This window comes from Callithrix jacchus, chromosome 9, assembly GCF_049354715.1.
Source record: "Callithrix jacchus isolate 240 chromosome 9, calJac240_pri, whole genome shotgun sequence".
NCBI classification, from domain to species: Eukaryota; Metazoa; Chordata; class Mammalia; order Primates; family Cebidae; genus Callithrix; species Callithrix jacchus.
In genome coordinates, this window is record NC_133510.1 from 71,962,262 (window position 1) to 72,196,387 (window position 234,126).

Here is a 234,126-nt window from a genome sequence, read left to right on the forward strand (position 1 = left end):
GGCTGAGGGAGGACGAGGAGTGTCTGAAACAGTCCCCAGAGTCAGGATCTAACCAGCAGCAAATCAAACCAATACAGACCTGGCTGAGGTTGAAAGCACACAACTATAGGGATTTTTCACTTCATTATCACTTCTTGAGTGGCTGCTTTATTCTGGGTACCGGGCCAAACTCTAGAGATTTCCAGTCCAGTGAAGGAGAAAGATGAAGAAACAGGGATGTATATGTCATAGAAGGGGTAGAAACAGGACACTTGAGAAAACAGAGGAGGAACATCTTGGGAGGCTTTCTGAGGAGGAGACATTTAAGTTTTTATTTGAAAGATAAGTTGTAGTTGCTATGAAAACAATGCGGAAAGCCAGAAGAGACAATCTATGCAAAGCACTAGACGAAGCAACGAGCACGGGGCATTCAGAGAATCTCGGCTAATTCCACAAATCTGAAACAGAGTGCGTTGGTAGATTGGGCGGGAGTAAAATTGAAGAGCTGACACAAAGAAGCATAAATAGTTAATGGAACTTTGATTTGCCCTGTAGACAAGACAGAGCCATAGAAGAATTTCAGGCCTAAGAGTGACATCATCAGTTTGTTAAAGAACACACTCGCTTGACAAATAAGGAGGCCAATTTTGATGTGCAGTTATGAACCGAGTCACAGCAGATATATCTTGATGGATCTAACTAAATCATGGCACTCTTAATCTCTTTATCCACTAATTAACATAGGGTTGGGACGTGCAATCCAGTTCTGGTCAAACGGGTATAAATGGATGTCTAAGGGAGCCTCTGGGAAAGAGTTCTTTCGTAAGAAAGAAATGCTTGAGAAGAAAGCATTTATTGTCCCTTCCTTCTCTTTCTAGATATTACTATATGAAGATGTAACGTTTGGAGCTGCAGGAATCATTTTGGGATCATGAGGCAATCAACCTGAGAATGAAAGCCAATAAGTTGAAGATAGCAGAACAGAAGAAAGAACCTGGATTCTTGGTGACACTTTTGGTCTCCAAAACTACTCTGAGATGGCCAGCTTTGAACTCACCAAGTCAATAATGAAAGCTTGTATGGTTTAAATCATGATTAGTTGGCTTTTTTGTTAATTGCCACAATGTCTTACCTGTGGTCATCACAGTAGAAAAGTGAGGGAGCAAAAATCCTAACCTGCTACAAAGGTCACTCAGAGATAGCCTCTTTTCCATACCCAGACAGGATGCATATCCTTGGTTAATCTTCTATGAGTCTCAGCAGTCTTTATCCTTCCCTTCCACATGTCTCAGCTCCATCAGATGAAGCTTTTTTATTCATCTACATTCTCTTCTTCATTGCTTTCCTTTTCCAATTCTCTCCCAGGCAGAATTCATTTTTCTCATTTGAAGTCTGACATGGTTTGGCTTTGCGTCCTCATCCAAATTTCATCTTGAATTGTAATCCCTGGGAGTTGAGGGAGAGACCTGGTGGGAGGTGACTGGATCATGGGGACAGATTTCCCCCATGCTGTTCTCATGATAGCAAGTGAGTTCTCATGAGATCTGATGGTTTTATAAGGGACTGTTTCCCCTTCACTCTCCCTCCCTTCCCTCCTGCTACCTTGTGAAGAAGTGCCTGCTGCCCCTTCGCCTTCTGCCATGATTGTAAGTTTCCTGAGGCCTCCCAAAGCCATGCAGAACTCCAAGTTAATTAAGCCCAGTCTCAGGTATTTCTTCATAGTAGTAATGAACTTCATAGCAGTAACAGACTAATACAAAGTCTCAGGGTCTTAGTATTTATTATAATAAATTATAGTTCATTCTGAGGCCAGGGGCTCTGTTTTCTTTATCTTAGTGCTTATGGCAGAAAGACTGGCAAATATGAATAATAGGTGCTCAGAAAGTGCGTTTTAAATGGAATTTTGAGAAAGTGTCCCAAATAACATTAAGGAGAATCCTGGGCTTTTTCATGAGCTTCCCCAGATTTGCCTGACTGGCCTCCGAGCTGCTTGCAGAAGGTACAGCTCTGGTGGTGCGCACCTTCTCCTATGGGATAACTGCCTCAGGCATGGCCTCCATTCTGCCCACAAAGTGAGAGCTGTAGCAGAACTGGTTCTCAAGTCAGTCCAACCAGACTGTGGAGTCTTTAGCACCTCCTCCGACTTTCAGATGCAGAGATAGCACTGTGCCTCAGGATGTGGCTTCCCCAGTGGCTGCCTGGAGGGGTCTTTGGTTACACAGCCTGGGCGTGCTGGAGAATTATCACTCTGTAAGGTCTACTTGGACTAAGGAGAGATAGGAGGTGCAAAGGAGCCGTATGTTAAGTCATCTCCCTCACTCCTGGTGGACCACTCTGTGCACCATAATTCCATACAACCCGGTCAAGCAACCCACTGTGTGATCTCATGAAGCTGTAGCCCGCTTCCTGATGCCCCACTTTGCACTTGCTTTCTCTCCATCCCTGATTAACTTCCTTTTTACTCACTCTTGCCGCTCTGGAATTGTACTTCCTTCCTTCTAATACAGTATTAGGCCAGGTGTGGTGGTTCACACCAGCATTTTGGGAGGCCAAGACAGGAGGATCGCTTGAGGCCAGGAGTTCAAATCCAGTCTGATCAACATAGCGAGACCCTGTCTCTACAGAAGAAGAACAAACAACAAATGAAAAAGTAGTCGGGCATAGTGGTGTGTGCCTGGAGACCCAGACACCTGGGAAGCTAAGGTGGGAGGATCACTCGAACCCAGGAGTTGGCTACAGTAAGCCATGAACAAACATTCTGTTTGTTTAAGGAAACTATTATCCATGGGGGCATTTCTTAAAAATTCAATCGGTTCATTTAAAAAATAATCTTAGAGGAGGTGAAGTGAGGTCTCAAGGGCAGCAAATTAACTCCTAGGATAAGCAAACATTTAATTGTCCTTGATTTTTAAAAATTATCAGTTTAAGCTTGATAATGATTCCTTTAAAGTGACATTATTTCCCAACACATCAAGCCTGTGCTGACAAGTTTCTTGAAAGAGAGTTGGAAGAATAATTGGAAGATGCATAATTATTCTTTGCTTGATGTTTGGCTATCTTAATGTGATCTGATGTCAATAAAACTTACAGCTAATGATACACATATCTGAGTTATTTTCCTTTGACAGATGTGAAACACTATGTTACTTTTAAGCATTAGTCTATCACAGATATCTTTTTGATGCAGTTAAATTTGTTTTATATTAAATACATGTAGGAGTTAAATGTAATTAATAGAAATATTCTCAGGGGAAAAAATGAGGTTTGAATGTCAGTGGCAGCTTAATCAGCATGGATTTGTAGATGCCTCTGACTATAGGGGTCTGAAATCATTAACCCAAATAAATAAAAAGGATAATTTACAGTAGAGATATTAACCTACTTAATCTTATCTGACATAAGAAGCAACGTTTAAAAATGTTAGTGTATTGCTGAACCACCCAGAACAGAAACACATATGCAAATTGAAGAAGAAAAAAGAGTAACTGTTGGGTCTGGAAAGGACCCACAGGGGAACTGCACAAGTTGAGAACCTACCACGGTAAAAACGGAGTACCACAAACCTAACAAAGATGGCAATCTTGATAATTTAAATTACAAATGATTTGATCATACTCTCTTGAGAACTCCCCCATATGAGATTGCCAAATAATAGCATTCATACTGAAATATGTACATCTTAAATGCAGCCAGCTCTCAATCATCCCACAAATTGATGAGAGTACAGTGGAGCCAGGCAAGGCGGCTCATACCTGTAATCCCAGCACTTTTGGAGGCCGAAGCAGGAAGATCACTTGAAGCCAAGAGTTTGAGGCCAGCCTGGGCAGCGTAGCGAAACCCTGTCTCTACACAAAAACTAAAAAATTAGCTGGGTCTCATGGCACTACGAACCTGTAGTCCTAGCTACTTGGGAGGCTGAGGAGGGAGGATCACTTAAGCCCAGGAGTTTGAGGCTGCAGTGAGCTGTTACCAAGCCACTGCATTCTGGCCTGGGTAACAGAGTGAGACCTTATCTCTAAAAAAAGTTACTAAATAAATATGAAAGAAATGAGTGTATAGTGGACCCAAAATCAATCAGCAAATTTGTTAAATGCTAATTATGAGGATTAAAAAGGAAACTTTTGCCAAAAAACCACTGCCTGGGTTCCTCCAGCTGTGGTCCCTGATCAACCTGGAAATTGCTAACACCACTTACAACCTGCTTTATGATTGAGCTTGCCCACTCACCAGCCCCTCTGGAAAAGGAAAGATAATATGAACTAGGGAGGGAGTGGTAAGGGGGTAGGATGGTTCCAGGAGCAGAATTTTTAGAAGGCAATGGCCACTGGGTGCAGTGGCTCACGCCTGTAATCCCAGCACTTTGGGAGACTGAGGCGGGTGGATCACGAGCTCAAGAGATTGAGATCGTCCTGGCCAACATAGTGAAACCCTGTCTCTACTAAAAATACAAAAATTAGCCAGGTGTGGTGGCTCATGCCTGTAGTCCCAGCTACTCAAGAGGCTGAGGCAGGAGAATCGCTTGAACCTGGGAGGCGGAGGTTGCAGTGAGCCGAGATCACACCATTGCACTCCAGCCTGGCAACAGAGCAAGTCTCCGTCTCAAAAAAAAGAAGGCAATGGCCAGTGACCCAACTGTTGTTCTAAAACAAGAGCAATGAATGAAGAAAAGTCTTTAGTTACTTAGAAACAGTCACGGTGTTCTTCAAAAGAGTAGTTTCAGACATTCCAACTTCTGGCCATGAAGTAGCTGGAGTAGTTATTTACCTTGAATAACTTGAAAAACAGACAAAATATATGAAACAGCTGTTTCCAGACTTTGGACAATAGGTAATATGGGACTGTGATCCCTGAGAGAAGGTGGCCTTGAAATCCCTGGGCTTTCTGCCTGAAGACGCATGTCTGGCAATGGAGAAGGGAAGGGGACCCATGTAAGACAACAATGGTCTTATTGAGTTGAGGAGCCCAAGATCAGAATTCAGGAGGGTCGAAGTAGCTGGAAATTGTAGGGCAGAGTTACAGAGTTTCTCTCTCAGAAAGAGAGTTCGGAAATCTGCGTGGTGTCGTTTTGAGCCTTTGCTGAATATGGTGAAACTCCACTGAAGTAAGAGAGATTGAGAACTGAACAGCAGTTCCTGAGCTTACAAAGGGCTGGAAATTGCTCAAGGGCTGACCAGCCAGAGGCGAGTGTCCTCACTGATCGCTAGGAACATTCAGTGGAAGCACTAGCAGCGTCATGCCTTAGAAATGTCATTCCTGGGATAAAAGCTACTTTAGATCTGCCCTAACAAAGCTTAAAAACAAACCGCAAAAGGGCCAAACTAAACCAAGTACCTTTCTGCCTGCCACTACAAAACTCAACAGTCTTTGAAGGAAGATAGTAAGATCTAGGTACTCGATAATGCAAAACTTACAACGTTCAGCATCCAATTAAAAAATGCCTAAACATGGCAAGAAGCAGAAATATGTGACCCATAATCAGAAAACTAATCACTCAGAGGAAACAGACCCAGAAATGACAGAGAGAATTAGCAGAGAATGTTAAAACACCTATTATAACTCTTTTTGACTACTTAAATGAAAACATGACAAAGTGAGGAAAGAAATTGAAGACATTAAAAAGAGAGAGAGAGAACTTTCAGGAGAATGCCACCATACTGAAAAAAGAAAGGAGGGAAGCCAATAAAATGAAGTTAGAGGACAAAGACCATTTATTCAAGAAGTACGGCTGGAAAGACAGACGGGTGGCAAGGCAAAGGCTAGGCTATTGTTTGGTTTTCCTAGAAAAAAAAAGAGAGAGGCTATAAAAGAAAGCAAAAGAAGAAGCAGTTGAGAAAGAATACTTTATGAGAGGTTAATGGTTCTAGGAAGCTTAAGAAAGAAAACTTATCTCTAAAGAGAAGAGGAATGATTTTATCCTGAGATAATGGAAAGAGGTAAACATAAAATGGAGACAGAAAGTTCAAGGGAATTAAACAAGGCCAGGGTAACTAAGGGAGTCTCAGTAAACAGGAAGCAAAATCCTTCACTAAAAGGTGGTAGTTTTGGGGAGAGCAATGTGTGGAAAAAAAAAAAAAAAAGGGAGAAGAGGGAGCTTGAACTAGAGACTGTGGGAAACAAGCCTCAGAGAAAATCTAAGAGATAAATGATGAAATCCCAGCACTTTGGGAGGCCAAGGTGGGCCGATCGCTTGAGCCCAGGAATTCGAGACCAGCCTGAGTAACATAGTGAGGCCCTCATCTCTACTAAAAATAAAAAAATAAAAATTAGCCGGGCATGGTGGCGCATCCCTGTCACCCCAGCTACTTGAGAGGCTAAGGTGAGAGGATCATATGAGCCTGGGAGTTGGAGGCTGTGGTGAGCTGTGATTGTGCCACTGCTCTCTAGGCTGGGGGCAGAATGAGACCCTGTCTCAAAAATGAAAATGAAAATTTAAAAAGAGATGAATAAAAGGATTGCAAAGGTATAGCTCAAAATAACCCCACTTCCCCAATTGGAAACCAGAATTAACAGAAGGAAATAAGTAAATGGAAAGGAAAAGTGAATTGAGTTAAAATGTTAAAAAGAAAATCATTGTCCTTTTTATTTTAGTGTACTAAATCCTAGTGAACTTTCTGGAAGAATAAAGATACCGAAGGAGGAGCACTGTGAAGAAACAGTAAACTGGGAAAGCAGGAAAATAAGTGGGAAAAACTTTGGACCCACCAGACAAGAATAGAATGGTTGTAATCTTCCGTCTACCAAAATTTTATTTTTATAAAATTACATTTGTGAACTTGGATAATAAAGCTGTGTATAACTGACAATTGGTTGTAATAAAAATGACAAAGTCAGTTACATTTCTGTGTTGTGTAGTAAGGTAAATCGGGTCAGGACCCAGAAGACCTAATGTTGTGTGTGACCTCTGACTTGGCCATCTTTGAGGGCTAATCATTCTGTCTCTCTGCGTTTGTTTCTACATGCATAAAATGGGCAAAATGCTAGTTATGCCTCCTCCATATGAATTTGCACAAATCAAATGAGAGTATAAATGAAAACACTTTGCATGCTGCTAAATGTTATGAAAGAAGATATGTCTATACCTTTTTTGGGCTATCTATCCAGTTTACAGTGACTCTTCTTTCTCTGGCTGTTGGCTTTCCAGCCACTGGGATGCCTCTACCTCCCCATAGGATTGACTCTATCACTCCACCCACCTACCCGCAATTAACTAGACCAGGATTAAACATCTGATCCTAGAGGAGTCCATCAGATTCTCCCTCCTGAGAATTTAGAAATGCGGCCAAGACTATTCAATTTGGACTGATAGCTTGAACAGAAATGTAAACTTTGGAGCAATGGGTTGGTCATCTGCTGCTGGCCAAGGGCATGGAGACACAGAGAAGGCCAGCTGCAGAAAGAACGAAGCCAACAAGCCCGGGGAGGCTCCCAGAAGAGGAAGAGAGGGAACAGAGACGTCTGACAGCCGTGCACCACCCAGTCTTCCTCCTGAGGCCTGATGGCTTTACTGACCTGAGAGTCTGTAAACCACTCCTGTGTCCTATGAATAGAATCTGTTTTATTGTCATAATCTGGCTCACATGTTTTTCTGTAATTTTCAATGGAAGATTTGAACTAAGGCAGTGTAATGGGTTGAAGAGTGTCTCTCCAGATTCATGTCTCCCAGAACCTCAGAGTGTGACTTTATTTGGAAATACAGTCTTTGCAGATATAATTAGTTACGTTAAAATGAGGTAAGACTGGATTAGAGTGGGCTTGAATCCAACAACTGGTATCCTTATAAGAATAAAAGAAGACACAGAAATACACACTGAGAAGAAGCCCATATGAAGACACAGGATGCAGAAACTGGCGTTCCGCCGTTTCTGGGGCCACCAGAGGTTTGAAGAAGCAAAGAAGGATTCTCCCCTACCGACTTCTGAGGGAGCACAGCCTGCTGATAACTTGAGTGTAGACCTCCAGCTCCAGAACTGTGAGAGGATGCATTTCTGTTATTTTAAGCCACCCAGTTTGTGGTGCTTAGTCACAGCAGCCCTAGGGAAGTCACAGAAGCACTAGAACAGGAGGGTTTACCTCAGAATTGCTCTTTTCAAACTAGACTCTACAGTGAGGAGAATGCTTTGTTGTCCGTAAGTGCCTGCTAGGCCCACCTCTGAGAAACAGGCCGCTAGTGGCTTATTCTCTGTTGCCATATTTCTTGCCGTATAAAATCAACCCTACTGTTCTAGGCACATTTGTTGGGAGCCAAAATTCCCCTGGGACTGAGCTAGTCAGAAGGAGACCAAAAAGGACTTCGGGTGTCCAACTGCCTAATAGGGACACTCAGCCAGGAATAGAAATACTAGATAAACAAAATGTAGGTATCCCAGTCCACGCTAAGCCTTTATTCCATTTCTCCTTGAGCCTGTAGACATCGCTGCGAAGCTCTGAGACCGAGAACAGCTGCCCAGCTAAGGAAGCAAAGACATCCCACGCTGCCCCTTGAATCCTGGCAATAAACACCCATTATTGGGATGATCTGGGTATGCTCCCTGTTTCAACCCGCCTTAGTCAACGCTGGCTACCACAGCAAAATACCATAGACCAGGTGGCTTAAACAACAGAAACATCTGACATTTCTGGAGGCTGGGAAGTCCAAGATTAGGTGCCAGTCAATTCCTGTTGAGCAGTCCCTTCCCAGCTTGAGGAGGGCCACCTTCTCAGTGTGTCCTCACATGGCCCTTCCTCAGTGCAGGGTGAGAAAGACAGACAGAGAGAGAGAAAGAGAGAGAGAGAGAGAGAGAGAGAGAGAGAGAGAGAGAGAGAGAGAGAGATTGCTCTCTTCCCCTTCTTATAAGGTTGCCAATTTATTAGATTAGGATCTTACCCTTATGACTCTGTTTGACCTTATTTACCTCCCAAAATCCTTATCTCCAAATACAATTACACTGTGGGTTAGGGCTTCAACATATGAATTTGGGGTAGGGGATATAATTCTGTTTACAGAAAATCTTAAAGGATCTAACTAATGTAGGCTAGGCCAAATGTACTCAAGTATGTATATAACAGCCACACAGGCTCAATATGTGTTTTTGAGGAGTGGGAAGAAGCCCAGAAAGTATGCCCTAAGCTTTGCTGCCATCTTCTCCTTCTCTACTCCTTGTGGTATCAGAGGAAACCCCCAGTCCTCTGAGAACATTTGCTGGGGTGCTTGTTTCTTGGGATTGGCCCTGCCCTGAAAAAGGCAGAATGTATTCCGAGCATTATGCGCACAGGGTCAAATTTATTTTTTCCCTTTAACATCTTGTTAGAATCTTTTCACCAAACACCTGGCTCATTCATAATTCTAAAGCAGGAGTCACACTGAAAGACAATTTCGGATAATTTTTGTCACCTCACAAAGATACAAAATGCTTCTAATTACATAAACAAGAACGTGTGTGTATGTTTATACTTCTTATATACCAAGTGTTGTGCTAAGTGATTTATATATATATAATCTACAAAAATTTCTATATATTATATATAGAAATATATTTCCACATATTGATATATATTTATATTTATATTTATATATATTTAGAAATATATATATATAAATTCACTGTATCCTTACAACAACCTCATGAGGCAGTAGTGTTATTCTCCTTTAACAAGCCAGACAATTGAGGCACAGTGAGGTTAAGTAATTTGTCCAAGATCATACAGTACTAACGCTAGGACTTGGCACAATATGGCTTCTGAGTCTGTGCCTTTATCTACTACCCTGTACTACTAAGTTAATAAACCATTAGTCCCAGCTGTGAGAAACTGCTAGCGTAGTGGTTGGGGCAAAGGTTGAGTAAGGGGTATATAGATGGGAAGATCAAAATGTAAGCAACTACAGTGCAAAATGTAAAAAGTTCTGTAATAGAGATTATGGGCAAAAAGCTATGGAATCAGAAGATTATCATGAGAAAGACATTCTTTTGCATGAAGCATTTCTTAGCCTATTAGTCTCTATAGATTTTGATGGTCATGGAGTAACTGACAGTCCCAGAAGTAAATATAAATTACCTTGGAAAAAATCAGTATCAATTCAGGGCACCACGTGTTAACTTTAACTGACTCGGGACAGTGGGCAAGCTATTTGGTGGATGTGGAAAGAGATGCAAATCTTACTGTCACACTCTTACTGTCACAAAGTCTTACTGTCACAAGAAATGCAAAGTCTTACTGTCCTGAGCGAAGGGCTGGTTGCTCTGAAGTTGTGTCCCCAGGGCAGAAAGGCAAGAGGATTGTGTTCCTTCCCATTGCTCTTGCTAATCAAGTGGCCCTGTGTGCTCCAACAAGAAGTTCTTCTTAGTTGGATGAATGGATGTGTAGAGAGGCAAGAGGCCAGGACTTATGGGCTCAAGAATGTGTAAGATTTATTGGAGCTGCTGGTTAGAACACTGCTGTTTTCGTGAACTGGACCAAAATGCTCTCACACGAAGCTTTCACCAATAAAATAAATAGCCTCAGGTGTCCATCAACCTAAGGGGACCTGCTAGTCGTTGATATGATTGCCAAACCACTCACTGGGAACTTGACAGATGAATCCTTTAGCTTTCAAACCAGGGTGAGACTTTTCACCGAAAAAAAAGACTAATGCTTTTTACAGAAAAATAGAAATATTTCAGATATTCAACAAATATTTATTGAGTGCCTACTATGTAACAGACACTGTTCCTGGAGATTGCAATATATCAATGAGCCAAAGAAAGATTTATACCTTCATGGACAAAGATTTATACCCTCACGGACCTTATACTCTAGTGTAGGAAGATAGGTGATTAATGATAGACCCACTAACTAGGTGAATAATGTGTATTCTAGGAGGCTAGAAAGTGTTATGGAAAAAGAGAAAAGTAGAGCAGAATAAAGGGAATGAAAGCATGGGGAACCCATTGCAGAATCATCAGGGCTGAACGCATTGAGGAGATGATTTCTGAGCAGAGACCTGATGGTGTTGAGAGGATTAGCCAAGTGGACATGGGGGGAAAGAGTATACCAGACAAAGGAAACAGCAAGGCAAGACTATGCCTGGTATTTTAAGGCTACTAAGGTGGCTGGAGCAGAGCAAGGGAGGGGAGACCAGAAAGATGGAAGAAATAAGAAGGAGCTGATTCTTCGTGGGCTTGCAGGCCATCGTAGGGACTCCTACTTTTACATTGTAGGACCTTTACTCTTAATGAGGTGGGACTGTATTAACAGGTTTTGAGCAGAGGAGTGACATGTTTTCTCTTATGTCATAACCAGATCAGTCTAACTCCTGTGTTGTGAGTTGACTTTATGACAGAAAGAGTGGAAACAGGACAACCAGATAGGATGCAATTGCAACAATCAAGAAAAGAGATGATGCTGGCTTGGACTAGGTTACCATTAGCAGAAGCGGTGAGAAGTAGTTAGATTTTGAGGGTAGAAGTAGCTAGAGTTGCTATGGATTGGATGTAGTGTGTGAGAAAAACAGTTTAAAAAGATGATTCAGAAGACTATGAACACGATGGAGAAGGCTAGAGGTGGGGCAGGTTGTTGGATATTCGAGTCTGGAAGTGAGGGAAAAGGTTTGGATGGAGATATAAACGTGAGAGTTGTTGGTATACAGATGATATTTAAAGCTAAAGGCTGGACAAGACGGCCAGGGAAGTGAGTGTGGATAGAGAAACGAAGTACTGAGCCTTGAAGCACTCCAAGATAAAGGGGTTGGGAGAAGAGGAATCAGCAGAGGAGACTACGATGGAGTGATCAGTGAGGCAGGAAGAAAACCTAAATGGTAAATTCTGGAAACCAAGTAAAGAAAGTCTGCCAAGGAGGAGGTAGAAATTGATTGTGTCAAATGCTGCTGAGAAGTAAAAAAAGCTGAGGGCTGAGGATTGACCATTGGATTTAGCAACATGGAGATCATTGGTGATTTTGTCAACAAAAGCTTTGTTGGAGTGATGGGGGAAAATCCAGACTGAAATAGATTTACAAGTGAATGGGTGCATTTGATTATATTTATATCATACCTCAAATAAGTTGATTTGAAAACACTAAAAGAAGGGAGGGTTGACATAGAATAACCCAAACCTGGAAATAACACAAATGCCCATCAACATTGGAGTGGATTTTTAGAAGTCATGGCATATTCATTCCATGGAATATTATAGACTAAGCAGGAATCAGCAAACTACAGCCTGAGAGTCAAATCCAACACTGGAACTGTTTATAAAGCTTTACTGGCACACAGCCATGACCATTTGTTTAAGTGTTGCCTTTGGGTGCTTTCATGGGCTACAGCAGCAGAGTTGAGTAGTTCTGATAGACTTTATGGCCTACAAAGCCTAAAATGTTTATTATCTAGTCTTTACAGGGAAAGTGTGCCAGTCCTGGTCCGGAGCAATCAGAATGAGTGAACCATCGCTATTTATGGCAACATAAATTAATTTCCCAAATATAATGTTGAGGGAACAAAGCCAGATACAAGAGTACACACTGTATGATTTCATGTGTATGAAGTTCAAAGCAGGAAGACTCATCTATGTCAGGAAAACTTCTAGCACTGTAAGTGCCAGAAGTTAAAATAATTGCCAGACGCAGTGGCTCACACCTGTAATCCCAGCACTTTGGGAGGCCGAGGCAGGCAGAGATCACGAGGTTAGGAGATTGAGACCATCCTGGCTAACACAGTGAAACTCCATCTCTACTAAAAATACAAAAAAACTAGCTGGGTATGGTGGCAAGTGCTTATAGTCCCAGCTACTCAGGAGGCTGAGAGGCAGGAGAATCGCTTGAACCCAGGAGGTGGATGTTGCAGTGAGCCAAGATCACACCACTGCATTCCAACCTGGGTGACAGATTGAGACTCCATCTCAAAAACAAACAAACAAAAATAGTGGTTACTCTGGGATGAGTGTCTGGGAGGGGTCAGGAGCTGAGCTTCTGGGGTGCTGATAGATTCTATTTCTTGATATGGGTGCTGGTTGCCAGGAGTGTTCAGTTTGTGAAGATTAACTGAGCACTTAGGATTATGTGCACATTTCTAAATGTCTAAAATAAGGTTTACTAAAAATTAAAAATAGTAAGAGAAGAACTGGGTTATAGCAATTCTTTCATGAAGTTTTGCTCTAGAGTGGAGGGAAAAAATGAAGAGTAGTTCACAGGAGAGGTAGGACTTTTTAAAAAAAAACTATGAAAGTTTTTTTTTAAGCTAGGAAAAAACAATAGCATGTTTATATGTGGATGGGAGGAGGTAATTGAAGGTTTAGAAGAGGAAAGGGAGAGTGCTGGAGTGATGTCCCTAAACAGGTGAGAGGGGATCCATTCTGATGCACAAGAGGAGGGACTGACTTTGGACAGGGGTACAAGGAGTTCACCTATGCTACCAGCGCATTTCGGTTAAGTGAAGGCACCTGCAGCCTGGTGCCTACCTTTACGCATGGTAAAAAACAGTTCTGGGTTACCGAGTAACTCGTTTGTGATCTTCCCAAAGCAGTTCCCTGTTTGCCACTTCATGAATAATAATTTCACTAATCATGAACACTTTACAGGTGCATTCACAGAGATCTCATTCGATACTTGTCTTCTAATGAATACAACATATTTTCTATCTCTTCAGTGAGATGGCACAGAGCAACTCGGGGTACCTAAAGTGATAGTCTACAGCTCCTGTAACTGAGCCAGGGCTGTGACCAAGGTCTCTGTATTAGTTTGCCAGGACTGACATAATAAAGTACCTTAAACGATAGAAATTTGTTGTCTTACAGTTCTGGAAGGTAGAAGTCTTGAGATCATGGTGCTGGCAGAATTGTGCTTTCTGAGGGCTGTAAGAGAGAATCTGTTCTGTGTTTCCCTCTGCTATCTGCTGGTTTTCTGGCAATATTCAATGTTCCTTGGTTCGTATATGCATCACCCCAATCTCTCTTTTCATAGTCACATGATGTTCTCCCTGTTCCTTGTCTGTTTGTGTCCAAGTTTCCCCTCTTTATAAAGAAACTTGTCTTATTGAATTAAGGACCTGCCCTATTCCAGTATGACTTCATCTTAACTAATCACATCTGCAAACTAATCACATCTATTTCCAAATAAAATCACACTCTGCGGGACTGGGAGTTAAGACCTGAACATGTGAATTGGGGTGGGGGGACAAAATTCAACCCACAAAAGTCTCCTAATGCTACATTTAGTGCCAGGCTTAATGACGGTAGATTAGGCAAATGCAGACCAGGTAGAATTTGAGGGTCAATGGGATTGAAAAGGTCTTCCTGGTGCATCACTCTAATGCCTGGCAGTGCTATTGTTTGAACATGTTTTCTTTGATGTTACTCTGATGTAACTCTTTTGCTCTGTTTAAAGAAGCAAAATCTTGAAAGCCAGGTACAGTTGCATGTGCCTGTAGTCCCTGTTATATGGAGGTACAAGAGGCTGATGCAGGAGGATTGTTAAAACTCAGGGGTTGAAGACCAGCCTGGGAAACACAGCAAGCCCTTGTCTCTAAAAAAAAAAAAAACTAAATAAATAATAAACACATTTCTAAAAAGAAAGCAGAGCTTAAAGAATAGGAGGAAGACAGGAAAGGCAAAGACTATAAAGAGATTTGTGGAGAAAAGTGTTCCTCTCAGGAAACCTTTTACCCCATTTGGCCCAGAATCACATGCATTGAATTCTTGTTTGTCTTTTATAACGTAAAAACAGCTTCCCTAGGCTTCACCCCTGAGATTCTGATTCTGCAGCCCTGGGGCCCAGGAACCTACATTTTAGCATGCTTTCAGGTGATTTGGGTGTCACACTTTGACAAAGATTTCTCTAGGGAGCCAGTGGCCAGTGGCTCATAGTGTGGAGAAACTGAAGTAATAAGACACTGGGTTAAGGAGAGACTGGGCCTTGCCATCCAGACAGAATGAACAGAACCATAGAACCCATAAGGTCAGAGCTGCAAGGGCCCTCAGTGACTGTCAAGATCACCTCCTCACTTTCCAGGTAAGAAAACAGAGTCCAGAGATGGTGAAGCCAGGGCATTGTGAACACTGAAGAGCAGAAGGAGAAGCAAAAACAGGATTTAAATATAACAAGAAGATTACAGTGGATCAAATGAAAAGAGAGAAGAGGTATGTGAAGAGTTATCTCTTAAGCCAATGTCTAGACCAGATAATGTCTCCTTTTTCCTTATCAGGTCACAGACATTGTCATGCTTCAAGGGTGGACCACTTCCATACTTTCCAGGCAAGCCCAAGTTCCACAGCCAAGTACTTGCTCACAAAGAAGCTGTTTATTTGCTGGGTTTCACTGCTTCTCAGGGCACTGCACTATCCTTAGCATGCCAAGATTAAATAAGAATCTCAAGAAAACATTTTTGGCATGCAAAGATAAAATAAGAAACCAAGAGAAACACGTTGACTGCATGATGATCTTCAATTAACTATGATTCTTCCATAGACTTCCTGACAACACTCTGAATATAAGCATCTGTATCTGCGCGGTTCTTTGCTGTGCTGTCATCTTCCTGACCCCATTTAGTGTGCACAATAACCCTGTAACAGGTATTACCCTCAGTGGGCAGATACGTTAAAGGTGAAAATATGATCATTCCCTTTCCCTGCTTATAGTCATTCAGTGAATTCCTTACTATTCATCTATTGGCTTGGGAAATATGTTCCAAGTTAACAATCTAAAAAGGAAAAAAAGGCAATTTGTACAAAGATGTATATAGTAGCTTTATTCATCGCATTATAAACTTGGGGCCAGGTGCACTGGCTCATGCAAGTAATCTCAGCACTTTGGGAGGCCGAGGTGGGTAGATCACTTGAGGTTAAGAGTTCAAGATCGGGCTGGGCGTGGTGGCTCACGCCTATAATCCTAGCAGTTTGAGTGGATCACGAGGTCAACAGATCGAGACCATCCTGGTCAACAAGGTGAAACCCTGTCTCTACTAAAAATATAAAAATTAGCTGGGCATGGTGTTGCACACCTGTAGTCCCAGCTACTCGGGAGGCTGAGGCAGGAGAATTGCTTGAACCCAAGAAGCAGAAGTTGCGGTGAGCCGAGATTGTGCCATTGCACTCCAGTCTGGGTAACGAGACTCCGTCTCAAAAAAAAAAAAAAAGTTCAAGATCAGCCTGGCCAACATGGTGAAACCCTGTCTCTACTAAAAATACAAAAATTAGTCAGGTATGGTGACACATGCCAGTAGTCCCAGCTACAGGGGAGGCTGAGGCAGGAGAATCACTTGAATCCAGGAGGCAGAGGTTGCAGTGAGCTGAGATCATGCCACTGCACTCCAGCAACAGAATGAGACTCTGTCTCAATAAAATAATTTTTTTTAAATGGGAAACAACCCAAAACCCAATAATAGAGGGCAGGACTAAGCGAATCATGCTATATCAATACACTGGAATACTCTGTACCTACTCTAAATAATAAGAATCTGCTCTCCACTGTGGCATGAGTGTGTGCCTATGAGTGGTTTAATTGTGAAATCAACCTAATCAACTGGCTAATGAACAACCTGATTTCAACTCTGTGAAAATAGACACACTGACAAAAACTAGATGATACCAACAAGGGGCAAAGTACTTTGTATTGTACGTGAATCACATCTCCTGTTTAAATGTGAAAAAATATGTAAATGGAGAAGACAATGCCTTTGGAATTTTCTTCTGGGGGCTCTCACATAGGATTTTATATTGAGATTAAAACCGTAAGACAAGAGTGGGGACATGGTGGCAGTTTTGTTTTGTTTTGTTTTGCTTTGCTTTGCTTTGTTTTGTTTTGTTTTGTTTTGTTTTGTTTTGTTCTGTGACAGAGTCTTGCTCTATCTCTCAGGCTGCAGTGGCACGATCTTGGCTCACTGCAACCTCCGCCTTTCAGGTTCAACTGATTTTCCTGCCTCAGTCTCCTGAGTAGCTGGGACTACAGGTGTGCGCCATCATGCCCAGCTAATTTTTGTATTTTTAGTAGAGATGGGCTTTCACCATATTGGTCGGACTGGTCTTGAACTCCTGACCTTATAATCCACCCACCTTGGCCTCCCATATTGCTGAGATTACAGGTGTGAGCCACCACGCCCGGCCATGGTGGCAAATGTCAGTGTTTGGGTCAAGTCTGAATGGGGTCATGGCGGGCAGACTACAGCTGATGTGGTGGACCCATTTCTCACATGCATGCTTGGCCCGCAGGCACCTCAGCTCCTGCTGCCACAGTGCAGGAAAAGAACTGCCCTATTAACTGCAAGAGAAAAACTGGTCAGACTTGATCAAGCAGAACGTAAGTGGTGATGTCAAGCTGACCTTACGCACAGTTTCAAAGAGGCTCCAGGAACAGTTCACCCAGTTCTTCTCTCTTTATTGGTATTTTTGTGGTTCAAGTCATAAAAGCAGGGTGCTGGAGGTTTACTATTAATGCACACAAATGACTGAAGTGCCTGAACTGCAGTATCTATTCAATGGTGTTTATTAGGTCTCTTCCAGTTCTCTTTCAAGATTCTTTCCCCCCTACTACGTACACCTAAATCTAAGAGTGTTAAGCTCTTGTCCCTTTCTGTGAACAATGTTATCATGAATCCAGTCCTCTTTAGGTTTACTGTTTCGCTGTGTGCAGTGGCGGAATAAGTTGAATGGTCAGGAAAGATGTTGCCCTACTAGATTCTGTGGATTTTCTGCCTTTGTAAAATGGAACCTCAACTTGGCTTAGGGTGGATTGATTAAAAAACAAAACAAAAACTGGCTCATGCATCCCAAATTTCCCAAACTCCATGAGCCTGATTTGTATAAGAAATGTAGCAGCCAAGAGCCAAGATATTTATGTTGGCCAGTGTGTGAGTTCCCTCCCCATGAAGAAAGCCCAAAGACAAGAAGGTTGTTGCAGTGTGAGCTTAAGTTATTGGTATAAGGAAGGGGTCTAAGAGATACTTATTTACAAATTGCTCTGCCTAAAATTCCCTGATTCCTTTCCAGTGTCTACTCCTCTAAAGGCCTGGCTCCCAGCCACTTAGTCTGCAAAACTTCTCTTACTCCTCAGCTCTTGGGATAAATTAATCATTCATCCTGCCAGGCTACCATAACTTTTGTACCTCCATTATAGCACCCATCACTTTGCATTACAGTAGTTCCTGATGTACTTGTCTCCCCAGTTATATCAGTAATTAGGGCAGAGATCTCACCCACTTTTGTTTCTCTAATACCTATCACATAATAAGTGCTTGGGACAGGATTGCTAAATGACCGACTGACTGACTGAATTAATTAATTAATTAATTGAATGAATGAATGAATGAAATTATACCTCCATCTACCCTAAAGGCCCCTTCCTTCCTTCCTTCCTTCCTTCCTTCCTTCCTTCCTTCCTTCCTTCCTTCCTTCCTTCCTCCCTCCCTCCCTCCCTCCCCTCCCTTCCTTCCTTCTTTCTTTTTCTTTTTTTTATTTTGAGACAGGGTGTCATTCCTGTTACCCAGGCTGAGTGCAATGGCACCATCACAGCTCTCTGCAGCCTCAACCTCCTAAGTCTCAGGTGATCTTCCCACCTCAGCCTCATGAGTAGCTGAGACTACAGGCACGTAACACCATGCCTGGTTAATTTTTGTATTTTTAGTAGAGAAATAGATTTGCCTTTTTGTCCAGCTGGTCTCGAACTCATGGGCTCAAGCGATCTATGTACCTCAGCCTCCCAAAGTGCTGGGATTACAGACATGAGCCACCATGCCCCGCCCCTAAAGGCCTTTTATAAATCAGGTTTTATTAAATCGATGTAGACAGATATTAAGAGTAATTGGTGGGGACTGGGTGGTGGCTTACGCCTGTAATCCCAGCACTTTGGGAGGCCGAGGCGGGTGGATCACAAGGTCAAGAGATCGAGACCATCCTGGTCAACATGGTGAAACCCCGTCTCTACTAAAAATACAAAAAAATTAGCTGAGCATGGTGGTGCGTGCCTGTAATCCCAGCTACTCAGGAGGCTGAGGCAGGAAAATTGCCTGAACCCAGGAGGCAGAGGTTGCGGTGAGCTGAGATCGCACCATTGCACTCCAGCCTGGGTAACAAGAGCGAAACTTCGTCTCAAAAAAAAAAAAAAAAGAGTAATTGGTGGGAAGTTGGTAGGAGAGAAAGAGAATCCTGTCCCCTACCGGTGACAGACCTGCCCAAACATTATATTATGGGGAACCCATAAAAGCCAGTTGTAGGCAAAACCCAGGCTTCAGGTTTTCACCTAGAATCATCTGATTGTCTGCTTCATCTCTATTATTCCCTAGCCTTATCTTAGGCCCTGTCTTACGTATGCCTTGAACTGCTTCCTTATTTTAGTGAACAATTTGATCTCCTCTTCAAGAATGTTGATTGGGTTCTACTAATTCACCTTTTCCCCATCTTCTCTACTGTCTTCTGCTAATCCTTAGGGTGCTCTAGAGCCCTAGTTTGTAAAGGATCAACAGCATTAGCCTCCTCTGTGAACTTGTTAGAAATGTACAACTAGCCATGTGCAGTGGCTCATACCTGTAATCCCAGCACTTTAGGAGGCCAAGGCGGTGAATCACTTGAGGTTAGGAGTTTGAGGCAAGCCTGGCTGCCATGGTGAAACCCTGTCTCCACTAAAAAAAATACAAAAATTAGTTAAGTGTGGTGGCATGTGCCTGTAGCCCAAGCTATGCAGGAGGCTGAGGCAGGAGAATTGCCTGAATCCATGAGGCGGAGTTTGCAGCGAGTTGAGATTGCCACTACGCTCCAGCCTGAGTGACAGAGCAAGACTCTGTCTTTAAAAAAAAAAAAAGAAAGAAAGAAATGAAATGTACAGCTAGCTAAGGGTAGGTCCCAAAACTACTGTGTCAGAATCTGCTTTCTCACAGACCCCTAAATGTTCTGTTGGCACAGTAAAGTGGAAGAAGCTCTGCTTTATCTTTAATGATGACCAGTACTCTTGGTTCATGATTTTCTTCTCAACCTTGTCTCCTGTTGTTCTTAAGACATCATCATCCATTGTATTAATTATCTATGACTACATACCAGGTCACTCCACCTTAGCAACTTAAAACAACAAACATTTATTATCTCACAGTTTCTGTGAGTCAGGAGTCTTGGCAACACTTATCTGGGTCCTCTGGCTCGGGGTCTCTCACAAGGCTGCCGTAGAGTGTTGACTGAGGCAGCCGTCATCTAAGGCTCTGCTGGGGAGGATCTGCTTCCAAGCTCACTCATGTGGGTTGGCAGGCTCAGGTCCTCATGGGTTGTTGGACTGAGGGCTCGGTTCCACCGTGGCTGTTGGCCAGAGGCCTGCCTCAGCTCCTTGCCTGTGGTATCTCCACTGGGCAGCTCACAACATGGCAGGTGGTGTCATTAGAGCAAACAAAAGCAAAAACAAAAGAAAGCAAACAAGGTGAAAGTCACAGTATTTTTATTTTTATTTTGAGACAGAGTCTCGCTCTGTCGCCCAGGCTGGAGTACAGGGGTGCAATCTCAGCTCACTGCAACCTCTGCCTCCTGGGTTCTAGTGATTATTCTACCTAGGCTCCCAAATAGCTGGGACTACAGGCAAGCACCACCGCACCTGGCTAATTTTTGTATTTTTAGTAGAGACAGGGTTTCACCATATTGTCTAGGCTGGTCTCAAACTCCTGATCTCGTGATCCTCCCACCTCAGCCTCCCAAAGTGCTGGGATTACAGGCTTGAGCCACTGCACCTGGCAAGCCAGAGTATTTTTGTAACCTAATCTCAGAAGGGAAAGTCCACCATTTTTGCCACATTTTATTTGTTAGAAGTGGGTCACTAGGCCTATACTCATGGGGTAGGGGATTATATGAGGTGGAACTAACAGGAGGTAGGGATTCCTAGGGGCTCTCATAGAGGCTGCCTACCAAATCCATGTTCATTTTCATGCAGGAACTTAGCTGACTAGTTTCTGCTTCAGTTACACACTTGCATGGCTATACCTGGGACCTCGACATCACTTGGAATTTTATATCCTCCAAACTGTCACCCTCTGTGCTGGCTATATTGACCACAACTTGTCACTCTCTCTACTTGTCCCACCTCTGCACTCATATTGGACCATCCTTCAGAGCAGACATGACTGTATGCCCTTTTCAACCTTCCTTCCTTGTTATAGCTTGTTAATGCCATTCCTGTCTTACTCAAAGCTCCACACAGCGAGCTTCCTGTGGTTGGCTAGTTATGTATGGGTATGCTAAAGACCTAGCACATTCACACTCCACACTCCTATTTGATTTGTGGCGTTGTCCTTTCCCTTCCTTCACGTTAGGGAAAATCCAGCATCCTCGGGCTTTTTTCCTCCTCCCAGGCTGATGCACATGCTGAAGAAAATCATACCATCATGCGGGTGCGGTTGCTGCCTTCACCTCGACACTGCCTCTTTTCAGGTGGTGAATTCATCCCTACAGAATTTATCCAGCAGCATTTCCAGAGCTTTCTCACTCTCCTTAAGTCCCCAAACCCACCTTCACTATTCTGGGTCCAGTCTTAGGTTTCCTCTTGTGGAAGGCCATTCCCAGCTTTGCTCTCTCCACTTTAGAATGTCCTCTTCTCTTACTCATGGTTTTTTCCCTCTTGTCTCACAGGAAGTGGTGCTGATCATCCTCTCTGGATCTGAATGTTCCATGTGTCCTTATGTCCTATCTTATCCCACTTCCTCGTTGACTTTGCTCCATCAGTTCCTCTCCCTCCCTCCTTGCTGCCTCTTTCCTTCAGCTTGCAAACAAGCCCACCAGTCACCTACTTAAGCAACTACTTCATCACTTTCTTTCCACTACTAAGTTTATTTGTAATTTTATTATAATCTCCAAATGTATAGAAAAATAGAATACCATAATAAATTCCAATATATATGCACCTGGTTTTTAACAATTGGTCATATTTGCTTCATATTTCTTTCTTTTACTGCAGTATTTTTAAATTAAATTCTAGACATCATGACATTATACCCCTAAATACTTTAGAATGCATCTCTAAGAAAATCATTATCACAACGAACAAAATTAATACTAATGTCCTAATATTGTATAATAGACCATATTAAAACTTTCCCAGTCGTCTCAAAAAATGTCTTTTGCAACTTATTTTTTTGAAGCAAGATTAAATGAAAGACCATGCATTGCACAGGTTGCTGTCTTCCTTAATTCTCTCTTAATTTCTCCTCTTTTTCATGTCAGTGAATTGTTGAACAGATTGTCCCATTGTCCCTATTCAATGTCCCTGCTGAATTTGTCTGACTGTTTGCGGCTTTTGGTGTCATTTAACATGTTTGTCTAATACCTGTATTTCCTGTAGGCTGACGGTGAGATAGAAAGGCTGATTTCAATTCAAGTTAATCGTTTGGTCAGGAATATTCATAGCTGGTGCCTCCAACTTTATACTGCATGCATTTTAGGCACATTACTCATAAGTATAGCATGCATTTTAGGCACATTACTCATAAGTATAGCATGCATTTTAGGCACATTACTCTTGAGTAGCTAGGACCACAGGTGTATGCCACCACTCCAGGCTAATTTTTTCATTTTTTTAATTTTTTGGTTGAAACAGGGTCTCACCATGCCTTCTAGGCTGGTCTCAAACTCCTGGGCTCAAAGAGATCCTCCCATCTTGGCCTCCCAAAGTATTGAGATTACAGGCGTGAGACACCATGCCCAACCACATTTCCTTCTTATAAAAATAATTATGATAATAATTACCTTGTTTTTCTGTTTGTTTTGTTTTCTATGTACTTGTCTCAGTTGATTATTTCTTCTCCCAGAGTTGTGAAATTTCTCTGTATATTCTTTGGTTAGCACATTAGGCAATTTGTCAGTTTCACAGTTTGGGTACCGCTCCCGGCTCCACCATCTTTTAAAAATAGCCTTTCTAGCGGCCTCCATTGTCCCGTTTCTATCTGTGACTGGCTGCTCTTTAGGTCTGCTGCACTGCAGGCCACCTGGGACTTCTGTCATTCCATTCTCTTCTCTCCTACATAAGATTATTTTGCTTGGATTCTACGTATGCCCCTTTCTTGGTTTCTTCCATTGTTTTGGTGAAACACCTTCTCCAGTAGCTTCCTAAGGAGGGTTGTCTGGGGCCAGATGCAGTGACTAACATCTGTAATCTCAGAACTTTGGGAGGCCGAGGCAGGCAGATCACTTGAGGACAAGAGTTCAAGACCAGCCTGGCCAACATAATGAAACCCTGTCTCTACTAAAAATATTAAAAATTAGCCTGGTGTGGTTGTGGGTGACTGTAATCCCAGCAACTCAGAGGCTGAGACAGGAGAATTGCTTGAACTCAGGAGGTTGCAGTGAGCAGAGATCACGCCATTGCATTCCAGCCTAAGTGACAGGGCAAGACTCTGTTTCAAAAAAAAAAGAAAAGAAAATGGGGGTGCCTGGACGTAAATTTTTTGAGACCTTGCATGTCCAAAATGTCTTTAGTTTACCCTTACATGTGATTTGTACAGAATTCAACGTTGGAAATCCATTTTGATGACAATTTTGGAGTCATTCTTTCACTGTTGTCTAGCATCTAGTATTGCAATGAGAAGCTTAATGTCATTCTGTTTCTCTTTCCTGCATGGTCTTTTTGGTTTCTCATATTACTTTAGGATTTCTGGCAATTAATTCTTGTAAATTTTCTTTAATTATTTGACTATTGCTCTCAATTTTTCTCTGTTCTCATTTTGAAATTTTGATTGGTTAGATGCTAAATTTCCTGTGTTGAGTTTCTAATCTTATTATCCTTTCCTTCCTCTTTTCTACTGGTTTAGAGCTACTCGTAACACATTTTCCAATCCTTCTATTAAATTTTCTATTTCTGCTATTACATTCTTAATATTTACACATTTTTCTAATTCTCTGAATATTCCTTTTTAGGAGTATCTTATTAATGTTTCAAAGATGCAATACTTTCTCTTATCTTTCTAAGAATATTAATTATAATTATAATTTATAAGCTTTTTTCTGTTCCATCTACTGTTTCTATTCCTTATAAGTTGGTTTTGTTTTTGTTTTTGTTTTTTGAGGCAGAGTCTCGCTCTGGCACCCAGGCTGGAGTGCAATGGCCCTGTCTCAGCTCACTGCAACCTCCACCTCCCAGGTTCAAGCAATTCTCCTGCCTCAGCCTCCTGAGTAGCTGAAACTACAGGTGCATGCCACCACACCCAGCCAATTTTTGTAATTTCTTTTTTTCAGTAGAGACAGGGTTTCACTATTTTGGCCAGGCTGGTCTCTAACTCCTGACCTCATGATCCACCTGCCTCAGTCTCCCAAAGTGCTGAGATTATAGGCACGAGCCACTGTGCCCAGCCATAAGTTCATTTTTAAAGGTTTGGGGTTTTTCCTCTTCTTTCTTTCTTTCTTTTTTTTTTTTTTGTTTTTGTTTTTTGAGAAAAGTCTCGCTCTGTTGCCCAGGCTGGAGTGCAGTGGCACAGTCTCAGGTTCAACCTCCGCCTCTTGAGTTCAAGTGATTCTCCTGCCTCAGTCTCCTGAGTAGCGGGGATTACAGGCACCTGCCACCACGCCTGGCTAATTTTTTGTATTTTTAGTGGAGACAGAATTTCAACATGTTGGCCAGGCTGGTGTCGAACTCCTGACCTCATGATTCATGATCTACCCACCTTGACCTCCAAGCGCTGGTATTACAGGTGTGAGCTCAGCTGGTTTGTTTTTTTTTTTTTTTCTATCTTTTGTATTGGAATCTTTATTCTATATATCTTCTAATATCTGGTGACCCTTGATGGTCTCTTGATTTAAGAATAAGGCAATAAAACATCCATTGGAACCTCGGTGCATGGCAGGTTGATTAGGCAGGGCTCTTTCCCTCTTTCCCCAAATGCTTTTCTCTTGGGGAGCCAGCAACTCCAATAACAAATATTCTAATCTCCTCCCTGAAGATGGGGTACTACAAGTCTGTTAGCCAGTGTCTAGAGCCAATGATATAAAAAGGCTGGAGACCTTGTTGTTCAATATGTAGACTTTCACTGAATGCCCAATAGTTGTAGGGTCCAGAGTTGTTCTGGTTCAATCTCTCCAGATAGAGCTTTTTTTCCTGCAAGAATGGGTCTATCAGTCAGGTTCATTAAAGACAACAGAAACCAATGTAGATCATTTTTTAGCAGAGAAAGATTTAATTCAAGTAATTAAAATTTCCAAATTTATTAGAAGGGCTTGAGAAGGCTACACTAGTTCGCAGTATACAACAGTGAACAAAACAGACCAAAACAGCCCTTAGTTCATGGAGTTTACATTCTAGTGTAGAAAGAGAAGCAATAAACACAATAAAAAAGCAAAATTTGTTAGGTGTTAAATTTTACATACTCTGTGATAAATGCTATAGGGGGAAATAAAGCAGGGAGGTGGGATAGGGAGTTCTGGGACAATTTAAAATAGAAGGAAGGCCTCACTGAGAAGGTGAAATTTGAGTAAAATCCTAAAGAAAGTAAGGAAGCAGGCCATAGAGATATTTGCTGGAAGAGCATCTTAGTTAAAGGGAACAGCAGATGGAAGGGCCCTGAAGTGGGAGCATAAATGATGTATTCAAGAAACAGCAAGGAGGCTACTGTGGCTAAGGTTGAATGAGAAAAATGAGGTCATAAGACATGATATCTGAGCAGTAAGATGGGGAGTGTGTGTGTACGTGCACGCGTGCACACACACGCATTTGTCCAGAGTGTAAGGGTGTTGTGGATCATTATAATGATGATTTTTTCTCTTGGTGAGATGATATTTTTCCATTTGAGGAAAAGAAAACTTGAAGAAAGGAGTAATACAATCTGACTTACTGTTTTAAAAGGCCCACTCTTGGGGACAAAAGTGGTAGTAAACTGAGTGGATTTCAGGATAACCTGGATGAGAGATGATAGTGGCTTGGACTATGACAGTGAGGGAGGTGGTAAAAAGTTATTAGAGATAATCAAAAGATAACCCATGAGTAATTATGACCCAACTGAGCTTGGGTAACATCCATTGGGTGGTTATTGATTAACCTTTGTTTTCCTACTCTAGAGGGACTTTCTCTAGTAATGCTTAGGAGCAGAGGCTGGGATGGAGAATGCAAAGGTGACCACCCGATTGGTATGGCTGTAACAGTAAATGGGCAAAGATGGTTATGGCTTGGGCCAAGGTGGTACTAGTAAAGGTGGTGAGAAGTTTCCAGGCTCTGGATTTATTTTGAAAATAGAACTAACAAGATTTGTTGGTTGGTAAATTGGGCATGGAATGTAAGCAAAAGAGAGAAATCAGGGTGACCTTTTTTGGTTGTTGTTGGAGTTTCCATTAGTGATAATAACAAGACTTCAAGAAGACCAGATTTTGTGGAAAATATCAGAAGCTCATTTTGAACCCGCTGAGTTTGAGATGTCTTTGATACATCTAAATGAAGATGCCAAGTTGGCAACTGGATATATAAGCATGGAGCTCAGGAAAGTTTAAAGAAAATTTTATTAGTTAACATTGTTGAGGTAACTAACAAGCCCCAAATCTCAGTGGATTACAGCAACAAACATTCATTTCTTGCTCTTGCTGCATATGGGCTATAGACTGATTACAGCTCTGCTCTAGGTTGTGGGCCAGTAATAGGTCTGATTCAAGTGTCTTCTAATCTTGGGTCTAGGCTAAAAGAACAGCCCTTGTCTGTGCTATACTCATGGCAAAAGGCAGAAGCAAGAGAGACCAAACTAAACAATTCAATCCAATTTAAATCTCTCCTTGCATATGGCACACACCATGTATTTTCATTCTATTCCATTCCACCAGCCAAAAAAAGTCACGTAGCTCAGTTCTGCAATGTGGCAAAAAATGTATACTCTGCTCAGCACAGGCATTTTAAGACAAATCCAGATGTATAATACTCATAGAAGGGAGAGAGCATTTTGTGGTAGATTATAATTTAATCTACCACTAAATGCGTGTAGATAGTGAAGAGAAGAAATCCAAAGACTAAGATATTTCAAGATTCAGAGGTCAGGGAGATAAGGAGAAACGAAAAAAGGAGACCTAGAAGGAAGAGATAGTAAGGTAGAGAGAAACACTGGAAGTCAAGAAAAGAAAGTGTCTCAGCCGGGCATGGTGGCTCAAGCCTGTAATTCCCAGCACTTTGGAAGTCCGAGGCAGGCGGATCACGAGGTCAGGAGTTCAAAACCAGCCCCACCAACATGGAGAAACCGTGTCTCTACTAAAAGTACAAAAAGGTAGCATGGTATGGTGGCGGGCACTTTGTAATCTCAGCTACTTGGGGGGCTGAGGCAGGAAAATCGCTTGAACCTGGGAGGCGGAGGTTGCAGTGAGCTGAGATCATGCCATTGCACTCCAGCCTGGGTGACAGAGCAAGCCTTGATCTCCAAAAAAAAAGAAAGAAAGTGTCTTAAGTATCTCAAGTCTCAAGAAGGAAGGAGGGATCAGCTGTGTCCTATGCTAATAGGTCAAGCAAGATGTATGCTGACACTGACCATTACACTTAGCAATGTAGAAATATTGGGTGATAATGATAACAGAGTTAGTACTACAGTTTGAATATGTGTCCCCTCTCACACAAGTTGAAATTTAATTTCTATTGTGACAGTATTAAAAGGTGGGACATTTAAGAGATGATTAAGTCATGAGGACTCTACCTCACCAATGGATTAATGTCATTACCTCAGAAATAGAGTTCTTATCATTGGAGTGGAGTCCTTATAAAAGGATGAGTTAAGATCTGTTTTGCCTCTCTTACACTCTCTGCCCTTCCGCCATGGGATGCTGTCCGCCATGGGATGCTGTCCACCATGGGATGACGCAGCAAGAAGGCCCCGGCAAGATGCACTTTTCAATCTTGGACTTCACATCCTCCAGAAGTATGAGCCAATAAATTTCTGCTCATTATAAATTACCCAGTCTGCGGTATTCTGTTATAGTAGCACAAAACGGACAAACACATGGAGGAAAAAAAACCTGATCAACATGATTTCAAGAGAAAATGAGAGGAGAGAAGTTAGAATTAACAGGTATGGGCAGGCTACTCTTTAAAGGAATTTTGCTAAAAGGAGAAGGTAGGAAATGGAGTAACTGAAGGGAAACGTAAGGTGAATAGTAGTGGGGTTTTTTGTTGTTGTTGTTGTTTGTTTTGTTTTGTTTTACAGTAGGAATAAAACCATGATTTCGTGCTGATGGAAAAGGTCCAATAGAGAGGAAAAAACAACCAGTATTAGCCTTTCTAAAAATATACCAAAAAGTAAAGAGCATCAACATAATGAAGAATTTACATCAACGAATGGACAAAACAGCCAGTTAACATCAAATGGCAGTAACCCTAAATTTAAATCGACTAAATCCCCCAATCAAAAGATACAGCCAAAACCCAACGGTATGCTACATCCAGACCATTTCACATGCAAGGATACACAAAGACTCAAAACAAAGGGATGGAGAAAGATTTACCAACCAAATGGAGAGCAAAAATAAATAAATAAATAAAAAGCAGGAGTTGCCATTCTCGTATCTGATAAAATAGATTTTAAAGCAACAAAGATACAGCGGTAAAAGGATCAATGCAACAAGAAGAGCTAACGATCCTAACACCCAGATACATAAGACCCATAAAGAGACTTAGACTCCCTAGACTCCCACACAATAATAGTGGGAGACTTCAACATCAATATTAGATAGATCAATGAGACAGAAAATTAATAAGGTTATCCAGGACTTGAACTCAGATCTGGAACAAGTAAACTTAATAAACATTTATAAAGCTCTCCACTTTAAATATGCAAAATATACATTCTTGTCAGTATACATTCTGTATCACACCTACTCATAGGTTTAAATGAAATATTGATCGACCATTATTAAGCACAATTATTGGCATAAAAGAGGTTTTCAATACCCATTTTTAGAATAAAGCAACATTCCCGTTCTCTCTCCCTCTTTTTCTTCCTCTTTCTTCCTCTCCTTCACTCCTTTTTTTTCTTTCTTTCCTTCTCTAAAAAAAAAAAAGGGATTCCTCAACCACAGAGTTTATAAGGCATGACCAAGGGAAAAGAAAAAAAAGAGAGAGGAAAAACTTGATGACACAAAAGATAAAGGAGACAATTGCTGTAGTGGGGTTCCTAAATCGACTAGAGGGAGTGAGATCTAGCACATAATAGAGGACTAGACTTCATTAGGAGCATAGACCGTCCATTCACAGTAACATGTGAGAAGGCAGAGCACGTGAACACAAGTGCAGGTAGGTGAGGAGATGTGACAGTGAGAACACAAGTCTGATTGCCATTATTTTTCAGTAAAAATAAGATACAACTCATCAGTTGAGAGTGAGGGTGGGGAGAAGTGTTCAGAGGCTTAAAAGTTAGGAGAAAGTCTGAATAGTCTAGAAGAATGAGAGTCTGGACTAAGGAACAATAATGACTGGTAGGTAGCATTAGGCACTCAAGTAAGGTTAGTGATGGTTATGTGTTTTTCCCTCCAACCACATTTAGCTGCAGAGGTGCAGTGCAGATTTAAATAGAGAACTGGATTTATCTTGGTAACAAGGAGGCAAAAGGTTAGATTTAACTGGAAAGTTAAAAATAAATAATTTAATTAAAAGTAAGAGGGACAAGACAAGGGAGTTTAGGATGTACGCAAGATTATAATGATTGATTGCAGAATTTAGGTTGAATAATAATGAAAATTGGCACATGATACAAATTAGGGACAATAAATGATTGAGGAATTAATATAGGTGCAAATATATTTGAAAATGGTTAGAGTCAGAGAATAAGCTTTAAAAACAGAAGATCTTGCCTGTAATTCCAGCCACTTGGGAGGCTGAGATGGGAGGATCACTTGAAGACAGAAGTTCAAGACCAAACTGGAAAAAATAGCAAGACCCCCGTCTCTAAAAAATAAAAAATAAGGCCAGGCATGGTGGCCCAGGAGTGGTGGCCCACACCTGTAATCCCAGCACTTTGGGAGACTGGTGCGGGCGGATCACTTGAGGTCAGGAGTTCACAACCAGCCTGACCATGATGGTGAAATCCTGCCTCTATTAAAAATACAAAAAATTAGCACAGTGTGTTGGTGGGCACCTGTAATCCCAGCTACTGGGGAGGCTGAGGTAGGAGAACTGCCTGAACCCAGGAGGTGGAGGTTGTAGTGAGCCAAGATTGCAGCACTGCACTCCAGCCTAGGCGACAGAGTGAGATTCCATCTGAAAAAAATAAAAATTTAAAATTTAAAAACTTAGGTGAGTGTAGTGGCATGCACCTGGAGTCCTAGCTATTTAGGAAGCTGAGGTGGGATGATCGCTATAGCCCAGGAGTTTGAGGCTGCAGTGAACCGTGTGATCATAGCACTCTAGCCTGAGCAACAGAGGGAGACCCTGTCCCTCAAAAAAGAAAAAGAAGGTCAGAAAATGTGATGCCTAAGAATGACATTATGGAGAAGTTACAGTTATTTTCATTGGTAATGATGAGATCTAAAGCAGCACTATCCAGTAGAACTTCAGTGGAAGAAATAATATTTGAATTTAATATATTTAAGATTTAAAAGCAACATGAAAAACATGATTACCATATTGGACAATGCAGGTCTAAAGGGATAACCATGTTAGTGAGTTGCCAAGAATGGAAGACTACATCATGGAAAAGAGGAGGCCAAAGAACTTAAAGTCAATTTTAAAATCACGAAGAATTATGAAAAGAATAATATTGGAATAAAAGTGAACCACCAGATAAAATCTTCAAGGAAAGATGAGTGTCTCTAGATGTGAGAATGAGTGTATATAACAAGGAGCAGAAGGGAGTGGCATAGTCCAATTACATGTCAGTCAAAACAGAGGTTTCAGGAAGGAAAGAGGGAGAAAGACTTAGAACCACCAATGCAAGGAGCACACCTATACCTTGTCCAGGTCCAGTGTGGCAAAATGCTTTAAAAGTATCTTCTTTCATTGCAAAGTTAAGTTTGTGGATTGCCTAATTACTTATTTATGGTGTCACCTGTCAAATAAAGGGTTTTAGGCTTAAATTTGACGATTAATCCTTCCTTACCCTAAGGTCATAAATATATTCTCTTGTTTTAAAAGTGTTATAGGTTTGATTTTTACATTTAAGGTTTGGTTTTAGTTTTTTTTGTTTGTTTGTTTTATTTTTTGAGACAGTGTCTTGCTCTGTCACCCAGGCTGGAATGCAGTGGTACAATCACGGCTCACTGCAAGCTCCACCTCCTGGATTCAAGCGATTCTCCTGCCTCAGCCTCCTGAGTAGCTGGAATTACAGGTATGCACCACCCCACCCAGCTAATTTTTTTTTTTTCTTGGATTTTTAGTAGAGACAGGGTTTCACCATGTTGGCCAGGCTGGTCTCGAATTCCTGACCTCAAGTGGTCCTCCCACTTCGGCTTCCCAAAGTGCTGAGATGACAGGTGTGAGCCACTGTGGCCAGCCTATTCAGTTCTTATTGTGTCTTTGTCCTTCCTCCTCCAGTCCACAGCTCTGTATAATGCTATAGCCTCAGCAAGAGACGTGGAATCAGCTTTGTTTTTTAGCTGCCTACCATAAGTGGATTTGGAAGAGATTGGGTATTTCAGAAGTCTTCTGATAGTTTTATAATTTTATTCTTTAACCATTCAAATCTTTTACTAATCTGGAATTAATTTTGTTGTAATTTTTGTATAAGGATCTAACTCTTTCCCTCCAAATATTTAACCACTTGTCCCCACATCATTTATCAAATTATTTATTGAATTGCTAATTTTTGTGACTGCCACTTTTTAAATGGCCTTCATATCTGTCTTCTTATTTATAGTCCCATTGTTACTACCCCAGTCGAGGTCACTGTTATTCTGCCAGCTTTCACCTAGGTTGCTGCCATGACCTCCTAACTCTTGGTCTCAATCCCTATATATAGTACAGTCAGAATGACCTTGTGTAACACAAAACTGGTCATGCTACTCACTGCATACAGCCTTCCAGTGACCTTCACATTTCCTCAAGATGTTTGGTGAGGTTTACCATTATATCAGCTTACTTATATCTTTATCTCTTGCCATTCATCTTCCTCATCTTCAACTCTATTCCAGCCCTTAGGCTTAGCCTGTTGATCATGTCATGGGCTCCTTCGTTTCCAGATACATGTCCTTTGCCTCTGTCCTCACCCACTGTATTTTGGATGACTAACTGATCCATCCTGTAGGTTTCACTAAGGTGTTAACATCCTCAAAAAACAACCTTTTGTGTTCTTCCTTGAGCCCCAGAATACAGGCTTCTTCTAGATGGCGCTATACTCTCCCATACTTCCCCCACCATAGCACTAATTATGCAGAATAGCCATTTCTTATTTGCTTTCCTACTTACTTCTCTCCTAGATTATAAGCCATGTGAGAGAAAATTTCATTTCATTTCTGAGTCCTTAGCACCTCACACATAATAGATTTCTGTAAATTTTTATTTTTATCTTTTATTGATACCTCATACATGTACATATTTTGGGAGTACCTGCAATAAAGGAATACATTCATGTAATTTGGAAAGTTCAAACCAGTATAACTGGGATAGCTGTCATCTTATATATTTGTCTTTTCTTTATGTTTGAAACATTTCAAATTATTACCTTCTAGCTATTTTGAAATATATAATAGATTGCTGTAAACTATACTCACCCTACTGATCTATCAAACTCGGTCTCATTTGTTCTGTTAAACTGTATACTTGTACCCATTAATCAACCTCTCTTCATCCTTGCCTTCCCCTCTACGTTTCCTGGCCTCTGAAAACTACCAGTCTACTCTCTATCTTCTTTAAGTTCCCACATATGAGTGAGAACATGTGATATTTGTCTTTCTGGGCTTGGCTTATTTCACTTAACATAATGACCTCCAGTTCCACCTACGTTGCTGCAAATGACAGGGTTTAATTTGTATTGCTGAATTCCATCTTTTATATTCACCACATTTTCTTTATCCATTCATCCATTGATGAGCACTTAGGTTGATTTTATATTTCAGCTATTGTAAATAGTGTTTCTTTTAAGAAATGTCTATTTAGATCTTTCACCTATTTAAAAATTAGATTATTTGCGGTTTTGCTACTGAATTGTTTGAGCACCCTACATATTCTGGTCATTAATCCCTTGTCAGATAGATATGCGAATTCAGTAAAAATTTATCAGCTAAACAGTATACACCAGACACCAAGCTAAACAATGGGAATACATAAGGAAACAAGAAAGAAAAGATCACCTCCCTCACACAACTTATATTCCAGTGAAAGATAAAGACAATTAACTAAACAAATAAATAAAACAATTACAGCTTATATTTGGAAGACAATAAACAGTTGGCTGTGACAGGGAATAATGGAGGGTCCTACTTAGATAAGATGACCAGGAAATTCTGCCTTGAGAAATTGACATTATTTTTGGGGGGGCATTGTTTTTTTTTGTTGTTGTTGTTGTTGTTTTGAGATGGAGTTTCACTCTTGTTGCCCAGGCTGGAGTGCAATGATGCAATCTTGGCTCACTGCACCCTCCGCCCCCCAGGTTCAAATGATTCTCCTACCTCAGCCTCTCGAGTAGCTGGGATTACAGGCATGTGCCACCACACCCAGATAATTTTGTATTTTTAGTAGAGATGGGGTTTTACCATGTTTGTCAGGCTGGTCTCAAACTCCTGACCTCAGGTGATTTACCCTCCTTAGCCTCCCAAAGAGCTGGGATTACAGGCACAAGCCACTGCACCCAGCAAGAAATTGACATTGAAGTTAAAAATTAAAGAATGAGAAGGGTCAAACATGTGAAAAGCTGAAAGAAGAGCATTACAAACAGAAATAGGAGCAAGTGCTAAAATCCTGAGAGAGGAAAGAGGTTGGTGTGTTCTAGGAGCATCGATTGCAGAGGACGTTTTTTTTTTGAGACAGAGTCTCACTCTGTCACCCAGGCTGGAGTGCAGTGGCCTGATCTCAGCTTACTGCAAACTCTGCCTTCCAGGTTCAAGTGATTCTCCTGCCTTCTGAGTAGCTGGGACCAGGTATGCACCATCACACCTGGCTGTTTTTTTAGTAAAGATGGGGTTTCACCATGTTGGCCAGGCTGGTCTCAAAGTCCTGGCCTCAAGTGATCCACCCACCTCGACCTCCCAAAGTGCTGGGATTACAGGGATGAGCCACCGAGCCCAGCCTACAGACTACACTTTGACTGCAGAGTTGTGACTGAGAAGATAAAGTACATAGTGCGAAGTTGGCGACTTCAGGCAGGTGTTCCGATCACGCAGGGGTCTTTTTAGCCATAGCCAGGCACTTGGATTTGTTCTAAAAGGTTGGAAAAACATGGAAGTGTTTTAAAGAGGAGAATGGCATGTTCCAATTACATTTTAGGAATTTACTCTGGTTATGTTGATAATGGAACATAAGGAAGGTTCCATAAAAGTGGAGAGACCAGTCAGAAACCCATCAGAGTAAACCAGGAGAGGAAGAACTGTAATGTTAACCTGGCACAGTCCCAAGTGAAGATGGGGAAAAGTAAATGAATTCAAGATACATTTGGGAAGTAGAATCCCATTTGGACTGGCTGATGAACTGACAATGAAGGATAAGGGAAAGGAAAAGGATTTTAACTCCCAGACTTCTGACTTCAGTAACTGAGTGAATAATGCTACCATTTATAAGATACAAATAATGGGGGAAATAGCTTGGGAGGGCACAAGGATATCAGACATTCTATTTTGACTGTGCTAAGTTTGAAATGTTTGTGACACAACAAAGTAGAGATGTCAGATAAGCAGTTTCAATATAGTAATCTGGGGCTTAAATGAAAGGTCTAGTCTTGACATATACATGTAGATGTCATCGGCATGAAGCGTTCGAAAGTGGGTAAGATCCCTAAAATACAGAGTAAATGTGGAGAAGACAGAACGATGTTAAGAAACCAAGTTTGAGACGGTAGGAGTGCTCATTGTTACTATGGCATTGCTTTTCCTAGGCTGCCTCACTAACTGAGCTAGGGAAATACATGTATGCATATACATATATAGGTATTTACACATATACATTTATATATATTATATATATGCATACATGTATTTACATCTATATTTATTTAATTATTTTTGAGACAGAGTCTTACTTCTTTGCTCAGGTTGGAGTACAATGGCATGATCTCGGCTCACTGCAACCTCTGCCTCTCAGGTTCAAGTGATTCTCCTGCCTCAACCTCCCCAGTAACTGGGATTACAGGAGCACACCACTATACCCTGATAATTTTTGTATTTTTAGTAGAGATGGGGTTTCACCATGTTGGCCAGGCTGGTCTTGAACTCCTAACCTCAGGTCATCTGGCGGGCTGGACCTCCCAAAGTGCTGGGATTACAGGCATGAGCCACCACATCCGGCCCTATGTTTATTTTTTATATGTATTTTTATATATTGAAAACCATTAAGTTCACACTGATAGGTCCAATTCTAATCCATTGCCACAGGGCTTATTGTAGCTTTCCCCTTCCATGTTTATACCTCTTTCCTCTGAGATTGAGTAACTTAACTGTCATTATCCTTAATATTCTACTAATTTGCTTAATCTCCCTGCATGTTGCCAATTTCCTGACACCTTTAGGGTACTATCTTGCTAGAAGACTCTTCCTTCGCAGGCCTGGCCCCCATGAGGCTGCCTTCTGGAGAGAAAAGGAGGAAAGTTCACTTTCCTTATTTAGGTTCTGCACATAAAGTATATTCTTTGGCATTTTATTTATTTCTTTTTGCTATTTTGGATAAGCATATCTTTTTCACTATATTTTCTGTTCATTGCTTGTATTTGAAAAGGCTACAATATATAGTTTCATTTTTTCCTATTTGCCAATTGGAAGTGAAAAAATAGTTTGCATTTTATTACTCATTGGTTATTAGTAATATTGAACATTTTCAAGTGTTTATTATTGATGTTAACATATCAAGTGTTATTTATTACTTATTACATATTTTAATTTATGTTTCCATGAATTGTCTGAATCCTTTTTTTTTTCCTACGGAAATCTTTCATTACCTTTTTTTTAAAAATCAACTTTCTTGAGTTCTTTAATATTATTATTATTATTGCATTATTATTATTATTTTGAGACAGGGTTTTGCTCTGACTCCTGGGCTGGAGTGCAGTGGTGTGATCTTGGCCCACTGCAGCCTCCACCTCCAGAGCTCAAGTGATCCTCCCTCCTTAGCCTCACAAGTAGCTGAGCCTACAGGCATGCACCTCCACATCTGGCTAATTAAAAAAAAATTTTTTTTTGACACGGGGTTTCACCATGTTGCTTGGACTGGTCTCAAACTCCTGAGCTCAAGCAATCTGCCTGCCTTGACCTCCCCACGTGCTGGGATTACAGGCATGAGCCACTAAGCCCAGCCTTGAGTTCTTTATAAATTCAGGATAATTGTTTGTTGCAAATGTTTTCCAAGTTGACTGTTTTAATTTTTCTTCATTTTTTAAATTTACAGAATTTTAATTTTTCATATGATCAAATATGTTGATCTTTTTCTTTGTGATTTCTTATACTATTTTAAAGATTCAATCACTCTTTCCTATCCAGAGGTCAGATATTCACCTGTGTATTACTTTAGCTAAGCATTTTTAGAAAATTTAAATTGTACACTGTATCCATCTAGAATTTATTTTATTACATTTTTAGCCAATTTGTGGATAATTCAAATATATTAGGAATATTAATCTTTTACCTGTCACAACTGACACAGCTTTTTATTTGCCATTTTAGCCTATCTCATTTTGATTTTTAATATGAAGAAGTGTCCAATTTTTTTGTATTTAAATCTACTAATCTTTATTCTAGAGACCCCTCTCCTTGCTTTTCAGCTTAGAATGACTTCCCCTAACCGGAGACTTAATGAACATACACTTACACTTTCTTTTTTATCTTACTTTTCCACTCCTCTTTTTCTCTTCCTCCTTCTTCTTTAGCATGTGCCTGAAGGCCAGCTTTAAGTAAAACAGAACCACTAACCTAGCCCCAAATCACTTTGGTCTCTTGGGGGTCTTACAGACCAAGAAATACGTGGGATTGAGGTGGATTTTTCTAACACACACTCCCCTCCTTTTCCCTCCTACATAAAAAGCAGTCCAGTGTTGAACTTCCCAATAAGTGTATGTATATCTGACAATTCATAAACTGCTGAAGTGAAAGGTGGCTTTTAGATATTCCGTATATAAATTTAGCCATTTATACAGAGGGAATGAAAAAAAATGGCCTGATTCTGATCAGATGCTGCTTGTTTCTCCTTACACCACAGGGTTCTGTTCTATGTCATTTCCTTTGAAGTCAGTGGGAGCTCTGTGCAGGACGGCAACACGAACACCAGCCTCTATACATGAAGGTGAGAACTGCCATTACGATAAACTATTCAGCAGTGTGGTGGAGGGAGCATTGGTTTAACACACTTGGTGGCTACCCTGCAGATCCCACTGTCTGTGAGAGCTTTGTTCAACTGGAGCAAACAAGAACTTTTTGAATTTTGACATACAAGGGCTCATTCAGCAGAGCATCCCCTGTTATGAGAGGAGGCACAGTGCTGGGCAGACATTGCAGTTTTTAGCCAGCACGCTGAGGACATTTCTCTCATTCTCTCCATCTGTAGAGAGTCTGTTTTTAAGACCCCCAAAATGGTTTTCTATATATTAGAGAGACATATAAATATTTTTACATGTTTGTACCCGATTACACAAAAAGGAAGGCAAAGTGCAATTGTATAAAAGTAGGTAGGTCTTTTCAAAATGGAAAGAAAGAATTCTTTGAAAATTTTAGTTGAAGGGGTTATTTGATGAAAAGCAGAGCTCATAATAGAAACAAGGAAAAAAACTTTGACATGGAGAAGGTATTGAAAATGAGGAATCATCTATATTTGCTTTCTGTATCAGGAGCATTATTTTGTTCACTGATCAAGAGTCTTTCTCCCTCCACCTCTTGTCACAATGGCTTATGTTCCATTTATTAGAACCTAAATCAAACAATGCATTCAGTTTATTAGTCTACAAACATGTGAATGAGAAGTCAAAGACCAAATTGTCCAAGGTGATTTTTTTTGCCTCTGCATCCCATCGCCTGACTTTGTAATGGTGGTGTACTCTTCCCAATTCCTTCACACATCATTCTACTCCTGTCTCTAGGCCTTAATTTGAGCTCTAGCATATACTCAGCTTCAAGACCCCTCACTTACAAGTACCCCTCCAAGGGCAGTACACTAGTGTTTGGATTTGTATTTTGTTCTGTTGGATAGTATTGGTGGAGCAGGCATTTTCAACTTAAAGTTTTGAATGCTTTTTCAGGACATGTGTATCCACCTCTGTATATAGAATACTTTTTCTTTCTGCAGGCCATCAAGTGGTTAACATATAGACAGTATTTAAATCCTTGGGACTGGATGAGATTACCAAGGGAGGAAATGTAGATTAACACTAAGAGAAAGGACTGAGTTCTGGAGCACTACAAATTTAAGAGACTGGGGAAAAGAGGAGAAACCCAGAAAATCTACCTTGGAGATCACTTCCAAATAGTACACTGAGAGCAGCATCATTCTTTGAAATAATAGTTATAATGTAATGTAATCGTTATCAACTATTCCAGTATGTGAACATGCCCTTTATTCAAGCAGTTCTCTACCAGTAGCTTCTTGACTGGGCTTCCTGCTCTCCATTTATCCTCATTTCAATCCATTGTAAATACTGCTTAGGTTAACCTTGGATTAATCTTAGTTATTTATGCCTGGATGAAAAATGGAAAAATTGGACAAGTACAGTACATTGCATTTATATAATGAAATACATTGCAATACATTAAAAAATCATGTTGAAGAACCAAATGTTGAATAAATAAAACATGATCCCATTCTCCACATACACAAACATGCACACACAAAAATATATGCCTAGAAATAAAATGCTATACATTTATCCATCAAAGTTTAACATATTTATGGATGATGGGTTTCCGGGTAATTTTTATTTTTATTTTTTATTTTGCATTGATTGATTGATTGACTGAGACAGAGTATCGCTCTGTCACCTAGGCTGGAGTGCAGTGGTGCGATCTCGGCTCACTGCAACCTCTGCATCCTAGGTTCAAGGGATTCTCCTGCCTCAGCCTCTAAATAGCTGGAATCATAGGTGCACGCCAATTTTTATTCTTTTTTTAATGGTTTTCTGTGTTTTGCAAATTTCTTCATAAAAAATAAAGATTTTTAGAAAGCGTAGTTTAATCATGTTGCTTCACAGGAAACCAGCTTTGATTCTTTATTGCCTAAAAAGATAATGTCCAATTATCTTAATTTAGTAGTCAAGGCCCTTCAGAGTAGAGGCCCACCCTACTTAAAGTTTTCTCCTACTTGGCACAAACCCTTTGTTACAGTTAAAAGGATCTGCTCAAGGTCTCCTAGAGGTGCTTGGTACTTTGCTGCATCTGTACTTTTTTGAATGCTGGGATCCCTTTCGTGTCCCTTCTTTTCCTATAATTTCCACAAATCCTTTAAAGACATGATTTAAATTCTGTCTCTTACCTAGTCCTAAGACCATGAATGAGGGAAGAAGTCTCCAAAAATGAATGACTCTGTTATTCATTCAGCATTTACCACAGGATCCTTAGTATTATTACGGTTCTTTTTTTTTTTTTTTTGAGATGGAGTCTTGCTCTATCACCCAGGCTGGAGTGCAGTGGCGCTATCTTGGCTCACTGAGACCTTCACCTCCCAGGTTCAAGCTATTCTCCTGCCTTAGCCTCCTGAGTAGCTGGGGTTACAGGCATATGCCACCATGCCTGGCTAATTTTTGTATTTTTAGTAGAGACGGGGTTTCACCATGTTGGTCAGGCTGGTCTCAAACTCCTGACCTCGTGATCCGCCTGCCTCAGACTCCCAAAGTGCTGAGGATTAAAGGTATGAGCCACCGCGCCCGGCCATTATGGTTCTTTTTCTATGAGCCCATAATGTATTTCCCTAACTAGCACTTTTATTCACTTAGAGGACTTGTTCCGTAACTTGGAGTTCTTGATATTCCCCTGACCTCCTATGCACAGCGAGTGTGCAACAAACATTTGTAGTAGTTTAGATCCAGGGTTATTTCAAATAAATACAGTTTTTGAAATTTGAAATAGTTCTGGATCTCTCTGTCTCTTTCTCTCACTCTACAGGTTCTATGTGCATTGAACTTGCTAAAGGAATAACAGATTTTCAGCAGTTGATTTCCTATAAGGGAAAAATTTAAATAAACATAATTATAAATATTGCTTAAATATTTTTCCTGCCCCAAAGGTCATCTGCTATTTTTACTTCAGGGAACATTCTCTTTTTATAGTCTCCTGAAATATAATGTAGCTTTACTTTTCTTCTTTATTCCCTAGTCCCAAATATAATCTCCACATGTGCTCTATCTTTGTAGGTGAAATACTTCCTGCCTCCATGAAATCCAGCTCCCAATGAATTTCTGTTGGTTTAGAGAGCAACTTGAGGATTTCGCATTTGGCACCATTCGATTTCCTTGGCAGCTCTCCATAGTCACCATTTAGAAAGCTCCTGGTCGGTGGGATTTCTCTCCATCGTACACTCTGTAGAGATTAAAAAAGGATTGTATTACATGGGCTTGGAAATGTGATGGAAAATAAAATTTGCCTTAGCAAAAATGGAAGCTTTTGAAACTCAAGTTGCTCTAACAGGACCCTCAGACAGGAATAGTTTTGAGGGGAGTAAAATGGCAGATATGGTGTAAGTTCCTTATTTAGATTGCCATTAAGTAAATATCACGATGTATAAAATTGCTCACTCAAATAAAGCCATTTGCAAACAATATGATTACATGTATGTATTCAAAAATATTGGTGTATACATATGGATAAAGCAAGCTCAGATTAAGATCTTAAGAATGATCATAAGCACTAAAGAGCTTATGGTGCATAGTAAATAGTATTTTACTGTTTAAGATTAAAACCATGTTAAAATTAAATTAGTATAAGGAAGTCCCAACAAGCTCTGATTTTTTTTTATTTCTATGCATTTGTAAAAACACAAATTTCTTTTTTTTTTTGACACATGTATAACATCTTTATTATCAAAGGATTCTCTAAGAATTTCACTTTGGTAATTTTTTTTATTCTACATTGAAATTTTAACCACGCTTTTCTTCTTCTGTTTTGTAAATTACTTAAATGATTGAAAATCACAAAATTATTTTAAAAAAGTTTTTTGGTGGGGCCAGACACATACATGTCTGTTATTCCTGATGCTAGGCAGGCTGAAGCAGGAGGATTGTTTGAGCCCAGCAGTTCGAGATCAGCCTGGGCAACACTGTGAAACTCCATCTGTGGGGTGCCTTAACCGCATAGTTTCATGTTACCACTGGGTTTTCTTTATATGAATATAAATGTAACATAAAGGCCTGGAAAGCAACACACCAAATCATTTATAGTGGTTACATCTGCAGAGAAGAATGGGGTTGGGGAATGGGGAGTGTTAGTGATAAAGAGGTACTTTTAAATTTTACTTAATTTTTTTCCTAATCATCTATAATCAAAGTGTAGTCATTTATTACATGCATAATGATTATAAGGAATAAAAATAGCTGGGGTCAGTGGCTCATACCTGTAGTCCCAGCACTTTGGGAGGCTAAGGAAGGCAAATTAGTTGAGCCTAGGACCGGCCTGGGAAACATGGCAAAACCCTATCTCTACAAAAAATACAAAATTAGCTGGGCATGATGCATACCTGTAGTGCCAGCTACTCAGAAGGCTGAGATGGGAAGATCACTTGAGCTCAGATGATCAAGGCTGCAGTGATCATGCCAGTGCACATCAGCCTGGGTGAAGGAGCAAGAACCTGACTCAAAAAAAAGAAAGTCTAAACAGACTGGGAAAATGAAATGTCTCATCTTTTCTTTTGATATCAAAGTTCAACGTTAACTTATATTTGATGCATTTTAAGATGGTAACCTAGAAGGCAGTGCCAATTAGCCTCCCAAGTAGAATGGATTGACTTACCATCCAATAACATGGCTAGACTGCTGCCCATTATTATTTTCGGTTTTTGGTTTTTGTTTTGAGACGGAGTCTCACTCTGTTGCCCAGGCTGGAGTATAGTGGTGCGATCTCAGCTCACTACAACCTCCGCCTCCTAGGTTCAAGCAATTCTCCTGCCTCAGCCTCCTGAGTAGCTGGGATTACAGGTGTGCACCACCACACCAGCTAATCTTTTTGTACTTTTAGTACAGACCAGTTTTCACTATGTTGGCCACGCTGGTCTCAAACTCCTGACCTTGTGATCTACCTACTTCGGCCTCCTAAAGTGCTGTGATTACTGGCATGAGCCACTGCACCTGGCCCCATTATTATTTTTGTTTTCAGATGTTGCTGCAAGTAATCAACTCTGTTAATATCTACTGAGCCCTTATAGTCTACCAGCCACTAGTTCAGAGTTCTATGTGTATTAATTTGTTGAACTCTCACAAAAATCCTATGAGGTGGGTATTGTTACTATTGTAATTTTTATAGTGAAGAAATAGATGTTGGAGATTAACTGTCTTGTACGAGCTGGTCACACAGCTAGCAAGTGATGAGACTGAGATGCGTCACTGGCAGTCTGACTTCAGATTCTGCATAGGGAAGAGAAGGGAGTAGAACTAGTTAGTGGTTTAAGATATTTACTTGATTTCATAGTTGGTATATATACTTTTGTCTAATTGGGAGGTGACTAAAGCCAACTGGGTCTGGTTGATGTGTTGGTTGAAAATTACTATTATTATGAGGATGATTATTATAGTATTTAGTAATTATGTAGTGCTTTATACTTCAAAGAGCTATGCTTTATAATCATTTATTAACTATGTCTCACAACATCTCTAAGATATAAAGATGCATTTATCATGCATATTTTGCAGAAAGAGAAGCTGAGGCAAGGTAAGATGGGCAGTGTTTTGATAAAAAAGGAGTAAGAGTCGAAGGCAACCTCTTAAATTCCTGATACTACATAATACAATGTGGACAATAGAAATTTAATTAATTTAAACCTTTTAAAGCAAAGTGTTAGTTCCAATACTTGTTCATGATATTTAATTAAAAATTTAATGTAAAATATGCCAAAGGTTGATAATCATTCCCTTTTAGGTTCTCTATTTTGAGCTTTCTCTGCATTTGTGTCAATGTGACATTTTTGCTCAAATTCAACCTTGACATCTCTCATTTCTCCATGCAAGCACAATTTGACTAGAGATACTGGTTTTCAATGTCAATATTATATGGCTTCAAATTGCTTCCGTTGTTTGTGAAACCACATGCAGAGGATTCATCATGATAACATTTAATAGAAACAAACTTCATGCAAGAATTATATGGAAATTAAAAGAAGTTTTAGACATCTGGCAGACTGTCCATTTCAAGATGAAGATTACAAATATGTCAATATGACTTGGGGTGGGAAAGGGGAAGGATCTATGTGGGTTTATTATAGTGATCTATAAAAGGCCTGGAAGAGATTTATGCATTCTTCTATAAATCTGGTTGTCTCTTTCAGTTGGGAGGCAGTCATGGCCATGGCACATGGAAAAGGATCAATAAATATTAGTTTAGTGGTTATGCGTGTGTCTCTGGGGTCAGACTGCCTGGATTCTAATCCTGACCCCATCATTTGCTAGCTACCTGAACTAGCTTTGCCTGTGTCTCCATCCAGGGAAAACTTAATTAAAAAAAAAAAAAAAGAATTATGCCCCATAGGGTTTTTTTTGTCGTCAAATCTATTTAAGTAATTGCTATTATTCGTCTTTTGTCTTTCCAAAGCTGCTGACAAATAAACTTAGCTAAAACTCCATTAAAATGTTGGTGGTAATGATATTTATAATTTGATGTCTGCACTTGTCTTGCTTGTTTAGAAATGGTACAATGTGGCCAGGCATGGTGGCTCACACCTCTAATCCCAGCACTTTGTGAGGCCAAGGTGGGCAGGTCACCTGCAGTCAAGAGTTCGAGATCAGCCTGGTCCAACATGGTGAAAGCTGGTCACTACTAAAAATATAAAAATTAGCTGGGCATCGTGGTGATCACCTGTAATCCCAGCTACTCAGGAGGCTGAGGCAGGAGAATCACTTGAACCTGGGAGGTTGAGGTTGCAGTGAGCTGAGATCATGCCACTACACTCCAGCCTGGGCAACAGAATGAGACTCTGTCTCAAAAACAGAAATGGTACAACATGGTACCCCACAATTGCTACCCCAGAAAAACAATTTAAAATTACCTCAAAATACATTGAATAGCGATGAGCACATGTAAAATCTGTAAGGCAGAATTCTATATTTGTTTCTTTAAAACATCCCTATGATCCCATATACAAGTAGTCCCAAACTCTGTCTACCATAAAGATACCACGTGTGGGTAAGGCCAGCTCATTACACTATTTGAAGAGAGAGGCTGCATCTGAGCTAAAGTCACTGATGCCTTGTGGATGCATGCCAGATGTCTGCCAGAGTGTTTAAATTTTCAAGAGATACTGGAAGTTGGGAATTTTTTTTTTACATGACATTTCTCAATTTTAAAATTTTGACTCAATTTGTCTTTTGGTACAAAACTCCCTGGATCCAACAACACATAATCTTTGCCATAAATATTTATATTAATACATATATACTAGTACACTGTGCTGTTATTCAAAGCAAATGTTTTTGAGGCATGAATAAAAGATGAGAAAGACAAAATATGAAAAGGTCTTCAGAAACTCACAAGTGTAGTGGGGAGATAGGCAACGATGTCACAGAAGACAGTGAAAAGTGACAGTAGAATGTGGAAGTTAGAATTTAAGTTTTGTGGTTAGGATCAGGTCTGCAGTAAACCAACAAAAACAAAGAACCCCAGTATCTCAAAGCTTGGCAAAGGATGGACACCCAAGTAGACGGCTCGTTTGTTTAACAAAACACCTTAGTGGATTTTGGGGGTAGGAGCTATGCATACACAGAGCCACAGCCTTGCACAGTTCCAGGGGGCATCATTTGTGTTTGTTATCTCTTGAGCATCATTCATGTTGTATTCTTTGTGAATAGTACCCCCGGGAATTGCACAACATGGTAATTGTGTCAATAAAGGTGGCCTGGAGTCTGGCCTGAGATGAGGATTGAGAGTTAAATCCTTCTACATAATAAAGTAACAGGAATTTTAAGTTTTTCTTAGTGGGTAGAGGCAGGCAGGTAGAGGGATGCCTGGAATGGACAAAAGAAAAGCGTTGAGAGAAAAGACATCTCTAAAATGAGGATGGGCCGGTAATTTGGCAAGAACCCGGAGCTGAATGAGCCTGGTAAGAGATTCCTTGTAATTTTTACCAGAGGTGCATGCAATCTCTGTCTTCTTCTTCTACCTCCAGGAGACACTGGTCAATGAAGTCAAACACCTTTTTCTTTGGCACTCTTTATGAATCAGGAGACAAATGGGAAAGACTTCACTGTCCAGGATCACACAGCAACAATTGCCCAAACATACAATGCCGTAATAACTTGCCTTTTTACTGTTTTTCTTTAAAAAGTTCAAAGTGCGTACACTTTCATTTCCTCATTTGTTCTGACATTCCAGCGTGGGCAGGGCAGATTTATGATAACATTATTTATAGATGGAGAATTGAAATAGAGATTAAATCGCTTACTCAATGTTGTATAGCTGGGGTGGTGGAGCCTGCACTGGAATTTGGTTCTCCAGGCTCCAGCCACGAAGTGGAAAGGACATGAGTTTTGGAATTAGAGGAATCTTTGTTTGCACAATCCTGATTCTGCTCCTTAACAAGAATATAGCCTTAAGTCAATTATTTCACCTAAGTCTCAGTTATCCTCATCTGTAAAATTAAGACCGTAAAACCTCATAGCAATGTAGTGAAGATTAATTTAGAAAACACATGTAAAGTCTTGGCAGAGAGTAATTCTCAAATAAGATCAGTTCTGCCCCCAACCCAGTATTATCTGGTTAAATTTCAGTAAAATTTAAAGTAATCAAAATGAATCCTTCATTATAGTAATTTTTTTCTAGCGTCATCTTTCACTGAGAGCAAAACATGAATAAAAATGTTTCAATGGGTCATTTAATTCAACAGGAAAAACTTTTGCTCCAATAAAGGTTATTCCTATTGGAAATAACTAGAAAGAAAGAGGACTATGTAGACGACAAGGTATTAGTTCTTAATATCTTATGCAGCAGTTCTTAAACTTGACAGTGTATTAGAATCCCCTGCAGGGTCTGTTAAAACAGATTGCTGGGTTGCACCCCAGAGCTTCTGACTCATAAAGTCTGGGGCAGGACCCAGTAATGTGCATCTGTAACAAGTTCACAGATTATGTTGAGAGGCTTAGTCCGGGCGCTTCCAGGGGTGAGGCCCAGCAATCTGTTTTAACAAGCCCTCCACATGGTTCCGGTGTGCTCTCAAATTTGAGAACCGCTGGGATAGTGACAAAAAGCATCTGAGAATATGGCTGCAAATTCGAATACAGATTGCTCCATTTACCAATTAGATAACCAGATTAAATGCAGTACCTCTGCATCCCACACAGAGCCTGATAATGTCTGTGATGCAGGATTCCTCTCTCTAGCCCTTTAGGCGTTGAGTGAAAAAGAGATGTCAGTGAGTCTTGCCAACCCACGCTGTTTTTTACTTCTTCACACTCTGAGGCACTAAAGGCTGCTTAAATTTGAGTATCATGGAAGTATTTAAAAACACTTCCGGAATCACAAACATAAAATAAGTAAGACAGCACTGTAAATAAAGCCAAGAGCAGTGGCATTGTTTGCATCTTAAATTTGTAATAACAGGTTTCAACTTTTTTCATTTCCCCTGCCTTTCATAGTAGAAAAATAAAAACCTTCCCCCACAGTTTCAAGAGATGTTAGTACATTTGTTTTGCAGATAGTATGCATGCTAAGAGGATTTTTTTTCTTTCCCTGCATCTCAGATACAAAATCTGCCTCAGATATTTGGTGCCTTTCTGATTTTGTGGCTGAGTAATCCCCCCCTCCGTGCCCCCCAGCCCGCCCCTTTCCGTCCCTTTTCCCTGTCTGGTATGTAACTCTGTGGGTCCTCATACTATCATGGCACGGAGCTTCACAAGCACCTTTATTTTTCCAGTTGTAAAAATCTCTACTTTTTCTTTGTTATTTCCTTAACTAACCTTTGCGATTGCCTATTGCTGATGAAGTATAAGAATCGTTGACTTCTATCTAGTGCCAGACACTCGGAAGTGTTTATCATGCATTATCATTTTGGATTCCTACAATACAGAGATGATTTTACAACTTGCCAGGGTGAAAAAAGAAAAGTAAATAAAAGGATCCAAGCAAAAAGATTCCATATCCCCACCCTAACCCTCCCACCCCCAGCTCTAGCCTCTATTGAAGTTGCCAGTGATGACAGAACATAGGAATATAGTTTGAGTCCTGTCTTTAAAGAATTTAAAAATCTTGTTATGGGTAGATGAGATTTACACACATGAATTAAAATAAAATCACGAAGCCAACGTTTTTATCTTTGACCGTTTTTTCTCCCCTTCGAGATGTGGATAATAGCACCAACCCTGAGGAGTTTGGGGATGACTAAGTAAGTTAAGGCACCCGGAGGGACTTAATACAGTGCCTACCACGTCGTAAGCATTCAAAAAATCTTAACTATTATCATTATGTTTTAAAAGAGGCAGATTGGAGCGTAGAGTACACTGAAGGGAGTAGGGAGGCCGGCTGTATGCGCTGGATTCTTGGACCTCAATTCTCCGAGCCTCGGTTTCCCTATTTGTAAACTTAGGTGGCTGGAGTGAAAAAACTCGAATAGCAGTTACAGCTAAGGATGCAGCTGTAGCCGGGCGGGCAGGGAAAACCGAGGAGGTGCGGGTCGGAAAGGGTTAGCTAGGAGCCCAGAGGCTGATTTGTGGGCGCCCGGCGAGAGAGGCCCCGCCCCGCCCTGGAGGCCCTGGCGGCCCTGTCAGCTCCAGCCTAAGAGCAGTTCCGGTGCCAAAACCCTTCCCTCCCCCGCTCCCCCGGAAGTGCTTTCCCAGGGTTCGGGCCGGAGAGAGGCCTTGTAGGCACAGCGGCTGAGGCTCGATCCGCTCCAAGTGGGGGCTCCAGCCCGGGTCGGAGTCCGGGGGTCAGCTCCCGCCGACCTGCGCCCTGCTCCCTCTCAGCCCTTGGGAGACGGTGAGTGGCCAGGGAAACGGACTGGGACGGCCGCGGGCCCGCGTCAGGACTGGCGTTCTCTTGCCCCCGCTGCCCGCTTCTAGATCCGGGCTGAGGGCTCGGCTGCCGAGGTCCGGGGAAGTGGGTTGTCGACCGTTGCGGACTTCTCCGGGCCAGCTGGGCGGGAAGAAGCGGCCTGTGGGTCCCTGGGATGGGCGGGGCGGAGCCAGGGAGGGGGTTCCCAGAGCTGTTGTTGCTGTTGGGACTCGAGAGTGGGGATGGGCTGGGCCTCTGTCCGTCCGATCCCCTCATGCGTTGCTCTCCCAAACCTCGCCGCTCCCCACTTTGGTTTTCTGCGTCCCGCCTGGGATAGCAGCTGGACAACAGACTCAATCTTGGGCTCCAGTTCCCGACTTCGCCGCCTCTGGGTCTGTCCCGGGCTCAGTAATTAAACCAGGTCCCAGGGGTGTCGTCTTTTCACTCCAGGGTGGGGCGCTGCCTGTAAATGCCAGGGATCTTTTGCAGGGTTTTTCATCCAGATCTGCTTCAGGGTTGTCCGGGATCGATCTGGACTAGGCTCAGAACCTGTTCTGGATACGTAGGTCACTGTGGCACCAGCATGCTCTGTATCATCTTTACTCACTTGAAAGCTTACTCAAGCTGTTGTTGAAGTAAACTTTAAAAAAACAAACAACAGCTTGCTTGAGGAAAAGCATTAGTTTAGACAAATCCACCCCTTTTTGTAGACATTTTAAATAAAGATGCTGTTCTGCTGTTCTCTAATGTACACTCTTAATTCCTTTGGCCATCCGATGTCACAGTTGTATGATGAGTTCATTCAGAGGCTGTACGAATTGATTGCAAAGAGTTGGACAATTACTATATCCTTTCCCGTGTAGTTTTGTTTACCTTTATATTTAGAATTGTCATTTTTCTTAAAAATTGTTCTTGATTTTCTTGAAAATTGTTCTTGATTTTCTTGAGAGATTCCTTACACTGTTAAAATTGTTGCTGCAATGCAGAGTTTCACAAAGGTGGGCAGAAGTGTTTTGTTTGTTTAAACTTATTCCATGAAATGTTTACTTCGGATAAAATGAGGATTTCCTAGAGAAAAAAGTGATGTATGTAGGTTTGGTGAACCGATTTTAGGTAATAAACTACTGCTGAAAGGTTCATAGGAAGTACACGTTTTCCACAATAAATGCTGATTTAAAAAACTATTTTTATAAGGGAATGCAGTTACTGCAGATTATTGCTATTAGCAGATGGCCACTGTTTTTGCAGCGTAAATAAAGTATACACAAATCACCTTCTTGAAATCATTGACACTCTGCACCTCTCATCTTGTGTGTAGATTAGGATTTATACTGTAGTTTTTTTGGGTACTTATGTCATTCTCTTTCCTCCCACCCCTGAAAGGGGAGGTGGTATCATGAATCAGGAAAAATAGACCGAAGTGACAAGTTCAGTGAGATTTCTTATGCAAAGGAAAATTTATGTCAAGGTTGTTGATTTTGAACAGGCAAAGGATAGGTGATTTTTAAAGTCCTTGGAAAAAATTGTGGAGAGATTAGCTCCACAGCTTTTCTTTTTCCTTTCATTTTCTTTCCTTTTCCTTTCTTTTTTCTTCTTTTTGAGACGACCTCATTTTGCTGCCCAGGCTGCTGCACAGTGGCACCATCCCAATAGAGCTCACTACAGCCTCCGACTCCTGGGCTCAAGCAAGCCTTCTGTCTCAGACTCTTGAGTAGCTAGGACTACAGGGACCAACCACTACAACTGGGTTAACTTTTTAATTTTTTTTAGAGCCTAGGTGTCACTCTGTTGCCCAGACTGGTCTTGAACTCCTGGGCTCAAGTGACCCTCCACCTCGCCTTCCAAAGTGCTGGGATTACAGGTGTGGGCCACCATGCCTAGCCTATTTGCACAACTTTTAAATGTAGATAGAAACTGTATATTCTTCAACATGTGAGGTGCTTAATTATTTAGAGCATAAGATTGGAATATTGGAATTGAGAGAATCTGAAAAAAGAGTTAAGTTAGATGTAGTTACTGATCTGCAGGTATTACAATTAATGTGTTTTGAAGGGAAATATTTCAAGAATTTTAAGAGCAGAGAAAGGTGATTGGGGAACATCAGATACTTAGGCATTGTAATTTTATATTATTCAAGTCAATTCAACAAATACTGAGCATTTGCTATGCATCAAGCTATGTTAGGCAACTATGTAAGGAGCAAATAAAGGTACAGCCATAACACATGAGATTCATATTTTGGTAATAATTTCTGAAATGAAGAGTTGAATTGTATTCTTTAGGCATACTAAAAATTGTTTTTTAATTGGGACTTAACATTGGCAATGGGTCAGTTGAGTGCTTCGTGAAAAGCACTATACTAGGCATTTTAGGATATAAAAATTAAATTTTTGTTTTTAGGAATTTGAAATCCAGAAGGGGATACATTTGTATAAACATTTACAACATAAAGAAACATTTGTAAATACCTACATGGGTGGTTTGAGGTAAAGTTTGGAGTAAGTTGTACGGGTTCATTTTTAGCTTAGGTAATGGAAATTAGTGGAGATAGCTCAGAAGCTACTATTTATTGAGCACTTATTGAACACCAGACTCAATGCTATTTGCTGTTTACAACATTTTCTCAGCTTCACAGCAATATATACCTTAATAATGAGGACACTGAGGCTCAAATATGTTAAGTTACTTGCCTGGGCTGTATGGCTAGCAGGTAACAGCCCCAGTTTGAATCCAGATCTGTCTGGTGCCAAAGCCTGTGTGTTTCTACCGCATTATGTTGCTTCCCAATAAAGTGATAACCTGAGTTTAATGTTACAAAGAATAAGACTTCTCTAAGACAAAGATTTACGAATTGGGAGTAGGTGGGTGAAGAAAGCCTTTCAAATAAAGAGAATGATGTGAGCAGGAGTGTGGAGGTGGGAAAGTTCATTGTGTACTTGGAGAAAAGTTAGTGGACCAGATTACCTAGAATATACTGTTCATTTTTGGGATTTAGAGATGAGGTTTGAATTTTAATTTGGGGCAGGATTGTGGAGCATATTTAAGTGCTGCTTTTAAAAGTTCAACATTTGAGGAAAAAAAGAAGTTTGACATTTGGGAAGTAATAGAAATTGCTAAGGTCTAATAGAGTAGTGTGCAGAATGATTTGATGTGGAAAGCTGACTTTTGATATAGTATAAGTACTGGGCAAGGGCAGTGGTAACGGAATTAGAGCAAAGACTCTGCAGGACCTCAGTGTAGTAGGTGGATGGGGAGGAGGGGATTGTTGGAGAAGGTTTAGAGGAGATAGAAGGTGAAGATAACACTTTGTAAGTCTTGGCAATGTTGATGGTGGTACTATTATCAGAAATATGGGCAAGGAGATACATAATGAAATCAGTTTGGGATGTTAAGTTTTTTATATACTTGCCAAATGCTGGAAATGCCCAAAGGCTTTTGAAAAATGTGGATTTGTGATTCAGGAGCGAGGTCAGGACTAGGCATATATTAAACATGGGTTTAGTGAATAATACAAATAGGTGTACTAGTTGAATCTGTGTAAGAAGATGAAAGTGCCAAGGGAGAATGTAGAGGGGAAAGAAAAAAAATTCTATTTTAAATGGCATTTTTTTAAAAAAACAGAAGGAAATACACTAAATGGATTATTTTATGGGATTATTTTATGCAGTGGGTAAAAAATTTGATAGTCTCTGTATTGCCCCTTCATATTGTAGGTTCACATGGAGTAGAATCTGATTATTAAAAATTCAATTGAGAAAAACAGTTTCCTTGCCCCTGCTAGCAAGAATACTATGCTATCATTACCCTATTTCAGGGAGGACAAACTATTTCAGCCTCATTTCATCCAGAGTGTCAGATTTGGTTACTTAAAAGCTATGTTAGGTTGTTTCTTTTGGACATTTGTTTGGCAAGTGATATGTGAGGAGTTGGAAGCAAATCTTTGATATAGTATTTCACTTATTTATGTGTATGACATTGATTTTGGTTTCAACATCAAGAACCTCCGAATATTCAAAGATAATATTTATGTCTCATTAAAGCCGTTGATATTGCTTTTTATAGAAAATGGTATTTAATTACATATTTTTCTTCCAGCTCTATAAGTACTTTTGATTAACATGAGTAGTTTTGCATTATAATGTTTGGATTATATTAGAGGGATAGAATAAGGTACTCTTATCCATTATATAATGACACATGAAAGTTACATATTTTATTTTGGAAACTTTAAGAACTGTAAATTTATAGAATTTCATGTGGTTTTCTGTTTAGGTATTTAAATAGGGGGACTTGAGGATTAATGTGTAAAAGATTGTAATAGTTTGCAGAATGAGACTTAGAGTTGTACTTTTTGAGAGCAAGTTTATTATTTTTAGACTAAGTTACCATGGAAGTGTTTATTTCCTTCTTGAGAATTAATACATCCCTTTTGTTTTTCAGGAATATGTTTTCTACTATATCACAGGCACTTGGGAATGTCGAAAGAGTCCTGCGTCAGTGTTGTTGGTGGCAGGGGGTTTTGTGTGTGCTTTGTCTGGGCTGTTTGGCTTAGTTTCAGTAAGCCTGGTATTAATGAGGCAAAGGTCAGGAGTTCCATTTAGCTTTGGTCTAAATGATGGCCAGGGAGTACACCCCTCACTCCCTCCAGCTGTCTTGGAAATTCCTTGGTTGTCATTGGTCACAAAGGTGACTAGATGAGCACCTTTGTTATACCATTGGAAGAGTATTCTAATATAGAGGAAACTTAGGGTAATGGCTGGGACCTCTGACTCTAGAATTAGAGTCAGAATCCTTGGGGTTCGAACTTGGGAGAGTCCCTAAACTTCTCCAAGCATACATTTCCTCATTATTGTGAATAGGTTAATTTTGGTTTGGGTATTACCTAACATTGCTTTCCTTTTCTAAGTGGGAGCTAGCCACTTAAACTTGTGGCTCCCAAAATGCTGGACTGTGGAGTAGTGTCAATTCATGACAGAGTTTTCCTTTGAGTGAAAGGAGAATGTAGTTAGCTTTCTATAAAGCTAAATCTATTGACATTTTTTTCTAAAATTATCTTTTACCATTTTTATGGTAACATATTAGTTCTTTTATGAAATAGTGGTGATGGTTAATTGGTAGTTTTTGTTTTTGTTTTTTAAATTTCCTTGGCAGAATGAAAGTGGCAACCCTGTGCGGGTCACCCTCTCTCCGTGCTCCTTTTTAAAGATTATGGTTCTGTGAAATCCAAAAATCTTGGCTTACACGAAATCTGAGAGATTGGAGGAGACTGTTTATCCACATATTTATGCATATTAAAGAAGCTTTGGGGTACATTCTGCCTTTGTGTTACCCTACAGATGCTGTATTGTGATTCTCACCACCATTGAATTTAATTTTGTTAAAATTCACAGTCAATACTTAAAAGACATTTCAAGGAGCAGTTCAGACTGTTTTCAGTTGAGTTTGCTCAGGTGGCTCCAAATTACTTGTTTAAGACTGTTTCTCAACCAGAGCCCCAGGAGAAAACTGGTGAACTGTGGGCGCTGCCTGGGGATGCTGCTTTAAATTATTGCTCTGTTGATTAGCCAACAAGATAAATAGCTCACCTTTGACAGAGTGAAGCAGCAGAAATTGGCTTTCCATTTCACTTCTTCTGCAGGAAAGATAGAACAAGAAAAGCCTTTTTATTAATATAGCAAGTAAACCTTGTACAAATATCAGTATTCAAAATGCTTTCTAGAGAAACAATAGTGCTGCACTGTGCGTAATGGGTTGTGTAAGTGGAGCCACAGAAGCCCTCCTGGGGACACAAACCAATTATTAACATAAGTACTTATTGAAATTGTATCAGTTGTCTAGATGAGAAGCTTATCGACTCCCTGTTTCACTTGGGTGGGCAGGCGGGTGGGGCATGGGGGTGGGGAACCTAAGGGGCAAACCTAGCCTAGGCGACTGTTAAATTAATTAAGGGTTAACATTTGTTTCCTTTGAGTGTTTTTGGTTGGGAAATTTTAAAAGTTGGGAATGCTATAGAAATACTGAAATTCCATTAGAATACCTAAAGAAAAATGTTCAGGTTAAGTTGAAATAGCTTGGACCCACTGTTGTTTAATTTAAAGAAAACTGTGGGTTTCCTGCTTTAGATATTAAAGATGATGTGGCTTTATAAAATTATGTTGTATATCATTGTTAGTAAATAAAAAACTAATGTTTAATTCATTTAGCTGTGCTTAAATTTTTCTCCTAAAATACTCCCAATGGCAGAAATGTGGATGAATAGTACCCTCAGAAGGCTAGGAGTGAAGCCCAAAGTGTGCCTGCTGTAAATTGAAGTTTTTGATGCCTGTAGGGTTTTATTTTTTTTAAATTTATATAAATGTTGCGTTTTGTTATTTTACATGCATATAGGTAGTATTTTAAAATACTCTCAACTAAAATTGATGCTCCTAAGCGAGAGTGGAGTGTTCATCCTGCGGCTTTTTATATCCCTAAGTCATGGCTTGTATCACTGTTTAGTAGTACTGTGCTTAACTATTTAGTAGTGTCCCATTTATTTATTTATTTTTAAACCCTGTGTCTGATGGTTTTTGTTGGAACATAGGAAATCGTGAACAATTTCTTATACTTTCCATGTATTTTTAATGAATAGCAAGCTGTTTTAAATACTAAGGAGCTATAGTTTCATAGAAATAAAATGATTTTTAAGCGAGATTTAATCTGTTAAATATTTTTTTCTATTTAAGATTTAAAAATGATCAATGTATTTCTAGTATTATAATAAAATATGGTAGTACTGTCTAATAGTGCTTTCTGAAATGATGAAAATGTTTTGTAGCTATGCTGTTCAATATGGTAGCGCATATATACCTTCTGAGCACTTAAAATGGATCTAGTGTTATAGGAGAACTGAATTTTTAATTGAATTTAATTTTAATTAATTTAAATGTGAATAGCCACATGCAGCTAGTGGCTACAGTATTAGTGCAGCTCCTTAAGGTTGGGAAGATGAGAGAGAAGAGAGATAAGACGTCTTCATGTCACCTCTCACCTCATGTTTAGGCAAATTAGACACTCAGTAAGTATTTATTGAATGAAATAATTTATCATTTTATTGTTTGAATTTTGAAGACCAGTGTTTGTGAAGTATTCTAGATTTTTAGGGAGGATCCATAGATTTTGAATTTTTTTCTTCTGTATTGATCTTCAGAATTTACCTTTATTCTTACAAAGGCATACATCATTGTGTGTGTGTGTGTGTGTGTAAAACTATATAATGAACCACCATGTACCACCAACCACTTTAAAAAACAGAACACTGCCAGCACCTTTGATGCCCCTTCATGTTTCTCACTACTTGTGTTTTCTGACATACTCCTTAAGTAACTGCCGTCTGAATTTTATGTTAATCATTACCTTACTTTGCTTTTACATTTTATATGAATGTCTTTTTTTTTTTTACACTTCCATTTCCCTCTGTCTTGAAATTTGGAAGTTAAACTCTATGTAGTTTTCCTTTATTTTAGTTCTCCCTGACCTCCAACAAGTGAGATACTTTTTTTTAAACACTGTTACTTTGATTTGCCTACACACTGAATTTGCAGATGTCTTTGCTTATCATTCTCATTTGCATCTGAGACCTCTGATCTGGAATCATTTTTCTTTGTGTGAAGTATATCTTTTAGAATTTTCCCTGGGAAGGGTGTGTTGGAAAATGCCTTTATCTTAGTCTCATTCCTGAAAATGGTTTTCCTGAATATATATTCTAGATTAGCAGTTATTTTTCTCTTTGTTCATTATAGATTTTATTTCATTCCATTCTGGCTTTTATTGTTGTTGAGAAATCCACAGTGTAATTGACAGTCCTTTATAGTTAATTTGTTGTTTCTTTATGGCTAGTTTTAGAACCTTTTCTTTGTCCTTGGTGATCTATATTTGCATTTTTATATGTTTGGAAGTTGGTTTCTTTTTATTTATCGTGCCTGGTATTAACTAGGCTTTGGAATCCGAAGATTAGTGTCTTTCAACAATTTTGGAGAAATTTTGGCCATTTCCTCAAATTTTGTCATCCATATTTTCTGTCTGGAATTTGTATTTGAAATATGCTAGATCTTTTTACACTACCTCTGTGTCTCTTAACCTGTCTTTTATATTGTCCATTTCTTTATCTTTGTGTATTGTATTGTATTCTGGATAGTCAGTGTCTTGTCTTGAAGTTAGCTACTTCTCTCTTCAACTGTGTTCAACCAGTTTATTGAATTTAAAAACTTTTTATTTTAACTATTACACCTATTTTTTTTATTATGGTAAAATACACATAACATAGAATTTACCATTTAACTTTTTTTTTTTTTTTGAGACAATTCACTCTTGTTGCTCAGGCAATGATGTGATCTCGGCTCACCGCAACCTCTGCCTCCTGGGTTCAAGCGATTCTTCTGCCTCAGCCTCCCAAATAGCTGGGATTATAGGCATGCGCCACCATATCCATCTAATTTTTTATGTTTTTAATAGAGACAGGGTTTCTCCATGTTTCCCAACCTAAGGTGATCTGCCTGCCTCAGCCTCCCAGAGTGCTGGGATTACAGGCATGAGCCATTGCACCCAGCCCGTTGAACAATTTTTAAGTGTACAGATGGGTGGGTGGCATTAAGTGCCTTCACATCATTTTGCATCTGTCACCACTACTGATCTCCAGATCTTTTTCATCATCACAAGCCAAAATTTGTACCCATTAGACAGTAATTCCTTATTTCCTCTTTTTTCTAGCTCTTGGCAACCACTATTTGAGTTTCTGTTTCTACAAATTTGACTATTCTAGGTACTTCTTAGAAGTGGAATCAGAAAACTCTAGCTAAGATTTGTCAGATCAAAAAGTTGATAGATTTGCACATAGCAAAGAAAATTCGAAAGCATTAGGTGACAAAGATTAGTGAGGCAGATTTCTTGATACCAGATCATTTCTTTTTATTAAACAATCCTTTAAGATTTGAGTGATTAGAGGAGGTGAGTTAAGGTTTTCCTAAGGTAAACTTTTACGTTACTATTACAGGTAGTATTGGTTAATATAATCCTTTGATCTGGTAAATTGTTAAAAGCTGGGTCCTTTTTCCCTCTTACTCTCTACCTCCCATTCCCAGTTAAAGCTGGGGAGGCTTGGGCATTGAACCTTGGTTAGAATATGAATTCATCCCTTGACTGACTGAGTAGGTAGTTGTTGGGCACCTACTATATCAAGAACCATGCTAGGCATTGTGTTAACATGTTTAATTAAGACAGATGTGATTGCTTTCATGGAGCACAGTCCAGTGGTGATAAGCTTTTATATACTTTGTAGTAGTCATTTATACATTTAAAGTGAATATATGTAAGAAAATATCATTTATATCTGTTGAAACTGTTTTCTGGCAAGGAGGAAAGTTCCAAGGGCTCTTGCTTAATAAATTATTGTAAGTATAGGTTTTGAGGTTCAAAACTATTCAGTTAAGCATGTTCTGAAAATTGACTGACATTTTCGTTTAAATTGAGGCCTTTCATTAAAACCTGACTTAAGTAAATTACATTCAGTCTAAAGACTGCCATTTGCCTTCTGTGGGGTTTGTGAATAGTAGGTTAGTGCCTTGAAAGCTGCATGTTACAGGGCTCATTTTACATCTCCACATTTCCTACTCTCTCAAAGAAAAGTTTAATATTATACGTGCTAGTACGTGTATTTTTTTAACATTTTATTTTGAAGTAGACTCATAGGAATTTGGAAAATAATAGTTCTGCATACCTTCACTTGGTTTTCCCAATGAAAACATCTTATATAGATGTCATTTATGAACACAAAAAAATTGACATCAGCACATTACCGTTAACGAGACTACTTATCTTTACAGATTTCGCCATTTTTCAAACCTGGACTTCTTTGTGTGTGCATGTGTATATATAGTTCTGTGTAATTTTATCCCATGTGTAGTTTGTGGAAACAGTACCACAATCAAGATACAGAATTGTTCCGTCACCATAAAAGAACTCCTTAGTGCCACCTCTTTATACTTACAGTGCCCCACATCCCCCAACCACTAGTTTTGTCATTTTGAGAATGTTGCATGAAGTCATGTATTACGTAATCTTTGGAGACTCATGTTTTAAAAATGTAGTTTGTTTTAATTCAAAAAGTGAAATCTCAGAAAGTTTACAAAAATAGAGAAAATATTCTTAATTCTATCACTCTAATACACTCGTTATCATTTTGGAATTTTTAAATAGCCTTTTTCATATACATTTTATATTTATAGTATATGCTCAATTTTATTTGCTACTTTTAAAAAACTTTATATTATTTTCTGTGTCACCATGCATCATAGTTTTTGCTATCATAAGAAATGTTGCAAAATATAAATAAAAATGAAATTAAGCCTAAGAGAAATGTCGCAGAAAACACCTTTGAGTATATGGATTTCTTCATACTTCTGGTTATTTCCTTAAGATAGATTCCCAGGTGTGATTTTTGAGTCAAAGGATATGAGAGTTTTTTAGTTGTGAAATGTGGTTACATTGCTTCTCGAAAGAATAGTGTTGCTAGTACTGTTTCACTGTATTCTTGTTAGATTGGGTGTTAGTGCTGCTTTCCCCCTCCCACAACTCAGTAGGTGAAAAAGGTAATTCACTGTTGTAGTTTTAGAGTGCATTTCTTGATATAACAGTTTTTTCATGAAGAGTAAAGTTGATTGTAATGTCAGAATGACATGAACTTTAAAAAATGTGATATTGCTTTTAATTAATTGGAAAAGCTTTTTAATATGTGTGCCATTGTTCAACAGTTCTGAGCTAGAAGTTGAATTACCACACCCTTCTCTTTAGCTTACAGGTTTACCTACAAAATGATTGCTAGTTCTACATTGCTTCTCTTTGGTCTTTATCATTATCTCCTACTTACTCTGCTCAAATGGATTCTCTCCCTTTCCTCCTGTCTGCTCCCTGTTCAGAGAGCTGCTGCTCCCTCCACTGGTACCATGCAAGCACCTCATTCCTTTTTTTTAATGTTGTCGGTTTCAAGTGTCTAGTCATGCTGATATGTAATACATTACTGTAATTTTTATAGTTAAGTATACCCCTGGGAGACTGTAGTCTCCTGGAGGTCTCAGGAGTATTGGCCTTGACTTTTTTGGTGGCTGCTAAGGAATTTATATGGCTAATAATATCTGAAGTCTGTATAAGTAACATATAGGAATATAAAAATAATAAGAAAATTGTACATCTTTTACTTTTCTTTATGTTTTGGGAGACAGCAGTACTCTATTCTGATAACAACAGAAGACAACAAAACCTGCCAAGCATGGTGAAATGCACCTGTGGTCCCAGCTACTGATATGGGAGGATCACTTGAACCCAGGAGTTCAAGACTAGCCTGGGTGACACAGTAAGACCTCATCTCAAAGGAAAAAAAAAAAACTCTTAAAGTAAAACAGAAGGTTTTTATTTTATTTTATTTTTTGAGATGGAGTCTAGCTTTTATCACCCAGGCTGGAGCATGCAGTAGTGCAATCTGGGCTCACTGCACCAAGTTCAGGCTATTTTCTTGCCTCAGCCTCCTGAGTAGCTGGGATTACAGGTGCCCATCATCATGCCCGGCTGATTTTTGTATTTTTAGTGGAGACAGGTTTTCACCATATTGGCCAGGCTCATCTGGAACTCCTGACCTCAGGTGATCTACCTCCCCTCAGCCTTCCAGTGTACTGGGATTACATGCATGAGCCACCGCACCAGCCCTAAACAGTAGGTTTTAATTGAATACTTACTAAAATTCAGATTCTGTACTTAAGTACTTTTTATGGTCTTCACAATAATTCTATAAATTTTGAGGTAGCTACATATAGAGATTCTCTGTGATATATTGAGTAGATAATTGAAAATGTTGGTTACAAGGAATCATAAAAAATAATGTATTTTTTATTTTAACTAGAATATACATTTCTTTGCCACTTTTTCCCTATAGGGTCAAGGTTTTTGTTTGTGGATGGGTCCTTTGATTAGAGTTCTGGATTGCCTTTTTTTGGCATAATCCACAGCCATGCAGCATTATCCATTAAGTATCCTAATAATTCCCTTTTTTTTATGGAGAGGAGAGAATATAAGGCACTTTCAGTGTAATCCAGGTGTACCTCATATTTTTGTGCTTTGCAGATAATTGCATTTTTACAGATTGAAGGTTGGTGGCAACCCTGTTCAGAATTCTGTATCAGTGCCATTTTTGCAGCCAGCATGTATTTACTTCATGTCTCTGGGTCACATTTTGGTAATTTTCACAGTATTTCAAACTTTTTATAATTACTGTATCTATTATGGTGATCTTTGATGTTACTATTGCAATTAATTTGGGGCACCTCAGACCGTGCCCATATAGGATGGCGAAATTGATCAAGAAATATGTGTGTTCTGACTGCTCCTCCAACTGGTTGTTTCCCCATCTCTTTCCCTCTCCTCTGGGCTCCCTATTCTGAGACCCCCTAATATTGAAATTAGGCCACTTAGTCCTATGATGGCTTCTGAGTGTCAAGTGAAAGGAAGAGGCACACATCTCTCACTTTAAATCGAAAGCTAGGAATGATTAAGATCATTGAGGAAGGCATGTTGAAAGAGAAAGCCTCTTGTGCCAGGTAGGTTATAAATGCAAAGGAAAAGTTCTTGAAGGAAATGAAAAGTGCTACTCCAGTGAACATCCAGACAATAAGAAAGTGAAAATCTTATTGCTGGTATCGAGAAAGTTTTAGTGGCCTGAAGATCAAACCAGCCATTACATTCCCTTAAGCCAAAGCCAAATCCAGAGCAAGGCCCTAGTTCTGTTCAATTGTATGAGGGCTGAGAGAGGTGAGGAAGCCTCAGAAAAAAAAGTTTGAAGCTAGTAGAGGTCAGTTTATGAGGTTTAAGGAAAGAGGGCATCTATGTAACATAAAAGGGCAAGGTGAAGCAGCAAATGCTGATGTAGAAGCTACAGCAAGTTATCCAGAACGTATTTATTTATTTTTAGAATTATGTTTTATTGTTATATAGGCGAGGGCTTTCTATGTTGCCCAGACTGGTCTCAAATTCCTGGCCTTGCCTTCTTATGCACCAGAACCATAGGCCTGAGCCACCACGCCTCCCCAGAAGAACTAATTTAATTGATTAAGGTGGCTACCCTGAACAACAAATTTTTAAGGGAGATGAAACAGCTTTCTATTGCAAGATGCCGTCTAGGGCTTTCATAGCTAGAGAAAAATCTATGCTTGGCTTGAAAGCTTCAAAGGACAGGCTGACTCTCTACTTAGGGGCTAATGCAGCTTGTGACTTGACGTTAACATTTACTGTTCCAGATATCCTGGGGCCCCTTAAAACTGATGGTAAATCTACTCTGTGCTCTATAAATGGAACAACAAAGCCTAGCTAACAGCACATCTCTTTATAACATGGTTTATTTTTATTTATTTATTTATTTTTTAAATTGCATTTTAGGTTTTGGGGTACATGTGAAGAACATGCAAGATAGTTGCATATGTACACACGTGACAGTGTGAGTTGCTGCCTTCCTCACCTTCACCTATATCTGGCATTTCTCCCCATGCTCTCTCTCCCCAACTCCCCCCCGGCTGTCCCTCCCCTATTCCCCCAAATAGACCCCAGTGTGTAGTGCTCCCCTCCCTGTGTCCATGTGTTCTCATTGTTCACCACCCGCTGATGAGTGTGAACATACGGCATTTTATTTTATGTTCTTGCGTCAGTTTGCTGAGAATGATGTTCTCCAGGTTCATCCATGTCCCCACAAAGGACACGAACTCATCGTTTTTGATTGCTGCATAATATTCCATGGTGTATATGTGCCACATTTTCCCAGTCCAGTCTATCATCGATGGGCATTTGGGTTGGTTCCAGGTCTTTGCTATTGTAAACAATGCTGCAATGAACATTCGTGTGCATGTGTCCTTATAGTAGAACAATTTATAGTCCTTTCGATATTGCTGGGTCAAATGGAATTTCTATTTCTAGGTCCTTGAGGATTCGCCACACTGTCTTCCACAATGGTTGAACTAATTTACGCTCCCACCAGCAGTGTAAAAGTGTTCCTATTTCTCCACATCCTCTCCAGCATCTGTTGTCTCCAGATTTTTTCATGATCGCTATTCTAACTGGTGTGAGATGGTATCTCAATGTAGTTTTGATTTGCATTTCTCTAATGACCAGTGATGATAAGCATTATTTCATGTTTGTTGGCCTCATGTATGTCTTCTGTTGTAAAGTGTTTGTTCATATCCTTCACCCATTTTTGAATGGGCTTGTTTGTTTTTTTCTTGTAAATCTGTTTTAGTTCTTTGTAAATTCTGGATATCAGCCCTTTGTCAGATGGGTAAACTGCAAAAATTTTTTCCCATTCTCTTGGTTGCCAATTCACTCTAATGACTGTTTTTTTTGCTGTGCAGAAGCTGTGGAGTTTGATTAGGTCTCATTTGTCTATTTTGGCTTTTGTTGCCAACACTTTTGGTGTTTTGGTCATGAAGTCCTTGCCTACTCCTATGTCCTGAATGGTTTTGCCTAGATTTTCTTCTAGGGTTTTTATGGTGTTGGATCTTATGTTTAAGTCTTTAATCCATCTGGAGTTAATTTTAGTGTAAGGTGTCAGGAAGGGGTCTAGTTTCTGCTTTCTGCACATGGCTAGCCAGTTTTCCCAACACCATTTATTAAACAGGGAATCCTTTCCCCATTGCTTGTTTTTGTCAGGTTTTTCAAAGACTGTATGGTTGTAGATATGTTGTGTTGCCTCTGATGCCTGTGTTCTTTTCCATTGGTCTATATCTCTATTTTGGTACCAGTATCATGCTGTTTTGATTACTGTAGCCTTGTAGTATAGTTTGAAGTCTGGTAGTGTGATGCCTCCTGCTTTGTTCTTTTTACTTAGAATTGACTTGGCTATGCGGGCTCTCTTTTGGTTGCATATGAAGTTTAAGGTGGTTTTTTGCAGTTCTGTGAAGAAGGTCATTGGTAGCTTGACAGGGATAAATTACTTTGGGCAGTATGGCCATTTTCACGATACTGATTCTTCCTAATCATGAACATGGAATGTTTCCCCAACTGTTTGTGTCCTCTCTTATTTTGTTGAACAGTGATTTGTACTTCTCCTTGTAGAGGTCCTTTATGTTCCTTGTTAGTTGTATTCCTAGGTATTTTATTCTCTTTGTAGCAGTTGTGAATGGCAGTTTGTTCTTGATTTGGCTCTCTTTAAGTCTGTTATTGGTGTATAGGGAATGCTTGTGATTTTTGCACATTGATTTTGTATCCTGAGACTTTGCTGAAGTTGTATATTCTGTGGATTTGGGGTGGAGAGTTCTGTAAATGTCTATCAGGTTTGCTTGTTCTAGGTCTGAGTTCAAGTCCTGGATATCCTTGTTAATTTTCTGTCTGGTTGATCTGTCTAATATTGATAGTGGAGTGTTAAAGTCTCCCACTATTATTGTGTGGGAGTCTAAGTCACTTTGTAAGTCATTAAGAACTTGCCTTATAAATCTGGGTGCTTCTGTATTGGGTCCATATATATTTAGGATCATTAGCTCTTCTTGTTGTATCGATCCTTTTACCATTATGTAATGTCCTTCTTTGTCTCTTTTGATCTTTGTTGCTTTAAAGTCTTATTTTATCAGAGACGAGAATTGCAACTCCTGCTTTTTTTGCTCTCCATTTGCTTGGTAAATCTTCCTCCATCCCTTTATTTTTAGCCTTTGTGTATCCTTGCATGTGAGATGGGTTTCCTAGATACAGCACACCGATGGGTTTTGCCTTATAAATCTTTGCCAGTCTGTGTCTTTTGATTGGTGCATTTAGCCCATTTACATTTAGGGTTAATATTGTTATGTGTGAATTTGATACTGCCATTTTGATTCTAGCTGGCTGTTTTGCCCATTAGTTGATGCAGATTCTTTGTTTTGTTAATGCCCTTTAGCATTTGGTATGTTTTTGGAGTGGCTGGTACTAGTTGTTCCTTTCTATGTGTAGTGCCTCTTTCAGGAGCTCTCGTAAAGCAGGCCTGGTGGTGACAAAATCTCTGAGTACTTGCTTGTTCGCAAAGGATTTTATTTTTCTTTCACTTATGAAGCTCAGTTTGGCTGGATATAAAATTCTGGGTTGAAAGTTCTTTTCTTTAAGAATGTTGAATATTGGCCCCCACTCTCTTCTGGCTTGTAGGGTTTCTGCCGAGAGATCTGCTGTGAGTCTGATGGGCTTCCCTTTGTGGGTAACCCGACCTTTCTCTGTGGCTGCTGTTAGCATTTTCTCCTTCATTTCCACCCTGGTGAATCTGACGATTATGTGCTTTGGGGTTGCTCTTCTTGAGGAATATCTTTGTGGTGGTCTCTTTATTTCCTGGACTTGAATGTTGGCCTGCCTTGCTAGGTTGGGGAAATTTTTCTGGATAATATCCTGAAGAGTATTTTCCAGCTTGGATTCATTCTCTTTGTCACATTCAGGTACACCTATCAAACGTAGATTAGGTCTCTTCACATAGTCCCACATTTCTTGGAGACTTTGTTCATTCCTTTTTGCACTTTTTTCTCTAATCTTGCCTTGTTGTTTTATTTCATTGAGTTGATCTTTGACCTCTGATATCCTTTCTTCTGCTTGGTCAATTCGGCTGTTGAAACTTGCGCATGCTTCACGAAGTTCTCGAGTTATGTTTTTCAGCTCCATCAATTCACTCATACTCCTCTCTAAGTTGTCCATTCTTGTTATCATTTCATCAAATCTTTTTTCAAGGTCCTTAGTTTCTTTGCATTGAGTTAGAACATGTTCTTTTAGCTCACAGAAGTTTCTCATTACCCACCTTCTGAAGTCTGATTCTGTCATTTCATCACACTCATTCTCCGTCCAGCTTTGTTCCCTTGCTGGTGAGGAGTTGTGATCCCTTGTAGGAGGCGAGGTGTTCTGGTTTCGGGTGTTTTCCTCCTTTTTGCGCTGGTTTCTTCCCATCTTTGTGGATTTATCCACCTGTCGTCTGTGTAGTTGCTGATTTTCAGATTGAGTCTCTGAGTGTACGTCCAGATTGTTGATGATGAAGTTATTTCTGTTTCTTAGTTTTCCTTCTAACAGTCTGGCCTCTCTGCTCTAGGACTACTGAGGTCCACTCCAGGCCCTGCTTGCCTGGGGATCACCTGCAGCAGCTGCAGAACAGTAAAGGTTGCTACCAGTTTCTTCTTCTGCTATCTTTGTCCCAGAATGATGACCACCAAATGTCAGTCTGATCAGTCCTTTGTGAGGTGACTCTTTGGATATACGGGGGTCAGGGAGCTGCTTGAGGAGACAGTCTGTTCTTTATAGGAGCTCAAGTGCTGAGCTGTGAGCTCCGTTGTTCATTGAGAGCTGCTAGGCAGGTACGTTTAAGTCTGCTGTAGCAGAACTCATAACCCCCCCCTTTTTTTTCCCAGGTGCTCTGTCCCGGGGAGTTAGGGCTTTATTTATGAGTATCTGTTGTGCTGCTGCCTTTTCTTTTTTTTTTCAGGGCTGTTCTGCTCAGCAAGGAGGCAGCCTAGTCACTGTCTGCTTGCAGAGGCTTTGCTGATCTGCTATGGGGTCCACCCTGCTGCCGTGGGCTCCGCCCCGCTGCTGTGTGTATTTCCTTGCAGTCCTGTTTATATGGGTGTGGTTAGAACTGCCTCGGCAATGGTGGTCCGCCTCTGTACTGGCAGACTCTCTCTGTTATGGTGGGTTGCCTCGGCAACGGCGGGTTGCATCAGCAATGGCAGTCTACCTCCGTAGGGGTGGTGTGCCTTGGTAATGGCAGACGCCTCTCCCCTACAGAGCTGGACTGTCCCAGGTTTAGCTGTGCTTGCCGTGAAACTCTCAACCCCGAGCGTTTCCAATTGCTGTTTTGTTGGTTTGTTTTTGTGGGCATGGGACCTGCCGAGCCTAATCACCTGGCTCCCTGCCTCAGAGCCCTTTTTTTTTTTTTAAGTTGAACGGTTGACTCTCTCTCAGGTGTTCCAGTTGCCTGCTGAAAGGGTGCTGGGATCTGTGTGATTTCCCATACGGCGACCCACTGCGCTGGCTGAAACGTCGTCACTGCCCGGGAATCTCCTGGCCTGTTTCTATGTTTCAGTCCCGTTTAATCAGATGAATGGGCCAATCTGCCTTCCCGGATCTCCGATTGCCAGTTTAACAGGGCAACCAGACCAGTGTATTTTGTATGGAGAGCCGCTGTGCTGCAGCACCGGCGAAACAGCTGCGCCAGCTGAAACAGCCCTGCCAGCCGAACCAGCTGTGCTGGCAACCCTTGGGGCTTCTCCGCCTGGGAATCTCCTGGTCTGTGGACAATAAAGATCCGTCTGGAAATGCGGCGTCTGCTCACCCTCTGTGCTTTCACTGGGAGCTACAATCCTGAGCTGCTCCTACAGCACCATCTTGAATCTTTTCTCTATAACATGGTTTATTAAATATTTTAAGCCCACTCTTGAGACCTACTGTCCAGAAAAAAAGATTTCTTTCAAAATGTTACTACTCATTGACAGTGTACCTGGTCACTCAAGAGCTGTGATGGAGATATACAAGATTAATATTATTTTCATGCCCACTAACACATCTATTCTGCAGCCTATAGATTGAGGAGTAATTTTGGCTTTCAAGTCTTATTGTTTAAGAAATACTAGTTTTTAATACTATAGCTGCCATAGGTAGTGATTCTTCTGATGGATCTGGGCAAAGTAAATTGGAAACCCTTCTGGAAAGGATTCATCATACCAGATGTCATTAAGAACATTTGTGATTCATGGGAGAAGGTAAAAATATCAATATTAAGAGGAGTTTGGAAGAAGTTGATTCCAACTCTCATAGATCTCTTTGAGAAATTGAAGACTTTAGTGGAGGAAGTAACAGCATATATGGTGGAAATAGCAAGAGGACTAGAATTAGAACTAGAGCCAGACGATGTAACTGAATTGCTGCAATCTCATGGTCAAACTTGAATAGATAAGGAGTTGCTTCTTAGGAATGAGCAAAGAATAGTTACTTGAGATGGACTCTACTCCTGATGAAGATTCTGTGGACATGTTGAAGTGATACAAGATTTAGAATATTACATAAATTGAGTTGATAAAGCAGTGGCAGGGTTTGAGAGGATTGATAACTCCAATTTTGAAAGATGTTCTACTGTGGGTAAAATGCAGTAAAATAGCCCCACATGCTACAGAGAAATCTTTTGTGAGAGGAAGAGTCATTTGATGCAGTAAGTGATTGTTGCCTTAAGAAATTGCTGCAGCCACCCCAGCCTTTAGCAACCATCACTCTGATCAGTCAGCAGCTATAACCTTGAGACAAAACTCTATACTAGCAAAAAGATGACCACTTGCTGAAGGCTCAGATGATCATTGGCATTTTTTGTTGTAATAAAGTGTTTTTAAATTAATGTATGTGCATTTTTTTAGACATAATGCTGTTGTACACTTAATAGACTACAGTACAGTGTAAGCATAACTTTTGTATGTCCTAGGAAACCAAAAAAATGTGTGACTTGCTTTATTGCTGTGGTCTGGAACAGAACCCACAATATCTTTGAGGTATGCTGGTATATAAAATCTTTCTACAGTTTCATGCTTCTCCTCCTGTTTAAAGCTGTTTTGACATACACCTAATTCCATAATAACTTTAAAAAACACTAGCCTTTGAATCTTTTTGAACTTTTCAACATAATTTTCACAGGAGCAACCTTTTCCTTATAATTCATCAATTCATATGATCTTAAACTACATAATTACAATAACAAGTACAGTTGGCATAAACTGGTTTGGGAACGGACAGCTGGCTCTTATTGAACATTAAGTGCTTAATAAGGGTAGGCACATGTTAAGAAAGTGGTCTACTTAGAAGACTACTAGGTGTATGTGATGAGCCTGTGTTGGGCATTAGAGAGTGATTAATGGAGGGATTGGAGAGCTTTATATTTGTAAGTTGGATACAGTAGAGGTCTGTTAAAAGAGTTTCTACTGAATTATTATTCCTCTTTCCATTTTACAGATATGAAAACGGAGGCTTCAGAGAGTTAAGTAACCTTCCCAAGGTCAGGCAGGTGGTAATAAGGGAGCCCCACGATTTTTACCTAGATCTGTATAGGTTCAAATATAGCATGTACTCTTGCCTTCTATGCAGGTGTTTGATGCCTTTTAGGTCATATGATTTACCCAGTCAATAAGTAATCTTGAGTGGTCTTCAGGTAGTGTTTGAGGCAGTGTTCTGTGTGTTATCCCACATCTTAGGTACTGGCTTCATTTTGCTCCTTGGTTCTTTTCTTGCACTGACTCTGTGTAAGAAACATGAGGGTACATTCCAAGATAAAAATTAAGCTTATAAGGCTGGGTGAGGTGGCTTCTGTCTGTAATCCCAGCACTTTTGGAAGCTGAGGTGGGAGGATTGCTTGAGCCCAGGGGTTTGAGACCAGCCTGGGCAACATGGTGAAACCCCATCTCTACAAAAATACAAAAAAGTAGCTGAGTGTGGTGGTGTATGCCTGTAGGTCCAGCTACTCAGGAGACTGAGGTGTGAGGATTTCTTGAGCCCTGGAGGTGAAGGGTGCAGTGAGCCAAGAACATGCCACTGCACTCCAGCCTGAGTAACCCCATCTGGAAAAAAAAAATAAGCTTATAATCATTTGTTTTATATTGGCTATGTCTTTGTGAGATAATTATGGCTAAGACCTTGCATTGTTATTAACTACTGAGGTCATTGCAAAATGAAGGAATGTAAAGGGGGAAAATGGAGTGGAGAGCACAGACATAAACTTTACTCTTCATCCCATTAGATTTCCTTAAGATTGGAATCTGATCATTCATCTTTATGACACTACTTATTTCATGAGGCACCAGTTGAGCCATTAGGATTTAAGGAAAAGGAATATGTATATAGGCACACATATACAGACATGCATATACACACATATGTATTTGTAATTCATAAGTATCTTTCTATCCTCATCCAACACACACAAATCTTTTTCCTGATTAAACTTAAATGTTTTGTCAGTACTTAGAAAAACCCAAATTACTCTATTTTCATTTTCAGATGCTGACATCTAAAAAAGTTTCTACAAAATAAAATACATTTATTATTTATTGGATTTTCTATTTTTAATAATGAAGGCTGTAACCCCAACCAGAGCTTCTAATCATCATGCAATAACTGGCATTACCACATTAAGTTCTTTTTCCTACGGCATGTGAGACTTTTATATTGCTGTCAAGTAAACCACATTGAATTTTAATTCCAGTCAGAAAAAAGAAATTTGGTTATTTTGGTTGTGTATGAAGCTGTATTTCAGACAGTATATATGGCTGTTAGACTATTTTAAAATCTCCAAAGTAGCTTAAGGAACTCCCAGTTCTACCTTAGATGGTCCTGATCCTGGACTCATTGTCTTTAAATATGAGTTTAGGTGGGTTTTTTTGGTTATTGTTGTTTACAGTTGTGAATCCTTGACTTTGATCTGATTATAATTATGATTAGCAGTACTCATTAGTTGAATGTATGAAGTACCTAAGTCACTCTTGAGCTTTAGTAGTTTACCAATAAATATAAAATTATAGTTAAAAATGAAAATTATTAGTTGATGACATTCTTATGTTTTTTCTTTGTAATTGTCAAGATATGTAAACACCACATGTTTTCTTAACTATACCTTTCCTGAAGTTTTGGGGACTCTTTTTTTTTTTGGCTTTTTGCAGGGGGTGGTGTGTCATTAGCCTGAGTATTTGAATCTGGCAAAGGAATATACTGATTATTTGATAGGCCAGCTAACGTCTTTTGTTTGCAGAGGTATATTCTAGACCTCAATAGACTGTAATTGATTATGACAATAAAATTTTGGGCTATATAGTTTGATTAAAAAAAAAAAGTTCATCAAGTCTAAAACATACTGTTGTAGCAGTATGGTCAGATGGCCAAGTCATAATGTTATTAACAAGAGACCCAATAAAAGGATTTTAACAAAAAACAAATATACTACTCTTCATAATGTTACCATTATGTATTTTTTCCATTTCAAGAGATTGTTTTCTGGTTTTATAATCAGACAGATTGTTTGAATCTGAGAAGGAAGAGAGGACCTGAGTAGTAGTAGCTGCTATTAAATTAATAATTCTTTATCTAGTAGCAAAAACAAAAATTTTATTAAATAGCAACATTTAAACATTAGCTTGAAAAGGAGATAAATTGTTTCTTTAAATTTCTTGAGTTTTAATGACTAATTGAGGATTATAGTGTTCAGCTCATTTGGAATTTAAAAGCTAAAAAGAACAATTCCATTAGAAAAATATCTTAAAAGTGTGTGGATTTTTTTTTTCATTTGAAACTTTTGCCCAGGTTTTTCTCCTCCTCCTCCTCCTCTTGTTTTTAACTGCCTTTTGGATTCAAATGATTTTGGCACTTCTTAGGTTCTTTATAAAATATTTCTGGTGCATGTAGCCATTTGAGATCTAGACCCTAATCAGAAATTTCAGCCAGATAGTTTTTTCCTTTTGGTAAAGCAATTTGTAGAGTGCTAACAAAATTATATTGTATTCAGTGTTATTTCTGTAAAAAGATTGCTTCAGGTAAGATACATTCTTCGTTTATTTCTTGGTTTATTATATTTTGTTTTGGTTGATGCAAAGTTGCCATAGTTATACTTTTCACTAAAGTCCTCTACCCATGTTTATTGGTAACCTCTGGTCACCTAGATTTTCAGTCCTAATTAAAAGTGCCTAGAGATAAAATAGAACTATTTATAGATTAGAAGATCTGAGAGAATGTCCTAAATTCTTTTGCTGTTTTAAAAATTATTCATTTTAACAAAAGTGTAGTATGTGTACGTGATCTAAAATTTAAAGATACAAAAGGGCTTATTGTGAAAAGCAAGTCTTTTTTCCTTTCTACTAGGTCCTGAGGCAGTTGCTGTTTATAGCACGTTTTCTTCCTACATTTACAACCATACTCTTTTTGTTTTTTTCTTTTGAGACAGGGTCTCTCTTGCTTTGTCACCCCAGCTGGAGTGTAGTGGCACAATCTCTGTTCATTGCACCTTGACCTCCTGGACTCAAGCGATCCTCCCACCTCAGCCCTTGAAGTAGCTGAGACCACAGGCACAAGCCACCTCCCTGGATAATTTTTTTGTATTTTTTATAAAGATGACGTTTTGCCATGTTTCCCAGGCTGCTCTTAAATACCTGAGCTCAAGCAATCCGCACACCTTGGCCTTTCAAAGTGCTGGGATTAACAGATGTGAGCCACTGTGCCCAGCCTATACATAATCATGCTTTTTAATGGCTGTATAGTATCCATTGAATGGAATGTACTATAAATTCCCTTTTTGGTGGACATTAAGCTTGTTTCCTACTTTGGTGTGTTTCTTTTCTTTTCTTTTTTTTTTTGAGACAGAGTCTTACTCTGTCACCCAGGCGGAAGTGCGGTGTCACAATCATAGCTCACCATGATCTTGAACTCTTGAGCTCAAGTGATTATTGTTGAGAGCCTCCCCAAGTAGGTGGGACTACAGGTGTACAGGTGCATACCTCCACGCCCAACTAAGTTTTTAAAATTTTGTTGTAGAGACAGGGACTCACTGTGTTGCCCACACTGGTCTCAAACTCCTGGCCTCGAGCAATCCTCCTAAGTGCTAGAATTACAGGTGTGAGCCACAGTGCTGGGCCTATGTTTGGCTTTTAAAATAATGATTTTAATGATTATTGTATGCATGTTTTGCCCATGCAAATATTAGTACTTTAAAATTAGAAGCATAATTTCTGTGCTGGTGGATATACATTAGCATTTTTGATAAATGTTTCCAAATTGTTCTTTGTGTATTTATTTCTAAAGATAAAATGTTAGTTTTATAAGGTACTCTGCAAAAAAATATGATTGCTAGTTTGGTTATATGCTGTTTATAATTCGATTTATTTTCTTTTTTAATTAGGTGATTGCAAGCATTGATCACTTTTCTATAAACAACTGGCTTTCACTGGTTTATTTAATCAAAAATATATCATTTTCATTACTAACAGTCACTGTAATTTTACTTTATGTAGATAGCCTGTATCTTGTGAATGAATTGTGTTTAAAGGGGAATTTGGCCAGATACTAAGGGTAGAGAAAATGGATAGTTTAAAACGAGACAAAGAAACAAAAAGAAAGTAATTTGGAATTATGAATCTGTATTTCCATTAAGTCATATAAAATGGGGTAACAGGGAAATGGGAAAATATGTTCCTAGTTCCACCCTGATACCTATGATTCAGGTGAGTTAAGATGAATTAGGTCTTGAAGGAGATGATGGAAATGTGGAAATGGCTGCAATTGTCAGGAAGATTTATGGAATCCGAGCAAAGGGAAATAGAATGGAAAAGAAGATTTCTAGGGGAAAGACAAAGAACTATCTGTATGTTAAGCATTTATTCCTTTTTTAAAAATCTCATATATTTTTGGGGGGCAAGTGAGTGGTTAGTGTTGAACTTTAAGGATTGTTTTGGGAGAGAGGATAGCTCGGCTCCATATGGATTTTTTTAAGGGATACTGTAACCATTCTTTCCTGAAGTGAAAACATATTCAAATGCTCTAACTTAAAGATAATGTTCCGTCTGTTATATCCCAGTTAGTTTAGAGGTATCTAGTACTGGTCTCACTTGGTAGCAGTAATTCTCTATTTGATTCCATGGTGAAGTAAAACAGACTTGACTGTACAGCCATTGTCCTTCAGATGTGTCTAAATTTCTCAGTCTATTTATGAGCATCAACAAACACTTTGTGCATACTTCTGCTGTGGGTTGAATGCATCTATTTTTCTTTAATTTAGTTTAAATACTAGTAATGGAATTCCTGAGGTTTTGAGAGGAATAGTGGTGGCAAATTAACTTTTGAAACTAAAGGCATATTAAGATACCAAGCAAAACAGAGAGACTATTGCTTTAGAAAGAGATCTTAAAACTCCGCTGACATTTGCAAAGCCAATGTCTTATATTTATATAAGCTTTAGATAGGAACTGCTATTTTTCTAAAATTGTTGGTTTAAAAATAATTGTTACATTTGTGCATTTTAAAAGTTGCTTGTAACACACTTTGGGTATGCTTGAGCTCAGCCTTTTCAGCAAAGTATTCAGACATTTGGGCATCAGCCCTTTTGGTTTTATTCTGTCTCAGACCATTTAAGACAATTTTGATGGATTGTGAATGTCAGGGATTTGATAAGCTCCCATTAAAATTTAATGTAGTTTTAAAAATTGCCTAAAATGCCCTTGAACCTGTTAAAATGTGCTGCCATCATCTGAATTAAGAAATTTAGCTAAATATTACTAAAATGACAAATGATATCACTTGTCATTTTGATGTTTGTTCTTTAAGTATACTTTCATTCCCTTTAGAAAATATTAGCTGCATATACATAGGATTATGTTGATTTAAAATATACCTTTTCCTTGATTAAATATCTTTAATACTATTTCTTCTGCATCCCATTAGTATGCAGTTGTAGCTTCTGCTATTTATGTGAATTTTACCCATCAATCCATGAGCTTTTTGAGTGCCTACTGTATGTTAAATCTATCTGTATGTTTGGTTTTCTTGTTAGGCTTCCTTTCAAAATTTTTCCAGGGCAAGAATTATATTTTCTTACATTTGACAGTTTTGCACAATGTAGTGTATACCTTATTGTAATGGGTAGGTGCTTAGAATGTAGTCATCCATTTGTGCTAGAGGCTGAGGCTATGAAGTCCAGTAAGGTAAGGACTCTACAAGTTCCTTACATTTTGATAGGAGATAAAGAAATTTAATTAATTATAGTGCCATAATAATGTAAAAATACATCTTTGAGAGGACAGAGCTCTGTCTGTGATGGAGATTTTACTCTGAAGAATGGTTACTAACATTTGTATAGTATCTACTCTGTGCTTAGGGCTTCTGTTTCAGTTTTTCCTCCTAGCAGTCTTTCAGTATAAGCATGACATCCATTTTATACATGAGGAAACTGTCTCAGAGAGGTTATATAATTTGCTGAAGAAGTTCATTTAGCTAATGAGTTGAAGAGCTGGAATTCTAACTCAGTTCTTTCTTTTAAACTGGGGCTTCTAAGCATTAGTGTTATTGACATTTTGAGCCAGGTACTTCGTTGTTGTGAGAGACTGTCCTATGCATTGTAGAATGTTTAATAGCATTCCTGGCTCTACCTAAGGCCAGGGTGAGTCAAGGAGGCACTTAGGACTCAAAATTTAAGGAGGCATTCAGTCTCAGGATCTTGTAAGTGCTGACCCTGTGTTTTGTCTCACAACACCCGAGTAAGTTCTCCCACATAAGCCTGTTGCTTCTAGGATTTTTGTTTTGTTTTGTTTTTGAGATGGAGTTTCGCTCTTATTGCTAAGGCTGGAGTATAATGGCGCAACCTCGGCTCACTACAGCCTCCACTTCCCAGGTTCAAGTGATTCTCCTGCCTCAACCTTGCAAGTAGCTGGTATTAGAGGTGTCCTGCCACCATGCCTGGCTAATTTTTGTATTTTTAGTAGAGATGGGGTTTCACCATGTTGGCCAGGCTGATCTGAAACTCCTGACCACCTGCCTCAGCCTCCCAAAGTGTTGGGATTACAGGCGTGAGCCACTTTGCCTGGCCGCTTCTAGATTCTAATTCAGTGTTCTCTGGTATTGATATGAGTACTAAATCTCTTACACACTTAAATGTTTCTTGGGAGCTGAAGAACAGTGATGAACAGGCACTTTTAGGCATATATTTTTTTCTCTCATCCCAGAACACATACTCTTGGCCAAAAGTGGCTTATAAGAAATAGCATTTATAAATGCTAAATAAATACTTGATAAGTTAGAAGCTGTAAGTGATGTGTTATGAAACAAACCAATTGCTTCAAATTAATGGAAACTTAAGAGAACAAAACTGTACATGGAATATACTCAGCTTACTTTATTCCTGATGGGCCTAGCACTTAGCTGCTAGTCTTGGCTTTTTTAACCATTAGAAATTCCATTGAATATTTTCTCATGTCTGTGCTTCAATATAATAAATATTTCCTTGTGTATGGACATATCCACTAATACTTTTTGCATTATAAACGCAGTCTAGATTGTTTAGGTAGTTCTCTAGAATGGAGTATTTAAAAAATAGAGACTGTAATAAAAATCTAAAATTTAGGGGTATTACAAAATAATGCTTAACAGTTTGGGAGGCTGAGGCTGAAGGACAGTTTGAGGCTAGGAGTTCAGGACTGGCCTGGGTAACATAGCAAGACCCTGTCTCTACAAAATAACAGCAACAACCAAAACAAAAATTATCTGGCTGTAGTGGTGCACACCTGTAGTTGTAGCTACTTGGGAGGCTCATGAGGAAGGATTGCTTGAGCCTAGGAAATGCAGGCTTTGTGAACTGTGATCATGCCATTGCACTCCAGCCTGGATGACAGCGAGACTCTCTCAAAAAAAGAAATAGTGCTTAATTGAATTATTAATAGTATGCCAGATTTGGAGACTAAGTAGTTTTAACTTACATTTAGCTTTCTAATAAAGCATTAATATTTGGCTTATGATAATACTAATTTTTTCTTTTAAGTTCTAGTGGCGTTCTTTTTGATGAATGGTCCAAACTCAGTATTCTAAAACATATTGTCATGGATTTACACTTAAAGTTTGTAGTCTGACGAACAAATCCATTGCAATAGAAAGGAGCCTGTGAAAGATAAACTATGTATATCTACATATTTTTGAAGTGTGCAGCTAAAGTCAAAACAGCAACCTAGTTTGGGTTTGGTAAAGCCCTTACAGGCTTCAGATCATATGTATAAACCAAATGCTTTCATTTATAATAATAGTGTATAACAACTCTAACTTCCAGTTGTATGAGTAGTTTTATCATTATGTTAGGAAACACTCTATACTTCATAGGTTTTTGCCTAACATAACTTTTGGTTTTCTCTAAACCAAATTAGTTGCCTTTATCATTTGCCTACAAATATCATTGTTTAGGGCATAACAAATAGAAATTATACATTTATATCTAAGAATATAATTAGATATAAGTGGCTGAAATTAGTAACAGTAGGTAACAGAGAACAATTCTGAGTGCTGGATGCTATTCTAAGTTACACTTACACACATTCTGTCTCTTAATCCTTACAACTCCTGTGAGGTTTAGGTATTATTCCAAATTTATGAATGAGGAAATGAGGAAGCAAAGATAAAAACTGATGATATTAAATAAAATTGAAGATAGAATGTTTGGAGTCAATTAATTCAATCTAGATTCATTTATCCATACAACAAATCTTTATTGACTCTTGGGCCCTGTTGTCTCTACTGGGGACTAGGGCCATAGCAGTAAACAAAGCAAGGTTTTTGCACTCATGGACCTTCCAGACGGTAGTTAGAAAGAGGCAGTAAACAGGTATCTAATTCATTGGTGGTAATAAGTACTATGAAGAAAGAGCTGGTGAAAGGGTTGGAATGTGGGGTGAGCTTAGTGCTCTTTTATATCAGATGGTGTCTTAGTTCATTCAGGCTAATACAACAAAATACCGGGGGAACGATCCGAGATGGCTGATTGCTAACATCTCAGGATTGCAGCTCCCAGTGAAAGCGCAGAGAACGAGAGGACGCCACACTTTCAGACAAATTTTGGTCACTCACGGAGCAGAAGATTCCCAGTGGAGGAGCTGCACGGGTCGCCAGCGTGACTCTTGTGGCCAGCGCAGCGGTTTTGCCGGCACCTCAGCGCGGCAGCTCTTGGTGCAGAGTAAACGGGACTGGTTCCCCTTCTGACCGAGGTTTGGAGCTACGGGAAGGCAGAGTCGCCTATTATGGACTCAAGAAGGAAGCCAGACTGGAGATTCCCGGGCAGAAAAGCACCATCAGTCTTAATGCCGCTGTTTTGGCCGGCGCAGTGGGTTGCTCATATTTCGGCCCTGGGAATTAACAACTTGGACGTCCACTCAGAGACCTAATTTGAAAGTTGGTAATTACAAAGACGACAGGTGGATAAATTTACAATGGTGGGAAGAAACCAGCATAAAAAGGCTGAGAATACTCAAAATCAGAATGCCTCTCCCTCCAAAGAGGATCACAGTTCCTCATCAACAAGGGAACAAGGCTTGATGGAGAACAAGCGCATCCCATTAACAGAATCAGGCTTCAGAAGATGGATAATAAGAAACTTCTGTGAGTTCAAAGAGCATGTTGTAGCCCAATGTAAAGAAACTAAGAACTTGGAAAAAAGGTTTGATGAAATCCTAATGAGAATAGACAACTTAGAGAAGAATATAAGTGAATTAATGGAACCAAAGAATACAATGTAGGAACTCCGAGAAGTACGCACAGGTTTAAACACTCGAATTGTTCAAGCAGATCAGAAAGGATATCAGAGGTCAAAGTCCAACTTAATGAAATAAAACAAGAAGACAAGATTAGAGAAAAAAGGATAAAAAGGAATGGGCAAAGTCTCCAAGAAATGTGGGACTATGTGAAAAGACCAAATTTACGTTTGATAGGTGTACCTGAATGCGACGGAGAGAATGAATCCAAGCTGGAAAATATTCTTCAGGATATTAGTCAGGAAAATTTTCCTAAACTAGCAAAGCAGGACAATATTCAACCCCAGGTAATACAGAGAACACCACAAAGATATTCCTCAAGAAGAGCAACCCCAAGGCACATAATCGCTAGATTCACCAGGGTTGAAATGAAGGAGAAAATACTAAGGGCGGCCAGAGAGAAAGGTCAGGTTACCCACAAAGGGAAGCCTATCAGACTTACAGCAGATCTCTCAGCAGAAACTCTACAAGCCAGAAGAGAGTGTGGGCCAGTATTCAACATCCTTAAAGAACAGAACTTTCAGCCCAGAATTTCATATCCAGCCAAACTAAGCTTCACAACTGAAGAAAAAATAAAATCTTTTATGAATAAGCAAGTACTCAGAGATTTTATTACCACCAGGCCTGCTTTACAAGAGCTTCTGAAAGAAGCATTACACATAGAAAGAAACAACCAATATTAGCCTTTCTAAAAATATACCAAAAAGTAAAGAGCATCAACATAAAGAAGAATTTGCATCAACGAATGGATAAAACGGCCAGTTAACATCAAATGGCAGTAATCCTAAATTTAAATTGACTAAATCCCCCAATCAAAAGATACAGCCAAAACCCAACGGTATGCTACATCCAGACCCGTTTCACATGCAAGGATACACAAAGACTCAAAACAAAGGGATGGAGAAAGATTTACCAACCAAATGGAGAGCAAAAATCAATCAATAAATAAAAAGCAGGAGTTGCAATTCTCGTATTTGACATATAAATAGATTTTAAAGCAACAAAGATACAGTGGTAGAAGGATCAATGCAACAATAAGAGCTAACAATCCTAACACCCAGATACATAGAGACTTAGACTCAATGAGACAGAAAATAATAAGGATATCAAGGACTCGAACTCAGATCCGGAACAAGTAAACTTAATAAATATTTATAGAGCTCTCCACTTTGAATACACAAAATGTACATTCTTGTCAATACCACATCACACCTACTCATAGCTTTAAATGAAATATTGATTGGCCATTATTAATACCCTTTTTTTTTTTTAGAATAAAGCAACATTTTCATTCTCTCTCCCTCTTTTTCTTCCTCTTTCTTCCTCTCCTTCACTCCTTTTTTTTTCTTTACTTCTCTCAAAAAAAAAAAAAAGAAAAGAAAAAATGAAATCAACTTGTAGACCTCTAGATCCAGGTCAGAAATGTCGCTCTCATTGCCTGATTTCCTCCCCTCCCCTCCCCTCCCTTCCTCCTTTCCTCCCCTCCTCCTTTCCTCCCCTCCTGCCTTCCTCCCATCCTCCCTTCCTACAAAAAAAAAAAAAAAATACCTTAGACTGGGTACCTTATAAATAACAGAGATTTACTTCTCATAGTTCTAGAGACTAGGAAGTTCAAGATCAAGTGACCAGTAGATTCAGTGCCTGATAAAGGCGTATTTTGTGCTTCATTGATGGTGCCTCTTGCTGTATGCTCACATGGTAGAAGGGGCAAGACAGCTCCCTTCAACCTCTTTTGTAAGGGCACTAATCCCATTCATGAGAGCAGAGCCGTCTCACTTCCCCAAAGGCCCTACCGCTTAATACTGTCATGTTGGGTACTAAGTTTTAACATAAAATTTTAGGGGATGCCAGCATTCACACCATAGCAGATGATAAGGAAAAGGCAGTCTCCTGAGGTTGCCTTAAGAGAATGGGAGAGTGAGCCTTGTGGGTATTTGGGAGAGAATATTTCAAGAGAAGGAAAAGCACATGTAAAAGCTCTAGCTGAGCTAATTTGTTTCTTACTGTATTCAAGGAACTGCAGAGAGTACAAGGGGCCTGGCCATTGTAAATACTTTCTCTTTTACTTGGATGAGATAGAAAGTCCTTGGAGGGTTTTGAGCAGAGTAGTAGTCCGACCTAGTAAGTCTGCTGTGTTCTGCTAGTAGATGTATCAAATGGTAAGGTGATTATGAGAGTATAACTGTTATTCCAGGAAAAAAAATAATTCCACCAGTATCTATCATCAGGCCTTGTTTGTTTTTTCAGATTTTTTTGATGTGCACATTAGCTTTTACAGTTAGCCCCGACAGTAGATTGTAGTCTAGTTGGAAATAAAAGACTAAAATATGCAAAACAATAATTTTATGTTGTGGATCTATTCTATACGAGGAATTAATGTATCCAAGGATAAAAGTGTAAGGCACAATGACTGTCCTCAGACTGATAATAGTCTAGTAGAGGCTGAGACAGAACATTAAACTCCATAAATTTTGGGATGAGTTGAGTATTAATCTACCTGCCACAAGAGCCATGAGGTATGGCCATGAGGTGTGGAGTAAGCTTGTCCACCACACAGTCCATGCGGCCCAGAATGGCTTTGAATACAGCCCAACACAAATTTGTAAACTTTCTTAAACCATTATGAGTTGTCTCTTGTTGCCCAGGCTGGAGTGCAATGGCGCTATCTCGGCTTACTGCAACCTCCAACACCAGTTTCAAGCGATTTCCTGCCTCAGCCTCCTGAGTAGCTTGGATTACAGGCATGCGCCACCATGCCTGGCTAATTTTGTATTTTTATTAGAGATGGAGTTTCTCTATGTTGGTCAAGCTGGTCTCGAACTGCCGACCTCAGGTGATCCACCTGCCATGGCCTTGCAGAGTGCTGGGATTATAGGTGTGAACCACCATGCCTGGCCCAAATTGTTTTTTTTTTTTTTTTCTTTTTTTTTAAGCTCATTAGCTGTTGTTAGTGTATTTTATGTGTGACCAAGACTATTCTTCCAGTGTGACCCAGGGAAGCCAAAAGATTGAACACCCCCGAAGAGGATATGGGAAGTGGGGGAGGTCTGGTCTGTGCATTTCTCAGAGAGCTGGTGGAGCTTAAGGAAGTGGATTGACAAAAGTTATTCAGGGCATGGGGAACACTGTGAGCCGAGCACATAAAGTCAGGAGTATTTGTGACAGTGGGCAAACCAGCCTTGAGCCAAGATTGTGTGTAGGATTATAAAGGAATAATAGCACTATTGTTTATTGAGCTTCTGTTATATACCAGTCCTTTATTACACACTTGGTGTTTATAACAACTTTATGAGGAATTATTAGCCCTCTTTTAACAAATGCATAGCCAAAGTATCTGGAGGTTAAATTACTTTTGTAGGATGACACAGCTGGTAAATGACGGAAACATTACTTGAGCAGTTTGATTCTAGATACCATGAACATGCTGTTATATTGTAGAATTGGGGCTAGATAAGTGCCCAAGAGCTAGCAGAGTAGGTAACTCTTATGATTACAGGCAATAGGAAACTATTAAAGATTGTTGACTAGAAGTGTAACCTAGTAAAAACTTTTCAGGAGTATTATTCATGCAATTGTGTGTATAATGTATTGGACAGTGACCTTTACAAAGGTCAGTTTAGAGGACAGACAGGAGGATTTAAAGAGAGTTTGAACTAGGATGGTTGAATAGGAATTGAGACACAAGTCCACATGGGACCACTTTTTGGAATGTATTTTTTCTTTTGATAAAAATACAGAAAACATACAAATTTACAGGAAAATATGGAGAAGATGGAACTTACTCATTTCTACCATATACCCATGTAGAAATGACCCCTGTTAATATTTTAGGGCATTCCTTTTCAAATCTGCCCTAGCTCATGTCTTCCCCTCTGCTCTGCCCCCTCCAATTTTGGAGAGAGGCCACAAGGCTACGTATCTCCTCTCAAGGAGTGTGACAGGTTTTTAAGAAACAGCATTCTAAAATAATGAGATTTTATTTGCATGCATGATTTTATTTGTGGAATGAATGAGCTGGTAAATTCTGGAATTCAGTGAATAGAGAGGGATGAATCACATGTAGCTCCTAGATTTTTTAATTGTGTGAATGGTTACATAGGAGAATTTGGCTAGGTTTTGATGGTGAGGTTGGAGTATGGTGGGAATGGGGGGTGATCAAGAAGAAAATGATGTTGAATTTGATGTGCTGCTACAGCATCCCAAGTTGGAATCTGGAGGTTAGTTCAGAATTTGGGGTCATCAAATAAGCCAGAAAATGTGGAGAAAAAATTGGGTTTAGAAATGGCCACAGTTTTGGTCAGAGTAGTGTTTCTGACACTTCAGTTTTTTTGAGGGCCATTCCAAGATTCAGTTATTTCCTTAATATCTTTAAATGACTCTTTTACTTAAATACATTTATTTAAAGAGAAACTTTATATTGGTACTGTAAATGGAAAACTAGTTCACTTGCTTTGAGTAGTTGGCAATGGCAAAATTAAAATAACAAAATAATGATATTAACTCTTAGATAGATGCTGTTACATGCTAAATTCTCCAAGCCTAAATCTGCCCAGTAAAAAAAAACAAAAAACAACAACAAATGAAATGAAGTGACTAAGATCTTGTAATTAGAAGGCTTGAGGAATTGAAAAGCTGTTAACTTTCTCAAGACATAATTGGTTATTACATTGGTTCTACCTAAAGTGAGGAACACACATCCTAAAGTGGGGAACACTAAGGTATGGCAGAGGAAGAGGAATTGGCAGTGGTAATAGAGAGGAATTAATAAAATACTTCCTCAGTGTATTAGGAAGTTTTATCTAGAATATAAATTGGTAAATGAAAATGTGGACAAGGCACCTAACAATGAGGAAAATACATTCTCAGCTTTTCAAATATAGTAACTGTTAGAACATTCTTTAGATTATGATTCTGGTCTTATGATTGAGTCTTAGCAGGCTTATTTAATTCAACAATAATAATTGAGTAAATGAAATTTGTAGATACAAGCTTAAATGTGAATTAGGCTGTTATCTTTTTATATATGAACTGTCTCTAAAGAGGAAGAATTCCACCACTTTTTAGATCCTACTTTGAGGAAATGTGATTATATATAATAGGGATAGGGAATAATTTTGAGAAATCGTTTTGTGAGTTATATGCAAAGGTGTGAACCAACACTGGTCATAGATGTGAAGTTTCTTTTGCTTTTGGTGGATGGGGGAGGAATGAATGTATTAATGGTTTACTTTTGTTTTTGTTATCCTTAAAATGAAAATTTGTCCCTTAATTCTGAGCACATTTTTGGAAGTTCTTTGAATTTTAGTGATATAATCATTCTACTTTTCTGTGGGTTATGCATAATAATACTTTGTTGTTCTCTACATTATAAAATTAATTTTCAAGAATATCTAAGGGGAATGTATGTGCTTTCCCTGCCTTCTTTTCAAGCTGAATTGAGATGGTCCCAATTTAAGATGAACTTTTTCTGTTGAAAAAAGACTTGTTTAGGGATTGCCATCCTTAAAAAACAAATCATTAAATTGCTACATATGATGAGTATAACCTCACCCTTCCCGTTTAAAAAAATGAGACAAGATATAAATAAATACATAGTGTAATTGCCAGGCCACAAAGCTCTATAATGTACCTGAAGTACAGACTGCTCAGAGCACCTAACCGCCATTTGTAACAGTGATTCTGTGGGGGTAGAAAGACATTCATGACCCCTCCAACTAACCATTGAATCATTTTGGAATGTACCATGTTGAAGTTTGGAATAGCAGTAGAAGTAATTGTTTCTAGCAGAAGAGATGTATTAAAAGAGAATTAGATATCTCTTGCTGTTATCTGCTCTTGCAGGTGCCTGAAATTGTATTTAGTAGAAGGTATAATTGTTAATGTTTTGTTTTGCATTACATTAGGGCTTTTAAACTTAATTTTGAGCAACATTCAGTTTAGCATAACACATAAATTAGATGTAAATGTGATTCACCGTAGAAATATGCTCTGCTGCTTATCTGGAGATTTTTCTGGATCTCAGTTTCTTCAAGCTTATCAGGATTCTTGAAGTCTGGAGGGTGTGGATGGTTGTGTGGAAAGAGGTGATGAATTGGCTGTATCACCTGAAAGTAAATTTCCCATCTTAATCAGTTGATATTTGGATTTCATTATCATATTGTTTATTAAAACACCATTCTATTGTTGTTGACATATTTTCCAGGTTACAAGCATTTTTTACTGGAGAGCGATAGTGTAGACATCTGTGGAACTATGTATGAAACAAATGTATGGAGAAATACCTGTCTTTTGTATTAAAGGGACATCATTTATTAGAATGGACTTTGTTGGATGTAGCTTTTCCAGTTGATAATATAGTTACTTGAAAAAATCTTATATGTAACACAGTTTACTATGATTATTTTTAATTTTTAATTTGTTTTATTATAGAGGTGGGGTCTCACTGTGTTGCCCAGGCTGGTGTCAAACTCCTAGGCTCAAGCGGTCTTCACATCTCAGCCTCCCAAAGTGCTGGGATTATAGGTGTGAGCTCCATGCTTAGCCACTGTGATATTTGGTTGATGACAATTTATCCAGCAAATATTTATTGCATGCCTATGTGCCAGACATTTTTTAAGGTGCTAAGTAGTCTGCAGAGACCAGGAAACATAATCTCTGTTCTTATGGAGCTTTCATTATGATGAGTGAGATGAACAGCAAACAAATTAATATGTACAGTCTGGTAATTATAAATATGAGGAAATGAATGCAGTGTGGTTTCAAAGTTATATACCTCAGTATGGTGACCTTTCTTTAGTTTCCAGGCAAATTTATAGTCTGCTTCTGGTCTTCCTATTGGTGGTGTTGCTGAAGCTAGAAGGAAATCTACCTACTACAGCAGCAGCAGCAGCCTTCAACCTTTCCCTCCAAGGAGTCCCTTATTAATTTTGCTACATAACAAATTACTGTAAATTCAATGGCACCCATTTATTAGCTCACAGTTCTATACATCAAGAATCTGGATATGGTGTGACTAGAACTCTGCTCAGGATATTATTACAAGGCTGAAATCAAGGTGTCAGCTGGGATGATTTCTTGTCTATAGGCTCTGGCAAAGAATCCACTTCTAAGCTCATTCAGATTATTGGCAGAACTCAGTTCCTTGCAGCTGTAGGACTGACGTTTCGTTTCTTTGTGGGCTGTCAGCTGGGAGCCACTCTCAGCTTATAGATGCTGCCTTTATTCTTTGCCATATTCCCTGCTCCACCCCCTCCCGCCCCCCCTCGCCAGATTTTGAAAACCAGCTATGGAGAATATACTTTTTGTCTAATCTCTTACCCACCAATCTCTCTGACTTCTCTCTTCTAGACCCACCTTTGAAGGATTTTTGAGGCTAGTTCAGGATTATCCATCTGGCTAATCCCATTTTCTTAAAATTAACCTGATCATGAGAGTAAAATCCCATCATATTCATAGTCCCAGAGATTTTGCAGGGTATATGCACCATGGAGCCAGGGATTTTGGATCTTAGAATTCTACCTACTACTGACAGACCCCAATCCATGGCTGCCAGTAAGGGTTGCAGTCGCCTCCTGTTTGTGAAGAGGGGGCATTAGTAGCTCTCCTTTGCACATCTACCTGTCACCAGAGACCACAAGCTTCTACATGATGGTAATGGAGATTCTTTTGGGATGTTGAAGGGGTTTGGGCAGTAGTTGGTAGGAACTGGCTGAAGTTGTGGAACAGTGTCTTTACATTTACCTCGTCAGTGCTAGGGAAATGATGGCTCAGGGGAAGAAAGCAGAGTGGAAGGGCAGGTTCTCATGCCCCACATCACCCCTGGGGTGCAGAGTTTAGCCATTTTATAGAAATGAGAACACCAGTGGTTTTATTTTTTAAACCCCAATGAAAATTAGTATTAAATTGCTTTTACAGATTTTTAAAATTTGGCTGGGCTCGGTGGCTCATGCTTGTATCCCAGCACTTTGCGGGGCTGAGGTGGGTGTATCACTTGAGATCAGGAGTTTGAGACCAGCCTGTCTAACATGGTGAAACCACGTCTGTACTAAAAATACAATATATTTATTGCATGCCTGTGTACCAGATAGTTTTTAAGGTGCTAAGTATTTAGGAGGGAACAGGAATCATACCTCTGTTCTGACGGAGCTTTTATTCTGATGAGTCAGACAAGCAGCAAACAAATTAATAGATACAGTCTGGTAATTATAAATATGAGAGAAACGAATGCAGTGTGGTGGCATGTGCTTGTAATCCCAGATACTCAGGAGGCTGAGGCAGGAGAATTGCTTGAACCCAGGAGGTGGATGTTGCAGTGAGCCGAGATCATGCCAGTATACTCCAGCCTGGGTGACAGAGTAAGACTCCATCTAAAAAACTAAATAAAATGAAATACAATAATAAATTTTAAGTTTTTAAGGAAATTTAAAGCATAGAACCAGGAGACTGAAATGAGAATTTATTTAAGAAGACCAAATAAAACAAAGTGCAGATGATCCCTAATTTACGATGGTTCTGCCTTTGATTATTTGATGTCACAATACCTTTATTGGGATGTAATCCTATCATAAGTCAAGGAACATTTGTATACATTATACAGGGAAGATAACCTAAGTCTGCTATGTAAACAGTTGCATCCCATTATAAATATATTTTTTCTTATAGATTATCATAATGTAATGTTCTTTTTATTTAATGTATGCTATAAACATAAAATGTGCATTATAACTTTGAAAACACAAATAACGTTTCCTTTTTCCACAAGGTAGAATTACAACCTGATGGAAATAAATGGACAACTATTTCCAGTTCCCTACTTTTTAAGTTGCATACAGTTGTGCATCTGGTGGTAGAAACCTAATCTCCCAGAGATAGTGTTTCACTTTGTCACGTAGGATGAAGTACAGTGGTGTGATCACAGCTTAGTGCAGCCTCAAACCCCAAGGCTTAAGCAATCTTCCTACCTCAGCCTCCCTTAGTTGCAGGTTTGCAGGGACAGACTAAAGGTGCATGCCACCATGCTAGGCTAATTTGTTTTGTTTTGTATTGTATTGTGTTGTATTTTTATTTGTAGAGATGGAGTTTCAGTATATTGCTTCAGCTGGTTCAAACTTCTAGCCTCCAGTGATCCTCCCACCTTGGCCTCCCAAAGTGCTAGGATAACAGGTGTGAGCCACTGTGCCTGGCCTCTTCTAATTTCCATTTCCTTTTCTAATTTCTCCAGTTTCCATTTCTAGAAACTGAATATCACCAAATGAGGAAATGGAAGCAAAGGAAGTATGAACTTTCTTCTGTAATTGTCAACTTTTGGATTAATGTTTTGGTAATACAGTTCTGTGGAACATTTCTCTGCTTTTACTGTGGTGGGACAGTAGGATTCACTGTGTAGCTTTTATGGTGGTGGGATAGTAGAATTCACTGTGTAGCTAACTTTAAAATACTAATTCCGTATAATAAAGGGAATACATAAGAATCTAACAATAGAGTAAATAAGCACTAAGGTGGTATTCTTATACTAGGTAAAATTTTTGATTTATTACATCATCAAACAATGTGTTCTACAAGTTTTATTATTTTAACTATATAGGTGGTCTTGCATCTAAAAAAGAATATCCCTTAAAAGTCTTGTAGTACGGCATGAAAGTTCTGTTAGACATGGAGCTATGTTTCTGCCAATAACTTGACATTTTGAGGACAGATAGCATCTTATTTGCAATTTGAGATTGTATACAAAAATATCCTAGGGCTGAGAAAAGGCATAGTAAATTGCACCAACACAAACCTTTTGTGTATTTATAGTGGAGGAAAAGTCTACATTGAGTTTGCGTGGGAAAAATATCATAAAAACTCTTTATGCTTTTAACCAGTGGATTGGACCTCATTTTGTGATGATTATTTTGTATGACTAATTTCCAATGCAGATTCCAAGAATATTTCTGCACATTAGTTCCTTATCTTTTTTCTGTTATTTTCACTTTTGGTTAGTTGAAATCTACCCCCAATCACCGTGTCTTGTTCCAGAAGTGTTTCATTAGTTTTTCTTATCTTAATTTTATTTTCATGTTTTCTTTAACTTTTTTATACTAACCTAAAAATTTCTCCTAGTGCTCTAAAAAATTATGAGACAGTAAAGTTGTCTTCAGATGTTTTTTATTTTTACCCAAAGACTATTTGAGTTGGCTTGCAAGATGTGCTTATATTGCATAAATTTCTCTTGGTGGGGAAGAGTCTTTGAGCATTAACACTTCTGGGAATTGTTTCAAAATGTAGTTTATTGTCTTAATGTTAATAAGAGTTCTGGAAGTCTGGTAGGGTTTTTTTTTTTTTTTGTCCTGTATCCCCAAAGACTATATTTAATTTTGTTTTAATCGGGTTCTATAACACTTGAATTGGTTTGATCCTGGATCCTTCATAAAACTATTAATTACTTTTAGTAGTCTCTTGAGTTTTTCCAGTATTTTAGAGTACAGTTATGCTGATAAATTTGGGAAATATTCTCTTTTTTTTTTCCCTTTCCTTTTCTTTCCTCATCTGACTGATATGTATTCTTTAGGAAAAATATTTTAAAATATTAATGCTATTAATTATTAAGTGTATTTTATCAACTAGAAAAATTTAATTAATGTTAAGATTATAACTGGTATTAGATAAAACTTTATGGTGACAGCAATTAAAAAATTGTATAATTTAACTTTTGGTAAGCTGTGGAAGTTTGTATAGACTGTTTTTACAGTTATCACTGAAATGTAACTAAAGTTCAAAGGTGTCTAACTGGCCATTAGGATATATATGATTGGTCATATATTTAACTAGCCTGATACATGATCAGTGAAGCTAACAATTTAATATACAGTATTTCATGTGTTTTTGTGTGTATGTATGAACTGATACACTGATAATATTTTTTAGAGAATGAAAAATGATAAAGTCCTGAATGGTCAATGAAATACTTTAGTGAATGTTACTATTCATTATTGATTTTCTGAATCTGATTGGTTGAAACACTGATCTGAGCTTTTGATATGTTCTTGATATCCATTTTAATTGTTTTCTTGTTGACAGGTTCAGATAATATAATTTTAAATGTTAAACTAAGACATAATCAGGATGATTTGTACTAAAAATCACATAACCTATGTAAATGTATGTAGAAAATTATCCTTCCGTAACTACATGACTGCTTTGTGGAGTAATTAAGAGAATAGATTTTGGAGTCAGGCTCCTAGGTTTGAATCCTGACTCTATCACTTAGCTGTGGGACTTGGATAAGTAACTGAATCTCTCTGTGACTCAGTTTCTTCATCTGTAAAATGGAGTTAATATTGACAACTGTATCATAAGGTGGTTATGATGAGTAAATATATTGTAAAGTGCTTAGGACAGTTGCTGGCACACACGGTGAGCACCATACAAGTGTCAGTTAAATATGATTTAAAATTACAGTTTACGGAACAATTCATGTTTTTTCCTTGGTCATTTACCAGAATCACAAGAGCTCTGTGTTGTAGCCTTACTGTTACTACCCTCACCACCATCATCACTACCATACCTCTACTACTTGTACTACTATTAGTACTAGTACTACTTCCTCCTCCTCCTCCACTTCCTCTTCTTTTTCTTTTTCATCATCAGAGACTCTGCTGAGTTAAGGTACTTTCCTGGATATACACCTTTGGAGGCTGAACCTGACAAGTTGAGATGCTAAGTGAAGGAGATCACTCAACTCATAGTAAAGTGGCAGAGCCGGGATTACGACCCTGGTCATCTGCTCCAGGTACATTGCTTTTTGTATTATGCTACAGCTACTTTAGAGGGTAGAAGGTTGTCTTTGGCTCATTTGTGCCTCCATTCAAAACTCCTGTGTCCTGCTCCTCCTAATCACACGTGGACACATAAAAATATAGGTAGGAAGCTGAGGTATATCCTTTAGTTTGCTAAGTAAATGGGGTCAATTAATTTCATAGTGGATCCCTGTGGAAGTGGGAGGGAGCACTTGTCTGTTATCAGGGCTGTTTCGGGTGGGAGTGTAGAGGAAGAACGTAAGAATATTCTGCTCCTGGTGTGGGGAAAGAGAAGAAAGTGAGACATTAAGGGACCATGAGTGATAGATGCGCACACCAGTAAACATTGATAGCATTTACAGGTGTGGAAAGCTAATAAGATCTTATCAATTTAGAGAAGGCAAATTTTTATTTTGGGTGTAAAAGATAGTATTGATTGTAATTTCTGAGGATGCTAATAAGTTTATGATGAATAACTGTATGGCATAATAACGCATGTATTTCATGAATGTGATTATTTTATGATTTTTCTTTATTTTCAGTCTCTATTCATGTAGCTGACAGCTTACAGCCAAAATAATTTAGATAAAACACTGAAAATGTTTTTGGTGTAAGTTCCTTGGAACTATTACTTTAGCTCCTATCTGAACACCACCCTCTCCTCCTCTAACTGTTAAAAAATGTCCTGTTGGCTAGTGGATGCTTTGAGATAGTAACATATCTCAAGTTTACTGTAAAGGCCATGGTTCTAGTTTTGAAAGTTTCATGATCTTAAGTAAGACCCATTGACTGTGGTGTATTACAACATACTTCCTTAAAAATGGACATCTTTTTAAAATATTACCTATCACTTCCTAGTGTTTTTGGTTGATATAAGAAATTGACCTTGATAATAAAGCAAATGTGGTATAAAACACTTCATGTTAGCACTATGAAGGGTAGTATATAATGCATTGTAGGATTATAGGATAGGACTGGAATTAGGATGTGTCAGCTGCTGTCCTTATGTAGTTCTCTTGCCAACTGGGATTTATCTCTGTCAGTTTCTCATTGTGGAAGTAGGATTATAATGCTTTTACTCTTATTCTCTCTCAAATAATGGAATGAGGTGAAATGTGAACATTTATCAATATACATTATATATATAATATATATTTTTTAAAGTTATGGATAATTTTTTTTAATTATGGATAATTTTCCCTCTGTACACAACTTTGTTTTTTCTTTTCTGGGTAGTCCTCTTTTGGATAATTCTTCTTTGATTTTGTATACATTTCCCTCCAATATTTCACTATGAAAAAAATGTAAATATATAGCACAATCTAGAGAGAGAGAGGGCTCATTCTCCCTAATTTCCCATATCTTTTCAAATGTTTTTATAGCATTTGAAAGACTTTTTTAGACCCAGTTCGGCGCCTACTTCTTTCAAGCCCTCTATTATCTCCCCTTCTCTAAATTTCAATTTCGTAGTTTAGTTCTTAGTCGTTTCACTGTTTTGTATTGTTCATGAATTGTTTTAATGTCTTAATGTTGGCAGCCTGGTATGGTTTGAATGTTTGTCTCCTCCAAAACTCATGTTGAAACTTAATCCCCAATGTGGCAATATTGAGAGGAAAAGCCTTTAAGAAGTGGTTAGGTCATGAGGGCTCTGCCCTCATGAATAGATTAATACATTCATGGATTAATGGATTAATGGGTTATCACGGGAGTAGGACTGGTAGCTTTATAAGAAGGGAAGAGAGACCTGAGCTAGCATGCTCAGCCCCACCATGTGATGCCCTCTGCTGCCTCAGGACTCTGCAGAGAGACACTACAAGCCAAGAAGGCTCTCTCCAGATGCAGCCCCTCGACCTTTGGCTTCTCTGCTTCCGTAACTGTAAGAAATACATTTCATATCTTATTAATTGCCCTCTTTTAGGTATTCTGTAATAAGCAACAAAAAACACACTAAGATACAGCCCTACTACAACTTACTTCTTACCCCCTCTCCTGCATTACTAAATTTCAAACTCCTTGAGTGCAGGAGTCTTGTCTCATATGCATTTCTTTCTGTCATGTTCCCACACATAATGGGCACTCAGTGATAAATACTGGGGAACTTTTTTGGTTGCTGTATCTCTGACACTGTTTCTGTCTGGTTATAGGGGTGTGCAATGTAAATAATAAGACAAATATTATTTTAATGTTCTTATGCCTTTGTAATAGTTTATTTGCAAATTTTTTTTATAGTTGACACATGAAATCGAGCACAACTCTATGTTGTAGATCAACACAGTCCATTAGTACTGCTGGGAAAGGAAACCAAGGTGCATAGCTTTTATCTTTATATGAACAGAACTTCATTAATTTTTTAAAAATTTAGAAGGTGATGTATTAATCTCTTGATTTTAATCTTTCTTTATAAGCATTTTCCTTTTCTGGATGAGGTTCCTGGTTTTGACTGTAGAAGTGTATTCATTAGATTCTATTTAGTTGATGAATTTGTGTCGTGGCTCATGCTGGTAATCCCAGCACTTTAGGAGGCCGAGGTGGGCAGATCATCTAAGGTCAGTAGCTCAAGACCAGCCTGACCAACATGGAGAAATCCTGGGGGCGCATGCCTGTAATCCCAGCTATTCTGGAGGCGGAGGCTTCAGTGAGCTGAGATAGCGCCATTATACTCCAGCCTGGGCAACAAGAGTGAAACTCTGTCTCAAAAAAAAAAGTTATAAATTGCTGCAGTTCTTGCTTGTTTACTGTTTTCTTTTGCATGTTTATTACTTTGTGTATTTTTCCATGAGGTGGCCTTTCAGTTTGTCCATTTGTATCATTTGATAACTCTACTATCACTGGTGTTTACAAATGCTAGTCATTCAAAATGTCAAAATTTGGATTTGACCCGAGTTTCAAATAATATAGACTTTTATAAAATATGCCCAAATAATTATTTTTAGGAAGAAAGAAAGTAAATACAGTATTTAAGGTGTGGTTTTAAACAGCTAGGCTTTAGAATCGCTACATTCCCAAAGTATTTCTTTAGTGAATGACATACCAGTTAATGAGTTGTACTCCAAGAAAGGCATTTATTATAATTGGCTTCACTATTACTGGAAGTCCTAAGAATTAACAGAAATTAATAATGATAGTTGGGAAAAATAATGTATACTTAGTGTAGACGATTTTAGATCTTTGAAACAAAATCTTCTGGTTACCTTTCTAGATTAAATTTGTATTTATTTTGAAATTAAAGTGGTATTTGTACACGTGTAGTTTAAAAAGTCAAATTGTATTACAAGGCTTATGAAAGCAGCAGTTCCCCATCTCACCCCCAATTATTAATCTTTACAAGGCATTCAGTTTCAGTTCTTTTAGTTATTCTGATATTTGCCTTCATCCTTCCTTCCTTCCTTTTCTTTTATTTCCTTGCCTTTTTTTTTCTCTTTACTTTTCTTTCTTTTCTTCCTTTTTTGAGATGGAGTCTCACTCTATCGCCCAGGCTGGAGTACAATGGTGCAATCTTAGCTCACTGCAGCATCCGCTTCCTGGGTTCAAGAGATTCTCCAGCCACAGCCTCCCGAGTAGCTGGGATTACAGGTGACCGCCACTACACCCGGCTAATTTTTGTATTTTTAGTAGAGACGGGGTTTCACCATGTTGGTCAGGCTGGTCTCAAACTCCCAACCTCAGGTGATACACTCGCCTTGACCTCCCAAAGTGCTAGGATTACAGGTGTGAGCCACCATGCCGGGCCATTGCCTTCATTTTTCTAAGTCAGTTCTGCTTTTTGTTGGTTTTTCATTTTAGACAGTAGCTACTGACTTCTATCTAAGAAGGATGAAGATTAGTTATCTTAATCTCTCTATTGCCCACAAACATTTATACATAATTCCCTTTTTCTCATCTTCTCTTTGTAGGATATCCGACTTTGGGGGTAGTTTAGTGTTTATTAAGACTATGCAAATATTTTTCACAGCTAAGTAACAAAATTCACTGTAATTACATTGTGTTTTCCCAGATAATTATCCCAGTTTAATATTTTTTCTTATTATTAATTCACTTACAATTATTTAACAAATCGAAAACAACTCTTAATATGGTTGGACACATTAAGTAATCTGTCAGCTCCATTTTCTTCTGGGAGATAGCCCTCGGCATCCCAAGCAGAATTTCACCTAATTCTCTTTTTCAGTAAGGCATTTTGTCTTACTTCAGTTGTGACTTGTGTTCCTAAGATTGGGGTCTCTTGTTCACCCTCTCCAGAGGTACATCTCCATACTCATATCAGGGATAGGGAGAAGATTGGTTTTAATGGGGAGGCCACTTACAAGAATTTACAACCAGTCATATGGTTTCCACCCCCATGCTGTGTTTTGTCTTCACTGTGCCTACACTACCTGAATCTTTCCAGAATGATTCACCTTGCTGCTGCTTTTTTTTGTTAAATTGTGGTAAAATATAATAAAATTTACTGCTGTAACCATTTTAAAGTGTACAGTTCCATGGTATTAAGTACATTAGCGTGCAATAATCACTACTATTCATCTCCAGAACTTTTTTTATCATCTCCAGCTGAGACTCAGTACTCATTAAGCAGTAACTCCCCATTTCCCCCTCCCCAGCTCTTGGCAACCATTATTCTACTTTCTGTCTTTATTAGCTTGCTTCCTGATGGGTTCTCCCTGGCAGGTTTGGATTTCAACTTTCTTGGTCTCGATAGGTTAGTTATCACTCTTTTCCTTTTTTAGCTTCCAAAACGTTCTTGATGACTCTCATTTGCTGTTGTGTCTTTCCCAATTCTCTTCATCCTTATGGACTTTATATTTCTAAAAACTCCTTTAACTTCTTAAAGTGAGGTTTCAGGAAGAGTCAGTCAGTCATGCTTTCCTGAAGGTCCACGTTTCCCCTCTCTGCCCTCATTCCTTTGTTATTGTTTTTAAATTTAGGGTTTTTTTTTTTTTAATTATAAGAACTTATTAGGAATTTACAGGTATGTCAAACAACGACAGTTTTAATAGCCATGTTAGCTATAAAATTAAGCTTGATAAATGGACTTCTTTGTCACTGGCTTCTATTGTGTTGGTAGGGGTTTGATTCTGCAGATCCGTCAAAATCTCTAAACCCTTCTCTCTCTCCCTGGCGCACCTCATATGGTACCAGCTGTGCTAAGCCATATTCTGTGCTTCTACTACTGCAGCGCTTTTCATAGTGATAACCTGACCCTTCTGCGGAGAATGATTTTGAGAGAGAAACTTTTAGCCAGAGACATTAAAAGTCTGTTATTCAAGTTCCAATTGAGCTGTTTCCTCTCCTGTGCACCTTCTCTGAGTGCCCTAGGCAGAGTTGATTACTCCTCCTGTGTCTTAACACTTGTGAATAACTCTATTTTATTCTATCTCCATTATATCTATCTCTGTACACTAGATATCTACATTACAGGATCTGCCTCTTTCTTTCCTAAATGGTTTTCAAGGTTTGGAGAACACTCACATATTCTGATACAATTCTTGGCCCATGATAGATAATAAATAATTATTTACTAAATGAATGAATAATCCATCTAGATTGATTGAACACCTGATTTTCTGGCAAGCATATTGTCATTGGGCCCTTTATCACTAATGTCCACTGAAAGCTGTGCCAGAAACTGTATTTGCTTTTGCTTGTTACTTGGAGTTAATACTGCGTAGTGATTAGGAGTGTGGCCAGAATGTCTTGGTTCAAAGAAACAAGCAAGTTTCTTTACCTTCTGTTTCTTTGCCTGTGAAATAGAGATGGTAATGCCTAGCATGGAATGTGGTGAACGTTAAATTAATACATCGAAGTGCTAGCTCAGTTCCCTGCACATTGTCTTGTAAGTGAATCTGTTTTTCATCTTTATGAGATACCTGCTATAATAACATTAGCACCTGTGAATGAAAATCAAAGTAAAATGAAAAATCTAGCTAGTATTTAAAATATTTAGCACTTTAAACCTCTTTGAACATGTTCTGAAAGGATCTCCGTGGACAATGTGGCATTTAGATAATAAATTGGGAGAAGTAATATCTTTCAGTGTTACATACCTACTAAAATACTGTATTCTTTATACTGTGCGACATCCAAACTCTTTTAAATGTATGAAGATACTCTGAGTGGCAGTGCCAGTACTTGTGCTTTTTTCTCGCTAAGGAAGGTTTTATGCAACCCATCAATAAATTTGATATTTGGCATGATTTATTTTCTCATTTGGGAACCTGCTGTATTTAATTCTCCCTTCAGAGACAGTGTGCTAAGGAAGGGGAAGCCTCCATCATTCATTAGGCAGTCAGTGAAAACTTGCTCATTTACTAGATGTTTTGGATACAAGGGAGAATAAGACACAGTTGTTTTCCCAAAGGGGCCATCATCTCTTTGTCATTTCAGTAATAATAAAAGTAAATCTTCCAGCTGAATGTGTACACACTCTTTGACCCAGAATTCCATTGATAATATTTTATAAATGGAATAAAAATGTGTAAAGATTCATATTTTTACTTTTTGATGAAAGTGTTCATCAAACTGTTAATCATAAAAGCAATACAAATGTATCAGTTTTAGTATATTCATTATATTTTCCACAGTTTCAATTAGAAACATGTTACTACTTAATTCAAATTTTCTTTTAAAAAAACCTCTGAACTGGTGGATTTACATGGGAATGAATAGCGGGTTAGGTCAGTTGTTGAATTCTATGATCCATTACAAAGGAGTGGTAAACTGCTCATATCCATGTTAGGGCTCCCATTTCTTACTGTATATATGACTTTGGCTAGTTAGTTCTTGAAAAGTCTGTAAATTTAGTTTTCTTCCATTTATAAAATGGGCACAATGTTAGTAGTTATGAAGTTTGTTTTGAGTATTAAATGAACAATGTATGTAACCTATAAAAATAGCTCAGTAAATATTTGCTTCTCTTATTGTTACTGTTTTTCTCTATACTCTTTCTCTCCTTAATGAGTTTTCTCTGCAACTTTTGGTCAGTCAGTATCAACCAGGGATGACAGTGTTTTATTTGATCTGACAGCTCCCATTACTTTGTAACAGAGGTTTCTGAAGTCTTTGCCAGACTCCACAGAGCTGTCACCTGTTATTACCTGTGTCTTGCCAATTTTGAAGGAGGAGAAATAGCAATACATGTGTCTTAGGTTTGCCTTTCTTACTGTAAACCTTCTTTTATCTCTTTATATATACCCTCCTTTTCTGTTCTCTTTTGGGTTTTATGTACTTTTTGTTCTTGTACCTTATTTTAATAGGAGTCTATTAGAGCATCTCATTTTTTGAAGGGGGAGTAGAATATTTTGGCTGTTACTGTTATTTCATAGCATAAATTACTCTTTATAACTGGGTAGTAATTCAGAGCTAGCCTTAGAACTTTAATTTTTTTTGAGACGAAGTTTTGCTCTTGTTGCCCAAACTGGAGTGCAGTGGTGCCATCTCGGTTCACTGCAACCTCCACCTCCCAGGTTCAAGTGATTCTCCTACCTCAGCCTCCCAAGTAGCTGGGATTACAGGTGCGTGTCACCATGCCTGGCTAATTTTTTGTGTTTTTAGTAGAGAAGGGTTTCACCGTATTGACCAGGATGGTCTCAGTCTCCTGACCTTGTGATCTACCTGCCTCGGCCTCCCAAAGTGCTGGGATTACAGGTGTAAGCCACCGTACCTGGCCCCTAGCCTTAGGACCTTTTCAGCTCTGCTTCTTCCAGGCTTCTCATAAATCACAAATATAGGTAATTTGTAAAACTTACTTGCACGAGCCTCATTTAAGAAAGAAGACTTAGATTTTGTGTGAACTTCTCCTTTTATTCCCTTGAGTAGAAAGCTCACACTACATTTCATACATGAACCAAATGCAGCCAAGTCAATTCTAAGTAAAAAGAACAAAGCGGGAGGCATCACACTACCAGACTTCAAACTATACTACAAGGCTACAGTAATCAAAACAGCATGGTACTGGTACCAAAACAGAGATATAGACCAATGGAAAAGAACAGAGGCCTCGGAGGCAACACAACACATCTACAACCATCTGATCTTTGACAAACCTGACAAAAACAAGCAATGGGGAAAGGATTCCCTGTTTAACAAATGGTGTTGGGAAGACTGGTTAGCCATGTGCAGAAAGCAGAAACTGGACCCCTTCCTGACACCTTACACTAAAATTAGCTCCAGATGAATTAAAGACTTAAACATAAGACCTAACACCATAAAAACCCTAGAAGAAAATCTAGGCAAAACCATTCAGGACATAGGAGTAGGCAAGGACTTCATGACCAAAACACCAAAAGCGTTGGCAACAAAAGCCAAAATAGACAAATGGGACCTAATCAAACTCCACAGCTTCTGCATGGCAAAAGATACAGTCCATTAGAGTGAATCAGCAACCAACAGAATGGGAAAAAATTTTTGCAGTTTACCCATCTGACAAAGGGCTGATATCCTGAATTTATAAAGAACTAAAACAGATTTACAAGAAAAAAACAAGCCCATTCAAAAATGGGCGAAGGACATGAACAGACACTTTACAAAAGAAGACATACATGAGGCCAACAAACATATGAAAAAATGCTCATCATCACTGGTCATTAGAGAAATGCAAATCAGTACTGCATTGAGATACCATCTCATGCCAGTTAGAATGGCGATCATGAAAAAATCTGGAGACAACAGATGCTGGAGAGGATGTGGAGAAATAGGAACACTTTTAAAGTGTTGGTGGGAGTGTAAATTAGTTCAACCATTGTGGAAGACAGTGTGGTGATTCCTCAAGGACCTAGAGATAGAAATTCCATTTGACCCAGCAGTCCCATTACTGGGTATATATCCAAAGGTTTATAAATCGTTCTACTATAAGGACACATGCATATGAATGTTCATTGCAGCACAGTTTACAATAGCAAAGACCTGGAACCAACCCAAATGCCCATCGATGATAGCCTGGACTGGGAAAATGTGGCACATATACACCATGAAATATTATGCAGCCACCAAAAACGATGAGTTCGTGTCCTTTGCAGGGACATGCATGAACCTGGAAACCATCATTCTCAGCAAACTGACACAAGAACAGAAAATTAAATTTTGCATGTTCTCACTCATAGGCGGGTGTTGAACAATGAGAACACATGGACAGAGAGAGGGGAGCACTACATACTGTTGGGGAAATGGGGGAGGAACAGTGGGAGGTGGGGAGTTGGGGAGAGATAGCATGGGGAGAAATACCAGATATAGGTGAAGGGGAGGAAGGCAGCAACTCACACTGCCACGTGTGTACCTATGCAACAATCTTGCATGTTCTTCACATGTACCCCAGAACCTAAAATGCAATTAAAAATAAAAAGAACCAAATGCAGAAGAACTTTTTCCTAAGGGATTATGTTATCTATATAAGGGGGGTGGATTGTGACCAGAAAAAAATGTTTTTTTTTTTTTTTTTTTTTTTTTTTGTTAAGTGGTATATACTTAAAATCATGGTGTTTAGGTATATGTTCTGAGGGCATGCAGTAAATAACAACCTATATAATTCATGTTTAAGAAATAGCCCTTGACACATATGCAAAAATGATTTTATTTTATAGTACATCCCGGGCATTACCTAGAAATGAACTTATAGACACTATAAAAGTTTTTACTTTTATGATGACTTTTTCTGTATTGATATTTCTAGAGTATTTATGAATCATCATAAATCAGAACTTTATGTTAAAAAGTACAAACGGTTGGGTTTTGAAATCACTTGCTTTGGATTTAGTATTTTTTTGTTATTTTATATTCAGTAGTCGTGCCGTATGTTATTCAGTTTTATTTTACCTTATTTGAAGGGCAAAATGAAGCTGTCTTAATGACATCATTCAGCTACGAATCAGCAGATAAGTTCCTTGGGTAAGGTGCTCAACTCTTAAGGCCTCAGCTACTTGTGTGTTGTAATGTAGCTCTAATGTGTGATCATGAACCTTGAAATTCTGTGACTTCTCTCCCCACCCTCAAATCTCTTACATAGTTTAGGGTTTTTTTCTATGACTTTTTAATACATTGGATGTACATTAACAGCATACATTTCCCAGTACTTCTTTCTTTTTTCCTAAATTTTAAGCTGAAAAGATTTGCTTTTTTATTTTATTTATTTTTTATTTTTATTTATTTATTTTTTTGAGACGGAGCTTAGCTCTTGTTACCCAGGCTGGAGTGCAATGGCGCGATCTTGGCTTACCACAACCTCCACCTCCTGGGTTCAGGCAATTCTCTCCTGACTCAGCCTCCCTTGTAGCTGGGATTACAGGCACACACAACCATGCCCAGCTAATTTTTTATATTTTTAGTAGAGACGGGGTTTCACCATGTTGACCTGGATGGTCTCAATCTCTTGACCTTGTGATCCACCCACCTCAGCCTCCCAAAGTGCTGGGATTACAGGCTTGAGCCACCGTGCCCGGCCAAGATTTGCTTTTCTAAACTTTTTTTTTTAAAGTTTGGCAGTCAAGAAACTGACTTTAAAAAAAATGCTTGATTTTTGTTCAGTTTTTTTTTTTTTTTTAATTCATTAAAACATAGTTTCAACTCCATATGGTAATGGTTCCCGAGACTCTAGGGAAACTAGTCCCGAAGTTTCAGCCTCCCAACAAACCTTGTATCAACATTTATACTGACAAGTAATAAAATTAACAGATTTGAGCTGTAATATTGTAGACACTGGAAAAAGCATTACTGAACTGTAAAATAGACTGCAGAGAAATCTGGCAGAAGAGGAGGAGTGTACATTAATCTATGATAATCAGGCACTGACTTACTATGCACTATTTTAACAAAATTTAATGGTTTTGCTTTTTAGATATTTTATTGAGTTATTTTTTAAAACAAAAGAGAATATATATGGTTTTTTGACAATAATTAAAACTTTTTTGACCTAAAAATGACCCTTGGGAGTGAGGCTCCTCAAATGTGAAGCTCCTGCTAGGAAGAAAGCTGTTGGGAATAATACATAGGTTGGTTTTAGGCATGGTAAAATCATTTGTTACCTCAATGAAAGCTATTCCTTGCATAGAGTTGTTTTCCTATGACATCACTTCTCCTTGACAGTGTTCCTTTGAAGTAAATCTAAAAGTGCCTAGATATTTCTCACTTTCTAAATTAAGAAAATAATTACCCATAATTTATAAAACAGATTTCCAAGACTTCCCAGGATAAATCTCTTGGTTAAAAGTGAACAATACTTTTTTAGTTTCTTTGGAGAGATGGAAAACTGTCTCTTTTTTTCTGTGTGGATGGTGTAGGTGAGAATGGATTTCACTTTTGCATGATGTCAGTCAGAATTCTTGGTTAGTAAAAACCAACTCAAATATGTTTTAAAAGGAAATTGAGTATAGCTCAGTGGCTCATCAAATTGTTGTGAGCGTTGGACAAACCAGATTCAGGGCTAAGCAACCAGAAATAATGCCCCAAATCACATTGCACAACAATTCCCATGAGGATGCCTGTACCATGTAGAGACAGACGGACGGACGCCACAGCCTGTCCCAGCAACACTACTGGATCTGGATGACTCTAAATGCTGCCACCTCTGCCCTAGACTTGACCTTGCTGAAATCGCTCCAATCAGTGTGAGAACAAGCTCCTTCTGCTCTCGGCTACTAGTTCGCTAGGGCTGTACATGTGTGTTTGGCAAAACACATATCCTGGTTGTATGGGAGATGTGGGAAAGCATTTAACCTTCTGCAATCATAAGATGGGTGGATAGCTAGGTGCAGTGGCTTACGCCTGTAATCCCAACACTTTGGGAGGCTGAGGTAGGTGGATCATCTGAGGTCAGGAGTTCAAGACCAGCTTGGCCAATATGGCGAAACCCCATCTTTACTAAAAATACAAAAACCAGCCAGACATGTTTGCACATGTCTTAATTCCAGCCACCCAGGAAGTTGAGGCAGGAGAATCGCTTGAACCCAGGAGGTGGAAGTTGGAGTGAGCCAAATTGCACTGCTGCACTCCAGCCTGGGCGACAGATTAGGACTCCATCTCAAAAGAAAAAAAAGAAAAGATGGGTGGAGTTCTCAAAGCCAAGATGTGGAACCAGTGTTTTATCTTCTGAAATCATATGACAGGAGAAGTTTGAGCAGACAAATAGAATAGATGTTCAGACAAAAAGAGTAGTAGATGTTCACTGCACCTGATGTTTCAGATAAAATGTTAAGCCTTCAATATGTGCCACCATGCTAAATGTTTTACAAGAATTATCTCTGTCATCCTCACAGCAAACTTAATAGTTTCATTTTAGAGATGAAGAGGTAGGCCAAGAGCAGATAACCTACCCAAGATTGTACAGTTAGTTATAGCAGTGTTGGGATACAAATTTAGAGCTGTGACTCCAAAGCCAGTGTTTACTGCTTTATTAAACTGTCCTTTAGTGTTTTTTCCATCCTGATGTATTTAGCTCAAAATTCTATAAATGAATCTATTAGATTTAACTGACTAAGCTTATTTAGATTTTGTATATGGCATACTGATGTGTTTAGATGGTTTAAGAAAAGCTGAAAATATGTGGCTTTAATTTTTTCTATTTTCAAATGATGATTGAATAATTTCTGATTCTTTTTCTCACTTTGTGACTATTTTTGTAATTCACTTTGCCTCAGACTACAACCTGATAAAGTGCCTTGTTTCTGAATATTGGTGCTTAGAAATGAGTTACTGAGTGTAAGAGAGACAGGCTGACATGAGAGGGGATTTAGAGTGACTGAGACTGAGGGAGGAAGGGAGAAACAGTCCTTGCTCTCTCTGTCTCTCTCACATACATACACACACCCACACTCACCCCTTGAGAGGGAGAAACAAAGACAAATACATATGGGAGAGAGGGGATGCACACATGTTACCCTGAAAGCAGCATTTTTAATCTTTTATTTCTTGTAATGTAGGTTGAAAAACAATTAACTTTTTCCCTTTCTGTATCAGGAAAGTCACTGAGGTATGTCTTTTTAAAAAACATTTGAATCAGTGCTTTCCCTAGAGTAAACAGTAGATCTTAAGCCTCTCTACCAGTTTACATTTTATATTGGCTTATGTATTTTAGTTTGACCCTCCCCCTCGCCAAAAGATGTGATATCTAGGAGAAATAAACAAGAACTGTTATTTAATCCAGGAAATATCCAACTTGGTTTAGGCAAGAGGAAATCATGAAGACAAACTCCCATAGTTTTGATGATGTCAGTTAAGCTAGAGGATTTCTTCGTAAACCACATCTCTTGTTAATTATTACTTTAGTACAAGTCTGCCCTACAGATTTTTCTGTACTTTAAAACAGTATTTGATAGTAATGTTATTTTATTCACTTGTGCCTTTGAGACTAAATGGGCAGCTGTATTTCTGCAAAAGTGAGTAGATTGAGTGCCCTTCCACACACACATGCTCTTGTAGACTGCCTGAATGTGGGCTAGGTGCTAGAGAAGTGCTTGATGTAAGGTAAATAGCCATGAAATTAAAAGTGATTTGTGTTCTCTTTAAATATTAAATTTTCAATATTCAGTATACTATACTTTTTGTTCTTATCTCCATCTGATCTTTTCTAGCACATAACTTTTAATGTGAGAACTGTTATTTGTTTATAAATTGTTTTCGTTTTAGTCCAGTACTAGCTGTATAAAATGGATTTTTGCATAAAAGCAATTGATGTTATATATTCTTCTATTCTACCACTTTAAGATTTATGCTTCTTATACAAACTGTTTCAGTGAATCAGTTTTCAAATGAGCAGTTGTCCATTTTTGAAAACAGAGTGTTGACCTACAGAGGCTTAGCATCCCTAATCCAAAAGTGTGAAATCTGAAATGCTCCAAAATTCAAAACTTTTTGAGCACCAATATGATGTCATAGTGAAAATTTCACACCTGACCTCATGTGATGGGCTACAGCGAAAACACAGGCACACAACACACAGCTTATTCATTCTCCACAAGTGTTAAAAAAAAAAAAAAAAAAAAAGATCCTCCCAGCCCTCACAACTGTAGTTACCTTTTTTGTGTGCAGAATGATAGCGCTAAACAACCACAGATTGTCCACATGGGTGACTGAGATAGCAACACCTTTGCTTTCTCATGGTTCAATGTATACAAACTTTGTTTCATGCACAAAATTATTTAAAATATTGTATAAAATTACTTTCAGGTTATGTGTATAAGGTATATATTTCATTATGTATATGCAGATATTCTAAAATCTGAAAAAAATCTGAAATTCGAAACACTTTCGGTTTCAAGCGTTTTGGATAAGGGATACTCAACCTGTAATTTTTTTTTTTTATCTTTAGGGGCATTTGCCAATGGTGAGTCTAACTAATCATCTAGGTAAGAAATGGCGTGTAAGGCCAAAGTAGTGATTCACCAAGCCTAGACTGTCCTAAAGAGCTGCACCACCGGAGGTTAAGAGTTTGAGACCAACCTGACCAACATAGTGAAACCCCATCTCTACTAAAAATACAAAAATTAGCCGGGAGTGGTGGCACGTGCCTATAATCCTAGCTGCTTGGGAGGCTGAGGCAGGAGAATCACTTGAATCTGGGAGGCAGAGGTTGCAGTGAGCTGAGATCACGCTACTGCACTTCAGCCTGGGCAAGGGAGCGAGACTCCGTCTCAAAAGAAAAAAAAAGAGCTGCACCAAGGAAACAGATGTATTACTGGAATTCTGCCATTCCTAAAGGGCACGTAGGCCATTTCTAATTTCCTTTAACTCAGAATTCGTGCATTAATTTAAACTCTTCAGCATTGCAGTCTGTTCCAATTTGTGTATAATGTATAATACATGTATGTTATATATTTATTAAGCTAAAATATCTATTATAGATTTGTTGGAATGGGTAATTCTGGGGGAAAAAACATTTATATTGCAAACTTGAGTTTTTTCCTTGCTCATGAGCTGCTTCAGTTTCTTTACCTGTAAAATATAAAATGATATCACAGATATTTTCCCTGCACTCTACAAATATGTTCTAATATGGCAAATTTATAGGGCATGTCTTTTTTGCCCTTCTTAGTATTTTTTTCCCTATATTACATTTATGTATAAAATATCAAGCATGTTTCTGATTTATAAGGAAGGAGACATGTATTAGGGTGAGCCACTGAATTCATTTGGTTTATCTTAACTAAAAGTTTTGTGGATTTCATGAGAAATACTATTTCATAACAGTAGTTCAGAGAAAACAGTATAGTTTGTCTTTGAATTTATTGAAGATCTCTTCATGAGACATGAATTCTACTCAATTTGTTGGAAACTGGTTGAAGACATTGATCATTCCTTCTTTCATTGTCCTTTGTACAATGTCCACTTGTGGGAAATTACTTTAGAGTTTACTTGTGGGAAAAATTGTCTCTATATGCTGTGTACTGCTGAAAAATATTTAGAGCCTGCCAGAACTACTGACAAATAAAGATAGTGTTTTCATTCTGGCAGATAAAGGCAGATTTTTTTTTTTTTAAATAGTAAATATTTTTGGCCAGGGGGCTCACACCTGTAATCTTAGAACTTTAGGAGGTCCAGGTAGGCAGATCGCTTGAGCTCATGACTTCAACACCAGCCTGGGCAACATGGTAAAACCCCATCCCTACAAAAAATATATTAAAAAGTTAGCTAGACGTGGTGGTACATGCCTAGAAGTCAAGGCTGCAGTGAGCAGAGATGGCACCACTGCACTCCAGCCTAGTTGACAAAGTGAAACTCTGTCTTAAAAAAAATATATATTTTTGATTGACTTCTATTTTTGAGGTTATGGGTTATTGCCTAGAAAATAAAGGGGCCAAGGTGTGTTTTATACAAATTGCTTCCACTTCTGAGGAAGTTAATGGTGTGGGTGACAGTCTCTGGGACACATAGCTATGAAGATCATCTTCAAGAAGAGGCTATCAAATATTGAGATCTTTTTGTATTCATGTAAGTTGGTTCCCTGAGGATCAACCTGCTTTAATACCAAGCTACTTTTCATAATGAATCTTTTGTGTATTGCATTAAAATTCATGAAAAAAATAAAGTCACAGACTCTAATGATGTTTACATTTGTATGCACCTCTTATGTATAATGTTGAAAACACAGAAGAAAACTCACTCTGGAACTTTTTTTTTTTAACTTTTAAGTTCAGGGGTACGTGTGCAAGTTTGTTATATAGGTAAACTCGTGTCACAGAGTTTGTTGTACAGACTATTTATCATACAGGTACTAAGCCTAGTACTCAATAGTTATTTTTTCTGCTCCTCTCCCTCCTCCCTCTACCCTCTGGTAGGCCACAGTGTCTGTTGTTCCCCTCTTTGTGTCCATGTGTACTCATCATTTAGCTCTCACTTATAAGTGAGAATATGGGGTATTTGGTTTTCTGTTCCTCTGTTAGTTTGCTTAGAATAATGCCTCCAACTCCTTGTTGCTGCAAAGGACATGATCTCCATCTTTTCTTATGACAGCTTAGTATTCTATATTGTATATGTACCACATTTTCATTATCCAATCTGCCATTAAAGGGCATTTAGGTTAATTCTATGTCTTTGGTATTGTAAATAGTGTTGCATGATCATATATGTGCGTATGTCTTTCTGAGAGAATGCTTTATATTCCTTTGGGTGTATACCCAGTAATGGGATTGCTGGATTGAATGGTAGATCTGTTTTTAGCTCTTTGAGGAGTTGCCACACTGCTTTCCACAATGGTTGAACTAATTTACACTCTGACCAACTGTATATAAGAATTCCCTTTTCTCTGTAACCTTGCTGGCAGGTTATTTTTTTGACTTCTTAATAATAGCCATTCTGACTGGTGTGAGATGGTATCTTGTGGTTTTGATTTGCATTTTTCTAGTGATCAGTGATACTGAGTTTTTTTTTCATATGCTTGTTGACTACATGTATGTATTCTTTTGAAAACTGTTCATGTCCTTTGCCCACTTTTTAGTGGGGTTGTTTTTCTCTTGTAAACTTAAGTTCCTTATAGATGCTGGATAGTACACCTTTGTCAGATGAATAGTTTGCATATATTTTCTCCCATTCTGTAGGTTGTCTGTTTTCCTCTATTATTAGGGTTTTTTTTTTTTTTTTGCTGCGCAGAAGCCTTTAATGTAATTAGATTCTATATATCAATTTTTGCTTTTGTTGCAGTTGCTTTTGGTGTCTTCATCATGAAATCTTTGCCAGTTCCTATTTACAGAATGATATTGCCTAGGTTGTCTTCCAGGGATTTTATACTTTGGGGTTTTACATTTAGGTCTTCAGTCCCTCTTGAGTTGATTTTTGTAGGTGGTGTAGGAAACAGATCCAGTTTCAATCTTCTGCATATGGCTATCCAGTTATCCCAGCAGCATTTATTGATTAGGGAGTCCTCTTTCCATTGTTCGTTTTTGTCAGCTTTGTTGAAGAGCAGTGGTTGTAGGTGTGTGGACATATTTTTGGCTTTCTCTTCTGTTATGTTGGTGTTTATGCCTTTTTTTTTTAACCAATACCATGCTGTTTTGGTTATTGTAGCCCTGTAATATAGTTTGAAGTCAGGTAGCATGAAGCCTCCTGTTTTGTTCTTTTTTCTTAGGATTACATTGAATATTTGGGCTTTTTCTGTGGTGGTTGCTCAGTATGAATTTTAAAATAGTTTTTTCTAGTTCTGTAAAGAATATCATTGGCAGTTTATAAATTGCTTTGGGCAGTATGACCATTTCAAAGATAGAGCCATGAGCATGGAATGTTTTCCCATTTGTTTGCGTCATCTCTGATTTCTTTGAGCAGTGTTATGTAATTCTTGCTGTAGAGATCTTTTACCCCCCTGGTTAGCTGTATTCCTAGATATTTTATTTTTTTGTGGCAATTGTGAATGAGCTTGTGTTCCTGATTTGGCTCTTGGCATGGCTGTTGTTGGTTTATAGGAATGTTAGTGATTTTAGTACATCAATTTTGTATACTGAAACTGCTGAAGTTGTTTATCAGATCTATGAGCTTTTGAACTGAGAATGTAGAGTTTTCTGGATACAGAATCATGTTGTCTGCAAACAAAGATAGTTTTACTTCCTCACCTTCTGTTTGAATGCCCTTTTTTCTTTCTCTTGCCCAATTACTCTGGCCAGGACTTCCAATGCTGTGTTGAATCGGAGTGGTGAGAGAAGGCATCCTTGTCTTGTGCTGGTTTTTAAGGAGAATGCTTCCAGCTTTTGCCCATTCAGTATGATGTCGACTGTGGTTTTGACGTAGATAGCTCTTATTATTTTGAGGTATGTTCCTTCAGTAACTAGTTTGTGGAAAGTTTTTAACTTGAAGAGGTGTTGAATTTCATAGAAAGCCTTCTCTGTATCTATTGAGATGATCATGTGGTTTTGGTCTTTAGTTCTGTTTATGTGATGAATCACATTTATTAATTTATGTGTGTTGAACCAAACTTGCATCCCAGGGATAAAGTCTACTTGACTGTTGTGGATGCACTTTTTGGTGTGCTGCTGGATTTGGTTTGCTCATATTTTGTTGAGGATTTTTGCATCTGTGTTCATCAAGGGTATCATCAAGGATATTGATCTGAAGTTTTCGCGCGCGTGTGTGTGTGTCTGCCAGGTTTTGGTATCAGGATGATGCTCCCCTCATAGAATGAGTTAGGGAGGAGTTGCTCCTCCTCAGTTTTTTATTTTTTATTTTTGTTTTTTTGAAATAGTTTCAGTACAAATGGTACCAGCTCTCCTTTTATTCATTTCTTCTAGAATTTCTAGTTTATGTGTATAGAGGTGTTCATAGTAGTCTTTGATGGTTATTTGTATATCTGTGGGGTCAGGGGTAACATTGTCTTTGTCATTTCTCATTATGTTTATTTTTATTTTCTCTCTTTATTAGTCTAGCTAGCAATCTATTAATTTTTTTCAAAAGCCAACTCCTGGTTTTGTTGATCTTTTGAATTTTTTTTTTTTTTTTTTTTGGTCTCAGTCTACTTAGGCTCAGCTCTGATTTTGGTTATTTCTTGTCTTCTGCTAACTTTGGGGTTGGTTTGCTCTTGCTTCTCTAGTTCTTTCAGTTGTAGTTTTAGGTTGTTTATTTGAGGTCTATCTAACTTTTTGATGTGGGCATTTAGTACCATAACTTTCCCTCATAATGCTGCCTTAGCTGTGTCCAAGATTCTTGTATGTTCTATCTTTGTCCTCATTAGTTTCAAATAATTTCTTGACTTCTGCCTTAATTTCATTGTTTACCCAAAAGTCATTAAGGAGCAGGTTAATTTCCTTGTAAGCAATTTTCTTAGTCTTGAGTTCTATTTTTATTGTTCTGCGTTGCAAAAAAGTGGTTGGTAAGACTTTGGTTCCTTTGCATTTTCTGAGGATTGTTTATGTTCAATTGTGTAGTTGATTTTAGAGTATGTGCCATGTGGTGATAAGAAGAACATATAGTCTGTTTTGTCAGGGTGGAGAGTTCTGTAGATGTGTATCAGGTCCATTTGGTCCAGTGTTGAATTCAGGTCCTAAAATACTTTTGTTAATTTTCCTCCTCAAAGATCTGTCTAATAGTGTCAGTGGGGCATTAAAGCCTCACACTGATTATTGCATGAGAGTCTAAGTCTCTTTGAAGATATTTAGATAATAAGAGCTATCTATGTCAACTTGCTTTATGAATCTGGGTGCTTCTGTGTTGGGTGTATATATATTTAGGATATTTAGGTCTTCTTGTTGAATTGAACCTTTTACCATTATGTAATGTTCTTGTCTTTTTTTTATTTGTGTTGATTTATGGTCTGTTTTGTCTGAAATTAGGATTGCTTTTTCTGTTTTCCATTTCCCTGGTAAATTTTTCTCCACTACTTTATTTTGCATCTATGGGTATCATTGCATGTGAGATGGGTCTCTTGAAGACAGCATACCATTTGGTCTTGCTGCTTTATCCAGCTTGTCACTCTGTGCCTTTTAATTAGGGCAATTAGCCTACTAACATTGCAGGTTAGTATTGATATGTGTGGATTTGATCTTGTCATCATGATGTTAACTTGTTATGCTGACTTGTTTGTGTGGTTGCTCTATAGTATCACTGGTCTGTGTACTTTGGTGTATTTTTGTGGTGACTGGTGAGGGTCTTTTTTTTCTATAATTAGTACTTCTTTGAGCAGCTCTCATAAAGCAGGTCTGATGGCAACAAATTCCCTCCGCGTTTACTGGTCTGGAAAGAATCTTATTTTTCCTTCATTTATGAAGCTTAGTTTGGCCAGATATGAAATTCCAGTGCTCCAGGAACACTGGTCACCACCCTCCAATGGGCAGATGTCAGCCAAAGCACTTCATAGAGTGGTAGCAACAGGGTTGATCCTTGTACTCGTTTGCATGTGCCAACAGCAGTGATAGTATGGATGCTCATGGGCTGTAGCAGGGTGCTAGCCTGTGCCAGAGTGCCAGCCTCCATGCAGCTGGGTGGCAGCATGGCTGGAGGAGGGCAGGAGGTTCCTGCAAGGAATGGGGCACTGGTGGGGGCAGTCCATTGTTTTTTGTGCTTAGTTTTGGGCAGGCAGCAGTGTTGGTGACAGGGCTGGTGGTCTCATTGCTGCCAATGTTTCCATGATAGTGATGATGTGGTGGGGCAGAGGGGGCCAGGGTGCACTTGTGTTGGCAGGCATGGCAGGGTGCAGACACCCTGGCTGAGAAGGGAAGGCGAGATTCCCACTGGTACACACATGCTGGCAAAGTGATTTGAGGGGTTGCTATGGGCCAATGCTTGTAGGTGAAGCAGCACAGAGGAGGCCACAGTTGGGGGAGGTCACAGGCGGCTTGGTATGTGTTCATTGGGCAGCTCTGCTAGAGCAGTCTGCCAGTCAGGCGTGGTCTGCCAGTGCAGGAGCTATGATGCATCCCCTAGGAAGTACCTGGGGGCTGCACTGCGTGCAGATGTGGCCAGAGTGGGACCTTTGGAGAGGCCATCTGACTGAAGGGTGTTCAAGTCTGACTGGCCCTGTTTCGTAGACTCAACCAGCTCTGCAGAGTTCAGATCTGACAGTTCCCCTAGAGCTAAAGTCTCCTATGGAGCAAGTCAATTCTAGGGGAATGGGCAACCCTGGCCATGTTCACTGCAGAGGCTCCAGCACCAAACCCTCTAGACTGGGCACAGGCTGGAGTTCTGCTACTACCACTTCTCTGAGTAGCTGTTCCTACCAACTCAAGCGTCCATGGTGGCAGAGGGGTCTCTTCCTGTCGGGATTCCAGAGGCCCCTGGTGAGAGCAGGTTGCTCCTTGCCTGTTCAACTCAGCCCTTATGCAGGAATCGCTGGGGGCCAGGAACTAGTTCCAGCTTCCTCCCACTTCAGCTCTGCTCTTTATCTTTCTTCCTTCTGCCCTTAGTGCCTTCCCTCTGAAGATTTGCTGCGAGTGCATCAGTCTTCCTGATGTCCCATTCCCTTGGTGGGAGCTGTTTCTCCTGGCTTCACATAGCCATCTTGGAGAGTTCTCTACTCTGAAAGTTTTTAGCTTGATGATCTAAATAGAATTACAATGTTAAGATGTAATATTGTTTTTTACAAAAAAAAAATATATATTTTGTGTTATGGCCTGGAATGTGTGTAGCATGTTTTTATGCAAACCACAAATATTTAAATCTGTGTTATTCATACTGTATATGAGTATGCAAGGGGAAAGAAGAAAGGAGAGAAAGATGAGGCCAACACTGACTATAGAGAGGCTGTGTATATGATAAAGTTTCAAGAAACAATACATATCTATATGCTCTGCATCTCCATTTCCTTAAAATACAAAAGAAGCCAATGCCACAGGTGATAACCCCTAACATTGATTTCAAAAGCATACAGAACCATCCCGTTATCTTTATATGTTCCTAATTCTAGGTCTCGATACAAAGTCTTTGTTGCTGAGAGAGGAACACTAAAATCCTAAGGTTTAAAAAAATTAAGTTGTATTATTTATAACTGGTATCTTGAGAACACATGTCCTCTCTTTCCTTCATCTTTATTAACCATCAGTATAATGGAGACTGTAAGGGAGATTTGTTGTTGTTAACACTGTAAACTCAACCAAGTGGTATGTGTTTTTTGAAAAGAATGTTTTTTTGCTGATAATTCCCAGATCATAAATCTTTAGACGACTAGCATATGTATTTAGTTCTTTGGGAAATTTTATTTATTTTATTTTTTGAGATGGAGTTTCGCTCTTCTTGCCCGAGCTGGAGTGCAGTGGTGCAATCTCAATTCACTGCAACCTCCACCCCTTGGGTTCAAGTGATTCTCCTGCCTCAGCCTCCCAAGTAGCTAAGATTACAGGTATGTGCTACCATGCCTAGCTAATTTTGTATTTTTAGTAGAGACGGTATTTCACCATCTTGATCAGCTAATCTCCAACTCTTGACCTTAGGTGATCCACCGGCCTTGGCCTCCCAAAGTGCTGGGATTACAGGTGTGAGCCATGGCGCTTGGCCCTTCCCTTGGGAAACTTTAAATTGAGCAATCTGTTTCTCTGTGTAAATCAGCAACCTGTATTGATATTTAAATGGCATGTTTTTTAATCATGGGGATAATTTGTTCCAAGGAATTTTCAATTTTTCTGAATAATTTAGGATATTAGTATAATAAGGCTACGTTTCCTGGGTAATATGTCCTGTTAAGGAATTACCTTGATTTTCATTTTAAAATGCAGTGGGTATGTTACTTTTGTTTTGTGATAGGCGGTAGTTGTATCTAATAATAACCAATTAAGTTTATGATTTAGAAAGAAAATATTCTTACACAGTATTTTCTTATTAATGACACTTATAAAATAAGATTCCATTTAGTATGAAAAACTAAAACCAGTTAGTGTTATCTGATCATGTCAAGAATGTATTCCACATGAGAGAATTTTTCAGGAAAAGAAAATTAGGAATCTGATTTTCAAATTATGAAACTTAATAAAACTAATAATTTTATTATAAATTCCAAAAATTACTTTAGAAATAATTTAACATATACATGTGTATTTATGTAGATATATGAGATGAGACAGAAAAATATTTCAGATACTCAGAAAAGTACAGAAACTTTCGACGAACACCTGTGTAGCCACTCTATTGAACCTTAACATTTTTCCCCTGACTTATCTAAGTGTGTAGAATAACAATCAGTCTTAAAGGTGATTTGGGTAAATTTTTTTTTTTTTTTTTTGAGACAGAGTTTCACTGTTGTTACCCAGACTGGAGTGTAATGGCACGATCTCAGCTCACCGCAACCTCCACCTTCTGGGTTCAAGCAATTCTCCTGCCTCAGCGTCCCGAGTAGCTGGGACTACAGGCGCACACCACCATGCGCAGCTAATTTTTGTATTTTTAGTAGAGACGGAGTTCCACATTGTTGACCAGGATGGTCTCATTCTCTTGACCTTGTGATCCACCCACCTCGGCCTCCCAAAGTGCTGGGATTATAGGCCACCGCGCCTGGCCGATTTGGGTAAATTTATTAGAATGAAAACCAATCATTGTGCTGTGTTCTGGCCAGCTTATTTTTACTCAGTTATTTTAGACTTAAGAGTGGCATATTCTTTGGATTCACTCCTTAGTAATCCCTAATGCCACAGGTTTACTCTTAATGTATAGCAGTGAATCTTTCTTCATTTATCCTCTTGTCTGAAGCAAGAATGGAGCAAAGTTTTAAAAAAATGATTTTTTTCCTAAGAGACAATGTACATCATCTAAGATGGACTTAAACTCATGGGCTCAAAGAATTATCCTGCCTCAGCCTCCCAAGTAACTGGGATTCCTGTTGCGGGTCACCACGCCTGGCTTTGAGCAAATTTTTAACATAAACAGCCTGGATTTACATGTTATTCCTATGGCACAAATATGGGATTTGTCATTAATAACTGTATTCTAAGTTACTGCAGATTGTAATATTGAACAAGACAAACTGGGATTTGGAATCCCGAGGCTATCTCTGATTTGGGCAAGTTAGGTAACCACCATGTGCTTTAACATTTTTGATTGAGAAGTTCTGAGAATTAACTAATGCAAATATGTGGCACATAGAAGTTACTCAATAAAAGTTTTTAATATCACTAGCCTTCTTTCAAGTCGTTTGCTAAAAGTCTGATTTCTAAATGAGTGGGAACATTTCTGTACACAAATATTCAAGTATTCTTTCCAACTTTCCAAACAAAGCAGATTTGAACATTAAATTTAATCATCTAACTTTTGGAACCTCTGCTCATTGTTTTCATTGTATCTTGGTTTATTTTTATACCTAAGGTCTGGTAGGCACATAAAAAGTACCTTATGAACCTTAAACTAAGTGAAAATAGATTGTTCAGATGAAAGGTATGTGGATAAATCAGTTTTGCAGCACTTCTACTAGAGAACTCTTGCCAGAACTGGTATCTTTGTTTTATTTTTCAGGGACTGTTAAATGTGATCACTGAGTCAGACTTGCTGTTTTCTCTGTCCCCTGGCTATGTCTCTTAAGACTGTGAAGTTTGCCAACCATAGAATGTTTAAAAGGCAGAGGAGGCCTTAGCCCAGGGGGAGTTTGTTTATTTAAAGAAAAAATATTAAATTCAAACATCCTACCATGTCATAGCTAGTGTAGTCATGTTAAGAGTTAGTGAGTTCTTTTGATTCTTTCCTGGTGGTCATGATACCTAAAGGTAACATAAATTTGAAGCAGTTAAACTTCCTCAGATTACTTGGAACCTTATAATGTAATACCAAACAGAAATCTCTAACGAAGTGGGAAGAAAGGGAATGCCATTTGTTTTACTGGTTTCTGTTTTTTAAAGGGACTCTTTTGATTCAAATCTTCTACCACTCTATTTTAGAATTATGGTACGGATGATTTAAAAACAAAACAATTAAAAACACACTATGATAGATACAACTTCATGATTTCTTTGAAGTCGGGAACATAAGAGTCTTTTAAAAGGAACAGTATATTTTTACAGATGTTTAGACACAAAGAAAGATCTAAAAATTGATGATGTTATGTTTGAAGATTACCATCTCCCAAATGTATAATTTACTTTGCTTACAAATTCTTTGCCAGATAAGGAAAACTAAGGCAGCTATTTTGGACTTGCCCAGGACACTAGGGCAGATTTCTTTGATGAGATGACATAAAAACGAAGTCCTAAAGGAAGAAGCCGGCTGGGGGGTGGGGGGGGGAGGGTGCAAGGGAGGGAGATCTGTTGTTACTGGCAGAGGGGGAAAAGCAAGTCCTGAGACCCTGAAGTGAGAAGGTGCTTGATGAGTTTAAGGAAAGGAAAGAGGCTGGTGTGGCTTGAATGGGGTGAATAAGGGAGAGAGTGGTAGATGAGGTCAGAGAGATGGGGTGGGGGAAAGTAGATCATGGTCTTTATGGACCTTTGTTAGGACTTTGGCTTTCCAACTAGTGAGCTGGACTCACTTGGAGGATTTGATTAGAAGAATGACATGATCTCACTTTCTTTTGAAAATGGTTAATCTCACTGACTTGTTGAGGTGAGCAATAAAGAAGCTGGGAGATCAGACAGGGAACTATTATTATGCTAATGTGTATGCAAAATAAGGTGGCTTAGACCATGGTGGTAAGAGTGGAAGTGGTAATAATATGAATATCTTTTGAAAGTGCTCCTAGGATGAACACGACATGGGTAGTGAAATTTTAAAATACTGGAAGGTAGGCTGGGCATGGCAGCTCACGCCTGTAATCCCAGCACTTTGGGAAGCTGAGGCGGGTGGATCACTTGAGGCCAGAAGTTTCAAGACCAGCCTGGCCAACATGGTGAAACCTCGTCTCTACTAAAAATACAAAAATTAGCTGGGTGTGGTGGCACGTGCCTATAATCCCAGCTACTTGGGAGGCTGAGACAGGAGAATTGCTTGAACCCAGGAGCAGAGGCTGCAGTGAGCCAAGATTGTGCCACCACACTCCAGCCTAGGTGACAGAGTGAGACCCTGTCTCAAAAAAAAAGATACCCAAGGAATAAAATAAAGTACTGGAAGGTTAAATATTTCATCAATTTAAGTTAAAAATAATTCGTCAATTTATTAATTATTTCAGTAAATCCTTATGAACACTTATAGCATGGAAGTCATTGTTTCAGATGCTTGAAAAATACCAGTAGGCCAGGTGTGGTGGCTCACACTTGTAATCCCAACACTTCAGGAGGCCAAGACAGACAGATCACCTGAGGTGAGGAGTTTGGGACCTGCCTGGCCAACATGGTGAATCACTGTCTCTACTAAAAATACAAAAATTACCCAGACATGATGGGGCAGTAGTAGTCCCAACTACTAGGCAGCCTGAGGCAGGAGGATCGCTTGAACCTGGGAACTGGAGGTTGCAGTGAGCTGTGATCTCAGCACTGCACTCCAGTTTGGGTGACAGAGTGAGACTTTTTTTCAAAAAAAAAAAACAAAACAAAACAAAAAAAAAACAAACACAAACCAGTAAATAAAAACAACAAAATCCCCTTCTGTGGTTTGCATTATAATTATGGGGGAAGGTTGACAATAAACAAACATAATAATTGCTTATAGCAATTAATGATAATTGTTTATAATAAATAAGCAATTAATTTGTTGTGTTTAGAAAGTACTATATTAGGGCCCCCATGTATTTCTTTTTTTTTTTTTTTTTCCAGTCTGTTAATGGCACTCAGGAGATGTAAGGTCCCACTGGGCGATAGGAATTGAGGATTAAAGAGTTCTGGTCCTGTGGAACAAATAGCCACTTTTCTATGCCTCCCACCTCAGTCTCAGCCCTATTAATGTTTTTTATGAGAAGGTTGCTCAAGAAGTGTTTGAGGCTGGGCATGGTGGCTCACACCTGTAATCCCAGCACTTTGGGAGGCTGAAGTGGGAGGGTCCTTGAGTACAGGAGTTCAAGACTAGCCTGGGCAATGTAGTGAGACCCTGTCTCTACAAACAATAATTTTAAAAATTGTTGGGCATGGTGGTGTGTACCTGTTGTCTCAGCTACTCAGAAAGCTAAGGTGAGAGGATTGCCTGAGCCCAGGAGATTGAGTCTATGGTAAGCTGTGAGGGTACCACTGAACTCTAGCCTGAGCAGCAGAATGAGGCCCTGTCTCAAAAGGGAAAAAGGTGCTTTGAGAGTTCTTTCTGGTTGCTACAATTTAGGTAGTCGTCCTTAAAGAGTTTTGTTATAATCAAGAGTAACATTCTTCATAACTTACCCTATATTTCAGAAATGACCATTAAGAAGTAGATGTCCAGATGCAAAAGTGATGAAACAGTCCATTTGTCATAAAGTAAGATGCAGCTGTGTCGTGTCAACCACCTTGGTAAGTGTGGCCAAATCTTTTTGTTTTTTTTTAAATGTAGTTATCTACTTTGAAAATCACTTAATTAAAAAATATGATAGACAAGCTGGGCATGGTGGCTCACACCTGTAATCCCAACACTTTGGTAGGCCAAGCCTGGCCAACATGGTGAAACCTTGTCTCTATTAAAAATACAAAAATTAGCCGGGCATGGTGGCACACGCCTGTAATTTCAGCTACTCGGGAAGCCGAGGCATGAGAATTGCTGCTTGAACCCCAGAGGTAGAGGCTGCAGTAAGCCAAGATTGTGCCACTGTACAATCTTGAGTGAGACTCTGTCTCAAAAAAAAAAAAGGTAGATATTAAAATTACCTTGTATTTTTGGTTTTAATTTGTAGTACAGATTCTATCATACAGCTCTAGAAAGTGTATTTCTATGTTGTATCTTAAAACATAATTTTGATCATTATACTTCTTGCATATTTTTTAAAAATTAAATTTGTTTCATATGTTTCTCCCTAGGATTAAAAGTATACCCTTCAGTTTGGGGTTTCTTATTGGAGTGGTGAAAATATTCTACAATTAGATGACGTGGTGATGGTTGCAAACTTTGTGAATATGTTTTAAAAAACACTTTAAAGAAATACATTTTACCTTATGTGAATTACATCTAAAAAAAAAAGTACCCTTCAGAACATCAAGTCTTAGAGTAAAACCTATTTGACTTACAGCTCTTTTAGAATATAAAAATTGCCACATATCATCATGTACCTAGCAAAATGACTTGATATTTAGTGACTAGAATAAGTATTTTTGAAATAACAAAAGTAATACATTTTTTAAGTTTTTTAATAACACATACTTTTGTTATTAGAGACCAACTGTCTCTCAAGCTTTTGTAATATCAAATGTCATGTCATAATATTCTGAATGTACTATGTTAGCATTTTGTAACATTTCCTTTTCAATAGACTGTCTTGAAACTAACATTTCAACTTTCTACCTGAAAATTTTTTAGGAACAAAATTTTATCTGTTTTTCTCAGAAGAGAATTCCACAAGGTAAGAAATTGTAAATCATAGTAACAAAACCAATATAGTTGAGTAAGGCTTAATTGCCTCTGATTTTTAAACATTTGTTTTTATGTATTTATTTAATGTATTTTCTTGATTATTACAAGATTCTCACTAATTTATTAGCTACTGTTTTACTGTGTCAGAATTTGCTAGCAAGACATAGATCATCTTGTTTGAATTTAGGTTTAAAGGGTATGATCAAAGTAACTACCTTTAAAATTCCGATACTGCTTCTCATGGTCAGAGCATATTAAGTGGATTTATCCATTTTAGGGAAAAAGTTCTTCCATTGGGGCTCATTGATCTTTTACTCAGTGGACATTGCCTACGTGTCTTGGAGGAGTAGAAGGTTCATAGAAGCTCTCTTAGGGGCTGACAGATTTGGCTGTCTGGTGAGGGTTGCATCCTCCAGAGGGGAGGAATGCTGTGTCCTTGCATGGTGGAAGGTGGAGGGCAAGTAAAACTAATGCTGAGCATGCAAAACTTCTTTTGTAAAGGCCTTAATTAGTTCATGAGAAAGGAGTCCTCATTACCTGATTACCTCCTAATGATCCCACCTCTTAATACTATCACATTAACCATTAAATTTCAGCATCTAAATTTTGGAAGGGACACATTCAAACTGTAGAAAGAAGGGAATTCACACATCTGCTAAAAGTGAAGCCAAGATTAGGGCCTTTTAAAAGAAGCAGTAATTTATGTATCAGCACTTAAATATTTATAAGATCTTTGGTGGGAAGACCAGACAGTACTGAAGTTGATTTTGACTTGTTAGTCTATTTATTGTTGAATATTCCCTCCATCCTCTTTTAAAAATTAAATACATCGGGTAACGTGGTCCTTTTCTCCAGTTTCTTTAATTTTTGAGTCTTTTGTATGGCATAGTAATTTAATTATTCTTACCTTGTTATGTTACCACACTGCGTAAATAGAATAGATAGTATTCTCATTTTACAAATGAGAAAACCAGTAGTAGGATTGGCTTTAGGTTCTTTTTCTAATCTTATACTGCTTATTCATTACCTTATAAGCAATAAATACTGTAGGCTGTAGTCGAAAGAGCTTTTATTAAAGTAATATGGATTTGGTTCACCTCTATTTTAACTTTTTGTTGAATTGAATTTTTATCATGACGAAAGAGCACTCTTTCTAAAAATACTTTTAGCCTTGCAGTTTTTTCAAAAAAATTGTTATTATTGCTGTTTTCTTGGATTAATACAGCTACTGTAGTTTTCTTTTGGTTAGTATAGTATCTTTCTTTTCTTTTCTTTTTTTTGGGGGGGGGAATGAAATCTTGCTCTGTCACCCAGGCTGGAGTGCAGTGGCGTGGTCTCGGCTCACTGCAACCTCCACCTCCTGTGTTCAAATGATTCTCGTGTCTCAACCCCCTCAGTAGCTGAGATTATGGGTGCATAATATATATATACCTATATATAAAAGGTATAATTACCAGGATAGTCTTAAATTGAAAGTTGTTTCTAACCAGGAAGAACCTCATATCCTGAGAAGTTTATAAAACACACATATATGACAAAAATATAAGCAATGAATATTGTAGGTTGTAGTCAGAGGAGCATTTTAAATTAATATGGATTTGGTCCACCTTTGTTAATTTCTAGTTGTTTTTTTGAGACAGAGTTTTCCTCTTTTTGCCCAGGCTGGAGTGCAATAGCACGATCTTGGCTCACCACAACCTCCACCTTGCAAGTTCAAGCGATTCTCCTGCCTCAGCCTCTTGAGTAGCTGGGATTACAGGCATACGCCACCATGTCTGGCTAATTTTATATTTTTGGTAGAAATGGAGTTTCTCCATGTTGGTCATGCTAGTATCCAACCTCAGGTGATCCACCCACCTCAGCCTCCCAAAGTGCTGAGATTACAGGTGGGAGCCACCGTGCTCAGCCGTATTTCTAGTTTTGAGCATGCTCGTTTACATAAAGATTATGTGTCTAGTTTGATGGATGGGAAATTAGAATTTCTTCAAGGGGATAAAATGAGCAATTTGATCTTGTGTTTTTTATATAGTAATCCCCTCCCCCCAAATTATTTGTTTCTAGTGTGAAAATCAGGTATACTGGATTATAAACCAGTATCTTCTGTCCTAAAAGACTTAATTTGGTTCAGACCCTGCTTTACTGGTAGAAGCAGAGATTTAGATTGGTTTTGGTAATCCAGTGCTATTCTGGGTCATTTTAGGTCTGAAGGTCTTCAGATACATAATAGTAACCACTTGGCTTACATCTAGCTTGCATTTAAGCCTGTGGAATGACTGTGAGAGATTTCACATGTAGGTGGTGGAATACAGAAATGCAGATTGATAGTCTCCTTGGAGTTTATGGGACTTTGAAGTTTAGCAGTGTTTTTGTTGTTCAAAAATAGACTATTATATTAAAAAGAGGTGGGTCTTCTGACTGATTTCTTGCTGTGCATTAGGGCTTTAGGTGTTATAGTTCATTTTCACTGAGGTTGAATGTAATACACAAAAATGTGGATTGTTTGATAGTTTTATGAAAGAACATTTATTTTAGATACCCTTTTGTTTCATGTTCCACTCTTAGAGCTCCCTGTGAGCTGGCTTGATTTTATTTTTCCAGCTACATGCTTTTAGATTAAAAAACAAAACAAAATTCAGAATAGGTTGAAACTCAACACAAATTGCTGCCACAGAACAAAAGTGCTGATCAAGTTAAATCAACCCCTGTAATGTGTATTGAAAGGAAAACCTCTCCTCTCTCCCCCAATTTGAAGAACAAGCATTTTCCCTGCCAAGAAGGACTGACTTTAAATGGACCAGCTGTCCATATTAGGAGTACAGGGTTGCTAAGGTGACCATGGCTGTTTGGAGAAGAATGCAGCTGAGAGGGCAAGTTCTTGTGTGAGCTGAGGGAAGGAATGTGGTGTGATTGTGCATCATTCCTCCTAATCACATGCTCACAAAGTGCTGTGTGGGCAGCATGTAGAAACTACAAGTCTGAGTGCTGGAGCTTGTGTGTGGTTAAAATCATTTTGTTTTTATGTATTAGATGGAAAAGTTCTGCCTTGTATGTATGTGTGTCTTTGGGGTTAAAGTTATAGACACAGTGCTTTGTTGGTAGATGAAATGGGAATGAATTTATTTTGCTTGATAAATACATATTTTTATTGTTTTTTAAAAATTATTTATCTTGGAATAATGTTGTCTTTCCAATTTATCCTTTTCAGTCACATATACAGTATTAATAGTCCCCAAGTACATGATGTGTTCCTTGTAATTGTATATTTCTTGGCACTTTAATTTCAGAATCATTTGGAAAGCCCTAAAAATGTGTTATCTACTTGTTGCATTTCTTCTTTTTTAAAAAACTGGGTGTTTTTTCCTTGAGGCATCCAAAGAAAAGTTCTGAGTATGTCTGACAAATAAGTAGCCAATTTTGTAAAAATAATGATTCAAGGACAGTGAGAAGAGTCAAACTAAAATCCCACTTACCTGAGATGCTGTTAAGATTTTACTATGGGTGCCATTGCTAATACTTGAAATGAGATCTAGATATATGCGTTGATGTAGATACCTAAATGAAATGTGTTCTTTTTGTTACCTTTCTTCTAAATCCCTACAATGATGTGTTGATATTAAATGAGGGCATAAATGTGATATATTTAAGATGTGAAGTAGATGGAACAGTGGCAGCCCTTTATTACACTAGCATCATATTATTTTTCATAATCAGTCTATTTGCTTTGAAATGACTGCTGTTTAAGTGATTAATTTATAAAAATATGGAGGGAAATGAAAGGATTAAAATCATTTGACCTCCTGTGCTCAAGCAATCCTCCCACCTAGAATATGGCTAGGTTTTATAAATGTTCCATGTGTATTTGGAAAGAGTGCAAATTTTTCAGTTATTAAGTACAGTGTTACATTATGTCTAAGAACTTGTTAATTGTTCTATTCATATCTTCTCTGTCTTGGTTTTGTTTTGGATTCAGATTTGGTTTTATTTGAGAACTGATTTATCAGTTTCTCTATTAAGGAAGACATGGTAATTAATCTCTCTCACCATGGTAATAGGTTTGTCAGTTTCTCCTTGTAGATGTTAATTTTTGCTTTATTTATTTTGAATGTATGCTACTAAATACAATAATAATAAGCCAACATAATGACACAATTTAGAATTTAGAACTGTTTTATCTTTCCATTGAATTGAATTTTTGTCCTTACGAAAGGGACCTCTATCTAAAAACACTTTTAGCTTTACAGTTTTTTTTTTAATTGTTATTATTGCTGTTTTATTGGATTAATGCAGCTACTTTAGTTTTCTTTTGGTTAATATAGTATTTTCCTTCTTTTGTTTTTTTGGAGACAAAGTGTGGTTTTGTCACTAGGCTGGAATGTAGTGGTGTGATCTCAGCCCTCTGCAATCTCTACCTCCTGGCTTCAGGCGATTCTTATGCCTCAACCTCTTGAGTAGCTGAGATTACGGGCACGCACCACCATGCCTGGCTAATTTTTGTTATTTTAGTAGAGATGGGTTTTCACCATGTTGGTCAGGCCAGTCTCGACCTCCTGACCACAGGTGATCCGCCTGCCTCGGCCTTCCGAAGTGCTGGGATTACAGGCATGAGCCATCACACCCGGCCAGTTATTTTCATTCTTTAGTTTTCCATGTATTTGGGTTTGAGTTTTGGAAATAGAATAAGGTTGAGTTTTATTTTTGTTCTGAATAACAATCTTTATTTTTTAAATGGAGAATTTTAGTCAGTTGCAATTACTATAGGTTTAGATTTTTTTTTCTTTTTTGAGACAAGATCTTGCTCTGTTGCCCAGGCTTGATGGAGTACAGTGGCATGATCATGGCTCACTCTAACCTCGATCCACTGGGCTCAAGTGATCCTCCTACCTCAGCCTCTCAAGTAGCTGGGACATCAGGCATGCACCACTTTGCTTGGCCAATTTTTAAATTTTTTGTAGAGATGATATTCCACTGTGTTGCCTAAGTTGGTCTTGAATTCCTGGACTCAAGCGTTCCTCCTGCCTTGGCATCCCACAGTGTTGGAATTACAGATGTGAGCCACCATACGCAGCTCTGATTTATGTATATTTCTATCCCCTTCTGTGATTTTTCTATTTATCCAATTCTTCCTCTCTCTCATTCTCGCCAGTCTTTTGTATTGATTTAGGCATTATGTCTTTGTCTCATTCCATCTCCTCTCCACACCTTGCATACATGTATACTTGTTTATAATTAATGTATTATTTATTTTTTTTAGTGGTTTCTTTGGTTATATTAACATGCATATTTTCTTAGAAAAGTCCAAATTAATCAGTATCTTTAACCTATTCGTGAATAATAGGGTAACTTAGAATGCTCTGGTTGTTCACCTCCTAACCTATAACATTGTTGTCTCTTATCTTAGTTTTGGCATATTCCTTTTGTGCATACATACAGAATTTTAGACAAATTACTGTTTTAGGTAGTAAACCTTTGTTTAAATTTATTTACCTATTTACTCTTTTCTTAGCTTATTGTTCGTTTTTGGATCTGAGACCTTTCTTCTATGATAATTCTTTTTCTATCTGAATCATGATATTTAGAATTTCCTTTAGTGAAGATCCTTTGGTGAAAAGGACACTTTTTTCTTTGTCTAAAGATGTCTTTATTTCATTTTCATTCTTGAAAGGTAGTTTCTCTGTGTGTAGAATTCTGTTTTCTCATCATATTGAAGACATTATTCCGGTCCTTTGACTGCCAGTATTGCTGTTGAGAAGTCTTAATTGCCCTTCCTTTGTAAGTAATCAGTCTTTTATTTGGCTGTTTTAAGCCTTTTTTTTTTCCTTCCCATTTACTGTTTCTCAGTTTTGTATAAGGTACTGAGGTGTCATTTTTTCATTTCATTATTTTATTTTCTGTAATCCCGCTTGGGATTCTTTGGGCTTCTTGGATCTGAGAATAATAATAATGTCTTTGAATAATTGTAGAAATTCTTAACCATTATCTCTTTGAATAATGCCTCTTATTTTCTTCTTCTATAACTCTAATTAGACATATAGTCTATTTTCCATGTTACTTACACCTTTTCATCCTTTTTCATCTCCACAAACTCATTTAAGAGTTGGCTTATAGTTATAAATTCTCACAGGAGATTTCCTTCTTTCTACCAGCATCAAGGTCAGGCAGGCAAGTTTACTTGCTGTCACTTTCTACAAGGTAGGTTTACTGCTCATTCATTTGTACTTTGTGGATTTGGGGATTTTCAACTGCATGCAAGGCAGTCTTGGACTATATAGTCTGTCTCCCGCAGTCTGCAGTTTTCTAAGCAGCATTGTGAGTACCTTAAAGTCAAGAGCCGTCTTTCATAGCTTTTTACATGTGTGCCAAATTAGGAAAACTTTTAATAATAATAAAATTAAAAATACATATATATAGCATTGCAGATTCCAGCAGTAGAGCCAGTCTGGACATCTACCATGTTGCCGAAATAGAATTCCTTGATTCATTTTAAATAACTAACATACAACTTAGGTAAGGTTTGTATGAGAGACATACTACAGAATTTCAATCAGCAGTCTCACATTAACAAAAAAAAAAAAAGGTCCTAGCCTTAAGTTTGGTGAATTCATGTTTTTTTTATGTTTTTAAGCTAAAATAAAATGTTTAAGGTAGGAGCTTGTGCAGGGGTGGTATATGTGTTTTCATTTCCTGCCTTAACCAACTGACTTCATGTCTATTTGAATTAAGATGGATCCTATTGAACTTCCTCTTTTATTCCTAACATTATGCATTTGTCACCTTTTCTTTTTGCAACAAAAATGGCATGTCTTACATTTATATTTTGAAATTTTTAATTTATATTATTCAGATGCATTATTTTCAAAATACATTATCACTTTTTATGAGGTGATAAATATCTGTCTATAGTTGTATTAATTTTTGAACTCCATAGACCTAGTCTATTTTGCACGAGTTTATTTCAATATTTTGTTTTGCAAGTTCCCCCCAAAATAACATAAAATTTAGTTAAACACAGAAGCCCTTCTAGATGAAATGACACCCCAGTAGCATGAGCACTCCATGAACCAAAATTTTGTCTTCCAATACAAGTTGATTATCCTTATCCTTATCCTAAATGCTTGGGATTGATGTGTTGTGCATTTCAGGGTTTTTTATTTTGTTTTGAGACAGAGTTTCAAAATTTGTGTTTTAAAAAACCAGAAAACTTAGTCCCTCAAGTATTTTTTTAAACCTAGAAGTCACTCTATTGCCCAGGCTGGAGTGCAGTGGCACAATCTTGGCTCACAGCAACTTCTGCCTCCTGGGTTCAATTGATTGTCCAGCCTCAGCCTCCCCAGCAGCTGGAAGTACAGGCAAGTACCACCATGCCTAGCTATTTTTGTATTTTTAGTAGAGATAGGATTTCACCATGCTGGCCAGGCTGGTCTCTAACTCCTGACCTCGTGATGTGCCCGCCTTGGCCTCCCAAAGTGTTGGGATTACAGGCATGAGCCACCATGCCCAGCCAGATTTCAGGGGTTTTCTTTTTGGATTACAAAATATTTGCATATACATAATGAGATATCTTGGGGGTGGGACTGAAGTCTAAACATGAAGTTTATTTATGTTTCATGTTTACCTTACACACAGAGACTGAAGGTGATTTATAGAATATTTTAAATAATACTGTGCATCCATCATGTGAGGTCAGGTGTGAAATATTCTTCCTGTGGTGTCATGTTGGCACTCAAAACTTCTCAGATTTTTCAATTAGGGATGCTAAATTTGTACGCTTCTCATTTAAAAAGGACCAGAATTTCTTGGAGAAATGGCTCAATCTAGGACTGGGACAAGAAGTAGATAAGATCAGCTTAGAACATCTGGTAGTGCCAAAGAAATAAGCAAGGGCTTTAACAAAAACCCCACAAAATGGGACTATGTCAAAAGGCCATAGGAGTGGCCTGAAAGAGCTCACAATTGTCAAAGTTGGAATAATTTGAACAAGAAAATAAGTGTAAAGTAGTATTGAATTATAACCCAGAGTATAAAATAAAATATCCATGGGCTGATACTGGTTTGAACAAATGATTGAATAAATAAATAAACAGAGAAGAGACAAATCTCCTTTACAGAAGAAGTCTAAATCTCTAAATAATTTATGTCAACACTCCACCTTTGTTATGGTGAAACACAACTTTCTAATCCTTAAGTGTGGGCTGTGCATGCTTTCCTTCCAAGAAGTATAGTATGGAGAAGAGTTTGGGGAGAAGTGACTTCACAGTGGAGAAACCTAACAGCTAGGTAGGTTGTCTGGGGTAACAGCAACAGTGGTAAGGTTGATAGTATGTTTCAAGGGCTGTGATATGATAAAAATGGTGCTTTATCTCTGTGATCCTCCTCCCCAAATCCCATACTCCCAGTCTAATTATGAGGAAAGCATCAAATTCTAAGAGAGGAGAGGCATTCTGCAAAGTGCTTTACCAATGCTGCTGAAAACAGTCAGGGTTATCAAAAACAAGAAAAATCTGAAAAATTGTTACCGCCAAGAGGGTCCTTAGGAGGCATAATGACTAGATGTAATGAAGTTTGTTTTTAGAAAACACCACCAAACTTAGTCCCTCAAATATATTTTTTTTAAACTGAAAAGTCACGTACTTTGCAATTTTATTTTATTTTAGATCACATCCCACTCTTAAATGCATATTACCCTTGGAGCAACCCAAGTTTTAAAAAATTTTGTAAAAGAGGATGTCAGATAACCAGTTCTTACAGACAGGCCCAACATTTATTATGTTGCATTTGCTGTCATCTGAAAGCCTACTCACAGAAATGGTAGAAAGTTGCATTTATTAAAATCTTGACTATTTTAGTATTTCAAATTTTTAAATTTCAAGGTAACCAAAAGTCTTATGAATATATTGACACTATACCTTAGAATGTATAATTTAACAGTTTTTGTTTTAAAGGAAGTGTGTGTATGTGTGGGTGTTTGGCCCACTCTGGAAAAATAAAGAATATAGCATTAATATTATTAGGCCCAGTTAGTCCATATTCTAGTACAGTTGCTGACACAAAAGTAACATTGGGCCAGGTGCACTGGCTCACACCTATAATCCTAGCACTTCAGGAAGCTGAGGCAGATGGATCACTTGAGCCTGGGAGTTGGAGACCAGCCTGGGCAACATGGCGAAACTCCTTCACTACTAAAAATACAAAAATTAGCCAGGCGCCGTGGCTTGTGTCTGTAGTCTCAGCTTCTTGGGAGGCTGAGGCAGGAGGATCACTTGATCCCTGGAGGTGGAGGTTGCAGTGAGCAGAGACTGCACCAGTGCACTCTAGCCTGGGGGAAAGAATGAAACCTTGTCTCAAAAAACAAGCAATAACAACAACAAAGAAAAGTAACACTGTATTATTGTTAATTCAGGAGAAGTGGTTTTGATATAAATCTAGAAACTTTATATTAAAAGTCTTCTTATTCTTTGATATAATCGTAACACATTTTTAACAATTTAAATAGAGATACTGGTTTCAAATAAGTTATTTCTCCGTTTACAGAATGATTTTTTTGAAAGATGATTTGATTAACTTTTATTATTAAAGCAAGTGTTATCAGGGCAATATATTAGGAGAATTTATTGCCTCTAAAACCAGATACAGGTGGTGGGGCATGTGTTCTGAATATTTTTCTCTACTGACAGGCATACTTGGTATAACAAACATATTAATTTATAGCATTCTAATTAAAAAGTGAAAATGTGCATGCTCTCAGACCCAGTCTTACATGGGTTCAGCCTTATCAACTAGAGGAACTTAAAGCCTTACTTTATGTTGCCTTTATCTTTGATTTGTAGTTGGTCATTCGTATCCATAGGTTCCACATCTGCAAATTCAATCAGCCATGGATTGAAAATATTTGAAATAGAAAGCAATATAAAAAAAGTACAATATAGTGTAACAACTATTTAGATAGCAAAAGTACAATACAGTGTAACAACTATTTAGATAGCATTTGTATTGTAAGTAATCTAGAGGTTAAAGTATATAGGAAGATGTGGGTAGATTATATGCATATATGCCATTTTATATAAGGTGCTTGAGAATTCATTGCTTTTGGTATCAAAGAAGGTCCTGGAACCAATCCCCTTTGTATACCAAGGGATGATTGTATTTATTAGATTAAAGAAGAATAAAGACTAGCTTTAAAATTTTTTATTTTGTAAACGAATGTTTGAATGAATTGGCGTATGTAAAGAAAGAAAATATTTAATGTTGTTTGTACCTAACCATTATTTCATTGGTCTGTGATGTTCCAAATTTATACTTTCTACCATATATAACCATATTTCTATTTTCACAAATAACTACTTTCAGTAGATCAAAGTTGTTGGTATTGGAATTACATGTGGCAGGTAGTCCAAGTGATACTCAAAGTAAATCCTAGTTAGTATTAGGTACCTTTTAATGTTAGAAATTAAAAGAGCTTAGGAAAAGCTTTAGGATGAGAAATCTAACATAAACAGTTGTCTTAATCCTAGAGTATCTTCAACCTCACCCAGGGCCATCCCAGGACTGCAAAACATCAAGGAGTGACCTAGCTTCGAGGAAATGATGTAGCTTGGATAATGACTTTTAGGCAGTTGACCCAGATAGAGTCTTCAGGAGTTACATCTGCTATAATAACTATAATCCAAATGACAGTTTTTGAATCTGTAGTACAAAAAGGAAAACATCTGGTACTACTTCAGTCTTCTGAGTATACTTACTCACTTTGGTAACAACATGGTTACAGTGCTTCTAAAAGAAATTTTGTGATACTGTATCTTAAATTTCAAATTATTTTTCATGAGATAGCTGTCAGTGTACAAACAAATCTAAGTGATAATTTTGAGCCCCATTTTTACAGGTCATCTTAATAAGTAACTATTAAGTATCATACATTGATGAGTAAAAATGGAAAAGCATTTGGTTGTAGTTTTATTGACATGTTTGTACTTTGCAGAAATTCAGGAACAAATTATATATATATGTTGCTATTTTTAAACAATATCTGATATTCATTCAACTAAAACTTATTAAGCATTTAATATGGGTCTGGCACTCTTCAGGCACCAAGGATATGTCAGTGAACAAAACAAAGTCTTTGCCACTATAGAGTTTACTTTTTGTGGTGGCATTGGAGTGAAGAGATAGGGAATAAAAAACAAATCAGTATGTAGTATGCCACTTGGTGGTAAGTCATTTGGAGAACAGTGTAGTAGGGAAAGAGGAAAAGGGTGTAACATTATGGGCTAGTGGGTAAGGTTTATCTATTTCATATGTAGAGTGCTCAGGAAAATTCTTTAATAAATTGATCTGTGAGCAAAAACCTGAAGCGAATAAAGGAACAAACTATGCTGCTATCTGGTAGAAGAGCATTACAGGTACAAAGAACAGTAGTTGCAAAGGATACCTGAGATCGGAACATACTTAGGGTATTCTAGAAACAGCAAGGAGGCCATTGTGGCTGGAGCAGAGTATAGAGAGTGAAGAATTTTAAAACTACGTGATCATTAGTGGAACATCAGGGGCAGGAAATGATACTAAAAAATTTAGTATTTCATAGAGACCATTGAAAAAAGTCTTTAATTTTTATTCTCAGAGGAATTGGGGGAGCCATTGCAGGATTTTGTCAGGAAAAATTATGAACCACTTTAAAGTAGACAAAAAATGGTGAGTGGGTGTCTAGCTCAACCATTGAGTTTATCTGTCTCATTTTGAGGGGGAAGCTTTTTTTTTTTTGTTGTTGTTGTTTTAAGAGTACTGGAACTTAACGAAACTGTTAGGAAAAATGCAATTGAATCATAAAACTTTGATGTGAAAATCCTCAACAAAATACTAGGAAAACCAAATTCAGCAGCGTATAAGTGGGATTTATACCATGATCAAGTGGGATTTATTCCTGGAATGCAGGAATGGTTCAACATAGGAAAATTGTTCAACATAATATACACATTAAAAGAATGAATGGGAAAAAAACACGTAATCATGTCAATTGATACAGAAAATAACATTTGACAAAATTCAGCATCCTTTCATGATTTAAAAAAACCCACTAAAACTAGAAGTAAAAGGAGCCAGATGTGGTTGCTCATGCCTGTGATCCTGGCACTTTAGAAGGCTGAGGTGGGCAGGTCACTTGAGGTTAGAGTTTGATACCAGCCTGGCCAACATGGTGAAACCTCATCTTTACTAAAAATATAAAAATTAGTTGGGTATAGTGGCACACACCTGTAATCCCAGTTACTCAGGAGGCTAAGGCAGGAGAATCGCTTGAATCTGGGAGGAGGAGGTTGCAGTGAGCCGAGGTAATGCCACTGCACTCCAGCTTGGGTAACAGAGCAAGACTCCATCTCAAAAAAAAAAAAAAAAAAAAGAAAGAAAAGGAAATAAATAAAAGGAAACTACTTCCACATAGTAAAAGCCATATATGAAAAATACAGTGAATGTTACATTCAATGGTGAAAGACTGAAATATTTTCCTCTAAGATCAGGAACAAGGCAAGGATTCCCACTTTCACCAATTCTATTAAATACTGGATAGTCTATCCAGTATTAGATAAAGAGCAATTAGGTAAGAAAAAGAAAGAAAAGGCAACCCAATTGCAAGGAAGTAAACTCAACTCTGTTTACAGATGATAGGATCTTATATGTAGAAAACCCTGAAGAGTTAGCATTTTCATCTCCTAACAATGAACAATACAAAGGAAATTAAGAAAAAAAATTCATTTACAATAGCATGAAAAAGAATAAAATACAAATTAACCAAAGAAGTAAAAGATTTTTATGATGAAAACTATAAAACATTACTCAAAGAAATTAAAGAAAAGGAAATAAATAGAAAAACATATGAAATTCATGAATTGGAAACCTTAATAGTGTTAAGATGTGAATACTACTATCTACAAGGTCAGTGCAATTCCTACCAAAACCTCAAGGATGATTTTTACAAAATTAGAAAAGGCCACTCTATAGTTTATATGGAAAATCGAGGGACTCTCAGTAGCTACAACAATCTTGAAAAAGGAGAACAAAGATGATGACTCACACTTGCTGATTTCAAAACTCGCTACAAAGCTACAGTAATCAAAATAGCACGTTGTGGCATAGAGGCAGACATATAGTCCAATGGAATAGAATAGAGTCCAGAAATAGGCTGGGCACGGTGGCTTATGCCTGTAATCCCAGCACTTTGGGAGGCTGAGGCAGGAGAATCGCTTGAACCCAGAAGGCAGAGGTTTCAGTAACCTGAGATCATGCTGCTTCACTCCAGTCTGGGCGACAGTGCAAGACTTCGTCTCAAAAAAAAACCAAAAAAACCTAGAAATAAACCTATATATATATACACACACACACACACACACACACACATGTATATACATATATATTTCAAAACTTGTATATATACACATGTATATATAGTCAAATAATTTTTGACAATGGTGCCAAGATTATTCAATGGGAAGGGGACAGTCTCTTCAAGAAGGGATGCTGGAAAAACTGGGTATCTGCCTACAAAATAAGAAGTTAGACCTTCACATAGCACCATATACAAAAATTGAAATCCAAAGTATAAAACTCGCCGGGTGTGGTGGCTCACACCTGTAATTTAAGCACTTTGGAGGCTAAGGTGGGCGGATCACCTGAGGTTGGGAGTTGAAGACTAGCCTGACCAACATGGTGAAACCCCGTCTTAAAAAAAAAAAAAAAAAAAGGTATAAAACTCATAAGCAAGTGTAAGGTAAATGCTTCATCACATTGGATTTGGCAGTGATGTTTTGGATGCAACACCAAAGAACAGACAATACAAGAAAAAACTTTTGAAACTCAAAACCAAAAACTAATTTAAAAATAGGCCAAGGACTTGAATAGACATTACACCAAAGAAGATGTACAAAGGCCAGTAATCATATGAAAAGATGTTCAACATCACCAATTATTAGAGAAAGACAAATCAGAACTACAGTTAGATACTACCTTGACACTTATTAGGATGGCTACCTTTGTTTTTTTGAGACAGTCTTGCTATGTTGTTCAGGCTGGAGTGCAGTGATCTCGGCTCACTGCAACCTCCGCCTTCCAGTTTCAAGCGATTCTTATGTCTCATCCTCCCAAGTAGCTGGGACTATAGGTATGTACCACTACACCTGGTGTATTTTGTATTCAGGATTTTGCTATGTTGCCCAGGCCGGTCTCTAACTCTTGACCTCAATGATCACTCGCCTTGGCTTCCCAAAGTGCTGAGATTAAAGGCATATACCACCATGCCTGGCTAATTTTTGTATTTTTAGTAGAGATGGGGTTTCACCCTGTTGCCCAGGCTGGTCTAGAACTCTTGGCCTCAAGATTCACCTGCCTCACCCTCCCAAAGTGCTGGGAGTACCAGTGTGAGCCACTGCATCTGGCCAAGGATTGCTAATTTTTTTTAAAAACAGAAGGTAACAAATATTGGCGAGGATGTGGAAAAACTGGAAACCTTATGCACTGTCGGTGAGAAAATAAAATGGTACAGATGCTGTAGAAGAGAGTATGGCAGTGCCTCAAAAAATTAAAAAAAGAATTACCATATGGTGCAGCAGTTCACCTTCTGAGTGTATCCAAAAGAATTGAAGATAGGGTCTTGAGATATTTGTACACCCATATCCATTTGTACACAGTAGCCAAAAGGTGGAAGCAACCCAAGTGTTCATTTACAGATGAATGGATAAGTAAAATGTGGTATATACATGCAGTGGAATATTATTCAGCCTTAAAAAGGAAGGGAAGTCTGTAATATGCTACAACATGGATGAACCTTGAAGACATTATGCTAAGTGAAATAAGCCATTCATACCAAGACAAATGCTATGTGATTCTTCTAATGTGAAGGACGTAGTTTAGTCAAAATTAGAGAGAAAGTAGATGGTGGTTGTTAGGGGATAGAGGGAAAGGGAATGGAGAGTTATTGTTTAATGGATGTAGAGTTTCAGTTTTACAAGATGAAAAGAAGCCTAGGCAACATAGTGAGACCTCGCCTCTCCAAAAAATTAAAAAGCTAACCAGTCATGGTGGGATGTACCTGTGGTCCTAGCTAATTGAGAGGCTGAAACAGGAGAATCCCTTGAGCCCAGGACGTCAAGACTGCAGTGAGCTATGTTCACATCACTGCCCTCCCAACTGGTTGACAGAGTGAGACTCTGTCTCGAGAAGAAAAAAAGAATTAGAGATGAATGATGGATAGTTAAGATGGTAAATTTTATGTGTATTTTACTGCAATAAAAAAGTAGAAAATGCAATTAAATCTTATTCATAGAAGTAAGTATAAATTATACCCAGTAGAATGCAGTTAATTACTGCCCTGTGAATATACATGTTTTGCATCTATCTGTAAGTTTATTTCAGAACTTTTTATTCCCTATGTATGTAGTTCTTGGAATGTTCCTCTGAACCAGTTATAACATCTGACTAATTCCATTATTAACTAATGAGTTAAATAATATCTTTGACATATTTTGGTTTATTGTCTTTGAGAGTCATGATTTTTACCATTTTTAGAAAAATGTGTCCATTAATACCTTTTTTTTTTTTTTTTTGAGCCAAGGTCTTGCTTTCTCACACAGGGTAGAGTATAGTGGCACAGTCATGGCTCACTGCAGCCTCCAACTTCTGGGCTCAAAGAATCCTCCCATCTCAGCCTCCTAATAAGTAGCTAGGACTACAGGTGCATATACTGCCACATCTGATTAAGTTTTTTATTTTTTAGAGATGAGTTATTGCAGTGTTGTCCAGGCTGGTCTTAAACTCCTGGCCTCAAGTGATCCACCCACTTCAGCCTCTTGAGTTGCTGGAATTACAAGTGTAAGCCACTGTGCCAAACTCCTCTGTTATATTTTTTAACAGAATTAATCTGGTTGCTCTGTTGAGAACAGACTAGAGCAGGACAGTCAGAGGCAAAGAAAAATTAGAAGGCTATTGGAAAAATTCATAAAGAAATGTTGGTAACTTGGACCAGAGAAGTACTGGTGGAAATGGTAAGCATTGGTTGAACTTGGATATATTTTGAAGATAGATCTGAAAGGATTGATGGATTGGATATGGGATGTGAGAGAGTAAGGTGTAAAGGATGATTGCAAGATTTTTGGATATTAATCTTCATAAAATGTATAAGTAATTCCTTCTCTCAGATATTTTTAAGTTGGTAATTTCTATTTTTGATTCTTGGGAGTTTAGTTGGTTTGACTAAGAAATGTAAAAGCTGGTGATCATAGCTCTTTTCTCATAAGGTATCTTTTGCACTGATTATAGTGTAATATATAATTACTGTATTGAATAACAGCTGTTTAAATCAGGATTCTGGCAGGAACCCTGTAATGGAAAAGAATTTAATAAAGGGATTATTTACACAGTATGGGCAGGTTAAGGGAAATCAGCAAGTGATGTTGGCCAGGTTTGCTAGGAACACTGAGCTTGCTAGGAACAGCTGTTAACACTCCTAGGTGTCGAAAAGGGACAGAGGCAAGAAGTGGAAGTGGTTACCTGAATCAGCAAGAGCTATAGGTATGTGAGAGAGCTGCCTAACAGGGGCCAAAACTAGAAGAACCTCAGTAAGGAAGGGAACCACAGCTAACCTGGTCTGCTGGTACCTTCATGCAAGTGAGGCTCCTGGGGAACAGACTAGAGAAGGTTACAGAGTGGCTTCGGAGGGTCAAATGGAAAATATACAGCACTGCAGATAACGTTTAAGCCCTACCTTAAAACAAACAAATACACTTACGTGCTTCAAGTTTAAAAATATAGCAAAGAAAGAAATGAAGAACATTATGATTTAGAGGTAGAACATTATGAAAATTCAGTTGGGTAGGTTTTAATAACATTAAACAGAATTAGTACAGCTAAAAATCAACCATAAAATTCGGTGAAGACTTTAGAGGTTTTATATCATATTAAATGTTTTACTTTGGACTCACAAAGTTAAAAATGCTTTTTATCTTTATGTGTTTTACTTAGAATTAATTGAACATAATATTTTATAACTTCAGAAATAACTTAAGAAATGTTTTATATTTCTTAAGTATTTAAAAGCTGTTTTGTTGTGTCTTTTTGTTCCCTTTAATGTAAAGTAGTTCAGATTCAGTTTATTTCAGTTGAAAGAAAGCTCAAATCATCACATCTAACTTTGTTGTTAATTTTATGTATTTAATTCATTTTTTTTTAGAGACGACATCAAACTTCTTTACCAGTAATGAACTCTACTGGAACACTGTCAGTGATAGGGAACTCAGTTCTTTGTTGGGTAGATAGAAGTTTGTTCCATTTGCATAGACTTCTGTGGTTTGATCAGTCTTCTGTTTCAGAAGCAAGTCAAGCCTATGATTCTATAAGATGGAAATTTGAAGACAGTTGTCTGTCTCTGTTCTGCTCTCCCATATTGCTAAGTATTTTCTTCTCCACACTGGTTTCTACAGTCTTACCTTAACTGATTTGACAGTGTTCTTTCTATCCCAGCTTAACCTTGTCTCGGTCTTCCCTAGGCTTCTGTGATACCACACTCTTGGGGGTTTTCTTCTTGCTTCTTGGAGAGTGAATGTCCAATCTCCTTGTGGGGTTTTTTTCACTCTGCAGTTCCTTTAAACATTGATGTTTCTGAGCTGCTATAGGTCTTTCTTTTCTTCACCCTGGGTAGTCTCATCTGACCTATGCTTGTGTCCATAAGTTAATGACTCAAATCTCTCTCCCATCTCCACACCTGTATTTCTATTTGCCTGTTGAGCATCTCCATTTGGATGTCTCACAGACATCAAAGTACCTTGTGTCCTTCCTATATTCCCTAGCTAACTGAGTATACTGTCAACGTCGGCTGAAAATGTGAGTATTTTCCTTGACTCCTGCTTTCCTTCCCAGTCTAACCAATCATCAGGTGTTATTAAGGCTAGCGCTTAAATATCACTCTAATCCATCCTTTTTTTTCCATCTTCCTTGTTCAGTAACTTAATTCAGTCCTCATGATTATTGTATGCAACCACTTCCAAACCTGCAAAAACCATATGAAGTGTAGGGAGTGTTGGTAGGAAGTGTTTTTAACTTAACCTGTGAGGAAATACAAATTCAGAGAGGTTAAGTTAGAAATAGATCTCTCTAATGTTGTAGTGCATATTTAGTACATAACACTAAATCTAAAATGAAAGACTTTGTTTTTAGCATTCTAAATTTCTCCAGAAGACATTATCAGTCTCCAATGATGCCAGCCTGGGTGATGGAGCAAGACCTTTCTCAAAACAAACAAACAAAACCATCAAAGCCTTTCATTTTTAATTCTAATGTAGTGTTTAAAGTACATTTAGGTAGCAGAAATATTGTATGCCATTTGTCAATTATGTGAGAATTAAAACCTCACCTAACCCATACTGAACTTTCTTTTTAGAAGGGTTAATCATTTCAGAGAATTCAATTTTGTAATTTACATGTGGAAAATTTAAAACTTTAAGGCTTCAACATGAGTATTTTATGTACATGATTTTGGGAAGCCAATATTCTTTGTAGCTAACTGTTGAATTAAGTTCAAAGACTTTTTATTTAAAGATGATTCAAAAACTTCTTTAAAAGATTATTTAAAGTGCACAGCTTTTCAGCTAGTGTTGAAGAAAGATTTTGAGAGTGTGACAGAATAAAACATCTTAGAAATTTGAGCTGTTTTTTGTTGAGATTTGTTTTCTTCACATTTGTCTTTAAAAAAATAAAATAAATATTCTCAAAGTTGCTTTCAAATTTTTTTTTCTCCTGGCTGGGCATGGTGGCTCACACTTGTAATCCCAGCACTTTGGGAGGCCAAGGCAGGAGTTCTAGACCACCCTGGGCAATATCGTGAGACCTTGTCTCTACAAAACATACTAAAAATTAGCTGGGTGTGGTGGTGCACACCTGTGGTCGTAACTACTTTGGGAGACTGAGGCGGAAGGATCACTTGAGCCCGAGGTTAGGGTTGCAGTGAACTATGTATGATCGCACTGCACTCCAGCCTGAGCCGTGGAACAAGACCCTGTCTCAAAACAAATAAGCAAAATTATCAAATTGTATTTTATTGTAAGTTGTGTTCAGAGGGATGAGCTCAAGTGTAATTATGAATGTGGCTCTTCAGAATTACGTTCACCATGGATGATTGATATGTGTTTAAATTAAGGTCCAGATAAAGCTGAAGGAAAGCAAACCATGAAGCCTTTAGAGGAAGGATGCATATTGTCTTTGTTAATGCGGTAGAGAGGAAAACTAAACATTCTAAATTTGGCTTCTAGTAAAAGTTTGATTAATTTCCTCACCTTCATTTCCCTGTTGATAAATGAAGAAAATAGTTCCCAGCAATCAGCGTTATGAGATTGTTTTTAATATCAATATTTAACAAGGGCTCAAAAGAGCATCACTTTAGTCTTGGTTGCTCTGAAATCCTACCACTCGATTCTAACTATCTTCAACATCTGGGAAGGAGGAAAGAAAAGATGGTCCAAACAACTTGTCATTTCTGTTATTTGTAATGTGTTCTTTGTTCTTTCATTGACTATGTAATGTATTTTATTGTGTATTTTTGTGTTTTTATTCTTTTATTGACTGTATAACATATTTTGTTGATCCTGAGACATTTCCCAATATTATTCACTAAAATTTGGGTGTATCTCACAATTAGTGGCATTGTTAAATTGACATTTTTTCTTTCTCAGTGGTATATAAAATGCCAGTCTTAAAATCAATCATGTCTCGGCTTTGATGAAAAACAGGATATATGTCCATTAATATTCAAAATAACAATAATAGTATAGTGGCCACCATACCTAAGGATCACTTTTTTGGTAGCCTCTACTTTCTTAAACACAGCCAGGAACTGGAAAGTAAAAAAAAAAGGCTTCTGGTGCTTAAAATCACTGTTATAGAACTCATGAAGTAAAGGCCAGGTACTTCAACTTACAAAACCCCTTTGCCTCTGAGTGTAGTGCCTTATTTTTTGCATCATTAAGTTAATCCTTAGGTATCTTATTACAGATCCACAAGAATTCAAAAGAGTAAACTAAAAAGGAATGAATATAAATGTTTATTAAGTGGCACTTCTAGGACTTACTGTATTTTCTGCTGAAAATGAGTGGCCCATAAAAAGACAATTAAAAATTATTTTTAAAAAGCAACGCAAAACTCAGAACTTGCTACTTAGAGCTATCTTAGCAGGAGCTTGCAGCCTAATACCTGTCAGTCACACTGATTACAGCTTAGAAGAGATTCCTTATCAAAATGTAATCTGATTCCACTAGCACTTTCTTTAAGGGATGATATGATTGTACTTTTAAATTTTGATTGGAGAATATTTGTGTTGATTAAATTTTCCCTTCTGATGACTTAATGGATTTTCTAGAACATATTTTTTCCTGAAAGTATCGGTGGGGGGAAAAAACTACTTGTGGGAGGCATCTGTTACAAATCTGAAGTAGGATTTGATTCTGTAATTCCAGTGGTCTCTAGACCCAGAAATTCTACCCACATTGCTAGATGGCGCCAGGGTGCCATTTTTAGGTCTTTGGGCTAAGGAATGGGCGTATGTGGTAGGAAGATGTTAGAGAGGAAAAGAAGTAGGGAAGAAAAACTTTGGGAACATACTGTGGTAGTGAAGAATGTTTCTGGAAGTTCTCAGTGGGCAGTTGCTTACCAGATGTCCAGCTGCATTATTTGTGTTTGAAGTAAAAACCTATGCTGTGCTATGTATCTCTCCATGAATTCTTAGTATTGGGGCCTTTTCAAGACATTCCCCCCTAAGATGTGAATTTTGAGCATAGCTTCTTGGCCTCAGGCACTTTAACCTGAGAGTAGATGTTAAATTCTGCTGATTGGCAGGTTTCCAGCATTTACTAATTAGATACTTGTGGCAGTTTCCCTTGGCCACTGTGTTCTTCACATCTGCCCAAACGTGTTTTGTATGTAGTCTGCCTTTGGGTTCTGCTTAGACACTTACAGCTTTTGTTTCTAAAGATCCCTTCAGTAAGTATTAATTTGTATTTCCTTTAGCCAATAATTCATTGATTATAAAAGCAATTTACACACTAGAAAACACAAAAAGAAAAAATCCTTTTCATTCTACCACCAAATGAATCAGTATTAACATTTTAGGGTGTGTTCATCTAGTCTTTTTTTGTGGGTTTATGTATTTTGTGTGGAGGTAGGGGAGAGATAAATAGGTATAAAACGTTACTTTTTAGAAATGCAAATCCTCTCAAGTTTGCTACTAGGCGTGAAGAGCAACTTTTAAAATAAAACTTTTTAGAATGTTAAGTTGCAAGGACAGTACAGAGATTCCCATATACCCTTCACCTAGCTTCCCCTAATGTTAACATCTTACATAACCATATGGAACCAAAAAGCCCGCATAGTCAAGATAATTCTAAGCAAAAAAACAAAGCTGGCAGCGTCATGCTACCTGACTTCAAACTATACTACAAGGCTACAGTAATCAAAACAGCATGGTACTGATACCAAAACAGAGATACAGACCAATGGAACAGAACAGAGGCCTTGGAAGCAGTGCCACACATCTACAACTATCTGATCTTTGACAAACCAGACAAGAACAAGCAATGGGGAAAGTATTCCCTGTTTAATAAATGGTGTTGAGAAAACTGGCTAGTCATATGCTGAGAACTGAAACTGTACCCCTTCCTTACACCTTATACAAAAATTAACTCCAGATGGATTGAAGATTTAAACATAAGAACTAACGTAAAAACCCTAGAAGAAAACCTAGGCAACACCATTCAGAACATAGGCATAGGCAAGGACTTCATGATGAAAACACCAAAAGCAATGGCAACAAAAGCCAAAATAGACAAATGGGATCTAATTAAACTTACGAGTTTCTGCACAGCAAAAGAAACAGTCATTAGAGTAAACCAGCAACCAACAGAATCAGAAAAATTTTTGCAATCTACCCATCAGACAGAGGGCTAGTATCCAGAACTAAAACAGATTTACAAGAAAAATCTTTAATATCCAAAGAACTAAAGCAGATTTACAAGAAAAAACAAACCCATTCAAAAGTGGGTGAAGGATATGAACAGACACTTTACAAAAGAAGACATACATGAGGCCAACAAACATATGAAAAAACGCTCATCATCACTGGTCATCAGAGAAATGCAAAATAAAACTACATTGAGATACCATCTGATGCCAGTTAGAATGGCAATCATTTAAAAATCTGGAGACAACAGATACTGGAGAAGATGTGGAGAAATAGGAACACTTTTATACTGTTGATGGGAGTGTAAATTAGTTCAACCATTGTGGAAGACAGTGTGGCGATTCCTCAAGGATCTAGAAATAGAAATTCCATTTGACCCAGCAATCCCATTACCAGGTATATACCCAAAGGATTATAACTTATTCTATTATAAAGACACATGCACATGTATGTTCATTGCAGCGCTGTTTACAATAGCAAAGACTGGGAACCAACCCAAATGCCCATCGATGATAGGCTGGACCAAAAAAAAAATGTGGCACATATACACCGTGGAATACTATGCAGCCATAAAAAATGACAAGTTTGTGTGCTTTGTAGAGACATGAATGAATCTATAACCATGATTCTCGGCAAACTGACACAAGAACAGAAAACCAAACACTGCACGTTTTCACTCATAGGCCTGTGATGAACAATGAGAATACTGGGGCCCAGGGAAGGGAACAACTCACAGGGCTGGGTGGAGCGGGGTGGGGAGGGAAGGGGAGGGACAGCAGGGGAGGTGGGGAGGATGAGGAGGGATAACACCAGGAGAAATGTCTGATGTAGGCAACAGTGGGGAAGGAGACAGCAAACTACTATGCCATGTATGTACATATGCGACTGTGCTGCAGGATGCAGGATATGCACATGTATCCCACAGCCCAAATACAATAAAAAATAAAAGAAATTAATACTAGTACAATACTATTAACTACAGACTATTTAAATTTCTTCTACTAATGCTCTTTTTCTACTAATGTTCTTTTTTTGTTCTAGGATCCAACATAGGGTTACATACCACATTTAGTGGTTGTTATTTTGAGACAGTGTCTGACTCTGTTGACAGGCTAGAGTGCAGTGGCGTGATCAAAGCTCACTGCACTGTTGGGCTCCTGGGCCCAAGTGATCCTCCCACCTCAGCTCCCCCAGTTGCTGGGACTAGGTGTTTGCCATCATGCCTAGCTATTTGTTCATTTTTTGTAGAGTCAGGGTCTCACTGAGTTGCCCAGGCTGATCTTGAATCTGGGCTCAAGCAGTCCTCCCTACTCGACCTTCTAAAGTGCTGGGATTACAGGTGTAAGCCACGTGCTCAGCTCAGTTTTGTGTTTTTTTTTTTAAATAATAGTTTTTTATGTTTTCTTTTTTCTGAGAGAGAGTCTCCCTCTGTCACCCAGACTGGAGCACAGTGGCGTGATCTCAGCTCACTGCACCTTCCGCCTCCTAGGCGCAAACAGTTCTCCTGCCTCAGCCTCCCAAGTAGTTGAGATTACAGGCATGTGCCACCACACCCGGCTAATAGAGATGGGGTTTTGTCATGTTGGCCAGGCTGGTCTCAAAGTCCTGACCTCAAGTAATCTACCCACCTTGGTCTCCCAAAGTGCTGGATTACAGGCATGAGCCACATCATGAACATTTTGTTTTTGTCATTAAATAGTTTTTGAACAATACTTATTTTAAGAGCTCTATAAAAGTTAATCACAGGGGTAGATGTGCTCTGATGCAAACTTTTCTGGTATACGTTTTGTTGTTGGCATATCATGAGGGGGTATGTTATAAAACATATATACAACTGACCCTTTGACAATACGGGGTTTGAACTGTATGGGTCTACTTGTAGGTGGATTTTTGTCAACCAGAAAGTATTTGCAAGATACAAAACTTGCATATACAAAGGGCTGACTTTTCATATACACAGATTCCACAGGGATGACTGTGGCAATTAAGTGTGCACATATTTTGGTCCATACAGAGGCCCTGGAACCAATACCCTGAGACACCAAGGGATGACTTTACAGAGCAAACATTTTTATTAGTGAGATACTTGAATCAAGTGTGTTAGATGGTAACATTTATTTTGAATGCACTCCTCTAAAAGTAGAGAATAAATAGGCAAATTTAGTTTTCTTTGAGAGTATATTTAACAGCATTTGAGGTTTATTTAAATGTAGAAATATTTAAATGAGCTATTTGAAACAGTATGTTTTGGGGGTTAGACTTACTTGGCGTTTGGTATAGCTTATTTTGAGTTTTGCATGTGTGTGGGGGGGGGTGTACATATGGTGTACATATTTCATATACACATAGTCAATATTAGGCTTTTTTTAAAAATAGAGATGATGTCTTGCTATGTTGCACAGGCTGGTCTCAAAGCCCTTGCCTTCAGCGATCCTCCTGCATCAGTCTCCCAAAGTGCTGGCATTACAGGTGTAAGTCACCACACCTGGCCCATATTTAGGCTCTTAATGTTAGTGTAGTAACTAACATCATATCCACCTGAGTTTGGAAGTATGGTTACAGTAAATTCTATTTATACATTTCTGTATTCAGTTTTGAAAAATACATTTTAATTTACTTACTTTTTTTTTTAAGTCTCACTCTGTCACCCAGCCTGGAGTGCAGTGGTTCAATCTCAACTCACCAAGCAATTCACATTCCCTAACCTCCTGAGTAGCTGGTACTACAGGCATGTAACATTGCACCCAGCTACATTTTGTGTTTTTGGTAGAGACAGGGTTTCATTGTCTTGGCCAGAATGGTCTCAAACTTCTTTTTTTTTTTTTGAGAGAAGGAAAGAAAAAAAAAATGAGTAAAGGAGAGGAAGAAAGAGGATGAGAAAGAGGGAGGGTGAACGGAAATATTGCTTTATTCTGAAAAAAAAAAAAAAATGGGTATTAATAATGGCCAATCAATGTTTCATTTAAAGCTATGAGTAGGTGTGATGTGGTATTGACAAGAATGTATATTTTGTGTATTTGAAGTGGGGAGCTCTATAAATATTTATTACGTTTACTTGTTCCGGATCTGAGTTCGAGTCCTTGATATCCTTATTAATTTTCTGTCTCATTGAATCTAAGTCTCTATGTATCTGGGTGTTAGGATCGTTAGCTCTTGTTGTTGCATTGATCCTTTTGCCACTATATCTTTGTTGCTTTAAAATCTATTTTATCAGATACGAGAATTGCAACTCCTGCTTTTTATGTATTTATTTATTTATTTTTGCTCTCCATTTGGTTGGTAAATCTTTCTCCATCCCTTTGTTTTGAGTCTTTGTGTATCCTTGCATGTGAAACAGGTCTGGATGTAACATGCCATTGGGTTTTGGCTGTATCTTTTGATTGGGGGATTTAGTTGATTTAAATTTAGGGTTACTGCCATTTGATGTTAACTGGCTGTTTTATCCATTCGTTGATGTAAATTCTTCTTTATGTTGGTGCTCTTTACTTTTTGGTATATTTTTAGAAAGGCTAATACTGGTTGTTTCTTTCTATGTGTAATGCTTCTTTCAGAAGCTCTTGTAAAGCAGGCCTGGTGGTAATAAAATCTCTGAGTACTTGCTTGTTCATAAAAGATTTTATTTTTCCTTCAGTTGTGAAGCCTAGTTTGGCTGGATATGAAATTCTGGGCTGAAGGTTCTGTTCTTTGAGGATGTTGAATATTGGCCCCCACTCTCTTCTGGCTTGTAAAGTTTCTGCTGAGAGATCTGCTGTAAGTCTGATAGGCTTGCCTTTGTGGGTAACCTGACCTTTCTCTCTGGCTGCCCTTAGTATTTTCTCCTTCATTTCAACCCTGGTGAATCTAGCGATTATGTGCCTTGGGGTTGCTCTTCTTGAGGAATATCTTTGTGGTGTTCTCTGTATTACCTGGGGTTGAATATTGTCCTGCTTTGCTAGTTTAGGAAAATTTTCCTGAATAATATCCTGAAGGGTATTTTCCAGCTTGGATTCATTCTGTCCGTCGCATTCAGGTACACCTATCAAACATAAATTTGGTCTTTTCACATGGTCCCACATTTCTTGGAGACTTTGCTCATTCCTTTTTATCCTTTTTTCTCTAATCTTGTCTTCTTGTTTTATTTCATGAAGTTGGACTTCGACCTCTGATATTTTTTCTTCTGCTTGAACAATTCGAGTGTTTAAACCTGTGCATACTTCTCGGAGTTCCTGTATTGTATTCTTCAGTTCCATTAATTCACTTATATTCCTCTCTAAGTTGTCTATTCTCAATAGGATTTCATCAAACCTTTTTTCAAAGTTCTTAGTTTTTTTACGTTGGGCTACAACATTTTCTTTTAACTCACAGAAGTTTCTTATTATCCATTCCCTGAAGCTTGATTCTGTTATTGGGATGCGCTTGTTCTCCATCAAGCCTTGTTCCATTGTTGATGTGGAACTGTGATCATCTTTAGAGGGAGAGGCGTTCTGATTTTGAGTATTCTCAGCGTTTTTACACTGGTTTCTTCCCGTCATTGTAAATTTATCCTCCTGTCGTCTTTGAAATTACCAACTGTCAGTTTAGGTCTCTTGAGTGGATGTCCAAGTTGTTAGTTTCCAGGGCCAGAACAGCAGCGTTAAGACTGATGGTGCTTTTCTGCCCAGGATTCTCCTGTCTGGCTTCCTTCTTGTGTCCGTAGTAGGCGACTCTGCCTTCCTGGGGCTCCAAACCTCGGTCAGAAGGGGAACCAGTCTCGTCTACTCTGCGCCGAGAGCTGCCGCACTGAGGTGCCGTCACAGCCGCTGCGCAGGCCTCAGGAGTCATGCTGGGGACCCGTGTGGGTCCTCCAAACCTCTGTCAGAAGGGGAGCCAGCCTGTTTACTCTACTCTGAGAGCTGCTGCGCCGGCCACAAGAGTCGCGTTGGCGACCCGTGTGACTCCTCCACTGGGGATCTTCTGCTCCATGAGCGACCAGAATTTGTCTGAAAATGTGGCGTCCTCTAGTTCTCTGCGCTTTCACTGAGAGCTGCAATCCCGAGATGTTAGCAATCGGCCATCTTGGATCATTCCTCTGGTCTCAAACTTCTGACCTCACATGATCTGCCTGCCTTGGCCAAAGTGCTGGGATTATAGGCATGAGCCACCGGGCCCAGCTTTTATTTACTTTTCTGCTATCCTCATTAATGTTTATTTAGCTCTAGTTTAAGGGTATTATATATAAAAAGTGAAGATGCCTAGGGACTTTCTTACATGCCTTTGAGTATTTTGTTGATGTTTATAGTTTGAATATATTCAGTAGTTTGTATATTTATTTAACATGAAGCTTGAAATTAGAGTGACTTGCATTTAAAGTTTTGTTGTTTTAAAAAATAAAGCCATAAAGCCAAATGCTTTTTAAGAAACCAGTAGGCATATCAGATTAAGGAAAATATTATAAAATTCATACTTGTGGTTTTACCTCCTGCAGTTGCTCAGTTTAGTAAAAACTTCATTGCCTGTAAACACAAATATAATGGAGAGAACTGAATTGATTTTAAGTTACTCAGTGATTACTACATTAAGAAGAACATGGCATTTATTTGGGAAATAACAATTCCTTTGAATTTCACAGTATTTTTTAGTAAATGGGTATTGGGGTTAAAGATCTTGTATGATATGTGGTTTTTTTTCATAAGTTAAGTATTTGTTATGCTCGAGTTTTGTCCTGCTAAGGGATTAGTGTTTATTAGTAAATTTCTAAACTAGAGGTTTATTATGGAATTTTGATCTACAGTGTTTACAGAAAACTGAATGCAGTAACTGTGAGATCAAATATATTCATTCAGATTTTCAGAGTTGATGATAATTGTTTTCTAGAGAGTGCCTCTAGAAAACAAGTTGCTTACTGCTATCTTAAAAGCATCCATGTATCTCTGCTTTCTGTGTTGTGATCTGTGAATTTTTAGTGGAGAGAGCTATGTAATTGCTCACAGAGAATGTTCATCCTTTTGGTGTTGCTAGAGGATGGTATTTTATTTCGCTGTATATGTTTTTATACTGCAGTATAAAGCACTAAACTAAAGAGTTTCTTTGAGAGTTCTGAAAGTTGATTTTTTTTTTTGCTAGGATTGTTGCCCTTGGTCCTGATTACCTTACTAAATTAGCTAAGGCAGAGTGACTCATCTGCTGGGTTTGCACATATTTTAGGGCAGACACTATGGGCACTCCAACTTAATTGTCTAAAATTTTATCACCAGTGTCTCTTGCTATAGATATGTACCAAGATTAAGGATGACTCTAGGATTAAGTTGTGACCCACACTATTAAAGGTAGAGATAGTATTTTGTATCATCTTCCATTTTAGCTTTTTTTTTTAAAAAAAAATGGATGAATTCATTGTTTAATTTTCTCTTTAATATTGATAGTTGTTTAAAAATCATTTTTACCTACTAAGTAACCTTTTGTTAGCTATTTTAGTAACATTTTCTTAGTATTTGCCAAATACACAAAATTGTTTTATATATATGTGTTATTTTATATATATACATACACACAAACACACATACACATATATAAATCTCTCTATAAATATATTCTTGTATTTCATTCCTAAAAAACAAAATACATGATTAAAAGGGACTTTGTAAGATTCACTGTGAGATTTGGGGTTAAAATGTGTGCATTTTCTGGGTCTAGAAGAGAAGAGGGAATCTGAGGTTAAGGTAATTATGCAGTAACACTGCAAGTCCAGATGCTATCCAGGGAATGTTTATAGATGTATGCTGCATCTTGAAAGTTAGACTTTGGACATCACACAGACAGTAAAACACTATTAATTTTATTCTTACCAATTTTAAATTAAATTTTTCTTGTATGTAATCTCAATTTTCTGCCTTCATGGGAAAGCATTCTGGTAGGATATCAGTGGTTTATGTAAGAGTATAAGGGGAAATATGAATTACCCTGAGCAGTACAAACTGGCCCTTGGTGAAATGGCCATGTGCCTTCCTTCCTACCTATTTCCTAATATTTTCCCATGCACACCTTACATTCCAACTCTTAAGTAACTACCTGGTGCTCCTGGAGGAGGCCATGTTCTTTTAGGTTTGTAAGGTTTTGCATGCTTTCTTCTTGATCTGGATTGCCCCTGCCTTAGCTAACTCCCATCCATCTTTCAGTACTCAGTGTAGGAACCAACTTTCCCAGGGAGCCTTTTTTTAAATGCTTATTTCTGTCTTTCCTTCTGCTCTATATTGAATGTTCTGATAGCACCAGCACATGGGTCTGCGATTCTGCCACATATTCATTTTCTTTTGTCTCTCTCTCTCTCACCAGACAGTAAGTTCCTTGGAGTCAGGGAATGTGTTCTTTTTCTTTATTTCTAGCACTTAACTCAGTGCCTAACACAGAGTAGGTGCTCAGAAAATACTTGTAGAATGCCTCAGTTTGTGGATAGGGAAATGGATGAATTCATTGTTTAATTTTCTCTTTAATATGGATAGTTGTTTAAAAATCATTTTTACCTACTAAGTAACCTTTTGTTAGCTTAATTCAAGCAACTATGTCTGAAATAAAGAAAAGCTGCTTTAAGCTGGGCATGGTGGCTCACACCTATAATCCCAGCACTTTGGGAGGCTGAAGTGGGAGGATTGCTTGAGCCCAGAAGTTTGAGACCAGTCTGGGCAACACAGTAAGATCCATCTTAAAAGAAGTGCTACTTCATTGATATTTTAGATTTATCCACAGAAAAGTGAATTGTTGACAGCTTAAATATACATAAGCATATACTTGATCTTTCTTGGTCCTACTGATTTTACTTCTCTCTTATAGAGGAATGAGAGGAATCTGGTTTAAACTGCAGTACAGGGAATTTTGATTAAATATAATTGCCAGAAATTAAAGTACCAGATATTGAAGTGATTTTAAGTAAGGTAATAGATTTTTTTCGAGAGTTAAAAGGGGGTAGGTAGAGGATTATGAATTATGAAGCAGTTCATCAGCATTGCCCTCAGACTAAAAAGAACTAAATGAACGAAAATCTGTTTAGGAATGTGCAAATGCAACCATATTCATGGATGGAGGCTTAAAAATACCCACATGGCTTTGCAGTTTTGTGTATATGGGTGTACTTTAAATTTTCACCTAATAAGGGAACTCTATAGGCACCCTTGCTTTTAATATAATGGCTTTGGTTTCAGGTAACTAGCATAATACACTGAGAATCTCCCCTCAGCTTTTTTTTTAATTCCTCTTTTTCAGAATAATGTAAATAATTCAGAAATCTTTGTCAGTGTTAGGAATTAACAGAAAATGAATGTGTAGAATAAAAGACCTACCCAATGGTTGTTGTTTGTTTTGAGACGGAGTCTTGCTCTGTTGCCAGGCTGGAGTACAGTGGCATGATCCCAGCTCACTGCAACCTCTGCCTCCTGGGTTCAAGCGATTCTCCTGCCTTAGCCTCCCAAGTAGCTGGGACTACAGGTGCATACCACCATGCCCAGCTAATTTTTGTATTTTTGGCAGAGATGGGGTTTCACCACGTTGGCCAGGATGGTCTCCATCTCTTGACCTCGTGATCCATCTGTCTCAGCCTCCCAACGTGTTGGGATTATAGGTATGAGCCACCACACCTGGCCCCAGTGAATTTAAAAACAACAACAAAAACAAACAAAAAAACAGCCAGACCATGGACACAAAGACCGTGGTTTTTGAATGCCATCCTCTTGATTGTTTTAATGTAACAAAATGTGGCAGTTTGCTTTGCCCAAAAGTTAGTCATGTTGCTATACTTCTAACTGTAGACATTCTTTCCTGGTTGTATTTGAAGAAAGTTACTGTAGTATAAGCCAAATTCCCCTCATTGCTAGTACACTGAAAGAGCACATATACCTTCCTGAGCACCAAATTTATAATCATACTTTTGAATAGAGTTCAGTGTTCTCTTTACATGTCATTCTGCAAGGCTCATATTTGGAATAATTTAGGACAGCTTTACTAAATTTATTAATGTAACACTTGTTATAAGGATGTGCTTAAGTTCTAGATTTTCTGTGCTTACAGTGCAAAAGCCTTCTTTATGAAATAAGAGACAGAATTTTACCTGTAGTGGTGATAAATAATGCCTTGTCTTTTAAAATGCTATTAATTTTCTAAATGTTTATATCCGGAGTTTATTTGATTTTCACGGTAACTCTGTGAAGTGAGTGCCCTAATCTTATAAATGAGAAAATGTAAGCACAAAGTATTGTCATTTTCACAGCTAACATTTACTAGTGCTTACTATATGCTAAATACTGATTTAAGTTTTTTGTGTGTATTAGTTAATACTTGCTTGGACTTTAGTGTCAGGTCAAAATTTAAGTCTAGCTCTTCTGACCAGTTCTTGACTGTGGAAAAGATACCTCACCCTTTTAAGTCTTGGTTTCCTGATTTGGAACGCAAAAATAATGGTAGTATCTACCTTACTGGTTGTTTGGATTAAATGAGATCATCCAAATGACTGTGTGTGGCATACAGTAAAATCTGTAAAATTAGTTAGCTGTAGAAAAGTAGGGTGGTGGTAGACAGCATTTAGTGTAATTGATAGCCTCTTGGTAAAATTGAAATTTTTTTAATAAGTATCATAGTCGATGCAGTTATACATACCTATTTTATAGAAAAATACTGATGTTACAACAATAACATTATAGTTCCATATAGTGCCTATAACTACCTCTTCCCTTACTGCCTCCTAATTATCTTTCGGTTCCTAGTCTTCAACAGTGGGGAGAAACCAAAGGGGGTTAAGAAGTCAGAGAGAGTATCTAGGCATCCACTGGACACCCACAGTCCATTGGGTTATGTTCATTCCAGGAGTATTTTGGTATGTCAGTTGCTTGGAACTCAGAATGTGTTTTCTTATGAAAAGTTTCCTTCTAAATGAGGCACAAAAAATCTTTTAATCCCTGATACAACTGACATGTTGGATATTTGCACTGAAAAACAGTAAAAGCAAGCAAAAACTATGCAATACATTGGCAGTGTTACTCAAAATAATTAAACAATAAAATTGAATAAATATTCTCAAGAGATTAAAATAATTTCTGGAGATTCATGTGAGGACTTTTTAATGTTTTTAAGAGCTTTATGAATTGGTACACTGATTCTTTAATATATTTAACTTCATTTCAAAGCTTATGGCTTTTTGTTGATAGTTAATAGGTGGATCACTATCATTTCTCTTATTTTTATGTACTGTCATTAAACTCATTGCAGAATAAGGGCTGGAGAATGCTTATGAGAGGAATGAAGAATGAGCAGAATAGAGATGTTTCTGACCTAATTGGCCAAAATCCCTTAGAATACATTTTAGAAGAGACAAAGAGAATATACATTCACCTAAAAGAAGTTGTTTATGGTAGAATTAGTTCAGCCCTGGGCTGTTTTCCAAGCCAGAGACAAAGCATGGTGTATATTTGAGCTTCTGGAGAAAAGAAACGGATAGTAAAGAGGGAGTGGATTGCTGCCCACCTTAAAGTGAGGTGTAGCAGCAGTTCACAAGAGATGTAAGCCAACACCTGGCATGCTGATTTTATATATAAAACTAAAGTTCAGAGTTAAAATTGTTACATCTGAAGTTCAGAGTTGAAATTGTTGACTGTCTTTTGGAAATGTTCACTTTGGCTATCAATCATATTTGTTCTCTAATTAATACATAGATTAAAATGAGACTATTCCCATAACCCCTAATAAAATGCCGGATACAGAGTAGGTATTTAGTAAATATTAGTATCCTTGTTTGAGTGAGTTTGATTTTTTTGTGTGTTGTGAAGGGTAAATAAATTGACCAGAGAATTTTCAAAAATGTATTAAAATCTCTTGTAACTCTAAACTGTAATTTATCATTGTAATTTCACTGTTCTATGATTCTGTGACATGCTTGTTCATACCATCGATTTTCTGCTTTACTGACTTTTCTGAACTGGTTTTGGAGAGGTCTTACAGAATAGGAAGATACGGAGGGTGGATTTTGAAGACAGTCTTCGAGAGGAATTATGGTGAGTGAGGTTTAGGAACAGTCACTGGAGATGGAGAGTTAGTCTGCTACTGGCTAAAATGGGTTTTTAGAACTGGAATGGAACCTTAGAGGTGGTTTACTCTAACCCTTCATTTTACATCTGTGGAGTATAGAGAAGTGAGTTGTGCAAGTATTATAGCTGTAGTAGAAAAGCCAGAAACATCATAGAACTAAGACTATTTTTACTTCTGAAAAAGAATGGTAACAGGTACATATTATATTAATTTTTAAAATTGATGTTATATATTAAATACTTTTTATTCAATCTTTTAGACTTTTGAGTTTGTTTAAATAGCTTAACTGAACTAACTGTGTTGCCAGAAAGCTCATAAGGAATATTATTCTTTAGAAATAAGACATTCTCAATGTTTTCCTTCTGTTTTTAGGTTAAGTCAGCAAACAAAGAAAACATGGTATTTTGAAGTATGATTAAACTCCTGATGCTGCAGCAGAGGCTAAGAATATTAATGGCCAGATCTAGGTAAGTTGAAGTTGATTTGCTTTTTATATCACTAAGCCTACATTTACAATTATTTTTTATTTTTATTTTAAATAGAGACAAGGACCCACTCTGTTACCCTGGTTTTGAACTCCTGAGCTCAAGCGATTCTCCACCTTGGCTTCCCAAAGTGCTAGGATTACAGGCATGAGCCATCACTCCTGGCTTATAATTGTTCAATGAGAGAATTTAATAATGTCTTCTTGAACTGCAACCATTGCTGACACCACCACCTCCACTCCCAAGAATGGCTTTAGTTAAACTAAGACATGTTTACTAATTTAAAGTAGTCAGCAAGCTTGTTACAGTATTGCTCTTCCCAAACAAAAGCTACCTTTTATTTTTTGAGACAGGGTCTTACTCTGTCACCCAGGCTTAGAGTACAGTGGCATGATCGTAGCTGAGTGCAGCCCTGACCACCTGAGCTTAAATGGTCCTCCCACCTCAACCTCCAGGTAGCTGGGACTACAGGTGTGGGCCACTTTGCCCAGCTAATTTTCTGTTTTTTATAGAGACAGAGTCTCACTGTGTTGCCCAGGCTGGTCTTGAACTCCTGAGCTTAATTAAGCAGTCCTCCTGCCTCAGCCTCCCAAAGTACTGGGATTACAGGCATGAGCCACCACACCCAGCCTACCTTTTGTTCTTAAATGTACCCTACTTTTGTATGTCAGTCTCTTGAGGGAGCATAATAAAATCATTTGTGTTTTTGCTGAGTTACAAACTTGGAGGAGCGCATGCAAATGAGATCACATGATTGTTCCTCGTTTACAATATTAGTGCATGTAATTTGGTGTCACATAGCTCAGATGTAGTCTCCAGATATTAATCTGGTGGTCATAAATGCAGAATATCTAGTATCTAGCCTTTCCCTGGCCTAAGAGTTTGTGGTTTAGGAAAAAGAATTAGAGATGTGTATGAAAACTTCACATTAAAGAATTCTCCTTTCAGGAATTGGAAGACTGGCCGTGACTGCCTATGTTCCAGCTGTTTCTATCCCTCACTCATACTAAGCCTATTCTTTAGCCATACTGAGGCCACCTGTTTTTTTGTTTTGTTTTGTTTTGGGTTTTTCTCCCCATTTTCTGTCTATTTTGTTAGCTCTCTTCTTTCTTTACTTCTTTCCTGACCAGTTGTGATGATCTGTCACTTCAAACCCCTGTATTACCAATATCCTTTATATCCGTGCCATCTTATCCTCTGACCCTGGATCAGTTGAACTGTCTACCCCGCAGACTGCTGAGCAGCTATCAGAACAGCCTACCTTGCCTCTGCAGCCTCTGCTGAGCTCTCATCTCAGCCTACTTAATAATCTTGCTCTCTTTTTCTTGGGTAATTCCTTGGTGACTAATCCAGCCATTCTTAAGTGCCTCATTCTGCAAGCCTTGCCTTCTATTTTACAAAGGAAATTTAGGGTGATAAATGTTATCTACTTCAGCCTCTTTTCTGTGTTCCACCCACCTTTATATCTTTCATCCTTCCTCAGAGAATGAAGCATTCCTCCTTCTCTGGGTAAACTTGTCAATTTGGGCCCTAGAACTCATCTCTAGTATCCCTTCTGTCTTGAGCTGTCAATTGGCCCTTCTCTTTCCTTTGTTTTTCCTGTTTTAAAAACTTTGTTGACCTATTGATTATAAGCCTGCATAAATCTATGTCATCTTAACATATATAACTCAAGTAATATATTCTCTTTTGAATATGTTCACACCCTTAACCCTCTCTACTCCTTATTTTTTCAACCAGTTCTTGAAAGGCCAATTTTCATCCTCTAAAGACTACCTCCTTATCTTCTACTTGCTCATTGCAGTTTGGTATCTGTCCCTGCCATGCCACCATGGATGGTGCCCTCCTGCTTGATGCTTAGTGGTTTTTTTTTGTTTTTGTTTTTACCTTCAGTGGCTTCTCTCTACTCGTGTATTTAAACACATTTGTATTTCCCCAGAATATCAACCACAGACCAGTCTTCATAATATTATTGAACCAATGTCTTCTATTTTAGAGCTTCAAATACTACATGTGTTCTAATGTTTTGCCTTCTCCCTCAAACACATTCTCATGTACTTAACTATTGCACTTGGCTGTTTACTGGGCCCTCAGTTTAACGTATCTGAACAAATCGTTGTCATTTCCTCTTGAAGACTACAGTTTTTTGCATGTCAGGTAATAGAACCGGCACCCTTTGCCATGCTGGAAACTGCCTCTTTCTTCTGTTATGTCAAGTCAGTTCTTGATGTCACTAACTTTTCCTCCTAAATTTATTATTTTTTTCTTTATTCCTACCATTGCTGCTCTTATTTTAGGTTTTTATCATATTTCACTTTTTAATAATCCCAAACTGTTTTCCTTTCCTCTGATCAAAACTCCTACTTAAATTTATCCTACAAATAGTAATATTTAAAATGCACTTCTGACCATCTCACTTTCTTACTTAAAATATATTAGTGGTTTTCCATCATGTGTAGGATAAATTCCTTTCTCTTTGGCATGACATAGAAGGCTTTCATGTCACATATTAGGCATTTCAGTAATTATTGTTGTACTGAACTGAAACAGTCAGTGTGGACAGAGTCCCCAGGTAGGTTGCACCACCACTCATATAAATCATGTATCACTTAATGATGGAGACACATTCTGAGAAATGTGTCATTAGACAATTTTGTCAGTGTACAAACATCATAGAATGTGCTTACACAAACCTAGATGGTATAACCTACTATACACCTATATGGTATAGCCTATTGCTCCTACTCTACAAATGTGAGCAGCATTACTGTACTGAATACTGTAGGCAGTTGTAACACAGTGGTAAGTATTTGCATTTCTAAACATAGAAAAGGTACAGTGAGAAAACTATAAAAGAGAAAAAAGTGGTACACCTGTATAAGGCCCTTGCCATGAATGGAGGTTATGGAACTGGAAGTGTCTCTTGAGTGAGTTGGTTAGTAGTGAGTGAATGTGAAGGCCTAGAATGTTATTGTACACTACTGTAGACTTTATAAAACTGTACACTTAGGCTATACTGTTTGTCTAAAAAGTTTTTTTCTTCAATAACAAATTAGCTTACTATAACGTTTTTACTTTATGAACTTTTTAATTTTTGAAACTTTGACTCTCTTATAATGATACTTGGCCTAAAACATACACATTCTACAGCTGTACAAAAATAATATTTATATCCTTATAAGCTTTTTTCTGTTTTTAAAATTTTTAATTTTTTTTTACCTTTAAAACTTTTGATAAAAACTAAAACAAAGATACAAACACACATCAGCGTGGGCTTATACAGGGTCAAAATCATCCATATCAATATCTTCTCCTACATCTTGTCCCACTATAAAGTCTTCAGAGGCAATAACATGGAGCTTTCATCTAGGAAAACTATGCCTTCTTCTGGAATACCTCCTGAAGGACTTGCCTGAAGCTGTTTTGCAGTTAATTTTTTTTAATAAGTAGGAGTACACTCTGTAATAATAGTAAGACATATAGTGTAGTAAATGCATAAACCAATTACATAGCCATTTATCATTATCAAGTATTATGTAGTATACATAATTGAATGTGCTTAACTTTTATACACTGGCAGTGCAGTAGGTTTTTTTTATACCAACATTATCTCAAACACATGGTAATGTGTTGCACTATAAATGTCTCTATTATCCCTTTACTTAAAATTTTTATATTACTTATCCTATAAGCTATTAATATTAAACATTTACTATTTTTTAAGAAATTAAATGTTTATTGAATATGTGCCATGTTAGTCAGTACGCTTAGTGCCCTGGAAAATGAAGAAGACAAGATTTCCTTTTTTTTTTTTTAAGGTTTCCTGTGTTTCAAGAGATCACAGCAAAGTGGATGATACAGAAAGACAGACCTTGCAATAGGGTGTGAGAAAGGCCATGACAGAGTTATGCCCATTCTATTGTGGGAACACTAGAGGCAGGCTAGCTTCAAGTTCATTTGAAGATCAAGGCTCAGATCTAGGGAACATGTCCCTAACTTGTTCAGGCTGCTTTTTGGTTGGGCCCCATTTGTCTTCCAGCCTACCCTGTAGTCCAGTCATACTGAATGGCTCACTTTCTCCTGAATGTGGTGTGACCCTTCTTGTCTGTCTCAGGTGCTTATTTCTCTTTATTTGCTCAGTACATTGTTTCTACTCACCTTTTAAATCCCAACTCAAATAGTGCCTCCTGTCCTGCCTAACCCAGAAAGTTAGGTGCTCCCTTTCATGTGCCCACAGAACTCTGCTCATATCCTAAGGTTTATCACAGTACATTATCTGCATTATCCGTTCGCGCGCATGCTCTCTCTCCTCTCTCTCTCTCTCTCTGTCTCCCTCCCTCCCTCTCTCTCCCTCCCTCCTTCCCTCCCTCTCCCCACCTCCTTCTCCCTCTCCCTCCCTCCCTCCCCTTTGACACTCACAGCTCTTCAGAGACAAAGATGGTAATCTAAGTGTCCTCGTACTATGATACCTAGCTGGCATATTAGTTAAAGTAAAATACCAAATATCGTGAGTCTTAATTAACTTTACTTTATCTTAATTAACTTTACTGTAATTAACTTTATGTTATCTTATACACTTTTGGTTTATACACTAGTACACTTTTTCATTTTTGTAATACTTACACCTGCCAGGCATCCTTCACATTTGTTTAGTACATTCCATTAAAATCACAAAGCTACTATAGGACTACTATATGCTAGGTCTTGTGTTAGGTACTAGGAATGTAAAAATGAGTAAGGTTCATTCCTGCTGACAAGGGGCTCACAATGGAGGAAAGAAGACAGATAAACAGACACCTGTCACAATTTCTACTCAGTATGAAGTGTGATAGATGCTATGATACCAGAAAGCCCAGAGTGCTTTGCGGTAGGCATGACAGTGATACATAGAAGTATAACTCACCTAGTTGCTTGGAGTCAGGGAAAGCGTCCCAGATGAACTGCACTTTGAGTTGAATCTTGAGAAAGGAAAGAAGCAGAAAGGGAGCAGCTTGGAAGGATGAGAGAGACCAAGATGCTCTGGGGAAACTGCAGCTTGTTCATTCTGATTCGACTAAGAGTAGGGCTTCAGACAGAGAACAGAGAGAGTCTAGACTGGATCTGTAGACAGGGTTCGGATTGTTATCTGATCAGACTATCATACTTAAGTGTTTAAACTGTTGTATTGGAGGTAGTGGAGAGCCACTGAATAATTTTCAGCAAGTTTCAATCAAATTTATGTTTGTAATGTTATGTTTTGTAGCTTCTGTGCTTCCTTCCCTCCTCCTTTTTCATATATTTTCATATTCTATCTGATTATTTCCCTTATTTGTAAGTGGTGCTTTGATATTTTCTTTGTCTTCTCAGTTGGAGTATTCTTAAATACTCAATGTCAGGTATATAACCACTTATCTCTCACCATCTATGGGAAAGAAGTATTAAATAGAGATAATGTATCAGTTTTGCCAGTGTTCTGTGTGTTAGTTTACTGCTTAATTTTGAGTTGTCTTTTTCTCTTACTAATGCACTATTCGAAATTTGATTTTCTTTTAATTACCAATTTGATTTTGTTTTAATTACCAATTTAATTACCAATCTTGTCTTGTGGAGACATAAAAGATACTACAATGAGTAACAGCAGTCAAAATACCTGCCAAGCCAGAAATTCACCATCCCTTTGGTGATTTTTTATTTAAAGAAGAACAAGCATGGTAGTCTTGTAGTCCCAGCTACTCGGGAGGCTGAGGCAAGAGGATCATCTGAGCCCAGGAGTTTGAGCCCAGCCTTGGGCAACGTAATGACTGTTTCTGTTGTCTGTCTCTCTCTCTGTCTCTCTCACTCTCTTTAAAGAAGAGCATGAAATTCCTAATAAGCCACAAAGGGTTAATTATATTATTCCAATATTCTTAAACAAAAAGTAATTATTTAAATAATATTGTATATATGAGATCTTAAGTTGGGTTTTTTTAGATAATTTTAGAATAGGTGGCCTTTGCAAATTTAACTAGAAATTTGAGATTTGTGTGACATTATTAATACCTCACAAAATTTATTCTTGTTACTGAGTAAAATCAACTAGCTAGTTGTATAAAATCTAGCTGCAGCCATATACCTTGTTGGGCTTAATTTTCTGCATCAAAATAATGTTTGTGTTAGATGATTTCTAAAGTGTTTTTCTGTTTACAATTTTTGTATCCTTCATCTAATGAATTTTTCCAAATTATTTTTTATGTAGTACACACATGGTCTTCTGAAGAAGCCATGGGTAGCTGTTGTAGCTGTCCAGATAAAGACACTGTCCCAGATAACCATCGGAACAAGTTTAAGGTCAGTAAAACTGGTTGAGTTGTATATCTTACTGCCTACTTGGATATTCTTCTTTTATTTCACTTAACATATCTTACTCCTGGCTTTTATCACCAAACTCTTCTATTTCCCTTTCTTTCTGCCCTGTCTTTTCTTGATTTAATAAATGATGACAACGTTTTCTTACGGTACAGAATTTTTTTCAGTTTTCCTTTGGTCCTCTGTATCTAATTAGCCATACAATTCTGGTAACGCTGTCTTTAAACTGCCATTTCACAGGGTTCCTTTTCAGTTGAATCACCATCTGTTTTTCAGTTATTATTTTCATGGGTACCTGCATGATTTTTTAACTGGACTCTTACCTCAAGTCACCCTCTGATTCATCCTGTAGTCAACATCAAATTAATCTTCTTCTTTCATCATTCACTAACCTGTTTGCCAAAACTCTGTGCTGTTATGTTACCTATAGGCTAAATGCTCCCATAGTTGTTTTGTGTCTCATAATCTGACCTCAATCTGTTATAAAGAATAGCCTTGATCACACAAACCTAGGTGTGAGTCTGTTACTTTATAAGCTTTGTGACCTCGGGCAGGCTACATTATTACTAAGTCTTACTTCCATTTTTTTGGACAATGTAGTCTAGGATTGTTATGAGGGTTAAGTGAGAAAAATTATACATATAAAACTCTTTTTTCACTCCCAGGGGAATAGTAACTTCTCCCTAAATGTTATCTACTATCTTAGTCTTTGGATGTTTTCTGAAGCTCAGCAGTCCAAAACCTTTGCTTATGTGAACTCCATGCCAATCTTATTTTGATCTCTTTGAAAGGTACTTTCTTTGTTCTACTTTAACATTGTGTCTTCATGATGTACCCTGTATCTCCTGATCCACTAGATTTCCCTTCTTATTTTATTTTGTGCATAAATTTAATTATACTAGCAGTCCAGCTAAAGGTCTTTTTCCTCTTACATGAAGGTGTCTCAACAGCCTTAGACCACAGTTCCTGCCTTCTGCAGTCTCTGTTGCATTTGTCACTTAATCATATATGTTTTGTGGTTTGTATATTTTGTTTCCTCAGTGGGAATATAAATTTCTTACAGATCTGAACTGAGTGTTACACTGCTACATAGATCATGGCTGACACACACATTATTTGATGAATGAACTAACAAATTACAAATAACTAATTAGCAACAATGCATTTTCCTGACAAATTGGTGAAATATTTGTATGACTGTTACTTTTTTTTTAGGTTATTAATGTGGATGATGATGGGAATGAGTTAGGTTCTGGCATAATGGAACTTACAGACACAGAACTGATTTTATACACCCGCAAACGTGACTCAGTAAAATGGCACTACCTCTGCCTGCGACGCTATGGCTATGACTCGAATCTCTTTTCTTTTGAAAGTGGTCGAAGGTGTCAAACTGGACAAGGTAGAACCTTTGTGTTTTTTTCCAAATATTATATTTGAAATATTGCTCTTCCAGCTATTTTATATACAAAGATTAAATTCATATTTTTTTCTCCTGAGAAAAATACCAAAATAAATAGATTGTTAAGAAAAGATATAATATACTATGTATTAATTTATCAAGTTTTTATTAAGCATATTGTCTATGCGGGAAATTTTGGCTTGTGTTAACTTCAAGATTTTTTAGTAAATGATTAGGCCTGCTAAATTGACTGTCTTTATCATTGGTTTTTTTTTTACTACCTACTACTTGAATGGCCTTGACAAGTTACAAGACTTCTGTTGAATGTTAAGTTTCTCCTCTATAAAACGGAAATGGTAATACCTATCTTATAATTACTGTAATAATTAAACAAGGTAACGATTGGAAAACACCTAGGGACTTTGCAAGGGGCCTGTTACATGGCAAATGATAACCTTGGAATGGTGAGTTAGGCTCCCCCTGCTGTTAAAAAACAGACTAGTGTAACTGTGCAGGTCTTGATTTCATTAGCTTTATTTTGGGCCATCTCCTTTGGATGAATGAAAATTATTCTGTAAATTTTTGGCAGGGGTTTGTTTTGAAACAGGGAATAATCAGTGATTTATTATATATTTATTTAAAAGGTATTTCTTACTCTTGATGCATAGAATGCTTACTTTACAATTCTGCTCTTCGTCAAGTGTTCCTATAGTTTTTTTAAAGGTATATTAACTATTTTTCCCTTTTGGTTTATATTTGTAGGAATCTTTGCCTTTAAGTGTGCCCGTGCAGAAGAATTATTTAACATGTTGCAAGAGATTATGCAAAATAATAGTATAAATGTGGTGGAAGAGCCAGTGGTAGAAAGAAATAATCATCAGACAGAATTAGAAGTCCCTAGAACACCTCGAACACCTACAAGTAGGTACCCATTTTTCCTCTCACATTTTGAGTAACAGGTGTTTAGTTCTAAGCTATAGATTATGGATATTTAATCTGTAATACACTGGAAATCACCATTGGATAACAGAAGTATAATGGTTGTCAGTTTTTAAAAACAGCTGTAATTCTAAGTATGTCAAATATTTTTAAAATGAAAACATTATTTCATAGTATCTAAAATATGGAGTGGGTGGGTAATACTATTTGTGCTCTGATTTCTGCTGTCTTGGCAGAAAGACCTTCTGTAATCCTCTCAGTACAGATTCGATTCTTACTCATTTTTATTCTCTTTGCCCTACCCTGTTCTTCCTTAAACCAATAAACAAAAACTCAGCTCCAGGATTTGCTGCTCAGAACTTACCTAATGGATATCCCCGATATCCCTCATTTGGAGATGCTTCATCCCATCCTTCAAGCAGACATCCTTCTGTGGGAAGTGCTCGCTTGCCTTCAGTAGGGGAAGAATCTACACATCCTTTGCTTGTGGCTGAGGAACAAGTAAGCATGTGCTACTGTGTAACAACAGCAATAATGATTCTTCAGAGTTAGCCTATCACTGTACTAATACAGGAAGATTTTATTCAGCCTGAAATTTAACTTTCACTGTTTGTAAATTACTTTCATAGTGAACAGTCAGAGGAAATAGCATATATTTGCTGGTGTATGCTCAAATACATGTGGGTATTCAGGGGAACTTAGCATTACAGAAGCTTGTGGGTTCACAAGAGGTGTATCTACCTACAGACTAAGAAAGCCATAACTTATGGTCATTTCTCATTATAAGAACCTCTAGTGGATTAAAAGTTTATGCTGCTTTTCATATTTTAGTCATTATAGTCAGTGAACTACTAGTAGAAAGGTAAATTTTGCTGTTAATGTTATGGAGTTATTTAGTGTTCCTGAGTATTCTAGTTTTCATGTATGGAATGAAGTATCTGGTTGGAACCGCTGTATTAATTAGTTATACTTATGTTTTGTAAACTGTATGTCACATTAAAAAGTTTTTCGTGTTTTTAAAATCAGTTTCTTTGTGTTCTTTACATGGTGAGTTCTTATTTACTGTAATTACATTTTTTCTTTATTTATTTTTGAATCTTTAAACTTTTATATATAGTCTTCTAAATATTTTTATATTATTTCCCCGAAATATCATTAAACTTTTATAAATAGTGATAATTTCTTACTAGGTGGCATTTATTTTATATCTATGCATTTTATAGAACTCTTAATAAATCTAGTAGAGTTTATCTCCTTATACAGTCAGATCATCAGTAATTAAGGATAAATTTATCTCTTCCTTTTCAAAGTTGTTATTTCTTATTTCTGAGTCATGTTTTAATGCTTTGATGAGAACCTCTACAACAGCAACAAAATGGTAATCTCTATTTTGTTCTTGATTTTTGTACTAATTCACTTTCTGTTTTGTTTTAGGTACATACCTATGTCAACACTACAGGTGTGCAAGAAGAGCGGAAAAACCGCATAAGTATGCATGTTCCATTGGAGGTGAGGGTTTCTAACGCTGAAAGCAACACACCAAAAGAAGAACCAAGTAGTATTGAAGACAGGGATCCTCAGATTCTTCTTGAATCTGAAGGGGTCAAATTTGTTTTAGGGCCAACCCCTGTTCAAAAGCAATTAATGGAAAAAGAGAAACTGGAGCAACTTGGAAGAGATCAAGTTAGTGGAAGTGGAGCAAATAACACAGAATGGGACACTGGCTATGACAGTGATGAACGAAGAGATACACCCTCTGTTAACAAACTGGTGTATGAAAATATAAATGGGCTATCTATCCCTAGTGCCTCAGGGGTCAGGAGAGGTCGTCTGACATCCACCAGTACCTCAGATACCCAGAATATCAACAACTCAGCTCAGAGAAGAACTGCATTATTAAACTATGAAAATCTACCATCATTGCCTCCTGTTTGGGAAGCCCGCAAGCTAAGTAGGGATGAAGATGACAATTTAGGACCAAAGACCCCATCTCTAAATGGCTACCATAATAATCTAGATCCAATGCATAACTATGTAAATACAGAGAATGTAACAGTGCCGGCAAGTGCTCACAAAATAGAATATTCAAGGCGTCGGGACTGTACACCAACAGTCTTTAACTTTGATATCAGACGCCCAAGTTTAGAACACAGGCAGCTTAATTACATACAGGTTGACTTGGAAGGTGGCAGTGACTCTGACAACCCTCAAACTCCAAAAACGCCTACGACTCCCCTTCCACAAACCCCTACCAGGCGCACAGAGCTGTATGCCGTGATAGACATCGAGAGAACTGCTGCTATGTCAAATTTGCAGAAAGCACTGCCACGAGATGATGGTACATCTAGGAAAACTAGACACAATAGTACTGATCTGCCCATGTGAGCCTGGAAAGCATTATGTTGTTTGCACCTTTGTGAAGTTTTTAAAAATGAAGATGCAAGTGCTTCATTTTCATTTCTAAACACTAACTCCTTTTATAGACTGATAAAATTTTTTCTGAATATTTCATGTGCATCTTTAACTAAAGGGAATTAATGTAGAGCAGGTACTCCTTAAAGAACACTAATTTCATTATATACTACTCATTGTACAGCAGCATTCCCATTTTCACAGTGCCTATTTAAAATGAGAGTTGAATGAATGACATGCTGGTTGATTTTTATCAATATTATGGACTTATGCATATCTTTCATGTCTAAGTCATGGTTGGCTTTTAAAATTTTTCATAAAGCCTCTTGACAATGTGCATTGCTAACAGATAACTATAGGCTTTGAGAGTAATGCTCATAGATTCACTCTTCACAGTATGTGGCCTCCAGCATGTAACATGAGGAATTCTTTATTTCATTAATTAAAGGCTTTTTAACTTGAGCCAAAACATACGTAAAGGAAACAGAAGTACCACACCTCCTCTTATACTAGTCAGCTCCTTTGCCTTCAGTGTTACTAGAAAGAAGCCTGTGTCCATGAATATGGTTTGCTGTTGGTGCATTGAAAGGCAGGAAGGGGACAAGATTTTCTATTTACTCATCTCATGATGTCATTTGAAGTGCGTGTCCAGATATCTTACTCAGAATTATTATAGGCTCAAGAATCAGTCTCAGGTCACTTTACCCAAAAACATTTGAAAATCTGAACCATGATCTCTTGAAAGTTTCTCTCCTATAGATTATTGACAACATGTTGTTTTCTGGAGGCATTTGTGCCATTAGGTTTTCATTTATCTTTGGCTTTTTCTTTGGTGTTTGGGATGTCTTATTTTTGTTGCCGTGTGTCCTTTTCACTTTAAAATGTCTGAGTTTGTATATAGTTTTGAAATTGGACTATGTGTTTATTGTTGTTTAGTTTGCATTTTTGTCAAATTACGGTTTTGAAGGTTCATTTGGAACTTACTGTTATTCTATAACAGGGTTACCCTTGTCCAGTATTTATTTATATGCTGTTTACTTTTCAAGTTGATAAAAACAGTTTCTCAATTCTAAATTTCCTGTGTCCATAGGTGATCTCTTTAGCAACTGAGAAAAAAAGGAAGATAACTTTTAACATGCAAAGTTCCCTCCAGGTGTACTATGTTTTCTCTGTGGGCACTCTCCCCAGCACTTTAGCAGTAATTCCCCAGCTACACACTGCAGTTGTACTCTGCCCACTCTAGTGTTCCTCAGCTCTGCTGTCCTTTTTCTTGTAGCTGGATCTTTGATTATCCTTTGATTTCCATGAAATATTAATATTGTTGCCAGCATAGCAGGTACAGTGGAAGTCTTGTAGCAATGAGATTGTATCATAATTTAGGATTTAAAATGAATTAAAGTTTATATAAACTAAAGAGTCTTCATATGTCAAACTCTTGGAAAATTGAAGATGTTCCAATTTCCTAAACACTAGAGAATACGAGAGAAGGTAGAGTGGAAAAAGGTTAGGTAACCTTGCAAAATATTTTACTCTTTTCTCTAAATATGAGGAAGTTTGAGATTATGATCTGGATCTACCAGATGTAACAAAGGTTAATTTAGCATGAAAAAGTTTTAGTCATATTAGCATCCATCCTATTCAGTAAATAAACAAATCATAGGACAGTGATGGATTAGCAGAACAGTAGAGTGGGATCATTATAAAGAAAATAAATTATTAAAGGTGTCTTTATCGTTTTCAGTGCCATTTTTATTGTCTTTATTATAAATCAGTATCAGTGTCTTTTATCATTCTATGTGCATAGCAGGATTTTCTTTTCCCCCTTTTGTTGCCCCATGAACTTGGTGCTTATTAAAGTGTTCACTGTTCTCTTAAAAGAGAGCAGTGGTATAGGTGTGCAGTTTCCCTGATGCAGGTTTCATTTTTAATATATTGTTCCACTTATTCTTTCTTCTAAGTAAATTGCTAATTGTGCCAAATTTATGTAATAGTTTTTGTAATGTGGAATAAGAATTATGATGGAACCAATGCACATAGTTTTTTCTGAAACAAGCAGTCAAGGCAGAACATTAATCTCCAAATGAAAGGGCTGATCTATTTATTCATTTTGGAGGTTGGATACTTTATTCTTTCTTTCCATCATCCTTTTCATTGTTTCCTTCAGATTCTAATTAGTTTTTCTTTTTTTAGATAACTCCAATATAATCATTGCTGTTTATGCTTTAAATACTATGTGCTTTAAAAATGAAAATGGGACCAATTTGTCTGCTAAGAATTTGATTTTAGGTACTATAAGAGTATTAGGAAGATATATACGACTGGTGTTAATTTCTAGTTGTCTTCTAGAAATCACTTGTGTTCCTATTTAATAAAAGGTAATTTAGAATACTACTTGTCCTTTGCAGTAGTTTAGTAATGGGCATTAAGCTGTGTCCTGGAAGGATGTACCTATTAGTAGGTGCATTTTAGAATGAGATATTAATATTTTATTAGCATATAATTGTGGCCATATGTCTCAGATTTTCTGAGGCAGATCTAATTTTAGATATTCTGTTAGTAGATCATGTGATCCTTCTTTTTGGTTTTGGAAATATAATCACTGTTAATGTTTTCCCTCCAAATAGAATACTGTTTTATCCATATAAATCATAACAGCATCTATCCCATGCCAGGGTTGGAAACTGATACTGGTATTACCTGTGTTTTTTCTTCACATGTTTTATTTCCCAGTTTCATCTTCTTTTAAAAATGAAAATATGGTGCCTTCCCTCCCTCCAGGAAGATTGGCAAATAGTTCCTTTTATTTACTGCTGCTGTGGAGTGATGAGATATGCACTTTACTCTTGAAGATTCAGCAAAAAGCTTTTCACTTCCCAGTATATCCAGAATACATCACATCTGGGACTTAGGAAAATTTGCCAAGCAATCTTTGTTTTTATAGATATTAATGTTGATCCCCCCCATTCAATGTTATAAGAACAAGTCAAGCTAGTGTTTGTTTATCTCCTCTCCCTCCCCAAAACTGTGGCACAGCATATAAAAATGTACCTCAATAATGTTCTATTAAAAATGGGACAGGGGCCTTATGTTTTCATAATTTCCCAACAATGTGCCGCCATATTTTTGCCTCAAGTTAAAGGTTTTAACAGACTTAAAAGTACTTCCCAATTCCCTGTGCTATTTCTAACCTATGATGCCCAAGTGTTTTGTGCAATGTGTAGTGTGTGTGTAGAAATCCATATATTCTTGAAATAGACACACCATCAGAGACATCATTCACAAGTAACTGATGTATTGGCATCTCATTCATATTTCTGATGTGTGAGGTATATGGTACTAATTACCTTTTCCTTGATGTTTGCCAAATTTGAATAAAGACATTGGTACGAAATTACAGAATGTAAAGAAAATGTTTTTGGCTTGAAAAATTAACAAATATTTTATGACATACCACAGTATACTCTGCCCAAACCAACACTGTATCTATCTTTCCTGTTCTTTACATCCCTGTTCCCCATTCTTACTTCCTCATTTTTTGGGGGTATAACAGTTCTTTTGTAGCATCCTTATAATTGCAATTCTATGGCAATTGGACAATTATAGCATGGAAACAGACTGGTATTAATCGTACAGTAGTCACCAGTGTGCCACATTTGCATTAGTAATGCAAAATATACATTTTATAAGGAACAAACTTTGTGTTATGTTTTATTTTCATTACATTGTATAATATTGTAAGATTATTGTATGTCCTAATTTGCATTATATATGTTTCTTTCCTACGTAAAGGCATAAATATAGCAACTTTGTATAAAGGTAGCTTATTAGATTTTTAATTTTTTCTTTTATAAAAAAATTGTCTAACAGTGGGACTACCATTGCCAAATTGTACATGAAATATGAATTTTACCCCCATGGTTAACTTCTTTTATAAACATTCCATATTTCTCAAATAAAAGACATAAGTGATACTATACTATGCATAAATTGTATCTTAATGCTGTTTCAGATCAGCATTTTAAGTTTTGGTTTGCATTTTTACTATTGGCAAAACGTAACCACTGTTAATTAAAATAAAACCTTGTATATGTAACAACATAATTTGCCCTCTGTCCCTTCCCACCCTTTGTTCTCTATTTCTCCCTATCAGTGCCAACTTCATACATTTTGTAGCATGGCAATAAAATATAACTTTTACACTGAGGCCGAGTGTGGCTTTTTGGAGGAAGTGGGGATGGGATGATTGCTCTCTAGTTCTCCTTTGCATATGACTCTCTTTGCCAAATAAGCCATGTCATCAGGCACGAAAAGTTCTCTCATACACGATGTAAACATGCTTTAAGGACAAGTGTGAATGTGCTTCTAAACTTAATTTTTGTCATGACAACTATTTTTTTTATCTTTGGAGAAGTCAGAGTTCTTGAAGTACAATCAAACCTTTATTAACTGGAGTACTTATAATAAGCTAGTAATTGAATTTAGTTCAACAAGGGCTAAGCAACACATTTTTAAAATCCTTATTATAGAGTATTAGTATACTTTCCTACAAATTATGTAAAATATGGTTTAATCTTAGATGACTTAGGATTTTGCAATGCCTTACTGTTGTCATTTTGGCATAAATATCCATGATGAGGTACTCAAGTTGATACTGGAAGCTGAGCTGACCATACACTAACCTGAAGCATTCATGAAAAACTGCTTTGTTGAATAAAGTCTGATTGGAGTTCTTTTCATGCTCACTTTCCCCTTATTGCTGAAAGTAGATTGCAGTAAAAACCCCAATAAAAAGTTTGGTTGGATATTTACTTAAAGTTTTATTGTATTTATATTTCACATATTGCTTGAAATTTTAACATTTTCTTTTCTAGTCTCATAACACTGCCTCTATTTTCCAAACAAATGTATAGTAAGATACCGAAATGAAATTGTAAATATTTGACAGGCTCTGTATGATCATTCCAACTAGACGTTCTCAGCTCTGAGACTTCAAACCTGTTTTTAGCCACTGAGTGACATTGCAAAGCCTTAGTTGAGTACAGGTCAAGATTAAAATTATTTAAACAATGAAGGGGGTGGACATGTCCACAAATGATTGATGTAACTGGCATGATAAAGACACACACAAAGGAAGGGCATTCAACTCAGCCTAGGGGTGGTTTTCAAGCAAAGCTTCTTGGAGGGGGTGATCCCTGAGGTGTTTTGTCGAAAGCCTTTGTAGCTTAGAGAAAGAGAGGATGTCTTAAGGAGAAGGGATAGCATGTGCAGTCAGAGATATAGAAAGATCATGACATTCAGTGGTTGGTTCCAAGAGGTTCCAAATGACTAGCACATGGAGAGCAAAGGCAGGGTTGGGGTATAGAGAAGAAAGGAGAAATGAGAAACATCACATAGAATCCTAAGGAGCTTCTGTTTAAATTAGGTGAGAGAACTTGAAGGATTTTAAACACCAGAAAAATGATAGTTTAGAAAGATTACTCTGATAACGTGTACATGAAGGGCACAGTATTTTAAAGCAGGGAGACTGGTTAAGAGGCTTTTTTTAAGAAATGGAGCCAGATCTGATAAAAGCCTATTCAAAGGCATTGTTAAAGGACCGTTTAGATATTTGTTGCTGTGCAACAAACCACCCTAAAATTTCATGGCTTAAAGCAGCAATCATTTTGTTTCTCAAGTTGCTATAGCTCGGGATGGGCAGGGCACAGCAGAGACGGCTTATCTCATAAGATGTCTGGAGGCCTAGCTTCCTCACATGTTTTGTGTCTCAGCTAGTGTGGTTCAAGCAGCTGAGGTCTGGCTGGACCAGTTCAACCAGTTCATGTCTGGTACTTCAATTCTAGCTGTCAACTGTTTTCCTTAGTTTTCTTCCATGTAGTCTTGGGTCATTCTTCATGCGGTCTTACATGGCAGCTTAGGGTTTCCAAAAGCACAGAAGTAGAAGCTACTAGGCTTTCTTGAGGTCTAAGCCCAAAACTGGCACAATGTCATTTCTGTTGTATTTTGTTGAATTATGCTAGATTATGTAAAGGCATAAATATCAAAAATGTAGTTTATTCAGGGCCACCATTTAACAGAGGGCCTAAAGGAGAAAGAATCAACACTTCTGATTGACAAGGGAAATGACAGAAATGGAGGGGACAAGGATGACCCCAGTTGTCTGGTTTGGGTGACTGTGATGGTTGATGGTGTCAGTCCAGTGAGATTTAAAATATATTCGGTGGCTGGGCATGGTGGCTCAGGCCTGTAAACCCAGCACTTTGGGAGGCTGAGGCAGGCGGATCACCTAAGGTCAGGAGTTGAAGACTAGCCTGGCCAACAAGGTGAAACCATGTCTCTACTAAAAATAGAAAAATTAGCCAAGCGTGGTGGTATGTACCTGTATCCCAACTACTTGGGAGGCTGAGGCAGGAGAATTGCTTGAACCCAGGAGGCTGAGGTTGCAGTGAGCCAATATCGTGCCACTGCACTCCAGCCTGGACAACAAAGACTCTCTCTCTCTCTCTCTCTCTCTCTCTCTCTCTATATATATATATATATATATATATATGAAACTTACATATATTTATGTGCACTTGGGGGCTAGAGGTTTGAAGAGAAAGATGGTGGGTTCCACTGGGGACTTAGTTCATGGTCTGTGGGTCACCCACATGGAGATGTCTAGTAGGTGGTTAGATAGACAGATGGTTTCTGTCAGCAGCAATTTCCCCAGTGATAAATCCGGACAATCTTTTTAAAGACAATTTTTAAAGATGTTATAAATGACAGCCCTCCAGAATACCCTGTTTTATTACGACACTTCTCACAACTGTACAAAGCAAAGCTTCACTCAAACTAGCCAGGCTCAAAGCACAGAAATAGAAAGTTAGATATTTCTACCTTACCTCTCTCCCGTGCTGACATTCATCCCTTCCTGTGCACAGCCATAATAAAAGCCAACATTTACATAGTGCTTTTTATTTATTTATTTATTTATTTTTAGACTGAGTCTTACTCTGTTGCCAGGCTGGAGTGCAATGGTGCGATCTTGGCTCACTGCAACCTCTGCCTCCTGGGTTCAAGGGACTCCCTGCCTCAGGCTCCCAGGTAGTTGGGACTACAGTTGTGCACCACCATGCCTGGCTAATTTTGTATTTTTAGTAGAGACAGGGTTTCATCATGTTGCCAGGATGGTCTTGATATCCTGACCTCAGGTGATCCGCCTGCCTCAGCCTCCCAAAGTGTTGGGATTACAGGTGTAAGCCACCGCGTCTGGCTATATAGTGTTTCTTATGTGATAGGCACTTTATTAATGCTTTTCAACCTCAGGATAACCATAGGAGATCATTTTGATTATTCCTATTATACAAAAAAATAAAACACAGATTTGTTAAGTAACTTGTTCCAGGTCCCATCTTGTAATTTAGAGCCAGGATTTTGAATCTAGGCACTTTTCTATGGAGATGTTCTTAAATGTGGTTTGTTTCTCATTCTACACACTTGATCTAAGTACTAAGAAGTCTTTATCCATCTCTGCTTTCCTTTTGGGTGACTCTCTTGCAGGATATAATTGATCTTGTCCAATCTTCACTCCTAAGATAACTACCTAGTCAAGACCAGAAACATTTTACTTATTTTCTGATTTGAAAAGATTGGTGATATGCAAAGGCCTAAAGAAGTTCGGCTACTCTGCCAGGTGCAGTGGCTCACGCCTGTAATCCCAGAACTTTGGGAGGCTGAGGAGGGTGGATCACTTCAGCCCAGAAGTTTGAGACCAGCCTGGGCAACATGGTGAAAACCTGTCTCTATGATAAAGTACAAAAATCAACAGTGTGGTGGTGTGTGCTTGTAGTCCCAGCTACTCAAGAAACTGAGGCAGGAAGATAGATTAAGCTTGGCAGGTTGAAGCTGCAATGAACTGTGATCATGCCACTGTGGTCCCGCCTGGGCAACATAATGAGACCCTGTTTTTTTTTTCTTAAGTGCTACTCTAAGTGTGCATCACAGTTTGTACACTGGTTCTTGTGTACAAACTATCACAGTCTGCAGCAGGAGAAATATCAAGTCTTCTAACCTTCACCTTATTACCCAAACAGTAATCTGGATGGACCCAACTCAGTGTGACTGTGGACTCCTGGTCCTTTATTTGGTTTCCTTTCCCAGGTATTCTGAGTGTTCCTGAGGAATGTAGACAAGTCCCATAACTCTGTTCTGGTGGTTGTTTTCTACTTCAGCTAGTTATTTCACTCCAGATAATGAATCCACCCTTGCTCCCAAATCACCTCTAGCCATCAAATAATGATATGCTATAGTGCTTTCCTACTTCCACATCATGCCAAGCATACCCAACCTTAGCTACTATATTTCACAAAGCTTATTAAAAGACTGGGGATAGAATGATAACAATAGCTAAGCTAAACAGCTTACAGTAGGCCAGACACTGTTCTAAGCTATTCAATCTTTGTGATAATTAGCTCCATTTTAAACAAAAGAAAATTGAGGCACAGAGAGATTATATAACTGGAGGCTGGCCAGTTAAAAAAAGCCAACTCACTGAAAGCCAAATAATACCAAGGGGAAGAGAGAGGAGGACATGGGGTCATAGAGAGGAGAGGGTCACAAAGACTTTGAGGGAGGAGAAGAGGTTAAGAGAAGCAAAGACCAAGGGACTTGAGAGTAGAGGACAGATGATGAGCCAGGAGAAAGTCACACAACGTGTTTAATCACAGAAACATGGATTCCCAAGGTCTCACTACCTCCCTAGGCCCTGTAACCTATCTAATACAAACTGCTCTGAAATGCATAAATAAGTCAGGCACAGTGGATTCCACCCGTAATTCCAGTAGTACTTTGAGAGGTCAAGGTGGGCAGATCTCATGAGCTCAGAATTTCAAGACCAGCCTGAGCAACATGGTGAAAACCAAAAATATACAAAAAAATACAGGCACATGCCTGTATTCCCAGCTACCCGAGAGACAGGTGGGAGGATCGCTTGAGGCCAGGAGGCAGAGGCTGCAGTGAATGGGCATCACACCACTGCACATCCCAGCACTTTGGGAGGCTGAGGTGGGCAGATTGCTTGAGGTTAGAAGTTTGAGACCAGCCTGGCTAACATGGTTAAACCCTGTCTCTACTAAAAATACAAGCTGGCCATGGTGGTGCATGCCTGTAGTCCCAGCTATTCGGGAGGCTGAGGCAAGAGAGTTGCTTGAACCCAGGAAGTGGAGGTTGCAGGTAGCTGAGATCATGACACTGTATTCTAGCCTGGGTGGCAGAGAGAAACTCCATCTCAGAAAAAAAAAGTATGAACAGCTAAAGGAGAGTTTTTGGTAAGCCACCAAATTGATTACGCTCTGAATGACCTTCAATGAACTGATTTAAAGAGCCTGTGAAACCCATCCAAGATTAGAAAGATTACAAAGCTAGTATGAAAAATGGTTGAAATTCAAACTCGTATAGTCTGGGTCTAGAAGCTGAGTGTTTAGCCTCTGGGTGCAGGGGTGGGATCAAAGGAGGGGGAAGTAGGAAAGGAATAAGTGTCAAAAGATGCCATGGAGAAAGGACACATTTCCAGGGTCCTATTATAGGATCTCTTCCTGGCTGCCTCTAGCCTCAGTTCCGCAAAGTGGCAGGGCCTGCCTCCTTCTCCTCACCCAAATGCCTCTGGCTACATTACAGCCCAGCAGGGAGCAGTAGTTGGTTTCCCCATCACACACAGTCTCAGACTTGCCTACCAGAGGACATAATAAACATCTTCAGGTATGTAATTTTGCCCACAATAAAAACAACCTTTTTCAATATTGTGCAGGCATCTTAGTTTTTCATTGTGAATCTTCTTATTCCAGAATGTGATTTGGGATTTGCCTAGTAAAGTACATTTCCTGAAAGAAGACCAACTTTTCCTACAAAGAACAGAAAACTCTTAGGAGATTTAAAATAACAATTTGTCCAGCCCGAATCCCCCTTTTCACGTTGGACCTGAGGAATACCGTAAACCAGGGTCGGCAAACTTTTTCTGTAAAAAAATCAAATAATAAATGTTTCAGGCTTTGTGGGCCCATACAACTTGTCATGACTACTCAACTCTGCCATTGTGTAACTCTGCTATTGTACTGTGATGGTAAATATGAATGGGTATGCACATGAATTCCAACGAAGCTTTATGGACCCTGAAATATTAATTTCACAGAATCTTCATGTGTCAGGAAATTGTTTATTTCTCTCAACCACTTAAAAATGTAAAAACTGTTCTTAGGCCTGGCACGGTGGCCCACGCCTGCAATCCCAGCACTTTGGGAGGCCGAGGTGGGTGGATCACGAGGTCAGGAGTTCAAGAGCAGCCTGGCCAAGATGTTGAAACCCCGTCTCTACTAAAAATACAAAAATGAGCTGGGCGCAGTGGCACGTGCCTGTAATCCCAGCTACTCAGGAAGCTGAGGCAAGAGAATTGCTTGAACGTGGGAGGCGGAGGTTGCAGTGAGCCGAGATCACATCATTGCACTCTAGCTTGGGTGACAGAGTGAGACTCTGTCTCAAAAAACAAAAACAAAAACAAAAAAACTGTTCTTAGCTCTCACGCCATAGAAAAACAGTTGGCAGGCTGGGTTTGACTCCTCATAGCTTGCCAACCCCTGGTGGAAATCAATCCTCTAGAGGATATCTGAAGGGTAGAAACAACTAAAAATGGAAAATTCCTGATAATGTTAGCACTGTCAAAAATTCAGGAGACCCCAGCTACTCAGGAGACCGAGGCAGGAAGACTGCTGGAGCCCAGGAATTCCAGGCCAGCCTGGGCAACATGGCAGACCCCATCGCTTAAAAAAACAAAACAAAACAAAACAAAACAGGAAAAGAAAAATCCAGGAGCTTGTTAAGTGATCAGTTAGTCAAAGGGTGAAAAGCGGGTATCACCAGATGACAGAAAACAAATTTTTCTAGAGAACTAATTTTGCTTTAGACATCCGTCAACTTAGAGAAAGTAGAAAACTGTCTCTAATAAACTGAAATATTTGGGACTGATCTCGATCTCTGCCAAAACACTCACATGGTTTGGCAGAGATCGAGATCAGTCCCAAATATTTCAGTTTATTATAAACAAAGACTAATAAGTCGTCTCTACTATTAGAGGAAAAAAAAAAAAACAGACTGAAATGCAAAAATTCCTGAAAATGAGTAAATAAGGCAAAGATAAAATACTACAAATGTCTCTTGTCAGTTCACAAGACCTTATCCTGGGCAGTCAACGTCCAATTAGAAATAACGTTTGAAAATTTAATAAGAGAAAATGAAGTCTCCTTCTGTAATACACAGTAAATAATGTTTAAAATTAAAATAGCAATAATATTATCTGGTAATATGATGGTAAATAGCCCCTCCCAAAAACTGAAAAAGTTGAAAGCAATGGTATATAACATTTCAAACTGTGTACATATGTGACTTTAATACAAATGTTTCAAGATTAAATTTAAGAAAATAAAAATTAAAAGTGTGAGCAAGAACTCCATTGCTATGACAATCCGCGCAGCGGCCACCTCTTTGTTCTTAGGTTGTTCTTCTCTCAACCCGCCCCTTCCTCCTCCTCCTCGAGCGGTGGCCACGCCCCCTCTAGTGCGAAAGGCTGCGTTTCCGGCTCGTGGGTCTCGAATCAAAATGAGACACCGGCGGGCGGAAACGGCTGGTCGGCGGGGCGCGCAGGCTGAGGCTCCGCCCTCGACAGCAGGGCGTGTGACGTCACTTCCGGCTTCTGCCTGTCTGTCGGCCCCCGAGCACGAGTTGTGAAGGGATCTACTTGTGTGCAGAATCCCTCGGAACCATGGTGAGCCTGGCCCTCAGCCTCTTGCCCTGCTCCTGCCCCGCCGTGCCTTTGCCACCCCATTGCTCCCTCTGTCCTGCTAGCGTCATAGGCTCCATTCCTGTCTCCCGGGCCCGCCGCGCATGGTACGGGCCTTGGGGCCTGCGGCCTGTGCCAGGCCAGCCGCTGGAGCCCACTACGAGGGGGAGGGGTGGCCACAAGACCAGCGTCTCCTTCTGCCCAGACCGGGTTTCCATAGTCCCGGGAACCCAGGCCCACGCCTCACCCCAAGCGAAGAAATTTCTAGTGCGGGTCCTGCTCCGCCCTCCTCCTAGGGGCGGAGCCACCCGAAGGTGGAAGATGGAGGCCGCCGCGTTCACTCGCCCGCCGGGCGGCTGTACCCTTGATGATCTGCGACCCCTCCGTGCCTCATTCTTTGTTCCAGATCGTCTTTAGTCTCGGTATACGTAACTGTCAATGTCGCTGGTGTATAGTTAATACTCCTGGGGCCATTGTAAATCTGAAAAGCCTTTTGTCGCTTTCCTTCAAGTCCTTTCCTGCACTTAAATGCCTTCTCCGATGATGGAAGCTTTATTTGTTTGAAAACATTATTCTAAATGAATTTTCGGGTAGATTCCATTTGTAAGACTAGTGGAAGGCACCTCAGTATAGAGTATTGGTTCTTAAACAGAATGCCTCTTGGTTTTCCTTTTTAGGCGTCCCTTTCCCTTACACCTGTTAACATCTTCAAGGCAGGAGCTGATGAAGAGAGAGCAGAGACAGCTCGTCTGGTAAGCCTTGTTCTAACTATTGTTTTAAAGATAAAACTGGAGGCCAGGCGCAGTGGCTCACTGCTGTAATCCCTGTACTTTGGGAGGCCGAGGTGGGCAGATGAACTGAGGTTAGGAGTTCGAGACCAGCCTGGCCAATATGGCAAAACCCTGTTTCTTTTAAAAATATAAAATTAGCCGGGCGCGGTGGCTCACGCCTGTAATTCCAACACTTTGGGAGGCCAAGGTGGGCGGATCAGGAGGTCAGGAGTTCGAGACCAGCCCACGGTGAAACCCCGTCCCTACTAAAAATACAAAAATTAACTGGGCGTGGTGGAGTGCGCCTGTAATCCCAGCTACTCAGGAGGCTGAGTCAGGAGAATCACTTGAACCGGAAGGTAGAGGTTGCAGTGAGCAAAGATCGCACCACTGCACTCCAGCCTGGGTGACGGAGTGAGAGACAGTCTTTAAAAAAAAAAATACGAAAATTAGTCGGCGTGGTGGTGGGCATCTGTAATCCCAGCTACTCGGGAGGCTGAGGCAGGAGAATCTCTTAGACCCAGGAGGCTCAGGTTGCAGTGAGCTGGGATCTTGCCATTGCACTCCAACCTGGGTGACAGAGCAAGACTCTGCCTCAAAAATAAAGTAAATAAAGATGAAACTATTTTTCTCTTAAGACTGTAAAGGTGATTCTGATAATCTCCTTGGTTTTTACTCTAGTCTTCTTTTATTGGTGCCATCGCTATTGGAGACTTGGTAAAGAGCACCTTGGGACCCAAAGGCATGGTAAGAAAAATAGAAAACTTTTATGTTTTAATATTGTTTTAGAGCCTTTAGTGGAAATATATTAATAACAAACATTTTTATATGCTTTTTAATCTTTAAAATATTTAATTATAACAGTAAGACAAATGTATTATCCTTAGTAAAAATCAAACTAGCGAGTATCACCATCCCCAATCCATGCCCCTCCCCAATGACAAGTACTGTTATTTGCATCTACAACTTCTAATACTCTGTTTGCTTTTATAGAAGTATGTGTACTTTATTATGTATTTTCTTAGATATTCTCATGTAACAGATACTGTTTTATAAAACAGAGGTACTATTTACAAATACTTTTTTGTAGCTTGCTCTTTTAAATTGTTTTCAGGGTAAGTAAATAATACAGTCTCCTCTTTAACAAATAGTATTTTGCACCTTAATTATTTTATAATTCAATTATGGCTGTATTGATAGTTTTTTTTCATGGTTTTTGCAGTTACAGTGCTGAAACAAACGCTAGTGTCTCCCTGTGCTTCTAGTGTTTCTAGGGGTAGATACCACGGTTTTGTTACATGGTGTATGTATTGAAAACATTTGATGGATGGATACCACAAAATGGCCATCCAGAGTGTTTATACGCTAGCATTGTATGAGAATACCGATTGATGCATGCATTCTTCAAGATGTAATTATATCTTAACTTGAACCAATTATGTATCCTTTAGGACAAAATTCTTCTAAGCAGTGGACGAGATGCCTCTCTTATGGTAACCAATGATGGTGCCACTATTCTAAAAAACATTGGTGTTGACAATCCAGCAGCTAAAGTTTTAGTTGGTAAGTCTGAATATACTTTTTCACCAACCTAATAATATTGTTTGTTAATATTTTGAAATAACTTTTCAAATAAGCTGTGTTGACCAGCTGTACTGTCAATCAATTGATGTCCATTACTTTTTAATTATCATCATTAAAATACAAGCTGCAGGAGTGCCATAGTGGTAAAAGTGTTGCATTTTAGACCTCAGAGTTCTAAAGAATTTGTTGGATGAGGAAGCTTGATAAATATGTTTAGATTGGAAGTGAATATTTTGAAGAATTTAGTGCTAAGAAGCAATTTTGAGTTAATAACTAATTTCTTTTTCTAGACATGTCAAGGGTTCAAGATGATGAAGTTGGTGATGGCACTACCTCTGTTACCGTTTTAGCAGCAGAATTATTAAGGGTAAGAACAACTGAGCAACTCTGTTTTCCTACTGTGTTTTTGAATATCAGATAATCAAGTCCTTATTTCATCTTTACTATTGAGTGCTTAATACTTTTTCATTTATAACTTTTATAACTTTATTAATAGGAAGCAGAATCTTTAATTGCAAAAAAGATTCATCCACAGACCATCATAGCGGGTTGGAGAGAAGCCACAAAGGCAGCAAGAGAGGCTCTGTTGAGTTCTGCAGTCGATCATGGGTTGGTATACCAGAGTATTACTGTTTTAAATATTTAGTGTTCTTTCATAACATGCTCAGTGCAAGAAATCTAGAGGATACTGAAAAGCATACACAAAGATCATCTTGCTACGTCACCCCACTCCACAGTCAAACCTAGGTCAGCCTCCAGAGATGACCACTAAAGTTTGGGTTTTTAGTCTTTTTGTATCTCTAATCAAAATATGCAAATAAAGCCAACAGTATAATACTGTGTAGAGGATTTATTAGCTTCTTTTTAACCTAATTAAATACTAAGCACATTTTTGGATGTCAGTTTTCTATGCAGTATTTTAATAGTGTTACCCATTTGAGTATGTGGCTAGAATGACTATATTTACTTAACCCATTTCTAGGGGGAGATTTGTGTATTCAGCGATTTTTAGCTTTATAATAACAATGTTATAAAGAACATAGCCCACAAGTTTCTAAAGTGTAATTGTTGGGTCCAGAGGTAGTTGTGTGTGTTTTAAGACAAGGTTCCCTACCCCCAAACCTGGGCTGCATGGCAGGTGAAAAAATTGTCTTCCATAAAACCAGTCTCTGGTGCCAAAAAGACCGGGGACCACTGTTTTAAGGCACTTTCACATAGGTTATAAAATAAGCCTCTGGAAAAAAATTATTGATTTACCCGTCCACAGCTATATAATAGTGTTTGTTTTCCACATTCTTTTATTTATTTATTTTTTTTGAGACGAGTCTTGCTCTTAGAGTTGCCCAGGATAGAGTGCAGTGGCATGATCTCAGCTCACCGCAACCTCTGCCTCCTAGGTTCAAGCGATTCTCTTGCCTCAGCCACTCAAGTAGCTGGGACTTTAGGCATGCGCCCAGCTGATTTTGTATTTTTAGTATAGATGAGGTTTCACCATGTTGGTCAGGCTGGTCTTGAACTGACCTCAGGTTATCCACCCTCCTCGGCCTCCCAAAGTACAGGGATTACAGATATGAGCCTCTGCGCCCGGCTGTTTCTCATTCTTGCCAACATTAGATTTTTGTTTGCTTATGTGCCTCATCCCCAGCACCCCCAACTCATTTTTTTGGCATGTTGCCAGCTTGGTGGGCGAAAACATCCGTTAATTTGTGTTTCCTGATTACTGCCGAGGTTTACTTCTTTTCATATAGCTTACAAACTTGCCCAGTTAGGGTAAAATTATCTATTGACGTGAATATCTAGATAAATTTTGAAAAGTAAAGTAGGGTTAATATGTGTATTTGGTTGGTTTTATTTAGTTCTGATGAAGTTAAATTCCGTCAAGATTTAATGAATATTGCGGGCACGACATTATCCTCAAAACTTCTTACTCATCACAAAGACCACTTTACTAAATTAGCTGTAGAAGCGGTTCTCAGACTGAAAGGCTCTGGCAACCTGGAGGCAATTCATATTATCAAGAAGCTAGGAGGAAGTTTGGCAGATTCCTATTTAGATGAAGGTATGTATGAATGTTAGATACAAGAAGCTTTGATTAGATGCTGAGGGCTGAATGCTTGAGTTTTGGGACCAGTGGCACTTTATAAAGCCAGTGAACTTGTCTTTAAGGACATATCATGTACAACCATTTCTGTCGTTTTATTGACAGTGTAGTCTTCTTCCCACACTATTCCAGCATTGTCAATAATCTCTAGAGTTTACTTAACTACGATGAAGTTATTTACACTCTGATGAGGAGGAAATACATTTTCTTTTACTAGAAATCATCTGTTCTCAAATAGTATTTTTACCAGGATTATATGTATTCTCCAAGAAGGGTCTGGGTCAGTCAAATCATTGTGTTAGTTGGTCGCTGAGGATGTATGGTTGACTCTTGAACAACATGGGTTTGAACTGTATAGGTTCACTCAACACAGATTTTTTTTCAATAAATATAGTCAGCTTTTTGTATCTGTGGTTTGCACATGTGTAACCAAACATGCATGGAACATGCAGCATTCGCAGGATTTGAGACCCATGTATATAGAGGGTCAACTTTTCAAATTTACCCGTTCCAGGGTCAGCCTGGGACTTAAGTATGTGTGGATTTTGGTGTATGTGGCCATCCTGTAACCAGTACCCCTTGTTTGCATACCGGGGGATGACTTAATTTTTTAAAAAAATTAAAAAAAATTATTTAACAAATAATTATATATGTTTATAGGGCAAGAGGATCTAGTTCTTGAAGAGTGATAAATGAGTCTTAAGTACTTTTTTTTTAGTACATTTTGTTTGTAGAGTGTAGTTTTCCAAATCATCTTCACATTGTATTTATTTCACAAAATGGCCTGTCAAAAAGTATAGGCATTCTCAGAGAAGAAAAAAAAAGAATTACATAGTGCTTTACAACTTCTGCTTTTACCAGTGGTTTGGAGTCCTGGTTTTGCTCTATGTCATATGTCTTGATTTATTTTAAGATAGAGTCATAATTCTGAAAATACTCCTGGTTAAGTTTATATGTAAAAAGTGTGTAGCATTTCTTTTTTTTATTTTTGAGACGAAGTCTGGCTCTGTCGCCTGTGCATCAGTGTGATCTCGGCTCACTGTACCCTCTGCCTCCTGAGTTCACTCCTGCCTCGGCCTCTTGAGTAGCTGGGATTACAGGCGTGTGCCACCACGCTTAACTAACTTTTTTGTATTTTTAGTAGAGGCAGGGTTTTGCCATGTTGGCCAGGCTTGTCTCAAACTCCTGATCTAAGGTGATCCACCTGCCTCGGCCTCTCAAAGTGCTCTCAATGAGCCACCATGCCTGGCCGCTGTGTAGTGTTTCTAATAGGAGTTGGTGTAGGGAAGAAGCATTAAAACAAGAATAGTAGCACAAGCAGCACCATTCTTGAACGTCTGCTGTGTACTAGGAATTGTAGTAGAAACTTGAGTAATTTAGTCATCATGATGATTGGGTGAGTGAATATCAGGTGTACCTCAATAGAGTAGAAAACCCAAGATAATGGTGGCTTTATAAAAGAAAAGTTTCTAACATAACCAGAAAAGGCCTGGAAAGGTAAGTGGTGCTGGGTGGTTCATATGACGGTTTGGTTCCAAAGCAAGAGGACTAGACTGGTAGCTAGCACCTCTGCCACTGGTTACATTCCCGTTTTATAAATTAGTATCTGTGGTTGGATAATTCGTCCAAGGTTATATAGCCAGCAGCAGGGGCATGACTGGGGTCAAGTTTATCTGACTCCATTGTCCATGGTTTTTCCATTTTTACCACCAGCCTCAATACTTGAATATCTGATCCTTCAGTTTTTCTCTTGTGATGATTTTAAGCTAACAAAAGTGGACTTAACCTATTGTCTTTATATTGCAACCCATACAGATGTGTGTGTAGTATATATCTGAAACAAAAGTTTCAAAATGCTGTTTAATTTTACTGTCTGTGCTGTGCTCTCATATTTTCTGTTTTATACATTATTTTTTGATTTTGTAGTAACTTCCAGTGGAATGCTTTATACCAGGAATGTCCAAGGGAGAGAAAACAGTCATGGGTTCTTAGTTTCTGTTTCTGGTTTGGCCAGTAAAGCTCCTTCATCATCCCTCCTTTCTGCTTGTCACTAGAGAGAGAAAATCCATGGCTTTCAAGCTGCTAAAAACCTAAAACAAAGCAAAACAGCAACAACAAAATAAGGCGGGTTGGACAAGCTTGCTTTTATACCATCTAAGAGCTTGGTAAATTGGACTTTAATAGCTCTAGCTTTTTTGAAATAGTAATAAGATAAAGCAGACAGCTTTATAAGATTTACTAAGGCTGCTTTGAAGTATTAAATGTGATACCGTTCTTATATTTATTATAGGCTTTCTGTTGGATAAAAAAATTGGAGTAAATCAACCAAAACGAATTGAAAATGCTAAAATTCTTATTGCAAATACTGGTATGGATACAGACAAAATAAAGGTATGTAACTCTACTTCTTAAAAATTCAGATTGCTGGCTTCTGTAAACTGAAGAATCAGTCACACTAAAAAGCTTGAAATATGTATGAATCTGTTGTATATATATACATATATTAGTTTTTGATATGTATGTTAGTAAAAATGTTGAAATATGCTATGGGACTCTTTTTAAAAAAGAGTAATGAAACTGATGCTCTTTTTATGCTTTTCCTTATCTTAGATATTTGGTTCCCGGGTTAGAGTTGATTCTACAGCAAAGGTTGCAGAAATAGAACATGCGGAAAAGGAAAAAATGAAGGAGAAAGTTGAACGTATTCTTAAGCATGGAATAAATTGCTTCATTAACAGGTCTGTTTGCTTGCAGGAAAGGATTTTTTTTTTTTTTTAATGAAAATGTAAGGAATAGTTTACTTACACTGAGTTAGTGATTTGTTACTTAGGAACTGCTATACATAACGTCACTTAAATTATGGATTTTCATAATCAGTAAATTGTGATTTATGCACACTGTGGCCAGAATTATGGGATCAATATATACAGTTACTTTAATAAAGAACACCTGTTTTCAGTGCTAGCATAGATGTGCTAGTATTATAATTGATAAATTCCAATTATACAGGTAAGAAAAGCAACCTTGTTCTAATGTAAAAATGTTTACATGTTTTTTAGTCTAATGTAGTTTATCTTGTAACAGTTTTGAGCATAATGTTTTTATGTATTTTATTTACAGGCAGTTAATTTATAATTATCCTGAACAGCTCTTCGGTGCTGCTGGTGTCATGGCTATTGAGCATGCAGATTTTGCAGGTGTGGAACGCCTAGCTCTTGTCACAGGTATGGAAGAAAGGTATTGTTTTCTAACGAACACAGTAGTCACTCTTGGATTTATTATTTGTTACTATATACAATTTGCTGAGAAAACAAATGAGTCTCTTTAAGGAGTTAGAATTTCAACAGTTATTCTGAAATCTAATTCATACTCTTCAATACCTTTAATTTAGATACATTATATTTACTATACCAAATTATATGCCACATTTGCCATTGGTACAGATTTTTTTCATTGTGTCATTGTTTTAAAGGTAGATTTTTGGCTGGGTACAGTGGCTTATGCCTGTAATCCCAGCACTTCGGGAGGCTAAGGCAGGCAGATGACTTGAGCTCAGGAGTTTGAAACCAACCTGTGCAACATGGTGAAACCTGTCCCTACCAAAAAAAAAAAATTAGCCAGATGTGGTGGTGAGCACTGTGAGCGTAGCTGCTTGGGAGGCTAAAACATGAGAATTGCTTGAGCCCTGGGAGGTGAGGTTGCAGTGAGCTGAGATTGTGCCACTGTGCTCCAGCCTTGGCAATGAGACCGTGTCTCAAAAAAAAAATTTTTTTTTTCTCTCACAAACCTGTAAGACCACTGTTAAAATCTGAACAAACTAGAGCTTTAAAAAGAAGTCTTAAGTTTCTTTACCTTTATCTAGTTTGTTCATTTATTTTTATTGCCAAGTAGTTGAGTGCTTTGTGTCCTGTGTAGTAGTAGTACAGTTAAAATAATAACCTTTATTGAACACACTGTATGCTGGAGAGTGGGTCAAGTACTGAAACATTGCTTTTGTTAATTTTTAAAAATTTCTGAAAGCAATAAATGTTAGAATAAGTGAAAACAGTCAACATTGTATAATGAAAATTAGTATATCTCTATACCCTTTAATAGAAGCGTGAGTGATACAATCCAGTTGTGTCAAATAGAAATTGTGTTTATAAATCAGATATATCTGTTTACATCAAAATGACATAATGGTGCAGGCTGATTGCAGTGGCTCATGCTTGTAATCCCAGTGCTTTGGGAGGCCAAGGCAGGAAGATCACTTGAAGCCAGGAATTTAAGACTAGCCTGGGTAACATAGTAAGACTACCTCTACGAAATATTAGCCAGGCATAGTGGCATATGCCTGTAGTCCTAGCTACTTGGGAGGTTGAGGCAGGAGGATCTCTTTAGCCCAGGAGTTCAAGGCTGCAGTGAGCTACGATCCCATCACTACACTCCATCCTAAGTGACAGAGCAAGACCCTGTCTCTTAAAAAAACAAAAGTGTAACTTGTTGCTCTTTATTCTGGTAATGGTTTAAAAAAATTTGTTTTATTAAATTTTTATAGATTGAGCGGGTATAAGTATAGTTTTGTTAATTCTAAGTAGCCCTAGAAAACTAAGTTTAACAAATGTTTCCAGATTTTAGGTCCTTGAAAATGAATGAATAGCTTGGAAAGTTGGTTTGAGAATGGGAATTAAGGAGACCTGGAGGCCTGTGTTAGGAGCTGTGAAGTCAGTAAAACTGTCATACTGTCTGGAATGACCATAAGTGTTAGAAGAAATTAAAGTGTACTAACATTTGAAGAGTGGACTTGGTCTCATCTCAGATGATCTCTTAAGACATTTTTTTAAATAATTTGAAAAGCATAATCTTCTGACCAAGAGGCATTTTCCTTTAATTACTTGAAGTGGATTTGCCTCCTTTAAAGTTCTTTAGGAGCTGTTGCATACTTGATGCTTTAAGGTGACACATAAAATTTAAGATGCTCATGTTTATGTGATTTTTTAGTGCCACAAAATGAAGATTTAAGAAATTCAAGTTGTATGATGACATTGGTTCTTGCAAGTGTCATTAAGTAAGTGTCTTGTGTTGGGCATGGTGGCATGTGCCTGTAGTCTCATCTGTTCAGGAAGCTGAGGCAGAAAGATTGCTTGAGCTTGGGGCTGTAGTGTGCTATGATGGTGTCTAGTGAATAGTCATTGCACTTCAGTCTAGGCAACATAGCAAGACACTGTCTCTTTAAAAAGAAAGAAAAAAAGTCCTAAGATCAGAGTCTTTATGAATTTATTGTAAAATAAATAATAGAGCATTGGCAGATTTATCAGTAAGGAATAGGAAAAGAAGAGTTGATTGATAATATATGGAATCCACATTATGAAATGAGTAGTCAGCTAGAGAAAAGGATTTTGACATGGAAACCTAACTTTTGCTTAGGAAGTAGGGAATGAAATGGCTGACCTCTTCAGTTTACAGCATGGAAGATGGAGGGAAAATAGGAAGAGAAGTGAGACATAAGGACTATAATTAATTTATTCTTACTGAATTTGCTCTGGGAAATTCTTAGTATGCTTTTTTTTTTTTAAAGGCCTTATGTTTCAACTGTGATAATTAGATCAGGTGCTTATTATTTTAAGCAGTTCATGAAGTGTATAGTGGTTGACATAGGACAAATATTTTCCTGTCTTGTGCTGGGAATTTTATCATGAGGGCTTAGTCTTAGGACTGAATTCAGAGGAGAATCTGAATTTAAACTCAAAGTAACTGCTTTAAGACTCAGTTTAACCTTTGGGAGGTAGTAGTATTGTATAGTATGTGCTTATAGATCTGAAGCCAGACTGAGTTTGAACCCCAACTTTTTATATTCATCCTAGTTAGGTAACTTTGGATAGGAAAGTAAACCTCTTGGCCTCATTTTTATCATGTGTAAAGTGGGATAATGAACCTAAGGATTGTTGTAAAGATTAAATAATTAGTATACATATGAAACTTAAAAAGACTGCATGGTATATAATAAGCAATCGATTTTTAATATGTTAAGATACACATCTGTCATTATCCATTACTGCTTATTAGGAAACAGGAATTTTAAGCCTGCTGTGAATTCAACTAATAAATGTTTATGTTTATAGGTGGTGAAATTGCCTCTACCTTTGATCACCCAGAACTGGTAAAGCTTGGAAGTTGCAAACTTATTGAGGAAGTCATGATTGGAGAAGACAAACTCATTCACTTTTCTGGGGTTGCCCTTGGTGAGTGATTATGTAGATCCTGGTTAAGATTTTTAAATTTTTGCTAGGCTCTGTTGAGGTAAAGGTAGTTACTAGAATAGCACATATTATCAGTCTTAACTCTAGAAACATGATGTATGTTTTGTTTGAGTCTCTTGAGGTCAACCTCATCTTTACTGTGTCTTTGTAAACAGTGCATGTTCAACATAGTTTTTTTCCTTGATAACTTAGAACCATTATGAACCTTGATTGTTAGAGAATGTATAATACAGGAAGACCCAATAATATAACCAACACCTGCATAAATAATAGAAGGCAAACTTTTTATCTGTAAGTGTCCCTGTAACTTTTAATTTTAGGTGAGGCTTGTACCATTGTTTTGCGTGGTGCCACTCAGCAAATTTTAGATGAAGCTGAAAGATCTTTGCATGATGCTCTTTGTGTTCTTGCACAAACTGTAAAGGATTCTAGAACAGTTTATGGAGGAGGTAAGCATTTGAAAAATATTGAACATATTTTTATTTCTTAAAGTACAACTTAAGTCATAAGTGGTTTTAATGGTTCTTATAGAAACTTTATATTGCCTTTGCACTACATTTAAAATGCTTGGCATATCTTAAGGAAAGTCAGTAATTCAGTATCTTGGAGACAGCATTACAATATTTTATTGGAATTTTAATCTGTAGGCTGTTCGGAGATGTTGATGGCTCATGCTGTGACACAGCTTGCCAATAGAACACCAGGCAAAGAAGCTGTTGCAATGGAGTCTTATGCTAAAGCACTGAGAATGGTAAGTTAATAAAAATAAGAGATCTGAACTTTAATTTTGTGGTTATTGATAATTTTAAAATGAGTAGAAAATGAGCTGATTAATACCGCTTTTAAATTTGATTCTGGAGTTTCTCCTCTTCATGAGCAGTCATTAAAAGGAAACATTTTCCATTGTTTCTAAATGTGTAATTTAAAAAAGCCATCCTTTTAGGAGTAAATCACTGGTTCTTATAGTAGGGTGAGTAGTTACTTGTTTTCTTCATTTCATAGTTGCCAACCATCATAGCTGACAATGCAGGCTATGACAGTGCAGACCTAGTGGCACAGCTCAGAGCTGCTCACAGTGAAGGCAATACCACTGCTGGACTGGGTAAGCAATCAAAGGGAACTTTGTGGCCGTTGCTAAAAATAACTCTTCTCACCAGGCTTTTTTTTTTTTTGCTTTTGGAACACGAAGAGTTATCATGATAACCATGTAAAAGACACTTCCTGGCCTTTGTCCTTGTAACCATTACATGTGCTGGGAAAATGTGTGACTTTATATCCTTGACACTTCCTAAACTTTGTTATTTCATAAGAGATATAAAACTGGTTAGATTTGTAACAATTTGGTATATAATGACTATAGGATTTAAATATAAATAGTACTTACATTTTGAAAAATAACAAACTATGTTGCTTATACAATCAGTGTTAACTCCTAATTTCACAGTAAACTTATTGTGAGATAATCTTCTTGAGCACAGAACGCAGTTCTCCAGTCCATAGAAAAGTGGCCAGTGAGGCAGCTTTAATTCATATTGAAAAATTTTTGACAAGCTGTGCAGGGCATTATAGAGTAGTCTTAAGAAGGTAGATAATCCTGTCAATTTGAACAAGAGGGAGCACCAGTTCATCTGTGAGAAGATGAAGCAGATTCTCACAAGAAGAGAAGTTGGGTAGATGACTTCTGAATTCTCTCCCATTTGTTTTTTGTTAATTGACATTGTTTTCTGTTAATATGGATGGTCAATAGTTGACATTATTATTGTTGTTGTTGTTATTATTACTGAGACAGTGGTCTTGCTCTGTTCCCCAGACTGGAGTGCAGTGGCACAATTAAAATTCACTAGAACCTTGAACTCTTGTCTCAAGCAGTTCATCCTCCTCAGCCTCCAAACTAGTTAGGGCTAAAGGCACGTGCCACAATGCCTGGCTGAATTATTTTTATTTTCTTAGAGATGTGGGGGTCTCACTGTGTTGTATAGGCTAGACTCAAGCAGTCTTCCTATCTGAGCCTCCCAAAGTGCTAGGATTATAGGTGTGAGCCACTGAGCCTGGCCCCTTTTAATTTTGTTTGTTTGTTTGTTTTTTTGAGATGGAGTTTTGCTCTTGTTGCACAGGCTGGAGTGCAGTGTCATGATCTCAGCTCATTGCCACCCCTGCCTCCTGTGTTCAAATGATTCTTCTGCCTCAGCCTCTCGAGTAGCTTGGATTACAGGCACCCATCACCATACCTGGCCAATTTTTTGTATTTTTAGTAGAGCCAGGGTTTCACCACATTTGCTAGGCTGGTCTTGAACTTCTGACCTCAGATAATCCACCTGCCTCAGCCTACCAAAGTGATGGAATTACAAGCCTGAGCCGCTGTGCCCTGCCCCTTTTAACTTGCTTAAAAGACTCTTGGAGCTCATTTGTAGGCTTATCCACCTACTAAGAAATTGGGTATCCTAATTTTATTAATAATAGGATTAATTTTTATTATAAATCATTAGAGATGTTTCAGTACTTTAGTTGTTAAAACTATGTTTTTTTGTTTGAGACGGAGTTTTGCTGTGGTTGCCCAGGCTGGAATGCAATGGTGCGATCTTGGCTCACTGCAACCTCTGCTTCCTAGGTTCAAGTGATTCTCCTTCCTCAGCCTCAGGAGTAGCTGGGATTACAGGCATCCGCCACCACACCTGGGTTTTTTGTTTGTTTGTCTGTATTTTTAGTAGAGACGAGGTTTCACCATGTTGGTCATGCTGGTCTTGAACTCGTGACCTCATATAATCCACCCACCTCAGTCTCCCAAAGTGCTGGGAGGTGTGAGCCATTGTGCCCAGCCATAAAAGTACTTTTTAGTAAATGTTTTTTTCTTTGCAGATATGAGGGAAGGCACTATTGGAGATATGGCTCTCCTAGGTATAACAGAAAGTTTTCAAGTAAAGCGTCAAGTTCTTCTAAGTGCAGCTGAAGCAGCAGAGGTGATTCTGCGTGTGGACAACATCATCAAAGCGGCACCCAGGTACTGTAACGCTTTTCTCAGAAGAAATTATTAACAGCAAAACAAAAAATAGGGAGCTATGTTTATTTTATAATTAGAGTTAATGAAAAGCAGAGACAGTTTTGCTTGGATAAAAGTATTATGTAAGTTGGACGTGGTGGCTCATGCCTGTAATCCCAGCGCTTTGGGAGGCCGGAGCAGGTGGATTATGAGGTCAGGAATTTGAAACCAGCCTTTCAACATAGTGAAACCCAATCTCTACTAAAAATACAAAAATCAGCCAGGTGTGATGGTGTGCATCTATAGTCCCAGCTACCTGGGAGGCTTAGGCAAGAGAATCTTGAACCCAGGAGGCAGAGGTTGCAGTGAGCTGAGATCACTCCATTGCACTCCAGCCTGGGTGACAGAGTGAGATTCCATCTCAAAAAATAAAAATAAATAAAAAGTATTGTATAAGTCATTTAAAATATCACAACTCTTAACACTTAAGCCAGAAAAACTTGAGGGATGGGCAGCTGATAGAATGCTGTGATGCTTTCTATTGTCTTTAGACCGAATGATAGCAAAAGGAAATTGAGTTCTGTAACTAAAGTGTTCTGATTAGGGGCAAAGTCATATAGCCACACCTACTTCCACAAATCTTCACAATAAGTCAGTACCCTCACCTATAATTGAAATACACTTTAAAAATGTATAATACTTTATTTGGTCTGATAGAGGTTGGGTATCTTTTATTAGCAAATTACTGCAAATTCTGAGTGATTTGCAGCAAAGAAACTTAATTTTGTTTAACCCAGCCTTCCAAACTTACCAGACCATGGGCTTCTTTTTCATACTCCTTATTAACCTTATTCCAGAGGACTTGCTTTTCAGATCGGTGCCCTGTGACAGCTGTTTCATAACTTTTTTGACAATGGTTAACATCCTACTTCCCCCATAAGCTACTAAGGTTGAGAAGTTTATCTCTTTATATGATCCCTGTATAATGCTGTATTGTTTGATCTGTTCTTAAGCTTCTTCAGCTTCTTTTAACTGTTGTGTTTGCCTCTAAAAGCAGTGTTTCAAGCTTTAGATCACCGAACAAGCATTAAGTAAAAAAATTTACTGGTACCCTTATCATCCCACTTTCCAAAAGATTGTTCTATGCCCAGAAGCCGTAAGAGCCTAAGAGGCAGTTTACAACCTTTAATTTAAAATAATTGTTTTTGCTTAATTTAGTAAAATTTCCTAAAACATGCTTTAGTCAAAAACATGAATTAACCTATTCTGGAGAATTCATCTCTGTTAGGTATGTTGTTTGGATGAGAAGTTGAGAGCTGCTAAATACCTGCAGGCCTTCACATTCCATGTGTTTTCTAATGTCTTCTTAAAAATAACATAGTAATTGAATAATGTTAATCATGAGGTAGAAACATCCTTTTATAGAGAATTGGGGTGTCTTAGTCTATTTTCTGTTGCTTTATAACAGTGCCAGAACCTGTTTAGTTTATAAGTGATAGTTTTTTTTTTTTTTTTTGGAGACATAGTCCTACTCTGTCACCCAGGATAGAGTGCAGTGGTTTGTTTGATTGTCTCTTTCCGCTGACTGCAACCTCTGCCTACCAGGTTGAAGCGATTCTTCTGCTTCAGCCTCCTAAGTAGCTGGGACTACAGGCACATGCCACCATGCTCAGCTAATTTTTTGTATTTTTAGTAGAGATAGGGTTTCACCATGTTAACCAGGATAGTCTTGATCTCCTGACCTCGTAATTCACCCTCCTTGGCCTCCCAAAGTGCTGGGATTATAGGCATGAGCCACCATACCCGGCCAAAATTTCTTAGACTGTGAAGCTCAAGGTTGAAGGGGGCTGCATGTTGTGAGGTGCTTCTTGATGGTGGGGGTATCTGCAGAGTCCCAAGGCAGAACAGTCCTGATGTGCAGGGCATCACACCGAGAGGCGATGAGTGGCTAGCTCAGGTCTGTCTTCCTCCTCTTCTAAATCCAGCAATCCCATTCCTATGTAACCCACTAGTCCATGACACGACCTGCTCACTTAAAGACCCAACTTCCAGTATTGCTGCATTGGGGAGTAAGTTTCTCTGTGAGTTTTATAGGGGACAAGCATTCAATCCATTGCAGAGTTATAATAGTTTTAATACAGGATTCTAGTTGTGTTTGTATTTATTGTAATACTTTGGATAAAATCAGGCTTTTCATTTTTCACTACTGACTTTTTTCTTACTCTCATAGGAAACGTGTCCCTGATCACCACCCATGTTAAGCATTCCCAAGTGCTGTTGATCTCTGGACCAGTTTCTAGCGAAGTTGTTTTTGAAACATAGCCTCTTAAGACAGTGCAATCTGTTTGTCGGTGCCCATTATATCCTTAAGTTTGGACATTTAGCTGACCTTCTCTTTTAACATGGGTCTAATTTATTTGCCATGTAATTTTCCATACAAATCTGTTGATTTAAAAGTTCATTTCTCATACTGTGCATTAAAATAAAAATTTGAACAATTACTTGGTTCTTATGTCTTACTGATTTGTGTGTATTCTACTTAATGGAAATTAATTATTATTTTCAGTATAGCATTTTCAGCTTAATTAATGATTGACCATCTACATTTTTGAAAGAATTACCTTGATTAAGCACAAGTCAAATGTGATAAACACACCATATATTAATCTTTTGGTTTTGTTGTTGGGCCGTAAGAACACTCAATTATGGCCTGGCGCAGTGCATCACGCCTGTAATCCCAACATGTTGGGAGGCCGGGGTGGGTGGGTCACTTGAGGTAGGAATTTGAGACCAGCCTGGGCAATATGGAGAAACCCTGTCTCTACTAACAATACAAAAATTAGCTGGGCTTGGTGGTGGGTGCCTGGAATCACAGTTACTTGGGAGCCTGAGGCAGGAGAATTGCTTGAGCCTCAGGGCAGACGTTGCAGTGAGCCAAGATCGCACCACTGCATTCCAACCTGGGTGACAGTGAAGTTCCGTCTCAAAAAATCAAGTTTTACTACCCATTTAATTTGGTGTAGCAAAAATGACGTAAACTGGTACTCATTTAATTTTGCGTAGTTTAAGTACTTTCTCTTGCATTGGAAAAAATTGCGATGCTTTCTGTTATGTATTTATTTTTATTTTATTTTTTAAATTTTTTTAAGATGGAGTCTCTGTTACCCAGGCTGGAGTGCAGTGGCGCGATCATGGCTCACTGCAACCTCCACCTCCTGTTTTCAAATGATTCTCTCTTTTTTTTCGATAGTTTCTTTTGCTGTGCAGAAGCTCTTGTTTAATTAGCTCCCATTCATCAATTTTTGCTTTTGTTGTGATGGCTTTTGATGTCTTTTTTTTTTTTTAATGGATTGGAGGTTTCAGTGGGATGGGAGAATCACAAGGAATCAGGTGTTCAGAGGAATGTATTGAGTAGAGGGGAGGAACTAGGATGTTGAAAAGTAAAAAAAGGAGAGAAGGAGAGGAAGAGAGGAAGAAAAAGGGAGAGAGAACAGGAATATTGCTTCATTCTAAAAATGGGTGTTAATAATGGCCGATCAGTATTTTGTGTATTTAAAATGGAGAACTCTATAAATACTGAGTTTACTTGTTCCGGATCTGAGTTGAAGTCCTGGATATCCTTATTAATTTTCTGTCTCGTTGAGTCTAAATCTCGTTATGGGTCTTATGTATCTGGGTATTAAGATCTCTTATTGTTGCATTGATCCTTTTACCACTGTATCTTTGTTGCTTTGAAATCTATTTTATCAAATGTGAGAATTGCAACTCCTTTTTGTTTATTTATTTTTGCTCTCCATTTGGTTGGTAAATTTTTCTCCAACCCTTTGTTTTGACTCTTTGTGTATCTTTGGGTTTGGCTGTATCTTTTGATTGGGGGATTTAGTTGATTTAAATTTAGGGTTACTGTCATTTGATGTTAACTGGCTATTTTATCCATTTGTTGATGTAAATTCTTTGTGTTGATGCTCTTTACTTTTTGGTATATTTTTAGAAAGGCTCATACTGGTTGTTCCTTTCTATGTATAATGCTTTTTTCAGAAGTTCTTGTAAAGCAGGCCTGGTGGTAATAAAATCTCTGAGTACTTGCTTGTTCATAAAAGACTATTTTTCCTTCAGTTGGGAAGCTTAGTTTGGCAGGATATGAGATTCTAGGCTGAAAGTTCTGTTCTTTAAGTATGTTGAATATTGGCCCCCACTCTCTTCTGGCTTGTAGGGTTTCCGCTGAGAGATCTGCTGTAAGTCTAATAGGCTTCCCTTTATGGGTGACCTGGCCTTTCTGGCTGCCCTTAGTATTTTCTCCTTTGTTTCAACCCTGGTGAATCTAATGATTATGTGCCTTGGGGTTGCTCTTCTTGAGGAATATCTTTGTGGTCTCTGTATTACCTGGGGTTGAATAGTGTCCTGCTTTGCTAGATTGGGAAAATTTTCCTGGATAATATCCTGAAAAGTATTTTCCAGCTTGGATTCATTCTCTCCATCACATTCAGGTACACCTATCAAACGTAGATTGGGTCTTTTCACATAGTCCCATATTTCTTGGAGACTGCTCATTCCTTTTCATCCTTTTTTCTCTATTCTTGTCTTGTCATTTTATTTCATTAAGTTGGTCTTTGACCTCTGATATCCTTTCTTCTGCTTGATCCATTCTGCTATTTAAACTTGTGCATATTTCACTAAGTTCTCGTGTTGTATTTTTCAACTCCGTTAGTTCATTTATATTCCTCTCTATAGTGTCTATTTTCAGCATTTCGTCAAACCTTTTTTCAGAGTTCTTAGTTTCTTTACATTGGGTTAGAACAAGTTCTTTTAATTCCCAGAAGTTTCTTATCATCCACCTTCTGAAGCCTACTTCAGATAATGGAACACAGTCCTTTTCCATCAGGGCTTGTTCCGTTGCTGATGAGGAACTGCAATCTCCTGTAGAGGGAGAGGGGTTCTGATTTTGGGTATGCTCGGCCTTCTTAGGCTGGTTTTTTCCCTTTATTATAAATTTATCTATCTGTCATCTTTACAATTACCGCCTTTCTAATTAGGTTTCTGAGTGGATGTCTAATTAGGTTTCTGAGTGGACGTCCTCAATTTATTGATTCACAGCGCTGGAATCTGAGCAACCCACTGCGCGGGCCAAAACAGCAGTGATAAGACTGATGGTGCTCTTCTGCCCGGGAATCTCTGGTCTGGCTTCCTTCTTGAGTCCGCAACAAGCGGTTCTACCTTCCCGGAGCTCCAAACACCAGTCAGTAAGAGAACCAGTCCCATTTACTCTGCATGAAGAGCTGCTGCGCCAAGGCGCCGGCAAAACCGCTGCACCGGCCACAAGAGTCACGCTGGCGACCCGTGGGGCTCCTCCACTAGAAATCTTCTGGTCTGTGAGCGACGAAAATTCGTCTGAAAGTGTGGCGTCCTCTCGTTCTCTGAGCTTTCACTGGGAGCTACAATCCCGAGCTGTTAGTGATCAGCCATCTTGGATCTCTCTCCTTTTTTTTTTGATTTTTATTTGAGTTTATTAACATTTTTTTTTTAATTAATACATGCACAAGGTAAAAAATTAAATAGTACAGAAGGACTTAAAATGAAAGACACAGTTTCCCATCCCACCCTTTTGAAATCTAGTCCCATTCCCTAGAGGAAATGTATTTAATGATATTTATTTTAGATTATCTGGTAACTACCTTTCTAACTTTAATTAATATGTTTGAACAATAATTTCTTGACTTACTGACTTTACACGATCTTTAATAATTCCCCATTACAAAAGATAAGTATTTAACTTACATGATCGTCACTTTCCTTTGTCCATCTCTCTCCAAATGTTTGCTATCTCTCAAATGATTCTCTTGCCTTAGCCTTTCAAGTGGCTGGGATTACATGGTAGGTAGGCTGCCACCATGCCTGGCTAATTTTTGTATTTTTAGTAGAGATGGGGTTTTGCCATGTGCCTGACTGGTCTCTACGTTACCTGATGTTTTTAAAATTGAAAACGTCGTGTTCTAAATGTTGCAAGGTGATGGGCTCTAAGCACCTCTCTTTTTTTTTTTTTTTTTCCCAAGTCAAGATCTCACTGCACTCACCCAGGCTAGAGTGCGGTGGTACGATCACAGGTCACTACAGCCTCTGCCTCCTGAGCTCAAGCGATTCTTCCACCTCAGCCTCCCAAGTAGCTGGGACTACAGGTGCATGGCACCATGCCTGGCTGATTTTTATTTTTTTTAAATTGTAGAGACAAGTTTTGCCATGCTGCCCAGGCTGGTTCTTATCACCTCTTTCCAATGCTTTGTAAGGTAATAATTCTCTGAAGAAGATTATGGTTAGACTTAAGTATTGTTATTGATTGGGCTTTTTTTTTTTTTTTTTTTTAAGGACTTTTTGTTTGGGGTAAGTGGATAAGATGAGAACAGGTCTCAGTGTGGACTGAGTTCACTGGTTTAAGGCAACTCTAATTTTGGAGGCTGTTAATGCCTCAGTATGTAGCAGAATACACAAGCAGTGAGAGCCCAACAGTAGGTGGAGTTTTTATTGGACATCTGTGGTAACATTTTGGAGGGACATTCACATAAAGGAGCAAAGGAGTTTCAAAGAAATACTGATAGACCAAATTTTTTTGTTGGGGGAGGGAAGAACTTAAGACATCTAAAAATTTGTTTTGATATTTTAATACTATTTTGTAGATAGGATTAAAACTAGAAAATGTATTATCAAAGAGAATTACACTGAATAGCAATAACACCTGCTGTGTAATTTTTTAAGTGCCTTCTCACACATTAGTTGTAAGCCTCACAACTGAGGTGGATTGGAGCAGGAGTGTGTATGACAGAACCCACGAAGGATTTTGTGGGACAGGTGAGTTTATCCTGAGGGAACGGATGGCATGGAGTTAGGTCATAAATTGAAAGGGCACTTAGGCACATTTTCTCCAAAGAACTTAGGATTGACCAATAAAGTTTAAAAAGGTAAAAATATGGAAACTTTACTACTATATTCAAGAATATAGCCATACCTTGCCTTCAAGTTCATATATTTGGAAACCCCTAGCCCTTACAGATTGTTGTCTTTAGAAAAATGTCAGGTTCATAAATTTTAAAATCTTTACAGTTTCAGAGTTAAGTATGACCTAGACCTAGCTCTTGTTAATGGTTTTAGGATGGAGTTTTTACAATTTTGGATTTGGGGTACATGTGCTGATTTGTTAAATGGGTATTTGTGATGGTGGGGGTTGAGTTTCTAGCATGTCTGTCACCCAAATATTGGACACTGGACCCAGTAGATTATTTTTCAGCCCTCACCCCTATCTTACCCTCTACCCTTTGGAGTCCCCAGAGTCCATTTCCCCAATATTTATGTCCATGTGTCACTTTTGTTTAGTTCCCACTTAAAAGTGAGAACATGTGATACTTGATTTTCTGCTTCTGTGTTCACTTAGGATAATGGCTTCCAGTTTCATCCATGGTGCTGCAAAGGACATTGGTTTTTCTTTTTTTATGGCTGTGTTGTATTCTATTGGTGTATATGTACCACGTTTTTAAAAGTCCAGTCAACTTTTGGTGGACACTAAACTTTGGCTTTGTGGTTTTGCTACAGTAAATAGTGCTATGAGTGCAGGTGTCTGATAAATTTTTTTTTCTGATAGATACACAGTAGTGGGATTGCTGGGTCAAATGGTAGTTGTATCTTTATTTCTTTGAGATGTTTCTATACTATTTTCCATAAAGGTGGAGCTGATGTACATTCCCACCAACAGTGTATAAGTGATGAGTGGAGTTTTTTTTAACTCAGAAATAGCAAGTATGGAAGCAGTGAATTTATTTTCACCAGACTTGTGACATGAAAATGTAAATTTGGAACATAAATTAATTGTTACTGCATAGAAATTTGTCTAAGTGCTTAGGAGTTTAAAATCTAGTTAACCTTCAGTTTTTCTCTGAGGAAGGATAATTTGCGTTTGATATTTTACACTCTTCAACCCCAAATCCAGTCTTTGCCTGCACCAAGGCTGTGCAGACTTACTCCTGCTAGCTGCCTTGCTCACAGCTCCTTGTGGATTGGTTTTCTATTGCTTTAACTGAGGATGCACTGAAAATAGATGGGGAGACAGAATCTATCCTCTTTCTGCCTTTGCTCTGTGTCTCTGGAGGTAACTGCATCCCTGCAAGGCCTGCTACTACATCTTCGTTAGGCAGCACCTCTATGGTGGCTCTCAGCTCTTAATGGATTTGGGAACTTTTTTTTTTTAACCTGTTCAGTCTTACAGGTGATAATAGCTGGTGCTATTGTGACTGGGTTGCTATTGCCTTGTTTTTTCCCCCCACTTCATCCTGTCTTCACTAAAGTCTCTCCATGTAATCACATGGGCTGAATGCAGTTTCTTGCTAGGACTCTGAATAATAGAAGTCAACAAAATACAAAACCCTTTATAAGTTTGCCTTGTACGCTATTAGCATATTAGATCAATAGACGTATGAAGAGAATTTAACCTCTTTAAAAATCAGAATTACTGTAGAACTTTTCAGATTCTCAATAGGAAGACTGAAGATAACCCCGATTTCAAATTTGTGATTTAAAAATTGTGAGCAGTATGTAACAGCTCTTTTCAAAAGAGTATTGAAAAGATGACATGAATTAAACAAGAACCTGAGGAATTACCTGGCCTCTAGCAGTGTTCCATGTGTCAGCCTGTCCTCTGGTCCTATGGGCTGGGTACATGATAAAATCTCCCATCTTCAAGAAGTGTGGTGGAACTGTGCAAGGCACTGATGATTCAACGATAAGACCTACTTAGTGTTTGCCAGAAGTGGACAGTCAAAGGAAAGAAAGGCATATATACCTTATTGTTTTCAAATAATATTGGTAGTATCCTTTCTATGGTACTGAGATGACTAGTATGCTTTAAAAAAAAACAAACTGTCAAAAGCCAGAGTAAAAGGACCCATATCTTCAGTCACATGCTTTCTGCCCCTTAAGAAACGGGTTTAATGCCAAGGAATAGTCCCGTGTTTTCAAGGACTTTGATGAGTAAGTTAATTCTAGAATAATAGGGAAGGATTAAAGTATATTAATTTAGAAATTAGCAAATTAATTCTTGGTAATCATGTCTGTGTGTTTTCCTATTTTGGTAAGCCAGAAGCATTTGACCAAACCGGTTATATTTTTTATATTCAGGACTTTAGATATTATGGTTGAAAATTTTGCTGAAGGGAAAACAGCTTTTGTGGTCTATTGCCACATTTTTTTCTTCTTCAAATCATGCCACTTTTTTTAAAAAAGCAAAAAAGTACAGTTGCTTTTATGATAAATATAGGTGTTGTACTGCATGGTGTAATACTTAGTAAAAGAACATTTTATATAAACACTCACTGCCACATGCCAGGCACTGTTCTATCCATTTTATACAAGGTAATTGGTTTAATCCTTACAGTGGCCTGTAGAAACTGTTACCATTTTACTGATGAGGAAACTGAGGCACACAGATGAGAATTGACTAGTAAGTGGTAAGCGTGGGATTTGAACCCAGGGAGTCTAAAGGGTTAGCCACTATGCTACATTGCTTCTGGGTCACTGTGTTGGATACGTGCTTTTCATTTGAGTTGAGTTTATTTTTAGGGCACAAACCCACTTTTAAGTGTAAAATTACTAACTCTAGAGATGTTGCATTTCAGGAGAAAATAAAGAAGTAAACTTAGTTGCTGATTCATTTCCACTGATTCCATGGTAAAGATTTCAGTTGGCATCACTGTTATTTATGGAATCTAAAATCCTATGTAAACTCGAACATGTTTTCCCTTTGATGCATTAACACTTTGAGTTTCAAGACTTAAAATCAGGAACAAAAAGGTTACATTTGGTGCTTCAACATTTTCTTATTTTACTTTCTAATTATGCTGACATTTCTAGGAAGCATTAGAAGGGTTACAGAAATGTAAGTATGCATTTATATACTTTAAAAAAGTGATCGAAAACCTGCAGTGAAAACATTTTTGGAAAGCAAATTCAGTAGCAAACACTTCAGCATACTGTTTAAGAAATGTTTGTTGAGTATTGATTGTTTTAGAAGAAAACAGCTTGATTATGGGCCAAAATGTTTATAATTTAACTATTGATTCAGACCAGTTAGCTCATTAGATGAGAACTCTGTATGGATCAATTGGCTTCACTTTGTTTTATGGTTATAGTCTGCAACTACATTGGAAAAGGTGGCCCATTAATCTTGGGAAGGGGAAGACAGGGTCAAAAGAAGGTCAGCAATCTATAAACCTTGCTATAGATTAAGCTTAGAATGCAAGTTCTGTTGACAGAAGTTTCTAGCATCAGCTGAGTATAATTTGGCTTCAGTCACTAGAAATGAGTTAAATCCTAACTGTCCAACGGAAATCTGGACTTGTTTCAAAAGGAGTTGAATATGTTTGACCTAAAAGTTGAAACCTATTACATTAAGTGATTAAAGGGGCCTTTTTTGGTAGTCTGATCAATGGGTTGCAAATGCTGTGCAGATGGGAGGTGGCGATAGGAAGGAATTATGCAAAATCATGGAACTTCCTCTGGTTTAGCAGGAAATATTTCTGGTAGGAAGACGTACATGAAAATAAATCTGCTGTGTAATGTCATTTTAGAACCAAACTTTGCTGGGTTAGGATGCTTTTATGGAAAAGGTCCTTTTAAAAACTCAGTACTGTGTGTTTTCACTAAGATGACACTTTTTGTGTCCTTGTTTGCTGAAAAGGTTCAAATACATAAAGAATTGTGTTATTAAATCACCCACTGACAACAATTTCTTTAAAGTTTATATATTTGTGAGAAGGTCACGATTTACATACTTTCCAAAACAAAATACCTCCATTTATACACTGTCAAAACAGTCTATAAAAATCAAAACACATTGAAACAAAGACAGAGATACTAACTAAATAGGCAGAGACTGCCTTTTTTACACTACAACTTGCTATTCAAATTTCAAAGTGCTTGTTTCAAGTGAACACATTTCTCACCTACTATTTTTAATATGCTTCTGGAAATGTCGTTTTCCTCCAAGGTCGGGGATTCAGTTTAGCTCAGCTCTGGCTCATTAGTGTGAATAAACAGAAGGTCTTTGCTCCAGGGAGAGAGCCAGACATCACAAGGCTTGACTTTAAAGAGACCACATTGCCACAGAGGTTCTATCTTCCAGATGACTTCCAACATCAGTCACAGTAAACTGTTGGGAGCAGATCTTGGGTCAAACCTTTTAGGGAAAATGAACTAAACCAGCATGAATCACTGTCAAGATTAAGGTGACAGCTGAAGGCTGGGTGTGGTAGCTCATGCCGGTAACCCCAGCACTTTGGGAGGCTGAAGTAGGAGCATTGCTTGAGCCCAGGAGTTTGAAACTAGCTTGGGCAACATAGTAAGACCCCATCTCTACAAAAAAATTAAAAACTTAACCAGGTACTCACATCTGTATTACCGGTTACTGGGAGGCTGAAGCGGGAGGAAGGCTTGAGTCCTGTAGGTTGGGGTTGCAATGAGCCATGATTGTGCCACTGTACTCCAGCCTAGCAACAGAGTGACACCTGGTCTCTAAGAAAAATAAAAGGGGCACCTGAAGTTCACCAAGAGGTATTGTCCATCAGGGATCTTTTCAGCAGGCACTAAGTTGCTAGGGAAACAGTTTCATCTCGAGCCTTTGCAATAACAACTTTTTTCTGTGAATCTTACTGATTGAGTAGGTGGAAATATCCTTTTCATTGGCCTCAATCAATGATACATTGATACTGTTTATGGTCATTTACAGTAAAGAAAGTATATCCTGCAGAGGGACAGACCACCAGAATATTGAGTTCTATGACAAATACCTTATTTGAGGAGCTCATGAGCCTCATGACAGTCACTTCTGGAGAGTGCAGGAGTTCAGTGTCCCAGCTCTTTTTGCTCTTCAGTATTTCAAAATATTCGCGTGGAGAAGCTGTTTTCTTGCAAAGAAGTTATGATCTCTGGATTGTCATGCCATCACTGGCACATAACTCCCCTCTGGAAGAGGTGCTGTTGGCCAGAAATGTTTTCTTCTCAGTGTGGTTTATGACATTCCACCTGGCTCTCTCCATCAACCTCCACTAGCAGAGCCACCCCCGAAGGACCCAGTGCCATCCTTTCCGCTCCAAGAAAGAGGCTTCCTCAAAATGCTGCAGTTGGGTCCTTGGCGTTGACTTGCAACTGAAGCTCCTCAGGAGTTAGTAGGAGGAAGTGGAAGAGGTGGGGCAGGTGCCTGTGGTTCCTGGCTTTCCTCTCTGACCAATGCATAGCGCCTGGCTTTTCTGGGGTCAGGCTCTGGGGTCTCCTCTGCCCATCTCCCCACACGGCGCACACCTTTGGCCACCTTGGGTGCATTCCTGCAAGGATTGTGGTCATAGATGACCAGCTTCAGACTTGACAGGTGGGCCAGGCTGGGAAAGTAGTGGATGCTGTTCCGGTCCACATCAATCACCTCTAGGAAGGGCATGTGAAGCAGCACAGCGGGGAAGTCGGTTAGTCGGTTGCCTGAGAGCCAGATGGTCCTCAGCTCCTGGAGGTGCCGGAGCTGACCTGGCAACAGACGCAGGGCATTGGAGCCGGCATGCAGAGTCTTAAGGAGACTCAGCTCACAGACCACGTCTGGCAGCTGGGTGAGGCAGTTGGCCTCGATCCACAGGGTCCTGAGGTTCTGGAGCAGGTTTAGCTCACTGGGGAGGTCGCAGAGTTTATTGTTGCCCAGGTAGAGGATGCAGAGCTGTTTCAAGGTGCACACCACCTGGGGCAGAGCCTTGAAGTTGTTGAAATCCAAGGCCAGAATCTGCAGGTTCTGTAGCTGCCCCAGCTCCAGAGGCAGGCTGTTGAGGTGGTTGTTGCTTAGGTAGAGCTTGACCAGCTCCCTGAAGGAGCACACGTGCACAGGGAAGCGCCGTAGCTGGCTCCCACTCAGATCCACCATCTTGTCCAGTGGCATCTCACGGAGGTCCCTGACCACATAGTTCTGGCAGCGGTCAGCAGGGATGAAGGCCACGAGGGCTCTGATGGTGTTCCCCATGCGGAGGTCAGGGGCATGGCGAGCCCCAGAGGACCGACTCACCCAGCAGGGCTGGCTCAGCTGACTGCTCTGGGGCCTATCCTACTCTCCCATTATAACCTGGGGATTGTGTGACAAAAGCCAGTCACTTTGACAGAGAAAAGTGCTTCTGATAGCAACTTGAGTGTCCTGCGACAGCGTAACAGACCAGCAGGGGCTGGGAGGCCATGTCTGACTCACATGCTTGCTTTTAATCACCTAAGCCCCAATCCCCTTTATCAACTTTTTTTCATTTCAAGCTGAAAATAGCTTTGCTGTTTCATTCCTAATGATAAAATATTAACACATTACATAAAGGTGTGAACGAAGAAAATGAAAAACACCCATAGTTCTATTACCCAGAGATAAATACTATACACATTTGAATGTGTCCTCTAGCCTTTTTGCTACAAGTAATCATTTGTTTCTTTAAAATTACACTTTAGGGTTTTTTTTTCTTTTTTTTTTTGAGACAGGGTCTCATTCTGTCACACAGGCTGGAGTGCGGTGGTGCAATCTTGGCTCACTGCAGCCTCAACCTCCCTGGCTCCAATGACCCTCTCATCTCAGTCTCTTGAGTAGCTGGGACTATCGGCGCACACTACCATGGCCGGCTAAGTTTTGTATTTTTTATAGAGATGAGGTTTCACCATGTTGCCCAAGCTGATCTCAAACTCCTGGGCTCAAGCAGTCTCCCACTTTGGGCTCCCAAAATGCTGGGATTACAGTAATTTAAACAGTTCTCTGTGGTTAGGCATCTAGGTTGTTTATAATGCACGACTATTATAAACATCTGCGCGCATACTGATGGAAGCAGCGATTCACTCATTTCTTTAGAAATCGTCCTTAGAAGTGTTGCTGGATCAGGCCAGGTGTGGTGGCTCATGCCTGTAATCCAAGCACTTTGGGAGGCCGAGGCAGGCAGATCACTTAAACCCAGGTGTTTGAAACCAGCCTGGGCCATATGGTAAAACCCTGTTTCTACTAAAGAATATAAAAATTAGCTGGGCGTGGTGGTGCATGCCTGTAATCCCAGCTACCCAGGAGGCTGAAGCAGGAGAATTGCTTGAACCTGAGAGGCAGAGGTTGCAGTGAGCTGAGACGGAGCCATTGCACCCAGGCTGAGTGACAGAGTGAGACTCTGTCTCAAAAAAAAAAAAAAAAAAGTGTTGCTGGATCATAGACATGTGTTGTTTACAGGTTTTTCATTGATGGCTCCTCTCTACCCCACCAAATCCAAACCAGTACACGCTCCCACCAGCAATGGTTACAGGTATCTACTTTCTTGTGTCCTCATTCTTATCAGAGTTTCTCTTTCCACAGTTTAAAACTTCCCTTTGACAACAGATAAGTAGAAAAGCAGAAGGAAGAGAAGAAGGCTAGCCTTCTGGATCTTAAATAAATTTGAATGTATTCCTACAGGGCACCTGTGTCAGGTATGTTTGACCACCTATGAAAGGTGTGCACTTCCCTTCCATAGTGTCCAGTTGTTCCAGGCAAGCGGCTGTCAGGCCAGGAGAATTTCCTAGTGCTATTCTAGAGGAGAAACTCTTCCTGTTTTGGCCAATGGAAGTAATGTGGGCAGAAGTGTTAGATGTCACCTCTAGACTTGGTTCATTGCAAAACAAACCTTTCGCCCTTCTCCACACTCTCCTTGCCCATCTGCTGGCTGGATATTATCATCCAGAGTGACTTTAGGAGCCACCAAGTACATGGAAGTCATATGTTGAAGGTGGCAGGGCCGTGGTCATCCTGGATTCCTGAATATGTGCTAAGAGCAAAACATCTCCTTACCCTCCTCACTCCCACTTGATCCCCAGTTAGACTGAGGTAAATGAGAAATAAATATTAATTATGTGAAGTCATTTAGATTGGGGGCTTATCTGTTATATTACTTTATACATACTGCAGTTGTTAAATATAAGGAGGTAAATCCACATATTCTGATATGGGAAGTTATTCTGGATAAATAAATAGGGAAGGAAAAAAGCAAATTTCAGAATAGTTTTTTATGATTCCCATCTGTGAAAAAATATATGTATGTCTTTGTTTGTGCATAAAAATATCTGAAGAAAGAATGGTGATTAACTCTGAAATCTACCTGAAGGTTTGTGGGTGATAGGGATGCTGACTTTTCCATTTACATCCTTTTGTACTCTTGAATTTTTTTTTTTTTTTTTTGAGATGGAGTTTCACTCTTGTTGCCCAGGCTGGTGTACAATGGTGAGATCTTGGCTCACGGCAACCTCTGCATCCCAGGTTCAAGCAATTCTCCTGCCTCAGCCTCCTGAATAGCTGGGATTACAGGTGTGCGCCACCACACCTGGCTAATTTTTGTATTTTTAATAGAGATGGAGTTTCACTATGTTGGCCAGGCTGGTCTTGAACTCCTGATCTTATGATTCACTCGCCTGGGCCTCCCAAAATATTGGGATTATAGGCGTGAGCCACTGCATCTAGCTGAATATTTTTTTAACTAGAGGCATTTATCATTTTAAATTTGAAAACTCTAGTCCAAAAACAAGCAATCCATCAGCCTGCCGGCTGTCTGAATAGAGTGTCAGGGTGGGTGAGGGGCTGGCACACCCTCGCTCCTTGTCCAGTGACTTTGCTGCTGAATCGCGTGCCATGGACCACACCGCTGAGGAGCCCCTTGTTAATGGGGATTCTACAGAGCCATTTGGTGATGCAGCAGAGATCCCCACGTTCTGCTCACAAGTCATGACTGAAGCCAGTGTTCTTCCTGGACTTTCTACACATTGAATGTCAAGGGCTATTATCTTGAGCCCTCTTCTTACTTGCTTATTTGTATTAAAATAACTGCCTGTCAACTCTGCTTTGCTGCTATATTTAGCATGGTCAATGGTGACACAAATGGTTATGAAGCAGCTGCCCTAATACCGTCCCTAGAAATGATAATGGTAATAATGTTGCTACCAAGTGCCTTACGTATATTATCTGTTCTTACAACACCAGCCCGATAGATATGCTTTACCTTAATTTTCAGATGGGAAAACTGTGTGTTAGTCAGAGAGGTTTAATGATAACATCAAATATTGATTGAACATCTACTGTGCTTTAGATGCAGGTAATCAAGTGACTAGCAAGATAGATAAACCCTGATCTCAGAGTATGATTTTATCACAGTGAGTTCCTATTGAGCCACACAAGGTGACAGACTTTGCGCCACCAAACGGACCTTCCATGTAGCACTTTAGGTAACAAAACACTTGAAGAAGATCTCTTACGTGAAAATCAGAGATTGAAGTAAGGAGAATTTTAAAAATCAAGACCAAAAAATGAAGAGAATAGAAGAAAATAATAAACTGCACTGTAATATTTTCAGAGCATTAACTATAGCGCTTATGTGCTGGATGTGGTATTAGGTCATTTAATCCTTATAGTAATCCTGAAATGTATGTACTGTTATTGTTTCCACTTGATAAAGAAATCGGGGAACAAGGAGTTCATACAACCTGAACAAGCTAGGATTTGAACCCAGATCATCTTGCCCTATAGTCTGTGTTCCAAATACTGTGCCTTTCTTGGATGACATAACATCCATAAAAGAGTAGGATACCATTAGAGAGAAAGAAAGAAGGATTCTAAAAATAAGGAGGGGCTCTTAGAAATAAAGATATGGCCTGGGTGTGGTGGCTCATACCTGTAATCCCAGCACTTTGGGAAGCTGAGGTGTGTGGATCACAAGGTCAGCAGTTCAAGACCAGCCTGGCCAAGATGGTGAAACCCTCTCTCTACTAAAAATACAAAAATTAGCCAGACGTGGTGGCAGACACCTGTAATTCCAGCTATGCAGGAGTCTGAGGCAAGAGAATCACTTGAACCCGCGGGGCAGAGCTTGCAGTAAGCCGAGATCATGCCACTGCACTCCAGCCTGGACAACAGAGTGAGACCCCATCTCACAAAAAAAAAAAAAAGAAAAAAGAAATAACATATGAAAAAACACAGTTAAAAATAAAATAAAAGAAAAACACTAGGTGGTTTCTCAAAAAATTAAAAATGATCCAACAGTTCCACTTCTGGGTATATATCCGAACAAAAAGAAAGCAGGATTTTTTTTTTTTTTTTTTGATACAGAGTCTCCTTTTGTTGCCCCGGCTGGAGTGTAATGGCATGATCGTGGCTCACTGCAACTTCCGCCTCCCATGTTGAAGCGAATCTCATGCCTTAGCCTCCTGAATAGCTGGGACTACAGGTGTGCACCACCACATCTGGCTAATTTTTGTATTTTTAGTAGAGATTGGGTTTCACTATGTTGGCCAGGCTGGTCTTGAACTCCTGACCTCATGATCTTCCTGCCTCGGTCTCCCAAAGTGTTGGGATTACAGGCATGAGCCACTGTGCCGAGCTTTCACAGTTATTAAACATACAGTGGAATATTATTCAGCCTTAAAAAGGCAGGGTGAACCTTGAAGACATTATGCTCAGTTAAATAAGCCAGTCTCAAAAAGGCAAAATGCTGCATGGTTTCACTTATTTGAGGTACTTAGAGTAGCTAAATTCAAAGAAACAGAAAGTAGAGCGGTGGTTACCTGGGGCTGGGGAGAGAGGAGAACAGGTATAGAGTTTTCATTTTGCAAGACTGGAGATTGACGGTACAACAATGTGAACATACTTAATGTTTTTGAGCTGAACACTAAAAAATGGTTAAGATGGCAAATTTTATGCATATTTTCTCACAATTCAAAAAATAAAATAAAATACAATAGAAGGCTTGAGAACATCTTATCAAAAGTTGAATAAAAGGCTGGCTCATGCCTGTAATCCCAGCAATTTGGGAGGCTAAGGTGAGAGGAGTTCAAGACCAGTCTGGACAACACAGACCCTGACTCTACAAAAAATTAAAAAATTAACTGGGTGTGGTGGCACACTTGCCTGTAGTCCCAGCTACTTGAGAGACTGAGGCGGGAGGATTGCTTGAGCCTGGGAGGTTGAGGCTACAGTGAGCCATGATCATGCCATTGTGCTCCAGACTGAGCAACCGAGTGAGACCCTGTCTCAAAAATAAAATTAATTAAATTAAAAAAGAGAGACAGGCTGGGCGTGGTGGCCCATGCCTGTAATCCCAGCTCTTTGGGAGGCTGAGGCAGGCGGATTACCTGAAGTCAGGAGTTTGAGACCAGCCTGGCCAACATGGTGAAACCCTGTCCCTACTAAAAATATAAAAATTACCTGAGTGTTCTGGTGGGCACCTGTAGTCCCAACTACTCGGGAGGCTGAGGCAGGAGAATTGCTTGAGCCCAGCACACAGAGGTTGCAGTGAGCCGGGATTGCACCACTGAACTTGTGAACTTTGTAGCACAATAACTGAAAAAGGCCAACACCAGTGGAAAATTTCAGGACTCTGGAAACAAGAGCCTAAAGCTTTCTAGCTGGAAGACAACAGAGTGAACACACACACAGCTAGAGACGAGAACGTCATTGGGCATTTCAGTAGCACTATTGGAAACTGGAAGGTAACAGAGCAAGGCCTTCAAAGTTCGAAGGTAAAATAATCTCCAGTACAGAATCTCAGACCCAGTCAAAGTAGGATATAGCATGGTTTTTTTTTTTTTCAAGCAGCAAAGATGTCAAAGTTTCCCTCCCAGGCACAAATTCTCAGAAAGCTACTCAAGGAAGTGCTTTATCAGAATGGAAGATACAGAATCCAGGAACCAACAGCCCCAGCAAAGGAAACAAGACAGAGATTTCAGGTGACAGCTGGCTATGCTGGTGGTCAGGGCCCAGCAGGGAGAGCCACAGGATCCTAGCAGGGAGTACGTCACTGTCCCTGAGGAGTGCAGTGCGGAGGGTCCTGGTTGGCGGGTGTCTCTGAATGACCCATGAGAGCACCCTGAGGAAAGGGCCTGAATATTTGTGCATCTGCCGCAACAGAAGGCATGTATCTGCCTAAGGGGAACTGAAAACAGAACCAGTGAGTGAAACAGCCTCGCCCTCCTTCTGTGCCCAAGCCTGGAGGGTCTAGAAGCAGGGGCCAGGGGAGAAGGTGTGGAGCAAAGAAGGAAAACAGCAGGCTATGTTGTTTTCAGCCCCGAGACCCTCTCCCCAACCCCAGCTCTTTCTCATTGCTGATCCTCAAGCCACAGGCCAGGCCTCACCTGGGAGAAGGAAGGAAGTTTTAAATTGAATTAGATATTAGAAGTTTGGATGAGACACTAAAATTCTGACGTACATTTGACTGAAAATGTTAATACTCCCAAGTGTCGAGAAGGCTGAACAACCTACTCAAGATGTGATCGGGGGGCCGGGGTGTGGGTAGGGATTTCACAGAGTGTGTGTGAGGAAGGAGCAGGAGGGACGGGCTGATGGTGGATTCCTCCCCACTGGGTTCAGCCCCCATAAGAAACCCACATCACCGGGAATAAAATAATCAAGGTGACCCCCAGAAAAACTCAAAACAGCCTAAACCAAATGGAAAACATACTCATGTGCACACACCTACATCCCAAAGGAAAAAACAATGCGCATTAGTGATATTATAACTGTGGACAGGTTTTCACCATGGTTCCTGGATCGTAACTCCCATAGGCCCTGTCATAGTTCTTTGTGGTAATGTTGGGGCACTTTAGGTGCCAAGAGCAGGTCTGAGGAAATAGAATCTCAGGACTCAAATCTGCTTGTGGATCGTAAGACCTTCATTCTAGAGAGGGTTTTGTCTCATTCCCTGGAGGAGAGAAGGCTGAACAGAGACCAAGAAGAATCTAAAGAGAATCTAAAGATTCTAAACCCTTGCTGGGTTTAGATCAAATGCTTTTTGTCCAGTTTCATTTCTACATGATTGTCAATCATTTGTCCAGTTAAGTCTCCATAAAAGGCCCAAGAGGAGAGGGTCTGGGGAGCTTGCCCTCCCTATGTGCGTGGAGGTTCCTGGAGGGCTGCGCCCAGGGAGGGCGGGAAGCTCCACACCCCTTCCCCCGTGCCTCGCCCTGTGCATCGCTTCATCTGTATCCTTTGTAATATCCTCTATAATAAACCGGTAACTTCAAATAAGCGTTTCCCTGAGTCCGGTGAGCTGCTCCGGCAAACTCATTGAACCTAGAGGGGGTTGTGGGAACCTTAACTTGAAGCTGATCAGTCCTAAGTTCTGGAGGCTGGAACTTGTGACTGGTGTCTGAAGGCGGGGTGGCAGTTTTGGTGACTGCCCTCAACCTGTGGGACCTGATACTCTCACCAGGAAGGCAGAGTTGAAATTGATTTGGAGGACACCCAGCTGATTTCCACTGCAACGTTGTTCCCTTGCTGGCTGGTGGGGAGAAATCCCCACACGTATTTTGGGGTCACAGAAGTCTTCTTTGTTAATGATCGTTGTGGTGGTGTCCCCAGAGGAGAAGTCCAGAGGCAACCTTGCCCCACCAAGCTTGGGTCTGACCATTTGCACCGGGTTGGTTTCAAATTCAACTGCTCCATGGAGGTGTTTGCCCAAACCTTGGTTTCAAGCTAATTGGTGTTGGGTCTTCAAATACTTCAAGGTGCAGTTCTAGTGTTGAGGTTCTTATTTTGGTGCAATATAAACCATCTTTGAATGACTAGGATGAAAAGGAATTTATTATGTTAGGAAGCTCACAGACCTCCTTGCCTGTGCTGTGGAACTGGGCTTGGATGCTAAGCTAGGACCGATGTCCTAAGCTGCAGTGCAGAACTGGTCCTGCGAAGGCATCCTTGTCACCACCTCTGGACCCAGACCCCTGCTGCTTGTACCTCCCACCCCACTGGTGCTGGCTGCCGCCTCCAAACCTGGTGTAGCCCCCACCCCGGCTACCTCCCTCTTCAGAACGGATTTTGCATAAGTCCTGCTTTTTTGTCTCTCTAGCATTTGAATCAGGGGCCAATGGGCTAGACTCATTTGTCACATGCCACAGTCAAGCCAAAAGGGAGCTTTCTGCTTCTATAATGGGGAGTGGTTATTTTCCACCACCAAGATTTATAAGGTGAGAAATTCCCCAAACGTGGAAAACTGACAGTCCAAAAAAAAAATCACAGAACTCACCACAACTAGCCTGTGGTTCACTCCCATGTTTCCATGGCTGGCTGACCCTGCACAGTTCATTTTTTTTCCTGTATCTATGGGACTATTATGAGCAGTTTATTAAAGCAGTTTTAATTACTATGGAATACATGATGATTTCCCAGAGCTGGCACAGGACTAGTTTTCTAAACAATTGTATACTGTTAAAAGATTTTGAATGGGATGTTTATAATCCTAAGAGCTTCAACAGAATCTAGTGACATTCAACGTGACAGATGTATTAGCAGTTGACCATGCTACTTAGGCAGGAGAATGATAGGTCAAACATTAATGAATAAGAATTGTTTCTATCAGTTACTAATAAACAATCCATCAGAAAAGAACTGCTTGGTAGCATTTAGTTAACCTGGCTCTGTTATATACTTAAAAGTAAAAAAGATTTCTTTTTACTCATTTCATAATTTAGACTTTCGATTAATTCAGCCTCTTTACTATTGTATTTTGGTTAATGAGGTGGCAGTAGAATTTTTAGTGTTAAGAGCAAAATTTTTTAGTGTTAAGAGCAAAAGTTTGACGAATTAGAGAGACATCTTATGGGTTGGATCTGAACTCTGCCATACATTTGTTTCAAGTCTTCGGACATAGTTCCTGTGCGTTGGCTCCTCATCTGTAAAATGGGATCATTCCCTGTCCCTCTCATTATGCTACTGTGAGGATTAAATGAGATAATGTACTTACGGTAATGAGCACAGACTCTGACAGTCGTGCTTACTAACTAGGTAAGTTATTGCCTGGTATTATTGCCATGCTCAAGGGCTTTTTACTGAGATGCTGCACTGGGTTCATTCAAGTGACTTGGGAATCCACACAGTCTATTAGCAGGCTGAGCACTGAGCAAGTGCCTGGCTCAAGTGATGCCTGTGAACTGGAGCAGATCTAGAGTTTTCTAAGACTTGACTAAGGTGGGAAATGAGGAGAGCAAGCACACAGTTGGTGCTTGCTAAGTGTTGGTGAATTGATGGAATGGATAACTTGAGTATTTGATGAGAGGCACGTGTGTATTTGATGAGATGCACGTGTATGCTTTTGCAATCCTGGTAAACTGAGCTAACTTGGGGCCTTCTTTTGACGTGATATTTTATTTAAAAAAGTCATACAGCATCCAAAAATAGATAAACTCAATTAAAATATTTGTCACTACTGCATGAGAAAATGACAAAGGAAGATTATTTTTCTGATGTCCAGTGATTCTTCCTAAGACTCCTCCTGCATGCCTTTCTCTCCCTGCATCTCCTACCCAGCGTGGGTGCCTTTAAGGCCCTCTCCTTGAGTGCATCCTCTGTGCCACCCAGGGCCTTACAGAGAAAAACACGTGAGCTCCAGGCACCCCAGGCACCAGCAGGCAGCTCCGCAGCCCTTGTCGACACCCCTCACATGCTGTGGCCTCACTCTCTCCTGGTCTCCTTTTCTAGCTATTCTTTCTCTCCCCCCAGCTTTCTCTGCTCTTCTGGAATTACACACATGTAGCCCATCCAGGCCTTTCTCTAGACTGCATGATCTCAGTTTGCATCAACGAAGACACAATGGAGGTGGGAGGCCTTTAGCGGGCACTTCCCCCAGAGGCCACCGAGACCGCGAAGTCCAGGCAAATCTTGAATGTCCTGTTGCACGCGTGGTTCTTGTGCTTCAACTGATGGTGTCCTCTTTCAGGATCCTCTTCCTCTCTTCCCTCTCTTTTCCCTGGATGAAACCAGGATTTCCTAGGAAGCCATTTTCGAGCACATAAAAGGATCACACTTTCTTTCCTTGTGAGCAGCATCTTACTGACCTAGCATATGGGCAGTCCTGAAGTCCCCATAACCTCCCAAAGCTCAGCCTGTGGGGATTGAAACAATTTGACCCTTGCTCCTGGATTTTAGCTGCCATCGGCATTTGCCTGGCCTTCCCATTTCATGGATTTGTATCATGTTTAAAGTGACTTAAACATCCCTTGGAAAATCCAGGGGTATGGATTAATCATTGCTATTAATCCATTGCCAATAAATCATGGGTTTATTGATCCACCCTGTGCTGTTGTCAGTTGACTGACCAAGGGACAGGCTGCTGGTTCCACAGCATTTCACAGACCTGTGTGACCCTCTTCACAAAGTCACTGGAAGGATGGTAACCTCTGCCCAGTGTCTGTGAACACTAAACACAGCATGTATTTGAGATGTGGGACAATCACCCTGGATTACCACCTATGTCAGGGTTTCAAGACTCCAGAGCGCTCTCACTGGTTTGTCTAAGGGACCCGTAGAAGGTCTACAAGACTTGGTTCAGCCAAGGAATGAAGATCATGATAAAAGTCTGAATAGGAATGGCAGAACGGTGACCTGTGTATAAGAAGGCAGCTACTTATTTATGTATTTTAGAGGCAGGATCTTGCTCTGTTGCCCAGGCTGGAGTGCAGTGGCAGGATCACAGATCACTGTGGCCTCGAACTCCTGGCCTCAAGCCATCCTCCTCCCTCTTCCTCCTGAAACTAGAAGGCAGCTATTTCAGATGGAGATGGGGAAACGCAGCCTGCTGCTCCTGGCTGACTGCTTCCTGGGAGGTCTCCAGAGGACTCCAGAGTCTCCCCTCCCTGTCGCTCCCCTCAGGCAGGATTGAGATCTGGAGACTGCAGGGAGGGAGCGTGACCTCTTCTAAATGGAAGCGTCCACTGCTCTCTCTCCTCTGGATTCCGAAGCGCCCTCACCTGTCCCATTCTACCCATTTCCTTCGTGTTAGCTGCAGCGCCCCCTGGTGGGCCCATGCGGGGTGGCCGCGCTCAACTCCAGGTGCCCGCAGTCGGAGCAGCCCTGGGTGTGGGGATCTTCCTAAAGTGCAAAGCTGTGTCGCCCCTACCTCCAGCCTATGCAGGGACTTCGGATTCCCCAAGCAACGGAGGCCAGACTCCTAACGTGGCTTTCCAGACCCTCCAGGTTCCGGCCCTGCCCATCTGCTCAGCTCAGCAGGTGCTACTCTCCTCCTCATTTCCTGGTTTAGGAGACCGGGCCTGAAAAATTCCTAAGCCAGCAGAAGCAGGTAGGCCTTAAGAGTAGCCTCAGTCTAGCTTAAATTGCGCACATAAGTGAAACCTGACTGGGTCATATAACTGCAAATGTAAGTGAAACTTTACTTGGGTCATTTCTGGTTAATGCTTGTATTACACTTAATAAGACAACCCGGTCAATCATAAGCAGCCGGCTAACATATAATATAACAGGGGTTTTCAACAAGGTACCCCCTAGAAGATAACCATCTTCTTGGAAAGCAGTCAGCTTTCTTTGTTTTATCCCTGCATTTTCCCAGTGAATGCGTGCCTCGGGTGTTCTGTCGCTGGGACACTTGGACAATCTCTGTTGGTCTTGGGCTCTCCAATTCGTGAATTGCTTTTTACTCAAATAAACTCTTAGAAATTTTGGCCGGGCACGGTGGCTCACACCTGTAATCCCAGCACGTTGGGAGGCTGAGGTGGGTGGATCACCTGAGGTCAGGAGTTTGAGATCAGCCTGGACAACATGGCGAAACCTCGTCTCTACTAAAAATACAAAAATTAGCTGGGCTCATGGTGGCAGGTGCCTATAATCCCAGCTACTTGGGAGGCTGAGGCAGGAGAATTGCTTGAACCTGGGAGGCGTGGGTTGCAGTGAGCCGAGATCGTCCCATTGCACTCCAGCCTGGGAGACAAGAGCGAAACTCCGTCTCAAAAAAAAAAAAAAATATTGTGCCTCAGATTTTTCTTTTACACTGGCCTGCGCGCACTCTGTCTCTTGTTTCATTGAAAGTGCTGGTGTTCACCCCACAACCCCAAGGTGTCCGTCAGGCAGCCCCTTCTGCCTGGAATGAGCCCCCCAAACCTGGCCTTTACTGGCTAATGCCAACTCTGACTCATCTGTGGAGTCCCAACTTGTATGTCATTTCCTGACTTCTCAAGCTGGGTTAGTAATTTTATTTTTTATTTAAAAAAATTTTTTGAGACAGGGTTTTGGTCTGTCACTCAGGCTGGAGGACAGTGGCATGATCATGGCTCACTGCAGCCTCTACCTCCTGGTCTTAAGCAATCCTCCCACCTCGACCTCCCAAGTAGCTGGGGCCATAGGTGTGTGCCACCACACCAGGCTCATTTAAAAATTATTTGTAGAGTTGAGGATCTCCTGGCCGGGCACAGTGGCTCACGCCTGTAATCCTAGCACTTTGGGAGGCCGAGGTGGGTGGATCACCTGAGGTCAGAAGTTTAAGACCAGCCTGGCCATCATGGTGAAACCCCATCTTTTAAAAAAAAAGGAAAGTTGAGGCTCTCCCTGTGTTGTTTAGGCTGGTCTCAAACTTTTGGGGTCAAGTAATCCTCCTGCTTTGACCTCCCCAGTTGCTGGGATGACAGGTACAAGCCTCTGTGCCTGGCTTGGGTTAGTGATTTTAGAATGTGCTAGTAACACTCTCCATAAACATTTGTTGATTGCCTGTCTTCTGCCACGAGACTGTAATCTCCTGTGGGAGTTGCTCACTGTTGTATCTCTCAGTTTATAGCTCAATGCCTGGCACATGGTAGGCCCTCAGCAGGTATAAACAAATGAGCTCTTGCCGACTACTAGGGAAGGAGGCATTGATTTGCACCGGGAAACTTATGTTTAATTACTATGTTAGTCCATCTGTGTTGCTGTAAAGGAATACCTGAGACTGGATAATTTATAAAGAAAACAGGTTTATTTAGCAGTTCCGCAGGCTGTTTAAGAAATATGGCACCAGCATCTGGTTTTGGTGAGGACCTCAGGAAGCCTCCAGAGTGGAAGGTGAAGCAGGCACATCACATGGCAGAGAGAGAGAGGAGGGGGTATCAGACTCTTACACAACTAACTGGGTTTTGTGAGAACAAATAGAGAATTTATTCATATGGAGGGTACCAAGCCATTCATGAGGGATCCCCTCTTATGACCCACATGCCCCCCACTCAGCCACATCTCCAACATGGGGGATCATGTTTCTTCTCTTTTCTTTTTCTGAGCCAGAGTCTTGCTCTGTCACCCAGGATGGAGTGCAGTGGCACGATCTCAACTCACTGCAACTTACACCTCCTGGGTTCAAGTGATTCTCGTGCCTGAGCCTCCTGAGTAGCTGGGATTACAGGCACACTCCACCATACCCAGCTAATTTTGTATTTTTAGTAGAGATAGAATTTCACCCTGTTGGCCAGACTGGTCTTGATCTCCTTGGCCTCAAGCTATCCACCTGCCTTGACCTCCCAAAGTGCTGGGATTACAGGCATGAGCCATTGCACCCGGCCTTGGGGATCACATTTCAACAGGAGATTTGGAGGGGACAAACATCTAAAACATGTTAATTACTAAAGACAGCAATAAATATAGGCAAGAACACAAATTCAACTTATTATCCCCCACTCAGCACTGCTTTAGATAGTACCTTGTGTAAGCACCTTGTGTAACATGATATGTAGCATATATGTAGTTTAACATAAAAGTTATTTCATTGGGAAAATGGGAGTAGAAGTAAATAGCTTTGCCACAGAATAATCAACCATAATAAGATTATTTTTCTCAGTGGTATTTTAATCACAAAGGTTTATTTTCCCAAATAAAAAATACTTCCAGCCAGGCATCATGGCATGCACTGTAGTCCCAGCTACTTGGGAGGCTGAGGTAGGAGGATTGCTTGAGACCAGGAGTTTGAGACCAGTCTGGGCAACATAGAAAGACCTTGTCTTAAAAAAAGAAAAAAGAAAAAATATGTCTAAGACCATAGTGATAAAATCTATACATTTAGGAGTAAATCTAGGCTTGGACCCAGAATAAAGACTTTTCACCTCAGCATTATTACTGGCTCAAGATTTTCCTACATGTTTACCACCCTGTGTTATGATAAATACAATTGGTATGGAAAATACTGTGTCTTTTCACTTTTTACTGAGTAAACAAACAAGTTAGTCTCAGTGCCTTTGTAATGAAGTCTTTTCCCTCAGCCCTGAAATTCCCTTGAAGCAAAGTGTGTGCGTGTGGTGTGTGCACATGTGTATTTATGTGTATCTGTGTGCACATACATGTGCATGTATGTGTGTGTATGTGTGTACGTGTGTGTGCCTTTATATGTGTATGTGTGTGTGTGTGTGTGCGTGCACGTGTGTGGTTCCCTGAAAAACTTTTTAGGCCAACTCCTTCATGGGCATCTCCTCAAGGAGGATCTTCCTGACCACCCTATTTAAGCTGGGCTGCCTCTACTCCCAGTTTCTCTCCATGTTAGCACTTATCACAATTTGTGATGGTTTTATTTCTTAGTTCTCTTGCTTCTCTGCTGGACTGTAAACTCCCTGAGGCCAGGGATTGTGCCAATCCTGTTCACTGTTATATTTTTAGCACTAAGAACAGCACTTCAAACCATATGGGCATTCATCTATTCAGTAAATAAGTGGTGTACAATGTACATGATATCCTGCCCTTCCAGAGCATTTGAATGAACAAAAGATGCATTACTCTTAGTTTGCTATATAAACTCAGATCACTGGTAGCCAGTGACTTGAAAATATATACTTATGAATAAATAACATTTTTTTCTACCCTTGATTATCACTGAGGTAAAGGAGAGTGGTTCTGAGAAGAACTTGTGAAATTTATTCAGAAGGGTTAATAAGATATATACAGGGCTGGAAGAACCCAGACACGAATTCACATTTGCTTGGTGACTATAAGATAGGCTCCAATCTTAGACTTTCCAGAAAACAATGCCAGGGAGGAAGCTGAAGACTTCCCCTGAGATTTTAGCTCACCCTATGAAAATGTGCTGAGCCTGCTGTATGGATGCGCCCAAAGCAGGATTCTAGAGAAGTCTCCCAAGATATTCTGTAAGTTAATTAGATTCTCTTTCAATGTTGAACTGCTGGAAACTGTTCAATAGCAACTGCTGTGCTAAGAAAATTATTCTGAGAAAAATGAGCTTCAATAATCGCAGTGAAATGAAACTTGAATCCTGAAGGAATTCCGTCATCAGCTCACAGGGTGAGGGGCTGGGTGAGAAGCTGGGCAAAGTTGAGCCTAAGTGGGAAGGAAGAGTGGCTTTTGTTTTTGAGGCAGTCTTACTCTATCCCTAGGCTGGGGTGCAATGGCACAATCTCAGCTCACTGCAACCTCTGCCTCCCAGTTCAAGCCATTCTTGTGCCTTAGTCTCCTGAGTAGCTGGGATTACAGGTCTGTACCACCATGCCCAGCTAATTTTTTTTTTTTTTTTTGTATTTTTAGTTGAGATGGGGTTTCACCATGTTGGCCAGGCTGGTCTCAAACTACTGACTTCAAGTGATCCACCGGCCTCAGCCTCCCAAAGTTCTGGGATTACAGGCATGGCCAGTGCCTGGCCAGAGGTGGTATCTCACAGCCTGTGTGTATGCAAAAGAAACCAAGGTCAGGCCTTGGGAGAGCTCTGCCTTACAGTCCCTGGAACCGGCAGTGAGGGCATGTGCTCTCTGAAGCTGGGCTTCTTGATGGCCTGGAGAGAGGCCTGGTCCAGGATTATAGCCGGAGGCCGTTCAGGTCCATTTTGCTGACCATCTGCTCTCTACTTTACAAAGGTAGGATTTGCCATCAGAACACACAGTAGTCTGAGTGGCCTTTAGACAAAAACAAAAAAACAAAACCAACAAAACCCCACAGATCAGCACTTCTTCATCCGAGCGTTTCTGCGGTTCTGTCGGGTTTAACGCAGTCTCCTAAGCATGTCCCCCAAATGTATCAGCCTCTGCCAGGGGATAGTTAGCAATGTCTGAAGACATTTTTGGTTGTCACCCTGAGAGGGTGCTCCTGGCGTCTAGTGAGGAGGGCCTAGGATGCTGCTAAACATCCTACGTTGCACAGGACAGCTGCTGGCAACAAAGCTTATCTGGACCCAAATGGCAGTAGTGCTGAGGTAGAAACCCTCTGGGCCATAATGCCAGCCAGCCGTCTTCCAGGAAAGTGCATCCCATCCTCACAAAATAGTTACAACAACTAGTAGTATCTTCCTGACTGGAATGCATTTTGTCTTCAGTCTCAGGGAAGATTTTCTTTCAATTTGATAAAGTGGAATGGGATCAAATACAACTATACTTTCAAGAACTTCCTTTGGCAGCCTTGATATTTCCAAATCTTCTTGACAGGTAAGGGGCTGATAATGTGCAGGCAGCTTTGGGTTTGGACTCATGAAATTTGAATCAACTCGAAGCCTCGTAAAAGATGCATGAAGTCTCCTGTATGGTTTTTCGTTTGAATTTTGATGGAGTGGGAGGTGGGGGACTGGTGGATCTTGCAATGCATTTTCCAGTAGAAATAATGCTATAAATTATGGTATTTCACAGTTTATAAAAGGTGGCTTGGTTCACAAAACAGCAGTGTGGTGATGGGACGGTGGCTGCAGTGTAAGATGGTTTCTGCGTGGAAACAGCTTCTGAGCTGCAGCTTAAGCAACAGAGCCAGTAGCTACAGGTGGTTTCAGAGGATGGTAGATGCCACCTGGGGCTGTGCGTATTGCTGCCTCAGTACAACCAGGGTTCTTCCAGCAAGCAAGAAAGGGGAGGTGAGGAAGGAAACCCACAGTGCCTGCCTGCCACTGAAATGTAGGATGTGTGTGGGTTGGCAGTCAGGTGGATCTGGGATAGAATTTCATTTCTACCATTTCCTGACTGTATGGCCTTGGAGATGTTGCTTAACTTCTTTGAAAGTCTTTCTACATTTGTCAAATGGAGGTAATGATGAGAGAGAAGTAAACGGAGATGATGAAAATAATCATGATAAGGAGCTGGGCGTGGTGGCTAGTGCCTGTAATCCCAGCACTTTGGGAGACCGATAAGGCAGATTACTTGAGGTTAGGAGTTCACAACTAGTCTGGCCAATGTGGTGAAACCCCATCTCTACTAAAAATACAAAAATTAGTGGGGCATGGTGGTGCTTGCCTGTAATCACCAGCTACTTGGGAGGCTGAGGCAGGAGAATCTCTTGAACCCAGAGGCGGAGGTTGCAGTGAGCGAGATCATGCCATTTCACTCCAGCCTGGGTGACAGAGTGAGACACTGTCTTAAAAAAAAAATCATGGTAAGGATTAAATGACAGTTCCTGGAATAAAGCTGAAGCTGAATACACGTCAGTTTCCTCCCATCAGCCCTCCCAACTTTCTCTCTCACCAGCAGAGTACTTGTCTGGTATCACCTCACATCTTCAAAGAATGTCAATATTTTCCCACATCTGTGGTCGGCTCCAGCCATGTCCATAAAACTGCCAACTTAGAACCTCTTAGAATTGAGCAACCTCACAACTTTGGGAACCAATGAGCTATCAAGAAGCCTGAGGAGTAGGGAGAGGCTGCTGAACAAGAGCAATGAAGATGATCTTGGTGGCTCTGCTGTGCTTTCCAATTGTCGTGGGCAAGGAGAGGTAAGGGACCTTGGTGTAGCATGAGGCCTTGATGTCATCTCTCCTTGGTCACCTCTCATCCTCCACACACTGCGGGGCCGACATTGGAATGAGATGATTTGAAACTGGGCAGGGGACTGACATCGTGAGCTCACTCATCTTTTTCTCTCTTCTTGGGATTTCTTTGATCCAATTCATGTCCAGAACATGAAACACATAACGCATAAAGTAGTACTATGGCCTCTCATACAGATATTCACTTCCTTACAAAGGAAAGACATTGACCTTGAATGGCATTCTGTGAGATGTTGGCAGGATGCGATTGAGCAGTACCTCACCATGTCTCATATCCCTCTTCCCAGGGCATAAAGTGTTACTCAGTTGGGTTCCTCCCAAGTGGGAAATCAATACTCAATAAATCTAGTTACATGCCTTGAAAGGTGGTCCAGAAACCTGCAGAAAACCCTCATTCAGGAAAACGAGTGGAAGTGGCTTGGTTGTCACTGGCTATGTCTTAAGACAGAGCTGGTTTGTACCTCCATCAGAAGCACAGCCCTGGAAAGAATGTGTTTCACTAAAAATAGGGCAGTTGGAGGCGTGGCTGCACCAGAGATAGAGTCTTCCCAGCAGCTTTGGGGCAGGCTGACTGATACAGCTTTCTGCTCCGGGTGCCCCAGATTACTCACAGCTGTTTCCAGACCAAAGCGCCCTGGGGAGGCTGGCATCACGCCACGTGTCAGGTGCTTGTTATCAAACAGGGTGCGTGAGGCTGGAGTTGGCCTAATCAGCCTCTAACCCTTGCCTGAACTTCAGAATGGATCGGGGAGGGCTGTCAACCTGTTCTATCACTGTATTCTCAAACCCAGCAGTTTCCTTTACACGTGTGTGTGTGTGTGTGTGTGTGTGTGTGTGTTTAACTTCTAAAAAAGTTGGATATTTCCTTCCATTGTGAGTTGGAGGACAGTATAGCACAGTGGTTAATGGGTATGCTTCAGAGCCAACTTCCTGGATTGAAGCAACCTTCCTGTTCTCTTTTGTTTTAAATTAACAAAACATAACTCTATTTTTTTTCTTTTGTAAAGATGAGGGTCTCACTACATTGTCCAGCCTAGTCTTGAACTCCTGGCCTTAAGGATCCTCTCACCTCGGCCTCCTAAAATTCTGGGATTACAGGCAGGAGCCACTGCACCCAGCCTCAAACTTAATTCTTTTTTTTTTTTTTAATTTATTTTTTTAATTTTTTATTGGATTATAGGTTTTGGGGTACATGAGCAGAGCATGCAAGACAGTTGCGTAGGTACACACATGGCAGTGTGCTTTGCTTTTCTTCTCCCCTTCACCCACATTTGGCATTTCTCCCCAGGCTATCCCTCCCCACCTCCCCCTCCCACTGGCCCTCCCCTTTTCCCCCCAATAGACCCCAGTGTTTAGTACTCCCCTCCCTGTGTCCATGTGTTCTCATTTTTCATCACCCACCTATGAGTGAGAATATGCGGTGTTTCATTTTCTGTTCTTGTGTCAGTTTGCTGAGGATGATGTTCTCCAGATTCATCCATGTCCCTACAAACGACATGAACTCATCATTTCTGATTGCTGCATAATATTCCATGGTGTATATGTGCCACATTTTTCCAATCCAGTCTATTATCAATGGGCATTTGGGTTGATTCCAGGTCTTTGCTATTGTAAACAGTGCTGCAATGAACATTCGTGTACATGTGTCCTTATAGTAGAACGATTTATAGTCTTTTGGATATATACCCAGTAATGGGATTGCTGGGTCAAATGGAATTTCTATTTCTAAGGCCTTGAGGAATCGCCACACTGTCTTCCACAATGGTTGAACTAATTTACACTCCCACCAACAGTGTAAAAGTGTTCCTTTTTCTCCACATCCTCTCCAGCATCTGTTGTCTCCAGATTTTTTAATGATCGCCATTCTAACTGGCGTGAGATGGTATCTCAATGTGGTTTTGATTTGCATCTCTCTGATGACCAGTGACGATGAGCATTTTTTCATATGATTGTTGGCCTCATATGATTGTTGGTCTTCTTTCGTAAAGTATCTGTTCATATCCTTTGCCCACTTTTGAATGGGCTTGTTTGTTTTTTTCCTGTAAATCTGCTTGAGTTGTTTGTAAATTCTGGATATCAGCCCTTTGTCAGATGGGTAGACTGCGAAAATTTTTTCCCATTCTGTTGGTTGCCGATCCACTCTAGTGACTGTTTCTTTTGCCGTGCAGAAGCTGTGGAGTTTCATTAGGTCCCATTTGTCTATTTTGGCTTTTGTTGCCAATGCTCTTGGTGTTTTGTTCATGAAGTCCTTGCCTACTCCTATGTCCTGGATAGTTTTGCCTAGATTTCCTTCTAGGGTTTTTATGGTGCCAGGTCTTATGTTTAAGTCTTTAATCCATCTGGAGTTAATTTTAGTGTAAGGTGTCAGGAAGGGGTCCAGTTTCTGCTTTCTGCACATGGCTAGCCAGTTTTCCCAACACCATTTGTTAAACAGGGAATCCTTTCCCCATTGCTTGTTTTTGTCAGGTTTATCAAAGATTGTATAGTTGTATGTATGTTGTGTTGCCTCCGGTGCCTCTGTTTTGTTCCATTGGTCTATATCTCTGTTTTGGTACCAGTACCATGCTGTTTTGATTACTGTAGCCTTGTAGTATAGTTTGAAATCCGGTAGTGTGATGCCCCCCGCTGTGTTCTTTTTGCTTAGAATTGACTTGGCTATGCGGGCTCTCTTTTGGTTCCATATGAAGTTCATGGTGGTTTTTTCCAGTTCTGTGAAGAAAGTCAATGGTAGCTTGATGGGGATAGCGTTGATTCTGTAAATTACTTTGGGCAGTATAGCCATTTTCACGATATTAATTCTTCCTAACCATGAACATGGAATGTTTCTCCATCTGTTTGTGTCCTCTCTGATTTCGTTGAGCAGTGGTTTGTAGTTCTCCTTGAAGAGGTCCCTTACGTTCCTTGTGAGTTGTATTCCAAGGTATTTTATTCTTTTTGTAGCAATTGCGAATGGCAGTTCGCTCTTGATTTGGCTTTCTTTAAGTCTGTTATTGGTGTAGACGAATGCTTGTGATTTTTGCACATTGATTTTATATCCTGAGACTTTGCTGAAGTTGTTTATCAGTTTCAGGAGTTTTTGGGCTGAGGCGATGGGGTCTTCTAGGTATACTATCATGTCGTCTGCAAATAGAGACAATTTGGCTTCCACCTTTCCTATTTGAATACCCTTTATTTCTTTTTCTTGCCTGATTGCTCTGGCTAGAACTTCCAGTACTATATTGAATAGGAGTGGTGAGAGAGGGCATCCTTGTCTAGTACCAGATTTCAAAGGGAATGCTTCCAGTTTTTGCCCATTCAGTATGATATTGGCTGTTGGTTTGTCATAAATAGCTTTTATTACTTTGAGATACGTTCCATCGATACCGAGTTTATTGAGGGTTTTTAGCATAAAGGGCTGTTGAATTTTGTCAAATGCCTTCTCTGCGTCAATTGAGATAATCATGTGGTTTTTGTTTTTGGTTCTGTTTATGTGGTGAATTACGTTGATAGACTTGCGTATGTTGAACCAGCCTTGCATCCCTGGGATGAATCCTACTTGATCATGATGAATAAGTTTTTTGATTTGCTGTTGCAATCGGCTTGCCAATATTTTATTGAAGATTTTCGCATCTATGTTCATCATGGATATTGGCCTGAAGTTTTCTTTTCTCGTTGGGTCTCTGCCGGGTTTTGGTATCAGGATGATGTTGGTCTCATAAAATGATTTGGGAAGGATTCCCTCTTTTTGGATTGTTTGAAATAGTTTTAGAAGGAATGGTACCAGCTCCTCCTTGTGTGTCTGGTAGAATTCGGCTGTGAACCCGTCTGGACCTGGGCTTTTTTTGTGAGGTAGGCTCTTAATTGCTGCCTCAACTTCAGACCTTGTTATTGGTCTATTCATAGTTTCAGCTTCCTCCTGGTTTAGGCTTGGGAGGACACAGGAGTCCAGGAATTTATCCATTTCTTCCAGGTTTACTAGTTTATGTGCATAGAGTTGTTTGTAATATTCTCTGATGATGGTTTGAATTTCTGTGGAATCTGTGGTGATTTCCCCTTTATCATTTTTTATTGCATCTATTTGGTTGTTCTCTCTTTTATTTTTAATCAATCTGGCTAGTGGTCTGTCTATTTTGTTGATCTTTTCAAAAAACCAGCTCTTGGATTTATTGATTTTTTGAAGGGTTTTTCGTGTCTCAATCTCCTTCAGCTCAGCTCTGATCTTAGTAATTTCTTGTCTTCTGCTGGGTTTTGAGTTTTTTTGATCTTGCTCCTCTAGCTCTTTCAATTTTGACGATAGGGTGTCAATTTTGGATCTCTCCATTCTCCTCATATGGGCACTTATTGCTATATACTTTCCTCTAGAGACTGCTTTAAATGTGTCCCAGAGGTTCTGGCACGTTGTGTCTTCGTTCTCATTGGTTTCGAAGAACTTCTTTATTTCTGCCTTCATTTCGTTGTTTACCCAGTCAACATTCAAGAGCCAGTTGTTCAGTTTCCATGAAGCTGTGCGGTTCTGGGTCGGTTTCTGAATTCTGAGTTCTAACTTGATTGCACTATGGTCTGAGAGGCTGTTTGTTATGATTTCAGTTGTTTTGCATTTGTTGAGCAGTGCTTTACTTCCAATTACGTGGTCAGTTTTAGAGTAGGTGTGATGTGGTGCTGAGAAGAATGTGTATTCTGTGGATTTGGGGTGGAGAGTTCTGTAAATGTCCACCAGGTTTGCTTGCTCCAGGTCTGAGTTCAAGCCCTGGGTATCCTTGTTGATTTTCTGTCTGGTTGATCTGTCTAGTATTGACAGTGGAGTGTTAAAGTCTCCCACTATTATTGTGTGGGAGTCCAAGTCCTTCTGTAAGTCATTAAGAACTTGCCTTATGTATCTGGGTGCTCCTGTGTTGGGTCCATATATGTTTAGGATCGTTAGCTCTTCTTGTTGTATCGATCCTTTTACCATTATGTAATGGCCTTCTTTGTCTCTTTTGATCTTTGTTGCTTTAAAGTCTATTTTATCAGAGATGAGAATTGCAACTCCTGCTTTTTTTTGCTTTCCATTAGCTTGGTAAATCTTCCTCCATCCCTTTATTTTGAGCCTTTGTGTATCCTTGCATGTGAGATGGGTTTCCTGGATACAGCACACTGATGGGTTTTGGATTTTTATCCAATTTGCCAGTCTGTGTCTTTTGATTGGTGCATTTAGTCCATTTACATTTAGGGTTAATATTGTTATGTGTGAATTTGATACTGCCATTTTGATTCTAAGTGGCTGTTTTGCCTGTTAGTTGTTGTAGATTCTTCATTATGTTGAAGCTCTTTAGCATTCATTGTGATTTTGGAATGGCTGGTACTGATTGATCCTTTCTATGTGTAGTGCCTCTTTTAGGAGCTCTTGTAAAGCAGGCCTGGTGGTGACAAAATCTCTGAGTACTTGCTTGTTCGCAAAGGATTTTATTCTTCCTTCACTTCTGAAGCTCAGTTTGGCTGGATATGAAATTCTGGGTTGAAAGTTCTTTTCTTTAAGAATGTTGAATATTGGCCCCCACTCTCTTCTGGCTTGTAGTGTTTCTGCCGAGAGATCTGCTGTGAGTCTGATGGGCTTCCCTTTGTGGGTGACCCGACCTTTCTCTCTGGCTGCCCTTAGTATTCTCTCCTTTATTTCAACCCTGTTGAATCTGACGATTATGTGCCTTGGGGTTGCTCTTCTTGCGGAATATCTTTGTGGTGTTCTCTGTATTTCCTGCATTTGAGTGTTGGCTTGTCTTGCTAGGTGGGGGAAATTTTCCTGGATGATGTCCTGAAGAGTATTTTCCAGCTGGGATTCATTCTCTTCGTCCCCTTCTGGTACACCTATCAAACGTAGGTTAGGTCTTTTCACATAGTCCCACATTTCTTGGAGACTTTGTTCATTCCTTTTTGCGCTTTTTTCTCTGATCTTGGTTTCTCGTTTTATTTCATTGAGTTGGTCTTCAACTTCAGATATTCTTTCTTCTGCTTGGTCAATTCGGCTATTGAAACTTGCGTTTGCTTCGCGAAGTTCTCGTATTGTGTTTTTCAGCTCCTTTAATTCATTCATATTCCTCTCTAAGGTATCCATTCTTGTTATCATTTCCTCGAATCTTTTTTCAAATCTTTTTTCAAGGTTCTTAGTTTCTTTGCATTGATTTAATACATGATCTTTTAGCTCACAAAAGTTTCTCATTATCCATCTTCTGAAGTCTAATTCCGTCATTTCGTCACAGTCATTCTCCGTCCAGCTTTGTTCCCTTGCTGGTGAGGAGTTTTGGTCCTTTCTAGGAGGCGATGTGTTCTGGTTTCGGGTGTTTTCCTCCTTTTTGCGCTGGTTTCTTCCCATCTTTGTGGATTTGTCCGCTGGTCGTCTGCGTAGTTGCTGACTTTTCGTTTGGGTCTCTGAGTGGACACCCAGAATGTTGATGATGAAGTATTTCTGTTGCTTGGTTTTCCTTCTACCAGTCTAGCCCCTTCGCTGTACGACTGTTGAGGTCCGCTCCAGACCCTGCTTGTCTGGGGTGCACCTCTAGTAGCCGTGGCACAGCGAGGGATGCTACCAGTTTCTTTTTCTGTTCTCTTTGTCCCAGGATGATGCCTGCCTAATGACAGTCTTTTGGATATAGAGGGGTCAGGGAGCTGCTTGAGGAGACAGTTTGTACTTTATAGGGGTTTAATTGCTGAGCTGTGCACTCTGTTGTTCATTCAGGGCTGTTAGGCTGCTATGTTTGATTCTGCTGCAACACAGCTCATTAAACACCCCTTTTTTTTTTCTCAAATGCTCTGTGTTGAGGGGTTTGGGCTTTATTTTTGGATGTCCAATCAGGTGTCCTGCCCAGCTCGAAGGCAGACTAGCCACTGTTTGGCTGCCGAGGCTCCGCCCTGCTGTTGTGTGATTCGCGCTGTTCCTGCCGGCTCTGCTGTGGTCTCCGCCACGCCCTGCGGCGGAGTCTCTTCGTTGTAGCGTGTTGCCTCAGCAACGGCAGGCTGCGTCAGCAGTGGGCGTGTATCTCAGTAGGGACGGGTTGCCTCGGCAACGGCTGGCTGCCTCAGCAGTGGGCGTGTATCTCAGTTGGGGCGGGTGGCCTCGGCAACGGCTGGCTGCCTCAGCAGTGGGCGTGTATATCAGTTGGGGCAGGTTGCCTCCGTAGTGGTGGACGCCCCTCCCCCACAGAGCGTCTCGGACCGTCTGCCCGGGATAGTTTGAAATCGCGGTTTTGTTCGTCCCACTGGGTATCCCAAGCGATCTGTCCCTGCAATCCCCTGGGCTGGGCTACTGTGCAAGTCTCGTTCAGTCTCAAGTCCAGCCCTCTCAAGTCTCAGGTTGCCGGTTCAACAAGGCACCCGGACAAGCGCGCCCTGTGGGGATTGCTGGGTAGGGCCGGCCGCCACCGCCCCGGCTGCCGGCTTCGCCAGGCAGACCTACTGCCTGGTGTCCCGTGTCTTTTTATACTTTGGAATTTCCCCGTTCTGTGGGCAACAAAGATCAGTCTGGAAATGCAGCACTGACTCACTGTTTGCGAATTCAACGCGGGCTCCAATCCTGGGTTGTTCTCACAGCGCCATCTTGAGTCCCCTCTCAAACTTAATTCTTTTAGAGTAGTTTTAGGTTCACAGCAAAATTGAGCAGAAAGTGCAGAGAGTTCCTATATACCCCTTGTCACCTCCCCTGCTATTAACATCCCCTCCAGAGTATATGTAGTTAAAGCTGATGAACCCACATTGACATGCCATAATCACTCAAAATCCAGAGTTTACATTAGGGTTCACTCTTGGCATTGTAGATTCTATGGCTTTTGACAAATGTATGTTTCCATCATTGTGGTATCACACGGTATATTTTCACTGCCCTAAAAATCCTCTGTGTTCTGCCTATTCATCCATCCCTCCCTCCCTTCCGGAAACCACTGATCTTTTTACTGTCTCCATAGTTTTGCCTGTTCCACAATATATGCAATAGGAATCATACAGTATACAGCCTTCTCAGATCAGCTTCTTTCACTTGTAAAATGCGTTTAAGTTATCTTTATGTATTTACATGGCTTGATAACGCCTTTCTTTCTAGAAGTAAATGAGATTCCATTGTCTGGCTATACAGTGATTTGTTCATTCACCCACTGAAAGATATCTTGGTTGCTTCTAAGTTTTGACAATTAGGAATAACTGCTATGAACATCTGTGCAGGTTTTTGTGCAGACATGTTTGCAATTCATCTGGGTGAATAACAAACATGATTGCTGGATCATAGGGTAAGAGTAGGTTTAGTTTTGTAAGAAACTGCCAAGCTGTCTTCCAAAGTAGCTGTACGCTTTTCCATCAGCAATAAAAAAAAAAGCCCCTGGGGGTCCATGTCCTCCAGAGCACTTGGTGTTGTGAGTGTTTTGGGTTTTTGGAGACTGTTTTTGCTACTTCTTAGCTTTTGATGACCTGAGGCAAGTCATTAAACCTCTCTACCTTGGCTTCTTAGTTTGTAAAACACAAATGGTAGGGCCTCCATGACTGCGTTGACAGGAGGGTTGAATAAAGAAATTCATGGAAGGCCTGAGGAATAGGTCTGGCGCCTGCATGTAGACTCAATAAACATTAGCTATGATGTTTGGATTAGGTTGGATTTCTGTCCTAAGAAGCAGCTGAGATTCTTGAGCACAAACTAATGTTTAGGCTAGAGGATGGATTCCATGAAGTTCGTTCTTTCTTTTCTTTTTTTTTTTTTTTTTTGATGGATTCTCACTCTGTCACCAGGCTGGAGTGCAGTGGCATGATCTCAGCTCACTGCAACCTCCACCTCCCAGATTCAAGTAATTCTCCTGCCTCAGCCTCCCGAGTAACTGGGACTACAGACACATGCCAGCATGCCCGGCTAATTTTTGTATTTGTAGTAGAGAAGGGGTTTCGCCCTGTTGGCCAGGCTGGTCTCACACTCCTGACCTCAGGTAATCTACCCACCTCCGCCTCTCAAAGTGCTGGAATTACCAGCATGAGCCACTGCGTCTGGCCCACGAAGATATTTCTAATTATAAGTGTTGACCCCATGCCATCACCATGATGAGGGATATAATCTCATTTGAATTCTGCCACTAGGGGACAAGGTAGACACTCAAATAATCTCTCCACTTTCAGGTGACGAAATGGGAGGGTGACACCTGGAGCAGAGGACCCCTACTCAGCACCACGACTGGCCTCCTATGACTGGTCTGAATGTTTACATAATTTGGTCTTACCCCTGGTATAGTCCTTCCTGTGTGGTTGGGAAATAGCACAGGGAAGAGGGGAGAGTGGCGGGAGGCGCAGGAGGGGACTCAGAAAGTCTCCCTGTCCGCCTGGCACCTGAATAGTGCTGAGGGGGTGCAGAGGTCTGGACATTTCAGATGAAGGGTGTGGTGTTTCCATACCCAGTTACCCACTGCACAGGCAACTGCTCCATGGCTGCCTTATGAGTTTTAGTGCAACAGCCACCATTTGTTGAACCTCCGTGACATGCTCAGTACCCAGGAAAATGCCCATTTAGCCCTCCTAGCAGCTCTGTGAGGTATGAACGATTATTAGCCCCATTTTCAGATAAGGAGGTGGGTCTGAGAGGTTAAGGAGTGCCCAGGCCCAGAGCAAGTAGGTGGCAGACTCTGAAGCCACAGCCTCACAGGGATGGCGCCTGGTGGGGAATGTCTTGGCGCTGTAAGATGCAGGCTCAGAGGCTTCTCATGAATGAGCAAGGGGGTCACTTTTTAGGAAACTGCAGAAAAGTGAAAAAAAAAAAAAAAGTGTGGAGAGGTAGCCATGTTCCTCTGGTGCCCAGAACGAAAGGATCCCAGGCCTGATGGATGGCTCATGCCCTGGGGCTCACCAGGCTTGGAGCCTGGGTCACTCTCTGTGCTAGCCTCTGCTGAGAGTGAGGCAGCCACAAGTGCCCACTTGTTCCCTCTGCGACACCTGCCCTGATTATAGTGCATTCAGATGGACCCCGTGACATGTCCTGAGGTTTCATGTCCATACTCAGTCTCCCAGCTCTGTGGGAGGTGCGCTAGGCCAGACTGGGATGAGACAGAGTTCCTGCCATGGAAGTCTGGTGCAGACTGTCCTGACTGTCCAAGCAAATACTGTTGTGGTCACTGGCCAAATCTTACATGGAATGGTAATCCCCAATGCTGAGGGTGGGGTCTGGTGGAAGCAATTGGATCACGGGGGCAGATTGCCCCCTCGGTGCGGTTCCCATGACAGTGAATGTTCTATCCAGATCTGTTTGTTTAAAAAATGTGTGGTACCCACCCCCAACCTCCTCTTGCCCCACCAACGTAAAGATGTGTCTGCTGCCCCTTTGCCTTCCACTATGATTGTAAGTTTCTTGAGGCCTCTCTGGAAGCAGAAGCCACTGTGCTTCCTGTACAGCTTGCAGAATCATGAACCAATCAAACCTCTTTCCTTACATAGTACCCAGTCGCAGGTACTTCTTTATAGGAGTGAGAGAATGGACTAATACCCCTTGACCCAAAACTGTGGAAATCATATTTAACAATAGAAAGTGCTTGAACAAAATCTTTTTTTTTTTTTTTGAGACAGAGTCTAGTTCCATTGCCAGGCACCGGCTGGAGTGCAGTGGCACAATCTCAGCTCACTGCACCCTCTGCCTCCTGGGTTCAAGCAATTCTGCCTCAGCCTCCTGAGTAGCTGGGACCACAGGCACACACCACCACACCCAGCTAATTTTTGTATTTTTAGTAGAGACAGGGTTTCACCGTGTTGGCCAGGATGGTCTCCATCTCTTGACCTCGTGATCCACCTGCCTCGGCTTCCCAAAGTGTTGGGATTACAGGCGTGAGCCACCACACCTGGCTTGAACAAAATCTTTAAAAAATATTACTCAATGAACAGCCTGGGCAATATAGTAAAACCCTGTCTCTACCACAAAATACAAAAATTAGCTGAGCACGGTGGTGCATACCTGTGGTCCCAGCTACTCCAGAGGCTGGGGTGAGAGGATCACTTAAGCCCAGGAGGCAGGGTTTGCGGTAAGCTGTGATCAAGCCACTGCAATCCAGCCTGGGTGACAGAGGGAGACCCTGTTTCAAAAAAATAAGAATTCAATGGAGAATTTATATTATACCTTATATATACTTAGGTTATACACTGATTACAGTTATGAAAAAAAGATGAAAGGAGAAAGAAAAAGATTGAAAGGAAGCATGTGAAAATGATAATGGGTGACTTCTTTTCTTTCCAGTTATTTCCAAAACATGTAACACATTTACTTTTATATTACAAAACATATATTTAAAAATTTCCTCTTTTCCTCTTGGACAACTTATGTCTGTCTCGAGTTACAAGGTTAGATAACCAGGAAGAGACCAATCTTTCCTGTAAATTTCCTCCTTTGTAAAATGGGGGAAACAGTAGAAAAACAGTAGACTTTATAGGATTAGTCTAAGTGTTACATGGGACAATCTGAGTAAACTTTTTACTATGAGTCTAGCACATGGCAAATGGTCAGTGATAGTGATTAGCATCACCACCACCACCATCAATGTTAGACCATCAGGACACCCCTGGACCTGGGAGTTCACCATTCCATGAGACACCACAATTCCAATATTGTGTGCTTGTGGCAGGCTGATGGATGTGAAGAGGAAGCAGAAACGCCACTTCCTAGTTTGCTGATCTGTGAGTTTCCAGCCATGGGCTGAGAAACCAGCCTTTGAGTCGGAAGTGGTGACCTTTACCTAGAGACAGTAGAAGCTGACCTTGTTGCTCCCCGGAATGCATCAGCTGCTCAAATCAAACCTCCCTGTCAGCATGGAGGGAAGGCCTTCTTCCTTCAGTACAGCACCAGGAGTATCCTGGAGACATGGGGAGGAGAGATGGGGCAGATGAGAAAGCCTGCCGTCTCTGTTGGGGGGCATGTGGGGTTGGAGGAGAGGCAGATGCTCACTGCTCTACTAGTCACTGGCTCTGGGAGGCCACATGAAAAGAGGGTGGAATGCTGGACCTAGCCAAGGTTGAGCTCCTAGCCAAGTTTATCCAGTAGTATGGCTTCCTTCTTTGGGTTGATCGCTCCACTATCTCCAGCCAGCCCTCACTTCTCCTCTAAGACTTGTTTATGTACAGTTGTTTATATACAACTGTTTTATATACAACTGTGCATTTGACATCTCTACTTAGATGGAGTTTAATATACCCCAAATAAAACTCTATTCTTCTTTGTTCAGCATGCCCTTAACCTACAAGTCTTCCTCTCTTTTCCTTCTTTCAAAATAGCACCACAAACTACCTACTTGCTTGAGGGAAAATTTAGGAGTCACCTTCAATTCCTCCTTTCTTCAGTCATATCCAGTTCATCAAATGGCCCTGATATATATCCTAATACTCTCCTCGCCCCAGGTCTTCCACTCCCTATCTCTAGTGCCATAGTCCAGTCCAAGCCACTGACGCCTTTCTAAACCATTCTTTACACCGCAATCAGAGTGCTGCGTTAACAAGCTAGGTCGGATCATAGAAACTGGCGTAAGAACTCCAGTGGCTTCATACTGTACCTGGAATAAAACCCAAACACTCCACTCTAAACTGCAAGGCCTGTGTGATCTCACTTCCTCCCACCTCCCCAAGGTTTTGATTCAAACGCACTCACCTCTGTTTTTTAGATGCACAGAGCAGGACCTCGCTGCTCCTTCTATCTGGAATACCCTTCCAATGGTTAGCTCTTTTTATACTCAACTATCAGGTCAAATGGCAGCTCCTCACAAGAGCTTCCCTGATCTTCCCAAGCCCCCATCACATCTGAGTGAGAAACCCCTCTGTCCCTCATGATGACTACCACATTGCTCTGTTGATTTTCTTTATACCCTCATTACACTCTGAAATTATCTTGTTCACTCATTACCAGGTCTTGGCTGTTTCCCCCAAGTGGGAGTAAATGGCACAAAAGCAGGGTGTTGTCAGTCATGTTCGTTGTTGCATATCATGCTCCTGGAACAGCATGTGGGACATGTTGGCTGCCAGATGTGAAAGGGAGGCAGGACCAGATGATTTGTTTACATGTATGTGGGGCCTGGCTCGGGGATCACGGTGGAGTGCAGTACGGTGCCTAATAGGACTGTCATGCCTGGTTGTGGTAGTTCAGATACCAAAGCCTCCACCCTGTGAAGCTTCTCCTGTAGCCTCACTGCAGTGCTTGCACTTCTTCCTTCCTTGGCTTTTTTCTGACCTTTGTTACAAACAGCTTGGCAATACTAGCATTATGGAATAAGGGTTTAGAGAGTCAACTTTGAGCTGGGATGACCTTTGTCCCGGTACAGCTGGACGGTGTTTGATCTAATGTACCCAACACTGTCAGTGGGGGATCCATTTCTTATCCCATCTTCACAGGGTGAAAGATCAGGAATTGGTGAAGAAACCAAGTTTCCTTTCTCCTGAACAGGCAGGCTTTTAATATCAAATGAATGTGTGAACCCCAATTATCTTAGACAGGTCTAAGTCAGTTGCCCAGGCTGGAGTGCAGTGGTGCCTTCTCAGCACGGCAACTTTCACCTCCTGGGTTCAAGTGATTCTTCTGCCTCAGCCTCCCAAGTAGCTGGAACTACAGGTGTGCACCATCACGCCCAGCTAATTTTTGTATTTTTAGTAGAGATGAGATTTCACCATGTTGGGCAGGTTGGTCTCGAACTCCTGACCTCAAGTGATCTGCCACCTTGGCCTCCCAAAGTGCTGGGATTATAGGCATGAGCCACTGAGCTCGGCCTCTTTTGAGTTTTTGATTAGTCTTTCCAAAGGAGGCAATCAGATATGCATTTATTTCAGTGAGCAAAGGAATGACTTTAAATAGAATGGGAGGCAGGTTTGACCTAAGCATTTCTCAGCTTGACTTTCTCCTTCAACTTTGTGATTTTGGGGCCCCAAGACTTATTTTCCTTTGGCAAAAGGATCTGATGACTGGAAAATGGTTCCTCCAACTCAGAGCCTCTGCTCTCACTGTCTCCTTTATCTAGAACATTCTTTCTTACAGACTGCATGACTTCCTACCCATCTTTTTTTTTTTTGAGACAGTCTCGCTCTGTCACCAGGCACAAGGCTGGAGTACAGTGACGTGATCTCGGCTCACTGCAACCTCTGCCTCCTGGGTTCAAGCAGTTCTCCTGCCTCAGCCTCCCAAGTAGCTGGGATTACAGGTGCACACCACCATGCCCAGCTAATTTTTGTATTTTAGTAGAGACAGGGTTTCACCATGTTGGCCAGGATGGTCTTGATCTCTTGATCTCATGATCCGCCCACCTCAGCCTCCCAAAGGGCTTGGATTACAGGTGTAAGCCACCACACCTGGCCCCTAGCCCATCTTTTACATGATTGCTCAAACATTCGTTCTTCATGAGGTCCTTCTTAGTTACTTTTTCAAAAATTCTTTGCTCGCTTTCACCTGGCCTGCTTAGTTTTTCTCCAAAGTGCTATCACCATCTACCAGCCTATAGATGTGATTGAATGATGTGTTTGTGGTGATGTGATGTGTTTGATTGAGTGATGTGGTCCCCCACCCTCCAGGGTAAGCTCCATCAGTGAGGGGATTTTGTTTCTTTGGTTTCCTGTGTATCCCCAGCATCCAGACCAATGCTCGCCATATCACATGTTGCTCACTAAATATCTGCAGGATGAAGTAAAGCATAGGCATCAGAATCACAGGTTCATGGGGTGGGGAGGATTTCTGGGCTAGGGCATCCTAATCAGACATGGCATCAAGCCTGAGGTGTCACTGAAAATGAAAGTTTAAAACAAACATACCAAAGCACTGAAGCTAAGTGTATGTCCCAGGGCTACAAAATTATACATCTCTTAGATTTAATGGAGCCACAAACCAAGATACTTAGCATGAAAAAGATTCATATCTTATTTTGTTTATTTACTTTTCTGAGATAGAGTCTTGTTCTTTTTACCCAGGCTTGAGTACAATTGTGCAGTCTTGGCTCACTGCAACCTCCACTTTTTGGGTTCAAACAATTCTCTTGCCTCAGCCCCCTGAGTAGCTGGGATTACAGGCATGCACCACCAGGCCCAGCTAATTTTTGTATTTTTAGTAGAGATGAGGTTTCATCATGTTGGCCAGGCTGGTCTTGAACTCCTAACCTCAAGTGATCCACCTGCCTCAGCCTCCCAAAGGGCTGGGATTACAGGCGTGAACCACTGCACCTGGCCAAGATTTGTGTTTTAGAAAGAATTTTACTTATTTTGTAATCGTTAATTGGTATGGATTGAGTATTTGTGATCCCTCCAAAGCCCTATGTTAAATCCCTGATCCCTAATGTGATGGTATTTGGAGGTGAGGCCTTCAGAGATAATTAGGGTTGGACTGGGTCACAAGCATGGGGCCTTCATGATGCCCTCATTTAAAGACTACAAGACAGGAGAGGCTTCTCTCCACCGTGTGCGGATATAGCTAGATGTCTACAAGCCAAGAAGAGGACCCTCACCAGATGCCAAATTTTTCAGTACCTCGATTTTGGGCTTTCCAGCCTCTGGAATGGTGAGAAATAAATTTCTGTTGTGTATAAACCACCTAGTCTATGGTACTTTGTTACAGCAGCCCAACTGACTAAGATACTGGTGTGGTATTACAGAACAGCATTATGAACCCCTTGAATTGCAGTGCTGATTGTAGGACTAAACTCTAGGAGGCAGTGTTGCATATTCTAAAGAAATTGTTCTAACTCTCCTAAGAACCTTAACCCAGCCACTTTCCAGCCTTGAGCTTTCGAGTTCTCATCTGTAATAGGAAGGAAATAGATTGGACGTACTTTAATTTTTCAGTCAGTGCTAACATTTGTAATCAATCTCCTTACTGACATTAGTCACAGCTATCAGCTGACAATGAATTCAGTCCTAGGTTGTTGAGAGTCGCCATGATTCTTAAGGACTCTTAGGGAATCAAAGAGGGAGAGTATCTTCGGAAGTTTAATTTGGTTGACCTATGAGGACCTCTTAGGAGTAAAATAAGATCCACATTAACACGTGATAAAATGGTCCCATTGTTTTGTGGAGCATTTTTTTCTTTTTTTTTTTTTTGAGATGGAATCTCACTGTTACCCAGGCTGGAGTACAGTGAAGTCGTCTCTGCTCACTGCAACCTCTGCCTCCTGGGTTCAAGCGATTCTCCTGCCGCAGCCTCCTGAGTAGCTGGGACTACAAGCATGAGCCACCATGCCTGGCTAATTTTTGTATTTT

The 234,126-nt window shown here is 39.3% G+C and overlaps 3 protein-coding genes and 2 long non-coding RNA genes across 14 annotated transcripts in view; 3 read left to right on the forward strand and 2 right to left on the reverse strand.

The window, feature by feature from the left end:
• The window catches only part of LOC128928579 (uncharacterized), an 18,869-nt gene extending 15,787 nt beyond the window's left edge, over nt 1-3,082 (forward strand). The window contains exon 3 of the long non-coding RNA XR_008473871.2: nt 858-3,082. This is a non-coding gene — a long non-coding RNA (uncharacterized LOC128928579). The remainder of the gene's footprint in view (nt 1-857) is intronic.
• Nucleotides 3,083-44,692: 41,610 nt separating this feature from the next.
• FRS2 (fibroblast growth factor receptor substrate 2) lies at nt 44,693-166,159 on the forward strand. 7 transcript variants are annotated; one of them, XM_078336842.1, is made up of 10 exons: nt 44,693-45,177; nt 88,982-89,123; nt 116,247-116,342; nt 117,340-117,382; nt 150,767-150,861; nt 157,094-157,185; nt 158,419-158,605; nt 159,368-159,526; nt 159,882-160,045; nt 160,979-166,159. In XM_078336842.1, exons 6-10 carry the CDS (start codon nt 157,120-157,122, stop codon nt 161,927-161,929), a joined length of 1,527 nt encoding a protein of 508 aa, XP_078192968.1. In that variant the 5' UTR covers nt 44,693-45,177; nt 88,982-89,123; nt 116,247-116,342; nt 117,340-117,382; nt 150,767-150,861; nt 157,094-157,119; the 3' UTR covers nt 161,930-166,159. The 7 variants fall into 7 exon arrangements, with proteins under 7 accessions (XP_078192968.1, XP_035112883.1, XP_054094567.1 ...); XM_035256991.3 differs by lacking the exon at nt 44,693-45,177 and adding an exon at nt 47,904-48,044; XM_035256992.3 differs by lacking the exon at nt 88,982-89,123.
• On the reverse strand, nt 150,855-157,449 carry LOC128928580 (uncharacterized). The gene is made up of 3 exons (XR_008473873.2): nt 157,352-157,449; nt 155,783-156,723; nt 150,855-154,338 (listed from the first exon to the last, which is right to left on the reverse strand). It is a non-coding gene; the product is annotated as an uncharacterized LOC128928580 (long non-coding RNA).
• Nucleotides 166,160-173,664: 7,505 nt separating the features above from the next.
• Nucleotides 173,665-189,934, forward strand: CCT2 (chaperonin containing TCP1 subunit 2). Of its 4 annotated transcripts, none has more exons than XM_002752748.6 (16): nt 173,665-173,747; nt 174,440-174,514; nt 175,214-175,279; nt 175,984-176,095; nt 176,407-176,483; nt 176,613-176,725; nt 177,973-178,175; nt 180,508-180,608; nt 180,828-180,955; nt 181,338-181,441; nt 184,319-184,438; nt 184,777-184,905; nt 185,104-185,207; nt 185,459-185,558; nt 187,313-187,454; nt 189,664-189,934. In XM_002752748.6, exons 1-16 carry the CDS (start codon nt 173,745-173,747, stop codon nt 189,692-189,694), a joined length of 1,608 nt encoding a protein of 535 aa, XP_002752794.1. In that variant the 5' UTR covers nt 173,665-173,744; the 3' UTR covers nt 189,695-189,934. The 4 variants fall into 4 exon arrangements, with proteins under 4 accessions (XP_002752794.1, XP_035112885.1, XP_017831688.1 ...); XM_035256994.3 differs by having other exon boundaries at nt 175,245-175,279; XM_017976199.4 differs by lacking the exon at nt 173,665-173,747 and adding an exon at nt 174,057-174,184.
• Nucleotides 189,935-198,195: 8,261 nt separating this feature from the next.
• On the reverse strand, nt 198,196-200,533 carry LRRC10 (leucine rich repeat containing 10). Its single transcript, XM_009004188.5, has one exon. The coding sequence runs from the start codon at nt 200,461-200,463 to the stop codon at nt 199,624-199,626; it is 840 nt and encodes a 279-aa protein (XP_009002436.1). The 5' UTR covers nt 200,464-200,533; the 3' UTR covers nt 198,196-199,623.
• Between the last annotated feature and the right edge of the window lie 33,593 nt (nt 200,534-234,126).

Bases quoted from the DNA above. Each gene is read 5' to 3' on its own strand.
- FRS2 (XM_078336842.1), top strand. From the start codon at position 157,120: ATGGGTAGCTGTTGTAGCTGTCCAGATAAAGACACTGTCCCAGATAAC. The intron at 157,186-158,418 runs GTCAGTAAAACT...CTTTTTTTTTAG, and splicing joins ACCATCGGAACAAGTTTAAG to GTTATTAATGTGGATGATGA. The intron at 158,606-159,367 runs GTAGAACCTTTG...TTATATTTGTAG, and splicing joins AAGGTGTCAAACTGGACAAG to GAATCTTTGCCTTTAAGTGT.
- CCT2 (XM_002752748.6), top strand. The intron at 180,956-181,337 runs GTCTGTTTGCTT...TTTTATTTACAG, and splicing joins ATAAATTGCTTCATTAACAG to GCAGTTAATTTATAATTATC. The intron at 184,906-185,103 runs GTAAGCATTTGA...TTTAATCTGTAG, and splicing joins TAGAACAGTTTATGGAGGAG to GCTGTTCGGAGATGTTGATG.
- LRRC10 (XM_009004188.5), bottom strand. From the start codon at position 200,463: ATGGGGAACACCATCAGAGCCCTCGTGGCCTTCATCCCTGCTGACCGC.